Here is a 232,095-nt window from a genome sequence, read left to right as displayed (position 1 = left end):
ATCCAAACCCTCATAGGATTGCGCCCTTAATTGATTAAAAACATATGGCAATATATAAACATGTGTTTATATACCGCCTTATCTGCCAAAAAGCCATCAAGGCAGTGCACAACAATTTAAAACAATTAAACCTTGCAACAATAAAAACGAGAACATTAGAATCGGTAAAAGCATTAAAAACTACACATTTTAAAAGGCTAAACTGAAAAGATGCATCTTTCCATCCTTTCTAAAGGCCAAGAGAGTAGGGGCCAATCGAAATTCTTGAGGGAGGGCATTCCATAGTTTGGAGTCAACACAGGAGAAAGCCCTCTTTCTTGCACATGCCCAACAATCAGGCTTCTGCAGGTAATGGCACCCTCAAAAGACACTCTCCTGCAGATCTTAATACCTGGGCAGATTCATAGTGAGACACATAGTCTCTTAGATATCTAGATCCTAAGCTGTTTAGGACTTTACAGGTTAGAACCTTGAATTGTGCCTGGAAAGCAATTGGCAACCAGGACAGGTATAATAAGATCCTGATACTGTGTACTTGTTAACAGCCTTCCTGCCACATTTTGCACCAACTGGAGCTTCCAGACACTCTTGAGGGGATAGCCCCAAGCCACCGCGGCCCCAAGAGTGCACTGCAATAGTCTAAACCTGATGAAACCAAAGAACCAAGTCTGTCCAACGCAGGAAGGGTCACAGGTGGCGCCCCAAGTGTAACTGTAAACACACTCCTTGCCACTGCCACCACCTGAAGCTCCAGGGATAGTGTAGGATCAAAGGGCACTCTGTAGCGATGGAGCTGATCCTTCAGGGGGAGCGCAACCTTTTCTGGAACAGGTTGAATCCCCATCCCGGCGTCAGGCTTTCTACTGACCAATTACACATCTGTCTTATCTTGGTTTAACCTCAGCATGTTCGCCCTCATCCAGGCTAACATTGGATACAACCCCAGAGGCTTTTTCTTAGAACTACTGTTTTTTCTCAAATGCAAGTGGGTGCAGATTTAACTGATTAATCATACGAGTTTTAGTCAATTATTGATTAATCAACTATGATTTCTTTAATAGGTAATAATCCATTGGAAATGCACAGATTACCTTTCAAATGTATCAAGCAACCTACACCAAAGAGCCTCAGGACCACAAAACAGCCTGCAGGGCATATACTGCCCTCTCATTATAGTAGTCTTTCAAAACAAATATGGTCCCTCTGCTCAGACATCATGCCAAATCATTGTTAAGAAAGCCTTTTGATGGCTTGGAGTGATGTCTGAACCAGCCAGCAAACCAGTCAGAAACCAGGTTTGAAGTAGTACAACCCATGGTTTGCCAACCTAACTATAATTTGGCACGATATCTGAACTGACAAACTATAGTTGTAGCCATCACTCCACTTCGGGTTGCTCCTGCACCATAGAAGTAAAAGTCCTGAGCAGATGGAAGATGAAAGCAGACAAGCAGTGAGAAACCATGGTTTGCTTGTTCACTTAGAAGCTCAACCCATGGTTTGGGCTATAAACTATGGTTTTTGCAAACTATGGTTTGGCATGCTATCTGCCTGAATTGAGCCAATTTTTTGTCCTTCATCATGTCAATCAATAATGTTCAGAGATCTTCAAGATAGAGCCCTGGATACAAGGTAAGTTGCTTGTTAACCTTGCAAAAGTCTGGATAATGGGGAAAGCAATTGTAATGTTTGTGCAATGTTTAACATCTGCACTGCAGGATGGTTATTCTGCATCACTCAAGGGATATTGTTTGTCAATGCCATTGCGACATATGTGTATCTGGTCACCTCTTCCTTCCAGTGCTCCCATATTAGAGTGCATTTGTGTCCACAAGCAAGGAAAGAATCAAACCTTATTTGGGTTTGTGCCTTTTGGAAGAGGAGGAATCGACATGGAAGCTGGGAAACAACAGTGAAGTACATAGCAGCTGTATGTGCTTTGTCCAATTTACAGGATTGTGTGCATACCTATTTGGACTGGATGTTGTATTGTAGTAGGGAAATGGGCAATTTTCTCATGATTAGGTTAACAGTGGAGCATCCATGGAGCAGTTAGTATCCCTCATGCTAAATAACAGATTCAGCTGCTGTGTAGTGGATTGTTTTCCTCCACTGATGATTGTATAAATCTTGTTCTGGCCACAAAGGAACAGTAAAGTGCCAGATCCATCTCGGCTCTAGCACCATAAACCACACTGGAATTTCATCAGGTATTTATTTGATTCCTGTATATCCACCACTTCCTGGGAAAAATTCCTCTCTTTCGTTTTTTCCCACTCCAAAATTCTTTCTTTGTCTTCTGAAATGCCAGGATGGTTAAGCAAGACTTTCCCTTCCAAAACAACATTTAGAAATAGGAGAACAGAGGGGCTGTCTCCCAGTTTCTTATTTAAAATTCAGGTTTAGGATACAGCATTGCTCCTACATAGGTCTTACTGAGTTTGTTATGCAATTCAGTGCTATGAATTAATGTTTTATTCCCTTTGTGGATCCTTAATGATCTTTCAGTATTACTTCAAATGTTTGCTGGAAACTAAGCCCTGGATCCACATCACCATTATGAAGCAGCAACTCAACAACATGTATATTTTATGTTTATACTTTAATATTGCTTTGGAAAATCCATCCTAAAAAGTTGTATTTGTTCTCTGCAACAGTGTACAAAGGAAGGCTTGTTAAAATGTCAATATCCTTCCTCTTAACAGGGAGACATCTGGCTAATTAATGAAAGCTTGTTCTTTTATGGTGTTATGAGTTTGACTGTCTCAATCAGCATTAATGAGACTATTGCTAGTGTTTTGCCTGACAGGCTTGATGGGTGATTGGAGACACAACAAAAAGGCTTTATTGGTCCTTAATGGCCTGGAATCACTATCCAGCCTTTGGGATGTGACACCTGTGAGCATTTGGGGCAATGGGGGCATTGAGGTGGAACAGAAAGATAGAAGCAGTTTTGAATTTGGACAGAGAAATAATTTGTAGCTACAGTTAGCTAGCCTTGAAGCAGCTTGGTGGGGGGCTGTGAAGGACCCGTATTGCTGCTTTGGGCCTTTAAAGCCCTAAATTTATTTTATTTATTACATTTCTATACCGCCCAACAGCTGAAGCTCTCTGGGAGGTTCACAAAAATTAAAACCACAAGTACAGCATAAAACAATATAAAATATAAAAGCATTAAAACTACAGTATAAAAGTACAGCCAGCATAAAACCTAGCAGCAATTCAGAGTTTTAAATACAGTAACAAATTGAAAACAGCAAAGCTAAAAGACTAGAATATTAAAATGCTAAAATTCCTGGGAAAATAAAAAGGTCTTCACCTGGTGCCAGAAAGAGTACAGTGTAGGTGCCAGGCGAGCCTCTCTAGGGAGCTCATTCCACAACCAGGGTGCCACAGCAGAAAAGGCCCTCTTAATTTCCTTTGGCAGAGGCTCCTGGAGAAAGACCCCTGAAGATGATCTTAGGGTCCAGGCAGGTACATCTGGGAGGAGATGATCCTTCAGGTAACCTGGCCCCAAGCTGTTTAGGGCTTTTGAGTATTAATACCAACACTTTGAATCGGGCCCAGACATGGACTGGCAGCTGGAAAAGTACTGGCCTAATACGATCACGTTGGCCAGTCCCTGTCAACAATCTTGCTGCCCTGTTTTGGGCCAGCTGAAGTTTCTGGACTGTTTTCAAAGGCAGCCCCACATATAACACATTAGTAATCCAGATGAGAGGTTATCTAAGCATGGATAAATGTTTGGGACGACATTATTTGAAGGAGTGCCTACACTTGTAGAAGCTTGCTCAGGTTTTAAGATCAATGTCAGAGGCCCTATTCACCAACCCACCAGCAAGAGGCATTAGGCTGGGAGGTCCTAGGGATAGGGCTTTGTCAGTGGTGGCCCCACACATTTGGAACCCTCTCCCAAGGGCAATATGCACGGCCTCATCACTGCTGACTTTTTAAAAACAAACATGAAGACGCATTTATTTCAGTACTTAAAAATCATTTGCTGCTGCTGTTCTCTCTCCCTGTGTTTAATTATAATTTGTATGTTCATGTTTTTGTAATATTGTAAGTTGCCTTGTGAGGGCAGTGCACCCTGAAAAGCAAGTTAAACATCTTTTAAGTAAATAAATATTATTGTTGATTTGAAGATTTGGAAGCACTTAGTGGCTGGGCTGTCTACAATATTTGCTTCCACTATCCCCCGATTATGCACTTGTAAACAAAATTACAAATTTTGTAATATTACAAAATACAAAATATTACAAACACATATTTAGTCTCCAGTTCTCGCTCCTCTAGGAGAAACTAAACTCTGCAGGATTGTCCTTAAACCTCTCATTATTAGACGAAGCAGAGAGTGCTTAAGAATATAGTTTATCCACCGCCAGGTTATCCCTATATGTCATCTTGTGGCTATACCTGGACATCTCACTGCTCATGGAAATGGGGAGCATGTGACAATATGTGACTTTAAAAATGATCAAAACAAAAATTGATAACTTTTGTTTTGTAGCTGACAAGAGCCTGTGAGAAGGCAGAGCATGCTTCAGCTTTCATAGTGCAGCGGGATCTCTGAGTGATTGTGCACTTTTTCAGAAACGCACCAAATTTACACCATTCGTGGACCAATACCTAGTGATAATTTTAAGATACTGGGGCATGTGACGCTGCCCACGTGTATGCATGGAGACTGATTTAGCATGGGTTACTCACAGTTATGCATAGCAATTGTATACTTTTTCATAAAAGCATGCCAAATTCTTCTTGCAGAGGCTGTTATGATGACAGAAATTTCAAAAGCAAAGGTGGCGGGTGGAAGCAGAAGCTGAGAAAGCCCGATCTATACAATAGTAATTGTTGAGATAATTGTTTCAGTCACAGGGTTACTGCCTATCCATTTAGAATAAATATGGTGAAGGTTTATGCAGAAGAATCTGATAAACCACCTATTATTAAAACCCATCTGCTAGACAGAGGAAGTGACCCATTTTGCCTCTGGGGATTCATAAATTCCACACAGTACTGTGGAATCAAGTCCTGATGAAAAAACAGACAAAGGAGATTAGAATCTACCACAAATGTACAATGTTAAGTATTTCTCGTTTTATGATCTGATTGCAAAAGATCTTTTCATATTATAGAAAACATTTTGAAACAACTATTTAAAATGCTTTTATGTGTAAAACATCATGAATATTAAACTTTATAATTATGTTTGCAAAATATGTCAGTGTGAATGAATAATATGTGGCTTAAAATGGAACACTGACATGAAAAATGAACCCAAATCTAGGTCATCAACAGTGTCCTACATTTACAGTAATTTGGAAGAATTTAAACAGATTTTCATGATGGAATGTGGCCTAATGGTTGGAGGAGGACACAGAAAAGCAGAAGTGGGGTCAGGAGGGGAATGAAGTGGCTGGAACCCTTAAGAGAAGCACTCCTTACTGCAACATTTTGTTGCAGGCCCCACTGATAATCTCTAACAAGATAAACAGGCTGGAAGATCTAGGAGGAGAGGAGGTCAGAATTTCTGTGCTTTGCTGCATGCTTTGCTGCATGCTGCAGGGACAAGCCAGTCTCTGTACCTCTTAGTCTTTTAGAAATGTTGTCAAAACGCTATTTTTACCTTTGGTCAGTAGTAATATTGTTTGTAAAAAACATAGGATCCCTAAGGGAGAGGCTGGGTCTGTGTTGGGTTAGCTTGCAGAGTGCCAGCAGCAGAGGGATGGGAAGTGAGTGAGCAAGATGATAACTTTCTTTGATTTAAATTTAATTCTCCCAGTTTTCCATCATATGGTGTCTTCGAATATCAAATCCTATTCCAGGATGAACCTATTGTTTTGCTTGTAATTTTATTTCATTTCTATACCACCCAATAGCTGAAGCTCTCTGGGTGGTTCACAAAAATGAAAACCAAAGAGCACGCAATAAAACAATATAAAATATATAAAACATTAAAACCACAGTATAACAATACAACTAGAATAAAACCAGAATAAAACCTAGCAGCAATGCAGGGATTTAAAATACAGATTTAAAACAGCAAAGCTAAAAGTCTAGAAAGCTAAAATGCTAAACTGCCTGGAAAAATAAAAAGGTCTTCACCTGGTGCTGGAAGGAATACAATGTAGGTGCCAGGCGAACCTCACTAGGGAGCTCATTCCACAGCCGGGGTGCCACAGCAGAAAAGGTCCTCTTCCTAGTAGCCACCTGCCTCACTTCCTTTGGCAGGGGCTCCCGGAGAAGGACCCCTGAGGATGATCTTAAGGTCCGGGCAGGCACATATGGGAGGAGGCGATCCTTCAGATAACCTGGCCCCAAGCTTGCTCAAGGCCACGATGTGCTGGCAGAGTGTCTAAGTGAGATGAACAGCAGAACTGAGTATGCTCAGATGCCTACTGAGAGGAGGAAAAGTACTGTTTTGACATCTCGTGGTGAACACCTGCAGATAAGAGAATGTCCTTACTCGATGCTAGTTGGGCGGGGAAGTGTAGCCCTGAGCACGAGCGACAACTAGGAGGAGGTGTTTGGGCGGATATGACCAAAAATGGCCAAAGATGCCCAGGAGTACAAAGAAGATATACCAAAGAGAAATTCAACAATCAAAATAACATGCCCTGATGGTAGACTTTGGGTCGTATGTTGGGACATTTCAAAGTAGCCTGTTTGTAATGGTGCCAGACACGTTCCCCAGACTCATGAAATTATGTGAGACAGATGGGACACCTTGTTTCTGATTGGTGAGCAAATGCTCTAACCACATGCACCCCATGTTCTATTGGAGGCTGATTGTCTCATTGCTCCTTAGGCCCCACCTTTGACCAGAGCAGTGGTATAAAAGGCCAGGGAATGGAAGCTCGGGGGGGGGGGGGGGCTTTTTGTTCCTGCTGATGCTGCTACTCCACTTCCCTCTTTCTGCCATGCCACCAGACCCATGGACTTGGGTAACTATGGACCTCTTTAGACTCTTAGACTTTGGAACTTAAGGTGTTTTCTGAAAGGGGGACTTCGAATGATTTCTGAGTTTGGGACTTGGAGTGTTTCCTAAGCTTGAGACTTGAAGGTTATATCTGAGGAGAGGATTTGGAACCCCATCTTCAGAAGTGACAGATGGAATTATTCCCAAGTCTTGAGTTTTCTGTTCACTCCAACTCCTGCCTCTATTTTTTCCTATGCCTAGAGGAACTTAGTAATGCTTTAGCATAAGTTTTTGTATTCAAGTAAGAAGCAGGAGGAGGCAACGGGAGGGTTAACACATAGGTTGAATTGTTTTCATTTAGCTTTGAACCGTATGTAGTAAACAGGAGTAAGTTGGAAAGAGGAGTCATAACAATGTTAGAAGCTCCAGCCGTTATCTTATTGGCCAAGTTCATAGTACCAGCTTTGGCAATTGCCATTCTTTTATCTTGTTTTTGTTGCATTCTCTTTCCCTGTAATTGGAGGGAAGTTTCTAATGCTCATATAACCACCATGCCATTTTCTTTATTTTGTATTTTTCCTGAATTTTCTGCAATAAAGCCATAAATATGGTTTCAATTTATAGTATCGTCTGTAGTGATGTTCTGTGGTGATGTTTACCTGTTGGGATTAGCTTGGTTACCCACTGGGGTGCTTCGGACCCATTTGGTGCAGGTTCTGAGGTTAAGTGGGACCGCATTTACATCTGTTAACAATCTTGCTGCCCTATTTTGGACGAGCTGAAGTTTCCGGACCATTTTCAAAGGTAGCCCCATGTATAATGCATTGCAGTAATCCACTCGAGAAGTTATCAAAGCATGGATAACTGTAGCTAGGCTATCTTTGTCCAGATAAGGGCATAGTTGGTATACCAGCTTAAGCTGATAAAAAGTGCTCCATGCCACTGAATTCACCTGTGCCTCAAGTGACAGTTCTGGATCCAAGAGCACCCCCAAACTACGAATGTGATCCGTTAGGGGGAGTGCAACCCCTTCCAGAACAAGTTGAATATCACCTAGCTGGGCAGACGAACCACCCACTAACAGTTCCGTCTTGTCTGGATTGAGTTTGTTTATTGGCCCTCATCCAGCCCATCACCGTGCCCAGGCACTGATTCAGAACAGCCACTGCCTCACCTGGGTTTGATGAGAAAGAGAGGTAGAGCTGGGTGTCATCCGCATATTGATGGCACCTCAGCCCACACCTCCACAAAACCTCCCCCAGCGGTTTCATGTAGATGTTAAACAGCACAGGGGATAAAATAGAGCCCTGTGGAATCCCATGGCATAATTGCCATGGCACAGAGCAATAATCCCCCAGCACCACCTTCTGGAATTGGCCATCCACGTAGGAGCGGAACCACTGCAGTGCAGTGCCTCCAACTCCCAACCCAGACAACCTTTCCAGAAGGATACCATGGTCGATGGTATCAAAAGACACTGAGAGGTCCAGAAGAATCAACAGGGTCACACTCCGTCCGTCTCCCAACAGAGGTCATCCCACAGGGCGACCAAGGCAGTTTCTGTTCCAAAACCAGGCCTGAAGCCCGATTGAAATGGATCTAGATAATCCGTTTAATTCAAGAGTGCCTGGAGCTGTCCTGTAACCACCCGCTCAAGCACCTTGCCCAGGAAGGGGGTGTTGGCCACTGCCCTATAATTGTTAACATCCTCTGGGTCTAGGTTAGGCTTTTTCAGGAGTGGTCTGATTACTGCCTCTTTTAAACAATTGTTATATTTATGCATTGGAAATGTTCGTATACTACTATGCATCCAATAGATTCAAGGGCAGTGAACAACAAGTACAAATAATACATTATTTATACCATAAAACTTTAAAATGTACAGTAAAACCACAACATTAAGAACGAGACAGCAGAAAATGTACAACAGGCCAAGGCATTACACCATAATGTTCTTATTCTGTTATTGTTTTTAATTGTGTTTTAATGCATTTGTTTTATTATTGTTTTAATCAACTTTTAATTATGATTGTAAACCACCTTGTGTACCATTTTTCCTTGGTAGAAAGGTGTGGTACAAATAAAGTAAATAAATAAACATGTCTGGGAAAACAAAACTATCTTAACCTGGAACTGAAAGGATTGCAATGTAGGTACCAGGTGCACCTCTTTAGGAAGGGCATTTCATAAATCAGGTGCCACCACCAACCCCCCCCCTCTCCATCATTGTTACTTACAATGTAAGCCACTTGGGGAAGAGATTCAGTAGAAGATCTCAAAACATGGGTATTGTGTCTGTGTCCAAACTACCTGTATAAACAGCAGGTTTTTCTGTCTATAATGTTTAACCATCTACTATTAAGAATAGTAAATCATATCAAGCAGTATTAATAATCTCATCACATGTTCAACTTAGTGATATAATCTGAATGACATTTAAATTTTCTCACAGGTGTAATAAACCATTTAGGGCACGATGCTATGGACTGAGCCCTCGCTGCTCAAAGCCCCCAAACCTGGAGGTTTCTGAGATTGCTATGCTCTGCTGAAGCCAGCAGGATGGGAAGAGTGGCAGAGGTGATCTTTGCCTCCCCATCCTCCAATAACCTATATTTCTGCTAGATGGCCTTTTTGGCCTGTCTAGTAAGGGCACTTCGGAGGGGGAGGAAAGGAGGCTGGAGGAGGCTCAGGATAAATTCCCAGAGGGCTGCATTTGGCCCATGAGCCTGAGGTTCCTCACCCTTGCTGTAGGGAATCCGATCAGGTTAGAAAAATTAATATGGGGACTAGCAAAAGCATAGGAAGCCTTGGAGCCCCTCAGAGATTAAATTTGACCTGTGTTATTTGAAGAACACTTTGAACTTAAACAAAGTATTAACATGGAGCTCATATTTATGAAAGAGCAATATAAAAAGCCATTGAGTAACACTCCATAGGGATGAATACAACGACAGTATAGATGAACTGATATGGTATTCTGAGGAAGATCAGAGCACCGAAGCATATGAAGTATGAACAAGGATATGTAATTTTTCACACTTTTCAAGTTCTCTGATATTTAAAGCTGGAATCCCGGACACCCTTCACGGTGAAAAGAAATATGCAAAACCCCACAGGCTTGATATTATGGTCAAATTTTATCTTGGTTATTAACATTTTTTTCTATTTCCCATCTCTTGATTTTGTTAGCTGCTTTGAAGGATATAAGTATAGGCAAATAAATATAGGATTGACTTTTCAACTCTTTTCTGAAGCTGCAATCCTGTGCACATTTATCCCAGAGTAAGCCCCATGGAACTTACTCTGGGCCATCTTATGTCCAAATGTAGGATTGTGCTGTTAGGGGACCAAATTAGACATGCACATTTTTGTGATGTAAATTGCATGTGAGGAGAGCAGTCTTGGGACTGCAGGAGTGGATGGAGTGGGGATGGAGAGTTTTAACACTTTTTCTCCCTGCCATGGTCTTCACAAAAATCTCATCTCTGAGGCTCTTTCTTCTTTGTTTTCTCTGTGTAGTCTCACACATGGCTTCTGCACTTTGCAGAGCTCCACTCTGGAAACTTCTGTAGCTAGGCTAAGGTTTTTGGCTGGAGCCCCATGCGCCAATTGCATGTTCAAGGGGTACGGCTCCCACCTCCCTGCTCAGTTCTCGTGTGACCATCACACTAGTAGCGTCAGGGAACTTTATTCTAGGCTAGAAAAATATACAAACCAGTTGGTTTTTTTCTAGCTTCTTTCTTTTTTCTTTCTAACTTCTCATTCTTCAGCACTGTTGGTTTGGGGGTTTGTTATTGGTGCTTCAATATTTCATCTTGTTGGATAACAGAAACAATTCTGCATGCTTCCATACACTAGGGGACGATATAAATATAGCTTGATATAGCTTGTAGCTTGATTAGTTCCTATTGCCTGCTCCCTCTCCTCTTCCTTCTTCATCGTCCAACAAGCAAGTGCCATGCAGTCTCTCCCTGAAGGAAGCAAATAACCATATCTCATGCCTTCGCTCACTCAGCTTTAGGGGGTATTTGTAGTTAAACAGTGTTAGATAGCCTTCTCTGATGATGTGTATAAAAGCACTAGTAAAGTTGATTTGAACTTCTTTGAAACTGGCTCTAGCCTGCATTTATTGCCTCCAATACTAAATGTTGTGTTGCCACGCTTTCTCTATATAAAGCAATTCTGTTGTAAGCCACACCAGACTTTCCAACATATCTTTGATGGCAGCCATGTCTGAGACTGCCCTTTATCCATGAGTGGTCTTCTTGTGGGAGCAATTTACCATTCTCAGACATTTGTGATGGAGGCCCTTGCAGTGCGCTCCTCAACCGCACCAGGACATGTCAGTTGTCACCATGACTCAGAGGGCTAGTGGGAAGAAGCAAAGCAAGTTGCAACGATTCAGCCCACCACTTAAGCGACCGCGCAGTTCCTGGAAGTCAGGTTATCAGTTCAGATTAGGGCACCAAATGGTTGTGGAGAAATTATTCATAAAACAGTGCTGCATCAGTCAAGTGGGTTGACTGCCATGGTGGCCACCGTGAGACCCCAAAGTCTCTGAACACAATGTGCTGCTATTTGCATTTCAAGGGAAAAACTCCATTGGGGTCAATGGGAGCTTCCCTTGAAACTTTGGAGAGACTATTCTTGTCAGAACTGCCACAGGCCCCCAGGCTGCTCAGACTTCCGCTGGACTGCTGTTGTCACAAAAAATGTGCATGTTAAGTACATACATACAATTAACCTCACTTCTAATTGGGTCACAATCTCATCCAGCCCATGAGATGTTTTCTCTCTAAGTCCCCTTGCCTGTTTTATGTCATTTAGGATGGGGGTGGGGTGGGAAGGACCCTCTATCCCTTTAAAAAAACTTTTATTTGTAAAAAAAAAAATGCCCCAAATATAGTATCTAAAGAACAAGATACTATATTTGGGGCATTTTTACAAATAAACGATGATGATTTCCAGAGAGTAGCCATGTTAGTCTGTTGCAGCAAAACAACCAAGAGTCTTGTGGTACCTTAAAAGACTTAAATAATTAACTCTGGCAAAAGCTTTGGTGGACTGTAGATCACTTGGCTAGATGTAAGATGATGATTATGTTTGTGTTTTTCTGTCAGGCTCCAGACTGTGTAGTTGTTGTTGAGCCAGTGTGGTGTTAGTGTATAGAGTGATGAACCAGGGACTCAGGAGACCAGGGTTCTAGTCCCCACTTGGCCATGAAGCTCACTGGGTGACTTTGGGACAGTCACTGACTCTCAGCCTAACCTACCTCACAGTGTTATGGTGAGGATAAAATGGAGAGGAGGAGGAGCATGGAAGTCACCTTGGGTTCTTTGCAAGAGGAAAAAAGGTGGGATATAAATGTAATAATAAATAATTTGTATTTTTATACCACTTTTCTGGAATCAACCTAGACACTTTACAAAACGTTCAAGACATACAAACCATAGTCAAATATGTGACAATTTGTGGTCCTTGTTTCACACAGGTCGAATAATTATAATAATTATAATAACGAAATATAAATGTAATAATAAATATATAATTATTTGTATTTCTATACTGCCTTTCTGGGACCAACCTAGGCAGTCTACAAAAAGTTCAGAACATACAAGCCATAGTCAAATATGCGACCACGTGTGGTGCTTGTTTCACACAGGTTGAATCATAATAGGGTATAAATATAATACATATATAATTATTTGTATTTCTATACCACCTTTCTGGGACCAACCTAGGCGGTCTACAAAAAGTACAGAGCGTACAAGCCATAGTCATGTGTGGTGCTTGTTTCACACAGGTTGAATCATAATAGGGTATAAATATAATACATATATAATTATCTGTATTTCTATACCACCTTTCTGGGACCAACCTAGGCGGTCTACAAGAAGTTCAGAGCATACAAGCCACAGTCAAATATGCGACCACGTGTGGTGCTTGTTTCACACAGGTTGAATCATAATAGGGTATAAATATAATACATATATAATTATTTGTATTTCTATACCACCTTTCTGGGACCAACCTAGGCGGTCTACAAAAAGTTCAGAGCATACAAGCCATAGTCACGTGTGGTGCTTGTTTCACACAGGTTGAATCATAATAGGGTATAAATATAATACATATATAATTATCTGTATTTCTATACCGCCTTTCTGGGACCGACCTAGGTGGTCTACAAGACGTTCAGAGCATACAAGCCGCAGTCAAATATGCGACCACGTGTGGTGCTTATTTCACACAGGTTGAATCATAATAGGGTATAAATATAATACATATATAATTATCTGTATTTCTATACCGCCTTTCTGGGACCAACCTAGGTGGTCTACAAGACGTTCAGAGCATACAAGCCATAGTCACGTGTGGTGCTTATTTCACACAGGTTGAATCATAATAGGGTATAAATATAATACATATATAATTATCTGTATTTCTATACCGCCTTTCTGGGACCGACCTAGGCGGTCTACAAGAAGTTCAGAGCATACAAGCCGCAGTCAAATATGCGACCACGTGTGGTGCTTGTTTCACACAGGTTGAATCATAATAGGGTATAAATATAATACATATATAATTATCTGTATTTCTATACCGCCTTTCTGGGACCAACCTAGGTGGTCTACAAGACGTTCAGAGCATACAAGCCATAGTCACGTGTGGTGCTTATTTCACACAGGTTGAATCATAATAGGGTATAAATATAATACATATATAATTATTTGTATTTCTATACCACCTTTCTGGGACCAACCTAGGCGGTCTACAAAAAGTACAGAGCGTACAAGCCATAGTCATGTGTGGTGCTTGTTTCACACAGGTTGAATCATAATAGGGTATAAATATAATACATATATAATTATCTGTATTTCTATACCGCCTTTCTGGGACCGACCTAGGCGGTCTACAAGAAGTTCAGAGCATACAAGCCATAGTCATGTGTGGTGCTTGTTTCACACAGGTTGAATCATAATAGGGTATAAATATAATACATATATAATTATCTGTATTTCTATACCGCCTTTCTGGGACCAACCTAGGTGGTCTACAAGACGTTCAGAGCATACAAGCCATAGTCATGTGTGGTGCTTGTTTCACACAGGTTGAATCATAATAGGGTATAAATATAATACATATATAATTATCTGTATTTCTATACCGCCTTTCTGGGACCGACCTAGGCGGTCTACAAGAAGTTCAGAGCATACAAGCCGCAGTCAAATATGCGACCACGTGTGGTGCTTGTTTCAAACTGGTCGAATAATAATAATAATAATAATGATGATGATGATGATGATGATAGAAGAGGAGGAGGAGGAAGTTTTTAAACGGAGACTGCGAGAGAGCGCACCTGAGGGGCCGGGCCGCGCGGCGCTCCTTCCCGAGAGCTGCGCCCGGGTGTCCCGCGGCGAAGCCCCGCGCCCCGGCGGCGCCCTGCTCACGGGCCCCGGGGCCCCGTCCTCCCGCTCGCCGCCCGGCCGGGCGCTGCCTCGCGGCGCGGCGAGGCGAGGCGGCGCCGAGGGCGCCCGCGCCGCGGCGGCCTCTTCTCCGCCCCCCAGCGCTTCGCGCGGTATTTTTTTGCTCTGCGTGGGTCACATGAGAAGAGGCGGGCGGGCGGCGGCGGCGGCGGCGGCGGCGCTCGCTCGCTGAGGGGAAAGGCGAGAGCGGCGCGGCGCGGCGCGGCGGCAGGCAGGGCTCGCCTCGCCTCGCCTCGCCTCGGAGCGGGAAGCCCCCTCAGGCGTCCGCGCGGGCTCCTCGCCCTGCCTCGCTCCGTTGCCCGGTGCCCTGCCCGCGGCGCCGACATGGACGAAGAGGGCGGCGGCGGCGGCGGTGAGTAGCGGCGGCGGCGGACTTTGGCTTGGGGGAGCGTGTGAGGAGACGGCGGTGGCAGCCGCCGCCGCAGCCGCAGCGACAATCATAGTAATAACACCTGGGGCCGGGAGACGCCTCAGCCCTCGACCCCTCTCGGGCGACAGTCCAGGAACAGCGGGTCTTAAGAAGGGCTTGAGAGTCTTCTGCTCTCCCTCGCCCACCCTCCGCACCCCCAGCCACGCAGGAGAAGGTAAACAGGCGGCAAGAGCGCCCCTGAGCATGTGCAGAGTGCCCCTCCGCCCTTCGACGGTTTGTCTCCGCCAGCCCCCGCCCCCCCCCCCCCCACCACCCCAGGCACGTCATTCCATTTATTCCATTGATTACATGTCTGTACCGCCCAGTAGCCGAAGCTCTTTGGGCAGGAGGTTGACAAAGATTCACACCTGAAAAATGCATTAGAAAAGCCATTGGGGTGCAAATACATAAGCAGACAGCGCACCTCAGGGGCACGCGTATATCTAAGACCGTTTTAGAGCATCAGCATGCTCTGTCTTGGTGCCCTGTCCTCTCCTGCCTCTATTATATTATGCCTCCTCCAAGGAGCTCAGGGATGGTGCGTGGTGGGGGTTATCCCATTTAATCCTCGCAACGACCCTGCCAGGTAGGTTCTGCGAAGGGATCTGACCAAGGTTTCCGAGTCAGAGGGCGTGGGAGCAAAGGACGGTTGGTGCCTTCTTTTCATTCATATATACATTCCATTGTAAATTGCGTGTTGATTCCACCCGTGTGGGGATGAAACTTACTTTACCTCTGTGGGTTACTGCCCTGGTTAAACACCTGAGGGTCTTCTAAAAGTCCTTTCCATCCCCATTATTTCCTTATCATGCCAATAAAGTGTATTTTGAACAGAAGGAGAATTGAATTGACAGGTTGGGTATGGAGACATATTCCTTCCCTCGCAGAATTGCTTGTCTCTGCACTGTTTGTGTTTTTTTGTTCTGTCTTTGGTGGACTTCTGATCTGGCTTATGACACGTACCCGGTGCACAAGTTCACACCCTGGTATTCTGGGTCTTGGCCTGTTCCTGTACTTGCTGTAATGAAGATTAGAATCCTCCTTGCTATATCCCTAAGTGTGCCTTGACATCTGGAAAACAACTGACCCTTTCCCACACTTTTAACCACTTCAATTGTAATTACGGAATTGTTGCGGAGGCAATCCGACTGGCATTAAGTGAACCATTTTAATGATTAAAATGATATGTGATATTTGCTGTCTTAAATGATGCAGGTCATTTTGTTCCCAGCTTCTTTTGCAGTTGCATTTCCTTTCAGTTCTCTCACATACATTTTTGCTAGATGGCAGAGCTTGAGATGGGTTGTTTGATGTGGACAGCTCAGAATTGTGCTGGTGTTTTATTTTGTTTTTAACCTATGGAGGAAAACTCTTTGAGCCAGCAGCTGCTGTCAGTATTTGGGGCTAGCAAGCAACCTGTGGCAAGTGACATATCACAGGCACCACTCACATGTTCCCCATCTTTGCTGTGATTCTTATAAAATAATTAATCCTCTCCCCTTACCATACATGTATTACTGTTTTGTTTACAGATTCATTTCCCAGGTAGCCCTACATGTGTACAATTATTATTATTTCGAATATCACTGATTAACAATAAAAGGGGTGCCCCTTTGTACACTTGTAAAACTGAACACACTTCCATGGTGTTCTGGCACTTACAGTTTTCATTGGGCAACACAACCTCTTCTTCTGTTTGTTCATCTTGTTGTGTTGATTTCCCAGTTATCCTCACTGCATTCAGATACACCACCCTAACCTGCTCATGTTGTTCCCGTCTGTTCATGCATACCTCCTGACATGTGTAGCTTCTGTTCCCTAACTGCACACAATCTCCATTCATGTACATTTTTCTCTGCCCCCACACCGTTGCCCACGGATTGCCTTTTCGCATATTTGTCAATGCCTCTCAGGATGGGGTGGGAGGCTTGAGAGAAGCGAATATAATAAGGAGTCGTGAGTAGTTTTCAAACTGCTGCTGCTATATAAAGAGCAGTGTTGTTGAAGGAGGAGCAGGACAAGGCAAAGCAAGTGCTGCCTGCTTTTGCTAATTCTAATGCTGGGATGCTGTTCTTATTAGGACTGTTCCTTTCAGCATGGAGGACAATAGAGAACTCTGTGTTGCGGTGTACCCTAACTTATGAATCCTCCCTCCCCAGTTTCTCTCTAAAAGGTCAACTGTTTCTGAAGGAGGAAAAATGAATGCATAGTGTTTAGGGGTTGTGTCAATGGTTGGAAAAGGCAATTTATTAATGCAAGATGAGGTCTGGATATAAAGATCCTATAGAAAGGGGGAAAGGCTGTCTTGAGGACATAAGAAGCCACATGGAGAGGCAGTAGACAGTTTCAAATGGTTGATTCATGGCAGTGATGTTAATGTTGACAACAAATTGTTGGTTCTTGTTTCCTGACACAGTGAAATCATTGTGTGCTTTTTATTGCTGCTACGGTATCTACTTGCCTGAAATTCGGTATATACTTTGCTGAAAACACTGTTAAGTAGTTTACACCATTTGACATGGACACTGTTGCCACCTTACTCTAGGTGCAGCAGGAATTGCTGAGTAGTTCATCCAGTTTCAACAGGCATACAGTTTCCATAGACATTTGCTTAAATGTTTGTAAACACACCTCTTTAAAAACCATGACGTGGATCTCATGGTGTCCTTTGGTACAGTGTGTGTGGTATTTCAGGCTGTTGAGTGATAATGTATGTCTCCCTAACTTGAACTTCCACTATGATTTTAATCAGAAGAAATTGGGTCTCTTTCAGATGTATGTTGGGTTAAGATCTGTGGGTTAAACCTTTGTCTGATCAACTGGTGCTCATTGATGATCAAACCACAGATTCACTTAGCTGTAAAGTATGTAATTTCAAGATAAAGCTTTTAATCAATAAGTCTTTAGGAAAAAGTTTGTTCTGTGTTCGTGAATGTATTTGTTATCATACAAATATGTAAGGTACTAGTTAAAAGTGGTATGAGTAATAGTTGCATTATGATTGCTAGCACCAAGGGTACGAAGCTAGAATTCTGAAACCAGGTGGGCGTGGTGTGTTTATCTTGACAAGAGGAAAAAATACTAAGATGAATCAGTGACATGTTGCAGGAAGGCATCCTATAAACAAGCAATACCACCCTTAGCATTTCTCAGTGATTATTTCCTCAGCTATGTAGTCAGCAGTAGCTATGAGACTGTTACTTGAAAAAGCACCAAGTTACTTCTGGCTATTTTTGTTTTCTACAAAACCGTGTGTGTGTTGGGGAATATTGAATAAGCAACCAAAAGGAGCAAGTTAAACCTTTTGTATTTAAAATGCTTCTGTGTAGGGAATAGTATATGTTTACAAATAACAATAGGCTCCATGTACAGTTTAGCTTATCTAGTTTAAACAAAGAACTTGGTGCCTTGGAGACTGTCTCCTCCTTTATCTCAGCCTTGTATGAATGGTCTCTTGATAATACCTTTTGTGTCAATTATGACTGATAAGGCGGACAGAGAAGACTGTTACTGGTGGCTGTTCTCTACTTCTAAACTGACTTCCTTAGTTCCTTTGGGGGTTCACCAGAACTTGAGCCTGAATGAGTTCCAGTTTGATATGAATCCCCAAGACAAAGTGTTAGCAAGAGGGAGAGAGAGAGAGAGAGAGAGAGAGAGAACGGAAAGGGGGAGAAAGTTTAAACCAGGGCTGGGCAACTTTTGGCCCTCCAGATATTTTGGCCTACAGCTTCCATCAGCCCTAGCCAGCATAGCCAATGGTGAAGGATGATGGGAATTGTAGGCCAAAGCATCTGGAGGGCCACACATTGCTCATCCTTGGTTTAAAGTAACATTACTTGTACCTGTCTTGAACTTTTCTTAGTCGTTCGAGCTTCTGAAGTTATTGTGTGCTTACTGTACTGAAACAGAACTGTACTGTCTCTTGCTGAAAGATTTCTAGCAAAATTCACCAGACATTGATTGTGAATCCCCAGTTGGCAGTCCAGCTAGTGGTACTTCTTTGTAATGTTTGAAGAAAAACTTGCCAGGGGAGAAAGCAAATGCTTCAGATCCAGAGACAGCTTGTGAATGGCCTCAGAGAAGTTTTCCTTCCCTTGTGATAAACAGGCTCTGCCAGCTAGATATTCGTGCAGCAAGAGTTAAAGAGGCTATATAAGAATGAAGGAATTCTAAGCAATATTAAAACAAACCACAGATGTTTTGTCTCACCTTTCTTAGGTGTTGCAAAAATAACAATGTTGTTTCCTTTAATATTCACAGCTTGTCCAAATTAGAATTTCTGAGACTGCACCCCCCCCGAACTCTTTTAGTGCAATGCTATTCATGTTTACTCAGAAGTAAGTCCAGTTGAGTTCAATGGGACTTACTCCCAGGTATGTGTAGGATTGCAGCTATTGTCTCTTTCTTATCTATATGTATCACTTTCGACACTTTCGAGTGCTAACTCCTCACTCCCGCCTCTATATTTTTAAGAGCATGATCCTATGCATGTTTAGACAGAAAAAGGTCCTACAACTCTCAGCATCCCCCAGCCAGCTGGCTGGGGAATAATGACAGTTACAGGACTTTTTTCTGTCTAAACATGCATAGGATCATGCCCTAAGTGAATTCTGTTTTCATGCTCCAACTTTTCTGCAATTATATTTTTTATGATGTGGGTAATCTGTGCCTGCAGGTGGGAAGGAAATGTTCTGCCACTCCCCCCCCCCCGCCGCTGCCGCCGCCGCCGCCGCCGCCACCAGGGATTTTTTCTGCCACTGGGGGAAAAAATCCAGACACTTCCTTTTGATCTTCATTTACAGTATGAAGATAGGGGTATTTCACCTCAAGTGTTACTCTTATTGTTGGTTGGCAACTGGACTGTCAGCACTGCTCAATTAGGGTTAACTTTGTGCATGTCCTCTTCCTTGATAGCCTAGCAGGTGAATGTGAATGACTTGATTTTTATAGTCTTCTTGATTGGGAATAACTAATAACTTTAACTTTAGAGACTTCTACCAGTCCCCAGAGGAAGGGTGCTAAAATTACCTTTGACGAACTCAGTGGGTTTTAATTGGACATTTGGCTCTGTGGCAAAACATTGGCTAAAAGTCGATGTGGTTATGCTGTCAGAACTCTCATGTTAACAGGTATTTTTGGCATAAACAGGCAGGTCCTAAAGAACTGACTTGGCTTTCAGAGAAGAATGCATGTGCATTCTGATTGGTTGGTGGAATGGGTGGTGGTAGCCTTCACAGAAATCCTGCAGGGTTGTTTCCAGCTTGGTTTTGTGTATAATGTAAGTATGCTGTTTGGGAATGCTTAGCTAGAACTTCTTAAATTGTATTAATATGTACCCTGTAACAGCTGTGCTACCTGCAGCATCTTCAACGTGTGGGCTGGGACCCATGAGTGCATCATGGCCTGGTCTAAAGTGGATCCACCACCATTTCCTTCATTCAAAAAAGGAGAGAGACAGACATATACAGCAAAAGAATTACCTCAGGTCCCATATTGTAGATTTGAGTTAACAGTGGATGAAAGCTTGAAGACTACTGAGTTTTGCTTGTGTTTTTCTCTCTTAATTTTTCTCTTACTTTGAATCCTTCACTATCTCCCCATCTGAACTGAAAGCATGCTTCAGAATTAACTGGGACATCATGGGAATACACCTGCCCCATCTAGTGAAAATATATTAACATTCTCACACACAGCAAAATGGCAAATAGTGCACCATTTATACAGGGGTAGTATCCAATATTAGTCCTCTGTAGAGTAGACCCATTGAAATGAATAGGACTTAAGCTAGTCATGACTAACTTAAGACTCATTCATTTCAATGGGTCTTCTCTACATACAACTAACATTGGATACTGCTCCTGGTGTTAATTTTCTCTATGAGCAAAATGTGAATAGAAAGGCTTAGGCTCATAAACTGCCATTTGCTTGGTTTCCTCTGGTGAACTGACATCACCCTCAGGTGAACAGGAAGAACTTTACAAAAGGGAGCTTTTCCTTTTTTCTTCTAGGCCCCAAATTACTAGTATTGGTATTTGTGGACTAATTTGCAAGGCTGTAAGAGCCCATTTGATGCAATGAAGTTTTGCCTAAAACTTTTTTTTTTACTTAAATGGAGACTATGTGCTTAAAATAGTGCTAGGTTATGATGCACAATTATTTCCCCTCAAGTCCTAAAGTAAGGTACTTAAAATTGCATTCTATTAATTTCACTGGAACTTCCTTTCACATAATGGTTTTAGGATTGAGATGCCAATGTGTGTTAATCTTTTATTATGTTCTAATTACAAGGGGATTTGTACTGAACTGAATTTTGGAGATGACAGTTTCTCTATTGATTGGCTTGAATTCTCCCTTCTTTCTGTAGCTTCAGTTGACTGAGGCTTCTCATTAATCATAGTTGTTTGGTGCTAGTGCCTTTGGGTATCTGAGATTCTGGCATCCAGTATGTTTTCTGATAACAGCAGGCTTTATGTTCTGTTAAAATTGTAAAAATTTGTTTTGAGGATAGAATACCATCCTTAAATTAACTACGAACTCTTCTTGAATACAAATTCGTCGTATAATATGGCTTCAGTAATCTTGTATACTGCACATGCTTGATTTATTGTGGTTTTTTTCTTGAAATAGTCTAAACTGCAGCTGCTTTATAATCTCTCCCCCCCTGCCCCCCTTCAATAAATAGGAATTCTGTTTATGAATAGGCTGTGTTATCAGGAACTTTTTATGTTTTTTTTTCTTTTTGCTGTTGAGAAGGATCTTCTGTTCTTGATTAAAAAGAAAGATTAACATTTTAAATGCAGAGATGGAAAACTTCAGAGGGCATAAACAGATGCAATGTTAACTAAAAATGTGTACATCAACCCTGAATTGAGTGACTCCTTGGAGTGGGAGAAATAGTCTCCAGCAATTCCAGTTCTTGGTCTCTCTCTGGCAAATATTTTTAAGAGTACCTAGTTTGGTATTTGATTTCTTTGGCACAGGCACCTGTTCCCTCAGAAATGGGCTAAAACCACTAGCTCTTTCCATATAGAGTATGGGGGAGGGAATTCAAATTTTCACTGCTTCTAGAGATGAAGAAACTGCAAAAACTAAACTAACAATGGTTAAGTTATAAGTCTAGGTTGCTTTTGAAGGGAATAGCATTGTAATATTTCACACTGGTTTGATTATCTTAAGTCTGTGGCCTTGAAATAACACCATTTGTATCCTATCCTTTTCTTCTGAGGAAAGATGAACGTATGCTAAAAAGCAATCAAGACAAACTGTAGATCGCATAGTAATTTCCCCCCCATTTTTATCTTGAACCAAAATGCTATAGGATTAGTGTACTTACAGCTGCCCAGCACTTAAGGTAAAATGATATGTAATGTTAACTAATAGCCATCCCCCCACCCCGTGCAAGCACATAGAACAGAATGGGTTTGAAGCATTTGTTTCAGTTCAGCGGGTAAATGTGGTGCAGTGGCTAGAGTGCTGGACTGGGAGTTGGGAGATCCGGGTTGGTGGCAGTTGTCGTCCAAAACAACTGGAGGGGACTGGCTTGTGAAAGGCTGTATTAAAAGGCTAAGAGCTAGGGTGTCGTAGTGGTTAGAGTGTCGGACTGGGAGTCGGGAGATCTGGGTTCTGTGCCCCACTTGGCCATGGAAGCTCACTGGGTGACTTTGGGCCAGTCACAGACTCTCAGCTCAACCTACCTCACAGGGGTGTTGTTGTGAGGATAAAAATGGAGAGGAGGAGGATTATGTATGCCACCTTGGGTTGCTTAAGGAAGAAAAAAGGTGGGATATAAATGTACCACCACCACTACTAAATGTTGGAATAGGGCTCCCCATCTGTTTTCTCTTCGGTACCATCCCCTGCACAGCAAATAATCTTTTTTTAAAAAACTTCAATTGGTGCCAATAGAAGCTTTTTAAAAAGACTAATTCCCACACTGGGTCAATTTGGTGCGGGTGAGTGGATGGGTTTGCAGCTGGGAGGAGAAGTATAAATGAACCCTGGTTCCAACTCTGGCTTGTTGGGGGAGAGACAAACCAGAGTTCCTGGTTCACACATCACAGCAAATGCCTCCAGGGATGGAGTGTCCCTAGGTTGTGTAGCCACTCCTGCTTGCAGTGGGAGTGGTTGAGCAGCATACGTGAGTTCACAGCCGCATTCACAACAAACCAGGGTTTTTAAAAGAAAACCCTGGATTGTGACATGAGAAACAGGCCATATTTACATTGTATTGTATTTTATTCTTTTAAATATTTTGTATTTTATCTTTTTAAAGTGTTCTGTGGCATTTTAGTCATTTAACTGTTAGTAATCCTCCCAGAGGACAGTAATTATTGGGCGGATTAGAAATGTAATATGTAATAAAGAAATAAATAAACAAATATTCTCCTTCCTGTGATATTCTGTGCTGAGAACATATAATGAATGCACAGTTTAGTTAAATAATTAAAACAACATGTACAGCCATTTTGAAATGTGTGAACATGGGGTCTGCAATCCCTGAATCAAGAACTGTGCTGTAGATCTTCAGTGAATTATGCTGGAGTAAATGGCTTGTGATTTTGTAGCTAGAGGCAGCTATACTCTTTGACTTTTTGAAAAATAGTCCCACTGACTCTAGTTGGAGAATTGCATAATTCTAGGGAAGAGAGGGGTGTGCTGAATGTTTCAGTGGAACTATTGATGCCAATTAATAGGTATGTGACCAAGTATCTTGCTAAATTGAGGTCATAGTGCAATATTTGGATGTATAGTATGGTACATGAGGTATGTGGGTATACAGGTTGCGGATGAAAAATATTTAGCAGCTGCATCATTCATTGACAAGTATAAATGCTTGCTTTGAATGAGGCAGATGTCCTCCAATAATAGTTTGTGATTGTGTAACTGGAGCCTAATGTAAAACACACACATACACGGTGGATCAAAAAAAAGTTTGTGTTGGCATCTTTAATTTTGGCATGTCCTGTTTCTGAGTGATTTACCTTGTAGTTTGGACATTCTTTTGATTTTTAATTTTTCTGTGGCAGTCATTATTCATCTCATATTGGTACTTGGATGTTTTGTGTTACTCCATTCAGATTTTGACTGTATACTTAAATGCAGCAGATGCTTCGTAAAATACTGGCCCTGCAAACTGTTGTTTTGGCCAGCAGTGTTTCCTTTTTCTTGGCATTAGACACACACAATCCAGTAGAAAGCCATGTGTTTTTGTGGTCCCCTGAGATTTATCTGAAGAAGGAAATGGCCTGACCTGTTTGGTTGCTATGAAGTAAAAACACTATTGTTTGTACTTTTGGTGAACATCTGTGTTGCGTTTATTTAATTCCCTTTTGGAGGTTCTTAAAAACCTCTGGCATGATGTTTTAAAATTTCATTAAAATATATTGGTGTAGTTATATTCAGTTCTAATGTCTATTTGTAGACAGGCTTTAACTTGGTGCCTAACCAGATGTTGAAACTGCCTGTCCCAGTCATGCCCTCAAAGAGGTATTCAGAACTCATGAAACGGGGAGGTGACAGGCAGGGGGCTAATCCTGAAGATACATGCCTTCATCAGAAAACCTTCAGAATATACAGTAGGATGTGACTGTATCATTAAGCGGTGCAGGCCTAGCAGAGAGAAAGGGTTTATGGGCCAAAGTGTGTGTGTGTTGTGCGGGGAGGACAAGTCTACTAAGGTGTGTAATCCCTTACACCTGCATTAGTTTATAGGTCAGTGGTATTGTCTTGTGGGTTTTGCTGAATGCTTATCCCTTTATCTCCATGGTTATGCTCTACAATATTCTTATCCAGAGATAGTTATGCTCAAATGTGAAGAACATATGTCAGCTTTTGGAAGACAGTGTCACTGGGCTGTGGGCAGCTTCGCAGACATTTTTCCTACATGAAGATAATCTCTGTGTAGGAAACGAGTGTACCTTGTATTGTTTGCAGTGTGTGTGTTTGCCATGTGCAATCTTGGTAGGTGATGGAACAGTGGCTGTGTGATAAGGATGCTTGTATATCAAGAAGCACACTTTAGACAACATGGAGTACATGTTTTGTACAAGGACACCAGCTCATTTTAGGAAAAATTAATGTGTGAACAGTTCTTAGAAGGGGCTGAAAAATTATCAGGCACCTAGTTGTTTGGTGCTAACATTGTACTTTGGTGCCAACATCGACAATTTCCCCCATCTCTGTACAGGTTTGGCACCATTTGAAGGTGGCTTCTAAAATGCTCTAAGCATTTGAATTATTCTATAGTTGGAAATTGCAATGAAAGCATGCTGTCTTGTGTTTGCTTCCTTCGTTTTTACTGTGTTTTTCCTATCACGTTCAGCACCCCTAACCCTCAGGACTAGAAACCTCTTTCTAAATGAAAGCTAACTTTCTCATGTTTCTAACATAGATGCCTCAATAGTCTCCTGTTAGGCTATATGTTGTGAACTTTTTCTATAAATTACATTAGAAACCTTTTTTTATGTTCTTCATTCTTGAATCAGGAACTGACAACAGTTTTCATTTGCAAACTGAAAAGCGTAGCTGGATAGAATATTTTTTGCAGACCTGAACCCTGAATATAAAATTATTCCTTATTGATTTGAATGTATGAGGGAATGTGTGAGCTCTGAAGACATTTGGAATGTTTGGTTATAGAGAGTAATCCTTCCAGTGCTCTGTATGAGAGTATCTGTAATTTATAGACTTGATCCATTACACAGCACATTATTAATTTTCTGCATAACTTTTAGCATGAAGCTGAGTATTTCCTGCTAACTTATTCATGATCTGCTGTACCCTCCAGGTACTTTCTTTCAAATACTTTAGTGACTAGTTAATGGATCGTAAGTCTAGTAAACAAATATATCCTTTCTAATGTTTTTGCTTTTTGATAATTCTCAGTACTGCAGTTCTATGCAAAACATCTTGGAGGCTTAAAAACCTATATAGGAAACAATGTCAAAGTTGTTTCAGTCCAGTCAGGTATCACATCTGTGATACTTTGGCCTCCCTAAGGGTCTCATACACATCCTTATGTCTGCTCTAGAAATCTAGGTAAGTATCAGGTACTGACCATTAGTACAAATTCATGTATGGCATTGACAGCTTATTCTCTTCCAGTCTCAGTTCTCCGTCTCTAAAAGAGATCACTCATATACACACCTAATAATGTGGTAGTGACAATAAACACATAGATTTATAGCCAACATGTAGTGCTGGGTTGGCTGTTGGAAGAATTTCCAACCAATACATTGTTATTTGCAGGACTGGTGTCAAGCATAGGCATGGTTGGACACCTGCCAAGAAGGGGCCCACTGACAAGAGCTCCCTGGGTTTGCTCCTCCTCTTTATCATTCTGCTTGCTTACCTGCCGCTCGCTCTGACCCAGACAGTGGTGGTGGATGCCACTGCTTACTTGCTCCCTGGTTCTCTGCCTGTCAAGCAAGCAAATAAGTCATAGCAATAATGAGAGAGAGGATGACGAGTAACGTCGTGACAAGTTTGGTGAGAAGGTAGACTCATTGGGCAAGTTCACACATCATGCTTAGCCACCCTGAGAGTAAGTTAGCATGAGTTGTTTGCTTGCTTGCTAACCCAACGGATGATCAGGTGCTCTGCAGCTTGCCATGTCTGGTTTCCCTCAGTCCACCCTCTGTCTCCTGGCATGTATCCCAGGCACCTTTGTGACAGAAATCCTTGTTTCCTCGATCCCTAAATCAGCATCCTTTCTGCAATTGATTTGCTGGGGTTGCTGGCTCTCAAGGGAATCCACCCCTCACATGAGATCATCAAGTGGAATTAATTCTCTGCGCCCTTATGAACATGGGAACACATTCGCAATTTAAATTTGGGTGTGCGTGTTGCCTACATGTGCAAGACCACCTGTCCACTATTTAGCCAAGCTACTGATATCTCCCTCTTGTCAATGTCTTTGTCAGTTTCATCCTCCCCTTCAGTGCTTCCTTTGCTAGCAAACACCTTTTTTTCCCAAGGCTGCTTCTTCATCTACATAACTACACCCGCGGGCAGCGGCAGAAGAAGATCCTTCTCCTGAAGTTGCTGGCCACTTTTGGATCCCCCCCGACTTTGTCCTTGTCACTTCCCTCCACTCGTCACTATTCTTAGCTGTCAGATATAAGTGTGAGTTACAGAGCAGTGAAATGGGTACACAAATTTCAAGGCAAAGCAGTGAGGGGGATCAGTAAGTTATGTAAATTTCAAGGTCAACATATGCGAATTTCAAGGCAGAGCAGTAAAGAAGATTGGTAAATATACCCACATTTCAAGGCAGAGCAGTAAAGCTGAGGGGGAAATTATGCAAACTCCATGACAGAGCAGTGAGGGAGATAGCTAAAACTATGCAAATGTCATGGCGGAGCAGTAAAGCTGAGGGGAAAATTACGCAAATTTCATAACTCTGCATTTTCGCATCTGCACAATTGCGCAAGTCCTTTTTTGTTTTTAAAGTTTGTGAATGCTTTTGGGACACTCTCCGGTGTCGTTTCTTCTTGATTTTTAGGAGCTTGGGGTGGAAGGCCCTGACAAGGGATGAGGGAGGATGGAGGTGGCACCAGCAAGATTGTGAGATGTGGCAGGGTTTTTTTGCCACTCTTGCTAGACAGCTCTCTACCCATGATAAAGTCGCCCTGCTGGATTCGGATGTCACAACAATCTACCCTGAAAAAAAGCCACCTTGAGCAACCCAACAACAAGCCATGGGTTCTGTGCTGGGTTTGGACATCATGACAACCCACCATGGGTGATCATCCATGGTGGGTTGTCATGTCATGTGAACCAAGTCATTCAGGGAGGGGGCCTATTGAGGGTATCTTGTGCTCAAAAACCTGGAGCTGGCACTAATTATTTGTTTGGAGAATGTAGGACGTCTATGTACAAGCTTGGTGGCACAGCCGCTAACAGTGTAGCCATTTTTGGTACCACAAGTAGCTAACCTGGAAGCTGACAGTTTTACCACTGAATCAGGTCAGCTAATTTCTTGGGAATTGCTCTCTGCCAAATGGATCTGTATCATGAGCACAGAGTTGTGGGCTTAGTGCTTTGGTAATAAACCAGCAGTTGTGGTACTGGATGGCTGTAGCTGTTGAACCTGGCAAATTCGGTTCAAAATGGGATTTTGTAAGTTAATATTGCATGCATGTGTTAAGCATCCCTGTTGTAAATTGTATAGAAACTTGACCACTGCACACCAGCTGGTGACCGAAATGTGACTTCTGCATTAAGAGCAATGGTATGTCTCAAAATAGCTCAAAAGGATTGTTTATAGATTTAACATTGCAGTGCTGATTGAGTATGAGAGAACTGCAAAGTATTGAGATATGGCTTGTGTGTTCTGCAGACAGTCTTTGAATATTTTTTCTCATAAGATCCACTAGTCTGCTTCTTCACTCCAGCAGACCTTGAAACAAAACTTTCCTAGCAGGATTGTATGCCTTGTCCGAAGTTCCAAAGGGCTATCTAATGACGTAGAATCATAAAATAGTAGGGTTGGAAGGGGCCTACAAGGCCATCGAGTCCAACCCCCTGCTCAATGCATGTATTTGTGAAAATTGTCCTAATATATTCCAGCATAGAAAAACTGTTATGTTAATTCCTCTTTGAGATGCCAGTCAGGGCACCTGGAAGAGAATGAATTCTAGGTAGTACCTGGGGAAATAGAAAATATGTGGGGGGCATTTGGAACTAGAGACTGACCTTTTGCCCAGGCTCTATGGAGAAGATACCTTGTTCTGGTAGACAGTTTAGGTCCTGTGAAGTGCCCAGCTGTGGCATTTTGAAAGTTAAAAGAACTTTCTTTTGCCTAACCATGGCTAGAGAGGAAATAGGGCATATGACATTTGAGAGCTCCACTTTTATATGCTTGCCCTAAACAGCCTCTTAAATCATGCAGGTAGATTTCCTCCTATAACAGAGTGTGTATCTATTTAAAAAATTATTTGCCAATTATTTTTGCTAGACAGACCTTTCTGTTTTCATTCTGGCACTCAGGGGGCCCTTTCAGGTTCTCTGTTATACCAATTTATGTTAAGAGAAAAACAATACATAGATTTTTCCCATCTTGGAAGGGAGTATTGGTACTTGAAATACTACTCTGTGTTTTAAACACTTATTGGCCTAGTTTGCACGTAACGGCAACCCAGGGTATGGGTTGAGTTTGGGTTGTCAGTGAATAGTATTGTTATTGAATCATAGGTTGTTGTAATGTGTGCACCCTGCACTATAACTATGGGGTGTAGACCACAAACAACCCAGAGTTCACAACCCAACAACAAACCATGGGTCTTCTTCCTGGGTTTTTGTGGTTAACAACTCATAGTTAAAAGATAGTTCAGGGTTTGCACATAACAACAACCCAAGATTCAGTGACAACCCGTACTCAACCCATACTATGGGTTGTTGTTATGTGCAAACCAGGTTATTATCTCTCTCCAGGGGGCTGACAATTTACATTCTAGTTCTATTTAGCCATTCTATTTGTGTGTAAAATGAACACACAAAAAGAGAGGGCAGAGACAACTGAGCTAGTTCCTTCCCCTCCATCACCTTTCTTGTCAGCCTCCACAGGTTAGAGGCAGACATCTCCAGTGGGGAGCCTTCTCTACTCGTGTAGATTCCCTGTGTGATTTAGAACCGCGGAAAACTAGGATCCTAAACCATATGAGGAGCCTACATGAATAGAAAAAGTTTTCTGCTGCAAATATTATCACTTGCAACTTATGGAGGGCAACAGGGATGGTGATGTGAGAAGCAGAGCTAGAATGCTCATCCTTGATCTCTCCCTTCATGTATTGATTCCACACACAAGTAGAGAGCCTAGGTAGAGCTTCCAGTGAAGGCAATTGTCTGAGGAGGGAAGGAAGGGAATGGTGGCTGAATCAGGCTTCTTCTTGGATGATGTGAGCATGTTGTTGGTTTGGAGGATCAGAAGAGGCCTGTGGAAACAACTGGCTTGGCAAGCAGCAGAAAAAGAGCATTCTCTTCTAAACATTATTCATTGTAGCCATTTCAAATATAGCTTAGCTTAGTTTATTTATATGCTGCCTTTCCATAATGGATACTACCCAAAGTGGCTCACAGTAAACATCAACTCATTATCAAAAATAAACACATTTGGGGAAAAGTGGTTACAAAACATATCAACAAATTCAAAAAATACAAAGCCAACAATTCAGTACAAATGGCATAAATTCAGTATTCACAAGTAACATTAAGCCATCACGTAGTCTTTTGAAACCTGGTTTGCATCATCACCACAGCCCACCATGGCTTTTTAGCCATGGTGGGTTGCAGCACCCATGGGCAGCAGGTTGCCGATCCAAACCCTCACCATCACAGCTTCTTGTGACATGTGAACCCGGTGAGGGTGGGCTGTTGGGGTGGTTGACAAGCCACCCAGAACCCATGGGCTGTTTTGGGGTTGCAGGTGGCTTGTCAGCCACCCCAACAACCTACCTGTACCAGGTTCTCACATAACATGCACCCTGAATATTCAAAATGGTGGCCACCACTGCCATGAGAAGCCCCTCATGGAAATTCATCCATGGTGGCTTCTTGTTATGTGCAAACTGGGCCATTGTGTCTGAACCCATCCCCGCAAATAAATTATGGTTTCTTAACCAGTTGTAAACTGCAGATAGAAGCCATGATTTGTTGTTGGCTTATGAAGTCTGATTTGTTTAAACTATGGCTTGTTGTGATGTCTGAACCCAGAACCAAGGCTTATTCCTGGCTTCTTTGCACTGCCATCTTCCCTGAATCAGAAGAGTCCGGAAAGACAGCCTGAAAATGAAACTGTTCAGAAGACTAGTAAAATGGGTGGGAGTGAAACATACCAGAAATAGGGAAACATTCCATGGTTTGTTTGCTTGTCTGCAAGACAGTTCATGGCTAAAGCAACAAACCATGGTTAACATAAACCATGGCATAGCATGTGCAAACACAGCCAGTTAAGTAACCTAGACTTAATACATACATATAAAACAAAATCAAAATTAACAGAATAAAAGTGTGTGCGCACATGCATGTGTATGTGCATATGAACACGCCTCACTCCTAATGTAGCTGCCAGAGCACCTACATGGTCTTGATCTCGCTTTGGGCTAAAGCTATCTAGCTTAGGTTTCCTAAAGTGAAGCAAGAATGTAGCTGGGAAAATATATATGTCTGACTGTGTGTGTATATAATAAAGTGCATGTGATATAGCTTGCCTTAGAGGAAGTTCTTGTTGTTGCTTGACTGTTCCATAGCAACACATATGGAGGAAGAGGCATTAACAGATGCTGGCCGTGAGGAAATAGAGTGTGTTGCACAGCTTGGATAGCATGTTTCCATTCTTTCAGCAGAAGTGTTTGTGTGACTGTTGCGGGGAGGGCTTATTTTGAAAGAAAATATACATGTTTTAAAAGTTTGAGCACCTTATCATCATTATCCCCTCTAATGGCAAACTCAGGTGGTTGAGTGTTTATTAGTTTGGAAGCAAAATGGGCCCATCCCAGAATAAGGGAGTGGTTTCTACATACTCAGGGGAGAGGGGCCCCCTAAGTCCTTAGCTGCCTTGAATGCCATTTTGGGAGGAAAGGTGGATTATAAATTAAATAAGTATGCAGAAGTGTAGAATATGTTAAGTTAGAAGATACATTAAAAAAAGCAAACCCAAAAATGTTTTGACAAGAACCTGTGAACTGCTATGATGGAGGGGACAGAGATAAGAAAATAAGAGTACCTGGAGAAGCAACTTCTGGAACTTCCTGATGCCAAGGTAGCTGATGTAGAGAAGCTGAGAGAGGCAGAGCGGTTGGTGGATGAGGCCTTAGGGGATGTAATATCAGCATTCATCTCCCAGGGTGACAGCTCCTCTGCTGTCACAGAGGATGAGGGTCTTGGGGACATCATTCTGAGGAAGAGAGAAAAGGTCCCTTACAAGGGACCAGTTCCTTGGAGGAATGGACAGATATCCTCTCATGCTGAGGATATGCTCCTGGGGAAGTGGTGGTGGGGAAGCTCTTGTCATATTGACACAAAGGACATGGGAAAATGTAGTTATGCATTCGAAACTAGAACCTCCAAGATAGCCTTCTCTGAAATGCTACCTGTTCCTTACACAGGACCAGATAAGCTGAGGGGTGTGGATTAAAAGGTGATGTAAGGAGGAGGGTTTTAGATTTGTTAGGCCCTGGGGAAAATCTTGGGACAAGCCAGGCCTGTACAAAAGGGTTTCCCAGTATAATAGGAAGGTATGCCTCTAAATTCCAGTTGCTAGGCAGTAGCAGTGGGGGAGGGGGTGCTCTTGCCCTCTTGTGGGCTTCCCAGAGCCATCTGGTTGGCCACCATGGAAAACAGGGTGCTGTACTAGATATTCCTTTAATATGTTCCAGCAGGGCTCTTTTTATGTTCTCTCTAGAATGTCAGCAAGGCTAGAACCTGGGAGACTAACTTTCCACAAGGATGGAATTTTTGTGCCATGCAGGAGAAGGTTTATGTGGTTGTTGCTATATGACAGCAGCTGATCTAGAGTTAATTCTAGCTAGGGATGCTTCAGGAATTTGTTTTTTGTGAATTCTGACTTGATCTGTACCTCCTGTACGAATGTGTGGATCAGCACAGTTATCTTCTGGATTTTGCTCTTCTCTCTGAATTTTGTGAAGTGGTTCTTGACTCATAAATTGCTGAAGTACATAGAAAAAATAATTTTATGATAAAATACATTTAAAAATGCTGAGATAAAATATATTAGAAATGTGTATTTTGTGAGAGAATACATTCAAAAATACAGTTTTGTGCAGATTTTAAAAAAATTGTGCAGATTAATGCAGAAATGGGATGGAACAGATTTTTGAATGAATGCATGCAAAACTGAGATGGGCTGGAATTTGAGTGGTTTGTCCATCCATTTTCAAGCATCTGCATGAGAGGATGTATCATTCCCACCATATCAACGCTGGTATCTATGTACTTGATTTTCTGATTCCCATTCTCACTAAGTTAGTCCATATATCAGGCTATAAAAATTCTTCATGATTTTATTTGAGCTGCACTTGGAGATGCTCAGGATATGTGTGTGAACCCATGTAGGACCTAGGGCCTCTCACAATGGCAAGTTAGAGAATGACTGCTTTGAAAGAGAGGTAATATTATTAAATGCACACATGTAAAAAGAAAGATGTCCCTGAAGTATGGGATTTCGCTGCAACTTATGACCATATTTATGGAGTTTGCAGGGAGAATGAAGCTTCGTTAAAATCTGTTTTAGGTGGCTAATAGATTCCCTTTTATTCTTGTGAGAGCCTGGATGAAACTGGTAATCAAAATGAATTATGCATATTTCTCAAAAGTCTCTAGAGTGGGTGGGTGGACTTGGCACACACTTTCATTCATAGTGTTATATTTAAAAGTCCATATGGAGCTGATTATTTCCTTTTGGCTTTCTGTAGTAATTATTCTTACTTCCTTTCTTTAAAGCTCTTCTAGTGCTTTAAAAATCAAATTTATTTATTTATTTATTGCATTTATACCCCGCCTTTTTTCCTCTTGCAAGGAACCCAAATTCAGAAAAGATCCACATGAATTTATATGGGACAAAACAGAAAGCTGTTGAATTACATGTCAGAGAAATTAATTTATCAAAATGTAGGGAAAGTTCTCCCACTGCTTATTTGGCTCTTGTGCATTGTAAATGTAGCTCCGGATCATTTCCATCTGGGAATAATACAGGATCCAGCTGTAAGGGTGGTTTTTTTGTGAGTATGGTTCAGTGGTGGTCAAGTCTAAGTCACTGTGTAAAAATTCACTAAAGGAAAAGGGTAGGGTGGGAAAAAAAATGACACTGTGTGAAAATATTCAAGGAAAAGCAACAGGAAATCAGTGCCTCCATTTCGAGCCTGTTCTTCAAACCCCATGTTGAAATAATTAAATGCCAAGGCTTACAAGTTTAGTTGAGACTTAGAATAGGCATCTGTGAAGTTTCATTTTTTCCTTTAAAATGAAATCATACTTAGAAGATGAACAATGTGAGGAGGTGTGTGAACTTTAGAATGGATATAAATGAGCATAATAGTAACTGCAATGGTATTTAGTGTATCTTCTTTACAGTCACACCTTAAAAACAGAATAGTTTGAAGAGACTCTGATATAATTTAAGAACATGGGTTTAAACCCATTAATATTATACTGCTAAGTTTCAAGTTTGTTTCTCTTCCCTTTTGCCATTTAACTTCTGAATAACTGTATCATGACGGTAGATAGAATTGCTTTAAATAGATTTTTATTAGAATTGACTGCTCTAGCTTTGCAGGATAGGATAGCTTGCTGCTTTATCAGCTGGCGAGGAGGGAGGAAATTCTTCCTAGACATTATCTCCCAAACTGTGGGCAATGATAAAGCAAAGCTTCCCTTTCCTTCTGCTCTTTCTCCCCAACCTGCATCATGACAAGAGCTCCTCTTCTCGCTGAGAATGACAGAACTGAATCAGTCCCTGGTGATATGCTATAATAAGGCATTGTCTCTATCTGTTTCAGATTGGGATAATTTACAGGGATAATGTGCAAGAAGTCCTGGATTCCTTAGTAGCCTGGACAGTAGGTAGAGCAACTCCCTCCTTGTATTCCAGTTCTTTCATTAGATATAGGAGCATCTTTCCCTGATTTGGAGGTGAAATGTAAGGAGAGATTTTTCTCTACCTGCTAAGTCCAGGGCTCCCTAGGACCCTAGGCAGGAGGTAGCCGAAGCCTCTTCCTTATCTGACCAGCCTATAACCCATCATCCATGGCCAGCTTCAATCTGTACTGATGGGTGGGAAAGGGGCTATTCTGGAGCCCTGTGTAAGCTGATTAAGGGCAGCTTCCTCTCTTCTCCTTACCCATAGCCCCTTCCTATCTCTGATTATGGGAATTTATTTCCTTTATCTCATTCCGATCTGCGCTTCCCAGGTCCAGGCCTACCACACCACATTGATTCTCATGGAAAGGGAGGAACATCCCCTTTATTATGACATAGTAAAGTTCTGTTTTGATGGGAAAAGGCATTGCCCTTCCCCAGACTGGAAAGCCTCTTTTTAATAGCAATGGCGATATACTTCTGCTCTCCATCATTCTCTTGGGAGTTTTTAGCAATGAGCGAAGGAATGTATTTTTCACCCACCCAGAGGGTTTCCTTGGGGAAATTCCCCAGGCCATAAGGGTACCCTTATAGTAAACTGGGAAGGAAGTAACGGAAGAAACATCTACATCAACTTTCTCCAACTTGGTGCCCTCCAGATGTGTTGGATTACAACTCCCATCACCCCAGCCATGCTGGCTGGGAGATGATGGTTATTATACTCCAACACACCTGGAGGGTGCCAGATTGGGGAAGACTGGGTGGCACTTCACTCTTTCTTCCTTGTTGGCAGATCATCGGTTTCTCTTGCCATCTCTGGCTATATCTTGAGATGTTCCAGATTTGGAAAATGACAGGGATAACATACATTAATGGAGAGTGAAGTGATTGTTTTGTGTGGGTCTCTGTGATTGTCACTTTGAATTTCCATTAATTGCTATGGAAACAGTGCCAGCTGTTTTATGTGAACCCATTTGGTGTAGCTTGGAAAATTACACAGAATTGTTACAGCACCCTGTCAGAGCATTTGTACCAACACAATCTCCTTAAAGCGTCTTGCTAGCTAATTTATTAAAACCCATAAGTACTGGATTTTATTTTTAAATGTTCACTTGTTTACACTTTCCACCAAAAATATACATTAGCTTCAGTTTTATTTAGATCGTGTTCTAATAGCCATATTAGAATTAGAATAGATTCCCTTGTGTTCCCAAAAGAAGTCTCTGTTTGGATTCTACAACTTGATTATTTAGTTTTAAAATGATCAAGTTCTTGTTTAGCGGCTAGACATAACAATACCTCCTTTACAAGTAGCATGGCCAGGGGGCCACTGCAGTTGAAGATTATCTCCTGAAATTCCCGTTTGCAGTCACTAACACTCTTCTTCTCCCTGGTTGCTGCTAGTTTTGGTCTGTTCTAATGAAAGAGTTCATGCATGCTCAAAAGTGCCAGCATGCCACTTTGGTTTGTGTCTTTTCCCCTGTTCCTCAAAGAGATGTGTTGGCTAGACTGGACACCCTCCCCTAAGTCTGCCTCAGAAGGATCACTGCCCAGCCTCCTGATACTCAACCATTGCACCATTATATCTGCTTTTGAAGTTCCAGTGTAATGATGTTGTTATACTTATGTAATGCCATGTTTATGTAAAGCTGTGCAGCTAGCACAGCAATTAATACACCACATCCTAAATAGTAATTAGATGTTGCAGTACATTTTAGGTTTGGTACATTACCCAAACGATTGTGCCATCAAAACTGCCACCACCAGAATTCATTCTCATGATTATGGTTGCTTTGGGATTTTTTTTCCTTGTATGTCTTGCTGTATAAATGTTTAAGAACAGATAACTTGTAGAAACATTGACAACATTCCTAATTTTAGTGCCTAATTGAAAGTTTGCTGTCAAATTCAGGGGGAGGTGACTTGAGTTTGACACCTCCTGATCTCAATGGATAATTAAGCTTAAGAGCTTTAATGTGTATTCATTCAATTGGTAAAAAGAAAATTGCCTCAGGATCCTTTTAAGGTTAGGTTATAATCACCCCATACTGATCTGAACACTATTTCTCTCCATCTATAATTTTGAAGAGAACTGTGTGTGTAGTGTGTGTGTGTGTGTGTGTGAGAGAGAGAGAGAGAGACAGAGAGAGAGAGAGAGAGAGTTAAATTCCACCCTAAGAATTTGTTAAGTAATTCTTCTGTATGATTCAAATTGCCCAAATTCTGTGGAATATCTGCAGATTTATATTCTGGAAAGATTCTCCATGTAGAAGAAATAGACATAGACATAGACATGCGGGCAAAATCAAATCAATATTGCTAAAGTGTTCATATATGAATATGGGAATATAAAAGTGTCTGTTTGCCTCTACTAAATACATCTGGGTGAAGATAAACAGAACAGCTTCCCAGTATGGGTACTGGAAATGAGAGAAACTACTCATATTGTGCAAATTTGTGACAAAATATATTTTCATACCAATGTCTGAAAAGTAACAGGTAAAACCCGTCAGTATCCCTGTAAAGCAGGGGTGAGCAACTTGTGCCCCAGATGTTGTTGGACTGCAACTCCCATCATGCCTCACTATTGGCTATGCTGGCTAGGGCTGAAGACCATCTTATCAGCTTTCTGCTGAATTTGATCTGTATTTAAAAACAAAACAAAACTGCACAAGCTTGATCTTTATTGTTGCAGTTTGCTCAGAAGCAAGTCTGAACATGTTTACTCCTGAATTAAATATAGGGCTGGCCCTACCATTAGGTAGTGAGACAGCTGCCTCAGGCAGCTAATTTCATGATTTTGATCACGAAAGGTCAGCAAATTGTTACTTTTTAATATATTATTAATGTATTTCTGCTCAAAAGAAAGATGTTTGTAGGATTTTGTGCCTCAGGTGCCAAAATAACTGACCCAGCCTTGAGTACTATGCGCCTTGCCTTGGGAGGGTGTGTGTGTGGGCAGGGGGAGGAGTTGCAATTTGCTCTACCCTCTCAGGCAACAAATTGGCTTAGTCTAGCCCTGGTTACATGTACATAGGCGTGCAGCTTTATGGTCAGGTTTTCATTCTATTGTATGTTCTTTATGCTCTTTCTTATAGGTGGCTTCAGTCTGAGAATTATATCATTTTAAAGAGAGGTGTCAACTAATTCCTTTGCTATTGCCTCTAGAGGAGTAAAAAAAAGTATCAAGGAACTATAATTTATAATGCCATATTGCTTTTAAGAGAAATACCTATCACATACTACCAATATAGAGGCCACTAATGATAGTGATGATGGTTCCTTTTCTATTGTCAGATTAAGGGTGCAGTCCTCTATGGGTCTTACTTCTGAGTAGACATGTGCTTAAAAAAAAAACACTGTGAAGAGGGGTTTAGTCTTTAAATTAATAAAATGGAACTTGCCTTTGGTAGCTGGAGGATATTCTGGTTTTACATGTGACTATTGTGAAAGTTCTGAACTACAGAGGGAAAAACATCTGGGAAAAGGAGCATGCAGAAGAAGAAACAAGATGTCATGGAAAACAGTGGAGTCCTGAGGGAAGCATCTTACCAAGATGAAAAAATAATGTGCACCAATAGCAGCACACAGTTCTTTAGATTTTGCTGTGAAAATAAATAAACAAACAAAATACATTCCTCTCTGCCTCTGAGATGCATTATAAATATCAATCACTGTCTTGGGCAATTCAGACTTTCCTGTGTCCAATCATTGTTTCTGACTAAGCTCAAGTTCTTCTTTTTTTTTTGACATACCAAAAGCTGAAACTGAGTTTTGTTTTTTAATTTTTGTTTTGATTTTTTTTTTGGTATGAAGCGAGTCCCACCCCCTTCTCTAACATGTGGTACTAATATCTTATTGGTTGGTGCTTATGTTATAAGACATTTTCCCTTTTCATGGCTGAAATGTTTGTTCATTTTCTTACCCTTTGCTTTTCTGAAGAAAGGAAGCTTTGGTAGGATACTCTCAAAGGTATTTTATGCTGGAACTGGTTGAAAAAGAGCATTTTATCTCCCCATTTCCTCTTCAGTATGAAAACTTCATCTGGGGTGATCATATCTTACATATTCAGATATGGGAATATTTGAATTTTCTTTGTCCCTTTGTCTTCAAGCAGAGAAACATGGCACAAGACCAAACTGTGTCCTTGTTTTCACTTTTCATTTTCTTTTCCATATGGACTTTGTACTGCCAACATTAGTATTACTGAAATTTCCTTTTGGAAGATGTTGGGCATTTCTGATATGCCTCTGTTGAATTGGATGATTTTCCTCATAATAATTTACGCTATGATGCCTTTATGTTGGGCAGTTTGGTATGCTGGAGTCTGCAGGTAACAGCATATCTAACATGCTTTATACAACTATTGATTTTGGTGTCTTCCACCCTTCATGTTTTATAACTTGAGTAGAAACATATGAAGCTGACTTTTACTGGGTCTTGCACACCCTCTTGCACAAATGGAAGCATGAGAACTGCTATAGAACTTTTCTATTATTGCTCTGAACTGTTGGGCAATGCCTTTGTGGAACAGCACTGGAGGCAATTTTCCTTATTATTTTTTGGTATGCATCCCAATATATTGAAAGGATCTTTCCAGCCTCCCATATTACACAGTGTACTGTGAGCTGTATTGCTTTGCAAGGCAAAATTTATTGTTAATTTGTGCATGCTGTAGCTTTTGAACTCAAGTTGGTAAGATGTACCTTGTTGTTCCCTTTGTTATATCCAGGGCCATGATAAACAAACGCGATAAGCAATGTCTAACCTATGAGATCTGAAATTGATCTTTAGAAAGTAGAAGATTGTGTCCATTACAAACTTTTCAAGTAAAACTTTTCACCCCCAGTGTGTACATTTATATTGTGATTTAACCTCTACTTTTCAAGGGGAAAAAATCATAGCATCAAATCTGTTGACTTTGGAAACTTTTTCACAGTTTAGCTGCATCTGGCCTTAATGCTAACCATGGTTTAGCATTAGGAGAACAAGTCTATCTTCCTCCCAGGCTCCTCCAGTGCGGCTACAAGGAGGTCAGAAGCTTCTGTTTTAGATTAACCACGGTTTAGTATGCCGTCCAAACCCTAAATATTGGTTTATCTTAGTGGAAACAAGTTGGCTTCATAAACTACAGTCTGAAGTCTGCTTGTTTCCAGTAACCACAGTTAAGAGTAACCAAAGTTTGTTTTGGTTTGGACAACATGACAAGCTGTGGCTAAGGAAAAACTGAAGTAAAAGCTTTTGTGCTCCTCATGGCCAGGTGTAGAAGAAGGAAGCATTGTCTGAATTCATCGGAGGCTAGGCTTATTCTTGTAATGCTGAACTATGGTTTAGTGTTATGTCTGAACCAGTCGCTGGCATAACAAAATTATTAATTCATTCTTACAGACAATATTTTGGTGATCTGATACTAGATTAATAGCTGGAGGCCACTTAATTAAAAAAAAGAATGTTGTAAGCTCTCTGAACAATGACACACAATATGAAAGATATTCTTTTCCGTTTGTATTTCACCATAAGAATATGAGAAATGCTCCTTTTGTGCTTAGAAATGAAAGGGGAGAGAAGCTGGCTGAGAAAAATATACTTTTAATGAATTGTTGCTTTGTGTGGGTTTATGATGAAATTTTGTAGACCTTGATGGAGCCTGGATTTCTCCAGCTCTGCCTAGTAAAGCAAAAGTATGTGTGCTGAAGTATCTTATATGTAATGTACAAGTCTTGTTTTGTGCTAATTCATGTCCTGATTAGAAAGGCTACTAGTAAAGAGGGACTTCCTACCTAGTTACTTTCAACCTAGTTAGTGCAAGGATAACAAAGCAAAGGTGAATGCATAAAGAGTAGCACCAAAGGGATGAAGCAGGGCTGTGTGTGCCAACACATCTTCCATTTAAAGTTTACAAAGGAAGGACCCTGGAAGACATGCACAAACAGGCCTGGGAAAGGAAGCTGGGTTAATTTATCAACGATCTATGACTGCATTTGGAGACTGGTTTGGGGAGATGTGAATGAGCCTAGCCTTTTCCTGAACTTGCATGCTCCTTCTTTCCTGTCCTCTTCCTCCACAGCGAGGAAGATGAGTTCAGAAGCTTCCATTTCCACTTTTGGTTAACCGTAGCTTCCACGTTGTCTGAACTGACAAACTGTGGTTAACGTGACTGTGGTTAGTTTTAAAACAAGCCAAATTTAAATGGAGGTTTCTGAAGCTGGCTTGTTTAAACTAACCATAGTTAACATTAACAGCAGTTCTTGGTTCAGACAAACTGTGCTTAACTAAAAGCAAAAGTGCTTCCTCCCTCCAAACTCTTTCTCCTGGCCAAGTGGGAGGAGGAGAGGCCAAGGATGAAGTATGAGAGCCAAAGATGAGTCTAGGCTCATCCATGTCTTGCTAAAGCATCGTTTAGTATGATGGCTTAATGCAGTCAGTTCCACAAAGAGAACACATCCTAGGATGCTGGAAAAGATTATTTATAATAAAGCCCAATGCATTTTGGTCCTGATATTTTTAGGGACCTTCTACATGGGTAACTTGAATTTGTCTTCAGAGAACTCTGCAAGATCTGTTTCTTCAACTCATAACTGGTAGGTGTGTTGAAGAGACAGATCTTTCAGAGTTCTCTGAAGACAAATTCAAATTACCCATGAAGAAGGTCCCTAAAATATTAGGGCCAAAATGCGTTGGGTTTAATTATAATAAAGTAACCTTTGCAACATCTTGTGATGTGTTCTCTCTTTGTGGATCTGTGGTGGATGCTTTCCAGTTTATAGATAAATTGAATGCAGACAGTACCTCTACAAGACCACGTCATACTTTGAGAGCTACAGCTCTTTTCAGGCATTCAGTATCTGTAGATACTGTGCACAAAGTGACAGGTAGCTCTCTCCCGAGTATGCAGGTTCCCGATAGTATATATAGAGAGAGTCCTCTGTGCATACAACTGCACATGTGGGGTCTTTGACAGATGTTAGAATGAATGCATGTATGAAAACTGAATGCTTAAAATGGCTAAAGACATGATTCCAGGCAGGGGTACCATCATTAAATCATGTTGTCTGAACATAGAGAAAATTGGTATGTTTCTGACATGAAATGCAAGTCATTTTAAAATAATACAGAAATGGAAGCGTATGAGAGGGTTTGACTGTTTACAGAAACAGTGTGGCAATCATAACTTTCTAAAAGGTCTTTTTGGTGTGGGATGGGGTTGAGTCCATCACTTCATCTTTAAAATTTCCAGAGTTAGCCTGTTGCAGCAAAAACAGCAAAGACTCTTTTGGCACCTTAAAGACTGAACATTGTCCACAAAAGTTTATGGCAGAATAAATGTGTTAGTCTAAGGTGTCACAAGATTCTTTGTTTTCATTTTAAAGGAGTATTTAGTTTTCTGCTTTGAGTAGCCATTTCAAAATGTTTATGTTCACAGCATAAAAGCCAGTGTGAGAAAATGTAGAAAAACACACTAATTGCAGACTTGCTTGCTTAGCAAGTCATGGTACGTGATGGAAAAAGAGTGGACAAGAATAGTAAGTATGCATTGCTCCTTAGCTTAAATACATATTTTTCAATACTTGAGTACTTGTGTCACTGAGGTAATTAAGGAGAGGTAAGGAACATCTAGGTAAATGTTCATTTAACTCTGTGTTAGAGCTAAACAAACATTTGCTGTGTGCAGCATGAAAGCCCTTAATGGTGTTCAAGAGAGCTGTGTTCATAGTTAACTCTTCCCTTCCCATTCTGCGGCTTATCAAGTAAGGTTCCGTCCTTCACCCTTTACCCCTTTGCTCTGTGGGAGGAACCAAGTACATCCTCTGTGTGTTCATTACAGTATTGCATGTTGGTGCTAAATAAATAGTTGCATTTTAGCAGGGCAATACTATTCTGGGCATTATCTAAATAATACATATGAGGTGGAAGTGGTGGTTCTAGCTCATCTGCTATATACAGGTTTGTTTTCTTACAGCACACCCACATGGTAATTCCTCACTTGTGCTCAGTTCAGCACTTGCATGCTAAACAAGAAATGTGGGAAGCTGGCAAAGTGGGTATCTTCAGAAGTCTGTTGCTTTCTTTGTCCTGTAGTGCCTTAACATTTTTTTTGGTGCCCACCAAGGTTTCCTACCCCTCCCACTTTTTTTTTTAAAAAAAGAATTAACACATTTTTCTTTCCCCTGGTTGGGATTGCTGTGAAATAGGTTTCTGCTAGTGCTGAAAACACTGGGTTCAAATGAGTTGTTTGGTATGTTGAGGCTCACACCCAATCTCTCCCTTATGTTCAGTCTTTTGGGCAGGTTACTTTTCCTTTGCTATGTCTTCCATGGAAACCATTTTGTGGTGGTTTCCAGAACAGTTTCTCATATTGCCAAATGTGCCCAGAGCCCAAAAATGTTGCTTGCCCTTGGTCTATACTGATTGGCAGTGACTCTTTGCCAGCCCTGTAAATGTTGGTTCCAGGTGAACCTGGAACCTTTTTTAATGCTAAGCATGTGGTCTATCACTGAGTTTTGAATTCATTATGGGAAGGGACATATCTGTTCTCTTGACAAATCACTAGAATGATTTTTACAGCTTTCTAGAATCTGGGCAGAATCCAACGGGGCTCTTATGCCCTTGCTGATTCTCTTACTGCCCACCAATTCGATTGCGCAAGTGGCCCCCACCACTTGTACAACGTAGATTTGGCATTTCTGGGGCAATCCAAAATTAGCAGAAACACTTGTTTCTGGAAGGAGGCAGGTCAGCAGAGTTCACATAAGGGAGCTTTGCCAACTTGCTTCCTTCCAGAAATGAGCATTTCTGCTTGTTTCAAGGCTTCCTTTAGGAAGTGCTAAATCTCCCTTGCGTACGTGGTGGGTCCCTCTTGTGCAATGGAATTGGCGGGACCCACCACTTGTGGAAGGGAATTGGAGGGGCAGAAGGGAATCAGTGGGGCCTAAGTGCCTTGTTGGATTCTGCCCTATGACTTTCAGTTCATGAATAATCGTTGAGACGTTTGCATGTATAGATTAGATTTTGCTATACTATATATTTTGCTTGCATCCAGTTACAGCAATTGTTCTGGAGAACATACCATGCCTAGAAGACATTCCTTTAAAATTGGCCTTGAGTAAGTTTACAGAGGCAGCTCAATGACTTGTGCCAGATAAGCAAAAAAATCTGCACATATGAATAAAATTTAATTTAATATATCATTTTAGATGCTGCTGTATGCAAGACTAATGGTAATTGTAGTCTAAATGATAATTTGAAAACTTTCCACCAGCCCTTATTGCGTCTTCCTTCAGCTTGAACTCCTAGTCTCTTAAATCCAATTATAAACATTAATTATGTCCAATAAATTCTCAAGGGAACAATTTAAACTGTGATTTTTAAAAGTGACAAATATTTTATATTTGAGTGAATTAACTTACTGCCACAACAGTTAGAATCTGTCTAGAATTTACAGTGTATTTCTTGACAGTCTCTGTTATTTATTTATTTATAGCTTCAGCTGAAAAGATTTTCAGAGCAGCTTATAAAAATCAATAATAAGACAGCATGCTCTGGCTTACAATCTAGAAGACACGACACAAAAGGAAAAAGGAGGGGGAGGGAGAAGGAACGAAAGAAACAGGCACTACGTATTTTCAAAGCTCATAAGGATCAGCTGGAATGGAAATAGTTACAGGACAGGAGCAACCAAAATTGCTGGTCTTTCTGCTGAGCTGATAGAGTGGCCTTGTTCCCATCTTTCCCTCTGTTGCAGCCTGATGGAATGGGTGCTGCCAGGTGACAGTTGATGGAGGGAGGAACTGGCTTCTCAGCAGAGCTGCTGGAGTGGCCTGCTTCCCATCTTTTTACCACTGAACAGCAACATGATGTTATGAAGTGCTAACTAAAATAGATTCTTGAACGTTTTCTTGATACTTTGAAGAATAGCTTCTCATATGTCCATTTAATTTGGTGGGACAAGTACTCTCTCCCACCGTGAGAGAGGTCATATACTTTAACCTCAATCTCATGCAGTGGCCCCTTAGCTCCCTTGCATTGCACATTTTACTAGACGCTGTGTTTGGGAAGCTGGTACATGCCCTTCATATCTACCATCTACCATATCTACCTTTGTATTTTATACTTGCGAATTGGCATGGACATCTATAATGTGTGTAAGAAGAGGCCCCTTTGATGTAGGAATGGCAAATAAAAAGCAAGTGGGAAGGTGGACTATATGAAAAACTGAATTTATGTATTACATTTATATCCTTTCCTTAAGAAGCTCTGCACGGCATCCATGGTGCCCCTGCCCTGCTGCTGCCACCATTTTATCTTCTCAACAACCCTGTGAGATAGGTTAGGCTGAGATATAGTGACTAATTTAAGGATCACCCAGTGAGCTCTATGGCTGAGTGGGGATCTGAACCTGGATTTTGCAATTCCTGGTCTGACTTTTCTAAATGACATATTTGGTGAAGAACAGAGTACTAGAATTGGACTGTGAATGTGACAGATAGTGCCTTGCTAAATAGTAGATTGAGTTTTTTGTTTATATGTGCCATAAGATATTTCAGATGAATGCATTAAACTGAAAGGGAGAGTCAGGAGAGTCCAATCTATCTAGGATGCTTGGAGGTTATTTAAAACCATTATAACAGAAGTTTAGATAAAACAGAAGCTATGTATTCGTTTGTGTTCTGCATAGTAGTATGATACAGCTGCTGCTATCTTGGATTGCTTGACCGTTTTGGCCTTGTTTTGTAAAGGGAAAAAAATATTTTTCTTCTCACTGTACTCTGGTATATTGAAACCCCCGGTTTGATTACCACTTCATGAATCTGGCAAAGTGGGGTTTGGCCCATGAAAGCTCAAACCACAATAACATTGTTTAATCTTTTAAAGTGCCGCAAGAATTTTTATTGGTTTTGCTGGAATAAAACGTACACCACAGATTAGGGCACAAATTGTCCCATCTAGCTCAGCACAAGGTTCCCAGGGGAGCTGATCTGAAGCAGTTGCTTTTTTTTAGAAAGGTGAGGCAGAGTCAAGTCCAGTGAAGCAGGACTACAAATTAAGGTCAAATAAGGCAGGGTCTATGCTAGCTGGACAGATCTATGCTAGGTGGAGCTCCCTCAGGAAGAGCTGTTGTCTCAGCAACATGCAAAGGTCTTCTGAGGCTTTATTAAGGCTGGCTGATCTGAGCCTTCTGTTAAATCCCATCCTGTGAGGACCTAGCTGCCTCTTGCTCCATTGCCTGATTCTGGAACCACTGGGTCTTTCGGCATGGGTGATGATGAGGGCTGTATCGGGGTGGATGGGTGCCCTTGGAATTTAAGGAGTCAGGTAAAGCCACGTCCTCTGTCATGGAATTTTTTGGGGTGACAGAAGATGGCTCATTGGATGATGCCTCCTCTACCTCGGAGTCCTCCTCTGAGCCAGAGGGAGGTCAGGACCAGGGAACATAACAGAAACAAGTCCAAGAGGATGCCTTTATAGTTAACATAGTTTATATAGTTTGTAGTTAATGAGCAGAGTCAAAAAAGTTATAGAAGGTTTCCTTTTAAAGAAGGTTGAAAGAAGGCAAGAAGGTTTCCTTTTTTGGAAAGTTTTTTCCAATGAGGAAAATAGAAAGGAGCACAAACTCCAAGGCAAGACAAATGTAAGCTGACAATAAGATAGGCAATAACAGAATTTGAAGAACATATTGCCTAAAACAGAATGAAAATTCTTTAAATACATAAATACATAATAAGCAGAAAGCCAGCCAGAGAGCTGATTGGAGTGTTAAATGAAAGGTGTGCTCAAATTATCAAAGGTAGGTAGGGAATTTTACAGTGAAAGTAAGTGAAGTATTTGCATCAATCTTCCCTGTGGAAAACCATGGACAGACACCCACAATCGCATGCACCTGCACATTGTTCTCTTATCATTTTGATCCTATTTCCAAATATTTCTTAGATACAGTTCTGTATGTCAAATTGGATTTGCTTGCAGTCCGTGTATGCACAAAACTTGCTGACAGATATTCGATACTGCATTATGAGAGCAGTCATCCAATACATATTAAAAGGGATGTACCTGCTGGGAAGTTTTTGCAGTAGAGGCAAAATTGTGGCAAGGTGGAGCAGTGTAATGTTTGGGCACTTAGATCTTCTGAATCATTTTATGATTGGGGATATCCATCCCATGTGATTAAACTGGCAACAAGTAGATAGGATTTCCTGTAGGACAGAGTGTCTAGTCCAACCTTTCCCAACCTGATGTTCTTCCTATGTTTTGGACTACAATCCCTAACCATTGGTTGAGGCTGATGGGAGTTGAAGTCCAAAATACCTGGAGGGCACCAGGTTGGGGAAGGCTGCTCTAGTTCATCCAACAGGATGGTGTGGGTGCTGTTTAACATTTCATCATATTTCATACAATATAAAGAGGATTATCTTGAACCATTGCCATATACTAATATACCAAGCTTGTATTTGGTTTCAGATGCACCAAAAATATTGGAACCCCTGAGAATGGAAATTTATAGTAAGACTAAAATGTCCGTTTTACCTCACCTGTTCCTTCCTGTGATCAGGGTTTTTAAGTAGCTGCAGGATTGTTATTTTTCCTAGGATTGAAATGTATATATGGAGTTGTTCATCTGAGGCTTTTCACAGATTAAATCCCCCCTCTCCCATGTGCCATGATCCCAATCCTGCTCAGGCAGCTGCTAGTTTAAGAATAAAAAATGCGCATCTTAAATGCTTACAAACATTTAATGTCATGTGTAATTTGAAAAACAAGACCTGGAGCTGACTGTGGCTGAGATCATGAGCTTCTTATTGCAAAATTTTGGCTTAAGTTGAAGAACATAGGGAAAACCACTAAACCATTCAGGTATGACCTAAATCATATCCCTTATGAATATACAGTGGAGGTGAGGAATAGATTGAAGGGATTAGACCTGATAGACAGAGTGCCTGAGGAACTATGGACAGAGGTCCGTAACATTGTTCAGGAGGCAGCAACTCAATCCATCCCAAAGAAAAAGAAATGCAAGAAAGCAAAGTGGCTGTCTGATGAGGCTTTACAAGTCGCTGAGGAAAGAAGGGAAGCGAAAAGCAAAGGAGAAAGGGGAAGATATATCCAACTGAATGCAGAGTTCCAGAGAATAGCAAGGAGAGACAAGAAGGCCTTCTTAAATGAACAGTGCAAAGAAATCGAGGAAAACAATAGAACGGGAAAGACTAGAGATCTTTTCAAGAAAATTGGAGATCTCAAGGGAACATTTTGTGCAAAGACGGGCATGATAAAGGACAAAGAAGGCAGGGACCTAACAGAAGCAGATGAGATTAAGAAGAGGTGGAAAGCATACACAGAAGAACTATACAGGAAAGATCTTAATGTCCCTGACAGTCATGATAGTGCGGTCACTGAACTTGAGCCAGGCATCCTCGAGAGTGAAGTCAAGTGGGCCTTAGGAAGCATTACTAACAACAAAGCTAGCGGAGATGACAGTATTCCAGCTGAGCTATTTAAAATCCTAAAAGATGATGCTGTTAAAGTGCTGCACTCAATATGCCAACAAATTTGGAACACTCAACAGTGGCCACAAGACTGGAAAAGGTCAGTTTACATTCCAATTCCAAAGAAGGGCAACGCCAAAGAGTGTTCAAACTGCTGCACAATTGCGCTCATTTCACATGCCAGCAAGGTGATGCTCAAAATCCTACAAGCTAGGCTTCAGCAGTATGTGAACCGAGAACTACCAGAAGTACAAGCTGAGTTCCGAAGAGGCAGAGGAACTAGAGATCAAATCGCCAACATTTACTGGATCATGGAGAAGGCAAGAGAATTCCAGAAAAACGTCTACTTCTGCTTCATTGACTACGCTAAAGCCTTTGATTGTGTGGATCACAACAAACGGTGGCAAATTCTTAAAGAGATGGGAGTACCAGACCACCTTACCTGTCTCCTGAGAAACCTGTACGAGGGTCAAGAAGCAACAGTAAGAACCGGACATGGAACAACCGATTGGTTCAAAATTGGGAAAGGAGTACGACAAGGCTGTACATTGTCGCCTTGCTTATTTAACTTATATGCAGAGTACATCATGAGAAATGCCGGGTTGGATGAATCACAGGTCGGAATTAAGATTGCTGGGAGAATTATGAACAACCTCAGATACGCAGACGATACCACCCTAATGGCAGAAAGCGAAGAGGATCTCAAGAGCCTCTTATTGAGGGTGAAAGAGGAGAGTGCAAAAGCTGGTTTGAAACTCAACATTAAAAAAACAAAGATCATGGCATCTGGCCCCATCTCTTCCTGGCATATAGAAGGGGAAGAAATGGAAGCTGTGACAGATTTTATTTTCTTGGGCTCCAAGATCACCGCAGATGGTGACTGTAGCCATGAAATTAAAAGACGCTTGCTCCTTGGGAGGAAAGCTATGGCAAACTTAGACAGTATAGTAAGAAGCAGAGACATCACCTTGCTGACAAAGGTTCGTGTAATCAAAGCTATGGTTTTCCCAGTAGTAACGTACGGCTGTGAGAGCTGGACTATAAGGAAGGCTGAGCGCCGAAGAATTGATGTGTTCGAACTGTGGTGCTGGAGAAGACTCTTACGAGTCCCCTGGACTGCAAGGAGGTCAAATCAGTCAATCCTAAAGGAAATCAACCCTGAGTGCTCATTGGAAGGACAGATACCGAAGCTGAAATATTTTGGCCACCTAATGCGAAGAGAAAACTCTCTGGAAAAGACCCTGATGCTGGGAAAGACTGAAGGCAAAAGGAGAAGGGGACGGCAGAGGATGAGATGGCTAGATAGCATCACCGATGCAATGAATATGAACTTGAGCACACTCCGGGAGAGAGCAGAGGACAGGAAGGCCTGGCGTGCTATGGTCCGTGGGGTCACGAAGAGTCGGACATGACTTAATGACTGAACAACAACAAATGGGAGAGGAAAAGGCTAACTTAGATTCTTCTTCTCCTATACTACAGTTGTATGTGTATGAAGTATATTTTTCTGGGATGGTAAGAACCATCCCGCACTAATAAATATCACACTGACTCTGGATGGGGCATGGAGAGTGTGGGAAAAAGTTAGAGGAAATTGCAAGTATCTTAAGTAATACTGTGAACCCAGTTGAAAGTATCTGAATATGTGGGCAGTTGAAACAGAGATAGAAGGCAGGGAACTTGAATAGATTCTAGCAGTGCAGTGTGGTGGGTTTCCATCCCCAGGAAAAAGGTGCTGTTTTAGGGCCTGACCATTTAAAGATGGAAAATATGAGAATGCTTGGTTGAAGAGGATTCCAGAGAACGTCACAAAAATAGACTGTGTTAGTCGGGTCCTTTGTAACTAGCAGCATCTGTACACTGTGGCTATCATCCAAAGGATCTGTGGAGCTCTTTACACACATGATTTCCTGCTCTCCTTTGTGAGAAGGAAAACTGTGCAGAGGATTGCTGACTCTGCTAAGGATTATAAATGCATGGTTTGCTTAGAACTCTATAGCAGCAGTTCAAAAAAGTAGATTGTAAAGAGCTGAACTGCTGTAAGTTGCAGTAAACAAGTCTTGAATGTTAACTTTGTGTGAGAGAGACCTATAAGTTTGGGCCATAGATTTTAGACTACCTTAACCTCATGGGGCTGAAATACATAGAAGTTACAGTCAGTGCAGGGAATAAAGAAGTTTGAATATTTGGCTGAATATCCAGTTGGGATTGTTTGCATTTAAAGATTACGTACCACAATGAACAGCATAGTAAGAAGCAGAGACATCACCCTGCCGACAAAGGTTTGTATAATCAAAGCTATGGTTTTCCCAGTAGTAACGTATGGCTGTGAGAGCTGGACTATAAGGAAGGCTGAGCGCCGAAGAATTGATGCTTTCGAACTGTGGTGCTGGAGAAGACTCTTACGAGTCCCCTGGACTGCAAGGAGGTCAGATCAGTCAATCCTAAAGGAAATCAACCCTGAGTGCTCATTGGAAGGACAGATACTGAAGCAGAAGCTGAAATATTTTGGCCACCAAATGCGAAGAGAAAGCTCACTGGAAAAGACCCTGATGCTGGGAAAGATTGAAGGCAAAAGGAGAAGGGGACGGCAGAGGATGAGATAGCTAGATAGCATCACCGCTGCAATGAATATGAACTTGAGCACACTCCGGGAGAGAGCGGAGGACAGGAAGGCCTGGTGTGCTATGGTCCATGGGGTCACGAAGAGTCGTACAAAACTTAACGACTGAACAACACCACCACAATGAAATATGATCAGACATCTATCATCTTATGAAGTTTTTTTTGTGAAATTTGAAGTGACTTGCAAGTGATGATAGCTTTGTTTATAAATGTTATATGGAAGCTGGGAAAGATTCCCATGATTAAGCAGGAAAAAGTGTGTGTTGGAGTGAGTGGGTGGGATAGTAGACATGAGAAAAACTGTTTGGAAGAAGGGACTGGACTAGTCAATTGTGTTTTAAAAGCCATGCTTAGAGTATTAACTTGCAAATGATTATGCCTCCAATATGCTATATAAGAAATGCTATACAAGGTTTATTTTAATAACTAGCAAGTATTTTTGTAATGGCTATGTGTATCTTAGAAACAGAGTATTTGTAAGAGGAAACTCTTTTGTATCTAACTGAAAATGTCCAACTACAGAGAAGTACCTTAAAGTATCTCTACTGTTGGGGATTGTGGTCTTTAATTGTCACATGTGAATACTTGAAACCCCAATTTCAATGCAAATAGTAGTCTGTCTCTTGAGGACAATCAAATATAATGATGGTATCACTGTCTTTACATCTCTTCACATCAACTGTGAAGGGTTTTTGCAAACAAACAAATCTCTTTGGCACTTGATCTGCCAGGAAATACACTGGCTCCTGATAAAGACAGAAGTGAAATCTCCCCCCCCCCCATGAGTTATAAAACTATTCCAAGGCTAAAAAAGTTACTTACTAAAACTTTGCTTGTAGTGCCCTTGAGGACTGTGGCCTGTTGGGCTACTATATGTGGCAGGGTCTCCTTGGTGGTAGCACCCCAACCGTGGAACTTCCTTCAGGTAGTTTTGGCTGTTTCCCACTTAGTTGTCATTTAGGCACTAGTTAAAGACATATTTATTTGATTTTTTATTGATTGTGTTGATTGTTTTATTGTATTTTATTATATATTTGTGATTTTAGAGTTATGACTTTAATGTTGTTTATGTGTTGTACTGTATTTTATGTAGGTTGTTAGCTGCCCTGGGCTCTTTGTGATGAAGGGCAGGTTATAAATCAAATCAGTCAATAACCTGGCAAGGTGTATGGGTAAATTAGCCAGACTTTGCATGGATGAAGAGGCCCAGAAGGTTATCTGTTTGGGAAGTCTGCTGGCTTGCTTTAATTAAGGTCTCCGTGCAGCGTAGTGGCCTATCCTGTAATAGGCTCTATCTGGGATGTCACAAGGTCCTGGATCTGGTGGAAGTTTGACACACTGAGATACAACAGGATCTGTCAGCGATAAATTCCAGAAAATTTACTGGCTAGCTGCACTCTCTTTAAAACCTTCTCATTCATCTTAAAATTACCTTGGGGATTTAACTATCGGTAGGCACTGCAGCTTTAAGGTTTCAGATCACGTCCTTTGCTCCACCCAAAGGTCATTATAGATCAACGTCAACTTGCATATGTGTTGCAGAGAGGTGAGCTTGCTGCTGTAGCCCCTTCAAATGTGGTTTATACTGAAGAAATTAAGGAAAAAATAACTTGGTCCAGCCTTAGTGCACCAGAAAACTCTGGCAAGCTGTTTGGATCAAGGTCATTTAATTACTCTTAAGGTTTCTTCTTTGCTACAGTAGCTCTGAAGTTAAGAGCTAATGTGTTCAAAATGGAGCAGGCACCAAATATTAGAGGTGATGCCTTGCTTACTTGCAGTTAAGTGATTTTATTGGATATTACCTGTGCAGGTGTGTTAAATTTATTTCTTTTCTTTTTACCATGACACTGTGACCCTGTGGATAAAGTGAGCATGCTCAGTAGTCATGAACTGTGGAGTTCCATTGAATAAGAAAAATGGAAAACGGGGTGGGGGAGGGAAGGAATGACTGGTTAGAAGGATATACTGTATGTTTTGCTGGAGTTCCCACTTGTACCTTTTAAATGATAGAGGTCACCGGGAGTTCCAGATTAGGACTAGGTTAGTCAGTTGGTAGCTGGGTGTTTCTGAGGCAGGGTGTTTCCAGACGAGACTTTTTATTGTGCAATCACCCTGCGTCATTCTCAGAATTTTACAGGAGGTCCAGGGTGTTTTCAGACAGAGGGGTCCTAGTGCTAACACTCCGAAGCTATTCCCTCTTTTTTCCCCTAAAGGATTTTATGCAATAAGATGGAAGAAACAGTGGGAAAGAACAGGAGGGCCAGGAGAAGGAGATGATGACATCTCGAGCCCCCATAAAATTCCGCGATTGAACGAAGCAGGGTGATGGCACAATAACTGTCTGGTCTGGAAGCACTCCTAGATGTCCTTGTCTTTCATTTGTAACAATGCTGTGTTTTTCCTTCACTTGTTCCAATTTTGTTCTTACCATAGAAAATCCATTAAAGAGGAAAGATGGAATAGATGTACAATGTCTTTTAATTCGTACTAGGGTAGCACCAGTAGCCATCTGCCTGGGAGCACCACTAGAATGACCAGAGAGAGCTGTGTAAACAGCTAAAGATTCTTAAAAGAAATGATGCTTGGACAATAGCATAACATGGCAACAAGACTGAACATGAAGACATTGTAAAACAGGGATGGGCAGAAGGTTGATCTCCAGATGTTTTGGACTTTTAAGTCCCAGCATTCCTGACCATTGGTCATGCTGTCAGAGACTTCTGGGAGTTGAAGACCCAAACAGCTGGAGATCTACTTTCTTCTCACACCTGTTGAAAAAGACTGGTGAGTGAAGAGGTAAAAATATTTGAAAGCTGGAGTGGGTGGGAAGGACCTAGAAATTTAAGCTTGATTCTGGATGTTACTATTGATTGGAATGGAAATCAAACAGGGGTTCAATTTGTTTATGAGGGTGAACAGATTAAACTCCAAATAAGATTGTAAAAGGGTGACCAATCTGCCAATCTGAACGGAAGGATTAAAAATATCAGTAAGACTGTGGTTTTAAAGAAACAAATAATTGCATTTTTACCCTTCACAAATCATAGTGCTTCTTAACTATAGAAGCCATGGGGTGGTCTCTCTCCTTAGGAAAGGTTGGATTTTATTACTAGTTGTTGCTTCCTGGTTTCTGTCTTTTTTATTATCTAAAGGATTTTTCTTGTTCCGCTGTTCAGCCATTTAACTTGAGGCTTAGTCAACAAACATGGGGTTTTACCAGGCAAGGCCCACACCCCAGACTTCCTATGATATCGGTTAGCTGCCAAAAATGGTCTAATGTTTGCTTCTGAAAAAGATGGTAAGATAAAAGACATGATCTAGGAACAAAAAACCCACTCAATTCCTTTTTACGCTTGGAGCCTAGTTGTTGCTTCTAGAGTTACATAATATATGTACTGCTGGCACCACTGAATGGTTTGCGGTGTAAGCTGTCAAGATTTCCTTTGTCAAAAGAATGCTAAATATCTCAGTCTACCCCACTACAGGGTAATTAGATTTTGCTTAATGACCAATGCACTTTCATTACAGGGAACGGCTTTTTGTGTAAAAGGTCCCAGGAAAACCCCCTGGCATCTCCACTTGAAGGGATCAGGTGGCAGGTGTTGGGAAAAACCTCAGGTTGCCTGAGATCCTGGAAAGCTCCAGCCACTCAGGGTAGACAGTAGAAGGCTAGAATCCGAAGAAATAATCTAAACAGGCATTAAGACCACTTCTTAATATTAGCCAATTTGTCAAAGCTGGGGAGGAAAAAAGGCAACACTGGGCATCTAAAATTTGACACTGGCACTGAGGAATTAGAAAAAATTATTCAGCCCTGTTTAGGACATTTTTGGGAATAAGTAACTCTCAAAATGTACAGTCAGGGCCAGAAATATTGGAACAAGGATAACTGTTTGGCAGTTAGGCTCTGTACACCACCACATTGAAGTTGAAAGGAAACACACCCAGATGGGAGTGAAGTCAGGACTTCTAGCTGTAATTCAAGGGATTTGACAAAAGTGACAGGTGATTTGACAAAAGTGAATGGCTGACAAAACTAACCATTCAGGAAGGACAGCCAGCGGCCTACACCCCCCCCCCCCACATCGTTGGTGGCTCATAAGTAATAGAACGAATGGGTGTTCTCAAAAGCTACCCAAGAGTTTCTCAAGGCAAAGAAGTGGGCTGTTCTTCAATGGCCATGTCAGTCACCTGATCTCCACCCAATAGAGCATGCTTTTCACTTACTGAAGACAAGACTGAAGGCAGAAAGACCCACAAACAAGCAGCAGCTGAAGGCAGCTGCAGTAAAGGCCTGGCAAAGCATCTCGAGGGAGGACACTCAGCATTTGGTCATGTCCATGGGTTCCAGACTTCAGGCAGTCATTGACTGCAAAGGATTTTCACCCAGGTATTAAAGGCGATCCTTAAGTTTGAAATGATGTTGGTTTGTTGCATTACTTATGAGCCACCAACGATGGGTGTGTGTGTATGCCACTGGCTGTCCTTCCTGAATGGTTAGTGCCCCACTTTTGTCAAACCCCTTGAATTACAGCTGAAAGTCTTGACTTCGCTCCCATCTAGGTGTGTTTCCTTTCAACTTCAATGTGGTGGTGTACGGAGGCCAACTGCCAAAACAGTTATTCTTGTTCCAATATTTCTGGCCCTGATTGTATGTAGCTCAGTTCTGTCACAAACCACCATTGTTTCCAATTGATTTTCTGCGATTGTTTAAAAAATAAAGTGTTTTTAGATTGGGCAAGTTGGGTATACATCAAGGTACATGCTATGTGTATTGCTTGTTACATGTTTTTGCTGTTGAAAGTTCACTTGAAGACAAAGAAGAAGAGGTCATTAGTTCTGGGAAAGTTGATTAGGATTTTTTTAAAAGTCTTCAGACAATTTTCTTTTAAAGACAGTTTACTGAGGTTAATCCTTCCTTTTTTCTCTTATGTTAATAAGTACTCTTTGAAACCCAGATAAAAATATAGCCCTCACTGTGAACAGTTTGGTTTACGATTAATAAAACTTTAATTACCTAATACGTTTTGCATTTTCTGGCTTAGAATGAAATCGAAACAAATCTACTCTGTCCTAGTAAAGTAACTTTTCATGTGTTCTGGCAATAACAGCAATGAAAACTCCTTACGTAACAATGATGATGACATCAAGGTATGCTTCAGCTGTTTGGTCATTTGAGCTGAAAGAGTATATTGCCCAGTGCAGGAAGTCTCTTGTTTTCTTTCTTTAAAAGGACATCCTTGACCTCTCCATTCATATACTTCCTTCGCAAAAATTGTTGTTCAGTTGTTAAGTCGTGTCTGACTCTTCGTGACTCCATGGACCTTAGCATGCCAGGCCTTCCTTTCGCAAAAATAGTGGACTACAAAAATGTTGGCAGGAATTTGACAGCTAGAAAATAATTTAATGTTTGAGGCTACATTCTTGTGTAGATATCTGTATTGGTACATATTTCAGCATTACTTTAAGAAGAAGACAATGCTGGAATATTCCGGTAGGTTTCGGCAGTCTCCTCTGGGCAGATGTTCAGTAGCACATCACAAAAAGTCTGGTTGATTTAGGCATGTAGAAATGACTGATGACAGCAGGAATGGATATTCGAGCCGCTGATGACTTTGGGCTGTGTAGTCTTGGAGCCTTCATATTTCCTCAATTTCTGTGAAAATTTCAGTAAATCCATATGTCATATATATCATAGGGATGTCTTCAGTTCTGTTAAAGAAAACGTCATTAAAATACCACCTTTTCTGCACTGTTATTCCTTCTGGGGTTCACAATTATATAAATAATACAACAAAGTAATGTACTTCCCTGTTGTATATTTCAGATTATAGCCCTACTCTGTTAAGGAGCTTAATGAGAAGAATTTTCATTGAGTATAGGGTTGCCTGATAACTGTTATTTTAAAAAAAGTATGCTTCATTATGGGAGAATGGCAGTCCTCCTGCCTGATTACACCAAGCACCCCCCCCCACACACACTAAGGCAACAACCTTATACACACTTACCTGGGAGCAAGTTCCATTAAACTCCATGGGGCTTACTTCTGAATAGACTTGTATAGGATTGCAGAGTAAGTGTTCATTTTACTCCACCCTGATTTCCCAACCTTGCTTTACGTTTAGGTTTTCAAAATTGCTTCTGAGGAAGCTCTCTCTCCTTTGTTCCTTAGGCTTGGTCAAGGTGCCAGGCTCTCTTCCTGAGTTTGGAAACTCTTACATGGTGGTGGTTTTGTTGTTGTTTTTCTTTTTAATGATGGGTCGGAATAGGAGTTAGAGGTGAGTCAGAATTAGATAGTGATCCATTTGGGAGGGGATTACTTTCCCTCTTCCTAATTTGGAGAGGATGTGCTTAGACTAGCATGCTCTTTTTCTTACATATCCCCTACATTTCAGAGCAGCACTATTCCACAGAAAACTGAGTTCTAAAGGAGACCACCTATAGAGTTAGGATTTTGTTTAGGGTCTTCTTGTTAGGCTGCACTAAAGAGTCAAGTATTGCATGGCTAGCAGTTTTGTCACATATTCACAAACCTCCCACAATTCAGAATGTAGATCACTGCAGTGGATCATAGTGTCTGTCTCTTAATTCCACTCTTTGTCCCAATTTTCTATGTTTCCTTGGCAGCATGGCTGCCATTTCAGCTTCTGCATCCATCATACGTAAGTGTCCTGCTTCTTAGGGGTGTTTCCCACACCAGGATCAGTGGCCTCAATGGTGGTGCAGAGGTGGGTTGAGTACCTATGTGATCTAGATGATATGGAATATTTATACATCATTGCATGGGAGCTGATCACAAGACATTGGTAGCCACAACACCAATCAAATATAACAGATAATCATTATTTCATATATTATAACTCAAGAAGGAGGAAACATCCTTTTTTGCAAAACTGTATGGAGGGCTTGGAACTCAGATTTTTCAGACCTTGCAAGGGTATGGTTCGTTTTGTTTAAGGTGTGATTGTGCATAAATAAGCTGTACACTTTCCTTCATGCAACAATCATGATACTTCCTTATAGTGAAAAATAATTTAATAATTTAATTGCATCCGGAAGAGTGTATTAGATTAGTTGGCAATACTTTATCATGCCTTATAGCTGATATTGTAAATTCTGCTGCTCTTTATGTTCAGAATACCAAAAAGAAAGTATTATGAATGCTTCCAGTTGGAGCTTACTGGATATTAGGAGTAACTTCTGTAATGGTCAAATACAGTGGAGGAGAGATGGAAAAATATTTAATTTTAATAGATTAACTTTGTTCCCTGCTTCTCCCCAGTTCCTAAATGTGTGTGTTTTTAGATAAGCAAAAACATTTGCTGTTCAAAATGGCTTCATTTATCACGCTTTACCCTTGCTGCGGGACAGTTTAATGTTGTTAATTATTTCAGAATTTGCCTTTCACAGAGTTTAAGGCACAAACTCCTTTTATCATTTATCAGCTTAACGAATGTTTTCCAAATTACTCACTATAGTACATGCTCACTGCGAAGTGCTAATACAGTTGTTTGCTAAGTACTGACAGTGTTGAATTTTATATGGAAAAATGAGACAGTTTGGAAGTGTTGACTTTTAGATTAGGAAAATTTTTCCCTAAATGACAAGAGTTTCCTTTAATAGGGAAATGTGTGAGATAAGCAGCTTTTATTTCTGTTTGTAACTAACTGTGGTTTGTTGAACCAGAGACAAATTGTGGTTAGTTTTAACTGTGGTTGATCCAAACAAGCCAAGTTCACCATGGTTTATGATCCTGGCTTGTTTGAATAAGTCATTTAAAACTAACCACAGTTCCTGGTTCAGACAAAATGCACTTACTTAAAAGTAGAAGCAAATGTTTCTCTTCCTCTTGGGGATGTGCGAGGGGAATGGGGAACAGGCTTGGGCATCTAATGTTGTAGTTTAGTGTTTCACCCAAACACAGTCATTGGCCTGGTTCAGATGATCACATATCTGCTTAATAAGATGAGATATGTACAAGCCTTTTGCCTAAGCATAACCCACCTTTGGTATCCCTTTGCGGCATGAGCAATCAAACAAGGAAGCATTCCTGTAGCAATTGTATTGCCCTAAATAGTAAGGCGGCCATACTTGGGTAGTGGTATAATTGAAGATAAAACAGGTTAACAAAAGAACTAAGATGAGGGAATACTTGAATGCAATAAATGTAACAATCGTGAGTGGGCCTTTTCTGTGGTGGCTCCCAATTTGTGGAATGCCCTCCCTAGAGAGGTTCACCTATTTCGTCGACTTTTTGGTGCTAGGCAAGCCCTTTCTATTTTCCCAGGACTTTTAAACTGCTGCTTGTTTTATTTTTAATATGTGCATTCCTGCATTTTAAAGTCATCTTCTTTGTTTTTAGCTTTATCTCTTTTCAATGCTGAATTTTTGTTGCTGCTTTTAAAATAATAATTTTTAATGTATGCTATTATTGGTTATTATAATTGGTAGTATTGTTTTTTGCTTTTATTATGAATGTCATCTTGAGAACTTTGGCTATTGGGTGACTCATAAATTGAATTATTCTTATTATCATCATCATCATAACAACAATGACAACAACAACAACGACAACAACAACAATAATAATAATATGGCAGTATCCTTTTCATACTGTGAAACTATCTGTCATTCTTTATTCAACCCCTGAGAGACGACTGCATTTTCTAGTTAATTCCTAATTCTATAGACTTACACTGCTATTCTCCCAAAGGCTGGTCAGTAAGAATGTAATCTGTCCTTCATTGACATGAATTGTATTGATATGAATGAGGCTTTTATGGGTAGAACATGGAGTACCGGAGCCTAAATCAATTATATATGATTGTGTGTTTTTCTTTCCAGTTCCTGATGACCTTTCTGTAGAGGAGAGAGAAGAGCTTTTAAATATTCGTCGCAGAAAAAAAGAATTAATTGATGATATTGAGGTAATAATCTTCCTTAAATAAAGAAGTTTGTTTCTGTGTACTGAGTTGTATAATACTCCTATAGCTTTTCAACACAATTGGAAGAGATTTTTTTTCCAGTAATTGCTGTTAGGATAAGATGTACCAACTGTTGGCAAAAAATAAATAAGTGATGTCATGCTGGTGATGTATGAATAATATGACATTGCAGGTAAATATGCAAGAGCAGATCTTTATGATAAGAGGGTTCATTTTTTCAATTCAAACAGAAAAGAATGACCAACCCAATGAAACTGTGTGCTTTTTGGAAAATCTGTTTAATGTTAACGGAATTCTTTTCTTCTTTTGGCAGCGGTTAAAATTTGAAATAGCAGAGGTTATGACAGAAATTGATAACCTGACAAGTGCAGAGGAAAGGTAAGTTGACTTTGCCACTTGTGTGCTTTATGGAAAAGCAGCAACCTGTTCCTTCTACTTTTTAAAGAGCTTGCAGAATGGTTACAGAGCTGACACCTTGATCTTCTTGTAAGAGGCATGGTTTTATAGCCAATGCATTACCTGTCTTACCTCTTAAATGAAAAATCAGCCAAAATTGGGGACACCCCCTTGCTTGAGCGGATGTGTTGTCCACTTGCACAAAAGCATCTTTGGATACAAGCCTATTACCTTGTAATCAGAATTTTATATTTAAAACATTGTTTAAAAACACATTGTGTTGGATCCAGACTATGTTAATTGTGCTTAGGTTCCACTGAAATCAATGTGAGGATGTTGCTGTCTGTTCCACTGAAATCAGTAGGGCATGTATCCTGATTCTATGGATATAAAAGTGTTGGACAGCAAAGTAATTATGTTGCATTCTGATTTTGGCAGATAAGGATGAATCTGTTCTGCTATGTTGTCTGTCATTTGCTATAAATGCTTTCTATCTAATACTCTGGTGCATCTGGATTAGTAGTGTCTGAAATGCCTTTGGGATGCTGTGCAGTTATCGTCAGTTCTGTCACACAATCTTCTCTCTTGAAGTCTGAGATGTAAAACAGCTTTATGTGATACTGCTGGCATAGTGCGGAAGACTCCCACAGCTTCCCTGGCACGATGTCCTTGCTTGGCTCATTCAGCCACTGCAATACTTAGAAAATATCATTGTCATGCCCATGTGACTTTGCAGGCTGTGGTATTGCTAGCGTAGCAGACCTGGACATTTATTTGCCAGTACCGCAATTCAAAGGATTGCACTGTCAATTGGCTTGGATTGAAATAATCCAGTTTAACTGGTTTGTGGGTTAAAACCACACATATTATCCTCCTTAATGCCCTTGCTCTGGTATGTGTCAAGAGTGTTTAGATATAATGTATAAAAACCAAAAATCAAGTAAAAGTTGCTTTGAATTGCTTTCTGGAGTAAATATGTCCCTTACACTTTAGGAGTGAATGTACAGCGTATATTTTGGTTATGTAAGAGAAACATTTCAGTAATGTCAACAATGTAAATATTAAAGATGTTTATCCAACTATTTCTTTTTTTTTTTCTTTTTCATTCTTCCGTCTTCCAAATGAATAGCAAATCCACACAGAGAAGTAGGCAAATAGCTATGGGGAGAAAAAAATTCAACATGGATCCTAAGAAGGTAGGAAAGTTATGTGTACCTGAGAATGTGTGCCTCTTATTGAACCATTTATTCATTATTTATTTAGAAGATTTCTGTCCTAGCTTTCAGCTACAAGGGGCCCTAAGGAAGCTTAAAATATAGATCAGAAACATCTACAATAAAATCACAATAATAGAAAGGACTGAGAGATGAAAAAACAGAGCAAAATTAAACCATTTGAAGTACCGGGGTGCAAAGTTAAAGCAACAGCAGAGCCTGCTGAAATAAGTATGTCTTGACCATTTGGTTAAAGTCTTAAACAGAAGGAGCCAATCGAGCTTCTCAAGAAAGGGCATTTCCACAGCCTTGATGTCACTATTGAGGAGGCCCTGTCCTGTGTCCCAACCAACTGTGTCTCAGAAGGCAAAGGAACATGGAGCAAGGCTGCCGATGACTATTATAAGAGGTGGTCATTGTATTTTGGGCAACTGCTTAGAATCATAGAATCATAGAAGAGTAGGGTTGGAGGGGGCCTATAAGACCACATCGAGTCCAACCCTCTGCTCAATGCAGGAATCCAAGTCAAAGCATTCCTGACAGGTGGCTGTCCAGCTTCCTCTTGAATGCCTCCAGTGTGGGAGAGCCCACCACCTCCCTAGGTCATTGGTTCCATTGTCGTATTGCTCTAACAGTCAGGAAGTTTTTCCTGATGTTCAACCGGGATCTGGCTTCCTGTACCTTGAGCCCATTATTCCGTGTCCTGCACTCTGGGATGATCAAGAAGAGATCCTGGCCTTCCTCTCTGTGACAACCTTTCAAGTACTCGAAGAGTGCTATCATATCTCCCCTCATTCTTCTCTTCTCAAGGCTCAACATGCCCAGTTCTTTCAGGCTGTCCTCATAGGGCTTTGTTTCCAGTCCCCTGATCATCTTCGTTGCCCTCCTCTGAACCTTTTCCAGCTTCAGCTTCTGGACAGTTTTCAAAGGCAGCCCCACACTGAGTGTGTTACAGTAGTCCAAACGGGATGTAACTAAGGTTTGTGTGGCCATGGCCACATCAGACAATTGTAGGAACAGGTGTAGTTGGTGCATTAGCCTCAGCTGTGCAAAGGCACTCCAGGGCACAGCCAAAGTCTGGGCATCTGGGTTCATGGTCAAGTCCAGGAGTACACCCAGCTGAGAGCTTGAGTCTTCAGGGGAGTATGACCCAACCCAGCACAGGTTGAATCCTTATTCCCTGATGTTCCTTTTGAATGACGGGAGCACCTCTGTGTTGTCTGGATTCGATTTGTTCCCTTACAATATTACAAAACCATGAACATACACATTACAATTAAACACATGTACACAGAGAGCAGCAGCAGCTAATGACTTTTAAGCACCAAATGCAAATCATCCAATTAAGCTAAATGGTGGGTGATTCAGGACAGATAAAAGGAAGTACTTCTTAGCACAGTACATGGTTAAAATACGGAATTTGCTACCACAAGATGTAGCGATAGCCACCAACTTGGACAGCTTTAAAAGAGACATCAATACCAGTTGCTGGGGAACATGAGTGTATGGGTGCTATTGCATTCATGTCCTCCTGTGAGCTTCCCATTGGTATCTGGAAGGTTATTGTGGGAACTGAATGCTATACTAGAGAGGCCCTTGGTCTGACCCAGCAGGGCCCTTGTTTTGTTCCCATGGTCTTGGTGGGGAAGGTATAGAAATCTGTGCTAGCTTAAAACATAAAAGACACAAGCACCATCTAGGTCATCCCAGCTGATGTTTGTGGTATTCCACAAGGATGGTCTCAAGATAGAGCTTCATAGCTGATTCTACTGCCCTAGTGCGTCTGCTTGCATAACCCTGTCTCGTGTGCAAGTGCTACTCTAGGCAGCTGCCTTGGAGTGTTTGGTATTAGGACTGGCCTGACTGGGTGAATCTCCATGATATCTTCCCATTGGAAAAGCACAGCAAATGTGGCTGCTTATTGTTTACATACACCATCTTTATGAATATAAAGATACTTTATATCCTCCATAAGAACTTCATCAGGAGGGCTTTAAACTGAATCCTACGGGGACGGGAGATGTAATGTTGGGGGTAACAATGGACGTAGGCGCATGTACTGCAACGGAGAGAACAGCTCTGATAGCGCGCAATAATAGTCTTCAGACACATGTAGGAAGAAAGCCAGACTATGAAGCACATGGTCTTCGATGTCTATATACTAATGCCCAGAGTATGGGAAACAAATAGAACGAACTTGAACTCTTAATACAAGAGGGAAATTATGACCTGATAGGTATAACTGAGACTTGGTGGGGTGACTGTCATGACTGGAATACAGCAATTGAAGGATATAACTTGTTCAAAAAGAACAGGAGGAACAGAAAGGGAGGTGGGGTTGCACTGTATGTGAAAAATACATATCTCTGCACAGAAATACAGGAGGAGGAGCTTGGTAGCCCCATCGAGAGCATCTGGGTTGAAATAAATGGAGCAAAGAATAAAAGGAACCTGGTGGTCGGAGTCTACTACTGGCCACCCAATCAAGGAGAAGACAAGGATGAAACTTTTGAAAAGCAAATAGCCAGTGTTTTAAGGAAGCATGATGTAGTAGTAATGGGGGACTTCAATTTCCCCGATATTTGTTGGGAGACAAATTCTGCAAAACATGGCCCCTCCAGGAAATTCCTGACTTGTGTGGCGGATAACTTCCTCCTACAGAAAGTAGAGGAAGGAACTGGAGGATCGGCTATCCTTGACTTGATCCTAACCAACAGAGATGACTTAGTGGATAAAGTAGCAGTTACAGGAACTCTGGGGGAAAGTGACCATGTTGTACTTGAGTTCTTGGTTCTAAGGGAAGCAAAAGCTGAGTGTAGTCAAACGCGTACCCTGGATTTTAGGAAAGCTGATTTTAATAAACTCAGAACAATGATCAGTAAGGTCCCATGGCAAGCGACGCTAACGATAAAAGGAGTCCAAGATGGGCGGGAGCTTTTAAAAAAGGAAATTCTCAAGGCACAATCACAAACAATTCCAACAAGAAGAAAAGGTGGAAGACAACAGAAGAAGCCAATGTGGCTTCACAAAAAGCTTAGGGATGACCTGAAAACAAAAAAGGACACATATAGGAAGTGGAAAGAAGGCCAAGTAACAAAGGAAGAGTACAGGCAGATAGCACAGAATTGCAGGGATGGCGTCAGGAAGGCTAAAGCTGAGAATGAGCTGAGGTTAGCAAGGGATGCTAAAAACAACAAAAAGGCTTTCTTCAGCTACGTGCATAGTAAAAGGCAGAGGAAAGAAATGGTGGTTCAGCTATTAAATAAGGATGGCAAAATGATAACAGATGACAAAGAAAAGGCAGAGGTGCTCAATTCCTCCTTTGGCTCAGTCTTCTCCCAAAAGAGGGTCTATGACCCCCCTGGCAAAGGCGAAGTACAGGCTGAAGGGGCAGGATTGCAGCTTGAGATCGATAGGCATATGGTCAAGGAACACCTAATTACTTTGAATGAGTTCAAATCTCCAGGGCCAGATGAACTGCATCCTAGAGTCATAAAGGAACTGGCATAAGAACTCTCAGAACCGCTGTCTATTCTCTTTGAGAAATCATGGAGGACGGGGGAAGTGCCAGATGACTGGAGGAGGGCTAACGTTGTCCCTATCTTCAAAAAGGGTAAAAAGGAGGAACCTGGGAACTACAGACCAGTCAGTCTGACATCAATCCCTGGGAAAATTCTGGAGCAGATTATACAGCAATCCATCTGGAAGCACCTTGACAACAATGCCGTGATTACTCGAAGCCAACATGGATTTGTCAAAAACAAGTCCTGCCAGACAAATCTGATCTCATTTTTTGATCAAGTAACCTCCCTTGTAGACCGTGGGAATGCTGTGGACATCATATACCTCGACTTCAGCAAAGCTTTCGACAAAGTGCCCCATGATATCCTGATGAGCAAACTAGCTCAAAGTGGGCTAGATGAAACAACGATCCGGTGGATCCACAGTTGGCTACAGAATCGGACTCAAAGAGTGTTTATCAATGGGACCTTCTCAAACTGAGGAGAGGTAACGAGTGGGGTACCGCAGGGCTCAGTCCTGGGCCCAGTTCTCTTCCACATTTTTATTAATGACTTGGAGGAGGAGGTGCAGGGAATGCTGATCAGATTTGCAGATGACACAAAATTGGGCGGGATAGCTAATACCTTGGAAGACAGAAACAAAATTCAAAGTAATCTGGATAGACTGGAGCGCTGGGCAGAAAACAACAGAATGACATTTAATAGGGATAAATGCCACGTTCTGCATCTAGGAAAAAGAAACCAAATGCACAGTTACAAGATGGGGGATACGTGGCTCAACCACACTACAAGCGAGAAGGATCTTGGAATTGTTGTCGATCACAAGCTGAATATGAGCCAACAATGTGATGTGGCTGCAAAAAAGGCCAGTGCTCTTTTGGGCTGCATTAATAGAAGCATAGCTTCCAAATCCCAGGAAGTACTAGTTCCCCTCTACTCAGCACTGGTTAGGCCTCATCTGGAGTACTGTGTCCAGTTCTGGGCACCATACTTTAAGAAGGATGCAGACAAACTGGAGAGGGTTCAGAGGAGGGCAACAAAGATGATCAGGGGACTGGGAACAAAGCCCTATGAAGAGAGACTGAAAGAACTGGGCATGTTTAGCCTTGAGAAGAGAAGACTGAAGGGAGATATGATAGCACTCTTCCACTACTTGAAAGGTTGTCACAGAGAAGAAGGCCAGGGTCTCTTCTTGATCATCCCAGAGTGCAGGACACGGAATAATGGGCTCAAGTTACAGGAAGCCAGATTCCGACTGAACATCAGGAAAAACTTCCTGACTGTAAGAGCAATACGACAATGGAACCAATTACCTGGGGAGGTGGTGGGCTCTCCCACACTGGAGGTCTTCAAGATGAGGCTGGACAGCCATTTGTCAGGGATGCTCTGAGTCTGACTTGGATTCCTGCATTGAGCAGGGTGTTGGACTCGATGGCCTTGTAGGCCCCTTCCAACCCTACTGTTCTATGATTCTATGATTCTATATCGCATTCATTGTCAGTTCATTATTCCTTATTATATCCTGGAGAGACAGCTTCGCCAGTATGTATTATCATTTTGCTTGCCTTTTTCTTTTTTCTTCCCCAAAAGCTTAATATGTCTAGAGTCTTGTTTTTCTAAGTGGTTTGTTTACTTTCTTTCAAAGGATGGTAACTTTTCTTGGGACATCTGGTTTTCCAGAAAGCACGTCTTATTAAAACAAAGTAATTTCAGAATCATAAAGATGAAAAAATGCAGTTGATCAATGCGTTTTTGGATTGTAACTAGTTACTTAGCTCCTAGTTGCCAGTAAGGGGGAAAATATGGTTGGCATACATGGTCTTTTTTGCAGTGAAATGTGCATCTCCCATTATAATTTAAAAAGAGAAGTTGATTGTTGGTATTCATGTTCCAGCTGGATGTTCAGGGAAGTTTCCTGGATGGTAAAGCTATTTAGAGAAAGTGTGTGCATGTTGGGGTCGGGGAAGAGAATACACTGACTAAAAATAGCCTCCCAGACTGATAGAATGGCATTGAGTTTGCCCTGATAAAGTAAGTTGGAGTTGCTGAGCTGATTGTCTTTACTTGGCAGCAAAGTATTCTTGCTGCTGTTGCTTCTGCAACCTGTCTGTGTGCCTGTGCCCAAATGTGTATTTCTTTTGTCAAAAATTGCTTTGTTTTTCATTATTTCCAGTTCAGCCAAACCTCATCTGAACTCTACACTAGTTTGTTTTAAAAATGAACCAAGTGCTATTCTAGCAACTTGTTGCTTGAGATGTCTTAAGATTTAAACCGCAATAAAACCAGTAATAAGCTCACTCCAAAACACAGTTAAATCCCATTTATAAAATATGTTCGATCCCATACACCAACCTAAATAAGCCTGTCTTCCAACGAAATATAAAGACGGGAAGGTGCTCTAGTTGGACATACCCCAGTGGGTCAAACATAATGCCAAACTATAATTTGGCAGTATGTGAGTGAGTCTGGAATTATCATTAGGCTGATGTGCTCCCTCCTCTCCTTATGCACTATTATTCCCTCCCTCCCTCCTTGGTTTGCAGCAAACCATAATTTGACATTCTTGTTCCAACCTGGTAAACTAGGATTTGTGGTTACCTTGCATGTCAGCTTTATAAGCTGTGGTTTGATCCTGATCATCATCCTGGTTTGCAGGGATAGCACAAACCCTAGTTGTCAGTTCAGATGAAATAGCTAACTCTGATTTGTCACAAACCAGGGAGGGAGGGAATAGCAGTATGTGGGTGAAGGGGGGAGTGAGTGTATGAGCCATTTATGTACGAGTGTATGGATCTTTTAAAAGTTCATTCACATAGGGGCTGTTCACATGTAATGGCAGCATTCAGTGGCAAATCACGGGTTAATTAACCCACAATATGCGGAGACATGCACTGCTGCTAGTTTGCAGCAACAGCCTATGAACACCCCATACATAGGTTATTAGCATGATTTCTGACACTTTTGGTTATTCATAGGTTAAACAACCCAAAGTTAACCAAAGTATAAACCATGGGTTAACTTTGGATTGTTTAACCCACAAACAACCTAAAGTGTCCAGGTCCGGACATCACTCTGACAACCTATGAGTCGGGTGTTTGTAGGCTATTACTGCAAACTAGAAGTGGCTCACACATGGTGTGCATCTCCACAAATCATGTGTAAATTAACCCAGGATGTGCTGCCGAATGCCACCGTTACATGCAAACCAGGTCACAATGCCAAACCATGGTTTGGCCTTATTGCTGATCCAGCCCATTTCAATGTCAGGAGCGCCCTAGCTGCCTCTTAAAGTCCCCTCCAGTTGCCAAAACAAGACGCAGATAAAAGGGATTATTTCCAAGGCTTTATTTCTTTACAACCTAATGACTCTTTCAGATGCTAATTGCCAGCAACTAAGCAAGGAACTGCATAGTGTATCATAGCAGAGTAACCTAAGCTCCATGTATGTCAGTCAGTCTGACATCAATCCCTGGGAAAATTCTGGAGCAGATCATAAAGCAATCCGTCTGGAAGCACCTTGACAACAATGCCGTGATTACTCGAAGCCAACATGGATTTGTCAAAAACAAGTCCTGCCAGACAAATCTGATCTCATTTTTTGATCAAGTCACCTCCCTTGTAGACCGTGGGAATGCTGTAGACATCATATACCTCGACTTCAGCAAAGCTTTCGACAAAGTGCCCCATGATATCCTGATGAGCAAACTTGCTCGAAGTGGGCTAGATGAAACAATGATCCGGTGGATCCACAGTTGGCTACAGAATCGGACTCAAAGAGTGCTTATCAATGGGACCTTCTCAAGCTGGGGAGAGGTAACGAGTGGGGTACCGCAGGGCTCAGTCCTGGGCCCAGTGCTCTTCAACATTTTTATTACTGACTTGGAGGAGGAGGTGCAGGGAATGCTGATCAAATTTGCAGATGACACAAAATTGGGAGGGATAGCTAATACTTTGGAAGACAGAAACAAAATTCAAAGTGATCTGGATAGACTGGAGTGCTGGGCAGAAAACAACAGAATGACATTTAATAGGGACAAATGCCAAGTTCTGCACCTAGGAAAAAGAAACCAAATGCACAGTTACAAGATGGGGGATACGTGGCTCAACCACACTACGAGCGAGAAGGATCTTGGAATTGTTGTCGATCACAAGCTGAATATGAGCCAACAATGTGATGTGGCTGCAAAAAAGGCAAATGCTCTTTTGGGCTGCATTCATAGAAGCATCGCTTCCAAATCCCGGGAAGTACTAGTTCCCCTCTACTCAGCACTGGTTAGGCCTCATCTGGAGTACTGTGTCCAGTTCTGGGCACCACACTTTAAGAAGGATGCAGACAAGCTGGAGAGGGTTCAAAGGAGGGCAACAAAGATGATCAGGGGACTGGAAACAAAGCCCTATGAAGAGAGACTGAAAGAACTGGGCATGTTTAGCCTTGAGAAGAGAAGACTGAGGGGAGATATGATAGCACTCTTCAAGTACTTGAAAGGTTGTCACAGAGAAGAAGGCCAGGATCTCTTCTTGATCATCCCAGAGTGCAGGACACGGAATAATGGGCTCAAGTTACAGGAAGCCAGATTCCGACTGAACATCAGGAAAAACTTCCTGAGTGTCAGAGCAATACGGCAATGGAACCAATTACCTGGGGAGGTGGTGGGCTCTCCCACACTGGAGGCCTTCAAGACGAGGCTGGACAGCCATTTGTCAGGGATACTCTGACTTGGATTCCTGCATTGAGCAGGGGGTTGGACTCGATGGCCTTGTAGGCCCCTTCCAACCCTACTATTCTATGATTCTATGATTCTATGCAGTTGGTCCCTGTTTGGAGAAGGGCGGGAAAAGCTCTGAAACTTATGGGCTAGGAGGGGAGGCTCCCGCCCTTACCCGTGGGGCATCGGGATGCAGCCGTTCCTGTAGGGCCAAGCGGGCTGAGCATCTCCTCTCGGCGCCCTCCACCTCGCGCCTCTCTCTGCGCCGGTGCCTTGCGTCTAGCAACAACTGCTCTCCCGCTCTTTCGCTGCCAAGGTCACTATCTCTCTCAGGAATGCAAACTGGGGGGGCCTCTTCCTGCAGCTGCACCTCTGAGAGATGAGCGGGCTCCTCTCCCACGGGTTGTAGCTCTTCCTCAGAATCAGAGCTACTTTGGGGCTCTATGGGCTCAGTTCCAACCCTGACATCTCAAAGACCTTTGATGGAATTAGAGATGACCTTGTTGGCTTCAAGACATACCATTATATATAAGTAATTTCTGAATTTTACATTGCAGTCCTATGTATGTTTATTCAGAGGTGTCCCATTGTGGTCAGTGGGGCTTGCAAACTATAGCTTTAGTTAAAATAAAGGCATGAGTTAGATAATGGTGTAGTGCATTATATTTTGGACCCTATATAATTTTCCAGATATTAAAATGCACTGGAAGCTAATGTTACAGTTAGTTGCCATAGTTCAAATTATTATAATTGTTGTTTTATCTGATGATGCAGTTGTAATTACATGGTGTTATCTCTTTGCCTCCCCTTCATGGATCACTGCCTTGTTGTGGCGAAGGGGCTTGCGTAACTCAGTGAAGCCATAAGCTATGCCGTGCAGGGCCACCCAAGACGGACAGGTCATGGCAGAGAGTTCTGACAAAATGTAGTCCACTGGAGAAGGAAATGGCAACCCACTCCAGTATTCTTGCCAAGAAAACCCCATGGAACGTATCACAAGGCTAAAAGATATGACGCCGGAAGATGAGCCCCTCAGGTCGGAAGGTGTCCAATATACTACTGGGGAAGAGCAGAGGGTATTTCCAAGTAGCGCCAGAAAGAGTGAAGCGGCTGGGCCAAAGCTGAAAGGACACTCAGCTGTGGATGTGTCTAGTGGTGAAAAGAAAATCCGATGCTGTAAAGAACAATATTGTTTAGGAACCTGGAATGTCAGATCAATGAATCAAGGTAAGCTGGAGGTAGTCAAACATGAGATGGCCAGATTGAACATCGACATCTTGGGAATCAGCGAACTAAAATGGACAGGCATGGGCGAATTTAATTCAGGTGACCATCATATCTACTATTGTGGGCAAGAATCCCTTAGAAGAAATGGAGTAGCACTCATAGTCAACAAAAGGGTGGGAAAAGCAGTACTGGGGTACAATCTTAAAAATGATAGAATGATCTCAGTACGAATCCAAGGCAAATCATTCAGCATCACAGTAATTCAAGTCTATGCCCCAACCACTGATGCTGAAGAAGCTGAGGTTGATCGGTTCTGTGAAGACCTACAACACCTTCTAGAACTAACACCCAAAAAAGATGTCCTCTTCATCATAGGGGATTGGAATGCTAAAGTAGGAAGTCAAGAAATCACCGGGATAACAGGCAGGCATGGCCTGGGTGTACAAAATGAAGCAGGACAAAAGCTAATAGAGTTTTGCCAAGAGAACACGCTGATCATAGCAAACACTCCTTTCCAACAGCACAACAGACGACTCTACACATGGACATCACCAGATGGTCAATATCGAAATCAGATTGATTATGTCCTTTGCAGCCAAAGATGGAGAAGCTCCATACAGTCAGTCAAAACAAGACCTGGAGCTGACTGTGGCTCAGATCATGAGCTTCTTGTTGCAAAATTTCGGCTGAAATTGAAGAACGTAGGGAAAGCCACTAAACCATTCAAGTATGACCTAAATCATATCCCTGATGAATATACAGTGGAGGTGAGGAATAGATTTCAGGGATTAGAGCTGATAGACAGAGTGCCTGAGGAACTATGGACGGAGGTCCGTAACATTGTTCAGGAGGCAGCAACGAAGTCCATCCCAAAGAAAAAGAAATGCAAGAAAGCAAAGTGGCTGTCTGATGAGGCTTTACAAGTAGCTGAGGAAAGAAGGGAAGCGAAAAGCAAGGGAGAAAGGGGAAGATATATCCAACTGAATGCAGAGTTCCAGAGAATAGCAAGGAGAGACAAGAAGGCCTTCTTAAATGAACAATGCAAAGAAATCGAGGAAAACAACAGAATGGGAAAGACTAGAGATCTCTTCAAGAAAATTGGAGATCTCAAGGGAACGTTTTGTGCAAAGATGGACATGATAAAGGACAAAGAAGGCAGGGACCTAACAGAAGCAGATGAGATTAAGAAGAGGTGGAAAGCATACACAGAAGAACTATACAGGAAAGATCTTAATGTCCCTGATAGCATGATAGTGCGGTCACTGAACTTGAGCCGGACATCCTCGAGAGTGAAGTCAAGTGGGCCTCAGGAAGCATTAGTAACAACAAAGCTAGCGGAGATGACAGTATTCCAGCTGAGCTATTTAAAATCCTAAAAGATGATGCTGTTAAAGTGCTGCATTCAATATGCCAACAAATCTGGAACACTCAACAGTGGCCACAAGACTGGAAAAGGTCAGTTTACATTCCAATTCCAAAGAAGGGCAACGCCAAAGAGTGTTCAAACTGCTGCACAATTGCGCTCATTTCACATGCCAGCAAGGTGATGCTCAAAATCCTACAAGCTAGGCTTCAGCAGTATGCGAACCGAGAACTACTGGAAGTACAAGCTGGGTTTCGAAGAGGCAGAGGAACTAGAGATCAAATCGCCAACATTCGCTGCATCATGGAGAAAGCACGAGAATTCCAGAAAAATGTCTACTTCTGCTTCATTGACTACACTAAAGCCTTTGATTGTGTGGATCACAACAAACTGTGGCAAATTCTTAAAGTGATGGGAGTACCAGACCACCTTACCTGTCTCCTGAGAAACCTGTACGAGGGTCAAGAAGCAACAGTAAGAACCAGACATGGAACAACTGAGTGGTTCAAAATTGGGAAAGGAGTATGACAAGGCTGCATATTGTCACCCTGCTTATTTAACTTATATGCAGAGTACATCATGAGAAATGCTGAGTTGGATGAATCAGAGGTCGGAATTAAGATTGCTGGGAGAATTATCAACAATCTCCGATATGCAGACGATACCACCCTAATAGCAGAAAGCGAAGAGGATCTTAAGAGCCTCTTGTTGAGGGTGAAAGAGGAGAGTGCAAAAGCTGGTTTGAAACTCAACATTAAAAAAATGAAGATCATGGCATCTGGTCCCATCACTTCCTGGCATATAGAAGGGGAAGAAATGGAAGCAGTGACAGATTTTATTTTCTTGGGCTCCAAGATCAGCGCAGATGGTGACTGTAGCCATGAAATTAAAAGACGCTTGCTCCTTGGGAGGAAAGCTATGGCAAACCTAGACAGCATAGTAAGAAGCAGAGACATCACCTTGCCGACAAAGGTCCGTCTAATCAAAGCTATGGTTTTCCCAGTAGTAATGTATGGCTGTGAGAGCTGGACTATAAGGAAGGCTGAGCGCGGAAGAATTGATGCTTTCGAACTGTGGTGCTGGAGAAGACTCCTACGAGTCCCCTGGACTGCAAGAAGATAAAATCAGTCAATCCTAAAGGAAATCAACCCTGACTGCTCATTGGAAGGACAGATACCGAAGCTGAAGCTGAAATATTTTGGCCACCTAATGCGAAGAGAAAACTCTCTGGAAAAGACCCTGATGCTGGGAAAGACTGAAGGCAAAAGGAGAAGGGGATGGCAGAGGATGAGATGGCTAGATAGCATCACCGATGCAATGAATATGAACTTGAGCACGCTCCAGGAGAGAGCGCAGGACAGGAAGGCCTGGCGTGCTATGGTCCATGGGGTCACGAAGAGTTGGACACGACTGAACGACTGAACAACAACAACAAATCTCTTTGCCTTTCTGTTTATAATGAAGTTTCCCAGATCATGCTCTCTGTGAAGTCGTTAGAATGGCAAGAACAGACATAAATTCTGTTGTGAGCAGATTGTCTCTGTAATTTGCATCCTGAGGGCGAACATGGAAGAGTTAATAACTTGTATCTTTTCTGCTGAACTTTTGTAATTAAAATCTAACAAACCACAAGCATTAATTACTTGTCAAAAATACACCAATATACCTGCATCTAACAAATATTAACAAACAGAAAAGACAAAGAGAGAGAAGAGGCAGGAATTAAAAATGGGGTGTATACAAATTATATTAATGAATATACGAAGCTGCCTTCCTCATCAGATCATTGGTCCATCTTGGCTGGCTGTAGTTCTCTAATGTCTCAGTTAGAGGTATTGCCCATCGTTTATTACCTGGTATCTTTCAACTGGAGATATGAGGGATTGAATCTGGGACCTTATATATTTGAAGCTTGTGATCTGCCCCTGAGCTGTGGCCTCTCTATTGTTGTTGTTGTTGTTGTTATACATATGCACTTTCTTACATAGATCAATACTCGTTCGATCTATGTACTTGGAGACTTTAAAAACTTCTCTTTGCTTTTAACTGTTTAGCCCATAGCCATTGTAATTATTTGTTTAAAATGGGTGTAGAACCACTTTCAGCCCAAGGGCAGAATTTCATTTTGAAGACGTTCTCGGGGGCCACATTCCAGTGTCGGGTGGGGCCAAAGGCAAAAAGGGCGGGGCCAAAATCCTCAAAATACCAACGTATTGTAGCTTAAAGTGGTGTTTTGTGGAAAGGAAGTAGGGCTAAGGAAAGGGGATGTTGACTTTTGGGGGACCCTGAGGGGGCAGATTGAGACCCCTAGAGGGCCAGGGGCCTGAAGTTGTGCACCTCTGGCTTAAAAGTCTCTCATTAGGTTGATCTCGGTTGTGTGAAGGAAATAAGGAAAACACTTTTGTGCAGGATACTAAATGCTGCTGCTTCTGTCGCCATATTTTAGCCTGTTGGTTCAAATGGTTTAAGACTGCATAAACCAAAAGCTGCCCAGCAAACCACTGGATGTCTGATGGGAGATGGAAGGGGCTGTGGGGCAGGCACATTGCTTGGCATGGACACACCTGTTGCCCCTTCTGAAGGCAGCCTCTGGGCTGCAGTCTTTGCCATTTTTCAATTTCTTTTGGAGAATCCATTCTGCCATTGTCAGGTATTAGTGGATAATTCACTGTCTCATTTCACTAGTAGCTTCTGAACTCCTCCTCATGGCCATACCAGAGGAGAAGAGGGGTGCAGGTGAGCCCAAGGCTCATTGTGTCTCACCCTCCTAACGTTAAAACATGGGTCAGCATTACACATGAACGCAGCCAGTGTGTGTTGGGAAATACACCCAGCAGCTCCTCCTGGCAGAGTAGAGGGGAAGAAGGTGGAAGCTGCTGCTGCTGCCATAGCTTGCACACTTGCCTTGTTGTCTCCCTGTTTGTCACTGGCCCCATCGGCGTCTGTGCCTGCATCGGAATGGAAGGGGGAAGCGACAGAAGCAGGTGAAATGTGTGTGCTTGTATGTTTGTGGCTCTCACAGTCTGGGGAGCTGCCCAGCTCGATTCTGCTACCTCCAGAGGAAGCACCATCCACATGTGCCCGGGATTGGGGGTCCAAGTTCAAGGAAGTGGCAGTAATTAGGGCAGGGATGGGGAACCTCAGGCCCAGGGGCAAAATCCAGCCCTCCTGAGGTCCCAGTCTGGCCCTTCCCTTAGCCCCACCCCCTTTGCCCCAGCCACCAAGTGTTTGGTGGTTTCCCAGCTTTTGTGCAGTTCTTTCCCTATTCTAAAAGGTTTAAATGGCTCTCTTAAGGGTTAGCTACTGGCAGTGAGACCTTTAAGCTAAAAAATGCTGTTATTTTGTCCCTGTCCCCATTGCCTTTCACCATGTCCCCTTTTGCTCAGCCTCACCCACCACTGGAATGTGGCCCCTGAGGGCTTGTCCAAAGTGGAATTCGGCTCTCATACTGAAAGAGGTTGAACACCCCTGAATTACGGGAATTGCTTCTCTCCTTGACTGTCCCCCAGCCCACATCCCTAGCTGCCCACCATACCTGCCGCTGTTCATGATGAGTCTTCACTGCCACACTGAGACAGTAGAGACTGCATGTATCAACTATATGTAAACTCCTGTTCTACATGAAGTAGATATAATAATGGTATATCTTACTATTTCCAAAACATATATTTTTGTGAAGAGGAAAACTATTAATTTCCTTCCCTCCTCCTTCTGCTTCTTAGGGAATCCAGTTTCTCATAAAAAATGACCTCTTGCAGAATACTCCTGAGGACATTGCACAGTTCCTTTATAAAGGAGAAGGGCTAAACAAAACCGTAATTGGAGATTATCTTGGTGAAAGGTAAGCAGGGACTTTCAGAAATGAAAATAAGAAAGACACACAGTACGGGTGTATCTTCACACATGTTTCTCTTGGTTGAAAAAATGTTTTTAAATAAATAAACATAAAAATTTTGTTACATACTTATAATTATATGTTTGGGTTTAATGATGCAAATCTTGGGAGGTTTCAAAAGTAGATCGTGACAACTGCATGTGGTATTTAATGTTGAGACCAGAAAAGAGGAGTTTGGTAATCTTAGGAGACAGCTGGTTACATAATTATTAGCAATCAGCAAGGGTACTGCCTGTCTTAATAATAGTTATTTTTTGTCTATTTAGTGTTGTTTTCTCTGAACATCCCATTGGTGGTAATAGATGGCTTAGGCAAGCACTTTGGCAAGGGTGGGGTGGGGTGTGTCCTCTAGCTTTTAATATGAACAAATAATAAGCATAAGGTTATTCTGATTGCAAACATGATTAAAAATATAAAATCAGAATTGATTAGCTGTAATTAGTGATGTAAATTTCTGACACCTTAAACTGTATCGAGAGCTTGTTTGTTCAATTTCATCTGGATTTCCCAGTCTGCAAACAGTTTGAGGCTCAGCATACACATACACCTCCTCCCATATATGTGCCTGAAAATAGCACAGACTCTGGCAAGCATTGAGAGTATCTTAATAGAGACCAGATGCCTTATTGTGATGTAATGCTTGTTGGAGACAAAAATATGAGACAACGTTCATGAGTTCTGTTGCATTCATAAAATTGCAGAAATAAAAGCTGTAATTCATACTGGAGGGGCAGCTATTCTTGAGCTCTTGGGGTGGGGTGGGGGGTGGGAATATCTAACATAACATTTTAGTGTTTCTTAGACAGAAAGTTTTCTTGTATTTAATGTTGGCAGCTGGAAGTTATATAAAATATACTGTGCACCAAAACAGAACTGGGCAGTTTTCGTGCTGTTCTTAATTTACCTCAAGAAACATAGCTAATTGGTGCCCAGTGTCCTATCCAAGGCACTTAAGAATGATCTAATCAAGCACACATTTTCAGGATAGGGACCCAAATCCTTTTTGGTGTGTGTGTGTGTGTGTGTGGTGGTAGTTTTATGATACATTGCTAAAGCAATTAAAATGGGCAACAGGCTCAGCTTTTTAAAATTTGTGAACAATTTAAAGCTGTTCTTCTCTCCACTAACTTTGCTTTTTTTTAAAGATGGCCAAATCTGGGTTAAGACACCAGGTTCTTGAAGTACTCCATCCATCCATATGCAGAGAGTAACTTAGTATGAACGATCAGCCTTAAATTTCTAGCCCTGGAATTTAATGTAGAAATTAATTAAGTGTCAGTTAGACTATTAGAAGGGGGTGGGGGAGACACTGCTAGAACTGAATTTGCTGGAAGCACTGTCTGTGACCATTTATAAAATATGCTGTGAATCAACATTGGGAATGGTAAAGCACAGTTTTGACAAAGGAGGAATTTGATATCAGTTTAAACTGTGCAAAGTATAACAAGGGAGATGTCATTTGAAAAGAAAAAAAAAACTTTTAACAGTGCAATCCTATACATGTTTACTCAGAAATAAGTCCCAGTGGGACTTATTCCCAGAAAATTCCCAGATTGCAGCCCCATTTAAGACAGTGGAACTTACTTCTGAGTAAACATGCAGAGGATTGGATTGCCCAAGCGTGATGTATATTTGGACAGTCCCTAATACTACAGCTGGGAATCTATTAATCATGTAGTGCAGAGGTTTCTCTCTTTAATATGCAGTTGAAACAGCTTTGAGTATCAGATCTCTTTATCTGTTTCACAAGCCTTAAGGATACTTCCACACTAAAGAAACTGTCCTGCATTAAGGCAAACATGTGGACAAGTGGCCATTTGCTTGATGGTTGAATGGTAAGATTTGCTTTGCAAAATCTGGCACCGTCTTCACTATAGTCTTATTGATGACTATAATCGTAATTACTAATGCCATCCATGTGTATGGTGCATTACAGAGTACAGTAGATCAGGTCCCCATTCTGAAGAGCTCACAATCTAAAATTAGACACAGGAGAGACCACAGAGGAAGATGAGAGATACAGAGGCAGGGATAAACAAGAGAAGAATATGTGCTTATTTCAGTTTCAGTTGCTCCTTTGGCCACATCTTTAGTGATTACATGGTGAACAAATGCAGCCCAGGTTTGTCTCAAGACTAGGTTTGCCATGTGGATATCAAGCAGGCTATTTAATGCACAACTGTCACTGTCCATGCAACACTGGGCAAGCAAGCAAAGAGGCCTTGAATAAAAACATACACTCTTACCAAGGCTTTAGTTAGTTACAGAATCTCTTCTGTGACTCAAGAGGCAAAAATTATGCAACAACTTTTGTGAACATTGTTCACTGTGTCACTTTCAGGCCTTGAAGTTGTAGGGTTAATGTTTTATTTCTTTAAAAAGTTTCTTTAAATAGACCATGTTTTGGCCATAGGCCCCTCAAGGCAGTGTACAAAACAGATATTAAAACAATCTAAACATTAACGAAAGATTAAGAACAGAGCAAATAAAACCTTAAAAAATGTTAAACCAGCTTCAGCCTCGTACTAAAAACTGGCAAATCCTGAGTAGAACAAGAATGTGTTTACTGCTCGTCAGAAACTGAGCAATGAAGGGGCTATTCTAACCTCCCTGTGAAGGGAGTTCTGTAATCGGGGTGCTGCAGCAAAAAAGGCCCTTCCTGTGTTCCCACCATCATAAACTCTTACAGTAGTGGGATATACAAAAGGGTCTCCAATGAAAGTTGTAAACTAGGGACAGGCTCATACTTGAGAAAGTGATCTTTCAGTTATCCTGGCCCCAAGCCATTTAGGGCTTCATAGGTAAAAACCAGTACTTTGACTTGGGCCTGGAAACAAATTTGGAGTGTAATTGATATAAGAGTGATATAATATGGTCTATAAAGTGCATACCAAAAATCAATCTGGCAGCTGCATTTTGCAGTAGCTGCAGTTTCTGAACACTCTTCAAGGGCAGCCCCCCACAGAGCACATTATAATAGTCTAAACAGGAAGTGACTAAGGCATGTGTCAGTGTGGCCCATTCCATCACTGGCCAAAGCTGGGCAAAGGTACTGCTTTTGAAGGTTTGCTCTGAGTAAGTCCTATTCTTTCGCTGAAATGTTGAGTTCAGTTGGACTACATAATAAGAAACACTTGTGTGAGTTCTGGACCTGGAAGATTAGTGTAACTAAAGTCCTAGTAAAGTTTTGGTTTAAATTTTTGTAGCTCATTCTGCCAGGCAGGGTAGCACTAGGAAAAGTATAAAGCTACAATCCTGCCCACTTGGAAGTAATTCCCATTGAATTCAGTGGGATTTACTTCTGAATAGCAAATTTAGGATTGCGCTGCACCGCTCATTAATGGTTATGTTAGCTCAGGCGAGAGAAGTTTTAGCCAAGTGTATATTATCTTTAGCAAGGTATTTATTGCCTGAGAATTTTCCATACATTTTCTCGGCATTTCTTCCATTAGTTAAATGTCTATATGTATACTAAAAATATATCTAAAAGACATTCTCATGCGCCCATCTGTCTTTAGGGGTTATCACCTTGCAATGCAGAAGTGTAAAACAGTCCATATGCAGCCATATAATGCTTGTATGAGATGGGAAATTCAAATCAAGACAATATAATATATATATTTTAAACTTTAAAGCTATATTCCAGGCAGGCAGCATTTTTCTTTCTTTCATCCTCCCAACAACCGTGTGGTCGCTATTTATTCCTGTTTTGCAGATAAACTGAGTCTTAAGAGATAATTATTTGCTGAATAGAATTAGACAAAGAAAGCAATTAATGTTCTTTAGCGAATAAGAAAAACCCACTGGGAAAATACCTCTAGGTTTTGCTCTTTGTTATACAATACAGTACTTCTACCCTGCATACAAATTTGGCTCAGCTTGGATATGAACCCTGGTCTTCAAACCCACATCTAAAATTCTGTCCCAGTTTCCAGCTGTTGGGCTGGGAGCCACATAGTGGTCACACCATGAACTTAGGTGGGTTATTACACTGGTGGCAGCACCAGCGTTTTCTTTGTGTTCTTTAACTTAAAAAACTAGTTGGGGATCTTGCAAATACCTTCGTGTGTGTGCTTATGTGCAAGAGCGCCTGTGCACCACTTACAGTGTGGTATTCTTAGTGTGAACTACCCGTAAGGCTGTTGCTTTTACCACCTGCTTCTTATACAGGACCAAATTTGTATGCAGGGTAGAACTAGTGTACTGTATAACCAAGAGCAAAACCTAGAGGTATTTTCCCAAAGGATTGTTCTTATTTGCTAAAGAACATTAATTGCTTTCTTTGTCTAATTCTATTCAGAGTAAAAACACTCCTTTTGATGTGTTGATCTACTTATTTTCCTTTGGCAAGAGCTCCCATAGTATTTATACAACAGCAACTTGCTCACATCCTATTTAATGAGTGGGTTTTTCAGTGTATTAATTAAAATACTTGAAAAGGTTTGTTTTGTTCGTTCACTTCGGAGAGGATTCAGGCAACTGTTCTTGTAGAAATCCGCCTACCCATTGTTGGGGTGGAAGCTGATCTGCAACATTTTCATTTAATGATGTGTTTCAAACACACCCTAAGGATTGCAGAGTTTCATACGTGTCAAATGGTGCTGAAATTCAGAATGGTGCTTAGTCAGAATAATTACCTTAGTTGCATTCTCACTTACATTTTTCTTTAAAAAAATTAAATATGAATATCACAGCATAGGTTATACTTTATAACCTCAGATGAGTTTACATTTTTATGAGAGGACTGTACATTATATAGAAAGATAACATTTAAAACATTCAGTAAAACATTAATTTATCAATGCCCTTCTGTTGCACAGCTTTACATTACTAATTTATACATTACTGGCTTTTATTAGAGCCCTGAGAAATCAAGTTTTATTTAAAGAAAAGCGGGCTTCTAGCCCTCATGACTGTAGTGCTAGGTTTGAAAATGTGACAAGCTGAAGCCCAAGCTCATTATGTTTTTTCAGCTTCTAATGCTGAAGTCTGAATTCTTGATGATTTTGTGTGCATATGGAAAGGGAAAATGCATGCACATACAAGTTGCTTGCATGACTTTCCCCTCCCCTATTGGTGATTTCAGGCAAACCTAGTTCATATTTGGCTCAACTTGACTGCTAGCTGAGATACAGAATCAGTTGATATCCCCGGCAGATGGAGAGGGTTCTTGGGACCTACAGGTGACTACTTGCAAATTGGACTCATGTGCATCCTGTTTGAAAGCAAGCCAGAAGAAGCTGGGTTTTAAACTGGCTGGAGTAATCCATGCATTATTTTTGTAGTAGTAGTTGTAGTATCCTGCGACGGTCAGCATAAATATTATTTTTAGGCCATCTAACAGTAACATAATTTCTTAAAGAAATCAGTGATGGAGGGCTACGTCAAATTGGACATTGACCAGACCCTGCCACACCTTATTTATTTATTTATTTGATTTGTACTCCACTTTTCCGCAAAGAAAATGGCACTCAAGGCGGCTTGATGCCCTTCTTCAGTGAGTGGTCATTCCACAATTGCAGGTTAAGTATTATCAAATTTAAGACCCCTGCCTCCTTTTCAACGTGTCTATGACTTTATTAGGCATGACAGCGTTAGAACATGACACACTATTACCTTGCCTCTTCATTCAGTCTGCTTGATGTGTACGTAGTACATGCCATAGTTGGACGGGTGCAACAGCCTAGATGGCACCATCAAAGCCCAGAGCTCAGTGTTTCAGTCTTTCAGTGGCACTTGGGTGCTGGGGCCAGGAGGTAAGGCACCAAATCATGACTGCTGGGAGTGCCAGTTCAACACACACACATACACACGCGCGTGCTAATTGAGAGATTGGACACAATTGGTACACTTGTTATTGATGAGGTCCCGACTCTCTTGGCAGCCTTGGAAATGGGAGGGCTAAAAAAATCTGAATAATAAAATTAATTGTTGCTGCCATTGTACTTTTTTTCTTTTTCTGTCACAGGGATGACTTTAATATTAAAGTACTTCAGGCGTTTGTTGAACTCCATGAGTTTGCTGATCTCAATCTTGTACAAGCCTTAAGGTGAGCATGTTTAGTTTAGTTTTTAACATTTTCCTAAATATTTTGCCATTTTAAGCAGAGACCACAGAAGTAATAGCTGAATTCCACACTGTGCGTGGTTAGTTTTATTGGGATCTATGGGCTTAAGCTTACTTACATGTGGATAGGATTGCAGCCTTTTGCTTCCCTGCATATGGAGAAACAACCCTTCAATTCAGTAAGAAGCACAAGTGTGTGTGTGTGTGTGTGTGTGTGTGTGTGAGATGACTGAAAAGGAAGATTATGAAGTATGTAGATAAAGAAAATGGGAACGCCAGAAGAATAACCATATTGGTCAGTAGCGGCACCAAGTGTTACAGACAAGCTGACTTGTTGGGGCTTGAACTTTTATAGGTAACAAGTTAGATCACTGGGTACATGAAGTAGTCTTGTGGAAATTGAATTGTTGTTTACTTTTCTGTAAAACAGAAGAACTAAAGTTGCAAATTTGGCATGATGTTAAGGGGGATATAAATTCCGTTACCTGTATCATTCAACTTTACCCTCAAAGGATTTGTTTCAGGGTATATACGTATCTAAACGGCAATGTCTTTCTGAGGGTCAAAAGGTGTTATAAACAAAACATGATTGCTGGCAATCGTGACTGCTGGCAGTGAACGCAAAATCAAAACTCACCCTTCTAGAAAGATCTGGTGGCACAATTGGTGACACTGACTGCATTCACACATAATCCTAAACTATGTTTTAGCATTACAAGGATGAACCTGTGCAAGCCTTGGGCTTGAATCCTTTCCCTTTCCCCTCTCCTCTGTTTTTACTAACCATAGTTTAGTGGTATGTCCACGTTCTAAACTGTGGTTAATCTTAACTGTGATTTACTCAAACAAGCCAGCTTCATAAACCATGGTTTCAACTTAGCTTATTTTAGTAAGTTATAAAGATCACAGTTTGCCTGATAAGTCTAAAATGGAAGCAAAAGTTTTCAAGCTTCTCCATGCAGCTGCATTGGGGGGTGGGGGGTGGGAAGGAGGAGGAAAAGGAGGGGAAGCACATGAGCCCAAGGCTCATGTAGGCTTAGCCTCGTAACACTAAAACTTAAATGTTACATCCAAAGACAGCTGCTGTGTTCTAATGAAGAAGCCATTTCTAAGAAACATGGCAAACCTGAGATCATTTATAATATATGGTCTTTTATAAATCATTGTGAAACTTGCAGTCTGATACTATCCAAGTTTATTGAGAAGCAAATTCCACTGAGCTCAACAAGACATATTCCCTAGTAAATGTGGCTAGAAATACAGCTGTAGTTTATTTGGGAGTATTGTATCTGTCTATGCTGACAAAAAGAGCTGACTACTTCTGACACATGATTTCTGACAACACAGAAATGCGTTGTTTAATTGCTCTATTTTGTAACTTCTGACAAAACAAGAAGAACTAAAGAGCACCTAATGAAATCCAACTCACATCAGGCTTGAATAAACAACAGGAAGCACAACTTCACCAAATCATGACTGTACTGTGGACTTAGTTGCCATTTTATGTTGTGATATCTAAAATTGGAACTGGGTCCAAGGAAGAACAGATAGATTTGTACATCACTAGCTCTTCCCCAAGGTGTGTGTGCGGGAGCCATCTTGCAACAAAAACCAACAAAGAATGTTGTAACAAAAATAATCAAGAGAAAGGGGTTGGGGTTGGGAATGGTATTTGACTATTTATTTATTTCAAATATTTCTATGCGTCATTTCAGGGCAAAGCCCTCCCAAACCAGCTCGCAAACAGGAAAACTAAAAACATCCCATTACAGTAACAAACTAAAACAGCAGTCTAAAAACTTTGTCCTGCCCAGCACAGCACTCATAGAAAATCAATTTAAAACAATTAAAAGGAAATGGGCTGCAGTTTAAATGATTACATAATAATAAATAACAGCCCAAAATCTCAGCTGAAAGCAGAGGCCTATTTAAAAGCCAATAAAGATGGCACCAACCGTAAATCCCTTGGGAGGGAGTTCCACAAATATGGGGCCACCACCAAAAAGGTGATGCTAAAAGGCTGAGCAGTGTAAGAGGTTTACTATGCAGAGAACAAATGAAAACGAAATCTAGTCAAAAGAGTAAAACTTCCAGAGCGACTGACCCAATCAAAACTGGTGATGAATTGGCAAAGCAAGATGTGTAGTGTACGTCAGCATAAAAAAACATAAAAAGATGTGTAGTGTACATCAGCATCAGTTACTTTCTCTAGCAGCCAAGAAACTCACAATTCCTACCGAGCCAAGTCTGATGTTGTCAATTTTCAAATGAATTCCAAATTAGCCATGTGCTAAACTCTCAGTGAAATGAAGCGGACTTTAAAGTGCTTAACTTTGCCTGGATTTCAGCCTCCCTTTTTAATATGTTGACCTATGCAATACTTCATTTAACTGCTGCTGTGGAAATCCTGCATTCGTTTATATCAAAGAAGTTGGCTTGATTTGCCTTGAAAACAACCTTTCACATCAGCTGTAGAGGCTAGGAGATAGGGAAGTCTGTAGAATCAGCAAGCCATGTTCTGTTTAAGGTGCTAGGCTGCCAATTTTGTGTTTGGAGAAACATCTTGAATCACCCCTGATATACAGATGCTTAATTTCTAGGATGAGCTCACAATCAGTGCTCCTTTTCATGGTCTCTGTGCATCACACATATGGGCTCTGTGCCTGCGTGGAGCCTCGATTTGGGATAATTCTATAGCTGAGGAATTTTCGTGGGAACCCCTCCCCCACCATCCCACTGCGCATATTCCAGCAGATTCCCACTCAGTCCCTCAGTCCTTCGTCAACCGCCATTGTGGTAGCACTCGATCAAAGGGACTTCTCGTCAGGCTTTGGCTGAGGAGAAGTTTATCGTGTTTTTTCTGGCTTTCTCTTTTTCCTTTCTCTAGTCCTTCTGTCTTTATTTTTCATTTTCGGTACAATTTTATTCCAGTCTTGTGATTCCTGATCGCATGACGCCTTTGGGCATATGGCCATTAAGGCCACTTTCCAAATGTGTGTTCATTGTGGGGGGAAACTACCTCCCACGGATGGGCACTCCTTGTGCCTTTTTTACCTGGGTGAAGATCACATCGTGGAGGCTTGCCATCATGGTATGTCGTTAGGGATGTACAAAAGTCACTTACCTTTCCGCGGATTACGTTGATGGTGGGGGGGGAGGCGTTCCGTCCCTCCCCCCGAAATCCTCGACGGGGAAGGAGGCGATCCGTTCCTCCCCCCCGGAATCCTCCACGACCGGCTGTGCTCCACGGCAGCTCCGCGGAGCAGCCGGCCAGGCCCAGCCAGGCCAGAGCCGTCCGCAGCCGGATTTCCGGCCGCGGAGGGCTCTGGGGACCCCCCCCCAAAAAACGCGTACACAAATGGCGGAGGCTACGGCCGCCGCCATTTGCATTCCTTATTTTTGGCCGTCTTAATCTACGTAAATATTTACATAGACTATGACGGCGAAAATAAAGGGGAACGCAAATAGCGTAGCGGGCGCTATTTGCTTCCCTTTTTGATTCGCCGTTTTAGCCTACGTAAATATTTACGTAGGCCAAAACAACGAATCAAAAAGGGACGCTAATAGCGCCCGCTATGCTATTTGCATTCCCTTTATTTTCGCCGTCATAGTCTACGTAAATATTTACGTAGACTAAGACGGCCAAAAATAAGGAACGCAAATGGCGGCGGCCGTAGCCGCTGCCATTTGCGTACGCGGTTTTTAAAAAAAAACAAAAAAAACCCCAGCCATGATAGGCAACGTAAATCTTTACGTAGCCTATCACGTCGTTTTTTTTTTTTTTTTTACAAGACTGCAAATGGCAGCGGCGGCAGCCGGTCAGAAGACCAGCTGCCAGCGCCGGCGCCGCCGCCACCCGGAAGATCCACCCCAGGTAAGTCTCGTCCCGGGGGGGATCTGCGGGGGGGCGGGGGGGTGGCAGGCTGTTCCGCCATGGAGTTCGGGGGGCCGAATGCACTGGCATTTGACCTCACCGAGATCCGTGGCGGAATTCTCTGACATCCCTATTTGTCGTTCAGTAAGCAGGCAAGAAAAAAATCGTGCTTACAGACTTAAGCAATTCTGTGGGAGAAGGCGTTGAAGGCTGTAGACGCCCTTATAAAGTCCATGGTGTCGATCTCAGATCAGCCTGGAAGTCGGCCTAAGGGCACAGATAAGATTCCTCAAAAAGAGGTTTCTGAGAAGCCGGTGACTTTGCCTGCCCAGTCTGCTCGGGCTCTAACCGCAGGCTGTTCTGACCCTCCAACCCCAAGCTGCTCCTTGGCAGTTTCCCTTGCCAAGAAGTAGCCAAAAAAGGCGAGATCTTCTCATCCACCCAAAGTCCGGAAGAAAAAAAAAAGGGGAAGGAGTCAAAAAAAGGTCACTTCTCTGGCTGAAACACTTGCCTGGCTGCTGATGGTGCCTCCGACGTTAGATTCGCCTCCTCCCGGGTTGCCAGTGCCTGTTCTGAAATGCTGCTCACCGCCGTCCTACCGGTAGGTTCTGGAACCCTTGGCTACACAAAGAGCGGATGGGGGCAGAGCTCCTTCTCCAGTGCCTCAGGTTGAGTCCCCTGACGACCAGGATGCCCAGCGCGGTTCTTCCTGCTCGCCGAGGGAAGATTACCAGTCTGACTCCATTGTGCCATTGCTGTCGTCACCTGATGCCGCTGTGGGATCCCAGGACACACTGTCCCCCTCGGTGGGTATGGGTCGTTTCACTGAACAGGTTTCGAGGATGGCCCAGTCACTCGGCCTCGAGACTCAACAGCCTGCGGAGAGAGCTAAGGACCCGGTGTTTGACGTTCTCTATGCTGACTCATCCACTCCAGTCGCCATCCCATTTCTCCTGACCTTATTACAGACGGTACAACTGTGCTTGGCTATAGAAGTATCCTGAATTGAGGCTCTGCGCAGGTACAGAGCCCATATGTATGCATGCACAGATGACTACTTGAAGAACTCCTCTTACAGGTAAGCAACTTGTAGAGTTGCTGCAGTGGGTCTTATCTGACACAGCTTTATTTATCTCTTTACAGGCAGTTCCTGTGGAGCTTCAGGCTTCCAGGAGAGGCTCAAAAAATTGATCGTATGATGGAAGCTTTTGCTTCACGTTATTGCCTTTGTAATCCTGGAGTCTTTCAGTCTACAGGTAAGTAGTGATGGTGTTCCTGTCTATATTTGTCTTTATTGTCTCACTGGTGTCAGGTAAAAATATATTACAGGAAGTAATTGTGTGACAATGTGGCTGGTCAAATTACAAATGCCAGAGGTATGTGGGGTGTGGAATTAAATATCTAGATCAGCTTTCCTTGACCTGGCAGCCCCCAAATGTGTTGGAATACAATTTCCATCATCTCCAGCCAGCATGGCCAATGGCAATTCTGGCAAGGGATTATGAGAGTCGTAGTCCAACACATCTGGGGGGCACCAGATTGGGGAAGGCTGCTCTAGATTCCAGGCTGCCTTTTATTCACACATATAAAGACATCACACAGCAAAGAATCATTGAAAGGAAGGTATCATGTGATGGAGTGGCCCAAAGTACTTTAAGTTATCGGCCAGCATACAAATGTTATAAATATATGAATAAAAAGGGGATGTGCAGGGGTAAAGGCTAATAAACAGCGGTAGGGTTCAGACAATAAATGGGTAAAAGAAGCCATCATGGCTTCTCCTCCCATCCCTGCATGTGCTCAACTGTCATTTGCCTAATTAGCTGCGATACAGCGTGGGTTGCTGTGTCACCCAAACCCGGTGCATGGTGTGGTGGGATGACTTCTAACCCACCCTACAACCCACGACTTCCAGTACGGGTTGTGAGGTGGGTAAGAAGCCACCCCCACTGGGTACTGGGTTCGGATGACACGGCAACTCGCGCTGCATCATGGGTCATTATGCAAATGCCCAGAGGCAGGGGGAGAAGCTATGATGGCTTCTTTTACCCCTGTGATCTTCTGGACACCCTCATTGACTCAGTTCAGATGTAATGCCAAACCATGAGGAACATCATGCTCTATCCTCCTCTTGAGCTCTGAATTCACTTAGTTACTTCTTTAGGGCAAACCAGAGTTTGCTGTTCCATCTGAATCTGCAAACTATGGTTTGCTCTTGCCCTCTAAACTAGGATTGGAATCCAGTTTCAACCCACAGTTTGCAATCCTCCTGGGCAAGGGAAAAAGCACAAACCAATGTTTGCCAGTTCAGATGTAACAGGAAACTGTGGTTTGCTCTAAAGAGGATGAAATGTACTGAACTAAAGCATACAAGGGGAAGATAGAACATGTGAGCCCAAGGCTTGTTTATGTAGTGCCAAAACATGGTTTGGCATTAGATCTGAACCAATCAAGTGTCTCTTATGAGACCCCCAGTTCCTCTCAAGAGAGACTTGGGTGAGCCTAATTCATTGTGAACTTTTAGAAGACAAATGTTCATCTCGCATGTAAAATAGTCAAGTTTGCCTTGAGATGTTGTCTAACAATTATTAAGTTGCAGGAAGTTGAGAATAATTCGTTTGTAGTTCCCTTCTCTGGCATACGTAAGAGCTTTGTGTTCCAAGTTCAAAACTCAGGTTCTAAAATACAGCTTCTCTCTGCTGGAGGTTGTGGGAGAAGAAAGAGAGTGCTTCTCATGACCTTGCTCACTTATTCTTAACTAGCTGCGAGCTATTTTACAAGGTATCATGCAGAGTAATCATTCTGCTTTGATGTTGCATTTCAGATACGTGTTACGTGCTATCTTTTGCAATCATTATGTTAAACACTAGTCTACACAACCACAATGTAAGAGACAAACCAACAGTGGAGCGGTTTATATCTATGAATCGAGGTATTAACGAGGGCGGGGACCTCCCAGAAGAATTGCTACGGGTAAGCTGCTTTTGAAATGGCACATCTGCTGTCTTCTTGCTTTCATGTGGGGCCAAGAAACAACCACATCAGTTCTGGCCCTGATCTCTATGGGAACCACCACGGTAGGATTTACATTACATGCCATTGTAGAGAAAGAGGTATTATTATTATTATTATTATTATTCCATCCTCAAAGGACCTCAGGGTGGCACACATTGTCCCCTCCCATTTTATTAACTCAACAGCATTATGAGGTACGCAAGGCTGAGAATGAGTGACTGGCCCCAAGGACACCAATCAAGCTTTGTGGCTGTGGGGAGAATTGAACCTGGATCTCCAACACTCTAGCCACTATACCAGCCTTCCCCAGCCTAGTGTCCTCCAGATATCTTGGACTACAATTCCCATTAGCCCCAGCCAGCATGGCCAATGGTCAGGGGTGATGAAAGTTGTTGTCGAAAGCATCTGGAGAGCTCCGGGTTGTGAAGGCTGCATGGCATCACATTGACTTTTGTTCAGTGGTCTCCACACTTTTCCTTTTGCGGCATATTTGAACCCTTTCATCTGTACAAAGAACTTCAGATTGAGATTGTCCCCCCCCCCCCCCTGCCCATCCATACAATTGAGCATGGCACATAGGAGCTGCCTTATACAGATCAATGGTCCATCTAGATTAGTATTATTTACACTGGCTGGCACCATCTCTTTAAGATTTCAAATAGGAGTCTTTCCCAACACTACCTGGAGATGTCAGACGCTGAACCTGGATCTTTTTTGTTTTTTGCATGTAAAGTATGTGCTCTACCATTGAGCCTATAGCCCTCCCCCATATAGCATACCTAGCTTAGCAAATGCTTCCAATGCTAATGGTTACCTGTATATTTACCTACCATGGTTACTACGTGTTAACCGAACTGGCCTGTCCTTCTGCCCTCCCTTTCCACCTCCACAGTACTTCTGTGTTCTTCTCAATCTGGCAAGATGTTTATCTGTCTTTTCTAATATGAGTGTGTGTCTTATGGGCAGATGCTTCTTCCTGCAGATCTTCGAAGGGGAAGTTTTATTTTCAAAAGAGGTATCTTGTTTGCCTTTATCTTTCCGTGAAGTAGATACTTCTTGGAGTGAGAGATTGATACAACCATTTGATTCCCTGCTGTGTTCTGTACAGTTGAACATGTTTGCATGGGCCAAACTGTGCTTTCATTTTCCCTTGCCTCATGACTTTTCCATGCTTCATGACTGCCTGTTCAACAATTCACACATCTCTGAGCTAATGCTTGCACATCTTGCCCCCCCAAAGTAAAAAAGTAATAATTTGCCAAGATAGTTGTGCAAATTGTTCCTCCGAAAAGAATCGAATGCAGTTCCCCTTTGAGATCTTTTGACTGAAACCATTAACCTTGCAGGTCTGGCACTGTTGTTAAACTTTTCCCCTGTTTTCTTCCAGAATTTATACGAAAGCATTAAAAATGAGCCCTTTAAAATTCCAGAAGATGATGGGAATGATTTAACCCATACGTTTTTTAATCCAGACCGAGAAGGGTGGCTGCTGAAATTAGGTCAGTAGGTGGATACTTTCCCTTTGCTTTGTGTATTAGCATGTGCTGCTTTGTTATCTCCCCCTTCCTATGTTGAAAATCTCATGCAATAGAATTATTATTAATTTCTGCTCAAAATATTCACTATGAAAATATTGCCAACCACTTTAACATAATTATTTTGTATTATAACTACTACTTTATCATTTACCCCCTGAATTTGCAATTTGAGTGGAGTTTGATTTCTGGCATTTCGGGATTGAACATCTCAACGGAAAGCGAACCTTGACCTTTGTACAAGTACCAGAAACTGATAAATAACCATTCTATTTATTTTACACCATTCCAAATAGTGCAGTAATATAATTTCACAATTAGGTTTTCATGTACACACATAAATGGAACATATCTCTCTCTTCCAAAGGTTATTCCTGTATGTCTTTAGTTTTTTTTCCATACTTGTGTATTTCTGTTGGTTTGATTTTTGGCTATGATTTTTTAATGAGTGGTTTAAATGTGCCTTCTTGTTTTCCTTTTGGCCTATGACCTATCACCTTTCTGTTCTGTGACTGGCTGTCTCTGCTTATTCTGCATTAGGAGGTACGTACTTGATGGCTTTCTAGCCCCTCTCTCTTGTTCTGTTGCTTGTTCTCTCTTTGATTTTACCTTTCCCCCCTCTTCCTCCTTCTCTTTGCTTCTCTTTATTATAGCATTTGTGGGATTACCATGCCTGTCACCTAATACCACTAACTTTAGTTCAGTGAAGCCAATGCGTTCCGCTCATGTATAAGAGTCCAAAATGTTAGCCATTTGCTCAACTGTCTGTAATGCCCCACACTTCATAATTGCCCATTTTGATATTCAATACCAATACTCTGAGGCTTGAGTCCTGTGGGATTAGTAAACCAAGTGTGGTGTCATCACTTTCCTCACGTATGTATAATCTGACGTACTCTATTTGTGATCCCGACATTATTGTACCTTTGCTTGATGCCTCTGTTGACAGGCATTAACCATTTCTTGGTTGTACAGTGATTGTAACACTAAAGTAATAATGTGAAGGGTTAGATGCCATGGATGTATCTCAGGACTATCCAGACTGGAATCTGTTGGATTAGCAAATGGGAACATTCATGGATGGTTATTCAAACACAGATATATTTATATGAATGGTAAAGTGCAGCATTGCATCTGAAGAGAAGCTCTGGAATCATTTAGCTTGGGGGGAAAAAGGAGGGTAAGGGGAGACATGATTGAGGCGTACAAAATTATGCATGGTGTGGAGAATGTGGATAGGGAGATTTTTCTCCCGCTCTCAAAATACTAGAACCTGGGGTCATCCTATGAAGCTGATTGCTGAGAGATTCAGGACAGATAAAAGGAAGTACTTCTTTACACAGCACATAATTAAACTATGGAATTCGCTACCACAGGACATAGTGATGGCCACCAATTTGGATGGTTTTAAAAGGGGATTGGACAATTTTTTAATTTATTTTATTTATCTCATTTATATACCGCCAAATAGCCAAAGCTCTCTGGGCGGTTCACAAAAATTCCTGGAGGAGAAGGCTATCAATGGCTACTAGTCTTGCTGGCTATGTGCTACCTCCAGTAACAGAGGCAGTGAGCCTGTTGCTGGGGAACATAGGTGGGAGGGTGCTGTTGCGCTCATGTCCTGCTTGTGGGTTCCTGGTTGACAGCTGGTTGGCCACTGTGTGAACAGAATGCTGGACTAGATGGACCCTTTCCTGATCCAGCAGGGCTCGTCTTACATTCTTATGTTATGTTCTTATTTCACAGGAAATAGATATGAAAGGAAGACTTCTTGACACAGTATTACACTCTGCATGTGCTTCAGAAGTGTTGGCTTCTTGCAGAAAGGGATGTATGTCAAGAGAGCACCCCTCCCCTTTTGAATAAGTGTTTGCATCTCAACTGCCCAGTAGTTTGTTTGTCCCATGCTCATTTTCATGTGCGTTTTAAAGAGTTTATTTGAACAAAGTTGGAGACCTCCTACGTCAGTTGAACTCTGAAGCTGTTGGCAGCTTGTTGGTGTTTCAGGGCCAAACTGTGCTGACTCCATTCAGGCTCTTTTGAAATGTAGGTAGCTTAGTCACAAATTTGGTCTTAATGAGACAGCCTGCATCAAGGAGGAGGCATTGTTTGATTACCAGTGAATCTGGTAATGCTTCTGACTTGTTTGTTTTAAAATGCTGATGTGAAGGCCTAACCCCAATCAATTTCAGAAGCTGCTTCTGGCTGCTGTTGTGTTTAAAGTAGCTGAGGAGGAGGGTGCAATTAATACCCTTCGACATCTTTTCAGTGGAGGGATTGGCCAGAGGCCTGATGTTTGTATTCTTATTGAGTAAAGCTGCCTTGTAAATTATTGCTGAAGAGTTGATGGTCGCCTACCACTCCCTGTTTGCCTGCTGCTTCTGCCAGTGCTTCCCTTAGACCTGGAAGCCCAGGGAAAGCAGTGGTAGAAACTGATTCCTGCCATTCTTCCTTGCTCCTGCAAAGGTAAATGTAGGGACCGATTCCCTCTCACTGCTTGCTTTTCTACATAAGACATTTGGTGTGCGCTTGTCATTCTGTACTCATGGTTGTTTACAGGTTCTTCAGATGATGTCTCGACCCTCCAGTTTCGCTTCTGTTTTTTAGAGCAGGGAGCAGCCTCATGTAGAAAAGCCCTGCATGTTTTGGACCAAGGCGCATTGGGGAAGCAGCACTGGGGAGAGTGCAGCACAGCTGTACCAGGCAGGCACATGGGTCTCTTTCATTTTATGTTAATATTCCTGAAGGAAAGGAGAGGGAAAGCCAGATGTGCAGCCTGATATGGCAGCAATTGGTTACAGTCTTCTTTCTCTAGGTATACATGTAGATCTGCTGCATCTACTTTTGGTTTCGTTGCAGAATTGAGATCCGAGCACAACACAAGGAGTGTTTCCTTTCCTGCTTTTCCACTATGTAACCTCTAGGTGGCACTGTGGTATAGCAGAACAGTGCAAATACACAAGAGGAAATCACGCTTTCTTTCTCCATTAGAAATAATACCCCATTTTCCCTGCTCTAAAAAACTAGTGGAAGATGCTGTTTACAAATGGAAGTGAAACTGGAGGGTCACAACATTATCTAAAAAATTAGCTACTTGCCCTTTTAAAGTTTGGAAAGAGAGGGAGCTCAGTTGCTTATGCAGGGGCAATTGCAGTTTATCCCAGGAGAGCAGGTGAGTGGCAGATTTCAAGGCTGGTGTAAATTGACAGGGAGCTGGAGAATCTCATGCTCCTGATGTCAAAATAGTATCTTCCATTCCAAATGGATTGTTAAGGCTAATGCTGGCATGTATTATATGGCACTTTCCTGAACCAGTGTTGGCAGGAATTGCTTTTGCATCCTTTCCAGCATTTTTGTCCTCTGCAGTTTAGAATGTCTTCAGCTATAGTAGTGGTTAAGTCCGTGCTGGATGTAGACTGAGACAGAAAGTTGGCCTTGCATCTCTGCCCCTAAAACTTGTGGGCAACTTGTGGTCCTCCAGATGTTTTTGGCCTACAATTCCCATCATCCTTCACCAGTGGCTATGCTGATGGGACTTGTAGGCCAAAACATTTGAAGGGCCACAAGTTGCCCCCCTGCCCTAAAGGGAAGCCCAATGAAAATGTTTTAAGGAGTCAGGTGCAAGTGTTTTAAAGGGATGTAATTTTTAAACATAGCATGAAAAGCTTTCAAGTCCTATTTTATAATATGTCTGTAATAATTTGCAAAACATTTCTGGGTTATTTCGGAAATGGCTGTATTGTCTTCTTCTACTCCTAGCCCACAAAGACAGTGGAGTAATGTAATGCTAGGCTTTCTTCTATCCCCACCCCCGGCCCTCTGCCATCTCCACTTGGAGAAATGAGCCCTGGCAAGTCCCTGTGTTGAGTAGAACCAAGGATGCTTTCCTAAGAGTGGCAAGTTTTATTAACAGAGCGTGAATTTCATATACCAATAAATGGATCTTCTCAGTCTGAAACCCTGCAAGGAACATTGGAATCGGCATATCGGTGCAATGTTTTATGAAGGAGCATTCATTCAGATGCTAGTTTTACAACATACATGAAATCAATCTCCTTTTATAAAGTGTGACAGTGGTGTTATTGAAAAGAGTGTGTCTGCAAGTAGACTGTAGACAGGGAAAGCTAGCCAAAGATCTTTCGAACAGCTTCAGACATGAGTTTATTTTGGGTTAGTTTGCAAGCATTGCATAAGGATTAATTGTGGGCCAATTGAGGGGGCGGTGGTTGAAATAAAATTCCCTCCTTTGTGCCCTCCCTAGTAGACATTACAGCTGGACAAAAATCTTGCAGGCAACAGATCCCAGGATGTAATACTTTTGTACCAGATTTTTTCTTCTTCTTCTTCTTCTAATAACAGTGTCTGCTGGCAGTAATTCAGCTACACTGTCTGGTACTGAAGCATTTGTTGTAAATAACTGAGGCCTGGCTTTTATTATATCCCTCTTGTGGAGGTAAATATGTTCGTTTCTGGTATCTATTTTTACTTTCTCTGAAGCTTTTACTTAAGAGGGGCAATTTTGCAGTGGGCCATGTCAATTAGAATGCGAATGGGGGGAGGGTCTTGTATGATGCTCTCTAGGTAGGGAAATAGTGATTTCCCAAAGCCATTAATTGTCTTCTATAGAATGGGTCAACTACTTGCCTTACATGGTTGTCCTCTATGAAGCAAGTTCATACAAGTGTTTTGTAGAAATGTCCTCTGTGAAGTGCATGCTTTTTTTCTCCAAACAGATTAAAAATCAGGATTTTTCTTCTCCATTGTATTCTTTAACAAGCATAAAAGTTCCTCTGTTTTTCTAGAAACTGCTATGAAAATACACGACTTAACGACTGAACAACAACAACAACAAGTAATGACTTTGAATTATACAGTAATAGGTCTGTTTTGCAATGTAAAAGCATTTACATTGACATGGCAGATGTTAATTTCTATCTCATTTACCATCTTTTTCCCCCTTAGAACTCTGGGTGAAGTTTTTAGGCCTCCTTGACATGAGATCCCTTTCTTTTTAGTTAGCAGACCTATAACAAAAGGACGTTATTCTGTAGTCATTTTTCCTGTGCTCTAAAGTTTCACTTAGCTTAGCTATTTTGTTTGATTTCCTTATAACATGACTTCTCTAACCATCTGCAAGATTTGGGGTTGTGGCTAGTGCTGTTTTATGCTTCTTGTTGATTCTTCTTTGCCTTTTACCTAGGGTGCCTCCAGACGAGGCTTTTATTGGGCACTCCCCCTGCCTCATTCACAAAATTTGGTGGAGGTGTTTAATTCCTCGCCTTCTCAGAGCTTTCACTTGTAACCCTCCTGTGTTTTCCCACCTCTTCTCTGGTCCTTTTTCTTTCCACAAAAAAATCAATTACTGAGGAAAAGACGGAATAGTTGCACAATGTATTGTGATGGATAGCACTAGGAGTTCTCCATCTGGAAGCACCCTTATTTAGCTGTCCTTATGCTTTGAATTGGGATAGGGATACTTTCTTGGGTCTAAAAGAGCTTCATGCTGCTTCTTTCTGCTACTTCGTTTCCCTCTAACATTTGCTTCGAGCATTGTTCATTAATTATATAACTTGTCTATAGGTGGAGGGAGGACAGATTGCTGTAGGAGATGCTCCTCCTCTTCAGCTATTTGGGTCAGAGCAAGGATTACAGGAAGGGGGAGCAACACCCTTAAGGCCAGATTAGTCCCTGAAAAGCAGGGTATGTCTTAGGCTCCAGCTGAATTGCTTGGGTCCACTCAGCTTTGTAGATGAGCACACATGCTGGGAGGGTGGTGTTGCACTCGTGTCCTACTTGTGGGCTTCCCTCAGGGAGCTGGTTGGCCACTGTGTGAACAGAATGTTGGAGTAGATGGACCCTTGGTATGATCCAACATCTCTTAGGTCTCTTTACCCACTCCCCTCCATCCCTGCTACCGCTGCTGATGGCTGCAGATTGAGGGGCTCTAATGGTGAGCCAGAAAGTATTCCTGGGTCTGATATGGAGTGGCATGCCATGATGACAGTGCATGCCCCGCTGTGGTGGGGGCAACATCATTCATGATGGCTGAGAAGACAGGTAGCCTGCCGGTGAACTGGCCTAGTTGCTCTTCCCTTTGTTGCAGAGGGGGGAAAGGTCCATCCATATCTAAACAGGATTCTCTTTAAAGCTGTGAAGAGCATGGTACAGCTTGGCCTGGAGAGGGGCAGACAACACGCATGCAAAAAGCAGAAGTCCTAAATAGTTCTGCAAGAGCTCAAGCAGCTCAGATAACAGCAGTGACTCTTCTCCTCACACAGAACTCTGAAGCTCATGACAAGAGTGGGCCTAGTGGTGGGTGAGCCCCTCTAAGATCCCATCTTTATAGCTCTTTGATGAACTGAATGCTGTGGGGTCAGGTCTCTCACGTCAAGGGGGCAAGACTCTTTGTCTAGCTCTCCGCCTCCCATTGAAACAGAGTAGACACCTTTGCCTCTTGGCTACTTAGGAACACAAAGCCAAATGGAGCGGGCTGTCTGTGTGAAGCCCTTCTGCCAGGCATCAAGAACAGGACAAATAACTGCTGGATTTTGTTTGAGTCCTGACGAAACATAAGAAGGCTGAGTTCTTCTTCAGGTTCCTGTATTGGCAAAAAAAATGCACAGGCTCATTTGTGGTGCTTGGCCTCATGGTTTTCCGTAGGGAATTGGAAGGGAAGGGAATGTGCTCCTTGTTAAGAAGTTCCATGATAATTATGCCACAGCGGGACTTTAATCTGACTGGAGCCTGGTTTTGTAGTCTGAGTCAGGATAATGGCTAATTCAGCTCTGACACCCATTGCCTTGGCTGTTCTTGGATTCTAAACTGAGATAAAAATATGCTAATGTTGGCCTTTTCCTATTTCTTGTCAGCACGCCGCTACCTTTTGGATCTAGTTCACGTAGTCTTTGCCATTAGTTTTGAGTAGGAGTTTGATCACGCTTATGGAATTAAGATGCAAGGATCAAGCTCAATGTGGTTGACTGCTAGAGCCTCCCCTGTTGTGTCAACAGCTTGCCGCCATCTTGATTGCCTAGCCTTCTGGATCTTATCCTTCCTTTCTTTCTGCCACTTGACCACACCCAACATAAAAGGGTTGTTGAAACACTGGCCTGTGTATGGCAGAAAACTAGAAATGCATGTGAATGTTATGTAGGAGCAGCATTGGGTTACTCCTAGAGGCCCTAGAATCCTTTTAGAATTTGTATCAGATATAACCTTCAACTTGGTGAGTTTGCATTTTAGACACATAGATAAAGCCACAAGATATCCAGCATAGTCCTGCAATTGTTCTGTAGTTTGTTTTGTTTTCTAAATGTACTTCCAACAAGCAGCACATGGGCGCAAAGCTTTCTTGACCAAAGAAGAGCTGCAGATGCTTTTATGTCCCTGCCTTGGATTGAGCAACATGAGTCATTTAAGATGATTAATCCTTGGGCGAACTGTACAGTTTAATGAGAACCTGATGTTCACAGCGTTGTTCACTAACAAGATCAGCTATGTCGAGAGTGAAGGCTAATGACATTAAACAACCAGTAAATGGATGATACACAGGTGCTGATGCAACTCGGAAATCTCTTAACTGCAAAGATACCAGGCCTAGATATCGACAACATCAAAAGCCGTGTTTCCATTTGATTTTTGTTTTCCTCTGAGGTTCGTCAATACTTGGCTGTATTTTCTGATTACAAGAACCAATTAGGCAGACTTTGTTTAAACTAGTACAAGCACGAAGACGTGTGTCTGAGGTCATTTACTCCTTCCACTTTGACTACCTGTTGTCCTTGTCGACTGTGCTTTGACTACCTGTTGTCCCAGCCTTCCATTAAATCAGCCTTCTTGAACCTGATGCCCTCCAGAAGTGATAGACTAGAATGCCAGCAATCCTCAACTGAGGATTATGAGAGCTGTTGTCCAATACATCCAGAGTGCACCAGGATGGGGAAGGCTGCACGACATGCTTGCATGGGGAGTGATGCTTCTTTCTTGTTGGCAAGGGATCGTTAGGACAGACCCAAGGATATAATCCTGTTGTCAGTGACCAATCTGAACTGGAAGCACATTGGATTGGATCCAGATTTAGTCAAACTTGGAGCAGACCCACTGAAATCTGTGGGACTAAGTTAGTCATGTGAAAGACTTTGTCTTTCTGTGAAAGACTTTGTCTTTCTAGGCGCAAAGATTACTGCAGACGCTGACTGCAGTCAGGAAATCAGAAGACGTTTACTTCTTGGGAGGAGAGCAATGACAAATCTTGATAGAATAGTTAAGAGCAGAGACAGCACACTGACAACAAAGGTCCACATAGTTAAAGCAGTGGTATTCCCCGTAGTAACGCTCACTTGAGGGAATGATATTAAAGGCAAAACTGGAGTACTTTGGCCACATCATGAGAAGACAGGACACCCTGGAGAAGATGCTGATGCTAGGGAAAGTGGAAGGCAAAAGGAAGAGGGGCCGACCAAGGGCAAGGTGGATGGATGATATTCTGGAGGTGACGGACTCGACCTTGAGGGAGCTGGGGGTGGCGACGGCCGACAGGAAGCTCTGGCGTGGGCTGGTCCATGAAGTCATGGGGAGTCGGAGGCGACTGACTGAATAAACAACAACAACAAGTTAGTCATGACTGACTTAAGTCCCATGGATTCCAGTAGGTCTACTCGCAAGTATGACTAAATCCGTATCTAACCCATTATCTTGTGAATATGCCCCCTAGCTCTGTTGGCGTAAGTGGGCCTACACTGGTGTTGTGTACCCTGTGAATCCTTTCCAGGTAGCAGAATATCAAAGTGACCAGAGTCAAAGTGAAGTTGAAGGATATCGAATGCAAAAGGGACATCAGTGGTTGTGTTTATACAGAACTAGGCTAGTATGCCAATAAAGTAGGTTCAGCTCCTTTGACTGCAAGTGTAAACTTTTAGATCAGATTTGTTTATTTGTATGCAAACATTTGACAAAAGATACTAGTTATCAATACAAAGAAAACATATTTATGTAACACTAACACAAACCCAGATAATAGAGAATACACTTTTAATTCTGGATCTTTAGCTAAAATAAGTAAAACTTACACAGATCAGTATAAAATTATATCAGATCATTCAAGTTCTGAATCTCCCTGACAAGGCGCAGTATTCCTCCTTAAGAATTTCCCCCCAGCATCAATGAGTGTAGCTCAAAAATGCACAGTCTTTGCAGTTAGATATGTATCTTTCCCACAAAGCAGAGAGATTACAGTCTGTTGGACAGACTTCCCCAAGAAGTAAACTGGCTTTCTTGCTGTGGTTCAAGAGTGTTACGATGCTGTTCCAAGGGCTTCTGCAAAGTTCTTCTCAAAACTCAAAACAGTTCTTCTCAAAAAGTTCTGCTCAAAACTTCTCAAAATAGCCTTGTGGGATTTTGTGTGAGCACCTCCATGATGACCCATATAGCTGGCTTGCAGATAAAAGCTCTACAGTGCGCAAGATGCACCGGAAGGGGAGCTGGGGTCTTGGTAGTTTACCGCATAATACCGAGTAAAAAGTCTCTTGTAGTCTGATAACTTATGTTTCTTTTTAAAAAATATGGCTAAATTCTCACAAGTTGTGCACATATGCGAAGATACATGGAAAAGGTGGTGACAAATATAGTGTACATGTTAATCTTTGATCAAGGCACATTCAGGTTGGCTTTTGCGACATAGACGAGTTGCTCTTGCTGTTTTTTAGTATGTGTGGAACCTGCTCCTCACATTGGTCACTTCAGCTTACTCCAGAGTAAGTTGTATAGGACTGTAGTTGTACCTGGGCATGTTTACTCAGAAACAAGTTCCACTATGTTCCGTTGGGCTTACTTGGAGTTAAAGATACATAGCTCTGTAACCTTACTATAGTGCATTTTAAGGTTTTCTTGGAGTTTTTTGTTGGATTATTGTTAGTTGCCTGGAGCATTTTTGAGAGGATCTCTCTCTCTCTCTCTCTCTCCATTTATTTATTTAATTGCATTTATATCCTGCCTTTTTTCCTCTTGCAAGGAACCCAAGGCAGCTTACATTCTCCTCCTCTCCATTTTATCCTCACAACAACAACCCTGTGAGGTGGGTTGGGCTGAGAGTCTGTGACTGGCCCAAGGTCACCCTGTGAGCTTCCATGGCCAAGTGGGGACTAGAACCCGGATCTCCCAGCTCCCAGTCCAGCACTCTACACTACACCACACTGGCTCTCTACATCTTTAAACCAAACAAATAAAACTTTTTAGCCGCTTCAAGTGTATGGTCATCCCTTGAGTCTTCCCATAGACATGCTATTCTGCTCTTCCAAATATCTTTAGAAGTTGGTCTGTCTGTGGTCTAATGGGGAATAGAGTCTGGGCTGATTCAGATATTCAGCCCAGAGGTACCACCCTCTATGTGGTGGGGTACTGGCTTGGCCTTAGGAAACAAGCATGCCTGGCTTGGTAAAGATGCTGTCACATATTTAAGGCAGGTAGTGACACAGCTGTTAATATTTGCGCAGTTTGCCCAATACCTACCATCCTTCCCCCTCCCAAAAGAAGTAGAAGGACCATGGATGTCAGATGACTCATGCTGTGTGTTTGTATGTGCAAATATCTAGCTCCCCCATGACACTGCCTGCATCGTAACAGGTGTGCTTGTTCACAAGATGAGACCTCCCCCACACACACACATATGATATCTTTCAGGTGTTACCAGGTATACTCACAACAGAAAAGACGTTACTGCCAACCAAATGTTTGAACCAACCCTCTGTCTCCTGAAGCAGGAACAGTGCTGTTGAAGATCTGTCCCCTGCCTTTGATGCTACATAGATAAAGTGTTTGAAATGTAGAGGATGCATCCTTGTTTCTTTCTTTTGATAAGACAAAGTTTTGAACATGGTGGTATGGTGGTGAGAGGGGCAGAAAATTCCACTGCAGGTGCAGTGGTGATTGACGTATTTATTTGAAACATTTTCACCATGCCCTTCAGCTGAAAATGTGGAGAATGGTGCTTCAGCAACATCGGCCTGTAATATAGTCTTAGGACCAGAAGGAGATTCCCAGTAACTCTTGCATTCATTTAACCTTGACTCATATGTCCATTTCCACCTAAGTCATCTTTTGTTTTTTTCTGACAAGCCTAACCTTTTAATGAAGTAACAAGGTAACCAAATCACAATTTTTTGCTGTGAGTATGGCAGCTTGGTGTAAAACTGGTGTAACTTGAGGATGCCTTATGTCTTACAGGTGGAAGAGTGAAAACGTGGAAAAGGAGGTGGTTTATACTGACAGATAATTGCCTGTATTATTTTGAATACACAACAGTGAGTATGTCTTGTTGCAAATCATAATATGCCTTCTCCTAATCCCAAGTAACTTTAGGCTATTTACTGAATGCTGTGTTTCCTGGATTTCTAGGACAAAGAACCTAGAGGAATTATCCCTTTGGAAAACCTCAGCATAAGAGAAGTTGAGGATCCCCGAAAACCAGTAAGATTTCATTCTCCCAGGAGCCTCTCCTTTGTAAGCTCAGATAAAATGAAGAGGAGCTTCACAAGAGCTCAGCTTTGATTTTAATGAACTCCTATTAAATGGTGATCGTACCAGACGTGTTGGTGGTGGTTTGTGTCCCTGGTATCATATCCTCTTAAATGAAATCTATGGTTTTTTACGCTAACCCTGTAGCTAAACTACTCACTTTGTGTAACACTCTTTTTCCCATTAACAATTTAAAAACTCACAGAGAAAATTGCAAATATACAAAAAGAAGCCCTCAAGCAGGCTAGACAGGACAAGAGAAAATTACATAAAGATAACAGAACACCACCGTTTATACTCTAGTATAAATAAATCATGGCATATTTTCTGGAAACATAAAATACCTTATTTGGTGTCTCAGAAAAATGAAGGTGTTCCTTGGGCTAGTCTGATTCTTGCTTACTCCTAATTAGTGTTAGGAACATTGGAAGCTGCCTTGTGCTGAGCTATACCATGGGTCCACCTAGCCCAGTATTGTCAACACAGATTGGGAGCAATGGCTGTCCAGGGTTTCAGGCTGGATTCCATCCTAGCCCTCCCCAGATATGCTGGGTATTGAACTTGGGACTTCCTGCAAGCAAAGCTATGCTGCTCAGCTACAGGCCCTCCCATTTCAGTTGTTATGTTCCCCTCTGTGATTAGGATGTGTGGCAAGCAACTGCTTTTAACAATCAGAGTTTTGCGACTTCTTTCTGACCTTGATTTAAAGTGCTCGTATTGAGTTTTTAAAGCCCTCAGCAGCTTAGACCAGGTTACCTCAGAAACTGCCTGCTTCAGTATGAACTGGGTAGTCCTTTTGGAGTGGCTGCGGAGGCCCTGTTCTGTCCCATCCATACATGATATCAGACAAGCAGGTATAAGAGATGGGGCTTTATTGGAAATGGCTCCTCAGTTGTCGAGCTTCCTCACATATGAGATCTGCCAGGCTCCCCCTCTTTCCCTCTTCTGATCTGCCAGGCTCCCTTTCTTTTTCTATGTTCTATGGATGGTAAAGTATTTTAAAAATTCAAGCTAGCTTTTAATCAGTGATTGGCTATTTTACAGCGTTTATGCCAAAGTTTTAATACTGTTGTCTTGCTTTTAACTGTTGTTGTTAATGAATAGCAACATTAATGAATCATATTGCTTTGCTATATTGTATTATTTTATCGTAAGCCGCTTTGGTGGTTATTTTAATTGAAAAGTGTAATATAACTGTTCAGCAAACTAACTGAATAAATTGATGAGGGAAGCTCTTGTTGCATGTCTGCTTCTGTAACATAACAGCTTGGTGCAGGCTTGTAACCTTTTGTACTTACCTGCAAAGTTGGTGCAAGTGATATGTTACCATGTCAGTACTGGCTTGTTTTCTGTTTCCTAGAATTGTTTTGAGCTGTATAACCCCAGCCACAAAGGGCAAGTCATTAAAGCCTGCAAGACAGAAGCTGACGGCAGAGTGGTAGAAGGCAACCATGTAGTTTACAGGATATCTGCTCCCACTCCTGAAGAAAAAGAAGAGTGGATCAAATCAATCAAGTGAGTTCTCTATAATGTGGAGACTCAGCATGCAAGGGGATCTGCCGGCTCTGTGAAACTGTTGCAGCCTGGTTTAAAGGCTCCTTGCACTGGCTCTGTGGCACACTGCCCACCCCCAGATTCCGGGTTTAAAGGCTCCTTGCACTGGCTCTGTGGCACACTGCCCACCCCCAGATTCCGGGTTTAAAGGCTCCTTGCACTGGCTCTGTGGCACACTGCCCACCCCCAGATTCCGGGTTTAAAGGCACCTTGCACTGGCTCTGTGGCACACTGCCCACCCCCAGATTCCGGGTTTAAAGGCTCCTTGCACTGGCTCTGTGGCACACTGCCCACCCCCAGATTCCGGGTTTAAAGGCTCCTTGCACTGGCTCTGTGGCACACTGCCCACCCCCAGATTCCGGGTTTAAAGGCTCCTTGCACTGGCTCTGTGGCACACTGCCCACCCCCAGATTCCGGGTTTAAAGGCTCCTTGCACTGGCTCTGTGGCACACTGCCCACCCCCAGATTCCGGGTTTAAAGGCTCCTTGCACTGGCTCTGTGGCACACTGCCCACCCCCAGATTCCGGGTTTAAAGGCTCCTTGCACTGGCTCTGTGGCACACTGCCCACCCCCAGATTCCGGGTTTAAAGGCTCCTTGCACTGGCTCTGTGGCACACTGCCCACCCCCAGATTCCGGGTTTAAAGGCTCCTTGCACTGGCTCTGTGGCACACTGCCCACCCCCAGATTCCGGGTTTCCTCGTGTTTCATGCTCCATGAATCAGCCTCCCACACAGGCTATAGGGGCCATCTAGTCTTGCAATTCACATGTAGCAAGTCTGTACCCAATTAATAGGAATTATTTTCTTTTTCATAATCAAAAAGGTAGGGAAGCAATACTAAAAGATGGTAAATTCAAAAGTGATTAAAAGAAACTTTAAAAATGGTTTACTGGTGCTTAGGTTTTTCCCAACAGATAGAACAAATGCAAGATAAGTAAATAAACTGGAGGTGTCAGCTGACAAAATAAGGCCAGCAGCAGGTATCATACACAAGTTATTTCTCCCTTGAGAACAACCACCACCCACACCTGGCCTAGGAATGCGTGGCTTGTTTGTCAAGTGGGACTGCTTTTCACTACTCCATGAAACTGCAGGACACCTTTAGCCAGGAAGTGTGAATGTTTTCGGAAAGGATTTCCTCAGTTACCCCTCACGTTACTGTGCATTATATGGGAATGCCAAGTTGTTTGTGGGGAGGTTTTGTGCTGCACGTAGGAGCCGCTTTGGTGATGTCCTTATCACTGGGTCACCGGCCTAATTCAGGCATTGTGTCAAAGCATGGTTAAGGAGCTTAACTAGTCACCCTGGGACTAGTAATACCGAAGGGGCAGGTACATGTTTTACAAATAAAATAAACATGGTTTGACCTGACAACTGAAATGACAAACCATGATGTGTGATTGGCTGGCAAACTGGAATTGTGGACCGTGGTTCGAAATGGGTTGGTAGACTATGGTCTGTGCTCAGTATGGCTTCGACTGATGTCTGAAATGATCGACCATAGTTTAGGGGCATTGCTATGCCTCTGGAGGCTGATGTACCGTAGAAATGGGAGAGGGGAGCAGACGTAAGAGAGAGTAGGCAAGGAGCTCTAAACCATGGTTTACCTGTATATTTAGGAGCTCAACCCATGCATTGGGTTGTAAACTATGGTAGCACAAATTATGGTGTGGTGTGATGTTTAAACTGAATGTCTTCGGAAAGGAGGCGGAGTGTGGCTGACAAATGTAGATGTGCAGAATTAATTGATGTCTCCTTTTTTGTTAGGGCAAGTATCAGCAAGGATCCCTTTTATGATATGTTGGCAACCAGGAAGAGAAGAATTGCGAATAAAAAATAGCACTAACAAGGAACTCTTGTGGACCTGCCTTAGGGAAATTGCTAGTACATCATAAAGCCAAGGTAAAGTTCAAAATAAAGAAGACTTGTATTGGAAATGTAGTCTCCTGCAGCATCTACCCGTTCTGTGCCAATTGATAATATCCCATGAGATACTGGAAGACACATCAAGCACATGGACTTATCTTTATGTGAAAACTTGGAAGCCTTACATGCTGTTTTGTGTGTGGGCAGTGTTGTTGAAACAGGAGATATCCTGTAATCTGTCCCTCTCCTGTTCTTTGGGGCCTTTGCCCAGGTTTGTGACCCGTTGCTGAATCTAGCATTCACAACTAGCAGATTACTCCCCGTTTCCTTTCCTGTATGCAGAAGTCTTTTGCTCTTGAGTCATTCAAACCCTACCTACCCTTCACAATGCAGAGGCATTTGAGCTTGGATTATTTTGTACAGAGCTCACATCCAGTCTACTGTGCTTTCATTTAGAATCCACTAGTCTGGCAGCTATATGATGAACAGACCCTCTCTCATAAACAGTTGGCCATGCACTGAAAACATGAAGCTCCCAAAGATGAAAAGGTTACAAACATAAGCTTCGGCAGTATTACTGTAGCTTATCTTTGGTTCTTAGATGTCTTGGTTATGTGCTGTTTCTCTTATCCAGACGTTAGTCTGAACTGTCTTTCCCAAATCTGAGGTCTTTCCGGTATCATTCACTGTCTTATGTTTTTGTAAAATCATGCTGCAGTCTAATGCTGTATTAACAGATAACTAAACAATCTGTTTACCAGCTTCTCTCGTGCTCATTTGTGTACAAGGCCACATTTTAACTTTGTTTTCCTTATGTATTGCCTCGTAGGAAAATCAAGCAAGATTTTATTTTTGTGGGGGAATCCCCCCCCCCCCCAAAGTGTGTGTGTAATATTACTGGTTATTTTGCTAATGTGTGTGGCAGGAATCAAAAATGCAAATCTATTTAGTCTCCATTTTGCAGAATTGCCTAAATGAGTGCTAGGTTTTAAATTTTTCTTAATTAAGGTATGTGGGTACAGTTGGTTGGGATAGGCAGCTGAGGACTATATTGTCCATTTGCACAATCATTTGAGGCTTCATAAAACATAGTTTATGGCGCTGTGAATGAGCATTAGGACCGAGTGTTCCTCCCTGCTTTATGTGCTAGCTTTGGCACAAAGTTGATGTGGCTTGTATGAAGCTGGAGTTCCCCATTACGTCCGAATGTTGGTTAACAAACCAGGTAAATAAGCCAGGATAGTGGAAGTATTCTCAGCACCACTCTCTGTGCAGTTGCTGTATCTCCTTTCTAGTTGCCCTCTTTTTCCAGGGTGCTCTCTGGTGCTTTTGTCTTCTTTTCTTCTGGGCCTCACTTTGTGCAATTTTTCCCATTTTTCCCCTAGGGGATCTAGCTGCTTTCCAAGCTCTGCTGTCTCCTTTCACTTCCCTTTAGGTTTTCATACTTTTGGCAAGAAGCCTCAAGATGCAAACTGTTCCTCCTGGGCACGAGCGTGTATCTGTTTGTGGGGACGTATGTCAGAATATTGGGACAGAGCTGGACAAATGTTATCCTATATTCTAATAGCAAACTGAATTCTCTCAGTGCCAGTCCTTATGTAGCCAAAACAGCACCACCCATGCACAAGGAGGTATCAGCAAGGTATCATTTTTGTACATTTGCCCCAAGGTTTGCAAATGTAAAAAAAAAAATTAGTTGCAGGGCCCACTAGTATAAGTCTACGGAACAGCAGACGTTGTACTTCTCTCTTACTGTAGCTGCAAGATTTTATGAAATATCCCTCTCCTACATGTTCAAAAAGCTCAGACCTGCCTCTACTTTGCAGGCTACTCTTTTGACTTCCTGGCAGGGTCTCAGACAGATCTCTCTCTAAATGTATTGTTTTAACTGTCTTGCCCTTTTCCCATTGCCAACATCTCTCTGGGGTAACCAGCTATTCTCAGCCTCCTTCCACTCTAATTCCACACCCTGACGTCTTAATTTATCACTTCCCATACACTGTTCACTACAGGGGTGTTGTATCCTTGTAGCTGTGGTCTCTTTCGAGTATTCCCCCCCCCCAAAGTTGTTCCTAGAGGACATTGTTAGAAAGATGAAAGCAAGAAAAGAGAGGGGGAAAAGGAGATGGAAAAGCTATATAACAAAGAGTATGTTCATAAAGATAAAGAAACAACTTGTTTATGCCCAGGCTTTGCCTACTGTGTCCTTCTTACCAAGTACAAGACACAAAAATGACTCATGTGTCCATCTGCTTTTATAATAATCATCCTATTTAGATGGGTTATTATCTAAATTGTATTGCTCTTCTGGCATACGCAGGGATCTTTTCCTGTGCTGCTTTCTAGTCCTCTCATTTTTTTCTGTGTGGTCCCCCATATCATCTTCTCTAAGGAATTATTCTGCTCCCAAAAACTGAATTTAGTGTTTCACTGTCCACAGCTACCAAGAGGTGTTATTTCCTTTTCTGAGCAATACACAGCATACAGGTCCTAGAAGCCACTGGACAGATATAGCACAGCCTTATGTGAGAAGGGCCTAATCCATTTTGGTCAGAATTCCCAGAATTTGGTTACCACAGAAGTTCTACAGGGTTTCACCCCACAATAATGCAAATTTAAAAATTTGTATTAGCATACGCCTGATCGGTATTTTTGTCTAGCCCTATATTTCTAACACATGAGGTTAGGGATTATATTAATCAAATATAAATCAGGAAGAATTACTGGTGTTTCCAACGCATCCGATTAATAACCATTTTTTGGCAAATAATGTGTAAACAGGGGAACTATGATGTTCTATAAGCTTCCTGCTAAAGCGGAGAGTAGCACTGTTCCTACGCATATAGAATGTTTATATATAACAGTATTAGCAGGGATTAAAATTGGGCCAAAACTTCCACTGGCCATAAGGCCAGTAAAGAAACTAGCTAGTTGCAGGAACGGCTTGTGAAAGTTTTGGCCACTTGAGGTACTTTACGAAGACTTAGTAATCCCCACCCCACCCTCTTCAGCGTCTCCTCTCCTTTGGTCTTAGGAAGCAGTAGTTTTAAAAGTAGTGATGGCTTGTGTGTTGAGCCCAAAAGGCAGACAGCACTTGGGGGTAGGGGGTGTCCCTCCCATACAGGGAAATGGTATTGGACACTTCTTTAGCAGTTATTCAGGCTGATGTGCCTACATTCTTTTCTGCATTGGAGTGTGTGCGTACACCCTATAAAGGACCTCGTTCAGTGAATTAAGCAGAAGACAGGCATCTCCCTGTATCTTTTATCTCTTCCCTCAGTGAGAACAGTGGAGGAGTTAAGCTTAAGCAGTCCCTGCCCTAGTTGTCTTTTGCCCAATTACTTTTCAAACCTCATGGACTCTGGCTTTTGAAGGTGGGGGTGGCTGGAGTTTTAATAGCACTTTAAGCTCAGCTGGCCTGACAGGTGCTGAACCTAATCGAGGAGAGAATTTTGCTTGGGAATGTCACTTAATGTTTTGGATGGCTTGAAGTGTGTGGTACAAAATTTAAAACTTTATAAACCAAGCAGCATTTAGAATACTTCATAGTAAAATACCTATTTTTTGAAAAAATGTAGTACATATCTTTCCAGATACGTTTGCTGGAAGAAAGGTCGTGGAAATCTGGTGGAGATGTAACACTGGCTCCTTACAAACCTTTTGTTACAAAATCAAGATCCAGCCTCAGAAATAAACACGCCCTCTCTGACACAATTCCCCTCTCCCTTTTCTTGCTGGCTATAAACAAGTCTTAGCATTACATCAGCACTGATGCTAGCCATGATCGAGGAGGAGAAAGTGGGTGTCCCCACAGTTGACTAATGGTGTGCAGGAAACCAGTGTTCTATCTCCACTGGCCCTTTTAGAACAGATGCTGGAAACTAACATGTAGCTCACTATTTCTCTTTCTATATTTTCTTGGAGAATGTTTCTTATTGACAGCTAAATGTAAGGTAACTGTATATACTGTACATCTGTGTATTATTGATTTTGAAGGTTTGTTACTCTTGTATGCCAACGAATTGCATGAAATACTCTGGTATCTATGTTATACAACTATCTATGGTAATCTTGTATGGCTGTTTTAAATCCATTGCAAGTATTTAGTTAACAAAATACACCGCAGAGACTCCATTCTCAAAAATAAAAGTATGAATTCCACAACAGTCCAATTTTTTTGTGATATTTGGCCCCAGAGCTACAGCCCTCATGGAATTTACTGGCTAAATTTGGCTCAAGAATGAAGATTTTGTGACGTCTACTGCCTTGAATACACTACTGATCTAGTGCAGACACAGTATGTGCACTCCTAATCACACTCAGGAGATCAGGAACACCTGCTCCTTCCCCAGTATTTTTCCCATCCTCCTTACAGAACAGCCTATTCTGCTTCAAGGTGCAGGTGAGTGCTGACCATTTTGAACATTGGTTAAAAAAACGCACACACCCATCCCAAAAACTTTCCTTCTATTATAAAGCCAGCATAGCAAGGAGAAATTTCTATCCTGGCTCACTTCCTGCTGTACACTCTACTTACAGGAAGGTTCTTTGGCACAAAAGTAGTCACGTTCATCCACAGGCTGAAGTGGTACAGTACATTCTGCCATCTCTGCACTCTACCAGCTTATTCTGCTATATAATTAACTTCAGTCAGAAGCTAAACCCAACTGACCTGTGATACAGGACTGAGGATAACATGCATGGACTGAACTAGGGTTTGTACAGTACAAGCTCCTGCATATAAGTACGTCAGCATAGTTGTCATACAAACCTACGCAATTTTACTCAAAAGTAAGTCCCATGTCAAAGTCTTTACTTCTGTTCAGATTGGACTTAGTCCCATGTAAGTGTGCAAAGGACTGCCACCTTAATCATTTTGGGCTGCAATCCTATGCATGCTTACCTGGGTGTAAGCCCCACTGAACAGTGGGACTAACTTCTGAATAAACATGCATGAGATTGCACTGTTAGTCTCTCTATGTAGTGCTAAAAGCACCGCACATATTTATAATGCTTACCATAGTCCTGTAAAGCAGTCCAGCCAGAAACTCCATATTGCAGACAGGAAGCACATCAAAGGCTACTCAAGACATTCATGAGATTTGAAACAGGGATATCCCAGTTTACAACTCACTTTGACACTAGACTCTTTGCTACACCCTTGCCTGTAAAAACATTTTTCTGAACTGTGAAATTTTTAAAAAGAGCAGGGAGAGATGATGTCCTTTCATTAACCATATTTTGGCAACATTTGTTCCCTTGTAGTGGCCAAGATGCTCTCGCTCTGTGCAATTTTAGGACACAAGTGCCACTTGCAGTGTGACCATATAAGTGATACCTCTGTTGTCTTACTCCAAGAATTAGAGGTCATGTACTGTATACTGTAAGAGTGGATGGTTGTTGCTAAGTAAAATGAATCACATTTTGTTGGAGATCTACAACAGCAACCATGAGACAACCTGAGTGAAGAGCATTAAGAGGTTGTAAGTGTGGTCATACGAGTTCCAAGGAGGTTATGCCCAGCTGGCCATTTACACAAAACACTACAGACAAGTGTAAGCAAGCTGGAAATGAAAAGGTGTACAGTACACACTGAGCAATGTTGTTTTGACTTGCTGTATTTATATACTATATAAATTTTACATGCCATATTATTTACAAGTGGGGCAAGTGCTTTTATCTTTAAAAAAACAAAGATCAAACTTTAGACATCTCTGAACAACACAGCTTGTATAAACCAGACAGATTATTCAGATGAACTGTATTTAATACAGTTTTCCCCACTCCGTCTCCTGATGCAGGACCAGTGAATTAAGTGTATCACAGTTTGATAGCATTTCATCATTTAAAAAAAATTAAATCACAGTATGAAATGTGTCTGTAACTAGAAACTTTGAAGAAGGGACAAGAACCAGACAGCTCAGACCCATCAAGACAAGCATCACAATACTAAAAATGAATGCAATAAAAACGTAGTGGAAGTATGAGATTGGTTCCTTCTGGCAACTGTTGGGACAATGCAGGATGGCTGTGGGCCTTGGTGCCTGCTGCTGTTGTCATCCACAGGCACTGACTGGTGAGAAGCCCTGGAACAGCAGGACAGCCCAGGCCGCTTGAAAAAGCTGTGGGACAGCTGTTCAGGGCAGGCAGCTGCAGGAAGCAAGAACAGAAGGAAGGAGAGATTCACATGTAACACCAATCCAGAGCATGGGTTGAGTATGGGCTGTTGTTACGTGCAAGCCCTGCACTATGGTTTAACTATGGGTTGTTAACCACAAACAACCCAGGAAGAGAACCCATGGTTTGTTGTTGGGTTGTGAACTTTGGGTTGTTTGTGGTTAACAACCAAAGTCAACCAAAGTGTAGGATTCGCACATGACAACCCATGATTCAACCACCACCCCTACTCAGGCTTGTTGTTATGTGTGAACCAGGTCAACGAGACAGAAGGCAGAGGAGATGAAGAGAAGCTAGAAAGGAAAAAGGGGGTGGAAGCAGCAGCTAGTATGAGATGGGGAGAAGGCCATAGAGGGGTCAAGCAATGGCCAAAAGAAGAAGCCTGCAGAGGAGTTGAGGGAAACCCAGCCAAGGAGGCAAGGGAGACCAGAGTGGGGGAACAGAAGCGGGGAGGGCAGATATCCCCATACCAACCTAACAGCTCATGGGTGGTGAAACAATGAGCCTAGCTGTTCAAACACCCGTGATTGCCAGTTGGTGGTTGGCTGGTGACATCTCAGGGCCAGGAGAGACAGCCCTATCAAGATGAGTGGCAAGGGGTCTTCAGACATGTTCTGAAATACATTCAAAAACTGGTAGAGTCTGAACGGCACATTTCACGAAGTCCAAGACTGGAATTCAACAAAAAATTATGCAGTGAGTTTCTAGTAGCAGACATCACAGAAAACAGATGAAGTTCTTGCAAAAATCCTAGTTCTGTGTGAAATTTTTAAATAATTCTTTAAATTAAATAGAGACTATCAGTTGCAGCTTGATAATTCTGTGGTTTCCTCGCCCCTTGAGCCAGATGTGTAGACTTGGAGCAACATCACATGAATAACACAATCAACCTGAGTCTGTAACTAAGCAGCATTTGAGATGTTCTGTTCCAGGGCATTAATTCTTACTGTGACATTTACAGGGTAAATTTTACGATGTTCAGCAGTTGTAGAAAGTTTCCATCCTTTTTGTTTGCTTTTTTTTTTGGATTGCAGATAATTTAAAAAAAGAAAGTCTCAAGGTAAAAACTAAAAAAAGGGTTTTTTTTCCATGGTAAAATCCTGTACAGTATTTCTGAAGCACCAATTATGAATTAAAGAGTTAATCGCTTTTCGGTTTATAAATATACTGCAAGCTGTGGAGGAATGGCTTCCAGCAGAAACTCTGGATCTGAAAGGCAAGAAGGACAAGGTTATTCTTGGATACCAAGTTTTCAGATGAGTTTTTAATTTGCCTCAAATATTCTAGTTTCTTAGGGGCATAGCACATTTGTGGCGCTGTTACAACTGCCTCACTGCCAATTCAAGCATGGAACCACCAGCAATTTTGCTGCCTGCTCTCCCTGAACTGTCAGCAGCCATTCCACATGGCTGCCACAGAAAGACGGGAGCAGAGGACCCATCCATCAGCTTGGGTGAGAGACCAGCTGCCATTTGGTGGCTTCCCTCCCTGAACAGTCTCTATTCAAGCTGGTAATCCTAAATACAATGGTGTAACTTTCACAATTGGTGCTGAAGTTTGCTTGTTTTTCTGTTCCCTTCCCATCACTTTATCCTTTTGAAACGTGTCTATTAGGCCCTGCACACAGGCTTAACATCTATTGTGGGTGCTTAATTTTTTTTTTTCATACAGCACCTAGGAAACATTAGGCCAAGCGTTGCCAACTGTTTTCCAGGCTCAATTCAAGGTGTTGGTTTTAGCCTTCAAAGCTCTAAACAGCTTCAGGTCTGGCTATCTGAGGGACCACCTAGCTTGGTAGATACCTGCTTGGTTGCTAGGATCAGCAGGAGAGCCCTTTTGAAGACACACTTGCTTGCAGAGGCCTACTTGTCAGACATGTGGAAACTTGGAAAGGGGCTTTCTCTTGTGTTGCTACCAAACTCTCCCTTGGAGTTGTGGTTGGTCCCCAGTCTCTCTGCATTCAGGAAGGGGGTGGCAGTTAAGACACATCTTTCTAACTTTTTAAAAAAATTGTTGTGGCTTTTAAAGATAGTTTTAATTGTTTTATTATGTTTTTATTTGATCAGGGTTTTTATTTTCTGAAATCTTGGCTGGCTTCAATAAGGCAGTGCAGAAACACAATTGACGCACTTTATGCATGATTAACATCAGAGGATGTGCTGCTAACCATGAGCCAACGAAAGTGAACTAAGGATGCCTATCGTTTGGCTGGACTGCACTGAGCTATTAGCAGCATTATGACAGATTCAATTGTGATTGCAGACTGGGTATAACTTGGGTGCAAACATTTGTCAGGAACACAGCCATGTCTACCTTGATACAGAAGGTGAAGGCCAGGTGACATGGATAGTCCCACGGTGCTATGAATTCTTGAGCAAGCCCACACAAGGCAGCCTCGGCATGATTCGGGGTTCCCAAACTTTGTCATCAAGAGCTTTCAAGCTTTAAAAGAAAGCAAAAGGGAGGGCCACTGGCTCACGAATAGCAGTGTGGTGTAGCGGTTAGAGTGTTGGACTAGGACTGGGGAGATCCCGGTTCAAAGCCCTACTCAACCAGGAGGCTCACTGGGTGGCCTTGGACCAGTCACCATCTCTCAGCCTAACCTACCTCGCAGGGTTGTTGTGAGGATAAAACAGGAGGGGGGAGAGCCATGTATTGATCTCCTGGGGGAGAAGGTGAGATATAAATATAATAAAAATATATCTAAATAATCTCAGAGAAAGAGAAAAAGAAATAGAGTCACTCCATGGATATTCTTTGGGATTTCTCTTTGAATCTCTTACCTACTTTATGATCTGTAGATGGGCAGGAACCATCTCTGTTGCTACCATCTCTGCTCTTTGTTTTGTGGCAAAGAACAGTGTCTCCATCCCGGGGAGCCCTGCTATGTTTTCTATATGCTTCGAAAGAAGATTCCGTTATCTCCCAGGTTTTAAGATTCTTGGTTTCCAAACTGGTTGGCTTGGGAAGGGGAGGAGCTGAAATTTCATCGCAGTCTTCTGACTTCTTTGTACGTTTCTTCTTTTTCTTCTTCTTTTTCTTATGTTTATGCTTGTGAGTCTCAGCCTCAGAGCTGGACAAAGATGGGTCAGAATCCTGGCGATGCCTGAAGAAAGTAGAAAGATGTTAAAAGGAACATCCACAATGTAATAGTTATACCCCCTTAATCCAAACAATACGTTCTTTATCTGGGGAGGCAAAAACAATGGAGAAAAGAAAATGGAGAAATCCCAGGTGCCTATAGAAAAAGGTTTATTGTAGTTCTTTTATATTATTTATTTATTATTGCATTTATATCCCGCGTTTTTTCCTCTTGCAAGGAACCCAAGGTGGCTTACATTATCCTCCTCCTCTCCATTTTATCCTCACAACAACAACCCTGTGAGGTAGGTTGGGCTGAGAGTGTGTGACGGGCCCAAAGTCACCCAGTGAGCTTCCATGGCCGAGTGGGGACTAGAACCCGGATCTCCCAGCTCCCAGTCCAACACTCTTGCCACTACACCACACTGGCATATTGGCCTGATGCGTTTCGGAAATATTGATTTCCTTCTTCAGGGGCTACAATAAAATATACAGGCAGTGGCATCTACTGTTCCTCCTTCTCACCACCTCCACTGCCTGGACCAGAGTGAGGGGCAGGTGAACAAGCAGGCTGCAGTGGTGAAGAGGAGCAACTCCAGGGGGCTTCTCAGTCAGTCCAGCCATGCCTACCCTTGACGCCGGCCCTGGGTTACTCCTCACACTTGCTCTAGGGGCAGGGCCATGCAAATAAGCAGAGGTATTTCCCTTCCTGTGGGAGGGGGAGCCCCCAGTTCCAATCCTGTCCCCTTTTGTAGTTACAGGTTGATGTCAGAAGTGATTTCCTACTCTGACTGCATTTGGAATGTCCTCCTGCTTCACAGCCAAGGTGGGAGGGGAGCCAGCCTATACATCTTTGTTTTTTTTCCTCCTCCCTTCGTCCTTTTTTCCTTTTATGTTGTGTATTTTAGACTGTAAGCCTGAAGTCATGGACTGTGTTGTTACTGATCTCTGCAAGCCACATTTTTCCGCAGACATACAGTAGAAAAAATGTTTTAAATAAATAAATAAGTCTAGAGGGGAGGGCATCCCCATTTAACAGGGAGGGTTGTGACTGCAACTAGGCAAAAGACTCCCTTTGCTGTGAGTCATGTGAACTACTGGTCAACCTGTCTGTCTGTCTGTCTACTGAGTTTGTTCTCTTGCCCTGCGAGGAGGGGAGAGAAGAGCACTATTATACCCATTCTACAGGTGAGGAACTACAGCTGAGAGAAGCAACGTGCCTATGGACTGCCCAGTTATCCATAGCTCGTGAGGTTTTGACTCCATCCTCAGTGTAATACTATTTCACAATACCATGAAGATCTGCTAACTTTGTTAGGGCGCAATCCTATGCATGTTTAGACAGAAAAAAAGGCCTACAACTCCCAGCATTCCTCAGCCAGCTATGATGGGAATTGTAGGACTTTTTTCTGTCTTAACACGCATAGGACTGCACCCTTAATCAATCACCCCACTAACACACACACATTCAATTTAAGATCTGCTAAAATGATCCGGCTGAAAATTCTGCAGAAAATTACTCAGCCTCCATGAGAAGCAGGGCCTTTTTGGCAGCAGCCCCAGAGCTTTTGTATGTGTCTTCCTGCATGAAGTGCAAATGCCCCCACCTCCCTTTTCCTTCCAGAGCCAGCTTAAGACTTTCCTCTTCTAGCATGACTTTGGCAGTTGATCGATTAATATGCTCTTGCTCTGCTTCTTGCCCTATTACTGGATTTTAGAGTTTTGTCAGATGCATTTGATTTCTAGAACACAGAAAGCTGCCTTATGCCAGGGGCTCTGACCACTGGTCTACCCAGCTCAGTTCAGTATCTGCTGTCTGGCAGTGGCTCTTCTGGGTTTCAGTCAGGAGTCTTTCACGGCCCTATCACGAGATGCTGCGGACTGAATCTGGGACCATTGACATTCAAAGCAGTTATTCTACCTCTGAGCTACGGCCCTTCCCAAATTAGGTACACCAAATTAATTGGAGTGTAGGAAACTGCTTTATACTAGGTCAGACTAGGCTGAGTTCAGACAACACTATAACCCACACCCAAGGTTGAGTATGGGCTGTCACTGAAATGTGGGTTGTTGTGTGAACCCAGATGTACTAACAAACTGTGGTTTGTTAACTATGAACAACCCATGAAGAGAACCCATGGTTTGTTGTTGGGTTGTGAACTGTGGGTTTTTGTGGTTAACAAACCATGGTTTGTTAGCACAGCTGTTTTCAGACAACACGACAACCCACAGTTCAACAACAACCCACACTCAACCCGTACTCAACCTTGAGTGTGGGTTCTTGTGTTGTGTGAACCCAGCCTATTTCTCCCTAGCCCAGCACTGTCTGCTTTGACTTAGAGCAGCTCTCCTGGACCTCAAGCAGAGGTCCTCCCCGTCTCCTGCTACCTGACGATTTTCAGTTCAGTGGAGATGCCAGGGATTGAACCTGGGATCTTCTGCCGGCAAAGCAGGTGCTCTTCCACCGAGCTATGTCCCTTTCCTTGAAAAACGGTATAAATAAAACAACAAAACTCTAGCCCTCCTCAGAAACCACCACACACTTAAGGTATCAGCTAGTTCAAATGGCAGAACTCCCTTCCCAGCCATCCTGTTATGAATTTATAAGCGACAGTAAGAGAGACCGGAAAGCTTTACAAATGTCGGTTTCCGCCCTTGTCTGCCCCCGTCTCCACTCCACAGGGACTAACCTGTAATCTCTCTCTCTGTGTTTATCTTTTAACTTTTTCTTCTTCTTTGACTTCTTGTGCTTTCGCCCTCTTTGCTCATCGAGCGATTCGCTTTGCAAGAGCTTTTGGCATCTCTTTTCCAGGGGGTTCTCGCTGCCCTCCGGGCTCTGGCATCTCCGTTTCCTTTCCTGGTCATGAGTCCATCTGCTTTTATAATAATCATATTTATACGGGCTACTGTAAATGTAATTTGATTTATTATAGTCTCTCTCACAATGAGTGAATTTTCTATCCTGATTATACCTGGGGACATGGGAAGAGTAATAGTAATTGTAAGATCTGCAGCCCTCCCATCTCCTCGGGAGATCTTGATAATACCGCTCTCTACTCCATGATCGCTCCCCTTTCCCGTAACAATGCCTGTTCCTTTCAGGGTCCGTCTTCCCTCGGCTGCGAGATCTGTAAGGAGGGTATTTTCCCGAACTCCTCCCAGGATCAGGACTGCATGGGAACCTGTAGTAATTTGCATTGTAGTATTCTCGTCGATAATGCTCTTGCTGCTTCGCACCTTCTCTGCTGTAGGAGCACCTCTTCTTGTTGTAGTGCCCGTCTGGCTGGCTCCGGGTGGCTGCCTCCTCCTTCTCCTCTTCGCTTTCAGAGCGCTTCCTTTTTGAACGGTAGTGCTCTTGGTCAGTTTTTTTGGAGGTGCAGACTTTCTCCTTAAGGGGAGAATGAGATTTCAGCTCCTGCCTTTCTGTGTTTCCTTGGAATTGTTCGCTGCTGTCTCCCAGCCGACCACCATCGTCCTTTGAACACGGGCTCCCCCCAGTGGCATCCAGCCTTGGGGCAGAAGAGTCGTTAGGTGGTGCAGCATCCTCATAGCTTTTTGCACTGTCCTGTGTTTCTTGGCATTTCTCCACCGTATTTAGAGTGGCGAGCTTTTGAGAGCTACATTCATTGTCAGACTTTGCAAGGGGGCTTTGAACCCCTTTTTCTGCTGCCCTTGCTGTTTCTCTGGCAGGCTCAGGGCTGTTTTCCCAAGCTCCCATCCCTTCTTTTGGTCCTCTTATCTTTTCTGCATGGTCCTCCATGTCACTTTCCCTAGGGAATTCTTCTGCTCCCAGGAAACTGGACTTGGAACCGTGTTGCCCATCACTCTCAAGCAATGGGCTTTCCGTTTCGGCCGCAATCCTTTCACAAGGGTCTTCTGTGGTAGAAGTGATTTCAGGGTCTGAAGGGGCCAAGAGGTTCTGGATGTTGTTGGTAAGGGCACTAGGGGCCCCCTCAGAAAAGCCACCCTCTTCTGACACTTTTTCTGTTCCACTAGCACTGCACAGAAGAAAGAGATTTGTAACTGGCCAGAAAGACAAATAGCCAGCAAGATGGATTTGAAAACAAACACACCTTACACATTAAGACGTTTTTCAACTCCTGGAAAATTCTAGAAGACATATGTGGTGACTACTCCAGGTGTTTGAGAAAGTGGGCTTTGCCTGGCTCACAAAAGCTTATGCCGCAAAAAAAACTAATATTTCAGGTTGTACAGGACTCATTTATATATGGCACTACGCATCCTCACGAAACAAAAGGCTATGATCTTCCCAGTGTCCCAGTTAGATGCATATCCAGCATTTCAAACCAAGCCTCACATATTTGACTGGAATGTTCTTCTAAGCAAGCAGCTTAAAAATGCAGCTAGGTTTTTTGAGTAACTATTTGCATCTACTTCTATGTTACCACAGACAAACTCATTTTTTCCTTATCCCCCACCTGCATGAGAAGTTGCTCCAAACTGTACCTCACCACATTTACCCTGCTCCCAGGAAGTTGACTATGAGAATTTGCACTCACTGGATCAGGGCCCTATGAAGAGCAGCTGGGAATATGCCTTTTTCGAGGGCTAAAACCTGAATCAATTCAGAAAACACTCCTGACTTTAAAAAGTTAATTATTTTTAGTAGAAGAACTTATACAAACTGCTGACAGCAGGCACCATCTTAGAAGAGGTATTCTCCTGTCACTCTGCCACAGGATGGAACGCCTCTTCTACGATAATGCCTGTTACAATATATACATGCACCATCTAAAAATCAAGGGATGAATACTTTCCCCCCCTCTCCCAAACAATTGTTTTTAGTAATATGCAAATGCAATTTAAATGCAATTTAAATCAATTAAAACTCATCTGATTAATTGACAAAGTTTTTTTTTTTAATTGGGTGACAACCCTAGTTTATATTGTATACATGTTAAGAAGTGTGCCAGATGAAGCCAAGGTTTATACCCACACAAATAGACACATTAATGCATCCTAGCAGTGATGGGCCTGGGAGGGAGAAGGAATACAGAAAATAGAGTAGACAGTAAGACAGAATGGCTTTGCATGGAACAGGGGTGGACAACCTGGTCCCTGCAGATGTTTTGGACTACAGCTCCCATAATCCCTAACCACTGGCCATGCTGAATGGGTCTTATGAGACTTGTGGTCTCCAGCATCCAGAGGGCACCCCTGGCATAGAATGTTTCTTCAAAATTTTGCATCAGGCATCAACATGGCTTGAATATGCAACTAAGAAATATTTTCAATGACAACCGAGAAGCACTCCATTTTAAAAGAATATAATTCGTCATTTGTAATGAAAATATATTTGGAAAAAGCATGATTCATTTTACCTTATTGTTTCTGCTGATGAGGTTTTCAGCTGATTGCATTTGAAAGAGTCTACGATCCTGTCTTCAGGAACTGGTGGCAAAGCTGTAGGTGCTCCCTATGAATAAAAAATAGAAAAGGTTAACACATAGGATGAAAGGGGCAACCACCAAGCCTGACTGCTCTAGAGTCTGGTGAGAAATAAGGTGCCCAACTCCTGCGCAGCACTAATAAGTGCAATGGTTGCAATCCGCTCTCAAGTATAGCGTGGACTTGAGAACATAAACAGGAACATAAGTAATATATGTAGGAAGAACAAATAGGAATGTAAATCAGGAATATGGAACATAAACAGGAACATAAGTAACGGCCTTCTAGAGTGGCCAACTAGATGCCTATTGAGAAGCCCAGAAGCAGGACATGAGTGCAATAGCATCCTCCTGCTTGTTTTCTCCTACAGCTGGTATTGAGATACATACTGGCTCGGACTGCATGTAACAGCAAATGGTGGGTTAATGAATTAACCCACGATTTGCTGTGCACGAGCAGGAGTGAGCAAGTGCACTGCCTCCAACACGCTTCTCACTTCTGTTTTCTGTACACAACTCCCAATCAGGGGTTGTGAGTAGGACTTGTGAACTTGGATTGCTGGGTTGTTTAAGGGTGAAACAATCCAGCACTCAACCCTACAACAAACCATGCCTCTGATACTGAAGGTAATATATAGTCATCAGTACCAGTAGCCAAGCACAGCCTTATCCTCCGTGAACTTGTTTTAAAACGATCCAAGTTGTGGCCATCGTTATGTCTTGTGGTACGGAATCCCACACTTTACATATGTGCTGCCTGAAGTAGCACTTCCTTTTATCTGTCCTAAATCGTCTACCATTTAACTTCACTGGACGACCCGGGCTCTAATATCATGAAAGAGGGAAAATATTAGAATCTGGGATCCTCCAGCAAAGCTAAATGGCAGAGTTGACAAGGTTTTGTTTTTTTTACTGTCCCAACATGCGAATGCACGCTTACTACTTTTTAAAACGTTATGTTGAAAGAAGAAACTTTTAATGTGACAAAAAGCCATTTTTCCATCCTGTTCTGACAGCTCCTCCCACAATGATTTGGAGTCTGTTTCCTCCTCCCATCTCCACCCGGTTTACTCCCTTCTCTTTCTCCATCTCATTCCTCACCTGTATTTTTAATCTATGATTCCTATGGCCAACACAGCTACCTTTTGCTTTTCATGTGAATTTTACTTAAGTAAGTCTTGGTATGCTGCAAGACAACACAGTGTAGCGGCCAGAGTAGGAATGTAGGAAGCTGCCTTACTTGGAGCCAGGCCGTTGGTCCATCTAGCCCTATATTGTCGACACTGACTGGCAGCAGCTCAGGGTTTCCGGCAAGTTCTCCTAGTACCTGGAGATGTCAGAATTGAACTTGCGGCTTTCTGCATGCTAAGCGTGCATTCTACCACTGAAATGCCTGGACAGAGAAGAGCTGGGTTCGAATCCCAGTGCAGCCATAAAGCTCACTATGTGAACTTGGACCAGTCACACACACTTGGCCTAAGGGGTTGTGAGGATAAAAAGGAGAGACCGCCTTGTATGCCACCCTGAACTCAAGAACACTCCCTCCCTCTCCGGCATAAATAACCTTCATCTTTCCCTCATTAGCCTTAATCGTCTAGACTGTGCCAACCATGGTTAATGCTAAACAATGACTCCCATCTTAGCCAGAGTTTGAAGTGGATTTACAAACCCGGGTTAAGCGGGAGCCTGATTAGTGCTAACCATCGTTACTATCAGGGTAAATGGAATCTTGAGCCATGGTTAAGGCCAATGGGGTGGCAGTGGTGGAATGCATGCCAGAAAGGGCAGGGAGAGGAATGTGCTTTCCTGAGAATGGCTCCTGGTGTATTTCATTTGTATTGAACCTTTCTTCCATGGAATGCAAGGCAGTGTATGCAGGGTTCCCAGGCAGTCTCCCATCCAGGCACCAATCAGACCCAGACCTGCTTAGCTTCAGCAAGACTGCTGCATCACCTGGCTTCAAGAACACACCACAGATTTGCCCACTACAGCTTGCTGGAAGCCAGCAACATGCCTGCACTGAACCAGAGAAACCTCAGCAGAAACACACTCACTTTTCCAGGAAGCCCATTTGCTTTGGAAAATGGGTTCTCAGCCAATTTAACGGGCTTTGCTTGGCAAGTAGAATCATTGCATAGCTGCCCGTTTTGTTTAGGGGCATCGTTCAGGCTAATAGAAACAACGACAGTAATGTTCTTAGGCAGCTCATGCTGCGGGACCTCCTTCTCCATGCCGTGGCAGGACGAAGAGGAGCTCTCCGTGGCGCTGGCTGCATTTTCAATTAAAATGCCGTTGAAAGGTTTGGAGTGGCCATTCTCCTTCACCACTCCTTTGGACTCCTCATCAGAGTCTTCCGAAGATTCTGCCCCGTAAGGGACCAACATGCTCGGGCTGAGTTTGGACTTGCCGTTCACGACCAGCTTGGAACATGCTTCGCTGGGCGCTGTTTGTTTGGGGACTTGGTTAGCAGCCGATACTGTAGATGCGCTTGAGGTAGATTGCACTGCAGAAGGGTTGGAGATGGTTGAGGACGGGGCCGGCTTGTTGAGGTTATCCAAGGTACAGCTGGCATGAGAGACACTTTGGCGAGCAGGCAGCTTGTTGTTGTGAATACTGATGGTAATTTTTTGCTTTTTGGAAGGGTCAGGTGTTGTAGAGGTTGCAGGCCTGTTCATGGTCCAGTTTGGGATTGACATGGCAGGCGGAGCAGAAGATGGCCTGCTTAGGGTGACGTTGCTAGCGATCGCCACAGAGCTGCTGGGAGTTTCTTTCAGGGATCCAGTTCCATTCAAATGATTTGAATTCTGCAGTAATAAAAAAGAAAATCACTGAGAAAATGAAACATTCCAAGGCATTTGGTAGTTTTGTGGCTTATTCTCCAACCACCACACACACACAATTCACCAACACCCCAAATCACGGTTAAATTTTCTTAACTATGGTTTAGCGTGATGTCTCAACTTACAAGCCATGGTTTGGTGTGATGCCTGAATTGACAAATCATAATTACAGCTGTTGCTTTGCCTCCAAAGGCTGAATGGTGCAGATGTGAGTGAGCTTATGAACCTGAGTGCTGAGAAGATGGAAAATGAAAGCAGACAAGCAGCTCCAAATCATGGTTTGCCTGCAGTGAATTTAGAAGAGGGATGGGGAACATGCGGCCCTCCAGATATTGATGAACTGCAACTCCCATCAGCCCTAGCCATCATAGCCAAGGGTGAGGCATGATGGGAGTTGCAGCCCAATATCTGGAGGGCCACACATTCCCCATCCCTGACTTAGAAGCTCAAATCAGGGTTTGGATTCTAAACTATGGTGATAGCATGAACCATGGTTTGAGATGACATGTGACAATTTCTTGCATTAGAACAGAGGAACACTTGAGTTCTGTTTCAACCCACTAGGCTTGTGAAACTTTAGATCTTTAGAAGGGCTGAAGAACCCGCCTTCCCAGTCCCTGCATCACAGAACAATAACCACAGGCTACTCAACTCTTATGGAACACTATCCCCAATGCCAGCACGTGGCTGCCTTACAGGAGAGAAGCGTTTGCCCCGGAGCAGGCAATGGCAATCCGTGGCCACGGGGGAACTGAAAGTCCTGCTGCATTTGAAGAGGCCTCAGTTGTTACACTTACACACACGCACACACAGCCCAAAGATCTGGGAAGAATCAATGGGAAATAATGTTTCGGTGGACTCAGAACTCCATAAATTAAAGGAAGCTGGGAGAACAGATATACCACAGATATGTGATCCACAAATCCAGATTTCACCACTTTTTCCCCCAGAACATTTCTGTGTTGTAACATAGATCTATTTCCCCCATGTTCTACCTGCATTGCAAGAAGGGGTTGCAATAACTTAATTTGAGAAGTTAAGGCTTTGTATAAACCCATGCTGTCCAACCAGCTTATTTATGCCATCATCTTCAAAAGAGAGAATTACCTTAATCATGTGGGGAGGGAGTTGTGGTCCAATAAATCCTGGTGCAGTTTGCTTATTATTGACCGCCCGCTGATTAATAACAGGCCGGGGAGAAGACTGCCCTGGAGTGTGAACAGAATGAATGTGTTCGCCGCCATTTTTCATGTCATGGGACCTAATAAATAAGAAGACATATTGATCCACATTTGTTGGCTGAATGCTTTGCCGTATCCGCCATGACCCGCTCTTATTCCCTAGGATGGTATATGTAGGGCACAATCCTATGCAGCTTTAGACCCCAAAAGATCCTACAACTCCCAGCATCACCCAGCCAGGATGGCTAGCTAGGGAACGCCAGGAGTTGTAGGACTTTTTTCCTGTCAAAACATGCACTGGATTGCACCCCCAATTTGTCACCTTTGCATTCCACCCTCTCCCCAAGGGGTTCAGAAGTGGTGTTTCAGCCTCACAACCGCCCTGCAAGACAGGTCACGCCAAAAGACAATAACCAGAGAGGGCCTTTGAACCTGGGTTTCCCCATATCCCAGCCCAACACTTTAGCCTAGGGATGGGGAACGCTGTTACTGACAACGGCGGCAAGACTGGCGGACAAGTGACCAGTTTGCAGATTTTGTTTAGAGATGTCAAGTGAGGCGAAATGCAGAGGTAACAGTGTCAAGAAAGGAAGCAAGTCCAACTTTTTTTTTTTAAGTATTTGACATTACCTGATATAAAAAAGCACATATGCTTGCTGATTCAGTACAGTTCTGATGTCACTGTTTGAGACAGTGGAGTCATTCATCTGGTACCACTGTCCGTTACTGGCCTAAAAAGGAAAAAAAAAGGAAAAGTTGTTGCTATCTTTCAGATTAGTTACAACATTGCAATGTTTTTACTAAGTGTTCAAGTGTATGGCGGTGTCTCGACCCAAGATTTTTCTAGGTGAAATGCATTATCTAGACTTCTCTCAACCTGGTTTTTGGCTTAGTTTCAGGACTGAAATGCCCTTGGTGGACCATCTACACAGGGAGTCAAACAGTGGGAGTGCATCCCTGTTACTTATGCTGAACTTCTCAGCAGCTTTCGATACCACCAACTGTGATATCCCTCTTCTGAAGCACCTTTCCGGTTGAGGCCACAAGGCACTGTGGTGTGGTGGGAACTTCCTAGAGGGAGGGCAGATTCCAGAAGGTAGTGCTAGAAAACTCCCACTTTACTCCTTGGTCTACAGTGTCCCGCAGGGGTCAATGTTGTCCGCTGCGCTGTTTCAAGATCTACATGAAACTGCTGGGGGACATCATCCACAATTTTGGAATTTGCAGTCATCTGTGTGTAGGCTCCTGGTGTATTTCATTTGTATTGAATGATACAAATTCATCATCCCCCCCGCCCCCCGTTCCACATGCCTAGGAATCTTTGTGCCAAAACTGAAGAGGCTGTCTCCCGGGGTACCTGCCAACCCTATCTCAAGATGGTAGCAAGACCAAACAAGGGCCTGCAAAATGGGATGAAGGTGCATATGAAGTGGGTGGGTTGAAGGGAATGGGATTCAAGAGATATTGTAGGAAGACAGAATGGTTTTGAAGTGCTAGAGCCTGTATTAGCTGTCTAGTTCCCCCAAATTATTCCTTCTCACAAAGATTCCAAATATCATATCCAGTAGAAATTTTAAAGATTCTAGAATCGGAAAGATTCTAAAGCATTGACCCATGTCTCTCCCATCTGCTCCTGTTTTTCCTTGCAATATCCTTGCTCTGAGGTATTCACTATCTGAAATCCCTCCACTTTTTCAATAGAAAACTACTGCTATAAATCCTTAAAGACACACTGCTATCAAAGCTGAGATATTCTGCTATTGGAACTCGAGACAACCCAGGACTGAACAAGAAGAGCATTAAGACTAAACACAGAACACCTTCCTGCCTGCAGTGTGGCCAACATTTCATGTCAATTTCATACACTCCAGATTCTACACAGTGACAGAGAACTGGGAACCACAAATCTCAAGGGGGTTTATAATCTTTAGAAAGAAAATGTCTTGATTTTAACCAAAGGTGTCCTTCAAACCTGGCAGGAAGAGAAAGTCTGCCCTCTAATGGGAGAAAGTGAGGTACACAACACAGGAAGGTCTACTAGAGTAAGCTAAAAAGGTAAGATAATGTATATTTTGTTTAGTAGATCAGCAAAGGGATTGTTTGGAAAGGGAAAGGGTGGTAGTGGGAAGAGAGACAACCTCCCATAGTATTTATGTTTTAGAGAAGGTATTTATGAGCACCTTCATGAGCATACCTGAAGGCTAATGTTCAGAGTCTATGGTATGCCCCTGTTGAAAGATGTAGGAAGCTAGAGAGCCAGCAGGCTGGTTTGCACATCACAGTAAGCCACCATGGGTTAATTAACCCACAGAGCTCATATGGGCTGGCCACCATTTTGAATATGCAAGCCGTGGGGGACACACACACACACACACGCCACGACTTCTTGTCGCGTGCAAATCCAGGCATTGTGGGTTATTTGAGGGCTAAACAACCCCTGGATACCCCTAGAACAACCCTTTTATAATTTACATTCAAAATGGCGGCCGATGTGCGTCAGGGAGTCCTGCAGGTTAATTAACCCACAGTGGCTTACCGCGATGTGCAAACTGACTCAGTGTGGTGTAGTGATTAGAGCAACCTTCCCCAACCTGGTGCCCTCCAGATGTGTTGAACTACAGCTCCCACCACTCACAACTAGCATGCTGTCTGGGAATGATGGGACTCCCATCATTCCCAGAGGGTACCAGATTGGGGAAGACTGCGTTAGAGGGTCAGTCTAGGATTGGGGAGACCCAGGTTCAAAGCCCCACTGCTTTGTGAAGCTCATCTCAGGCTGTCACTATCTCTCAGTCTAACCTATCTCACAGGATTGTTTTGAGGATAAAACGGTGTGTGTAGGAAAAAATATGTACATTGCTTTGAGCTTCTTGGGGAAAAGGCATGATATAAATGTAAGAAATACAACAGAACAATTCTGAAGAGATGTACAGTCTGTATCGGCCATCTAGTTTTTCCATATTATTCCATGTCACAATTATACAGGCACGGGAGTGCCTGTATTTTTAAACTGTATAGGACTAACTGCATTCTACTGTTATAAAGCCTGAACATCCAAAATCTTAATAAAACCCAGGAAAAAATATTCCAAACTGTCTGAAATTTGGCATAGAGTTATCTTTGTGTTAAGTGCCATGCTCTGCTCAAATTTCAGAGAGATTCATTAGGAAATGGCTGAGACACAGCAGTTTAAAGAACTGCCCTTCCTGAGCAAATTCTGCTTTTTATGACCATTTTTGTCCAGGCATCACATACCTTCAGGGTTTTTGTTTGTTGCCCCTTTAACCGAGTCCAAAAATTCGAGGGAATAGCAGAGGTCTTGCCCTTCCTGTTTTGATAAAAACCCGTTGTGCATTTATCAAGTTGCATGGTTTTAAAAGCTCAATACATTTTCCAGTAACAGTGTAGCTCAGGCTTAGTGACTCATACCTGGCAGAGCCTCTTCCCTAAACAAAGATGGCTGCCACATGACTGGGAAGAGGCTTCTTGCTAACAAGTCAGCTGGAGAAGGGGTATGTCTGTGTGTATTATACAGTCTGTCTCACACACATGTATGCGTAGCCTTCAGCTTTTTTTTTCTGGCTGCATGGTTTGGTTTTGCTATGTGGGGGGCAGGTTTCAGTTTCTCTGGATGTGCATTTAAATAAGTTGTTGTGTGTTTTTTTAAAATCCTTGGAGGATTATGTATGAAATCCTGGTAAAAATCTCTTCTCAGCCATGAATTTACTAGATGGTTTTAGGCGATCCGCTTTCTGTCTCTCACCTGCTACTGGATCATACTGACCTTCCTCACAGGGTGTAGTAATGATTATTGAGAGAGAGAAGGCTGGGTGGGTTTGTGAGCAGCATGTGTGTGTAAGGAAGTGCCTGCAAGAGGTTATGCCTGGAGAAGGGTCCCCAACCTTTTTGGGCTGGTGGGCACATTTGGAATTCTGAGAGTGTTGTGAGGCGCTAGCGGGGGCAGGGGGATTGCCCATTCATAAAATACTCGTTTCCCAGAAGGAAAACTGGTGAGACTAAAGTAACTCCTCCAAGAACCTAAACACAAGGCAGAGGTGGGGTCTGAGCAGCAAAATACCAAATAAGCCGGGACAGGGAGCCTGGTAGACATCAAGAGAGGTGTCTGCAGGCACACTGGTTCCCACGGGCACCACACTAGAGATCCCAGGCCTAGGATGACCAGACCCAGAAGCATATTTTTGGCAGGGTAAGGAGTTGAACCTGTTCTACATCTAGGACTTCAAATATTGATGAGATATACAAAGTAAGTCACTATGTCATTAATATTCAGTGTAATCATAAGTATTGCTTAATACCTTATATTCTATTTAGTAAACAAATGTGTTGTGAATTTGTTATGTTTATAAAGATATTATCAGCACAGTGAGTGACATAAGACACACAGAGATGGATTTTTGAGCAGAGTCAGCCAAAGAGTTTCATGGCTAAAAACAGAGAGGGACTTTAATCTGTACTGTACTCCCTTCAGTACATTGTTTGACCTACTGATGATAACGATGATAGATCCCCGGCAATGTTACATTTTGTGCCTTTTCCCCTGAGAGGGCTCATGTCATTCAGTGAAATCCTTTTCAAAAACCAAAATTTTAATTTAATGTTTTTTAAATTAGAACTGCTGACAACTAATCTCTTGGAACCTTATTTTATGCTGGAGCGTCAAACCCTGGATACATTTGACCAAATGTAACTCTAGCAAAGTACTTCTTCAAGGTTATCAGATCAAAGCAGCAGGTCTGCTTGCAAACTCTAAAGGTTTAATTAATTCACTTTTAACAAAGCCAACCTGTTGTAAAATATGCAGGACTCACAAACTACCTCTTACTTACTGACCTGTATGAAATCTCATGATGGAACAGATACTTGCCCCAATAACTATTTGCCCCTAGTCTTGGGCCCCTCTGGGCATCTTCTGTTTATCAACCTTGCCAACCCCTCCCAACCCTTGCAACAAAAACAGTTGATCACTGCTAACATGGGCTATTGTCTCTAACCCAAAGGCGAGCCTGTAAGGAAGGCGGAGGGTCAGCATGCGGCTAGGTGGCCACTGCCCTGTAGTGCTCCCCGAGACTCACTGCAGCTTATGTACATCCAAACTGGCCCATTATCCTCTGCATACACCGTTCCACAGCTCAAGGAGACTCACATAAAGACAGTAATGACTGTCGGCTACAGCAATAATATAGAAACAGCTACCACCAAATCAGCCAAATGCCTTCCAGAAGAAGTGGGGTTTACTCTCCTTCCAGAGGAACAGCCCCAACCCACTTCCAGGACCTTGGGGCCGTGACAGTAAGGGCCCAGCTTCTTGCAGCTGGTACTTTAACCATGCAGTGAAAAGACTCGGAGGAGGGCCTCAATCTCTGTAGAACCTGGCCTTCAACTGATCCTGTTGCAAAGATGTCTGTGATGGGAAGACAAAAGCCATATGATGCCAAATCCTCTCTAGAAATCTGTCTGTGGAGGGGTGGAATTTGGGCAGAGGGAACATAGCTATAGAAAAAGGAGAAGGGATGACACCTAGTCATGAAGTGGAGGAGGTAACTACAAGGAACACAACACCGGGATTTTCCTATGTATCCAAGCAACGTGCAGCTGCTTCTCTTTGCTGTTCAGGGGGAAAGAAATAGGATTATATACACAGTTACAAAGACCAGAGCTTCCTTTTCACCCAGCTACCACCCAATTACAGTGATTCCTTAACCTTTTCTTGGTACAAAGACAAATTTCCTGATAAAGCAGCTCAGGCTGAAGATGGATGTAATGTAGCAAGAGCGCTTACTTCACGTATTAAAAATAATACCAGCAAATTGAACATTGATGGGTCAGGCTTGCCACTCCCCACTACTGCTGCCTCCGCCTCCTGGAGCTGGGAAACAAAGCAGCCTGCCGCTGAGTGCCCAAGAGGGAAGGAGGAGGCGGCTGTGCTGTTTTCCTGTGTTATGCACCTGGTCTGCCAGTCGGAGGCAGCAATGACAGCAAGCGGGCAGGCAAGCAAGCAGGGAGGAGACAAAGAGCGACAGGTCCGCATTTGATTTGCCAGTGTGTTAGTAGTGAGACCTTAAACATAAAAACAAAGCTCAGAGTGTAGGGAGCTCTCCTTGTATAGGATGTTGCATCTTCAGCACCAGCTGGAGGTTTGAGAGTGAGATTGATCCCCAACCATGGTGAAAACGAAAATGCATCTCAAAGTGAGCACACACAAGCTGCGTCTGCTGTCAGGACAGACAGAAAATGCGCATCCAAATCCACTTCCGCCCCATTTGGAACATCTTCTTGGCTTCACCCTTGTTTCCCTAAGGTTCAGTACATTACTAACTTATCCCAGTGATATGTCGTGCCAGGGACTCGAACAGAGACTCAAGCAGCGGAAGCCAGGTGCCTCAGTCCAGGTACTACTGGGACAGCTCTCAGACCAAGTGAACTGCCACCAACCCAATCTCTGCTACACCACAGTGCCCCCCATATGGTGACCATAGCTGCAAGTGTGATGTCCTACCAGGATCATGTACCTTGAGGAACCAATAGGTGGCCTCCTGGTTTTCCATACCTCTTGCTCCAAGCTGTGTTCCTCAATCTCTTCAGACAGAGCAACAGCACAGGCTGCCTTGCAGTGCCCAGTACCTGACCTCCAGCTCATCACTGACCACACTCTGCCTCTGGCCCTTTGCTTCTTGTTTGCCCAGCCTGGTATCCAACCACCAGCCTGTCTTTGACTGTGTCTCTGCCTTCGGCTCTTGTTTGTCTGATCTGGTGTCTGATTCGCAGCCTGTCTGTGGTATCTTCTCCCTCTGGCCCACCTGACCCTTACCAGCCTTGCCAGAATCAGATGCCAGTTGACGCCTGTCATAAAATTAGGCCTTGGGCCTGACAATGTCAGAAAAGACACTGACAAAAGACACAAGAAAGTAGTGACATCAGGGAAGGTAGCGGATGGTAATGCAAACCAGCACACCAGGAAATAATGTTCTGGCATCACAGCGATGTTTCTACCTCTCTCTTCCTTCAGGGAACCCTTCTGACAAAGGCTCGTCCCTCAAGGACCCCGCACCTCTTGTGCACTGCAGAGACATGTTTTAAGGGACAAGTTTTACAACACAAGGACATGCTTTAGGACAAGTTTCAGATCAGGTGGAGTTGCTGGTCACAGGCCTACTGAGCTTCAATGGTTGTCTAGCATGAGTTGAAAGTACACCCTGGCACACACCCAACACCCCTCCTGTGGTTCCACACTGCAGGAGAAGATCAGTAGCAGCCGACAAGCTGTCTTTCAAGAAAACCTGTCCTAGCTCTCTGCCATTTGCTGAGCTTCTCCTTGAGGAATCCCCAGCAAGCTTCCAAGGAACCACAGAGTTCCCTGGAACATAGTATGAAAATCAATGTTTTTTTTTTTTTTAAACCCTACCCTTGCTTTGGCTGGGAGCCTCGCTCATGACAGGGACAACTACCTATTTCCTAGCCAATGCAACTATCCCTGACACTATTTCATTAAGGCTGTTACTGACCTCTTAACAGCCCAGTTAATAAAGATGCAAGCAACTAAATTACTCAACAAGGTGAATATCTTGAAGCAGCAGCTGAAGCTTACTGGTAACAAGTCAGCAGCAAGGAGACTACCTGGATTGTCTTTGTAGACAGAGAACATGTAATTTGTTTTATTTTACCTTCCCCTACAGCGGAGGTGTTGAACCTCTTTCCATCCAAGGGCTAAATTCCATTTCAGAGAAGCTCTCAGGGGCCACATACCAGTGGTGGACAGAACTGAAGGCAAAAGGGGCAGGGCCAAAAATGCCAGCACATTTTAACTTAAAGCTCTTCCTGGCAGTCACTCAGACTTAGGAGAGGCATTTCAACCTTTTTAGAATGGGGAAAAACTGTACCAATGCTGGGAAACCACCAAACGGCTGGTAGTTTGGGGAAAGGGGGTGAAGTCAAGGGAAGGGACATGGCCATCTGGGGGACCCTAGAGGTCTGGACTGGGATCCCAGGAGAGCTGGATTGGTCCCCCAGGCCTGAGGTTCTGTACCCCTGCCTTACAACATATGGCTTTGCTAAGGTGCTTGTTCATGTGCTGCATTTGAATTCCACCATTCTGTCAATGACTTGGGAAAGGATTTCATGAAAGGCATAATATTTCATTTTATCCTGCCAACAAACCTGTGACATAGAGAGAGAACATGCAGATTACCCGAGGCCAACCAATGAGCCTTCAGTCACCGAGTGGGGATTTGAAGCCCAGGCTCCATAGTCCATACCCAACAGACGGTCCCTTCACACTTGCTGGAGTCATCTGGAGCTCTTGGCTCCACAAGCTCTTTCTCTCCGTTTGCAGCAAACTGTGATCCAGATTGCACAGGTAAGCTGGTCTTGCCTTTGGGCCGGGGGATTGGACCAGCTGACCTTTTGCTCCTTTACAACTCTATGGTGCTGTAAAACCAACAGGCGGTTTTGGGGAAGTGTTGAATGGGTCTCAAGAGAAGCCCCATGTCAAAAGGACAGATTGAAAATAGAAGGATACATAACAATCTTTTATAGGAAGGGGCTATTTGCCTGCACACACATTTTGGACCAAGACTGCACTGGCAAAGAGAACAAAATCCTTACAGGAGAAGTTTTAAAAACCTGGTCACCAGGACTAACTGCCATTTAGCTCCTCTCTTCCCAGAACCACCTCCATCAACAGATATTTCGCCTGGCTATGTGTAAAGGAGAGGGGACAGCAAGATTCCCTCCGTTGGTCCAGCTGAGACCAACTGCCGCTTAGCTCCTGTTCCCAGAACTCTCTCCTGTAGTAACAATTTCACCTTGTCATTTTGTAGTTTTATGTAATAGCACGAGAGAATTGGTAACTAAATATCCTTATCTTTCCTCTTCCCTCCCCATACCTTTTCCTCTTGTATTGCATCTCTTAGATTGTAAGCCATTATTATAAAATGTAACCTGCCTTGAGTGTTTTGGCAGAAAGCTGGAATACCGAATGTATTACATAAGAGAGAGAGAATATTTACCTTGATGTAGCAGTAGTAATGTCCTGCATGACAGTTGAAACCAGTATGGACCAGAACTGCATACAATGCATAAATAATTGGCTCCCCATTTGGCTGGGACATATATGGTCGAATATCCAGGTACTCAGGATATTTCACTTCCTACACAGAAATGAAAGGAAAAGGCTTGCATTTTTCTGAAATGCTTTGGTAGAAGGAGCAATCCACTTAGCATCAGATAAAAACCAAAATCAAACTACGCAGACATAAAAATGGGATCCTCACATAAATTAAACTTGAAAATTTGGGGAAGCTATGACATTTCCGGAAGTGATAGACTTAACCACTCAGAGAACGTTAGGTGATGGGCGATATACAATATTGTTAATTAAATACATAAAAACGCTTGCTCTTAGAGGAGCTGAACAACAGGATACAAATGCGTTTTTAAAATCAAGTTGGTTTCAACAAGTAGTAGTAAGACTTCCTTACTAAAGGAATTTACCCCACCACCTCTTTATAAGCACTATTTATTAATGTAAAAACATTTTTATACCACCCTTCTCAAATTTGATTCCCACATGCATTTTAATATGCTTTAAAATGTATATTTAGGGCTATAAAATCTAATCCCAGTACAATTGTAGCACACTGTTGTTACCTTTGTAATTTTGCCACCACTGAAATTTGCAAACCGTTTCAGGGACAAGGTGAGGACATTTGAAGCTCGATGTATTGTAAACCGCTTTGATGCAGGGACCATTTTTTTACACCTAAAATAGACGCAGAGGACAATCTGTTCAGCTTGCATGGCATTTACCTAGTTTTTTGAAGTTCAAACAGCTGCCTGCCAAATTGGAATCAGTATATATGTAGGCTTAGATCAGCCTTCTCAAACCTGGTGCTCTCCAGATGTGTTGGACTACAACCCCCAGCGTCCCCCAGCTATGCTAGAGGAAGGCTGGCTTAGACTGTCATAAATACATTGGGTCTATTCAAAATAGTTGGTTCTTAGAAGTTAGCTCTTCAGGACAAATGAAAAATGCAAGGTTTCAGAGTTCTGGTCCATCATGGCTTGGAATAGTGCTTTTGGTATCGTATCGTCCATTCTCTGGAACTCCCTGCTACTACAAATTAGGCAAGTGCCAAACCTTTGGGGTTTTCAGTCCCTACTGAAAATTTAACTTTTCTAACAAGCATTCCTAGGAAGGTAATCTTTTATGTATTACATTTCTATACCACCCAATAACGGAAGTGAAACCTAGCAATGCAAAGATTTAAAATACAGTAACAGATTTAAAATAACAGAAACTGAAAGACTAAAATGTCTGGGGAAATAAAAAGGTCTTCACCTAGTGCCAGAAAGAGCACAATGTAGGCGCCATGCAAGCCTGTCTGCGAAGCCCATTCATTAGTTTTTGGTGGTGGTAGAGTGAGGGGGAGTGCAGGACTTTCCTTAATTTTCTTCAAGAACAAGAATAGCACTTATACCATATATCACAAAATAAATTATCAGTGATATATAATATAGCAAAAGCTATTTTACCTTGCACTTATATATTAAATGCAAGCCAGATTCTTTTTAGAGCCATGTAAGATACACAAGACCAATCGATGGAGAAAGACATTAATTTCTTTCTTACTTGCTACATTTATAGGCGTTTTCACCATCCAGTTGTTCCGGCTTGACAAACTGCTCCAGAGCTTTATTAACACTTTGAGCTGACTAAAAAAAGAGAGAAAGAGAAAAACTGAAATGAGCCTCACAAGCAAGTAAATAAGGAGCAATCCTATGGCCACTAGACAGCGGCTAGATGGCCATAGGATATTGTGTTATCCGGGAACCGACTTCGGAGCCTGCGCTCCGAGGTTGGTTCCCAGAGAACCGACCTCCCCCCACTTCCATGCTGCCTTGGAGGCAGCGTGGAACAGCTTTGTCCTCCGCGCTCACAAGAGGAGTGCAGAACGGCCGAAAAGGGGCATGGCTGGGGGCATTCCGGGGTGGGTGGAAATGCCTGTAAGACACATCCAATGTGTCGTACAGCAGCCTCCTCCCCTGCTCCGTCCTCCTGCAGCTAGACATGTGTAATCGGCTGTCTAGCCGAAAATGCAGGGCTGGAGAAGCATGGAGGGAACGATCCCGTCGGTGCTTCTCCTGCCCTGCTTTGGATAGGCGGTCGCCTCCAAGTTTGGAGGCGGCTGCCTATCTGGATAGGACTGTGCTGTAACTGAATAAAAATATTCACACTATCTCTAGTTCATGGGAGAATCTCCATAGCGTATTTTACAAAGACACCCTTTTCCAGCTTCCAAATGCTTTGAATCAACGAATTAGGAATTCTAGACAAGAACCATAAAACTCCATCCATCATCTCCTAGCAAACCACAAACACTGTAAAATCATTTCCATGGTCTTAAATGGAGAGTTCATGAAGGATCCAATGGTGCCCATGTACTAGCGCTACTAACGTTGCCCTAGCGGACACCAATGCTTGCGTGATGTCACTCGTGCTAGTACATGTATGCTGCTGGATCCTTCCCATAACTTCTGTACCCCAGAATGCATGCCACCTGCGTGAAAGCACTTCTCCATGCAATGCATAATTAAACATATGGAACTTACTGCCACTAGCTTAGACGGATTTAGACAAATCCATGGAGGACTGTCAATGACTATGATCATGATGAATCTGGCCCCCATGGAAGCATTCTTATATTTTGGATTTAGAAAATAAAATTCATGCTAATATTGATCTCAATGAAGTATTACACACAAATTGGTTTTGCAGAGTAGCTGCATTGCTGTAGATTTAAATAAAACTTTCCACAAATGAATGTACCTTTATCTCCAACGTAACATCCAGATATGGATCAAAAGTATCTGAAACCCCTTTGCAGTTCATGCATTTTACTGAAATTTAAAAGAACAACAACATTTAGCATAATATGAAGTATCAGAACTAGGGTTCAGTGCACTCTAAGAAATGTCAAAAATATTCAAGGAGGGCAGCTATTTAGGAACGTACCTCTAGATCTTAGGTATCCTCCAAATATTTGATGAATGAATGTGGTAGCCTGGGTATGTCTGTCCAATCTGAAAATAAGTTACAGAAGTAGATGGATCGCTTAAAACTCAAAATACACTTCAGCTTACATACAAGAAAACTGATTCAAGAATAAAATGGGGATTATTCTGCTTACAACTTACTTGTTGCTACCATTCAGACATGCTTTCTGCATAGCATCAACAGTGTACCGTAGGAATTCATGTGCATCTTCCTGGTTGCCGAAACGGAAATGTTTTGCTATCCCTAATAAGTAAAGATGATGGTTACATTTATATTACGTGACCTTACATAAAAATAAATATATAGCAAGATGTAGATCAGGCCTGCATAACTCATGACCTTCTAAGCTAAACTCAGACCACAAGCCACGTATGGTGGCCCACCAGGGACACAACACACCTCCTGTTCTTGTAGTCTGCCTGGGACTGCAAAGCAGGAAGGTTGGCAGGTTGCAATACGCAGCTGGTATGCTGCGTTTGGCATGGTGGTTCATGTGTTGTGCAGGCCTAACATAGATTAAAACACACTGCATGTACTACATATCAAAGTTGAGAAAGGCTTACGTCTAAGGTCATTTATGACAGGCATAGGCTTGATGACGTTGCCAGAGTTAGAAAGGGCCTGGGTGATGTGACCTTGCATGGTGCACATCATGCAAAATCCTTGTTCATGACCTGAACAAAAAAAGACCAAAAAAACAAACTGTGTTACAAGTTATAAAACACACACCTGGCCAATGAAGAACAACCCTTTCTTGCAACCGATATCAAGTCACTAAGGGTGTAATCCTATGCATATCTGGACACCAAGAGCGCAATCCTATGCATGTCTAGACAGAAAAAAATCTTACAACTCCTGCCATTCCTCAGCCAGACCTATAAAGCCCTACAACTTCCAGCAACTTCTGGGAGTTGTAGGACTTTTTTCTGTCTAAACATGCATAGGACTGCACTTTAAGTCAAGCATTTTATTGCATTAACCACATACTGTTACATAAGAAGAGCCATGCTGGATCAGACCAAGGGTCCATCTAGTCCAGCAATCTATTCGCACAGTGGCCAACCAGCTGTTGACCGGGAACTCACAAGCAGGGCATGAGCGCAATAGCACCCACCCATGTTCCCCAGCAACTGGTGTACATAGGCTCACTGCCTCTGGTACCGGAGGAAGCATATAGCCATCAGAACTAGTAGCCATTGCTAGCTTTTTCCTCCAAGAATTTGTCCAACTCCCTTTTAAAGCCACCCAGATTGGTGGCCATCACTATATCCTGTGTTAGTGAATTCCATAGTGTAACTATGCACTGTGTGAAGAAGTCCTTCTTTTGATCTGTCCTGATTCTTCCACCAATCAGCTTCATAGGATGACTCTGGGCCCTAGTATTTTAAGAGATGGAGAAAAATGTCCCCCTATCCACATTCTCCACACCAGGCATAATTTTGCACACCTCTATCATGTCTCCCCTTACCCTTCTTTTTTCCAAGCTAAACAATCCCAGCTATTGTAACCTTCTCTCATAGGGGAGATGCTCCAGTTTCTTGATCATTTTAGTTACCCTTTTCTGCACTTTTTCCAGCTTTACAATATCTTTTTTGGGTGTGGTGACCAGAACTGGACGCAGTATTCCAAGTGTGGCCGCACCATAGATTTGTATAGGGGCAGTATGATATTGGCAGTTTTATTCTCAATTCCTTTTCTAATTATGCCTAACATGGAGTTTGTCTTTTTTACAACTGGGTTGACAGCTTCATTGAACTGTCCACCACAATCCCAAGATCAGATCCCATCAGGCTATACATGAAGTTGGGATTTTTTGCCCCAACGTGCATCACTTTACACTTGCTTACATTGAACCATGTTTGCCATTTACATGCCCATTCTCCCAGTTTGGAGAGATCCTTTTGGAGCTCTTCGCAACCCCTTTTTGTTTTAACCTCCCCAAATAATCTGGTATAATCCGCAAACTTGGCCACTTCACTGCTCACTCCTAATTCCAGATCATTTATGAACAGGTTGAAAAGTTACAACTCGCTTAAGGGGCAAATACTAAGTTCCAAATGGGGAAAGGGGTTAATTTAAAAGGGCCCACATTATATGTAATTATCTCCAAAACAAGAAAAAGTAATCTCCCTCATCCTCTTACTTCTAAAACTTTCAGCAGCTTTTGCAAACAAGACAGTTCTGGGTAAACATCTGTATCTCAAGAATACTTAGCAAAAATCAACACTGTACAGGTTCTCTTGCCCACCCTCCTTCACATATACATATTATCGGTAATTTGTACAGTGCTTACAACTTCTTATTTGTAAGTTATTCAAAATAGTTATAGCAGGACTGTTTGTAAGTATGAGACTGTGTTCTTCAGAGAGAGAGAAAGACAGACAGACAGACTCATCTTTTATATATACCAGTTGCCTAAGACTTTTGTGAGCTCTGTCAACTATTGGGTTTTACTGAACTCTAGATGTATGTTTAGGAGAAGGAAACATAAGAAGATTCTGATAGTTTCCTCTTTAAAATGAAGCCAAGGGATATGTTTCTCAAACTGACCTACTGAATTATCTTTTAATAGTTTTATTGAGTTGCGCAAATCTTCTTAAAGAATGAGTTAGAGATTTACACTTTTCTTTTGGAAAATGTTGTCGTACTGTCCTAACAGAGAGTAGCAATTAGACCCAGTAATGAGACTAGGACATTGTACTGTTTTAACATGGCACATGCCAAATTTGTCATTTGACAGCAAGATGTTGGCTAGCTACAGAACTAATACTAAAAAGGGGTGCAAGAGTATTGCTTCCCAATACATTGCATGGGAAGGTGACTTACACATGGTATGTGCTGTTGTTTTTTTAAAGATGGCACACTAGGCAAAAAGTTCATGAAACCAGGAACCATAAACTGACTGCTATCATAACATACAGTGAATGTGTAAAATAAATGTGGTTAACTAGTATGGTATACTACATTCTATCTTGCAAGCTTCCATTTCTAAGGTGTTAACAATCCCCATCCCCCAACAGCAGCCAAGCAGTAAACTGAAGCTGTCTGCCCTGCCTCTAATGTAGCATGAACCCAAGAGCTTTAAAGCAGAAACCGTCATAATACTCAGTAACTCCCCGGCTGGGAAAATATAGCATGGTGGTATATTTGTAGTATGCACACTCCCTCTCTTTTGGCACAGGGAGACTGATGCAGTTCTCACATCATGGCAACCCAAGGTATAAAAAAAACTGGGTAGCCATGAATGAGCGTGAACGTGCGAGTACACTAGCTCACAACCAGCTGCTCCTGCTGAGGAAAACAACCCAGGGAGACTCCATCCCTGGGTTGTTATCTGTGACATCTGAGCCCGGAATTGTGGGTTCTTATGGGAGGAACAGCCCACACTTGTAATCCAAACCATGGATTACAAGTGTGGGTTGTTCCTTCCCCAGCCAGTCACAGAGACAGTGTGGCGTAGTGGCCAGAGTGCTGGACTGGAAGTCGGGAAATCCAGGTTCTAGTCCCCACTCAGCCATGGAAGCTCACTGGGTGACTTTGGGCCAGTCGCAGACTCTCAGCCCGGCCTACCTCACAGGGTTGTTGTTGTGAGGATAAAATGGAGAGGAGGATTATGTATACTGCCTTGGGTTCCTTGGAGGAAAAAAGGCGGGATATAAATGTAATAAATAACAACAACAACAACAACAACTCTGGGTTTGGATGTCATGGGATGGAGCATCCCTGGGTGGGAGTAGGCAGGCAGACAGGCCGTTGAGAGAGACCACGTTTATACAAGCAGAGACTACCACTCATCTCAGTGTGGCCAAATGCTTTGAGGGCCACACAAGTTTATGACCTTACCGATTATCTACTGTCAGAGAAATGGGGGTAATGAGGCTGGCAGGCGCTGTACTGCTGTGCCGGAAGCACAGAGCAGCACTAGGGCATTAGCACATAAAACACTTACATGCCTCACTATTCTAGAGTTTCTAGAAACTCTGAAGTGTCTGCTTGACTTACACGTTCTCTTTCACCTTTTTAGAAAAGTGTGACAGATGTTAAAATATACTCACAGGTTTTGGAGTGTTCATGGGACAGCATATAGTTGGCAAGAGGGGGGGTGTAGGTCAGACACTGCAAAGCAGAGTTGAGGAAGCACGTATTGCCAAGATTTTGGAGACCAGCTCCAACTCGGTGCATTTTTTGCCATTTTAAGCATATCTTCTCTGCTGGAAAGAGGACCCTCTGGGGCGCCGCAATGCCATCACCAACAGCTGCTGAAAACCAAAGGTATGTTTTTGAAGATACTGGAATAATTAATACAATGACAAAGTAATTACTCAGAGACACCATTTAAGAATCGTAACGAAGCTCAAGTTATGTCATAACAGAACTGTACTTTTTTTAATTGGGTAAACTAGATGTCGTTGAGGCCCTGGGTGAAAGGTGGCCTGAAAAGATCTTTTAAATAAATATTTTATTTATTTATGGTATTTATATACCACTAAATATAATAAAATCTCTAAGGGCACAATCCTATGGCTGCTAGGCAGTGTCTAGATGGCCATAGGATTTTTTGGTTTCTGGGAAACGAGCTTGGAGCCCGACTCCCCCCCCCCCCCCCCGGTAGGGGGTACGGTTTATCACCAGCTCTGTGCTTGTAAGAGCAGCACAGAGCAGGCAAAAAGGGGGCATTCCTAGGGGAGGGGAGGAGACGGTGGAAGTGCTGTTAGGGCACTTCCTATGCACCATCCGGCCTCCTCCCCATCCCCTGCTCCAACACATCCTGGCTAGACAGCCAAAATCGGCCATCCAGCTGCAAATGCAGGGTGGCCGGAGTGCGGAGGAGAGAATCCCCTCTGTGCTCCTCCTGTCCTGCATTGGATGGTTAACCACCTCTGAGTCCAGAGGCGGGCTATCCCATGAGATTGCGCCCTGAATGAAGTTAATCAAGTTAATTTCCAGAGTGGGGTGTAGCTGTATTAATCTGTTTCAGCAAAAACTCAAGGAGCCTGAAAAGAGTAACACATCTTAAAAGTGTAACACATTTGTTGTGGCATAAGCTTTCACAGACTAGAGTTTGCTTTACTAGTTCTTTCTATTCCCCACCCCCACGGGGCAAATGCCTGATTAACCTTTTTAGTGCTAAAATTGTTAACTAGGGCTGTCACTCCATTAAAGACATGATTACTGCTCTGTTTTATGTTATTAATAGATTTGCGCCACATAAATATGCGTATAAGGATTAGTTCCTTAAGGATTAGTTCCTTGGATTAGTTCCAAGGGGAAAAGGCATCTTGTATTTGTTTTTAGAGGAGGCATGCATATGTCTCAGCAGGCATCAGCTCAGAAGAGGGATTCTCCTTCTCTCACACTTCTTCTCTGGGAGGGGATGCCTCTTAAGACTGTGCAGTTTTTTAATGAATACTTAAAAATAATATTAAGAAGTATAAAAATCTGCTGCCTCACTCAGTGGGAAAAATCTTTTTAGTCAATCAACTTAGTTTTTAATCGATGAACAGTGCAACTCCATGCATGTCTACACAAAAGTCCCACTGAAACCAGTGGGGCTTACTCACAGGTAAGTGGGTATAGGATTGCAGCCCTACTGATAAATATGCCTTATTTTTTAGTTAGACAGACCATTGCGGCACTGCAACTGCCAATATGGAATACGGCTCTGCACTTTGGCAGCATTTACAATTAGAATCAGTTTTAGAAATTAAGCTTATGCATGTTGTGTATATTTGCATGATTTGCTTACCTTGCAAATCTGAGTGTTCTGGTTGCTGAATTTGGAGCTTACTGGAGAAACACACGAGTGGATCTTACACTCTAAAATCCTTCAGGCAGAGTGACCCATGGATGCAGCCATGTGAAGTAATATGTGAGCTGGTGTGCCTATATTGACAGGCACTGCCTCCTTGTGGCAATTCACATCAGCATGGAAGTGTATCTCCCCCGCATCCCCCTTCAACCACTTACTCAAATCACCTTCAGGAAACGGTGCTGTTAACGTGGCTGTGCTGGCTCATAGGACATTTCTTCTTGGCTACCAAGAGAAAATGCCAGTACCAGAATGTGCCTCAGGTGCACCACCTCTCTGTTTTCAGGGGACTGCTCAGCATGGGGAATATTGATGTGCATGAATCAGCCCCTAGATCAGAGGTGGGCAACTTGTGGCCCTCCTGATGCTTTGGCCTACAACTCCCATCAGCCTTAGCCAGCATAGGCAATGGTGAGGGAAGACGGGAGTTGTAGGCAAAAACATCTGGAGGGTCATAAGTTGCTCACCCCTGCCCTAGACTCTAGGAGCTGATTCACACTCATCAATATCCTCCATGCTACTGGGGGCTCTGGGAGGAGAAGGAGAGAGGAATCCCCATGCTATCTTTGATCTGTAATAACAAAGAGATTCTCCTTGCACGCCACTCCCCCTCCCAATGGAAGGTGAGCAGTGCACAGGGGAATCCCATCGTTATCCCCGATCATAGATAACAAGGGGCTTTTCCTGGGGAAGCGGCAGCTGTGCACTCGTCCGGCACTGGATAAAATGGGCTTTGCTTGTCTTTTGCTTCTCCTTGCTGGGGAAGGTGAAAGATGAGCCAAGCTGCTTCCCCTGCCCCATGTCCCCTCTCTAATGGCGAAGCGGCTTCACTGCGCGTGAGCCTTCTCCAATAGGAGAAGCCCTGCGTGCAGCAAAGCCAGTTCCCGACACACTGGTCATCCAACCAGATGCCAGCTGGGGACCAAATGATGCCAGCAGGCATGCCACTTGATGTCATTCAGCCTGCGGAGGGCTGGGTGGGTGGTCAGCCAGCCCCTCACCCAATTGTAGTTGCCCACTCCAGCCATAGAGCACTTGATTAGAACTTCGTTTTCAAAATGAATGCTATATATTAATGAATGGTTAGATACATACAACTATATACAAGTATACACGCACCCACAGGCTTCAGTGTAGATAAAGTTCACTGCATCCAATTGCTGCTAAAAATCAGCATAATTACAGACAGCCCAAACTACTTTGTTCGAATGCTCCCAAAATGATTTCAGCATGACTTTCTCTGGATCAGCGCCACATGATATATACATGTCAATATGTAGATCATGAATTAGGGATGGGAGAAGAATTTAGGGCGTGTCTGTATTCCAGAGCGAACTCACCCAATCCACAGCCACTGGGTTGATTAGCGGTATGAAACACTGCCTGTAATCTGTATCTCTGTTGAATCTTACAAAGTGGTCAGGGGGCTACTTTTTCTTTTTTTTTACTCTTTTTTTAAAAAAAATCTTTTCTAGATGTTTGGAGCTGCTAGGAAGTGCAGCAGTTTCCATGTGGGTTGAACTGGCACCAGAAATACCCCTGGGAGGGATGGTATGTGATGACGTTCCTCACAAGCATATTGGCCAGAAAAGAAGATAGCTACCCCCACCCCCACCACCAATCCCAACAATGGAACAGGCGTAATATTCATGTGCAAAACTATCACTATCACGAATTCTGGTCACCTAGTCATTTAGGCTATAATCCTATACACACTTACTGGGGAGTAAACTCTATTGAACTCAATGGAACACACTTCTGAGTAGACATGTATAAGTACTGCATGGTAATGCACTCCACAGTAGTGTCATTCCTGCCTTTGAACTAAGGAAAGGATTCATCAATGAGAATAACTCCTGTACATAGTGGCATAGTGAGAACAACAAATCTGTGGTTTTTTTTTAAACAATGGCATTGCTTACATAGATCTTTCTGAGCGGAGGGCTTTGATTTATCAGGTACAGATGAATTAGAGTACACTGCAGCTCCTGGCACTGGTCCCAAAGAGATTTTGTGTTTTGGAGCTTCTAAAGAAGAAGACACAGCACCCCATCCTGCAGAGCCTGAGTCCATATCTCCGGAAGCTGGTGCCACGGAGCTGAAAGGCTGCTTCTCAGAAGCCGAAGGCTTTGAGGACTCAGATGTCTTGTCAACTATGGTCATTGTTCATCTCTGTAAAACAAGAGAGAAAAACATCTCTTTGATGCATGGCAAGAAAGGTAGAGAGTGCAACTCACTTTCAAGGTAAAGACAACGCACTAGTCCTTTTCCTATACAAAGGAAACTCAGCCGAAGGAATGTGAAGCTCTCAAACAGAAGAAATGGACCAGCGCTTACCTCACATGGTTCTCCAGGACCTTGGCTACAGCACTGCTTCTGGCAGTTCCCAACCAGCAGCAGCCTTTTAAAAATTTCCCAGCTAAACCTTTTAAAAAACAGGCTTGTGGCTCAATAATGGCAATAGCTGAATCCTAGTTCCCAATCACATATATCAGTAAGAGGATTATGAATGTACTTCTGGAAACATCTTGTCTCTTTTTGGAGTGACAGTCTTAGTTGGACAAAAATAGTTGCCCATATTTCTCATCTCCCAAAAGGTATATGGGAAATATGAAGAAAATGCAACTGGACAATCCAAACATAGTTGTGTTACATATGTTTATCAGCTTTGTATTATTTTTTTATTTTCCACACAGGAAAAGTATCAATAGAAATATTATTTGCAAAATCAATGCCAACAGTATTTCTCCTTGAACAGGAAGTATAACCCTGAACACACACTTTGGACAACACTGATGTTCTGGAAAGAGCTTTTGGGCATGTATTAAGTGATTTTGAAAGGTGTAAGCAATTTGGGGAGAAGCCACTTTTTTTGACTGAAGGAGACCCATGGAAGAAAGACAGCTTTCTTTCACCATCAGAATGCAAGCTCACTTATATAATGTGCAATTTACCCAGAAGATGAAGATTATGAATGCTACTGATAACAGCTAAAATTTTCATGATATCACTTCTGTTTTTAATAAAGCTGGTGAGTTAGAGGACTTTTCCCTCACAGTGATGTCTTCCTCTCTCCTGTCCACTTGCAAATCAATCTACTGGATTAGAGCATCACACAAATGAGCTTCCTTTAAAAAGAGAAAAGAAAAAAAGACAACAAGTAAACTTTATGCTGGTCAGCTTAAAGAGCAACTTGCTTTAAAAAGGATTTCAACTTATTTTGTTGCATATTTATGAGTTCTGATACTCTAAAGATGCTGACTGAATTCAGCACATTTCAGTTTTCTTACTCACTGTCCAGGAACAAAACTCTGCCTGTTTCTCCTATAAAAAGGTATCTCTTCCCCATCCCTAACCCACCCCCCTGGAACTACAGTCTCCCCCCCCCCCAATAAACAGTGAATTTACATCTGTATCTCCTTCTTCCAATACATTTAGGGGCAGCATTCCCCAGCCAGCATGGCTGGCTGCGGGATGTTGGGATTAAGAATCTTAGAGAATGAAGCAACCAGGTTTATTTGCCACTAAAGAAAATTAGCAAATGAAATTAATAAGGTATGTGCAATAAAGCAAAGTATTCAGGCTGCTCTGGCCCACCCACTGTTCAGCTTGCCCACCTGGATGCTTTGCTCATTCCTTCCCCAACCACAGCAATGTACTGCATTGTCCCAACTTGGAAAGGAAGTGCTGTACTGCAGCATTTCCATACTTATGGTTGTCCAAATTCCTTCTTGAGTTAACATCAGATATAGCTGCAAGAAGCACAACATGGCTTCTGGAAAAGGTATGTCATCTTACAAACCTTTTAGGATTCTTTGAGAGTGTCAATAAACATGTGGACAGGGTGATCCAGTAGACAGCATTGTTTACTTGGACTTCCAAAACTCTTTTGACAAAGTCCCCCACCAAAGACTCCTGAGAAAACTTAGAAGTCAAGGAATAAGAGGAGAAGTCCTCTAATGGATAAGTAAGTGGTTAAAGAACAGAAAGCAGAGTAGGAATAAATGGTAAGTTATTGCCATGTAGTGATATAAACAGTGGAGTCCCACAGTGGCCAAGTTTGCTGATGATCCCAAAAATTATTTTGGGAGGTTAAAACAAAAAGGATTGTGAAGAGCTCTAAAGGATATCTCCAAAATGGGTGAATGGGCATCAAAATAGCAAATGTGGTTCAATATAAACAAGTATAAAGTGATGCATGTTGGGGCAAAAAATCCCAACTTCACGTATATGCTGATGAAATCTGAGCTAGTGGTGATCGACCAAGAAAGAGATCTTGGGGCTGTAGTGAACAGCTCAAAAAAAATGTTGACCCAGTATACAGCTGCTGTGAAAAAGGCAAATTCCATGTTGGTCATAATTAAGACAGGAATCAAAAATAAAACTGCCTATATTATAATGTCCTTATACAAATCTTGGGATGCCGTGTATAGTTCTGATCACTGTACCTAGAGTGATTCTAGAGTTGGAAAAGGGCAACCAAAATGATCAAGTGGCTGGACCAACTCCCTTATGAGGAAAGGTTGCAACATCTTGTCCTGTTTAGCTTAGAAATGGTGTGGAGAAAGTTGACAGAGAGAGAAATGTCTCCCTAACTCATAATACTGGAACCCAGGGTCATCCCCTCTGATTGATGGGAGATTCAAGACAGATAAAAAGAAGTACATTTTCACACAATTCATAGTTAAACTATATAATTATCTACCACAAGATGCAGTGATGGGAACAAATTTAGATGGCTTTAAAAGGGGATTAGACAAATTCATGGAGGGTAAGGCTATCAAAGGCTACTAGTCATTATGGCTATATGCTACCTCCAATTTCAGAGGCAGTTGCTGGGGAACACGAGCAGGAGGGTGCTACTGTATTCATGGCTTACTTGTGGGTTTTTCACAGGCAGCTGGCTGGCCACCGTGTGAACAGAATGCTGGGCTAGATGGACTGTTGGTCTCATCCAGCAGGGCTCTGCTTATGTAATGTTCACATCCCCCATCACCGCTCCCTTTTCTGACTTAAAGGAGGAAAAAGTGGAAGCGTATACACAGCTGGAATACTGCCAATGCCCAGGGAAACGTAGCACTACAGTGGCTCTGCTTGTGACTTTTTACCTTTTAGTCATAAAGAACTAACTGGCCCATTAAGGCTAAGTATAGAGTGCAGCCATCATAGTACTGCATTTGTCCAGGCTGGGGGAAACAGTAGCAGCATGAACATGAAGCTACTGGTGTAACTTGCAATTCAACTGCTGTCATAAGCAATTGCTTCTTGCACCAGGAGAATGGCAAATTGCAAAGCTGGACTACAGGCAGTATTATAGTAATGCAATTAGTAATTTCTCAATGTCTCATCAGTGCAAATCATTCAGGAGAGTTGGATGGAAGTGGAGGGAGAGGATCCAGCAGGCAGAAAGATCACAGGCCATTGAGAGGAATTGCTGCAGGGTTTACTACAGCCTTTACTGTAGTGCAGCCTTCCCCAACCTAGTGCCCTCCAGATGTTTTCGTCTACAACTCCCAGGATTCCTGGCTATGGGTTATGCTGGATGGGGCTAATGGGAACTGAAGTCCAAAACTTCTGGAGGGCCCAGGTTGGGGAAGGCTGCTGTAGTAACTCCATACTTACTGCAAACTCTTAAGCCACTGTAACATCCCTAAATGGCCAATCAACAAGCGCACCCGTGGCCAGATGAGCAAAGCCAGAGCATAGCTTGACTATAGCTGAGAACTGATGAATACTGGAAGTGTTTCGCACATAGGAGGTTAAATAAAGTAAATTTAACTGCTTTCATTGTTCTCTAAAACCACACATTCTCAGAAGTCCTTATTAAATCAGGTTTCCTTTTAGAATTATAGGGCTCAAATTACCAAAATTGCCCAATAGCGTAACAAAATCACACCACATTTCTGTGCCAACACTAAACATACTCAATTATTTACTCATTTCCTGTGTGCGCTTGTTTGCTCTTAATCTGAATAGCAATGAAAGCATCTTAAACATAATTCTCTCTTTCCCATTAACTACGTAAAGGTACAATGCGCAAAGGGGGAGGAGGGCAAACACAGAGTCAAGAAGCCCTGGTTTTACAAAGACGTAAATTACACAATTGCAGGGCAGGAGTTCACTTGGAAGTCATCTAACAGATTTGTTTATAGAAGAAAAGAAGGGAAGAACACAGCAGCCAAAATTCATTTGAACAACAGTAAACTACAGTCTAAGTACATCATTGCAGAGGTGCCTAGAGCAAACCTCATAATAAAAGACAACTCTGAACTGTCAACTGCTCAGATAAGATTATCCGCCAAGGAACGCAGATGCAAACCCAAACAAAGAGTATGTTCTATTGAGTGGCTCGGGTGGGGGAGAGAGGTTTTTCATCTTCCCTCTTCTACAAAACAAGGGTGCTTCACCACCACTTGTGAAATGTGACAACAATAGGCAAAGGCAAAGAGGAAAATGGCACAAAACTAAGAGCATGAAAAGAGATGCTACAGCACATTAGCTGTATCTCAATATTTACACAAGCACTCTCTTTTTATAAAGGGGTGACTGTCAAAAATCTTCCTAACAAGACGAGGAGGAAATCTTTATTATTAAGCCACAGTAAGTGGCATGTGGCTCAATGCCACCCACACAGTACTACTGCTATGTAGCTTCCACCTATTTCAATAGGGTGGCCTGTAAGCCCCATTCAAGTCCCATTCAAATGAGCGGACAGCATTTACTCCATCTGGCTGCAATCTATATTTACTTACTTGGGAGCAGGCCCCATTAAACTCAGGGGGTCTTATTCCCAAGTAAAGATGCCTTGGATATGGCTGTCTGTATTCTGGTAAGCAGGAATCAACTTTAATACAAAAGGTTTATGATCCAAAACCTGAAGTATGCTAGTCTACTAACTCATGCGGCCACTCCTCACCCTCAAAGAATCAGTCAGAAGTGACTGAAAAAGGGCCATTTGGTTAATTTATATATTATGTTGATATACTACCTTTGTTCCATCATGGAACTCAAGGCGACATTTATAACATTTACATACTGCCTTCTTTCTATGGAGCTCAAGAGTGTGTACATCAGGGGTGGGCAACCTGGTGCCCTCCAGATTTTTAGACTACAACTCCCATAAGTCCTAGCCAGCATGATCAGTGGTCAGGGATTATGGAAATTGTAGTTCAAAAATCTGGAGGGCACCAGGTTGCCTACTCCTGGTGGACATGATCCCCCCCCCCCATTTTATCCTCATAACAACTCTGTGAGGTTGGTTAGGCTGAGAGATTGTGAGTAGCACAAGATCATGCGTGAGCTTCATAGCCAACTTGGGATTTGAGCCTGGATCTCCCCAATTCTAGTCCAACACTTTAGCCTAGCCTTTCCCAACCTGGTACCCTCCAGATGTTTTGGACTTCAACTCCTATCAGCCGTAGCCAGTAGGGCCAATGCTCAAGGATGCTGTATGTTTGGAGAAGACATAATGGAGACAAGGAAAGGTTTGTGGGCAAAAATTAACAAGGCTTTCAGTTGCTTTTACTTCTTCTGCATACCTCACATGCTTAATTCTCATTAGTCCGCCTTTCTTTCCAGCAAGCCCTTTATGGTATTTCAATAGGACCACTTCACAAAGGAGAAATGTAGGAAAAAGCATGTATATCACATGGGCACTATTATGCATAACACATAATGAGCCGATTCACGCAATCAAAACAAGCCACCCTACAACAGCCCATGGGTTATTTAAGGGTTGTTTAACCCTCCAACAAGACAAGTCCCCTGGATGCAGACGACATAAGCCGCGGCTGGGCAGTGATTATGCAAATTGCGCCTAGCACATGCCACATATCACAATAACCCACGGTGCAAACCAGGTCAATGAATGGGTTCATACAAGACAACTCACACTGAAGGTTGAATATGGATCGAGTGTGGGTTGTCACTGAACAGTGAGTTGTTGTGTTGTGTGAACCCAGCTGCACTAACAAACCATGGTTCATTAACCATGGACAATCCACAATTCACAACCCAACAAGAAACCATGGGTTCTCTTCATGGGTTGTTTGTGGCAAACAAACCATGGTTTGTTCAAGCAGCTGGGTTCATGCAGCACAACAACCCATGCATCAACCCATACTCAACCTTGAATGTGGGTTATAGTGTTGTGTGAACCCAGCCAATGTGTGTTTCCAGAGCTTCCCTCTCATGCGTACATGTGGCAGATGGATACGCGTATGCTCATCCCGTATACAACAGTATATATGTAGCAAACATACCTTTGCCTATATGGAAGCTAGGAAAATTGCCAGTACGTGAACGGTACTTTAGACTGAAGACTGATGGTAATTTTTGGTGAAATTGCAGGGATCCTCATCACTATTATGAAGTAACCTGCACTTCAGAAACTCCCCCAAATTAAAGCAGCACACTGATCTGAAAAACCTTATCTGGTCTTACAATTACCATACAAATCAAGCAATACAGAACGTTAACCTAAGTAATATTGGAAACAAAACAGACGAATTTCAAAAAATTGCAGGGGGCAACCTATATGCTTTTTAAATACCTTCAAAGAAATATCTCAGTCAGTTACAAGACACCATTCTTTTAAAAGTTAATACCTGATATACACAGGTACAGACTGCAGAGCTACAAAAAGGATAATATATTTTATAATCATATTGCAGGCAGAAGGATACATGGCTCAAGTTCACCTTTGAACTTCAGAACCGTTTAGCAACATGTTAATGTCCAATTTTCGGTCTCTTTTAAGAAATTGTGTACTGAACTCACACACAGCTTACTATAAAAGCAAATATCTCAGCTGGAAATATCAGGCCTCCCATTAAAAACCTAGAAATATTTTAGAGACACAGATATTTAAGAATGTGAACTTCCAGCAATTCTTAAATAGTTTTGTTTAAAGAATTACTTAGATTGAGAAACTCTCTCTGCAGGCTTCCCCACCCCCTGGTGATTTCTTTCTAAAATGATTTATTCTGTGAACTTCTAGTTTCTCTCCCCCACCCCAACAAACTGCTAGCCATGTGTCTGAAACCTTTCATTTAATGTCACTATGGTCTTTCACAACAAATTAACTGGTCCTCTTAACATACTCCATTCTACCTTCTTCCAAAAAAAACAATTTACTTGCAAGGGAAGCACTGTGTGTTTTAAGAGTGCCTTTAAGATAGGTTTGTGTTTGTAATGTTATACATACAAAGCATCATTTATGGTAAGAGAGCCTAATGTTTCCATCTACACAGCCTATAAAACAGCCTTAGAGCAGCCTTGAGTTTGGGGGCGTGGTGGTCAGTCGGTACACACAGAAAGCGCAATATCTGTAAAAGGTCTTCTCCCGTTACTCCTGGAAATTAATATTACTGAAGGCAGAAGCATTTGATACATTTCCCCCTGGGGAGTGTGGATCCTGCGAGGGGCAGAAGAAGCATATTGATAGTCCTTTCCACAACTCTACTACCCAAGAATCTATTGTGTTGGTGCTATGATATCATTCACGCCAAATACAGAGCAATGCGGCCTGGATGTCAACATGTCACACAGCCAGTGTGTGTACAAAAAATGTTCACGTGGGGAGACAAGATTCACCACCCTTGTTCAAGCCCAGCAATCGCTGCTGTAACATGTCTATCCAGATGACGGAAAGGGGCGAACGGGAGAGGAAAGCTGGGCACACAAGCTCTGGGCCTAGAAGCAGCAGAAAAGCTAGAAAAGCAGCGGCCTCTGTTTATTCCAGTCCCCAACACATCAAGGCCTGATTCCCAGACAGAAGGGGAGGAATGAGAAGGGACTGTAAAGGAATCACTCATTTGAGAGGCAGTGACCATGGCAACCAAGCAAGAGAAGTAACACTGTAAGAGAATGACAAGAGACTTCCAAACCCACCCCCTTCCACAGCAAAGGGAGGGACATGTCAACAGGGGCAACAGAAAGGAATGGCAAAAGTGAAGACAAACCTTACAAAAGAGAGATCAGCCAAACAAACAGGGAGAAGAAAAATAGTATGGGCTGTTCACAAATAAGGTGGTGGGGGGGGGGAGAAGCAGTACGTGCGCATGGTGTGTGGGAACGAATATACAGAATAAATACTGCGTGGGGTGGAAATAAAGAACATGTGCACAAAATGAGAATGCGGGGAGAGGGGGAAAACTATTTAGAAGTCCTCTAGCAGCCAGAGAAAGGAGAGCGGTACACACAAACACACACAGGCCCCCCAAACTAGATGTGCATGTACACACACACACTTCTCAGGCAAAACAAATCTGTATGTAAGCGTATAATTCACATATATACACACAGGGCAAAATCAAACTTTATATAAATGTGTTCACATGACATCAGATGTGTGTATACGAAGTGATAAACAGACACACATACAGATACAGTAATATACACACACACACACACACACACACACACAATATACACACTCCGAAAGCCAACTTCATATAATTGTGGATGTAACACCATATAACACCAGATGTGTGTGTGTTTACACAGACACACAGAGACACATTAATATATACATAAAGATACATATACATTGGCAGCAAGGGGAGAGGTGGTGTGTATCTCACACAGACATGCAGACCTCTTACCCCAAACCATATAGGGACCAAAAAAGGTTGGGGGAAATTTCACAAGTTCTTCACCACCACCACCACTTTTCCCCCACTAGGCAAGGAAAAAACAGAACGGACATCTCACATTAGCATCTCTCATTATATCACCAGCTCTCCCTAAAACAGACTTTGGCGGGGGGCATGATCCACACCAAACCCTGTATCATGGGGGCGTGGAAGACAGAGAAAGTAGGATCGCTAAAAAGCTGATGTAGCTGTGTTGGCCACAAGAGAAAAAAAAATCCAAAATCCGTATTAGTGGAATACCTTTATTAGACCAACTTAATAAAGGAATATATTAGCCAAACCCTGTATCATGGGGGTGTGGGAGAGAAAGAGAAAGTAGGACGGCTAAAAAGCAAACATATCCGTGTTCTCTATGAGTGGGGAAAAAATCCTAAATCCGTATTAGTGAAACAGCTTTATTAGGCCAAACAAAACAGGCCTTTAAAAAATGTGCAAGCTTTCGAGAGCTCCAGGTCTCTTCATCAGGTAAGATGTTACAAAAAGCAGATTCGGGGGGTGGAAGGAGAGAAAAGGGGGGGACAGGTGGGGAGGAGGAAAGGGAGAGCAAGGGCGGGATGGGGAAAGGGGAGCTGGGAGAAAAGGGGGTCCCCTCAGATAGAGATGGACGGGCTGGGGGGGGGGAGAAGCGAGGCAAGGAGGCAACTGGCAGGGGCGGGGCGGGGCCAGGACACGCATGGGCCTAGTGGGGCGGGAAGGAGAAAGCTCCGGGAGAGGCGGCGGTGGAAGGGGCGCTCCCACCTCAGCATGGGGGCGGGAGCGGGCCGCGCCGAGCAGCGCAGGCCGGGAAGCGCAGGCGGCCCGGCCGGCCTAGGCTGGCTCCCCGGCCCGCCCGGCTTCCCCTCCGTCGCCCTCACGCCCGCCTCTCCTCAGCCCTTCCAGTTACCTGGGTCGGCGCTGCCGGGTCCCTTCTCGCCTCAGCCCGCCCGCTCCGCCTCCGCCTCCTGCTTTGCCCGTGTCGGGGAACAATGACGTCCCCCGCTCCGCCCGGCCTCCTGCATCCGGGGCCCCGGCAGGCCGGCGCGGCTCTGGGTCACACAGGGACCAGCACCGCCCTCCCGCCCTCCAACGGCGGCCGCCAGGGGGCGCTGCGGCCGGCGCCGTCTCGCATCTATTGGAAGGCGAGGGAGGGGGAGAAAAGAAAAGCCAGGGGGCGGGGCGGGGGCACGGCGGAACTGCGGGCGGGCGAGCGCGCGCGCGCCGGCTCTCCTAGGGGCCGTCCGCAAAGAGGCGAGGGCGCTGGAGGCGCAGGCGCCGCCGCCAGGGGCCGTCGTCAAATGGCCAGCCGCGCCGGCGACGAACGCAGCCGCCTCTCTTGCGGCTGCCGTGGCGGGCCGGTGGTTTGGCATCCGGAGCAGCGATCTGTCTGCTCAGGAGTAAGCCCTGCTGAGTCCAGTGGGATTTACTCCCAGGTAACTGGGTTCAGCAGGGGTTGGGTGGGTAGGCAATCTGGCACTCTCCGCATGTTTTGGATTACGACTCCCGTCAGCCCCATCCAGTAGGGCCAGTGGTCAGGGCTGGTGGGAGTTGTAGTCCAAAACGTCTGGAGGGCACTGGGGTGCGGAAGGCTAAGAGCTTGGGTGGTGTAGTGGTTAGACTGTTGGACTGGAGCCCAGGAGATCTGGGTTCTGGTCCCCACTCAGCCATGAAGGTCCCCGGGTGACTTCGGGCCTGTCCCTGACTCTCAGCCTAACCTACTCACTGGGTTGTTGCAAGGATAAAATGGAGCAGAGGAGGAGTATGTAAGCTGCTTGGGGTTCCTCGAAAGGGAAAAAAGGTGGGATATAAATGTAAAAAAAAGTAATAATATGTAAAAAATAAGCTTTTGGTCTGATCCAGCAGGGCTCTTTAAATGTACTAGGCCAGGGGTTTTGGACTTCAATTCCTAGTATTCTTGACTGTTGACCGTGCTTGCAAGGGCTTCTGGAAGTTGAACTCCAAAATATCTGAAGATCTACCGTGTCTATCTCTGTACTAGGCCAGCCTTCCCCAACCTGGAGACCTCTAGATATGTTGGACTGCAGCTCCCACAATCCCTGACCATAATGGCTGGGGCTGGTGGGAATTGTAGTCTTGGCCATTAGCCACAATTAATTTGTTACTCATTTAAGGTGCCACAGGAGTCTTTGCTGTTTCATCCAGTACCCCAGGGGGTGGGGAACCTGCGATTTTGTCAAACTACAAGCCCTATCATCCCTGACCATTGGCCATTCTGGCTGGGGCTGATGAGAGTTGGAAGGCCAACAACACCCAGAGGGCCTCCAGTTCCCCATCCCTAGCACATAAACATTTGTGGACTACAGTCTACTTCATCAGATGCATGAAGTGTTACGTTGAGTTACTGTTTACACACACACACACACACACACACACACACACGAGGTAATTAATATATATGGGATTGCAGCTTAAGGCTAACTCGCTCTTTTCCCTATTATATACTTAACATCTGTTCGCTCCTCCCTGGGGTGGTGATGGTGGGATTTTACCTACAGGTGTCATATGCAGGGGGAAATCAAAAGCACATTTTCTAAAGCAATTGGGATTTTCTTGAACACCAGTCCTTTCTCAAGGACCACAGGTAGATCTGACATATACCTAGTCAGACTCTTGGTCCATCTAGCCCAGTATTGTTGACACTGACTGGCAGTGGCTCTCCAGAGTTTCACAGAAGGGTCTTTCCCAGACCCACCTGGAGATGACAGGGATTGATCTGGGAGCTCTTGCATGCAAAGAATGTGTTCTGACTTAGGGTTCCTTCCCCATATTCCTGCAGATAAGCCAGTAATTCAAATAAAGTGTGATTAGAATGGAAACAAGTCAGCAGTGCTGTATTGTAGTTGTGACAGGTTAAAACCCCACTCTGGCATGAAGCCAACCAGATGAGCTTGGACCAGTTACTATCCTTTAACTTAACCTACCTCACAGGGTTGTTATGAGGATAAAATAAGGAACTATGTCCTGAGCTCCCTAGAGAAAGGGCAGGATATACAGAGACCTCGTTCGCACATCATGCTAATCCATGGTTTATTTAACCCATCATTTGTTGCCCTACTTGGGGTTTGTCTGGCAGGAGAACGAACCTGGGTTTGTTTTCTCGATCCCTGGGTTGTTTGTTTCCCTTCTCCTTTGCCTGCTCCCTCCCTGTATCCCAAATACCTTTGCAGCACTGTAATACTGGCATGTAGACCAGCTGTTTTTTTTTTAATCACCCTTGTCCACCACCTCTGCAGTCTGATGAAACATCTCATGAGCAACCCACGGTTCTGGGTTCACACATAACAACAACCCATGATTTAAACAGCCCAGAGTTCACAACCCAACAACAAACCATGGCTTCTCTTTCTGGGTTGTTAGTGTGACTGAGTCCACACAGCACAACAACTCAGAATTCAATAACCCATAGCATGGGTTAGCATAATGTGTGAACCCAGCCAGTATCTTGAGATTGAGTCTAAGCTGTAGACCTCATGGCCATAACATCTGACCAAATCTTATACTTTTTGGGTTACCCTTTACCCCTGCTTTTTGCACCATTCTAGCCTGATGAAGAGTTTTGGAGAACTTGAAAGCTTGCCCACCCTAATAAAAGCATTGCCCATCTTGGATTTTGGATTTCCCCTCCCACTGACTTCAATGTGTGGGGTGGAATAGCCACCTTCACAACAATAATGTCCCACGCAAATCACCACAACTGTAAATCTTTACGTCATATTTTTCTATCCAAGTTTTAAAAAAATCTCCAGTTGCATGTAAAATCACAACCTTTACAGGGCTGTAATGATTTAACAAATTAAACTTCCAGTGGTAATATTTTGGTTCTGCTTTCAACCAACATTACAGTAGTCATCATCATGAGAGTTTCAGAACAGTTCAGTTTCAGATAAAACCAGTTTGTTTGCCATTACAGAATTCAGTAACGCAAGTGAAGAGATGGAACCCTTTTCCCCCCCTCAACAGGGTAAATCATTTTAGCTGCAACTATTTCTAAGTTTTAAAGGAAAAATCTGTACAATTATTCAGTGGGTCATTGCCAAACTATAAGGTCATAGAGAAGGTGGAGCTGTACCATGTTTGATGACTAGCAAAGATAAGTGACAGCCTGCTGAACCAGCTCTACGGATGTCCCAAAATTCTATGACTACTCCACAAATATCTCACTCTCAGGCAGAAAAATGGTAAAGATTTTGAGCTGTAGAATGGTACTTTGTGGAAAAATTCAGATCTTCCAAAAAAGAGCACTTCCAAATGTCTAAAAATAGCACCCAGCAGGCACACTCTTTGAAAGAAGGGTTTTGACAGGATAAAACGCTCCTTTATAAAGTCAAGGAAAAGCACATTGAGTGAAAACATCAAGGTGTACAGGAGTATCCATACTGAACTTGTATAATAGATCATGAAAAGATATACGCTATTAGCTGTAAAGTTCAATTACTGGAACCTGCAAAAGATATGTCCTAATTAGTCACCTCTCAGTTTGGTATCAGCTGATTTCTTCAATGGAATAGTCCGTAGACTCTCTAGGGCTTACAGAAACTGATGGCCCCATTAGTTTGACACAGATGGCTACTGAGTAAAGTACTGCTTGTGTTAGATTTGCTTGGAAACATGCACACACATCAGTGGCCATCTTTTCTTTGTTGGCTAAAGAATGAAGATCCAAAAATACACAGTTCACAATCAGGACATTAAGGCTGCAAGGTACCTGGGAGTAGACATGTATCGGATGCGCTTTAAGGTGTAGTAACAGATTTAAATAAAATTGTGTTGTGTGTGTGTGTATATATATTAATGGTTATGTTGTTGTTTTATTGTTTTAGCTGGTTTAGAGGACTTTTGGAATATTTACAGCTAGTATTTTTCATTGCAGTATGTTTAGCATATTATTTCTCATTAGTATTTTTAATGTGCACATTCCCATATGAATCAGGGATAAGGTAACTGAAAAATTCTCTTGCCCTTTCTCTTCTCCCTAACCCCTTTACTGCCAATTCCATGTTTTACAAGTACACCTACATTTCTGATATGTTAAAGCAACAGCAAACATTCCCAAAACAAAATTGTTTGCCAATCGTGATAAAAGAAATAACCTCAGCGTGTGCAGTTTTGCATTTTAAACTCACTTAAATCATAGCACCATCATGACTACAGGAATAAAATGGAGTTTGCTTCAGCTGTCCTGATGCCCTAACACATTTACTTAGGAATAAGCACCATTTTGTTGCAAAAAAGGGTAATATATATTATAAAATACAAATAATAAAATGACCATCTGCAACCACATACATGTCTAGCCAGCTGTTCCCTGTTTTTTAAAAAATTATTTATTAAACTTATGTGTTACTTCCCATGGCAAAAAGCAGTCTTGAAGTGGCTTGGACACATAAATACAGAAATCCATACTTAATATAAAAAAAAAAATCAATACAAACCATAATCAACACAATGAAACAGAGGGCCTCTCCGATGTCCTTCCACTGGCAGGCAGATATGTTTTTATTCAGGCAGGACTTTGCTAAATGAGTTTTTACTTGGTGCTGTTTATTTCTTTTATTGTTGTGTTTTGAATATAGTTGTTTTAATGTGATGTTTTAATTAAGATTTTGTTTTTAATCTGGATGTTTATTGTTAGCCTCCTTGAGCGCCATTTTTTGGCAGGAAGGCAGGATATAAATTAAATAAGCAAATAAGGGAGCAATCCTACAGCCACTAGACAGCGGCTAGACAGCCATAGCATATGTTGTTATCTGGCAACCGACCTCAGAGCCTGCGCTCCAAGGTCGGTTCCTGGAGAACCAACTTCCCCCCACTTCCGCACTGCCTTGGAGGTAGGGCAGAACAGCCCCGTCCTCCGCACTCGCAAGAAGAGCGGGGAGCGGCTGGAAAGGGGCGTGGCTGGGGGCGTTCTGGGGCCAGAAGAGAGTAGCTGCCTGTACGACACATCCTATGTGCCACACAGCAGCCTCCCTCGCTCCGTGCTCCTGTGGCTAGACAGCCCTATCTAGCAGAGAAAGCAGGGCAGGAGGAGCGTGGAGAGAACGATCCCCTCTGTCCTCCTCCTGCCTTGCTTTGGATAGGCGGTCGCCTCCGAGTTCAGAGGTGGCCGCCTATCTACATAGGATTGCGCCCTAAATAACCAATAAAAATAAACACCATAAAAACAATTCGAAACGTGTTCATCCACTTATGCACAAAAGCTTCCCTCACAGCCTAGAATGAACACCACAAAAGCAGCCCATGACAATTGGGTCATAGCTAATGTCCAACTGCCTGGGAAAATAAGTATGTCTTTGCCTGGAGCCGAAAAGATTGGTGCCAGGTGAGCTTCTATAAATGCAAGGCCCTCTTAAAATAAGAGAGAAATGGCATCAAGGCTAGGCATGGTTGGGCATCTGCCAAGGGCCCACACCCCAGTAGATGCCCGCTGGAGTTGTTCCTCCTCTTTACCTGCCTGCTCCAGAGAACGGTGGCCTCTCATAATATTAGAACACCACATCATCCGATGAAGCTGACTGGTAGGCGATTCAGGAAAGACAAAAGGAAGTGCTCCACACAGCACATAGTTAAAACTATGGAATTCACTTCCACAAGATGTAGCGATGGCCACCGCTTTGGATGGCTTTAAAAGCAGGTTAGACAAATTCTTGGAGGAGAAGGCTATCAGTGGCTGCTAGTCCTGATGGCTATATGCTGCGACCATTATCAGAGGCAGTATGCCTACGTACACCAGTCGCTGGAGAACCTGAGTGGGAGGGTACTATTGCACTCGTGTCCTACTTGTGGGCTTCCCAGTGTGTGAACAGAATGCTGGACTAGACGGACCTTTGGTCTGAGAAGGGCCCTTCTTATGTTCTTAACGGTGGTGGTGCGGAGGAGCAGGAGATGCCGCTGCCTGCTTCCTTGCTGGCTCTCTGCATGTCAACAAGCAAGTGGCAGCAGTCAGAGAATGAGGAGCGAGAGCAGCTGGTGACAATGGTCGTGAGAAGGTACTCGCTGAGACAGGGCGCCCACTGAGGATGTCTTGCCCGACGGCCCTCAAAAACCTGGACTCGGCACTGGCAGAAAGGATGCTGCGGCAAGCACAGCCAACCTGAGTAGGTCCAGGCACGCCCAGGTGCGGATGCCGGGCCCGTTTGCCGCACGTGCCGTTTGGGGACCTCCTGGGCCACAGGGGCCCCGGATTTTGGCCCTGAGGCGCAACGCTAACAGTACCACCGAGGGGGCACGCGTAGAAGCGGGCGTCAATTCCCATCAGGGGCCCTCGCTCGCCAAAAGGCGCCTTCGGAAAGCAAGCGTGAGAAGACACCGATTCCTGAGGCGTGGCGCCAGCCGCTGCGGAACATGGGCGGGAGGGTGCTGCTGCACTCAGGTCCCGCTTGCGGGTCCCCGTGGGCAGCGGTTTGGCCGCTGTGCGAAGAGAACGCTGGGCTAGATGGGCCCTGGGCCGGATCCAGCAGGGCTCTCCTCGCGTCCTGTTGGTCTGTCTCCTCATGAAGCCAGGGGGCGCCGCTGGGCCAGGCTCGGGCCTAGTCGCTCACCCGCGCGCCGTGAGGGAGGGCGGGGAGCCGTTCCGCCCCGTGCCTTCGCCGCCTTCTTCCCTCAGCGTGGCCCGCCCGCCCGCCCTCGGAGCGAAACCGCCGAGCTGAGACGAACGAGGAACGGGAGAAAGCGCGGCCATGTGGCGAGGAAGGACGGGCGCCCAGGGCCAACAAGGGCCGCGGCGGCCCGAGCCTCCTCCAGCCCTCGAGTTCCTTGAGGACGAGGGGACGGAGCCGCAGTTCGACGGTGCGTTATTGGGGGCTGGGGGCGCCTTGAGATGGTACGGGCAGGAAGAGACCTCCCTCCTCTCCTCTATATGTGGAGGGTTGAAATAGGGTGGGTGGCAGAGAGGAGACGTGCACAGCCCCCCCCCCCGCCCCCCCGGTCCTTAACAGGTCTCCTCAGAAGTCAGTTCCGTTGATTTCTCTTAAGGCTTGTTTCCTAGCAAACAAATTCAGGGTTGCAGATGATGATGATGGTGGTGGTGATGATTGGCTTAAAAAAAAAAAAATATTCCGGGTTTTAATTGTGTTTCTGGATGTTTATAACGTTCTGCAGGTTGCCTTGGGTGAAATGGAGGCTGGTAACTTTTAGATAAAGAACATTTAGTGGCATCAACGTGCGTGGTTGCTTCGCAGAGCACAAAGAGGTCCCTGCCCCGAGGGACTTGCAATCTAAAATCCGACGCAGGGGGGAACAGCAAATGGGGTAGGGAGGAAGGTGGGGGCAAATTACATATAATAAAGTGTAATTTGCCCACTGCTGCCCCTAATAAGAGAGTGTAATTGGTGCTATGATTTCGTTCTTCTCTGCCCCACCATTACAAAAGAGACTTAACAGCCTGCCTGTATGATGATAGGGAAAGCTTTTGCTGCAATAAGCTTGGCCCAATTTATACATGCAGTGACAACTTTTAAATCTTTTCCTGGATTGTAGCAGTGCAGGCAAGGGGCATGTATGTTTGAATAGTGCTGTCCTGGAAAAATTTCCTTACAGCTAGAAAAATAGCGTGCCAGAGGAAAAGCTAGGCTCATCGCTTCTCTCTGCCCTATGAGCCTTATACGTGAAAACAGTTTTTCACTAGGGAGCATTACAGTATAGCCATGCACACATGTCCTGAAGTGATACCATCCAGGAAAAGCTTAATCACTTGATTTGCTACATATATAAACTTGGTCTGTGTTTGCCTTTCACCTGCTGCAGGACTTTCTCCTGCTAAATAATAGGCAAGGACACTCAGTTGTGCTCACTTTGGTTTGGTCTGTATCTGCAACAGAACGGTAGAATGGATTCTACAACCTTAGACTGCAGGTGGGGGATGATGTTTTAATGTAATGATTCACTGTGTGTTACAAAAGAAAAGAAAAAGCTCCCTGCAAGTAAAACAAACGAAGTGAGCACTGGCTGGATTGTTCCTTGGTTCAGGATTTCTGGACAGAAATTTTAAATGCACAGAGAGATGTAACTTGTTATCCTAGGTCTGGCTGAAAATACAATCTCTCTTTCTAAATAACAGACAAGCAAGATCATTTGTGCCTCACAGGAGACTTGTCATAGATTTCTTAGCTGCTAGGATGATTTTAGTGGCATGGTAGACAAGAATGTGCCAAGGGCTATGCAATTAAAACAGCCTGCCAGGGAGTGGGATATCATAACATGCAGGAGGTTCTCAGCGCATATTGGGCATTTGAACCCTTTTAATCTGGTCTTTTCAGTGTATATGTATATATTCCCAATTAAATGGTAGATTTGAGTACTTCACCTACTGCTGGAAACATTTTCTGCTTTCATTCCCTTCCTCCTTTCCAGAAATATTAACCTTGTAAACCAGTATTGTAGTTAGTGAAGGTAGAACAGTCATGAGTTAAGAGTTGAGGAATGAATTTGCATAACTGAACAGTTATGTCGTTGCATCACTCTTCCTCACCTTGAGGCAGACCAGTTAGGGGGCAGTTTCATCATTCCCACCAAACAGTCTTGTGACTTTCTCTCTGGGTACTATATAATTGCATCAGGTTCCTTTCCATTACACTGTTGCAAACCATGCTCTTTATAATTCCACAGTTATGCTAATTTAAAAGCAGCTTCATTACACTGATGCAAAGCAAGGGAAGACTCACATGATATCTGTGGACTTCCCCAACTTGGTGCCCTTGAGATGTTTTGGACTATAGGTCCCACCATCCCTGACCATTGGCCATGCTGACTGGTGCTGATGGGAGTTGTAGTCCAAAACATCTGGAAGGCACCAGGGTGGGGAAAGGTACTGTAGATGATCCCTGGTGACTGGATACCTTCAGTTATGGTTCTGTTACCTTTCTGTACTTTTTCATTAATGGCTGCTTTAAATGTTACAGAATTGCTACACAGAAAATATACAGTGTCCTGTCAGCGATTTTGTGTTCATGTTGGTTCACACACCATAGGAAGGATCAAACGGGAAACCTGTTGTGCTAGCAAGTGCAACAGATTTATATGCAAGCACTGATTTCTGGTTGTGCAACATAAATAATGTTAGCGGACAGAGACCGTTGGATTCTTCCCAATGCTCCTCACACAAATAACATATTAATTCCTTACGAGGCATTTCTACATAGGATAGAATTATTTCTCATCTGTAGATATATGCATATGAAATTATATGTATTTTTAAATTTTATTTTCCTTATTACTTATTAAAATATTTATATCCGAGCTTGCTATGTAACAGGTAGTATAAACAGCAGTCAGCTTGGTAAAACAATAATAGTTTATAGATAGAGGAGTAACAACAGGACTTTTGTGTAGGACTGCATGTATTACTTGTGAGTAGTTTGTGTAATAATCCTGCATGTGTACAGATCATTGCATGTGAGCTTTTATAAAAAACAAAAAGAATGTATTGTTCCCACATCCTTGCAAATTTGGGGGCTGGAGCATTTGATCGATAAAACTTGTTGTGAGTTTAAATGTGTTATGTTAACTACAGGCTTAAAACCAGGTTGCCTTACAACACCTTGTAACACAATATTAGAGCACTTATTATTGGATGTGACAGCTAGCGCGGTGTAACAGTTAATGTGCCAGACTAGAGCTAGGCCCAAGTTCAAATGTCCAGTCAGCCATGAAGCTCACCGGGTGACCTTGTGTCCATCAGTATCTCTCAGCCTTACCTACCTCAGAGGGTCACAGCGAGGAGAAAATGGGGAGCGGAGGACTATGTACACCACTTTGAGGAAAGAGGTTATAAATGTAATACATAATATGTGTTGATGTGCAAATGACTGAGGTAATCTGCACCTTATTGTACTACAGTGTGTTTGCACTTCCATTGTGCTGTAGCAATGGCATCAATGAGGAATTTTCTTGTGCCTTATCGGTCCTGTTGGATGAAACAGAGGCTTGGGACTTTTCATCCATGTTGGGCATGTGGCAGGAAGCAGTGCAGACTTATGCCTGGTTCCCACAAATGGCAGCCATGTCTTAGGACTGTTCCACTTCATATTGTGGTGGCTCATGTTCCTCCATACAAAATTTTCCTTCCTTGTAAAAAATGTGCATGTTGGGGAGCAGGGATCTGCAATTTCACCATCCGCTGGTGAGCATCATGAGCCCAGCCTTCCTTGCAACTTTGGTGCTGGGGTGGGGGCAGCGGGGATTATCCTACAGTCGCACTGCACTTCTTAGGTTCCTCCAAGTGCCTCTGAAGCACAAAATGACCCCCATCCCATGACACTGTGCCTCCAAGGCTCCCAAGTACCTCAGGAACACAGCACGACTGCATGAATAATCATATGGTACCCCTCTCTCAAAAAACTAGAATCCAGGGTCATCCTATGAAGCGGATTGGTGGGAGATTCAGGACAAATAAAAGGAAGGACTTCTTTACACAGCACATAATTAAACTATGGAATTCGCTACCACAGGACATAGTGATGGCCACCAATTTGGATCGTTTTAAAAGGGGCTTAGATAAATTCCTGGAGGAAAAGGCTATCAGTGGCTCCTAGCCTTGTTGGCTATGTGCTATCTCCAGTACCAGAGGCAGTGAGCTTATGTATGCCAGTTGCTGGGGGACATGGGTGGGCCGCTGCTGTTGTGCTCATGCCCTGCTTGTGGGTCCATGGTCGACAGCTGGTTGGCCATTGTGTGAATGGAATGCTGGACTAGATAGACCCTTGCTCTTCTTATGTTCTTATGGTCTCTTGCTGGGTTAGAGAAAAAGGGTATTGTCCCTGAATTTGCACTGAGTTTGGGCTTTGGAAGAGGGGCAGAGTATCAGCTATCAAGGCCAACCAAAATTTTTGATCTCTTTGCTAGCCTAGGATCATTTCTCTGACCTTTTCCTTGACACACTAGTTTTTTATGTATAGGGATTGTTGGGGGTGGGGGATGGGGTTTGTATGGAGGATCATTCTATCATAGGAATCCCTTCCCTGGGGGTTGGCAATCTTTTGGGCCCAGGGGGACATTTAGAAATTTGAGAAATTGTCTTGGAAACAACCCTAGCTAGTCACAATGGCTCAGTAACCTGTCCAGAGGCATTCATACAAAATTAAGATGGAAGAAGCTAGAGGCTCCACTTTGCTTTGAAGCAATCCCAGCTGCCATTAAGGAAAAATACTTTAAAAATGTAAAATAAAAATTGGGAGGAGTAGGCGTCTCAGTGGGCACCGCCAAGGAAGGTCTTTGGGGGCACATTGGTGCCTGTGGGCACCATGTTGCCTAGTCCTGCCCTACCCACTTGAAGTTTGAAGTGTTACAGTCAAAACACATATTTACCATCTTATCTGCTCTTAGTGAGAAGTAAACCATACACGAAGCTATTCTAGTCTCATCTTGCTGGTTCCTGCCCCCTTAATCTCTTCTTTTATAGCTATTTGTCAGCCCAGCCCTGCTTCCTCCTCTTATCTAATGCAAACCCTAAGCCCGTTGACCAGGGACTATGACTCATTTCTCTGCTCTCTACAGCACCTAATTCAAAATGCTGATGTTAACCTATAAAGCTCTTCACAGCTTGAGGCCACCAGTTCATAGTTAACAGTAATCCAGAGTCCTGGGTTCCTATTCTGGCTTGTCAGAGGAGAGAGTTTCAGGTTCAAATGTCACACTAAACAACCCATCCCTGCATTATTTAGTCCTTCTGCTCCAGGAAGAACAAAGCAGGAGCAATTGAGCTATGTGTATTAGCACACTAGCTTGTTCACAGTAATGTACGGTTTAAAAAAACAACCCTGGGTTACCTTTGCATGCAAACCAGCCACTATCTGAAAGTGAACCTCTTCCCTGTATATTCCTAGCCAAACACTGAGATTGTCATCAGAGGCCCTGCTTTGATTGCCCTCACGTGCTGAAATATGTCAGGTGGCTAGTCGGGAGTGGGCCTTTTTCCGGCCCGGCCTATCTCAAGGAGCGCCTCCAGCAACACCAGATAGGCCGCTCAACAAGATCAGCCTCGGATGGCCTTCTCTCTGTCCCATCAGCCAGGACAGCTAGGCTGGTGAGGACTAGGGAGAGGGCCTTCTCTGTGGTAGCCCCCACTCTGTGGAACTCCCTCCCTAGGGAACTCCACCATGCCCCCTCTTTAATGAGCTTCTGCCACGCATTAAAAACGTGGTTGTTCAGGCAGGCAATTGGGGTGGGCTAGGGTAATTTTAGAAATGTGATGTTTTTAATGTTGAATTTTATTTATGAACTGTTTTTATTGTTGTACATCACCTGGAGTGGCTGGGTGACCGGCCAGATGGGTGATTAATAAAATAATTTTTTTTTTTGGTAGTAGCCCCCCCCCCCGGTTATGCAATACCCTCCCCAGAGAGGTTCACCTCATGCCACTTGTTTCACTTTTCAGCACCAGGCAAATGACTTTTTATTCTCTCTGGCCTTTTCATCCTCTGTATATTTCTGCTACTTTGCTGTGTTTTTAAGTAGTTTTATCTCTGATGGGTTTAGGTCTTATAATACCTGATTTAGCTTCTGCTGCTTTTAATCGATTACTTTTAATCGTTTTGTTAGGCTGTTTTTGATTTGATTTATACGGATTTTTTATTTTATTTGTTTTTTTATTGTATGTCTCTAAATAAATCCTAGAAATAAACAACTACTAATGTTCACTAGTAGTAGCAAGTAGGCTGAGCACAGTAAGCTCTGATACATCTTTTAAAAAATACATGGTACACTTCTCTTAGTGCTGTATCACTTCATAATACAGGAGGGGAATGGCTTATTTGAATGCTCTCTTGTGTCAGACATCCACTGCTGAAGGAGAACTAGCACATCAGGGAGTAGGCTAGACTGGAACCATTCTCATTTACATGTTTTCCTTCCACATGCAGGGAATTTTTGACATAGAGGCACAATCAAGCGTTTCTTCTGTCAACCAGTATCTTGTATGCTGTTTTAACTATATCTGGGAACCAGATATAGTAGAACAGCATTCCAGCACTGGTATTCTGTAGGACAGACAGTTTAGATAAATAACGGGGTAATTGTTGTTTAATTCCAGGAGGTTTTCATCTGTTCAAGAAAATAGTTAGTGAATCTGCTTTTCAACTTTAATTTTTGTCCATTCCTTTTCAGATTCTGATTGGCCTGCAGAGCTTCGAGGCCCAAATGGTTCTCAAAAGCTAAAGAGCATCACATCTTCTTTTGCCCACCAGCTCCTGCTTGTTTCTCTGCTGCAACATCTTTGCCATGTGTATGCGCAAGATCCTGCACGTTCAAGACGTTTGTTTCAATGTTAGTAAGAGCTTGAATTGATCTTACTTGATAGGGTAACGCATGTCAGTTCCCAAAGAGTATAAAGAGTACAGTTAAAGAGTTTTAACTGTATCGGTGCAATCCTATGCATGTTTAGACAGAAATAAGTCCTACAACTCCCAGCATTCCCCATGCTGGCTAGGGAATGCTGGGAGTTGGACTTATTTCTGTCTAAACATGCATAGGATTGTGCCCCTTAGTCGCCTTGGGGGCCTTATTTAGGCCAAAATGCAACTCACGCATTTATTTATATATATATATATATATATATATATATATATATATATATATATAATGATAAAGCTGAAGAATGGCACTGTTATCTGAATTTTTATATAGTTATGGAATATAATAAGTAGGTGATAAAATGGAAACACATTTAATGTTGCACTCCTGTGTACACTTTCATGAGAGTAAACCCCATTGAACACGGAGGGACTTACTTCCAACTAAATATACTTAGAATCGAGCTTTAAGGCTCACCATACATATCCATGGAAGCATGGTGGACCTCAATTTGACTGAATTTAGCTACGTCATTTATTTATTTATTTATTTCATTTCTATACCGCCCAATAGCCGAAGCTCTCTGGGCGGTTCACAAAAATTAAAACCAAACAACACACAATAAAACAATTTAAAATATATAGAACATTAAAACCACAACATAACAGTACAACCACAATAAAACCTAGCAGCAGTACAGGAGTTTAAAATACAGATTTAAAACAGCAAAGATAAAAATTTAGAAAGCTAAAATGCCTGGGAAAATAAAAAGGTCTTCACCTGGTGCCGAAAGGAGTACAATGTAGGCGCCAGGTGAACCTCACTAGGGAGCTCATTCCAGAGCCGGGGTGCCACAACAGAAAAAGCCCTCCTCCTAGTAGCCACCCGCCTCACTTCCTTTGGCAGGGGCTCACGGAGAAGGGCCGCTGATGATGATCTTAAGGTCCGGACAGGCACATATGGGAGAAGGTGATCCTTCAGGTAACCTGGCCCCAAGCCGTTAAGGGCTTTGAATGTTAACACCAGCACTTTGAATCGGGCCCGGAAATGGACTGGCAGCCAGTGCAGCTGGAAAAGTACTGGCGTAATATGAGCTCTTAAATTTCAGTCATTAAATTTCCTTTATTTTTGCTCTTATTTCGTAGAAACTCGTGGATGCTATTTTCAGCTGTTCAATTTCTTTCCACTCAAAGGAATTTTTAATAAGATATATTCTCTTAATTATAGATGCTGAGGATACAAGGAAAAAAGCCATTTCTCCAAGGTGTAAAAATCAGCCATCTTAAAATAATAATTTTTATATTAACATATGCCAAACCAAGAACACACCAACAGTTGTATCTTGGCAGCACAGGTAAAGCAAAAATACCAGTATGTGAGATATTCTGACCCAGTCTGGTACCACTCTGTGCTAATTGCCGATGGCAACTCTTGATACCCTATGATAGACTCCAGCAAGTAGAAGAGTAGTTTACAGATGACTGGATGTCCCTGCCCACACCACCATGCTGTTCTTCATAATTGCTAGTGGTGCTGTTTGACCCTTAACCATAACAGTAGTAATAGCCTTAACATTTAACAACTTCTTTTAACTACAATCTATCTTTATGCATATCCTGAATACACATTTTTAAGGGAATTAAGTTATGTGGAAGCTTTATGCAGGGAGAAAGCTATTTCAGCAAGAAACAGGCTGAATAATTCACTTTAACTGCTCAAGAACCCTCAACCACTTCAGAGTTCTGTTGCTGCTCTTCAACTGGATGTATTTTTAAAACTCATCCATACAAACTGAAAGGACAATATATACCAGCTAAAAACAAAACGTACAAAAATGTAAACAGCAGAATATAACAGTGCTACCAAGAAAGCAGAATGACAAAACCAAAAGAATATTTGACTTGGCTTCAAAACAAAAATAACTATATGACTCTCCCAAGGAAGGGCATTCCAAAGTACTGGAGAAATACAGAAGGCCTTGCATCTTATAGGACAAGAATGTGTGGGCTTCCAGATGTTGCTGGACTGTAACTCTCATCATCCTTCACTACTGGCTATGCTGGCTAAAATTGATGGGAGTTGCAATCCAAGAACATTAGGGCCGTATGTTCTTCATCCCTCTTATAGAGGCCAATTTGACTTCCAAGATGGAGACCTTCACAGGCCCTGACTGATAGGTCTCAGTTTGTGTGAGCCACACCACTCATACAGGAGGCATTCCCTGAATTATCACCCTCTTAGCAATTCCATCCATGATCAGATATGAACAGAAGGAATGCCCAGAGAGGAATTCTGAAACACACCGCAGTCCAAGTCTGAGCATTAAAAAAGTCTTCTGAGTTTGGGTAGTTTTGGGGAACCTTTTGAGTGCCGGAGGGTTTTAAAAGTGCATTTTAGTGCTGAATGTTATCCTTATATGTAAATATTCCAGTTCAGTAAGTTTTACAAATTGAATGGAGTACTTGTGTGTACTGTTTCAAACTATTTCATAATACAGTGGGAATTGTCTGTTACGTAGCATCAGTTAGTACAAACTGTCTTCTTTGGCTGTTTCTTGAGATGTATTTTGTTGAACTGTTATTTTTTAGGTGCAACCATTTCTTGCCATTTTGGGGCCCTGGATGTTTGTTTATTATAATCATAAGTGGTTTTATTAATATCTGATGTCTGTTTTTTGCCTGTTATTCTGGAAGCCACCTTGATTTGGGCTTTACCCTTAAAAGGTGGCCTAAAAATAAAATAAAATACAGTTTTAGCAGAAATGGGTCATGAAATGCAGTTTTTAATAGTCTTAATGTTATTTAAAAATCATCTGTTTCTTTTAAAATATTTTTTCCTCCCACTCCCTCTTTCTTACAGTACTGTGTAAGATGTTTACTCAAATGCACTTGCTTTCTGATTTTGCTGTCTGTGAAGAATTCAGTAGCCTGAGACTGCAGCATAATCGGGCCATCGCTGCATTAATGAAAGCAGCTAACAAACAAATACTCAAAGAGGTAGGCTTAGTTATTCTCACCCTTTCTCTCTACTTCCCGACACTAGCATAAAAGGGTTGGGGACCTTCTGGAACACTGTTTGATGCAGCCTGCTGGTCTACAGCTATGAGGAGACGGAATTGGAGGACAATGGAGATACACTAGAGGTCCCCCCGCCCCCCCTGCCCCAATCAGCAGAAATATCTTCTGCACACACTAGGGATCTGCTGGATCCAAACTGATGGGACTATTTGCATGTCATGACAGCCCACCATGGCTTAATTTACCTGTAGGGGCTGTCTGTTGCATTGTGCTGGGCACCTGGTTTGCCATGGCTTTTTGTGTTGTGTAAACCCAGGCAGCAGGGGTTGGTGGAGGGTTAGGCAACCCTCAAATAACCCTAAAACAAGCCATAGGTTATTTGAGGGATGTCTAATCCTCAAACAACCCCTGCCACCTGGGTTCACATGACACGACAAGCCATGACAAGCTGGGTGCCCACAGGCGTATTGCAAAAATGTTGCCTGTGGGCACCTGGCACAATGCAACAGCCCCTGCAGGTCAATTAAGCCATGGTGGGCTGTCATGTCGGGCAAACCAGGTCAGTGTATGTGAAGTACTCTAATTAGGAAGTACTCTATAAATACAAGGAAAATAGCAATGTTCAGCAGCATTTGCTTTGGATTTCATTTCAGTTTTAGAAAATGAAGGACGAACTAGCTGCTTTTTGAACATGTACTAGTTACCATATTTGGACACTGGATCCATGATTGGGTCATGAGTCATAAAATGGCGTTTTGTTTCTTTCATTGTTTTTTGTAGGAGTTGGGTAATGGTGATTCTTACACAAAGAGGTAAGTGTTCAAAGCCCTACAACCAATGTTTAAACCAGTTGCATGTTGGGCAATGCATGTTTTGGTTAGCATGTTTACTCAGAAGTAGGTTCCATTCAGCTCAGTGGGGATTAATCCCCAGTAAATGCATTTAGCATTGTTGCCAGAGGTCTCTGTATTACAAATATGAAATGCTGATTGGTATTAGATTAGCTAAAAGCTATTTTAAACCCACCTAATGAGCCACTGCAAGCCTTGGGAATCAGAAGAGGAGATTGAAAGCTTCTGCTTTCAATTTTAAACTATGCATGGTTTCCCATGATGCCAGGGAACTGGGGTTTGTTTAAAACTGTGATGGTTGTTTGGTTTGAGAACAAGCTAGTATCTGAAAACAAGGTTTGATTCTGGCATGTTCTCACTTGATGCTGGTATTTTTTTTAGAAAAGTAGGGGATCCCTACTCTGGGCAAAGCCCCTGACCAATCTTACAGAACCTCTTGGTTTTCAGCCCGCGCTGTCCACATGTAGACACCTGAGGCTTTACTAATCTCTCTATACAGTGATTAGTGGTAGAGTTGCTGTGTCTGACAAATCCATTTTTATCTTGCATTAAAAGATGCTTATGGGGTGTAGCAAAACTTTGTCACTATGTCTATAACTCTTCAGTGCTGGTACAATTAGAATGGTGTAAACATATTAAAAAAGTAGGACCTGTTTCTGTACTTCTAATTTTGAATAAATGTATGTGTTCCTACAACCTTACAAAATTTGGCTAGGTGGAGAAAGGACCTTGACTTAATACACTCTACTGCTTTCTGTGTTGCATCACTCTGTAGTACCTCCTGGATTGTTCTTGACCCAGTCTACATGTGACATGAAATTGCTTTCCTGACAGTTTTTCTTAATGAAAAGTAGTCTCGGAGGGTGTGATCAAAAGCTTGGGAGGGGAGAGGAAGTGCTTTAACGCTAATCCAGCCTTCCCCAATCTTGTGCCCTCCAGATGTGTTGGACTATAACCCCTTTCATCTCCAGCTAGCATAGCCATTCTAGCTGGGCATGATGGGAGTTGTAGTCCAACATATCTGGAGGGTGGCAGTTTGGGAAGTCTACTCTAGCCACTTTCTAACTAGTTGAGCATTCAAAATGATTTCCTAAGCATACATTTGGTGATTCTAATTCTTTTTCATTTGTGGTGCATTTACTAACATTGCACATTTTGTTGTTACAATGGCTAACATACTTGTTTTGGTTTTTTTAAAAAACTAGGGAAAATGAAATTCTCTTTGAAGCTCAGACATCTCGCTACATTAATGAATTTGATGAGGTGTCAAGGCTAGGAAAAGGAGGGTACGGAACAGTATACAAGGTATTTTTAATCTATATCAGCAGTTTTGTAATAATTGTTTATATTGGAATGGAAAGTAAGGTTGCAAATCCCAATTACCTGAGAGTAAGCCTCATTAAACTCAGTGGGACATATTCCTATGTAGATGTACAGTCAGGGCCAGAAATATTGGAACAAGGATAACTGTTTTGGCAATTGGCCTCTGTACACCACCACATTGAAGTTGAAAGGAAACACATCCAGATGGGAGTGAAGTCAGGACTTTCAGCTGTAATTCAAGGGGTTTGACAAAAGTGGGGCACCAACCATTCAGGAAGTACAGCCAGTGGCATACACACACACCCATCGTTGGTGGCTCATAAGTAATGGAACAAATGGCTGACAAGCAGCTGCATGGCCAGGTGTGGCCTGTTTCCTGGGTACCCCATGACCAATCAAGCAGATAAAAGGCCTGGAGGTGGTTCTGAGTGTTAGATTTGCATTTGGTAGCTGTTCACTGGAACTCCCAACATGAGGTTCAAAGAGGTGTCCATGCGAGTAAAGGAGGCCTTCATTAGGCTGAGGAAACAAAATAAACCCATCAGAGAAATAGCAAAAACAGTGGGAGTGGCCAATACAACAGTTTGGAGCATCTTGAAAAAGAAGGAACTGACTGGCAAGCTCAGCAACAGCAAAAGGCCTGGAAGACCACGGAAGACAACTAAAGTGGATGACCGCAGAATTCTACACATGGTGAAGAGGAACCCTTTCACAACATCCAGCCAGGTCAAGAACACTCTTGTGGAGGTAGGCATGTCATTGTCAACATCTATAGTCAAGAGACAGCTTCATGAATGTAAATACAGAGGCTTCACAACAAGGTTCAAACCACTGGTAACACTCAAGAACTGAAAGGCCAGATTAGCCTTTGCCAGCAAACACCTAAAAAAGCCTGCCCAGTTCTGCAATAAGATTCTTTGGACTGATGAAACCAAGATTAACTTGTACCAGAATGATGGGAAGAGAAAAGTATGGAGAAGGAAAGGAACAGCTCATGATCCAAAGCATACCACATCATCTGTCAAACATGGTGGAGGCAGTGTTATGGCATGGGCATGTATGGCTGCCAACGGAACCGGGTCACTGGTGTTTATTGTAGGGGTGTACGAAACCCCGCTTACCTGGCTCCGCCGGGTTCCGCTGGGGGGGGGGGGAGGCACTCTGTGCCTCCCCCCGGAATCCTGGCCGGCCGGCTCCACCAGCAGCCGGACATCTGGCCGCTGGCTAGCAGGGATGCAAATGGTGGTGGCCGTAGCTGCCACCATTTGTGTCCCTGAATTCAGCCGTGATAGGCTACGTAAAGACTTATGTAGCCTATCACGTCTAGGTAAAAAAAACAAAACGCATACGCAAATAGCGGCGGCTACGGCCACCGCCATTTGCGTTCCTTATTTTGGGCCATCATAGTCTACGTAAATATTTACGTAGACTAAGACGAAGGCAAGAAAGGGGAACGCAAATAGTGTAGCGGATGCTATTTGCGTTCCCCTTTATTTTCACCGTCTTATTCTATGTAAATATTTACATAGACTAAGACGGCGAAAATAAGCGGGGAACGCAAATAGCGTCCACTACGCTGTTTGCGTTCCCCCTTATTTTCGCCATCTTAGTCTACGTAAATATTTACGTAGACTAAGACGGCCAAAAATAAGGAACGCAAATGGCGGTGGCCATAGCCGCCGCCATTTGCGTACGTGTTTGTTTGTTTTTTTAACCCAGACATGATAGGCTACATAAGTCATTACATAGCCTATCACGAATGGGGGGCGGGGGGAACCAACCAGACTGCAAATGGCGGCGGCGGCCGGTTGGAAGACCAGCCGAAGCCGCCGCTGGAGCCGCCGCTGTCTGGAACATCCGCCCCAGGTAAGTCTCGTCCCGGGGGGGATCCACGGGGGGGGGGGGGGGGCAGGCCATTCTGCCACGGAGTTCGGGGGCCTGAATGCACTGGCATTCAGCCTCACCGAGATCTGTGGCGGAATTCTCTGACATCTCTAGTTTATTGATGACCTGACTGCTGATAAAAGCAGCAGGATAAATTCTGAAGTGTATAGGGCTATATTTTCTGCTCAGATTCAGCCAAATACTGCCAAACTGATAGGACGCCGCTTCATATTGCAGATGGATAATGACCCAAAACATACAGCAAAAGCTACCCCAGAGTTTCTCAAGGCAAAGAAGTGGGATGTTCTTCAATGGCCATGTCAGTCACCTGATCTCCACCCAGTAGAGCATGCTTTTCACTTACTGAAGACAAGACTGAAGGCAGAAAGACCCACAAACAAGCAGCAGCTGAAGGAAGCTGCAGTAAAGGCCTGGCAAAGCATCTCGAGGGAGGACACTCAGCATTTGGTCATGTCCATGGGTTCCAGACTTCAGGCAGTCACTGACTGCAAAGGATTTTCATCCAGGTATTAAAAGCAATCCTTAAGTTTGAAATGATGTTGGTTTGTTCCATTACTTATGAGCCACCAATGATGGGGGGGGGGGTATGCCACTGGCTGTACTTCCTGAGTGGTTGGTGCCCCACTTTTGTCCAACCCCTTGAATTACAGCTGGAAGTCCTGACTTCGCTCCCATCTGGGTGTGTTTCCTTTCAACTTCAGTGTGGTGGTGTACAGAGGCCAACTGCCAAAACAGTTATCCTTGTTCCAGTCTTTCTGGCCCTGACTGTATATAGGTTTGTGGTGCAAGGTACCTAATAATTTATGCTTTTAAAATAACAGATTGAACAGATTCTCTAGAAAAGGGGTACAAAGGCATGAGTTGTAGGTGGACCCTCAGCCTCTGTTGTCCAATTACTACTACTACTACTACTACTACTATATTTCTATATTTCCCATTAGCTGAAGCTCTCTGGGTGGTTTACAAGACAATACTTAAAACTGTAAAATACAGTAACATAGTAAAACACAATATAAAAAGAGTAAGCTTAAAACAGAATGAAACCAAAGTAGTAAACCACGATAAAAGCAGTGCAAAGATCTAAAAATGCACTAACACAATTTTTCAAACTGAAGAGCTAAGAAACCTGGGAAAATAAACAGGTCTTCACCTGGTGCCAAAAAGACCACACTGTAGGTGCCAGGCAAGCCTCTCTGGGGAGGGCATTCTGCAGTCGGGGTGCCACCACCCAAAAGGCCCTCTCCTTATTTGCCACTCTTCTCATCTCATTTGGTGGTGACATCTGGAGAAGGTCCTCTGAGGATGACCCTAGGGTCTGGGCAGGTATATACGGAAGGAGACAATCCTTCAGGTAACCTGGCCCGAAGCCGTTTAGGGCTTGTGGGTTAATACCAGCACTGTGAGTTGGGCCCGGAAATGGACTGCCAGCCAGTACAGATAATAAAGCACTGGTGTAATATGATCTTATCAGCCAAGTCCCCTTTAACAATCTCACTGCACTATTTTGGAACAGCTGAAGTTTCTGGACCGTTTTCAAAGGCAGCCCCACATATAATGCATTACAGTAATCCAAATGAGAGGTTACCAGAGTGTGGATAACTAGCTAGGCTAGAAATTACTGTAGCAACAGGTTGGCAGTGTGGTTGGCTGACGGAATCACTGCTTCACTGCTAATAGTGGCAGTAAATCAGTGATCAGGTCAGCGGGGCTTGGGTGGAGTTTCCTCTCTCCCCCAGTGACCTTAAAGTAGCCAGCATCATTGCTTTAACTGCTGCTAATAGCAGCGGTAAAGCAGTGATCGGGTCAGACTGGCTGGGACAGGGAGGAGGCTGTAGTCTCCCTCCCCCAGCAGCCCCTATGCGTGTGCGTGTGTGCATGTATGTACATCCCCCCCCCCCCCGGTCACCCCAGCAGACACCCAATGCGGCCCTCAGGGCAAAAAGGGTTGTACATCCTTGCTCTAGAAAGTAGGTTTTGAACAAAACACAACAGTGCTTGTCATGGCTACTGCCCATGATTATTTAAAGTAAAGAACTATATGCATGACCTCCCTGTTCCCACAACTTTTCTGATTAGCTGGGCCACATGTAATGTTAGCTTCTCTGTTTTGTGAACCACCCAGGGGGCTTTGGACAATAGATGGCAAACAAACATCGTATAACTCTCCCTTTTGTTATATTGATGTGCTGTTGATACATGTAATGGTGTGTTTTTACCTCCTTATACTGGCTGTACCAACTATTGGGGAGAGTTTAGGGAAAGAATATGGATTAATTCTACAGGAAACAAACTGTTGGGTAAATGACTTGAGAAATACTGATGCTAAAACAGGGATGACCTAAACTTGCTTGTGGGAGGGCTGACATGAGGAGATGTGCCATGTGCTCAGGAACTGAATCAGTCCCCAGCTATGATAATATTCGGGGCTCAGAGTGGATGATGTAAAGGCAGAAGACAAAGCCAAGGGACCTGTGCTCTTACTGAAGCTGGCCTTACTTTCTCTTCCACCCTTGTGTTATTCTTCTCTCTTTTCTGAGCTGGATAGCTCACATTTGTGCTCAGGGTATTACTGTGCAATACAGTGGTATATACAGTTTTGTTGCAGGATGGATGCTGTATGGGGTTGTCATTTGGTCATCCCCGATCTACATTTCTGCTATACCTAACTGACACGTTGACAATTTACTTTCAGGTCAGAAACAAGCTAGATGGTCAGTTCTACGCAATTAAAAAAATTCTTATTAAGAAGGCTACCAAAAGAGATTGTATGAAGGTATGCATTTATTTTACATCTGTTCAGGTGTGTTGTTTGCCCTGTGGAGATTCATGACTCATTGTAGTGGTTTTCTGATACGATCTTTGATGTTAAAGGAAAGGGACTCTGTCATGATAATGATTAGAAACCTTGATGTTTTGTTATATATTCCGATATTTATTTATTTATTTAAAATATTTCTTGGCGGCCTTCCAGGGCAGAAGGCCTCTCAAGGCAGCTTACAACAATTTCTGTATATTTCTGTATTCATTTCTTGCTTGTATAGTAATATGCATGGTTGATGTAGAATCTATGTTCATACATTTCTCCCTCACCACCATTTAAAAATTATTGTCTTTCAAAAAACCCACAGTTCCAAAGTGATCTTTTTTGATGGGTTGTGATTGGGTTGTGTTATCTTTTGTCACGTTCCTTCGTCCCCCCCTTTTGCAATCAACACACTCCAGGAAACAAGGCTTCAGGCTCACTAGTTTATTAGTTAGCGACTAGCTTCTTTACAAATGCAGATTCTAGGAAGCTCTCAAACTGAAATGAAACAGCTAATCCACACATCTACAAATATTGATAGAGGAGCCAAAGTGGAAGTTTGAGAAGTTGCCAGCAGTCTGGACAAGAACTCCTTGGCCAGATTAGCTTCACAGGGATGCCAATGCTGGTTAGCAGCTGCTTTATACGCTACTTCCGCCTGCTCAATATTGTCCCATTAAAGGTGATACAGAGAGCGCAGTTCATCTAAAAAGTCATGGGCGGCTGGCACCGAGACAGAACTTAACGAGGAGGGGAAAGGTCTTGCAAAATTGGCAAAGAATAGGGTTGGCATGACATGCATTGTTGTAAGCAAATTCAGCCAGAGGCAAAAGGGACACCTGATTGTCTTGTTGGTAACCTACATAGCAGTGTAAGTACTGCTCCAGCATGGCATTAGTGTGTTCAGTCTGCCCATCTGTCTGGGAGTGGTGAGCAGAGGAAAGTCTGAGTTCTATACTGAGCAGCGTCAGTAACTCCCATCAGAATTGGGCCATGAATTAGGCTCCCCTATCCTAAACTAGCCCCTTCGGCAGCCGTGCAATCGGAAAACGTGGGTTAAAAACAGCTCTGCTGTTTCTTTGGCCGTGGGCAGTCGAGAGCATGGTATAAAATGGGCCATTTTAGAAAATAAGTCCACCACCACCAAAATGGTGGTCTTTGTGATCGTGGCAAGTCGGTGATAAAGTCAAGGGGGAGCAATTTCCAGGGCCCTGAGGGCATACGCAGGGGAAAGAGCAAACCAGTGGGTTTGCTGATGGGGTCCTTTGCCTGTTGACTGGTGTCACACGAGGCCATGTAGGTTTTGACAGCTTTTGGCTGAAAGGGCGTGCAGAGGATGTACTCCTCTGAGGGCAAGTATTTCTTACTCTCACATGCTCTAAATTTAAAAGGAAACCTTTGGGAAGCTACCTTATACCAGTTTGGGCAATTTATCCATCTAGCCCAGTAGTGTCTGCTCTGATTGGAATCAGTTCTTCAAGGGTCTTTGCCATCACCTTTTGCCTGACAATGCCGATTGAACTTGGGACTTTCTGCATGTAAAGCATGTGCTTTACCACTGAGCTATGACCCGATTGCAAGAAATATACCTGGGGTGGTGGTGTAACAATGAAATGAACCTTCAGTTTTATTTCAGACAAAGTGTTCCTCATCTACCTAAAATCTAATAGGCACTGGTGTATCTAATGATATGAACAGGAGGTTTCTCTTTGGTCTTTTTGTAGGTATTACGGGAAGTTAAAGTGTTGGCTGGGCTGCAACACCCTAATATTGTGGGATACCACACTGCTTGGATGGAACATGTTCAACCAGCATGCCGAAAAGGGGAGTAGAACTTGTCCTCTTCATGGCTCCCAACATGCTATGTAGGAGTTAATACCCTAAAATTGCTGGTGGCTGTCCAGAGAAAAGGATTTTGAGGTCATAGTAAAAAAACTTTCTGGAAATGTCACCGATGCTGTTGTGGCATTGAGAAAGGCAACTCTGGTGTTAGAAATGATTAGGAAAGGGGTTAAAATAAAAACAATAAATACACTGTTATTGTATAACTCAATGGTGTATTGACTTTTAGAAAGTTGTGTGCTGTTCGGTTAGTCCCAGTATATGTTCTGAAGATGCAAAGAATGAGTGTAAGGGTGTCTTTAAGAGGATTCTTGCCTTAATAAATAAGTTACCTAATATTTAGTGAATATAACATCTGAAGAATTTGTGCTTATTGACTACTGAGTTTTAAATTCTCTGCATGATTATAAAGTTGAATAACTTAAAATGTAAGGTATAATTTTACAATTATCCAATGACCCATATCAGTCTGTCTTTATAAAATGTAATATTTCTCTTCATTCAATTGTAGATGAGACAAACTTGAATTTGCCTCCACTCAAAATATCTTCTGGACAAGGATATTCTGAGTATGTATTCTAGTATTCAACAAGAATGATCTTTCAATCTTTTTCAAAGAATAACTCCAAATATGGCCGTATTGGTTTTATTTTATAGTGGGGATGTTTTCTTATACCAAGTAGTATAATTTTTTACATCTTTCCCTTTGCTTTTCCTTTAATCGTTGAGGAATAATATTATTTCACCTTATTCTCCATGGCTAGCAAATGTTTCCATGACCAGCTGTTTTGAAATGTATTGACAGAGGAGTAGAGGTTTTCTACTTCATGGTCTGTCTGAAGTCCCACATGAGTACGTGCCTTTACAGGCCTCACTGTGGCACCTTCTAAAGACCAGCTACTCTTCCTCCCTTCCATAAGTTGAACGTTATAACCGTGTACTTGTTATGAGAGGTGAGGAGTGTGCCTTCCCAGTTAGTTCTCTTCAGACCTCAGCAAGAGCAACAACTAAAATGATGGCAGAAGTCAAATATGTATTATAGTATAGTTTGTGACCCCTATCCAGATACCATTTAGTTGTGCAGAAGTCCCACTGAAATCAACAGGACAAGTTAGTCACAACTACTTGAAGCCCCATGGATTTCAGTGAGACTCTAGCACAACTCAGTTGGTTTGGATGGGGTCCAATATATTTACTTTTGCTACATTGTTTTTGAAAGGTTTAAATAGAAATTCCAAGCCATTTCATTGCAGAATACTTTGCAGACTGTCTTCCACCTGACGAAGGTTCTAACAACATTTAGTCTAGCAGGTAGCTGACAATATGAAAGGGCAACGCTAATCAGTGGAAAAAGCAGTCTATTGAAAAAGAGGTTTCATAATCTCAAGATATCTAGCATGGTTTGACCATTTGCTTTCTTCTTGAGGAGAAATGTACACTGTCTTTCAGTTTGGGGGAGTGCTTTACAGCCGTTAGGTTTTTTTGTACTTCTACACACCTTGGGGTTCCCAGAAGCCTTCTGACACCTCCCTTTGTGCCAGGGTGATGCCATTTTGGCTGCATAAGCAATGGCACTCACACCTGAACATCAGAAATAAAGGCCATGATCGCAAGCTCTAGGGCTTCTTCACACAGAGCTTTTATCCTGCTATTGAGATTGCTCACTGATGGATGTTGGCGGGGCCCGTTAGATGACCTCCAAGGCATCTCCTGCACTAAATGACCCTTATTCCATTTTTAAATAGATTAAAGATAATGAGGTATCAAATTAGTTCCCTCCATGAAAAGAGGAGCTAGATCAATGAAACATATGGAAGATTCAGATAAGGGGGAGAAGGAGGGGGAAAGGGCAGGGGGAAAAGGAAGTGTATGTAGAGGGAGTCCATTTGATCCTGCATTTAAAACGGAAGCGGAAAGCCCCATTTTAAATGCAGGATTTTAGGCTGGTGTAGAGATGCTCCTAGTGTAGCACTATGTGGACTCTTGTGCACATTCTGGCACCAGCATTTGAGGAACAGCACAGAAAATAGCAGCTATTTTCGCTTCTGCTCACAGTTCTTTGGGTCCCCCCTTACATTTCTCACAGAGATCAGTGCTCTGTTCAAGATATGGAAGACAGCAGTTCCATTATCTTTGCTGACCTCACCCCTGAAGGTTCTGCTGGCAGAGATTGCAAAGGAAATAAAATGAATGCCTGTTCACTATCTGTTGAATCTCATGGGAGTTGCTCCATGAATGACACAACCAGTGAATCAAGATACAGTGAAAATCATCCATCAGTTGTACCTCATTGCAGTCGGGATAGACACAACATTAAAACAAACCATTTTTGCAGTGATGAAGAATGCTCCCAGAAGGGGGTGCCTCTGCAGGAGCGGTGCGAGGTAGGTGCAAATTAATTTTAAATATATTTAATTAGTCTCTGATACATGTGAAACTTTAGGGAAATTATGTAGTAGAATAGATCCAAAATACATCTGTTTTTCTAAAGATTGCTCTTGGAGTTGTTTCATTCAAGCAGGAAAGATGGTTAACCTTGTGTGAAGTTTTTGTGTGCGTGAAACCTTTGAGGTTTGAGGGATGCTGAACTTATTCAGGAGTCGACAGTTATTTTGAGTCAGTGGTATGAGCTGAAACGTAGGCTGATACAAATAATATGAAATCCAGTGGGATGTAAATGTTTTGTACTTGTATGCAGGATTGCATCTTACACTTTCACTGTAAAGGTGTATACTTGGAGGTATAATCCACTGAGCTTAATTGATCTACTTCAAATGAGGGCATTTAGACTGGGTCTTGAATCCTATACCCATGTACCGGGCAGTAAGGCCCTTTGAACTCAATGAGACTTACCTCTGAGTAGACACAGATAGGATGGCACTGTTGGAATACGTTTTTGGGGGGGAATAGGTTTAATTGTAAGTGTAATTGCTTGCAGCTAACCAATGAAAAACATTGTTAGTGGAACAACGTAAATATTTGATTATGAGGGAGCTTTAAACTGATGTCTTATTTCCCCCGCTCTTCTCTTAATGCATTATTCCCCAAGCTGGTGTCCTCTAGATGTTTTGGACTACAGTACCCATCAACCATAACCATTGCCCATGCTGGCTGGGCCTGATGGAAGGTGTAGTTCAAAACATCTGGAGGGCCTCATGCATACCCTTCTGAGAAATCTTCTCTTTGGATGCTATCATTTATAATGTATTTTCTTTGGGCAGGGTGCCTCTCTTTTGTTTATTGTATGCTGTTTGCATACTTGTCCCAGGTAGTTTATTTCTTGAAGACACACGTCAGATTTTATAATTAGCTTCCTAGTCCTTTAGCTTTGCTGTTTTAAATCTGTTACTGTATTTTAAATCTCTGAATCGCTGCAAAAAATAGACATCAGATATTAATAAAACTGGTGATGATTATAATAAACAAACATCCAGGGCCCCAAAATGGCAAGAAATAGTTACAGCTAAAAATGGTTGTATTTTTATAGTGTACTTTTAAGCAGTTATATTTTGTATTGTTTTTACGCTGCACTTCATGGTTTTAATTTTTGTTAACTGCCTAGAGAGCTTTGGCTATTGGGCGGTATAGAAATGTAATAAATAAATATTTACACCTGTTCTTTGGTACACTTGGAAGCAAGAATAAAAATATATACCCTTGGCTTCTGTCACCTAAAATGTGATAACTCTTGGGTCAAGTTGACCCTGCCTTTTGAGGACAAGAAGACAGAGTAAAAATGGATAAATGAATAAATGAAAATCCTTTTCATATTATTGTTAGAAGTTGTTGTGCATGAGTTTTGCTAAAACGCATGTCGTGTGCTAAAATGTAGATATATATGCATATGCACACTCCTTATAGCACACTGAAAAAGCTTGTATGGATACTTTTTTTTCAGGTGGAGTATCATCTAATGCTTCACATACAGATGCAGCTGTGTGAAATCTCATTGTGGGACTGGATTACTGGCAGAAACAAAATATGTTTGAGAGCAGAGGATGCTTCTAGTAAGCTTTAAACAGTTGTGTGTTTTTTTAGCATAGGTGACTTCAGTTCATGGGGGGAGAGGAGAGGAAGTATTTCTCTAACTATAAAGGATGTTTGGTGCTCCAAGTACACAGTGGGGCCCTATGGCACTTTTAAATCATAGCCACCATTTCAAAGCTGCAAGATGTTACTTCCTAACTGATAACCAGGCATCCACAAATCCATGAACAAGTCAGAGCCCCTGCCCATCACTAAAGGATACCCATCTTTTCCTTTGTCTAGTTAGGAAGGGAAGGAGAGAGTTTTCATGTTGCACTGCACAAAGGGATTGCAGTTCAGTAGTAGGGTACATACTTCGTATACAAAAGGTTTCAAGTTCGGTCCCTGGCATCTCCAGGTAAAGACTCCTGTTTGAAACCCTAGAGAGCTGCTGCCAGTGAGTGTAGACCAAGGCACCTTGATGGCTTCCAGATGTTTTGGACTACAATTCCCATGTGACTCAGCCAACATGGTCAATGGTCAGGGATTATGGGCGTTGTAGTCCAAAACATCTTGAAGACACCAGGTTGCCCACCCCTGGTGTAGACAGTACTGAGCTTGATGGTCCATCAGACCAACTCTGTATAAGGCAACTGCCTACGTACCTACCTTGTACAATCTCCTTTTTTTAACTTAACAAAGTAGATTAAATCCTTTTATCCATTATAGCATGGCAGCTTAGCTGTAGTAATAGTCTGTCGTCTGGAAAGGCAAATCTTTTACAAAAAGAGCATTAAAGTTGTGTGGCACCCCACTTAGAAGTAGTTTGAAGAATTACATTCTTATTATATACTCTTGCAAAGTAGTAGATAGGAACAATACTGACCTATATACTTTTCTATGGAGAAAATCCTATTTACTAAGAAAGAACTCATTCTCCAAGCAGAGATGCTTATGTAGCCAAACAGCACCATCTATGCAGAAGAGGGAGATATCGGCAAGCTCAGGGGAACCCAAGGTATGGAGAAGTACAAAACTTCTTTAGAAAATAAACTTGGGTGGGGGATCCCAAAAATAGTCCAATGAGAACTGGGCATACTTAGAGGCTCCAGAAAACTGACTATTGAGGGAGGGAACAGAAAAGTTGGGGGAGGGGGCAACAGCTGGCTGGAACCCTGAACAGGAGCAATCCATACTGCAACATTTGTATTTTCTTACTAACATTGCTTTAGAATACAGTAGTTAACATAGCTGGAAGTTTCATGTTGTCTTTATTCAAAAAATTGAGAAAATTACATTTTTTTAAAGGTCCTTATCACCATGTAGACAGTCACTGGACATTAAAAATCTTCCAAGAGCTACTAGAAGGAGTGTATTATATCCACAGTATGGGAGTCATGCACCGGGACATTAAAGTAAGTAAAGTACACCTTTCAAACCATAACTGGGGCTCCATAAACCTATGCTTGATGCACATCTCTCCTTGAAAAAAGATGTTTGTTCCAAAATTCTACAGATCGTCAAATAATGAATTAAGAATATGAATGCAAATTAAAATATGCATAATAAGGACACCCACATATATTAATATCTGGTTTAGAGATGGAAAACTATGCAATATCCTCTTTTTCTGCTTAAGCTGTGGCCCTAGCCTGTTGAACGCTTTGACATGAGTTGCCTTATGCATGTCCTTTATTTTCTCTTCCTGTAGCAGCTCCTACCTTCACCCTAAGCTTTGGAAGCTGTTTCAGTCACTTTGAGCAATTGCTATGATCATCATAATAATGATGATCAAGAAACCCTATTGTACATGGAGATACCTGTATGCATCTCCAAATTTAGACACATCCTCCCGTAATACTTATAGATACTCCAACCAAGTGTTATAAGTGAACAATATTAAAATAATACTCCAGAAAATTAGGACTATTTCAGAACACAATGCCAAATCTTTCTTTATTTGTTAGCATCATGGTGCCTCATTTCTGTTATTCCTATCTGATGGTATTCTGAAATGTGTTGCACATTCACAAAAAAAACTTGCTTTTGCAGCGTATGAGTACTCTTGATGAATGTATATGGAATTCCACAGTTGGGTTGGAATTATTCCTTTTAGCTGGCATTTCATGTTTCCTCCATATATTTTCCTGACATTGAATTTGCAGATATCCTGCAAGGACCAGACCTCTAAAGACACTCGGATGAGCTTGTCTTTCAGTCGCTCACAATTTGGAAGGCGAAGTGCTTTGGGTAGATGACCCTCATAGTTAGTTAATTTCAAAGGATATGATAGGCTTAGCAGTTTCTTCACTACTTCCGCTTTTCCTAGATTGATGCTTTTTTCGAGGAACAGAAAAAGCGGAGACTCCTCTTGCTGCGTTAAAGAATTAACATCTGCACCGTAATTGAGTAACAGGTTAATTATATCTTCTCTGCCGTTTCGGCAAGCACTGTGAATGGCTTCTTGTCCTTCCCAGTTTTTCATGTGTACATTTGCTCCATTGAGTAACAGTAGCTCAACACACTTCCTGCCTGCTGCTAAGATGATGCCGGCCTTGCAGGATGAAGACCAGACAGCTAAATGGAGTGCAGTTTCTCTGGTACCTGTAGTTGTGAGATTTACATTTGCTCCACAGTGGAGTAAAAGTTTAATTGCCTGTTGGTTGAGAGTTTCAGAAGCTAGGTGAAGAGCAGTTTGGCTTGTCTCACCTCTGTCATTTACTTTTGCTCCACGCTTCACCAAGTCTGGTATAATATGGTGCCATCCAATGTGTACAGCTAAATGTAGAGGATGGTGGCGATGGTGACTTAACATGTAAAAACTTATGTTGACGTTCTCTTTTAGTTTGATACGAAGGTGTTTTTTATCATTGCATCCTTCAGTTCTCTGATGCACGTTCAAGGAACAGCCTGCAGTTCTGTGACTATTTGGGTAGTGATATAATAGGTGGTGTGAAATACTGTTTAATTCCTTTTCCTCTGTAATATAACAATACATTAGCAATCCTTCCAAGCATGGTAACTCATCATTTGGTAAAATATTTTAAATTGTCTCTGACAGCTCCCTCACCTAATAATTTAGAAAAGCACACGCACATTGAAGCCTGTTCTACTTCCACCCCCTTGAGATTTATTATCTTCAGTTAAACCTGGGTGGTTTTCTTTAATGAATCGGTCCAGTATTACCTTTTAGCCATCAAACAAGAATTATAGTTCTTACTATTAATATTTCCTGCTAGACCAATAATCTGGTGCCGTCCACTCTTCATGGCAGGGGCCCTCCAGAAGGTTTGACCTGTAACTCCCATCAGCTGTAGCCACCATAGCCAATGATGAGGGATCATGGAAGTTGTAGGCCAAAACATCTGGAGGGCCCCAAGTGGCCCACCCCTGAACTTTATGACATGGGTTGTTTGGATACGAGGATGCAAGAGTTGTGTTGAGGCACACTGTGAGTGTCTTAGATTTGTGCCCCAACCACAACACAGAACCTGAGGCTATGCCTGTTCAGGGCTTATCTTTTTCCCTCAGCTACTGTCCTTCCCCTGTAGCTCCATGGACCACTGGATCCCCAACTGCTTCTTGCTCAAGGTGAGCAAGTTATAAGATGCAAGTTGCCTTGGTCATAAAACAAAGCAGCTTCATTAAAGGAATGGAGATTGTGGCATAGGAGGTTTTGTGTATGTGTTGGTCTTCAAGGACCCGGGGTCCACAAGCCAGGTCCAAAGTGCTAGGTGGTACCACTCCAGGGCATATGCCCTGGGGAGCAGATGGCACTGGTAGTAGCAGTACAATGCTGGAAAGTTAGGGAAAACAGTGCAGGCTTGACTGTAGTCTAAGCCACTGGCAGGACCAGCATCAGGGGTTGGCAGTATCAGGTTCCAGCTAAGACCCTTGCCCCTGCAAGCCCTTGGAACCCTTTTGTTTCTCCTTCTTGTTGCTGCCTCTTTGCCTGCCTCTTCTGAGAAAATAAACAGGGATGAGAGCAAAGGAACAGGCTTCTCTTCATGTCTCCCTCTTCGTGGAGATGCACATGACATCCAGAAGGAGAAGACAAGTGATCGGGCAGTGGCAAGAGCAGAGAGGAGTTGGATCCACTTGCGGAGAGGGGCGTCTTGCCAAAGGGCTCCCCAAAACTGGCAATGGCTATGAGCCTTTCTGCTCCTGTCCAGATATGCTTCCAGTCCCACTGCCTGCCGTGTAACCAGTGCAGAGCAGCAACCTGGCCACCTATGAAGTAACCTTTCGGGTGACATTGGTTGTTTACATTGTAGGCTGGAGATCATAAAAGCTGAATGACTTTCTCAGACCTCTTGGGCCTATTCTATTGCTTACTACTGGTATCGTGTCCCAGTTTGTAACCAGGGTGAGCTGTGGCATAACATGAACTTGTTTTCTGCCCCTCCCTTTGTTGGTGCTTCATACTGAAGAGAAATGTAGATGAGAACCACAAAACTCATTCTCAAGCCATCGTCTCCCAAAACATTAGAATGAGGAGTCAGTAAATTAGTTATGTGTGCGTATAACAAATGGAACAAGTTCTGCATAGAAAATGTTCTTTATACTTGCTTGAGGATTATAGCCTATAGAACAGCTTGAAGTCTAATTATCATAAATACAGTAACTAAAAAAACGTGTACTATGAAGTAAGTTCCCACTGGTATCTGTGCCACTTTCAAATGTATCTTAGGACAGAAAGGTAAGCCTGGTTTTAATAGAAAGACTTAAAAAAAATTTCTGCACCTTCTTCCTCTACTGAGAAATAGCATTCTTTAAGACCTAAAAGAGAAGAAATCTTGGGCCCAGGGCAAAATAGTAATCATAGGTTGGTGTAATCTCCCTAATCATACTCCTGACATTCCACCTTCTGCTCATTCCCTCTTTTTTGGGGTCTGCAAGGAGCAGGGTAGTGCAGAGGGATTCCTCAGTTGTTCTCCACAGCATGACCCAGCCAAGAAAGGCTAACTTCTCATTACTCTTCTGTCCTTAAGGCGAACCAGCTTGGGCTGAGAGTGGGGAAGGCCCCTTTAGGGGTAGAAGTTGGGAATTCTTCTGCCCTCCAAGGGGTTCCCAGATCCCATATATAGGCTATGATATATGGTAAAACATTACCTCATTTCAGGATCTTCATTTTCTGTATTATTTCGCATATATCTTCCATGTGATTTCTTTGACAAGTTTGGTTGCCACATTGGTCCCAGGGGGTAAAAAAAAAGATACAAAATAGGTATTGGATAACAAGAATAGACTGGAAAAGCCCTGCTGTAAAATCTCTTATACATGTTGCAGTGCTAAGGTATTTTCATTAAGCCAATGCCTATCTGAAGGATTCAAACTGAACTGCATTTAATTTGAATTTAACTCTGTTTATAGCTGAGAGTAGGCCACCTTTCCAGTCTGATCTGAAAGCTGGTATATTCCTGTGAAGTCTACATCCACCAAGAACTGGTTGAAAAGAAACTATAATTACACATACTTCGTATTATTAATTTGCAAGCATGGCACCTTTACCCCTCTTTAGGAAAACTGCTAAAATATTTGATAATGTATAGTGCCAAGTTTAAAAAATGATTATTTTAAAACATTTTGGCCAGTTCTATAACATTCAGGCCTCAATCCTATTTTTATGTGTAAATCATGTGTAAAATTCATTCTTCAACTTATTTTTTTATATTAAGCAACATGTAGCCCAATCCTGTGCATGTTTACTTAGAAATTTCATGAGAGCTTACTCTCACAGGAAGGGTGAATAGGATCACAGCCTCACTACATAATCTTCTGCTCAATGGAGCATACCCCCTAGTAAGTATGTTTAGGGTTACTGTGGGGCTTGTTTCGAAGTAGACATGTATAGGATTGCATGAGCAATCTACTTGTTGTCATGTTAGGTGTTCATGCCAAAATAACAGCAACATTTTAAGTTCCCAGAGCACCTTCAAAGGTGCTCATCCTCATTTGGTATGAATTTAGAACCCTTTGTAAAGCAGCTCTTTACAAATATTGACTGTTGAACTTTCTATATAAGGTTTCTGTGGTATCAACATGGTAGTAATTTAGATTTAAATGGCTACCTTGGAAATAACTGGATGGTAGATTGAATGATGCAATAAATCTTGAAGTGTGGCCATATCATTGGTCATTATGGCTTCAATTAAGTTTTCTTCTGTTAATTCACTTTCCCGCCTGCAGGAACCTCTAATTAGATTACCCATGTTAGAAGAGAGAATGCCTAGCTGAGAACTCTTTGAATGGAGAAAATGCCAGTGTTTGGAATCCTGTGCTTGGGTTAGCATCCTTTTGTGATGATGTACAATGCCTGGTTCTGGAACCAACTAGATGAGCTCATGGCTCTCCAGCATGGGCAGTGGGAGGGGTAGGGCTAGGCCTAGTTCTTTTAGGAACTTGGCAAGACATTGCAAGGTTCCAGGCCAGGGCTGGCACTGTAGAGATACCTATTGTCCCTTTTTAGTCAGCTTGCCCAAGCATCAAATGGATTCAGAGACTAGGCAGTGCTGATGACAGTGGTATTCTCCTCCCCCCACTGTGGCTTGTTTCGTCCCTTTGTGTCCAGACTGGAAAGATGGAGGCCTAGATTCTGCTTCAAGTGCAGGCTTGCAAGTTAGTTCTTAAGATTCATTGAAACCGTTAGAAATGGAAAGTGTAAAGTTTCATATATGAAATATTCAAATTTTCTAAATTTGAATAACTAGCATACTCTTTTCTGTTTTCACAGCCCAGAAATATCTTTCTACAAGGATCTGACCACCATGTGAAAATTGGAGACTTTGGGCTGGCCTGTAGAGATATTATACAGGAAGATACAATCCAGCTGCTAAGTGCGAAGAAGATAAATGGTAATTACAAAGCAGAGTTTGGTTTTTCAGTTAAGTTGGCAGTATGGCATTTCAGATATTAATGTTCAAATTGTCTTTTTTTCATAGAACTAGTACATACTTATGGAGTTGGTACTTGCCTGTATGCATCACCTGAACAACTACAAGGCTCTCACTATGACTTTAAGGTACAGCCACCCAAACCTTCATTAATATTTTTTTCAACTTGCCCTCCATTGCGATGTTACATAGGGGGAGCAATCCAATGGATCCTAGACAGAGTCTGGGTGGCCATAGGATAGCCTGGATTCCTGGATCCAAGGTTGGAGACAGCACTCCAGCCTCCGAGCCAAGAATCCAAGCCCTTGGAGCCCTCCCCCTCGCAGCCAGCTCAGAAAGAACTGTGCCGATGACCTCAGAGAGAAGGGAAAGGGGGTGTGATGATGGGTGAGGGAGGGAGGGGACTGGGGAAGCTGGCTTAGGATGTATCCCCAAACCTCCCCAGCTTCCTTCCCTCCCACTCCACAGAACCCCAGCTAGACAGGCAAAGAACCCTGTCTATCTGAAATGTAGTGTGGGAGGAGCATAGAATTGAAGATCACCTCCACTACTCCTCCTACTCCAGGTTGGAGGCTTACCACCATCTCAATCGGATTGTGCCCTAAAGCATTTTTCAGCATACATGTTCAAGGACATACATGATGGTGTAAAAAGTAAATTGACTGGGAGAGGTTGAGGCAAGTTGAATTGATTCAAAAAGGAGGCACAAGAGCCATGTAGTAGAAGTTAAATGTTCCACTTGGAAAAGGGAACAAAACAGCTGCAAACGCTATGGTCGAAAACAGCAAGATGTCACCACACTTTGGAGTGGTTTTGAGCACATCTAGTTGCCTCACCTTACCAGGTTTGTTGGGCATGTGCTCTGAAAAGGTTTGTAGAGAAAGCTTCTCTTTAAGTTTTCTTGAAATGCGAGGGAATAAAATATACTGTCTGAACAAGGCTACCATTGTTGAACAGGCATTCTGTTGGTTTTTATACTATTTGACTGAAGGCATACAGTTGTGCATGTTCCAGCAACCCTGGAGGGGAGAGATGGGAAAGTATAAATCATATACACACAAATTTGAAATGACCACTGAATTTAGATTGTTCAAAGGTCACTCTTCTGTAGCACCGACTAAGTTCAACTGTGGGTAGAGCTTTTGAAGTTATGTATATAACTTGGCCGCGGTGGCTTAGTGGTTAAGATGCTGAACTGCAGACTGGAAGGTCGGCAGGTCAGCAGTTCGAGACCCGAGTGCTGCGTGACGGAGTGAGCTCCCGTCTTCAGTCCCAGCTCCTGCCAACCTAGCAGTTCGAAAGCAAGAAATTGCAAGTAGATAAATAGGTACCGCCTTGGCGGGAAAGGTAGCAGCGTTCCGTGCACCTCGGTGTTCAGTCATGCCGGCCACATGACCACGGAAGCGTCTTCGGACAGCGCTGGCTCTTCGGCTTAGAAACGGGGATGAGCACCGCACCCTAGAGTCGGACACGACTGGTTGGGGACACCTTTATATAACTTGGGCTCTTCTTAGACTGCATTGGAAAACTGACTTTAAAATACTGTAGAATCCAAATTTAGTTAATACAAAACCCCTGGCTATACAAATAGTTTGTTCATTTCATGTAATCCTAAGTCACTGTAGATAAAGCACTTCTGTTTGGACCAGTGTCTTCAAAGTTAGAATGCTATCCCTAATTTTTCACATCACAGTAGTTGAATTTGATTTAGGGTGATTTGCAATACCTGATACGGCGCTCAACAGTCTCAGTTCATTAGATATACTTACTTTATGTGCTAATGTTGAAGTTTCCCCTTTTTGTCTCTAGTCAGATATGTACAGCTTGGGTGTAATCCTGTTCGAACTCTTCCAGCCATTTGGAACAGAAATGGAAAGAACTGAAGTTCTGATGGGCTTAAGGAACAGCCACATCCCTCCCTCTTTCAGCAGGAAATGGCCAATACAGACTAAATATGTTAAGCTGCTAACCAGTATCGAATCATCACACAGACCAACTGCCAGTCAACTTCTTGAAAGTGAACTCTTCCATAATGCAGCAAATGTAAGTTTTTATTATCTCTGAGGGAGCAATCCTATGGCCCCTAGACAGCATGTGAGGGGCCATAGGCTATTTCAGATTCTCAGCTCTGAGGCAGTGCTCTCACCTCAGAGCTGGGAATCGGAGCACTGACCGTCCCGCCCCCTCATAGTGAGTGTGGAAAGAACCACACTAACTGCTCTCCAAGGTCAGGATACAAGCTATCCTGAGGCCTCACCTGCCTTCTTCCCTCCCCCTCTGAAACACTTTCACTAGATGGGCAAAAAAAACCAATCTAGCAAAAAGGCAGGCTGGGATGACATTGGTTTGTAAGCCTCCAGGTTCAGGGGCTCATGAACATCAAGGGCGCAACCAATAGGATTGCATCCTTCATTTCCAAACAGCAGGGCTTGTTCTGTTGTTACTGTTTGTGATACGGGGCCCTCTAGTGTGCTATACCTTTATGATACAGAGATGTCTTCCTAGCTGTTGTCTGTATGCTAGTGTTTGTTTAGTTTACACAACTTTAAGTGAACTTGAGCACCATTCTTTTAGTGGAAAGGTGGGATTTTTTAAATAAGTTCACAGAAAATTTCCCATCTCCTCTTGCCCCCAGCATTTCTCAAAGTATTTAAATAAACATGAGATGCCAAGTTTGATATTTAGAATTTACAGAAAATGCAGCTGTGGAAAGAAAAGGGCCAGGAGAACAGAAGGGAACTAGAGGCACATACTTTATACATGTCCACAAATTCTGGCTAGGTAGCCAGCTGTTATTTGTATTCACAACTGCCCCTTGACAAGTGTGCTCAAATGCAAACATTGAATGTAACTGAAGTGAAAACACCTGCCATGGGCACACTTACATTACAAATTAAGTGGCATACAGGTTATCCCAGACCTGTCCTAGCAAGCTTAACCAGTGGAGAAGGTGGATAAAGATTTTACTCTCATCATCTCAACTTTTAATGCCTTACCTAGTATTTCACTATAAAGATGTGATGGTATTTCTTTGTACATAGTGCAAGTGCATTCATTTTATTTTTATATACTTCATTTTATTTTTAGGTAATTTGTAAACTTCAGCAGAAAGTGATGCAGCAAGAGGAAGAAATCAAGCTGCTTAAAGAAAAGGTTGTGTTACTTTTACAAGAGAAAGATGAGAGAGAGAGAATTAAGCAGCTGGGCTCTCCTGTTTAAGGCAGAGAAAAGGATTTCGACTGTATTATGTAAGATATGTATTATGTCTTATTTTTTATATAAATGTCTCCCAGCATCTTGTGCATGTAGATCATTTGGCTTGGTCAGAAAAGAGTGTTTTGAGAGAAACACTACAGTGGTAGATCTAAAAGACAGTTTTCAAGCACTAACTTTAAAAGGATATCCACAAAAAGCAATTCTGATGTCTTTATTGGCATAAGATCTTTGACAGTTAACTTCTAAAACTTCATTCACACAACACCATTATGTCCCAGGCTCACAGCCACAAGGTAAGATGTAGAAAATATTTAAACTGTCTCCCTCTCTAGAGAATTTAAATTTACTTCAGTAACTTGAGAGCAGAGTTAAAAGGTGCTAGATTCTCACAAGACTTGAGCCACTTCTGCACATTGGCTGGAACACCACTGGTACCCCCCGTCTGCTGAAGTGCACACCAGGCCACAATGTCAGCTACTGTCAGTTCATTTCCCACCAACCAGGATGTCTTCCCAAGAGCTGAGTTCATGGATCGCAAAACTGCTGCCTTTTCTTTATTGCTCCCTTCTTGCAGTTGGAAGATGGCTGTATCTACCCAGCTGTCTATCAGAGTTGCTGTAACTGCATTATGCTTCTGCCCAAGTAAGGAGAACAAGAACCTAGCAATGTTTCCTTCTCCTTCAATAGGACACATGGTTTGAATGCTGAACTTCATCTGGGGTTTTGGCACTGAAACAATAATCACAACGTAAGACAAGAACTTGAAGAAACCGGAATTATATTAAGAGTACATTCTAAACATGCTCATGAATCTGCATGCACTTCATTAAGACTTACTTCCTTAGCAACTAACCAACATATTGATGTAAGATTTACGTGCAAGTATTCTGTAAATGCTAGTCAAGCAGTCTACCACTTGTCCGCAGCTAGTAGGATATATCTCCAGGAGAACAGCTGCACAGCAAGCTGCATGCACACCCCCACAGATGCTCGGCCTATCCTAATTCCAAGACTGGCAGCTGGGACAGCCCTATGGTGCAGCATTATACCATCTGCACATGTGCTTTTCTGGAAGCAGACATGCTGCTACTATTGCTGCTTTGAATTTCTTCTGCCAAGGACAACACAGGCTATGCTTACCTGCCAAGGTCAACTCTAAAGGACTAGGACAGGTGGCTGAAGTAACAACAGCAGAAACAGCCTAGGCTAGCACTACCAAATTATTATGTCCAGCACTAAAGTCCACACCCTTTTCCTATTGTATTGGCCAACAAGTACCAAGGCCTAAGTAACTTTTAATGATTTTAACTGGAGACAGAAGTTTCATTTAGCTTATAACAAAAATGCCAGGATGCCCAGCAACATACATGTTAAGGATATTAAAGTGCTTTCTCATTAATCCCAAGAGAATGTCACGATTATAGTTGTCTTGAACATATATAAAAGAGCAGCTTTATAAGAGGGTTTTTCAAAATGCAATTTCTAGGAATGGGGATCTCTCAAAACCTCAGGAGTTCCTTAAGATCAAATAAGGAGTCAGGGAAGCTTGTAGCCATTAAAGACAGATTGTCTATCAGTCGTGACCTAAGCAACTACAGGGGAGCACTCTTGGCCTGCCCAGCAGCCTGCATGAATCAAGTATGCATACTAGAACCTTATGCAACATGCAGTGATTCCTCAAATATATCCATGCAAAAGGGTTTCTTTAGGAGTTTTGAATACCACTCATCTATAGTATATCATTAACTGGATTGGCCCCAATGTTATTGACATCAGAAGCAACTATTGATAACAAGTCTTCTCACGATCTATTATAGACACCCTCTAAAATGTTGCAAAGAGTTGGTTGTCAAGGCTCCAACTTATGAATTCTTTTGGCATCCAGTGCCACACTTTGTGATTTTTTGTTTTATTAATGTATATACCAACCAACTGGCATATTCTCTTGGGGTGGTTTACAAGCACATGCCTTGGAAGACCAAAAAAGTATTAATTGCTTTCAATGGACCTTATTCATAGCCAGGATCTGGCCCATCTTCTGCAGATACACATTTATTGCCATTTTATTGTCTACAGCTTTGTGTAAAGGTTATGAAGCAAGAATTTGTGCTATTTAGTTCCAGCAGTTCTAATAAATATGCTCCTTCTCCTAACGTGACAGACTTACCATCTTTCCAAATTAATGTAAAGCCCAACTGGTATTCATGACGGGATTGCTTCTTAGTCTGCTCCCCAAAGCATTTCAGGAGGCTTTCTGGCACACTCTTCACAGATGAGTGCATATGAACAGCTGATAGTATCTTGAAGCTCTCACACAGCAAGCTGTGGAGTACTAACAGTGACAGTGGAGGGAAAGAGGGGTTTGCATTGATCACGATATCCTTCAGAGCCCCGTAGTCCTGCATTAACAGATGTCACCATCAGTGAGTTGTTCAGGTGGCATTCATAATCATACTTCCATACATCGATGCATATCAGACTTTTTTAGCATAATATACATGTCTTCCCACAGAATAAGAGTGCAATTATAGATGTCGGTGCAGAATGGGACATATCTTTGCTGTGGGTAGAAAACCTGAGCTGCAGTTCATGCATGCCCTTAAATTAACTGGAGGACAGGGACACACACAGCTACTGGATTAAGTTATAAGGAAGGCTTTTGCGGTGGGCAATTCAGCTCTGACAACTAGTGCACACACGAATCAGGTGGAAGCCAAGAACTACAGGAGGTCTCAGACCTTTAGAAGAGTGTTACTGAATGAGCACTCCTGCACTGAAGAGATCCTTGTCTTGCAGAGGAGGCACTGGGTTGTATTCAGATTTAGTCATATTTAAGGGCAGACCCACTGCAATCAGTAAGTCTGACTAAGTCCCATTTATTTAAATGGGCCCATTCCAAGTATGACTAAATTTGGATCTAACCAATATACATTTTTAAAAATAATCAAAATGTAATTAGGTGTGGAGGTGGCCTTATGCACTTTACTAGCAGTAAGCAATACACATTCTAGTCTCTAAAATCAGAGTAATTCCATTAGTGCCAATAATACCAGCTCATCTCTGCCCTAATTTTGCAACAATTCTATTCTGTAGAAGCCCACCGAAACTGAAGAGGAAATCAATTCCAACCTAAACGTGCAAATGTTAGTTATATCAAGCAGCACTGAAATACGAAGTAGGAATCTGACCCTACTCCTATTTAAAGACTGAGGTGTCAAGTGCACAATAGGAGTTGCAGGGCTATAAGCAGAGCCTTCTTTCACAAACTAAAGTTTTAACTATTTATGACATTGCGATTTTGTATATTATGGAGAACAAATTATCAATTTTTAAAAAGCTTTATGCTTATCCTACTGGAAGCAGCCAGCCTTTTCATTAAAAGAAACAAGGGCTTGAGATTCAGTTCAGAACTTTGTGGGAGGAAAAATATTAGATTCAATTATAACTTAATGAATACTTTACCCTCACTTTAAGCCAACTTTGTCCAATTAAGGGCGCAATCTTATGCATGTTTAGATAGAAAAAGTTCTACAACTCCCAGCATTCCCCAGCCAGTACTGCTGCATAAGATTGCCTTAAGTGTATCTTCAGTATTTGGCTGGGATTAATTTGCTCTTTAATCATCTTGATAATTTTGCAACACTAATTCAAGCTTTGTTTTGTAGCAGCACCCGTGACTAAATTTATTTCATATTTTTGCCAGAATGCTAATAGCTTCATTATTTGTCACAGAAACCCATTCACTGGCTAGAGTACTAGCTAGACAGGAAATACATTGTCAAGACAAATTAATCTGGACTTGCCTTTCCAAGTAAATTATCCAGCTCTGCAGCATTGGCAGTTAAAGGAGCATGTTCATCTGCTTGGATTATGTTTGTTACATCAAAGTCTGCATCCGGTGTTTGGATCATCTTTGAGAGACCATCCACAGCTGCTTTCAATTCATACAACCGTCTTAAGATCTCTTCCTGGCGGGATTCAAGTGCCTGAAGTGATGGATCAACTTCATCCTAAATGAAAATGATTAGCATTCACTTAGCTGTTTTAGTATTGCGCAGGAACAAAATCAGATAGGTATAGTATATGTCCCTTTGTGCATGCTAGGAAAATTGCTTTTGTGTGGCTGTGCTGTAGCTTTAAGACTATACAAGTTTCCATGCTAGCAGTAACCACAAATATGGAACTCTATCACACATAAATGTGCATGGGATTGCTGCTGATACATCCAGTTTCAGCATAGGTTAATCAGCTTGTAATTAAGGCATTAATCTATAATGACCATGGGGAAGCTCAAAATTATTTTTGACAAGATACATAATTGCTTCAAGATAATCTTTTAATCAGGCAGCACTTCATTATGAGGAGATAAGGAATGTTTACATTCTGTCTAGCCCACTCATGCTGTCCTACAAGTTCACTGGAAGTACAGTACCTCCTCTTTACCACTACAAGCAGTTTCATTAAAACAGTTGCCTTAGAGCTGCTCTTAACAAGCTTGCACTAAACTGAAATGAAAGTTACTAGATTTATGGTACTATAGAGATCAAAGATCAACTCTTGCTGCCAGGTTATTAAGAGTCAGTTACACAAAGGTTTCTTTCAAGCTTTCCTTTCTGTCAATTCATGACAGAACTTGCCTGTGTTGTGCCTGATAAAGCTTTCCAAGGTTGGTTTTACAACACACAATACAATGCAAATTTAGATACGACTACTGTTGTGTGCAAGTTTTCTTGAATATTCAGTGCTTGGCCATACTACTGCATCCCAGCATCATCATTTTGACTCTTGCTACTAATACAATAGTTACAGGATTATAAATTTCTCAGTTAAGTATAACTTTCATTAGCATATACATGTTATTTATATCAACTGTATGTTTCTATCTGAAAATATTAATACCCTACTCCCAGTGTACCAGCAAGTCATCACTGCAGCATGCATTAAGACAGGCAGTTCCACAATTACTGATTCACAAGACACAGCTGCACTGCTCTGCAATCAATCGTTAATGCACCATTTCCCTTGGGGGAGGTACTAGGAACTGTACCCCATTGAATACTAAACACTGAGTTGACACATGTCTCAGGATGATGCAGGCCACCTCATTTTAAAACTTTGTTTTATGGTGAAAGTGAAACATTGCACTGCTGTGCCTGTCAACTACAACCACTGTCAGAGAGCTTTGGCTATTGGGCAGTATAGAAATGAAATAAATAAAACTAAATAAAACTAAACCTAGCTACCTCACAATCTGATTCCATGGCCTCTTCATGGAATCAGCTTTTTTGGCACATCCCATTTATTAGCATGTGTATGAATGCGAAATGATCAAGGTGAGCCTGCAGTTTCTCAGATAAAGCATACATGCACAAAGAAAGGGCTGGTGTCTTACTTTAAATATTTATATACCACCCTTCAAAACGCCAATTTATAACAGAAAGAATAACATCCAACAGATTAAAATGGAACCAAAAGCAGCAGATAAAATAGGTGGAGCATACTGATAGAACCACCACTAACAAAACGTTAAGTGCCTAGGTGAATAAAGAGGTTTTGTTTGACAACAAAAATATAATACAGCCGATGCTAAACAAGCCTCCTTGGGGAGAGAATTCAGTTACTGGTGTATCACAGCCCTTTCCCTCACTGACATCCACTTCACCTCTGATGAAAAAAGCTACATGGAGAAGAACACCAGCAGATGATGATAGAGGAACCTGAGCACAGGCCCATCTAGTTCAGAGTTCTGCTTCCCTCAGCAGCCAACCAGGAAGCTTAAATCCAGCAAACCCTCAACAAGGGCATGAAAGCAACAGGCCTCCCCTCTGCCACCACCCAGGCACTGGCATTCAATGGCAGACCACCTCTTAACATAGGGGTTCAGTATAGCCATCACAGCTAGTAACTATGAATTTGTCTAATGCCACCCCCTATCTCCATGAATCTCCCTAGCCTCCTCCGTGAATTCGTTTAACTATGTTTTTGCAGCATTTTTATTGCATATTTAATGTATTTGTTCTGCATAATTTTTATTATAAAAGGATTCTACCCTTAAATGCAGCCTAAAAATGATGTTCAGTAAATAATATAAGCTCCCTGAGTGGGTGGCCATCACAGGTCTTCTCCTGCTCTTGCTACCCAACCACTGGCATTGGGTGATAGACTCCCTCGCAACTTGGAGGTTCTATTTAACCATCCTCCTCCAATTTATCTAAGCCTGCCTCCCCAACAAAGCACCTTCCAGATGTTGTTGGACTCAATAGTCTTGTAGGCCCCTTCTAACCCTACTATTCTATGATTCTATGTTTTGGGCTGCAAGTCCCAGCATTCCTGATCATTCGCAATGACATTTGGGGCTGATGGGAGCAGAAGTCCAAAACATCTGGAAGGCACCACCTTGGGGGAAGGCTGCATTAAGCACTACATAAAGGAAGTACTTCTCCATTCTTCTTGGTGGCTGTTCCCAGGCCTTGGAACTCCCTGCCGAGGGAGGCTTGGGTCGCTCCCTTCCACCGGCTGTCCTTCTGCCAGCCAGCAAAGACCATTTCATTCAAGCAGGCCTTTGGCATGTAAGTGGGTCTGTTAGGCTGGATACTGTCTATATTTCGTTACTGTTGTGTTGTTAATTATGTTTCGATGTATTTGTTTTATTATTGCTTTAATCAATTTTTATTTAAGGTTGTAAGCTGCCTTGAGTGCCGTTTTTCTTGACAGAAAGGCGGAGTACAAATCAAACAAATAGCTTGAGGATTCAATCCTATGCATGTTCAGGCAGGAAAAAAGGGCTACAGCTCCCAGCATGCCCCAGCCAGCCATGCTGGCTGGGGCATGCTGGGAGCTGTAGTCCTTTTTTTCCTGCCTAACTATGCATAGGATTGTGGCTTAAATCAATAGTCAGGTGGCTCCAATTTCGATGGGGCTGCGAATCCATTCTGGCTTTTGGTCAGAACCAGCCAGAACTGGTTGAACCAGCTGCTGCCCCCCCCCTCCTTGGATAGCAACTAGCTGGTTCTGACTGAAACCCAGAATGGATTCGCAGCCCCACGGAAACCGGAGCCACCAGCCTCCACTGGCATAAATACATACATCTGATCTGTCCCGAATCTCTTGCCGGCCTCTGGGCGTCTTTTTAAAAGCGCGGCCGTCGAAGCGGCTTCCTCCGGCAGCCCAGCTGCAAGGGAGGGGCCAAGCCTGCCCCTACACCTGATCCGCTGGAGGCCGTTCCCCACGTGCCCGAGAGCCCAAAGCGGGGAGCAGCAGGCAGGCTGGAGTCCCTCACGCAAGGAAGGAGCCTTCGCGGCGCCGCCGCCGCCTCCTCCGAGAGAGAGACGCGCGCGCACACGACGGCCCCAGGCCTTGAAACAACAACACCCCGCCCGAGGAGGGGGAAAGCGAAAGCGCGCGCGTTTTCCGGCCTCCCCGGGCGCCGAGGCGAGCGAGGCCGGTGCCGCTTCGGCTCACGGAGGCCGGCCCCAGCCCGCCACCGCGAGCCTCGCCCCCCGTCAGAATGAGACGCCGCTGGGCTGCCTCGCTCCTACCTGGTGCGGCGAGAGGGCAGAGCAGCCGGCGCCCTCGGAGCAACGGTGGACGTTGCGCAGCCGGTACATGCAGGTGGGGAGATGCTCGGCCCGCACCGCCGAGCCAGGCCCCGCGTGAAAGGGCCTCGCCTTATACATGGGCATCGCGGCGGAGCGGCCGACGCCTCGCTCCGCACCGACTGGCGGCGCCGACGAACTGACGAGCTGGCACGAGCCGACCCGCTCGCGCCGCCCACTGCCCAGCTCCTATTGGAGGGAAGCCTCCGGCCCCGCCCCCCTCGTTTCCCCGCCCATTCGCTTCCTATTGGCGGGTCCGGGGATAGCTTTGATTCTATTGGCTGGTGCTGGCTGTGCTTCTCCGTTTGCCACAAGGTTCTTTCGCTTGGGCTGTCGATGGAGAGCGCGAGCTGATGCAAGCCGTCCTAAGGATTAAATGGCAGAGGTACCAAATTGGGTAGAGTGACACACGGGGTTAACTTCTTGTAAAGAAAACTGCATGGTCCTCCATCGGCTGTGCCTCTTGATAAGTCTGTTAGGGCGCAATCCTGTGCATGTTTAGACAGAGAAAAAGCACTGCTGGCTGGGGCATGCTGGGAGTCGTAGGCTTGTTCTCTGTCTAAACATGCACAGGACTGCGCCCTTATAGACTCAGAATGGATGTCGTTCCACAGTTTAGTGTCTCTATGGTGACACTGTTTGCATTGGAAGTTCAACGGGGCTTAATTTCTGCAAAGTGTATAAAACGGCCTCTCTTTTTTGCATGAGATAAGACCTGAGCTAGAAAGAGCATGCACTCCTCTATCTTTTTTGGGATGGGGGGAAGCGGCACTCTGCGGCCCCATCACGGCTACACTAATATCTACTCAAAAGCAAGTCCCATTGAGTTCAGTGTATACCCACCTAAGAATATAAGAACATAGGAAGAGCCATGCTGGATCAGGGTCCATCTAGTCCAGCATTCTGTTCACACAGTGGCCAACCAGCTGCCCGCAGGAAGCCCACAAGCAGGACAGGAGTGGAACACCACCCTCCCAACCATGTTCCCCAGCAACTGATGTACATAGGCTCACTGTCTGTGGTACTGGAGGTAGCACATAGCCATCAAGACTAGTAGCCATTGACATCCTTTTCCTCCAGGAACCTAGTTCAATATACCCACGAGACTGGGTAAAAGGTTGAAGCATAAAAGACCTGGATTTCTCCATGGTTTCCAATGGACAACTGTGACTTTTAACCCACAAAAACTGTTTGGATATATATATGCGGTTTGTATGTTTGTACGTAAACTGTTTTATATTATGTACAATATTGTATTCTTAAAGGTTTTTAATCTCTGTAACCCGCCTAGAGAGTTTTGGGCTATTGGGCGGTATAGAAATGTAATGAATGAATGAATGAAAAAAAACACACCTCAGTGAAGTGTCTTGTGGCACGTTAAAGACTCACACATTTAGGGCGCAATCCTATGCACGTTTAGACAGAGAAAAGGACTACAGCTCCCAGCATTCGGGAATGCTGGGAGTTGTAGTCCTTTTCTCCGTCTAAACGTGCATAGGATTGCGCCCTTATTACGCCATACGCTTTGGGACTAGACTTCACTTTATCGGATGCTTGTTATCGTCAATTGGCAGACAGTTTATTATTTATAGGTGTTTTTGTGTGAGCGCGTGTATGAATGAACGAAGAAGGGAAATGCACAAAACACAAAGGAACCCTTGTTGGCCCATTAAGAAAGATTACAAAACCCCTTAACTGGGCCGCATCTGAATTAGGACCAACCCAACCGTTATACAAAAATAGCGAGAGCGCTTGCTAGTTCGGTGACAGCCCGGAAGCGCCCGAGGCGTTATTCGACCCACATGGCTTTCTGCTTCTGCGCGGTAAATGCGGAGACACGTTTCCTCCCCCGCCCCCATCTTTCATTGGTGGAGCAGATTAGCCAATGGAAAGGCGAAGGTTCCGAAAAAGGCTTGGTTGAGGTGATTGGAGGAAAGGCTGTTGTTTACCCAGGATGCACCGGGCGCACTTGGAGGCTTGCGGGGGGCGCTGGGAGAAGAGAGCGGCCGGGGTTGCGCGTCCCTTGTCTGAGGGGGGATTCTGGTGGAGGAGGGCTGAGCGGAGAGCGCTGAGGCGACGGCTGCGCTCGAGCCCCGTGCTTATTACTGAATTCTTTTCTCAGAAAGGTCTCTGGGAAGATGGGCGGGAGAGAAATGAGTCCTGGCCGGTACGCTCGTTTGCATATAATTTCCATTTTGTCGTTGAATTATTTTCAAAATCAGTGAGGCGCAAAAAAAAAAAAAAGGGGGGGGGAGTAGATCCTCTCAGCAGCCCTTGGCTCTAACTAACAACACCATGGAAGTTTCCCCAAGGTAAGCTTGTATAGCATCGCAGCCTGATTTTGTACTGTAGATCCGGGTAGTCCGATCTTTTAATGTATGTGTTGTTACGCCGCTTTGGGAAATGGCTGTTTGAAATAACTCAAGAAATAGGGGCCGACTGCCTTCTTGGAGGGAGAAAGTCGCCGTTGTTCGTTTAGTGACGGTTTGCGTGAAACAGATATTAAGAATGTAGGAAGCTGCCCTGCACAGAGCCAAGCAACAAAGACGAGTTTCCCAAAGAACTGATTCAGACCAAACACTGTAAGTGCAAGGAACCGACCACTGGACTAATAACCGAGTGTTTTTGTGCAAATTGTAATTAGTTCTATTAAATAAATTTTCAACCAACAACATCAGGCCTTACGATTTCACGATTTCACTATATATTTTACAAAGGAGTTGTACCAGACAATCTCCAGTTATATCTGGAAGACTACAAATGTTTAAACAATGTTCAAGCTGCTACAGCTTTAAATGCTGATTTCGAACTACAGCAGCATCATAGGTTCCTTGCGCTTCGTGTTTGATTTGAATCTATCTATACTGAGTCAAACCATTGGTCTGTCTAGCCCAGAATTGTTGACACTGACTGGTAGCAGTGGGTCTCCAGGGTTTCAAGGCAGGAATTTCCCCTACCCTACCTGGAGATGCCAGGGATTGAACTTAGGACCTTCTGCATGTAAAGCAGGGGCTCTACCACTGAGCCAAACCCCTTCATCATATTTTCCTTTGGTGAGTGGGTTGGGAGGGAGGGGAATTGTACTTGATCAGTTGGAGTAAACTTGAAAACAGCCTTATAAATAAGCCCTCAGAAGTTACTAGCCTACAAAGACTAGTCTGCTAAGAGATGAGTGGTCTGTATTTCCATGCTAGGTGCAGAGGAAGGGAAGACCCCTCCTCTGCAACCAGAATGGAAATGTAGGCTACTTTTTTTTTTTAAAGCCTTCTATAGAGAGTGGATCTGTCCCTCCTTTGCCAAGCTGGTTGGTTTCTGTGCTAGTCACAGAGGTAGGGTCTTCCCTTCTTCCATGCCATGGTTAGCATGAAAACCAAGTGGACTGAGAGTGCAAGGTCAGAGATGTCTTCCTCCTCCACCACCCCTCACTCACCTGCATGGAATTTCTGATCACCTTTGGCTACCAGGTGAGTTGTTAAATTCCAGGCTGTTTGGAAATATTTTAAAACCAGCTTCTTATTTTTTAAAGTGTTATTGTGTTATTAAGATTGAGCTTTAGAGGTGCTTGGTTTTCTTAATAAGTATAATAAATATATATTTAAGATTATTGCAGTTAATGTTTTGTAATTTGTACTGTGGCCTGGTGTATTGCCCTAATTGAAAAGCTAACTCCGGTTTTGTTTTTATTTAAAGTGTACAGCCTGCTAAAGCTATCAAGCCAATAGATCATAAATCGGTTCACCAGATCTGTTCAGGACAGGTGGTGCTGAATCTGTGTACTGCAGTGAAAGAACTCGTAGAAAATAGCATAGATGCTGGTGCTACTAGTGTTGGTAAGCTTGCTGTTGTTGGGGTCTTTTTAGCCTTTTCAGGAGCAATATTAGTATTTTTAAACTATACTGCTCTATGCTGGTATTTGAAGGAGGCAAGACCTCAGAATGGAAAATGGAAAACAGAAGAGAAGTAATCAGAAACGCTCTTGACCAAGAATGGACTAACATACATTTAAGGTTAAACGAATTATATATAGAAGGCTACTGTGACGCTGTAAATTAGATGTATAGATTTGATGATGTTTTGTAATCTTTACTTGAAAACTCTTTGATTAACAAATATTCTTTATAATTTGTAGAGGTGAAACTTAAAGGTTATGGAGCAGATCTCATTGAAGTTGCTGATAATGGTTGCGGTGTAGAAGAAGAAAACTTTGCAGGCTTGAGTAAGGTGTCGTTCATGACTTTTTAAATATGCAGATCCAGTATTTCTAGACAAGAACTTAATATCATTATTCCTAGGTACTAATCTCACCTTTTAAATACAGGTTTGGGGTGGTAAGCCAAATCATATAGCACAAACATACCACAGACACAGTGAAGTTGCATTTTTTCCAACCACTTCCTCTGGAAGTAGTACTTTTTTTTTTTATCTCCACTAATAAATATTTCCAATAGCATTCCATTTCACCTTCCAAATACATTTTTTCAAGTCAGCTATATTATGGAGTGAGATATTTGAGAACCAGGGTTGAATGTCCTTGGCCCCACTGCAGATAACGGGATATTCAGCACAATCTACCTATTATGCGGGTTGGAGAGTGGGAGTGGGTATAACTTGAGGCAGAAAGGAAGTGGTGTCCATCTCTCCTGCTTCTCATCCCCACTTTCACCCCTGTTTTCTCTGGCTGGGTTTACATGATCGTGGGGTAAAAGGAGCCATAGTGACTTCTCCCTCCACCCCCGTGTGTGCCGTGTGCGCACTGCTTGTTTACATAATTACCTGCGCTGCAGAGTGGGTTGGCATGCCATCCGAACCTGGTGTGTGGTGCAGTGGGGGTGGCTTTGTACCCACACTATAACCCACGATGTGCAGTAGGGGTTGTGGGGTGGGTACGAAGCCACCCCGCCATGCCATGGGTAATTGTGTGAACAACCAGTGTGCGCACGGGGGAAGGAGGAGAAGCCACGATGGCTTCTTTTACTCCTGCAATTGTGCAAACCCAGTCTCTGTGTAAAGCTGTCTTTGCTCCTTTTGTCCCTGCCAGTCTAACTGGCCTGAGGAATCTGAGGCCAGGGCTGGCAGGGTTGGTGATGGTGGGCTTTTGCTTCTCTGGGAGGGAGCTGCTGACTATTGAGTAAAGTAAGAAGTAGTGTTGCATTCAGAGCAGGACTTTGGGTCAAATGTCTAGGGCCCCCTTTCCACCAAATGAGCGGGAGACCCTAATGCAGCAGTGGCTGGCTTACCACATTTTGAAGTAAGTGAAGTAATGCATATTACCTTTTAAAGAGGGCTGCCCAGTAAGACCATTAAGAACACAATCCAATCTGATCTGCCCTGGTTACTCGTAAGCCTCCGGACTGTAACGCAGAATCGTACCTCCTGCTCTGCATTTTAGCTAGATGGGCAATTTTGCATGTCTAGCAGAGGCTTGTGGGAGAAAAGGAAGCTGGGAATAGCTGGGGATACCTCGTAGCCCCATGTCCCCAGTCTCCTCCCCTCCCTGCCCCTCAGAATGCCCCCTTTCACTCCCTATGAGCTTGCATTTGTGAGCTTGTAGCAGCAGCCAGCACTGTTATTTCCGCACTGGCTGTGAGGGGGTGGGGCAGGGGACAGGGAGCATGGTTTCCTGGCTCTGAGCTCAGAGCCATGTCACTGAAATATCCTGTGTCCCCCAGACGCTGTCTGGGGGGCACAGGATTGCTCTCTAAGTCCAGAGTCTGTAGTTACCTGACTGCATCATTGTTGAGAATACTGACTGTTCGCAAATGGTTTATAAACTAAGAATTCCCCACATTCCAAAAGACACCATAGATATAAAGCATGATACCTCTTAATGGATTGTTAATTATTTTCTCCTGTGGACCATCATATACAATATGTAATTCTTCTTGTTCTCATTCATTCTCCCATTTTTAAAATTTATTCATTAGCTCTAAAACATTATACTTCCAAGATACAAGACTTCTCTGACCTGATACATGTTGAAACCTTTGGCTTCCGAGGGGAAGCTCTGAGTTCCCTATGCGCATTAAGGTAAGATACTTGTTCACAAGTGCAGAGCTCTGGCTAAAGCATTGGGGTGGTGGGGAATCTTATACCGCACAATGCTTTCAACTTCAGCAGGAATTTTAGAGCAGAATGGGAGTCCAAGTAAAAAAAAAAAAAAAGAACGTGTCAGCTTTCAAATTTAAGATTGTTGCATAGGCGCTTTTTTCTTAGCTTGTTAACATTTATTCACTAATAACAAAACCATATGTGTTCTTCCCCCAGTGACGTTTCCATTTTTACTTGCCACAAGTCTGCAAAGGTTGGAACCCGCCTGGTGTTTGACCACAGTGGGAAAATCACTTTGAGAATCCCCTACCCGCGGCAACAGGGGACAACCGTCAGTGTGCAGCAGTTGTTTTGTACGTTGCCAGTGCGGCATAAAGAATTTCAGCGCAACATAAAGAAGGTAGGGATAGCTTACTGGTAATCTTGTTCTTAAGACTGCAAGTAAGGAATCCTTCTGAGGGCCTTAAACAGACTGAAAGTTAGGGCTGTTCAGACTGAATAAAGGTGGGCCTTTGCCAGCATTTGCTGGGTGGTAAAGCAGGATCCAAAAAATAAATACGTGTGAAACTAGTTCAGCTAGGGTAGAGACCTCTGCTTCCTTCATAGATATGCCTTGCTGGAAGTCCTAGATCAGGGGTGTTGACCTCTTTCAGCCCGAATGCTGAATTGAATTTTGGAGAAGCTCTTGAGCGCTGCATTCTAGTGGTGGGCAGGGCCAAAAGGAAAGGCGGTGTGGCCAAAATACCAAAACGTCCAGCATATTTTAGCTTAACGCTCTGACTGCCATTAACTAAGGAGAGACATTTCAACCTTTTAGGAAGGGGGTGGGGCTTGGCCATCTGGGGAACCCCAGAGTGCTGGATTGGGAGCCCAGATGAGCTGGATTTGGCCTGTGGATCTGAGGTTCAACTCCTTGTCCTATGTGGAGAACATTTAGTAGGAACAATTCTTTGGGACCAAGAAAACCTTAATGGGTGGGACCTATGGGCACATTAGACATCATCTATAATAAGATAAATCTGGCCTGACATAAACATGTTATGCTATATAAACACTTAGCGGTAGCTTGATGTGCTTTGACTTTCAGATTGAATGTGCATCTAGATATGTTTTTGTTATAAATTCTGGAGAACTTAACACCTGAATAAAGTACTTTGGTTACCATTCAGTATGTTAACATTTGATTAGAATGCTTTCCAACTAAAAAACAAATCTTTTTTTTTCTAAACTAGGAGATTGCTTAGATCTCCTGTCAAATTTTGTGTGTTATTTTTGTATCGACACATAGTGCCATCTTTAATAAAAAAAGGAACCTAGTTGAACGTGAGCTGTTCAAGAACTGCTGTAAAACTGCCCATTAACCTGCAGTTATTAATGGCTTGTAATAGTAGCATCAACAATAATAATACTTAACATGTATGTGTTTTACATGTAAGACATGAGATTAAACTGGGGGCTTTATAGTTCAAAACTTAGACTTTTATTCATACAGTTCACTGTTGTTGTTCAGTCGTTAAGTTGTGTCTGATTCTTCGTGACCCCATGGACCAGAGCACGCCAGGCCTTCCTGTCCTCCACTCTATCCCGGAGTGTGCTCAAGTTCATGTTCATTGCATTGGTGATGGTATCTAACTATCTCATCCTCTGCTGTCTTCTTCTCCTTTTGCCTTCAATCTTTCCCAGCATCAGGGTCTTTTCCAGTGAGTCTTCTCTTTGCATTAGGTGGCCAAAATATTTGAGCTTCAGCTTCAGTATCTGTCCTTCCAATGAGCACTCAGGGTTGATTTCCTTTAGGATTGACTGATTTGACCTCCTTGCAGTCCAAGGGACTCGTAAGAGTCTTCTCCAGCACCACAGTTTGAAAGCATCAGTTCTTCGGCGCTCAGCCTTCCTTATAGTCCAGCTGTCACAGCCATACGTTACTACTGGGAAAACCATATCTTTGATTATATGAACCTTTGTGGGCAAGGTGATGTCTCTGCTCTTTAATATGCTGTCTAGGTTTGCCATAGCTTTCCTCCCAGGGAGCAAGCGGCTCTCATTCTTTACGTCCAAAACATTCTTTGTGATGAACCTGGCTGGTAAGCCATGAAGTAAAATATGCTTCACAGTGGTGGAGGAAATGGCTTTGATCACAAATACGAATAAATTGAATGAATGAGTTGTGATTTTAAAACAAGTAGGTTTTTAAAAACAAATTCTAAGTAGAATCTTCCTAACTTTATGTATTAGCTAGAAAATAATCATTTTCCTTTTTGTTTTTACTAGGAGTATGCAAAAATGGTTCAGGTATTACAAGCATATTGCATAATTTCAACAGGAGTTCGAATTAACTGCACCAATCAGGTTGGCCAAGGGAAGAAGCAACCTGTGGTATGCACTACTGGGAGCTCAACCTTAAAGGAAAACATTGGAGCAATATTTGGACAAAAACAGGTAATCATAATACCATCGTCATTATCTTTAAAGTAGGTGCTACAATTAATGATAGGAAGAAAATTGCCTCCTCATACCCATAACTTGTGAGATTTTGTTACAATCCAGATAAAAATAAATTTTGTACATTTAGCTTTCTGGTTTTGAATTCATTTGCATAACTTACAGCACAATCCTATATTTGTCTACTCTGAAATAAGTTATGTTTATTTCATTGGCTTACTAGTGGGTAAATAGATATAGGATTGGAGCTGTATTCAGTCATATTTGGATTTTCCAGAATTTCGCATATGATGGGTAAAGGGCACGGGATAAAAGGGGTAGGTGACAGCAGAAAGGGGCAGGTGCTAGGAACACATAGGTCTGGTTCACACTTATCTAGATCCATTTCAATCAAGCTTCAGGCTTGGGCATGGGACAGAAACAGTGTTGGTTGACTAAGTGGATGATATGAGGAGGACTTGGATAGGAGTGAATGCTCCTTCCTTGTTCTCCTCGACCTCTCAGCAGCTTTTGATACCGTTAACCACGGTATCCTCCTGGACGCCTGGAGAGGTTGGGCATTGGAGACAACGTATTATGGTGGTTCCAATCCTTCCTCTCCGGCAGGTACCAGAGGGTAGCGCTGGGAGAAGAGGTTTCGGACCCGTGGCTGCTCACTTATGGGGTGCCACAGGGTTCCATCCTCTCCCTGATGCTATTTAACATCTATGTGAAGCCACTGGGGGCTATCTTCAGGAGGCTTGGGGTGCGGTGTCGTTAATATATGGATGACACGCAGCTCGTTTAGATCTTCACCAGGGTTGGCTGTAGAATCCCTGTCCAAATGTCTGGAGACGGTGAGTGGCTGGATGGGGAGGAATAAGCTGAACCCTGACAAGACTGAGGTACTTTTGGTGGGAAACAAGAGGAGGTTGGGGGGTGTTGACCTGGTGTTGAATGGGGTACGGCTACCCTTGAAAGACCAGGTCCGCAGCCTAGGGGTCATTCTAGACTCCCAGCTGTCCATGGAGGCTCAGGTGTAAGCTGTGAGCCAGACAGTGCTGTACCAACTCCATCTGATATGGCGGCTGCGCCCCTACCTTCCCTACCATCTGCTCCCATCAGTAGTACATGCCCTGGTCTCCTCTTGTCTAGACTACTGTAATACACTCTACGTGGGGTTACCCTTGAAGATGGTTCGGAAGCTGCAGCTGGTGCAGAACATGGCAGCTCACCTGGTTAAAGGCAGCCGCTGGTGTGATCACATCACTCCAGTGCTGAAGGAGTTGCACTGGTTACCAGTTGTTTTCCGGGCCAAATTCAAGGTGTTGGTTTTGACCTTTAAACTCTATACGGTTCCGGCCCAGCCTATTTCAAGGAGTGCCTCCAGCAACACCAGACAGGCTGCTCAACAAGATCAGCCTCAAATGGCCTTCCCTCTGTCCCATCAGCCAGGACAGCTAGGCTGGTGAGGATGAGGGAGAGGGCCTTCTCTGTGGTAGCCCCCACTCTGTGAAACTCCCTCCCTAGGGAACTCCACCATGCCCCCTCTTTAATGAGCTTCCATCACACATTGAAAACGTGGTTGTTCAGGCAGGCATTTGGGGTGGGTTAGGGCGTTTTTAGATGTTTTAATGTGTAACTTTAGTGTTTTAAATTGTACTGTTGTACAGAATGGCTGGGTGACCAACCAGATGGGCGATTAAGAAATTTAATAAAATAAATAAATAGATAACCCACGATATAGGTTGCTGAATTCTGGGTTTTCGTGATGTGTGAACACGGCTATGCTAACAAACCATGCTTTGTTAACCACAAACAACCGAGAAAGGGAACCCATGGTTTGTTGTTAGGTGGCGAACTCTGGATTCTTTAAACCATGGGTTGTCATTATGTGAACCCAGAACGTTGTTCATAGGTTGTTAATGCTAGGCTACAGAGGCAGTGGGCAAGAGCTGTCAAAAAACCCAGATGCACTGTGTACCAATACTGCAGTGCTGCAAAGGCATTTGGGATACAGGGAGGGGGCAAAGGTGAAAGGAAATGGGAAAACAAACCATGGTTTGTCTACCAGACAAACCCTGTGTAGGGTAACAAACTGTGGGTTAAATAAACTATGGGTTAGCATTATGTGCGAAACATAGGCCTGGTTCACACGATCACCATGGCTTAAACAAGCTGCGACGCATGCCAGGCACCATTTTCAAAATTACCTGCCCAGGTGCAGCTTGTTTTGTCATCCGAACCCAGGTGGCATGGCTTGTTGGAGGGGGAAAACAACCCTCAAATAGCCCAACAAGCCACTGTAGCTTGTTTAAGCTGTGGTGATTGTGCAAATCAGATCATAGAAGGTAAGAATCCTAGTAACTACTGTTTATATTCTAGGTGCAAAGCCTGGTTCCTTTTGTTCAGTTACCTCCGAATGATGCTATCTGTGAAGAATATGGCCTGAATTTTTCTGATATGCCAACCAAGTTTTATACGTAAGTAGAAGATTGTAAGCACCCACTATCTGAATAGCTTTCTCATGTTTAGTGACCTAAAAGTTCAAGATCCAAGTGTGTCAGTCACCTCTATTAGTCTTCTTAATTTCCATCCAGGGCCAATTGAGATAATGAACAAAAATGACTGCATTCTTCGTTTATATTAGCATTGGAGACAAAGTTTTAGTAATCAGGCTTAAGTAAAATGAGGCCATGAGAGTCCTGTTTGAAAACCTAGATCATTTTGACAGGCATGTTGGCCATGCTTGGTCAGACAAGCAGAGGATTCAGCTTTCAGCATTGTTTCCCCATAGTTTAAAGGTAATTGGATCAAAAGAATGAACATTATAAGCTGAGTCCTCCATTTAACTTTTATGTTAAAGGAAGTGGGGACAATTATTTTCTTGATATGGGTATACCCACCGTGATAAAATTTGCATGGAGAACCCTGTGGAGAAAGCTCTGAGAATGCAATACTTGTCTCTTAAGAAATGTACCTATGTACCTAGCTTCCTCATTGCATAGCGATGTACCTGTCATATTTCAAGCATTTTTCTGTTTTGCCAAGAGAAGACTGGAAATTATCTCCCAGTTCTCCCCTTTCACTTACACCTTCCTGGATTGTGGAAAGATGCCAGTGACCCATCTCCCTAGGCGCCTCTCTGTATGTGTGTTGTACTTGCCATGTCCGGAGTGTCAAAACTTTGCACTAGAGGCATGCCAACCTCCATATTTATGCCTGAATGGAAGATCAGTTTCCCCTGTCAACTCCTTCCTCTGGTTCCGCCTGTTTCAAAACGAGAATGATTTCCAATGAAAATGTGTTAGTTTCTGAACATTTTGGGTGATGCTTGCTCCTTGCAAGCAGGTCTGAGATGGACAGATCTTTAAGATTGTCTACCTTGGGTTATTTAGAGTTTTGTTTTCTTTTTTTATGAGACCTATTGGTTTTTCTCCCCTTCGTCCCTTTATGTCTTGAGCTGTAATCTTAATAAAGCTTCTTAATTTGGAACCTGGGATTTGACTGCATATTTTTGACAACTCAAAGGTTCTTTCCCCTACATGCCAGATCATGCTTCCATGGTATACACTTCGACCAAGGAGAGTTAAGGGAAAAACAGACTGAATTCAGTGATGACTGGGGAGTTAGAAGGTGGTTGCCCTCCCCCAGGGTGAACATTAACTTGCAACTCATGTAGTTCCTCTTGCTCAACAGTTAGGGTAAATTGAAAGATGGTGGCAGACTTAAGTTGGAGTGTTACAGGTTGACTGTGATCTGATGGCAGCTGGGCATCTCCACAAACCCCAACTTTAGTCTTTTAAAAAATGTGTGTGTCAAATTACACTGCTTTTCTTCTGTTTGTCTTCTGTGGAACCCTATTCTTGACATAATAATTTTAAACAGTATCACAGGGTTTGTTTCCCATTGTGATCATGGCGTTGGGAGAAGCACCACAGACAGACAGTTCTTCTTTATTAACCAGCGGCCATGTGATCCAACAAAGGTACGGTTCTCTCAACTCAAATGGTTTCTTAGTTTTAACTTCTAACTCGAGCATTCAGCCTCTAGTTTATCTTGCCATTCTCAGTATCATAAAAATGGGCAAATTAAGATTTTGATTTTGTTTTACTTAGACTGAATTGCAACAAGCACAAATGGAAATCTGTATATGGTACCTTTTTTTTATCTTTCCTGGTCAGGTTTCCAAAGTTGTGAATGAAGTGTACCACATGTACAATAGACACCAGTATCCATTTATCGTTCTCAACATATGCACAGATTCTGGTGAGTCACACATTTCTCTGAAAAAAAATTGTAAGAATAAATATGTGTGTTGTTGATTAGCATTTGGGGTTAACACCCTGGCTCTAGGCAGTTTGGTTGGAAGTCAATTTCCTTGATTCCAATGGATATTAGTTCTGAGAAGAGTTGCCAGTTGGCACAAACAGACAAAAATACACCAGCCTGGCCTGCTTCTTTCCCTTTAACTGGAATATGATATGCAGAAATCAGCAGGTGAAGATTTTTATGGCATGCGCTTAAGCATCCCTTGCTGATAAAGGGCAGAACTAGTTCAAAGGCTGACAAGCCTGTTTCAAGTAAATGTTTTAGTACTGAGATGTAAGTTGGGGTGTGTGCGTGCGTGTGTGTGTGTGTATCCATCCACTGGGAAGAGTTTTACAGTCTTAAAATTATCCTTCTTGATAGGAAATAAAAAATGCAAAAATTAATTGGGGAAATCAAGAAAGTACTAAATGCAAGCCTGTTTTTTTCTCCGCTGCTGCTACTTTATTTACAGTTTTAGCACAATCATGACCGCAGATATGATGACAAATTCTAAATGAATGGGAGAGCCGTGGGTAAAGTGGCTCTACAGTTGTAATTTTGATATATACTGAAATAAGCAGGACAAAAATGTGTGTGGATTAGAGGGTTTTTTTTCCAGTAGAAAGACGAAAAAATCTCTCTCTCTCCACCATCATTAATGTTGTTTTTGTTTTTAGAATGTGTTGACATTAATGTGACGCCCGACAAAAGGCAAATACTGCTGCAGGAAGAGAAACTTTTATTAGCAATTCTAAAAACTTCAATGATTGGGATGTTTGGCAGTGATGTTAATAAACTTGTCATCAATCAGAAGTTGCCAGATGTTGGAGGTAGGAATGATAGGAATGATGTTTAAATAAAATCCATCTCCATATTGACATAGCAGCTTTTAAGGGTACATGGCTAATTTGTCTGCTGGTCCAAGTAAATCAGCTTAATTGTATTAGGTTACATGCACGGTGAAATCCTATGCATACTTTCTCAAAAGTAAGCCCTGTTGTGTTCAGTGGAGCTTACTAAGTTACCTGGGAGTATTGCAGTCACGTTTAGTAAGCCAAACACAATTTTAATTCTGCAATCCTGTTCTGCAGTCCTAGACACCCTTGCTTGAGAGTAAGTCTCACTGAGCTTAATGGGACAAACTCCTGAGTAGACTTGCAGAATGATTGCATAATCACTGAAGTGATTAATTGCTGCTGTTGTTGTTGTTCAGTCGTTCAGTCGTGTCCGACTCTTCATGACCCCATGGACCATAGCACGCCAGGCCTTCCTGTCCTGCGCTCTCTCCCGGAGTGTGCTCAAGTTCATATTCATTGCATCGGTGATACTATCTAGCCATCTCATCCTCTGCCGTCCCCTTCTCCTTTTGCCTTCAGTCTTTCCCAGCATCAGGGTCTTTTCCAGAGAGTTTTCGCATTAGGTGGCCAAAATATTTCAGCTTCAGCTTCAGGATCTGTCCTTCCAATGAGCACTCAGGGTTGATTTCCTTTAGGATGGACTGATTTGACCTCCTTGCAGTCCAGGGAACTCGTAAGAGTCTTCTCCAGCACCACAGTTCGAAAGCATCAATTCTTCGGCGCTCAGTCTTCCTTATAGTCCATTTCTCACAGCCATACATTACTACTGGGAAAACCATAGCTTTGATTAGATGGACCTTTGTCGGCAAGGTGATGTCTCTGCTTCTTACTATGCTGTCTAGGTTTGCCATAGCTTTCCTCCCAAGGAGCAAGCGTCTTTTAATTTCATGGCTACAATCACCATCTGCGGTGATCTTGGAGCCCAGGAAAGTAAAATCTGTCACTGCTTCCATTTCTTCCCCTTCTATATGCCAGGAAGTGATGGGGCCAGATGCCATGATCTTCATTTTTTTAATGTTGAGTTTCAAACCAGCTTTTGCACTCTCCTCTTTCACCCTCAACAAGAGGCTCTTGAGATCCTCTTCGCTTTCTGCCATTAGCGTGGTATCGTCTGCATATCGGAGGTTGTTGATAATTCTCCCAGCAATCTTAATTCCGACCTGTGATTCATCCAACCCGGCATTTCTCATGATGTACTCTGCATATAAGTTAAATAAGCAGGGTGACAATATGCAGCCTTGTCATACACCTTTCCCAATTTTGACCCACTCGGTTGTTCCATGTCCAGTTCTTACGGTTGCTTCTTGACCCTCGTACAGGTTTCTCAGGAGACAGGTAAGGTGGTCTGGTATTCCCATCACTTTAAGAATTTGCCACAGTTTGTTGTGATCCACACATTCAAAGGCTTTAGCGTAGTCAATGAAGCAGAAATAGACGTTTTTCTGGAATTCTCTTGCTTTCTCCATGATGCAGCGAATGTTGGCGATTTGATCTCTAGTTCCTCTGCCTCTTCGAAACCCCGCTTGTACTTCCGGTAGTTCTCGGTTCGCATACTGCTGAAACCTAGCTTGTAGGATTTTGAGCATCACCTTGCTGGCATGTGAAATGAGCGCAATTGTGTGGTAGTTTGAACACTCTTTGGCGTTGCCCTTCTTTGGAATTGGAATGTAAACTGACCTTTTCCAGTCTTGCGGCCATTGTTGAGTGTTCCAAATTTGTTGGCATATTGAATGCAGCACTTTAACAGCATCATCTTTTAGGATTTTAAATAGCTCAGCTGGAATACTGTCATCTCCGCTAGCTTTGTTGTTACTAATGCTTGCTAAGGCCCACTTGACTTCACTCTCGAGGATGTCCGGCTCAAGTTCAGTGACTGCACTCTCCTGGCTATCAGGGACATTCAGATCTTTCCTGTATAGTTCTTCTGTGTATTCTTGCCACCTCTTCTTAATCTCATCTGCTTCTGTGCGGTCCCTGCCTTCTTTGTCCTTTATCATGCCCGTCTTTGCACAAAACGTTCCCTTGAGATCTCCAATTTTCTTGAAGAGATCTCTAGTCTTTCCCATTCAGTTGTTTTCCTCGATTTCTTTGCATTGTTCATTTAAGAAGGCCTTCTTGTCTCTCCTTGCAATTCTCTGGAACTCTGCATTCAGTTGGATATATCTTCCCCTTTCTCCCTTGCTTTTCGGTTCCCTTCTTTTGTCAGCTACTTGTAAAGCCTCATCAGACAGCCACTTGGCTTTCTTGCACTTCTTTTTCTTTGGGATACATTCCGTTGCTGCCTCCTGAACAATGTTACGGACCTCCGTCCATAGTTCCTCAGGCACTCTGTCTATCAGGTCTAATCCCTGAAATCTATTCCTCACCTCCACTGTATATTCATAAGGGATATGATTTAGGTCATACCAGAATGGTTTAGTGGTTTTCCCTACGTTCTTCAATTTAAGCCGAAATTTTGCAACAAGAAGCTCATGATCTGAGCCACAGTCAGCTCCAGGTCTTGTTTTTACTGACTGTATAGAGCTTCTCCATCTTTGGCTGCAAAGGACATAATCAATTTGATTTTGATATTGACCATCTGGTGATGTCCAAGTGTAGAGTCGTCTCTTGTGCTGTTGAAAAGAGTGTTTGCTATGATCAGCGTGTTCTCTTGGCAAAACTCTATTAGCTTTTGTCCTGCTTCATTTTGTACACCCAGGCCATGCCTGCCTGTTATCCCGGTGATTTCTTGACTTCCTACTTTAGCATTCCAATCCCCTATGATGAAGAGGACATCTTTGTTTGGTGTTAGTTCTAGAAGGTGTTGTAGGTCTTCATAGAACCGATCAACCTCAGCTTCTTCGGCATCAGTGGTTGGACTTGAATTACTGTGATGTTGAATGGTTTGCCTTGGATTCGTACTGAGATCATTCTATCGTTTTTGAGATTGTACCCCAGTACTGCTTTTCCCACCCTTTTGTTGACTATGAGTGCTACTCCATTTCTTCTAAGGGATTCTTGCCCACAGTAGTAGATATGATGGTCACCTGAATTAAATTCGCCCATGCCTGTCCATTTTAGTTCGCTGATTCCCAAGATGTCGATGTTCAATCTGGCCATCTCACGTTTGACCACCTCCAGCTTACCTTGATTCATTGATCTTACATTCCAGGTTCCTAAACAATATTGTTCTTTACAGCATCGGATTTTCTTTTCACCACCAGACACATCCACAGCTGAGTGTCCTTTCGGCTTTGGCCCAGCCGCTTCACTCTTTCTGGCGCTACTTGGAAATACCCTCTGCTCTTCCCCAGTAGAATATTGGACACCTTCCGACCTGAGGGTCTCATCTTCCGGCGTCATCTCTTTTAGCCTTGTGATACGTTCCATGGGGTTTTCTTGGCAAGAATACTGGAGTGGGTTGGCATTTCCTTCTCCAGTGGACCACATTTTGTCAGAACTCTCCGCCATGACCTGTCCGTCTTGGGTGGCCCTGCACGGCATAGCTTATGGCTTCACTGAGTTACGCAAGCCCCTTCGCCACAACAAGGCAGTGATCCATGAAGGGGCTTAATTGCTGTACCTTTCCAATATTTAAGATATCATTAACTAGCCGATAGGAATTCCTTTATTCTGCTTTATATGAACTAGAGCTCCGCATTTCCACAACCTGTCTGTGGTTTGTGCGCCCCCTGACTGTTCTTTCTATGAATAGAGCATCTGAGTCCATTATTAGAGTCTTGATATATTCCTGTATGTTAATTCTTAAATTGCAACTTAAAGCTGTTCTCTCCTTGTCCTTTCTTAGGAAACTTTAAAATGGTGCTTCGAAATGAGGCAGAAACACCTATCTGTAAAACATCGTTTGATTCCTTGCCTCAGAATCTGAGTGGAAAAGCAAAAATAGCAATGACTGTAGCCAGACTTAGGGAATCCTTCTCTCTTCCCCAAGTAAAAAAAAAGACCACTTTTCAGAGTGCTGAAAATAACAAACAGCAACGCAGTTCTCCAGGTCAGAGAAAACTTCTGACATTTTTTAACATTTTGGATTCTCCAAATAAGAAGACTGCCTCTAGCAAGGAAGCTGAGGGTGGAGGTGAGATGGATTCAAGTGCATCCATCCCGGCTGGTAGAAATTTCAAGAAAACAGCAGAAGATACAGATTCTGGTTGTGGTAGTGCCTCGACAGAGTCAGATGTGGGTTTAAGCACTCCGGATCTCGGTAGCTGTTTCAGCTGTGAAAGTGCAGTTAGCTCCCCTGAAGAAGAAAGCCAGGTTTTCAGAGAAGAAATTCAAAGCGGTGGTATTGAGATTAGGGGGCAGTTCTGTGGAGCAGAACATGAATCAAACCCAGACAAACGGAGTGGGTTATCCCAACAGGCCAACAGTTCATCTCCCAAAGTGAAACGTCTTAAGATCAGCCAGTCCTTTTCAAAGGTAGCCAATTCAACAGAGACAAAAGAAGTTCAGGATTCTGTAGTCCTACCATCGCAGTACGATATACCTATGGAAGTGAAAAAGAGAACCATACCACTGGAGTTCTCTCTGAGCACGCTGACAGACAGAATAAAGAAGCTAATTCAGCAGCAGGAAACGAAAGCAGAAATGTTGAATTACAGAAAATTTAGGGCGAAAATTAGTCCAGGAGAAAATGAAACGGCCGAGAATGAATTAAGAAAAGAAATAAGGTATTTGCCTCTGCCTCTTTAATTTCTCTGTTAGCCAGTGTCTGGTTGGGGAGTAGGGGTACTTAATATTCAAGAACTGCTATAGCCCTGGGATCAGAATAGCAAAACTTAAGTTTTGGCTGTGGCTGGGAATTCATCCCTGAAGTAGGGGAACCTCTTTCCCATCCACCGCAAGCCATAACTTCCCATCCTAGGCCTTCATGCAAAACTCCTTTCATGTGCATCTGGAGCTCTCATGTGAGCAGGGGCTTCCTTTTGTGCTTCAGTGTGAGGGACAGTTTTGCATCATATAGTGGGGATGTGCATGCAGGTCAGCCCTTAACATGAAGATGAATGGGGAAGCTTCTCAGAAGCCACTGCGATGCTCTCTGGAGCAAGCTGCTAGTCTTTTAAGGGAACTGTCCTTGCTTCCAGCTTGTGGCACAAGTATGGCCTGAGTTGTGTGCATCGATGAAGAGCTAGGGAGGTTGGGGAGACTTAGTCCTGCTTAGAGCTGGACATTCTAGCTTTGTGGGTCCCTACTTTTTAATAATTTGGCAAACATGTGCTCTCAACAGTCATAAAGAAAATCATTGCAAGATTAATCCTGCAGAGCAGTGTTGCATTTCTGACATGCACCCCTCTCCACCCGATGGCAGATATAAATAAGCAGCAAGGGTAAACGGTTTGTGTTTCATTGTTAGGCTCTGAAAATGCTCATCTGATCAGTAAGTTGTCATTAAAAAAATCCACAGTGTATAGCCAATTTAACAAATGCTACTGGTGAACCTTGAGATTCTAGTTCTAAAGATCTCCCCAGTCCTTCTTAACATTGCACTCTCTTCTGTATAGGCTGACTAGCCATTCTGTAACATCAGAATGTTGCCAATAGAAGTGTAAGCCAATGGAAGTGTATCTCTTTTGCCTAATAAAGGCCCACTGTGACACTGGAACAAATCAACCACTTGCTTCTCCACAACCCTTGCAGCCAATGGGTTGTGAATATGCTAGTAGAACCACTAAAGCATAGTGGCTAAGAGTGAGCTGTGAACCAGGAAATCCCTGGTTCAGATCTCCCTTTAAAATCCTAGCAGCTTGCTTCAGAGAGATGGCCTTAGGTAAGCCACTATCTGTCACCCTCATCCTCTTGCCATCTTTAATAAAGAGGAAATACTGCTGACCAACCTTATAGGATTGTTGTGAGGTTTACTGAGATAATATATGTGAAGAGCTTTAAATACTTAAAAAAGGCAAGTATTTACATATACTATAACAACATTGATGAAGAGAACCTTCATAGATATGTCAACGCATGTCGTAGAAGAGATTTCAGCTCTCTTGCCTTTTTTAGTGTTTGTTTTCTTGTCGGGGATAAAATGCTCATGTATAAAGTGCTTCATAGTAAGTAGTGGAGTTTGTGTGGAGAGACTTTGCCCTTAAACATAAGTACATGAAGGATCCTTTATCCTGCTTATTTTCTCCCCTCTATATACAGTAAAGAGATGTTTGCTAAAATGGATGTCATTGGCCAGTTCAATTTAGGATTTATAATAACCAAGCTGAACTCTGACCTCTTCATAATTGATCAGCATGCTTCAGATGAGAAATACAACTTTGAGATACTACAAGAGCACACTGTTCTGCAGGGGCAGAAGCTTATCACGTAAGTGTCTTTTGGGAGGATAAAGTGTCTGAGATGAGCCCAGCGCAGTCAGTGAAGGTCCTCCCATCACTACCAGTTTTATTGCTTTTTACTGTATGCTGTGGATGTACAAAGCAGGATTATTTAAGTATTAAATAATATCAGTAAGTTTTAGCGGAATGATAGTGATTCGATAAACCTATTTTTACATTTGTGCCTTTTTAGAGAAGCATCTGCTTGGAATGGCGTGAGATGTGGCTAAAAACGATAACAAGACCCTTTGGATGGAAATGGATTCCATACATAATCAGACTAGAATTAAATAGTAAAAATCAACCACTTGACATGATGGATTTTACAGTATTTGAAATATTCATGTTTAGTTACCTTTATATTCCAAGTTGCTGTGGATATTGGACTTAATATGAGAATGGGATCTCTGTTCTCTGATGCATAAAAGGCTAGGCTAGACTAGGTTACCTGAATCCCTTGCTCTGGGCTTGAGACATGACTGTTAATAAATGTAAAAAACAAGGAAAGTGTTAAGCATTTCACTGTGAAGTATATGTTAAATAATCTCTTGACCCTTCAAAAGAGATTAGCTTATGTCAGAATGTGTCTAGAGAAAAGTGAACTTGATCAAGGCCATATAGATTGACCATTCAATTGTCACCCTAACTTCAGACACAACTGTGTTTTTTTCTGTGTGTCCCCCCCCCCACTTTTTCAGGCCTCAGAATCTTAATTTAACTGCTGTAAATGAAAGTATATTGATGGAAAACCTGGAAATCTTCAGAAAAAATGGATTTGATTTTAAAATTGATGGACATGGTAAGTTCCTGCCTAAAATTCTTACCAGTTTTTGAAGGAGAATAGGATGCAAACCATAACATCAAGCTAATACATTGAATGCAAAGAACTGCACAAGTTCCCATGCCCAAGGGTCAGTGTGTGTGTTTGTATGTTTTTTCTCTCTCACACTCGCACATACCTATCTACGTCTCTTAGGAAACTGAAAGGACTTTAAAAATAGTTCTGTGGTATTTGAGCATGGCCAGGTTCTTGGGGAAACTTAAAGTAGCTCTTTGGATCCTAGCCTGACAGAATACCCACCCCCCCATCTGCAATCATCTTTATGTCATATGCCACTTCTCGTAATTGTTAATCCATATGCAGAGCTCTGGTGTGTGTATAAGAGTGTTGTGCAAACACATGCACTCCCTTCTCCTCATAGTTGAGGAAAACTCCAGCAATTGCAATGGGATGGAACAGCTTATAGAGATGTTCCATTCCATTGATGTGAATGGGGCACAGTTGCTTATACAGCCATCCTTCATAGCCTCTCAGATGTGCTGAAACCACTGGATCATTAATGTAGAATAGTGACCCAGTTCTCATCTCCAGCTGTCTTAATTTTTTAACTTCCAAGGGCAGTCACTAGACACAACACTAGTTGCTTATCTGTTAGCCTTTATCTTTACTGTTTTCCTTCTTATAGAAAGATGTTAGAACTCCAGCAAAGGAGCTGGCACATGAGATTCCATGGTGGTTCTTTCTTCAAATTGCATCTTAGGTGGAGTGAGAGCCAATTCATATCTTTGGCCCTTACTCCCATTAAGATTCAAGTAATAGCAATGGCTTGACACTTTCTTCCCATAGGGTTATGCAGTATGAAATAAGGAACTAAGGATGCAATCCTATGCAGGTTTAGATAGAAAAAAGTCCTACAACTCCCAGCATTCCCCAGCTAGCATGGCTGGCTGGGGAATGCTGGGAGTTGTAGGATTTTCTTCTGTCTAAACCTGCATAGGATTGTGCCCTAAGTGGGTGTGCCCAGTACTGTGGTTCCTTCCACAACAGTGTTGCCTACCAGGGGGGAGCAATTGGCATTCAGGTGGGATATAACCTGTTCATTATGGTTCCTTCATCCATATGTTACTGGAGCATCATGGGATGAAGCAAGCCACGAGAAAGTGACTCTTGTGCTGCTAAAGTAACATATGAAACAGTCCTGAGAGCAACTTCAGATGCAAGGTAATTTCTTTGTATTTCTTCACACTTGCTGTTTCTCCACATCTCTTTTTCTCTCTCTTGTCTCATAAGAACAGAAGTTTCAGTCAGTTTCTACCTCCTATTCCCATAACATATGCAAACTTCTGATGAAGGAACACTGTGTATCTCTGGAGGGGCTGGGGTGTGAAAGTTCTATTTCAGACGAGATAGAGATGTGAAAGAACAGGAAGTGAAACAATTGTGTTAACTGTTTCTCCTGCAATGATGTCATGACCAAAACTACTTTTACTGCATGCAGACCCATCTGGTATCAAAACCTGTGTTGTACTCTTTGATAGATCATATTAAAAACTGATTGTCTCAGCTTCATATTTCTAAGATATACATTATTCAATTTTTAAATCCTTATTAAGCAATAAAACTACAAAAAATCAATGTCAAAGTAAAACATGATACAACTTTACAATTATATCTGGGATAGCCTCTATTTTTAAACAGCCCCTTTAACTGACTTACTGACAGACCCATACACACACACGCACCCCCCCACACACTCACTATGCCCAACTGATGCTGTTTTGTTACATTAAAAGCATAAAAGTCTAGGTGAACATCTTAAAGTACAAATTTTAGATTACAAGTGGGGAATTATGATCAATTTAAAATAAACATGAATAATTTGTGTGATGTTAAAAAAAATCCCTTTTTACCTTTATGATGATACATTGGCTATTAAATCATTATTATAACGTCTTCCAGCTCCAGTAACCCAAAGAGTTAAGCTCATTTCTTTACCAACAAGCAAAAACTGGACTTTTGGTCCACAAGATATAGAGGAGTTAATATTCATGCTAAGCGATTCCCCAGGAGTGATGTGCAGGCCTTCCAGAGTAAGACAGATGTTTGCTTCTCGAGCATGTAGAAAGTCTGTAAGTACTGCAATTGCTGTAATTATTCAGCAGCTTGTGAATATATTGTATACTCTCTGTTTTGTATTTTTTCAATGTTTTTCTGTTTTTTAAATTTTTTGTTGCAGGATGGCTAAATGACAACCTAGCCATTCACACTGCCTATTTAATGTTTATCATGCACAGTTTGCTTGCTTTTGAATTAATGGGTAGCATTGCCTCTCCAGGTTTATCTGTGAAGATCATGAAGCAGCTTGAAGGGGCAAGATGACAGCAGAAGGAGGGCTACTATCTTTTCTTTGCTTTGCAGGGATTAGTAATTTATCAACTGTAGGTCCCTGGCCCAAGTCTGCTGCCACCACCCTTATTAATTTACAGGTGAAAAAGCAGTAGGGAGAAAAGTGGTATTTGACAGCAAAACTGGCTGGGCAATTCTCTTTAGGGAATGTAGATTGAAGTGCTGGCCCTCCACCCCTTGCTGCCTTCTCAGAGTGACCTGCCAGGAAAGCTAGTTGCTGACCAGGGCATCACCAGCCATCTTCTAAGTAAGGTGCCAAACCTGCTTTGGGCTCTACCACTTCAGAATGTTGTTGGGGTTCCCAGGCTTGAATGTTCCTTCATACCATAAATAAATCCTTGCATTTAACAGGGAGAAGGCTACTCTAGTAACCTTTCTCCTGACACACTAATCTTCTGTGTGCAGGGGATGCTTTTTTGTATGGAAGAGCATTCAGGTATGTTGAACCCTAACCTGCAGTCCTGAAGTGGTACAATGCAGATACAGTAAGAACTGAGCCACAGTGTCCTTGGAGGGAAGTTCCTTTTAAGATGAAAGAAGTGGAATGGTGGTACACAGTCAACTAAAATTAGAAGACAATAGTACTCAGTGTTGTATGTATTTTTTGTCTTTTTCTTCCACAGGTGATGGTTGGAACAGCACTTAACGTAAAAGAGATGAAGAAACTGATCACCCACATGGGTGAAATTGAGCACCCTTGGAATTGTCCACATGGAAGACCTACAATAAGGCATATAGCCAATCTAGACCTGATTTCACAAGAATAACAAGCCCTTATTCATGTTTAATTAGAATATATGACCATTGATTTTGTTGTGAATGCTATTGTGACCGTTGTTTTTTTAGAATCCCAGTTTATCATGAAACTTTCCTTAGTTTTGCCAGACTAAAAGCTCAAATAACCATTCTGTGTTGTAAAGGGATAGCAACTTTATCAAATGGACAGGCAGGCCCTCAGAGTGATTACAAAGATGTGTGAATGAGTTAAAACTTGTCAATCTCCTCCTTCCCTACAACATGCCAAGTCATAGGATCTTCAAATCGATGGAAATGTTGCATCATGACATCAGTACAAATCCAAGGACATTTGCCTTGCAAACAGTGCAAGTGAACTGCCATTAAGTTCCTCTCCAAGACCCTTTGAGTACTCTTTGTGGGAAATAGAGTAATCCAGCACCTCTTGAATTTTGACAACCCAAGAAACTGCCTATTCTGTCTATTGGTCCAGCTCTGCCTCCATTTGTGCTTTCAGGGAATGATTCACTAGCCATTTATACCAGTATAGTTGCATTGCAGTAGTAACACGCTATAAACATTTTTCTCTTCTCAGAGAACCCTGTATATAGAAGAAATTACATGTACATACATTCTTACCTTGAGTGGCTTCATGGTTTTACAGCAGATTTTAAAAATAAAAGTTTTTTTATATGTAAAAGTTCTTCAAGTTTTCACTGAATGGTTTGCCCACAAAATGCATTATGGCGTGTCTTCAGTTTCCTCCTTTACTTATATCACAAACACTTATACCAGATGTCAGCTTTTTAGGAATTCACTATCATGGAATTCTAGTAACTAGAGAGAGAAAAACCTTAGATCATTTCCCCCCAGTATTAATCACAATTTTAAGTAGATTTTCCTAATAGTGAATTCATGTTAAACTAAAAGCATATGTCTGGTGTAATCTATGGTATGGGCTGTGAGGAACCTTATGACAGGAGGAAGAGATGGATTGTGGATAGAAAGGAATAGACTCCTGAGTATTTGGGCTTGTTACATCTGTCGTTCAGTCGTGTCCGACTCTTCGTGACCCCATGGACCATAGCACGCCAGGCCTTCCTGTCCTGCGCACTCTCCCGGAGTGTGCTCAGGTTCATATTCATTGCATCGGTGATGCTATCTAGCCATCTCATCCTCTGCCGTCCCCTTCTCCTTTTGCCTTCAGTCTTTCCCAGCATCAGGGTCTTTTCCAGAGAGTTTTCTCTTCGCATTAGGTGGCCAAAATATTTCAACTTCAGCATCTGTCCTTCCAATGAGCACTCGGGGTTGATTTCCTTTAGGATGGACTGATTTGACCTCCTTGCAGTCCAGGGGACTCGTAAGAGTCTTCTCCAGCACCACAGTTCGAAAGCATCAATTCTTCGGCGCTCAGCCTTCCTTATAGTCCAGCTCTCACAGCCATACATTACTACTGGGAAAACCATAGCTTTGATTAGACGGACCTTTGTCGGCAAGGTGATGTCTCTGCTTCTTACTATGCTGTCTAGGTTTGCCATAGCTTTCCTCCCAAGGAGCAAGCGTCTTTTAATTTCATGGCTACAGTCACCATCTGCGGTGATCTTGGAGCCCAAGAAAGTAAAATCTGTCACTGCTTCCATTTCTTCCCCTTCTATATGCCAGGAAGTGATGGGGCCAGATGCCATGATCTTCGTTTTTGTAATGTTGAGTTTCAAACCAGCTTTTGCACTCTCCTCTTTCACCCTCAACAAGAGGCTCTTTAGATCCTCTTCACTTTCTGCCATTAGGGTGGTATCGTCTGCATATCGGAGGTTGTTGATAATTCTCCCAGCAATCTTAATTCCGACCTGTGATTCATCCAACCCGGCATTTCTCATGATGTACTCTGCATATAAGTTAAATAAGCAGGGTGACAATATGCAGCCTTGTCATACACCTTTCCCAATTTTGACCCACTCGGTTGTTCCATGTCCAGTTCTTACTGTTGCTTCTTGACCCTCGTACAGGTTTCTCAGGAGACAGGTAAGGTGGTCTGGTATTCCCATCACTTTAAGAATTTGCCACAGTTTGTTGTGATCCACACAATCAAAGGCTTTAGCGTAGTCAATGAAGCAGAAATAGACGTTTTTCTGGAATTCTCTTGCTTTCTCCATGATGCAGCGAATGTTGGCGATTTGATCTCTAGTTCCTCTGCCTCTTCGAAACCCCGCTTGTACTTCCGGTAGTTCTCGGTTCGCATACTGCTGAAGCCTAGCTTGTAGGATTTTGAGCATCACCTTGCTGGCATGTGAAATGAGCGCAATTGTGCGGTAGTTTGAACACTCTTTGGCATTGCCCTTCTTTGGAATTGGAATGTAAACTGACCTTTTCCAGTCTTGCGGCCATTGCTGAGTGTTCCAAATTTGTTGGCATATTGAATGCAGCACTTTAACAGCATCATCTTTTAGGATTTTAAATAGCTCAGTTGGAATACTGTCATCTCCGCTAGCTTTGTTGTTACTAATGCTTGCTAAGGCCCACTTGACTTCACTCTCGAGGATGTCCGGCTCAAGTTCAGTGAGCGCACTCTCATGGCTATCAAGGACATTACTATCTTTCCTGTATTGTTCTTCTGTGTATTCTTTCCACCTCTTCTTAATCTCATCTGCTTCTGTGAGGTCCCTGCCTTCTTTGTCCTTTATCATGCCCGTCTTTGCACAAAACGTTCCCTTGAGATCTCCAATTTTCTTGAAGAGATCTCTAGTCTTTCCCATCCTGTTGTTTTCCTCGATTTCTTTGCATTGTTCATTTAAGAAGGCCTTCTTGTCTCTCCTTGCTGTTCTCTGGAACTCTGCATTCAGTTGGATATATCTTCCCCTTTCTCCCTTGCTTTTTGCTTCACTTCTTTCCTCAGCTACTTGTAAAGCCTCATCAGACAGGCACTTGGCTTTCTTGCATTTCTTTTTCTTTGGGATGGATTGAGTTGCTGCCTCCTGAACAATGTTACGGACCTCCGTCCATAGTTCCTCAGGCACTCTGTCTATCAGGTTTAATCCCTGAAATCTATTCCTCACCTCCACTGTATATTCATAAGGGATATGATTTAGGTCACACCTGAATGGTTTAGTGCTTTTCCCTACGTTCTTCAATTTCAGCCGAAATTTTGCAACAAGAAGCTCATGATCTGAGCCACAGTCAGCTCCAGGTCTTGTTTTTACTGACTGTATGGAGCTTCTCCATCTTTGGCTGCAAAGGACATAATCAATCTGATTTCGATATTGACCATCTGGTGATGTCCATGTGTAGAGTCGTCTCTTGTGCTGTTGAAAAGAGTGTTTGCTATGATCAGCGTGTTCTCTTGGCAAAACTCTATTAGCTTTTGTCCTGCTTCATTTTGTACACCCAGGCCATGCCTGCCTGTTATCCCGGTGATTTCTTGACTTCCTACTTTAGCATTCCAATCCCCTATGATGAAGAGGACATCTTTTTTTGGTGTTAGTTCTAGAAAGTGTTGTAGGTCTTCATAGAACCGATCAACCTCAGCTTCTTCGGCATCAGTGGTTGGGGCATAGACTTGAATTACTGTGATGTTGAATGGTTTGCCTTGGATTCGTACTGAGATCATTTTTAAGATTGTACCCCAGTACTGCTTTTCCCTCCCTTTTGTTGACTATGAGTGCTACTCCATTTCTTCTAAGGGATTCTTGCCCACAGTAGTAGATATGGTGGTCACCTGAATTAAATTCACCCATGCCTGTCCATTTTAGTTCGCTGATTCCCAAGATGTCGATGTTCAATCTTGCCATCTCACGTTTGACCACCTCCAGCTTACCTTGATTCATTGATCTAACATTCCAGGTTCCTAAACAGTATTGTTCTTTACAGCATCGGATTTTCTTTTCACCGCCAGACACATCCACAGCTGAGTGTCCTTTCGCCTTTGGCCCAGCTGCTTCACTCTTTCTGGCGCTACTTGGAAATACCCTCTGCTCTTCCCCAGTAGTATATTGGACACCTTCCGACCTGAGGGGCTCATCTTCTGGCGTCATCTCTTTTAGCCTTGTGATACGTTCCATGGGGTTTTCTTGGCAAGAATACTGGAGTGGGTTGCCATTTCCTTCTCCAGTGGACCACATTTTGTCAGAACTCTCTGCCATGACCTGTCCGTCTTGGGTGGCCCTGCACGGCATAGCTTATGGCTTCACTGAGTTACGCAAGCCCCTTCGCCACAACAAGGCAGTGATCCATGAAGGGGTGTTACATCTGGGGAGCTGTCAAATATTGGAGCAGAAAATCCTTTCCGTGCTGTTTGGCTTAAGCTGGAATGGTTCCCCTAGTACAAGGATGGGCAGCTTGTAGGCTGTCCAGATGTTGGACTGCAACTCCCATCAGCCTAGCCTCTAGTCCAACAACATCTGGAGGGCCACAAGTTGCCCACCCCTGGCCTAGTAAGAACCTTTCTCAGGGTTTGATTTAGCATTCTGGAAGGCTCAAATGACCAAGTCTCCTTTTTTTCAATAGACAACTGAGCAGAAGATTATGGTAAATTCATTTTATAGTGTCTTGAAGCACATTCAAGCTTTTGAATGTCAGTATTTGAGTATGTATGTATATAGTACTAGCGCTCTTCCCCACGCAGGGAAATTTTGCTATGGCGGCACATGCTCAAATGTTTCTCTGCACAAAACATTCCTTCATTTAAAAAACTATGGGAAGAAGGTTACTAGTTTTCTATGAACAACGATAAAGACAACTACTTTTTGTATGGAGAACCATTTAATCATATGAGTGCTCACTTGATGTAATACAGTCTAGATACGGGCTTACCACCTCGGAGAGAGCTAGGCCTAAGTTTCCCTTCAGGAGGCCCACTGTGGTGGTGGTATACTGAATAATACACTGCATGGGATGCAAGAGTGCATTTGTGAATTGTTGAAACTCCAAAGGGAGACAAGGGGTACCTAAACTTCAGTTTGTGAAGTGAGTGGAGAAGGTAGTACTAGAGGCTATTCCTTGCCAGTATTAAATGAAATAATATCTTCTATGAGATAAATGTGTGTTGGTGTAAATAAGAGCATATAAGCGTACATGTTGCACAAATTTCAGCCATCTGAAAAGCAGCTCTGTGTAACTCAGAAGCTTACATATGGTCTGCTAAAAAGTTCTTTCAAATGAACACTACCAAATTTATTTAATAGATATTTATCCTGCCTTTTAGAGTTCTCATCCCACCCCAACGAGCTTACAAACCAATTGATAAAACAACAATATAATAAAGTAGCAAGTTATTACCACAATACAAAACAACATTAAGTGATAATAAAATAACAGCAGATTAAAACATCAAAACACAGCACAACAAAATCACCCCCAAGCAGACTGAAATAGAAAAAGTGTTTAGGACTCTTCTAAAAGTCAACAAAAGGGGGCATGCTACCCTCTGTAGAGCTTCCCTGTTCCCTCTGAGCTTTGCTGAACCCCTCACAGAGGCTGAGGGAAAATAGCTTTTCCATAACTTAAAGCCAGATCCTAGGCTTTTTTGCTCAAACTTCAAAGCAAGCATGCATAAGATTGCAACCTTATTTATCTATAAGTGTGCCAGTGGTATAATGGTAAATCCGCAAGTGCAGGCGCTCATCATGACAGACACCATAGCCATACCCACAAGGAGAATCCAAAATTGCAGGCAGCTTGTTGATCCATCTCTGTGTAATATGCATCTTACATGTCTTTTGTAAAGCTTGTCTTAGGGAGCAATCCTATGGTGACTAGACACTGTCTAGAGGGCCATAGGATATGCTCTTTTCCAGGAACCGACCTCGGAGCCCGTGCTCCAAGGTCAGTTCCTGGAAAACCAACCTCCCCCAAGTCAGTGCTGCCTCAGAGGCACCACAGAGAAGCCCCATCCTCTGTGCTCGGAAGAGGAGCGTGGAGCGACTGAAAAGGGCGGGTCTGGGGGCATTCCAGGGTAGGGAGAGCAGAGTTGCATGTACGACACATCCTATGTGTCGTACACACAGCTTTCTCTCCTGGCCTGCCACCTGTGGCTAGACAGCCGAAAATGGTTGTCTAACGGAAAATAGCAGGACAGGAGAGCGTGCAGAGGGAACATTCCCCCCCCCCCCCCGGTGCCTCTCCTGCCTTGCTTTGGATAGGCGGTCACCTCCAAGTTCGGAGGCAGCCACCTATCGTGATAGGATTGTGCCCTTAATTACCCATTCAGAACCAAGCCACCCCCAAAATAATTGGCATTACAACAGGAAGAGCTCACAATATATTGCTGCTGGAAAAATCAATTATTCTGAACAAATATAAGTGACAATTTCCAGAGGGTAGCCTATTGCAGCAAAAGCACAGTCTTGTTTGTGTGGTGTAGTGGTTAGAGCAGAGCTTTCCAAACTTTTCGTGTTGGTGACACACTTTTTAGACATGCATCATTGCATGACACGGTAACTCAGTTTTACTAGCAAACTGGAGGTTAAACTAACCCATTATAAGAGATACGGACATATACATAAATTGTAATAACGAAATGTATGGGGATACAACATATCTCATGAAAACCTTTCATTTATATTTTTAAAAATATATGATTTGTAAGATAACATACATTGTTGTCATTTATGAGTAACAGTATGTAAATATGTGCAAGAATTTTAAAAAGTTGAATAACACCAATAACTACTTACCATTTCCAGGTTCATGTAGGAGCTCAGCTGCAAAAACACATGAAGTAGAGAAGCAAAAGTCCAACAAAAATGGTGTAAATATATATGTCTCACTACAAGGCTATACTGCTGTAAATATTTGCAATGCCTATGTCCAGAGTCCAGTTCCAGCACTCTCTGGTGGTACACTTCCAGTGGGTGGTTAATCCACAATTACAGCAGAGTAAAAATAAAAATAAATGGCAGAAATCAACTGAGCTCCGTTCTGACTGGCCAAGATGGCGGATGGCCCGCTTGGTGCAGTCCCAGGTGGCGTTTCCACCTGCGGCCTGGCCTGGCTGTGTGGCAGCGCGGTGCAGAAGTCCGTGAAGGGCACGCCCCAAACCACGCAGGGCTGGTGGCCACTGCCACTTCTCCGCGCCGGTGTCGGCCGAGCTCTGCTCCCAGGGCAGTGCCTCCCTTCCCCTCTCTTCGCCCCGCGCCTCTACTTTTCTGGGGAGCGGAGGCTCGAAGCTCCTCGCCTGCCCGGCGCAGCCCTCCCTGCTCTGGGGGCGTCCAGCGGGCTGTTGTTCTCCCCCGCTGCCCTGCAGCTGCACCGAGGACGTGGGGAAGCCTCTTGCCCAAGCTGATTGCAAATTGCTCGACTAATTGCTCTGCTAACTTCGAATTCTCCACACTCCTCGTGCAGCCAGCGTTACCACACTCCTCGCCGTACGGCTCCAACACCGCCAATCACGTGCATCCTGCATCAAGACGCCACCTGATCCTAAAGCAGCTAATGTTAAAGCACCTAAGCCTTAGCAGCTAAGCTGCTTTAACATTAGCTGCTTTAGGAAGTTCCGGGGGAGGGACCAAGCGAAGCAAACGTGAGTAAGGGAACTCCGCGGTGCCCTTCCGCACAATTTTCACGCGACACACCTACACACTGCCGGCGACACACTAATGTGTCGCAACACACAGTTTGGAAAGCTCTGGGTTAGAGTGTTGGACTGGGAGCCAGGAGATCTGGGTTCTAGTCCCCACTCAGCCATGGAAGCTCACTGGGAGACTGGGCCAGTCACAGGCTCTCAGCCCAACCTACCTCACAGGGCTGTTGTTGTGAGGATAAAATGGAGCGGGGGGGTTATGTATGCTGCCTTGGGTTCCTTGGAGAGAAAAAGGCAGGATATAAATGCAATAAAGAAAGAAATAAAAATAAATAAATTGTGGCCCATTAAAGACTAACAAATTTATTCTGGCGCAACTGGACTATAGTTCATGAAGGTTTTTGCCAAAATACATTTGCTAGCCTTTAAAATGCCACAAGAGAAGTGAATAACCCCTATATCAGGTGTGTGTGCATGCATATGCTTTATTCCAGGCTTCATTTCAGCCACGGCTTGGGCGGGGGGGGGCGCTGATTACCAATGTATGTTTGAATTAAGAGGAATATACTTCTTAAAATGTGCAGAGTACACC

The 232,095-nt window shown here is 42.9% G+C and overlaps 6 protein-coding genes across 16 annotated transcripts; 3 read left to right on the top strand and 3 right to left on the bottom strand.

Annotated features, from left to right (window-relative positions):
- The first annotated feature begins 14,261 nt into the window (after positions 1-14,261).
- CYTH3 (cytohesin 3) lies at positions 14,262-109,369 on the top strand. The gene is made up of 13 exons (XM_084818450.1): positions 14,262-14,758; positions 59,356-59,438; positions 59,770-59,834; positions 60,982-61,048; positions 75,606-75,724; positions 81,747-81,827; positions 86,862-86,974; positions 88,543-88,691; positions 90,121-90,232; positions 101,489-101,565; positions 101,660-101,731; positions 103,140-103,294; positions 105,101-109,369. The coding sequence occupies exons 1-13, from the start codon at positions 14,731-14,733 to the stop codon at positions 105,171-105,173; spliced, it is 1,194 nt and encodes a 397-aa protein (XP_084674576.1). The 5' UTR covers positions 14,262-14,730; the 3' UTR covers positions 105,174-109,369.
- A 3,011-nt stretch (positions 109,370-112,380) lies between these two features.
- Positions 112,381-153,450, bottom strand: USP42 (ubiquitin specific peptidase 42). 9 transcript variants are annotated; one of them, XR_014785540.1, is made up of 19 exons: positions 153,307-153,450; positions 144,723-144,896; positions 143,691-143,940; positions 140,015-140,215; positions 136,523-136,633; positions 136,100-136,202; positions 135,918-135,985; positions 135,732-135,802; positions 134,535-134,617; positions 133,553-133,664; positions 132,913-133,053; positions 124,517-124,617; positions 123,813-123,966; positions 121,920-122,669; positions 119,800-119,894; positions 117,148-118,455; positions 114,160-114,482; positions 113,179-113,330; positions 112,498-112,585 (listed from the first exon to the last, which is right to left on the bottom strand). XR_014785540.1 is itself a non-coding variant. In XM_084818448.1 (17 exons), the coding sequence occupies exons 2-17, from the start codon at positions 143,929-143,931 to the stop codon at positions 112,533-112,535; spliced, it is 3,915 nt and encodes a 1,304-aa protein (XP_084674574.1). In that variant the 5' UTR covers positions 143,932-143,940; positions 153,307-153,444; the 3' UTR covers positions 112,381-112,532. The 9 variants fall into 9 exon arrangements, 5 of the variants coding, with proteins under 5 accessions (XP_084674574.1, XP_084674573.1, XP_084674572.1 ...); XR_014785538.1 differs by having other exon boundaries at positions 140,015-140,218; positions 153,307-153,384; XR_014785539.1 differs by lacking the exon at positions 144,723-144,896 and having other exon boundaries at positions 153,307-153,444.
- A 6,595-nt stretch (positions 153,451-160,045) lies between these two features.
- On the top strand, positions 160,046-193,045 carry EIF2AK1 (eukaryotic translation initiation factor 2 alpha kinase 1). Of its 2 annotated transcripts, none has more exons than XM_084818440.1 (15): positions 160,046-160,205; positions 166,518-166,676; positions 169,563-169,699; positions 170,501-170,532; positions 171,777-171,876; positions 176,492-176,572; positions 178,327-178,426; positions 178,956-179,013; positions 180,780-180,828; positions 182,343-182,451; positions 183,719-183,825; positions 189,144-189,264; positions 189,352-189,431; positions 191,113-191,346; positions 192,391-193,045. In XM_084818440.1, exons 1-15 carry the CDS (start codon positions 160,097-160,099, stop codon positions 192,520-192,522), a joined length of 1,608 nt encoding a protein of 535 aa, XP_084674566.1. In that variant the 5' UTR covers positions 160,046-160,096; the 3' UTR covers positions 192,523-193,045. The 2 variants fall into 2 exon arrangements, with proteins under 2 accessions (XP_084674566.1, XP_084674565.1); XM_084818439.1 differs by having other exon boundaries at positions 180,531-180,828.
- On the bottom strand, positions 184,303-185,487 carry ANKRD61 (ankyrin repeat domain 61). The gene has a single exon (XM_084818441.1). It carries the CDS (start codon positions 185,406-185,408, stop codon positions 184,380-184,382), a length of 1,029 nt encoding a protein of 342 aa, XP_084674567.1. The 5' UTR covers positions 185,409-185,487; the 3' UTR covers positions 184,303-184,379.
- Positions 192,716-200,255, bottom strand: AIMP2 (aminoacyl tRNA synthetase complex interacting multifunctional protein 2). The gene is made up of 4 exons (XM_084818443.1): positions 200,058-200,255; positions 196,323-196,529; positions 194,687-194,918; positions 192,716-193,248 (listed from the first exon to the last, which is right to left on the bottom strand). Exons 1-4 carry the CDS (start codon positions 200,199-200,201, stop codon positions 192,863-192,865), a joined length of 969 nt encoding a protein of 322 aa, XP_084674569.1. The 5' UTR covers positions 200,202-200,255; the 3' UTR covers positions 192,716-192,862.
- A 1,840-nt stretch (positions 200,256-202,095) lies between these two features.
- Positions 202,096-224,693, top strand: PMS2 (PMS1 homolog 2, mismatch repair system component). Of its 2 annotated transcripts, none has more exons than XM_084818437.1 (15): positions 202,096-202,281; positions 203,805-203,944; positions 204,244-204,330; positions 206,039-206,141; positions 206,379-206,562; positions 208,431-208,598; positions 210,966-211,063; positions 212,469-212,568; positions 212,765-212,849; positions 213,569-213,721; positions 217,536-218,415; positions 219,890-220,057; positions 220,767-220,867; positions 222,809-222,978; positions 223,879-224,693. In XM_084818437.1, the coding sequence occupies exons 1-15, from the start codon at positions 202,253-202,255 to the stop codon at positions 224,020-224,022; spliced, it is 2,610 nt and encodes an 869-aa protein (XP_084674563.1). In that variant the 5' UTR covers positions 202,096-202,252; the 3' UTR covers positions 224,023-224,693. The 2 variants fall into 2 exon arrangements, with proteins under 2 accessions (XP_084674563.1, XP_084674564.1); XM_084818438.1 differs by having other exon boundaries at positions 202,096-202,426.
- Positions 224,694-232,095: the final 7,402 nt, after the last annotated feature.

Source organism: Heloderma suspectum, chromosome 12 (genome assembly GCF_057233095.1).
Source record: "Heloderma suspectum isolate Gila_16-S chromosome 12, 16-S_ref, whole genome shotgun sequence".
Classification (NCBI taxonomy): domain Eukaryota; kingdom Metazoa; phylum Chordata; class Lepidosauria; order Squamata; family Helodermatidae; genus Heloderma; species Heloderma suspectum.
The sequence above is the reverse complement of the archived record's forward strand: the minus strand, read 5'-3'. Positions and strand labels throughout refer to the sequence as shown.

Bases quoted from the DNA above. Each gene is read 5' to 3' on its own strand.
- EIF2AK1 (XM_084818439.1), top strand. From the start codon at position 160,097: ATGTGGCGAGGAAGGACGGGCGCCCAGGGCCAACAAGGGCCGCGGCGG. The intron at 166,677-169,562 runs GTTAGTAAGAGC...TCTTTCTTACAG, and splicing joins TTCAAGACGTTTGTTTCAAT to TACTGTGTAAGATGTTTACT. The intron at 169,700-170,500 runs GTAGGCTTAGTT...TGTTTTTTGTAG, and splicing joins ACAAACAAATACTCAAAGAG to GAGTTGGGTAATGGTGATTC.
- USP42 (XM_084818444.1), bottom strand. From the start codon at position 143,931: ATGACCATAGTTGACAAGACATCTGAGTCCTCAAAGCCTTCGGCTTCT. The intron at 134,618-135,731 runs GTACATTCATTT...CTCTTTTTTTAG, and splicing joins ATGTTACGTTGGAGATAAAG to TCAGCTCAAAGTGTTAATAA. The intron at 133,054-133,552 runs GTAACAACAGTG...ATTTCTGTGTAG, and splicing joins GTGGTGGCAAAATTACAAAG to GAAGTGAAATATCCTGAGTA.
- PMS2 (XM_084818437.1), top strand. From the start codon at position 202,253: ATGGGCGGGAGAGAAATGAGTCCTGGCCG. The intron at 203,945-204,243 runs GTAAGCTTGCTG...TATAATTTGTAG, and splicing joins TGCTGGTGCTACTAGTGTTG to AGGTGAAACTTAAAGGTTAT. The intron at 218,416-219,889 runs GTATTTGCCTCT...CTCTATATACAG, and splicing joins GAATTAAGAAAAGAAATAAG to TAAAGAGATGTTTGCTAAAA.
- CYTH3 (XM_084818450.1), top strand. From the start codon at position 14,731: ATGGACGAAGAGGGCGGCGGCGGCGGCG. The intron at 14,759-59,355 runs GTGAGTAGCGGC...TTTTCTTTCCAG, and splicing joins AGAGGGCGGCGGCGGCGGCG to TTCCTGATGACCTTTCTGTA. The intron at 101,732-103,139 runs GTAAGATTTCAT...TCTGTTTCCTAG, and splicing joins TTGAGGATCCCCGAAAACCA to AATTGTTTTGAGCTGTATAA.
- AIMP2 (XM_084818443.1), bottom strand. From the start codon at position 200,201: ATGCCCATGTATAAGGCGAGGCCCTTTCACGCGGGGCCTGGCTCGGCG. The intron at 194,919-196,322 runs GCAAGTCCAGAT...CTGTTAATGCAG, and splicing joins TGGATAATTTACTTGGAAAG to GACTACGGGGCTCTGAAGGA. The intron at 193,249-194,686 runs GTAAGTCTGTCA...TTATTGTTTCAG, and splicing joins TACATTAATTTGGAAAGATG to TGCCAAAACCCCAGATGAAG.
- ANKRD61 (XM_084818441.1), bottom strand. From the start codon at position 185,408: ATGTATTGTTATATTACAGAGGAAAAGGAATTAAACAGTATTTCACAC.